Below are 288,358 nucleotides of genomic sequence, written 5' to 3'. Positions count from 1 at the left end.
AAAGGAAAGCAGAGCAATATGTCTGGCACCAGCATGGCTGCAGAAGTTGTTGGAAGGAGGGGTACAAGATGCCATCCAACCGCCTTAGGGACTCTGCTCCAGATTTGTGTAGGGTTTACTCATGAGCCTTGTGGGGATAGGCAGTTAATAATAATTTGAAATAAGATTTCAAAATCAATAGGTCCCTCTGCCAAAGAAGCAAGAAACCAAGTTTATTCCTTTCTTTAGAAACGAAAAGATTACCAAGACTTTCTTTAACCTGAGATTTATGCATGCTTTCTGGAAATTGCTTTCATGCAATATGCTATCCATGGCATTCCAACCCCTTTCTTTTGTTTTTAGTACTGGAGGTTTTTAGAATACACACACCATTGCTCAGTGCAGAGCAACCTGTTGATATTGTTGCAGGTCTTCATACGTTGTTCGACTACAGTCCCCATCATCCCTGACCATTGGCCGTGTTGGCTGGGGCTGATGGGAACTGAAGTCCAGCAATGTCTGGAGGGGCTGAGGTTCCCCATCCCTGGTTTAGTGAATCGGCATCTGCTTAGTAATAGTGACATAAAGAAGTTAAAAAGAAATTGCAGCAATGGGAAGATTTGAAGTGCTGTGAGACACAAAAGATATTTTGGGACATCTGTTGGATTTTCATCATCTTCTTTTCCATCCTTTTTTATCTTAGCCAGAGACTGTAAACTGTATGATTCATTAGATATATAGACATCTGGCTTTACTGTATATTTTGGTATGCTTGAAGGCAGTATAGAAAGTTTAAATTTCAATCTATTAAAAAAAACAAAACCGGAGCACCTAGAACAGAACATTACAGATGGTGTTGCTGATAATATCAAATTGAGGTTCTTATGTTTGCATAAATATTAGAAGCAGCTCAATGGGTTTATGTGCTAATTCCCATATGGACGGACCCTGTCCATTAGCAGAACAAATTAGGAGTTATAGATAGTGCCAGGCTGGGTATCAGCTTAGGTATCACACTTAAACAGACAGATTTCTTCCTTTATCTCTCTCTCCTGCTCTCACACACATATACACAGGCTGCATCAAAATTAATCAGATCATTACTCATTCAAGTCATAATTACTTATATCCCCATCAGGGACATTGTTAGGGGGTAGCCCTGGAGACCAGAGACTCAGATCTTTCATTCCTGCTCCTGAATCTTCTGCCCCTTTTCCTCCCTTTTTCTAAACTTATAACTTTCTTACATGGTGGCCAGTTCACAGCACAGTGCCATGACAGTGAGGCCCGAGTCAACCAGGCTGCTTCATTAGGGCAAATGGGGCACTGCCCCACCAACCTCAGTCCATCGTCACCAGCCTCTACCTGTCTTCTTACTTACAACCAGTCAGGTGGTTGCTCTGCCTGTCATTGGCTCTGGCTCCACCTCCTTTTGGATCTCTCTGCCTTCTGCCCTTCCAGCCCCAATGGGCACCAGCCTCCATGGTCAGCCACCCTCTGTGATATCCATACATATAGATTGGCACATGCAAACATTATGCAAATGTCTGCCATGGGTCTATGCCCTGAGTTTTGTATGCCCCTGATCCTCAAGGTCAGTGTAACCATCTGCTGCTTATATTACCATATCTATTCCATACTATTATTTTAATCATTTGATTAACCTGAAAATATTACTGCTTACATTAAGCACTGGTGTACAAAAGGCAAGTATCCATCACCTTAAAAATCAGGGTTGCGGCTGCTTTTCCTTCCAAAGGCCAATTTTACCAGGTCAAACCAATGGGTCAGCCAGCAAACCCAACATACTGTCTCTGAGAAGGGCCAGTGCTTAAATCTTTAGTGTATTCCTGTTGCTGGACTATGACTCCCCTGAACCATAACAATTGGACATGCTCTTTGGGGCTGCTGAAAGTTTTAATACAAGAACATCAGGGCTGGCAGTTGCCACCATTTTGGCTACCCTTGAAATATATTATCTACATCAGGCTAAAGTGTTGCAGTGGAAAACTGACAAGGATCACAGAATGACTCTATCATGCACTGTGCTTCATCGCTGTGAATTGTGGGCACATAGTGGTGAACTTCATACTTCTTCTCAGGGCATTTTTCAGCCGGAAGTTGCTGGAAATGAGTTCTGGCACCTCTCAGGTGGGCACCATTGCCATTATAGGACAACAAGGTGAGTTCCGACACCTCTTTATCTAGAAAAATAGCACTGCTTCTTCTACATTTTGATTTGTTTTACACCAATATTCCTTCTTGGTACCTTTTTTTTTTTGTTCTTAGACTCTTGTGGTAGAGTGCCAAGCTCTGCATGATCAGCCAGTTGCAATCCAACAGGCCGTATGGGCTTCCAGCTGCACAGAGGTATTTTGAGTGGTACTTCCCTGCTACTGTTTATTTTGCTTTCCTTCCAAATATTGAATGGTGTGGTAGATTTATTTACTAAACAATGACAATTTTCAATATTGTCTAAAGAGAAGTATATTCTGGTTTCCTAACTACAGCAGTGTCATACCAGAACCCTTCAGCACTTTGCGCTGACTAAAGGAGATTAAACTCATTACTCAGTTGTGATGCTTCCGTCAAAAGGAGCACTGCCTTTGCAGACCCTCCAAGTGTCCCTATTTTCCAAGGAGGTCCCTGATTTAGAGAAGCCATCCCGGTTTCTGATTTGATCCTGGGATGTCCCACTTTTCCTTAGGATGTCCTTATTTTCTTTGGAGAAATGCTGGAAAGTATGGAAGAAGAAGAAGAAGAGTTGGATTTGATGTCCCGCTTTATCACTACCTGAAGGAGTCTCAAAGCAGCTAACATTCTCCTTTCCCTTCCTCTCCGACAACAAACACTCTGTGAGGTGAGTGGGGCCGAGAGACTTTAGAGAAGTGTGACTAGCCCAAGGTCACCCAGCAGCTGCATGTGGAGGAGCGGAGACGCGAACTCGGTTCCCCAGATTACCAGTCATCGCTCTTAACCACTACACTACACATGGAACTATGTGATCCCCGAGCTAAAGAGATAATTAACTATACAACCTTTAGAAGACATCTGAAGGCAGCCCTGTATAGGGAAGTTTTTAAAATGTTGGAAGGTATGGTAGGAAATCTTTTGAGCAACATTCCTCTTCAACCAGGTCTTGGGCTGATCAATATTCTACAGACTTTTAAATGTGTCTGTGGGAAGGGGGGCATTATTGTTTTGCTGTTTTGTTTTAATTATTTACTTGTTTTTCTCCGGTATTTTATTCTGTGAACCTCCCTGAGATTTACTGATGAAGGGTGGTACTGTATATAAATCTACTATAAATAAATAAATAAATAGCTAGATAAATCACTGTCACATCACTTTAACAGTCATGGAGTATCCTGGAACTGTGGTTTGCTAAGGATCCTGGGAATTGCAGAGTCGGTACCCTTAACAAGCTTAACTTTCCAAGACTCTTTGGGGAAAGATGTGACTGTTAAAACAGCAGGAGTGCTTTAAATGTATGGTGCAGAAGTGACTCTGCAACTCTCTGCAGGCCACTTTGACAGGTGGCTTGGGCTACACTCACCCGCCAGTCATGTAAATGCATGTGAGGTCAGGTGGCTGAAGCTTCAGAGTGTAGCTGTAAAGAAGATTCTTCATCTATGCTGCAGCTTTTTTTAAACTTCTCCCACTTGAATTTCCATGTTACATGATGCCAGTGGGTATGGTTTATCCAAATCCTAACTATGCGCATGGGCTCAGGGTTTCCTACCACTGGTGTAATGGCTGCCAATGTCATAAAGGCAATGATAACTTTCTAAAGCAGTGACATTCACTTTTGAAGCGAAAGGTAACCTATGGCCCCTTGGACATAAGTACCCCTAGGGGGGATTTCCATATGTAAAATCCACAGGTTCCAGATTTCTTTAAAAAGAACAAGAGAGAGAAATTTCATGAGATATAATGCGCAATGTACAGACACCATTATTCTCATTTTTTCTGACTAGCCTACAGTGTTTCATTTTGGTCCCCACCAGCCCCCCCTGGAAAGGTTCCTGCAGGTACCCATGCCTTGGGATGAGTTTGTACTCCAGTTCCCATCATCCCTGACCATTGACCCTGCTGGCTGGGTCTCATGGGAGCTGGAATCTGATAACATATAGAGCGTTACAGGTTCATCACACCCATGCCCTAGTAGGTGGAAGAATCTGTGGCCTTGTCACCTAAACAAAAGATTTCCCCAAACGCAGCATGTTACCCTGCCCTCAGCTCTCTCACCGCACTTTTTCTTGCCCTGCTGGCAGAGCAGTACAAATAGGGAAGATGGACAAGTAGCCTTGTAGAAAAGACTGGCCCAGAGCTATCTGATCAAGAATGATTCTGGTACACCAACTGAAACAATGCCACAAGGATATGAATGTCCCTCAGACAGCCACAATGTTTTTATTAGCTTAAAGAGGAGTCCCCTGTGCCACTTGGGAAGCAGTTCTAGGATGTGTTGTGGTAAATGCTCCACTGGAAGTACATAGAGGAAAAGCACACAAGTGCAGAAACCATATTTTGATTCCACTTCTAGCTTACAGCAGGAAAAAATATTGGTTGGATAGCACTAGGTAAGTAAAGGTAAAGGGACCCCTGACCATTAGGTCCAGTCGTGGCAGACTCTGGGGTTGCAGCGCTCATCTCGCTTTACTGGCCGAGGGAGCCGGCATACAGCTTCCGGGTCATGTGGCCAGCATGACTAAGCCGCTTCTGGCAAACCAGAGCAGCGCACGGAAACACCGTTTACCTTTCCGCCGGAGCGGTACCTATTTATCTACTTGCACTGGTGTGCTTTCGAACTGCTAGGTTGGCAGAAGCAGGGACCGAGCAACGGCAGCTCACCCCGTCATGGGGATTTGAACCGTCGACCTTCTGATCGGCAAGCCCTAGGCTCTGTGGTTTAACCCACAGCACCACCCGCGTCCTAGGAGGCTTGGGTAATTTTGGACTTAATGGCTTTATAAGGTCCCTGTTATGAGATGGTCATGTGTATTAAATTTTAGTTTAGTTTAGTTTAGTTTAGTTTAGTTTAAGGTTGTTTTTTTTATACAAAAAAATGGTTTTAATAGAAAGAGTGCAACATGTAACAGGCAACACGGACTCTGTGATTGAAAATAAAGCAATGGCTGTCCAGGGAAACAATGCTTGACTTCAAAATGTAGTAAGTCAGAGCTCTTGTGATTGGCAGCCATCCTGCTCCTCCTGTGCTGTGGGGCCCTTGACGTCTCCCCCAGACTCCTTCCCCGAAAGCACCACTGCTAAGAACCTTTCACTTTATTTCTTATTAGAAATATGGCTGAATGCAAGTGGAAGCAGAGCAGGGTGTTTCCCCTTGCTTGCCAAAGAATGTAGTTTTACTTGTTTGCAATCTAACCTATTGCTGCCTTTGTTTTTACACAATGAACATCATTCTAGTGGAAAGCAATCTAATTTATGAGGAGGGGAAGGGATCTGGGTGCAATCTGCACTGCGCCTGCAGATTCAAACAATAGCTTTGATCACGCACCCATCATTTGTACTTCTCTAGACAAGGCCACGGAAGGAAAAATCCAGACTTCAGAGAAGATGCGTGAGGAATACAGAAATCCTTTTTTTTAAAGAAAATGTAATTTTAAAACATACAACATATGGTTTTCTCTGGTTTCACTCATCTGGCATTTGCCATAGTCTGTTTATAATCTGTCCTCAGATTCACCCTGCTAGGTTTTTCTGCAGCCCTAAAACTATCAGAGGCATGATCTACCATGAAGCTGTCCTGCACACGTCCCACTGAAGGGAATAAGAGTGATACTCTCTGCTAATAAGCTGGTTGTCAGGAATCATGATTCCTCCAAATTGCCCAAAGCCTTCCTAACTTCACCTGCTTACTTTGGAAGGTTGTGACAGTCCCTGAGAAAACTAGAAATTTATCAGGCAACTTTTGAGCTCTACATATGTACAAATTCAATGGGGACCCCTTTCCATGGGTTAAGGTTCTTGGTTCGGTCCTACCTTCTGGAGCAGGAGTGTTATGTACTGAAGTTTTCACCCTGGGCCAGCAGGGGGATACTGTAGATAGTTATGCAAATAAGGGATCAAAAGTGATGTTCAGTGATTGGATAGTTTTAGAAAATTGTTACAGTTATGTTGTACAGGAGCTCTATATAAGCAGGCTGACTGAACCCTTCAGTTCAGTTCTGTTCTGGCCTGTGAATAAACAAGAGCTGTTTGAAGAATCGCTGTGTCATCTGATATGTTCACCCACAACTTAACAAGGAGAAAACAAGCTTGCTCCATTTCCCATATGACAACCCTTTAGATATTTGATAGCCTCCTCTTTTCCAGGCTAAACATAACTCCCTCAACCGTTCCTCATAGGGCTTGATTTTCAGACCCTTGATTGGTTTCTCCTCCTCTGCACACATTGCTGGACCCCAACTTCAGTTAAGCCCCTCTCCCCCACAAACACACTGTGATTTTTTTCATGGATTTCAACATGTAGAAAAATATTTTTAAAATGGAAAGGTTCTCCCCAATTCAGCCTGGTACAAAGACAAGGCCATCCATTATTCCCTTGCCACAAATCATGTGAACAAATGACATGTTCAGGAGATTTAAACAACAAGCCGCTAAGGTTCATTCTTGTAGCCTTCTGGCATCTCAGTCTCCTAATAGCCAGTGTGGTGTAGTGGTTAAGAGCGGTAGTCACGTAATCTGGGAAACCGGGTTCGCGTCTCCGCTCCTCCACATGCAGCTGCTGGGTGACCTTGGGCCAGTCACACTTCTGTGAAGTCTCTCAGCCCCACTCACCTCACAGAGTGTTTGTTGTGGGGGAGGAAGGGAAAGGAGAATGTTAGCCGCTTTGAGACTCCTGAAGGGGAGTGAAAGGCGGGATATCAAATCCAAACTCTTCTTCTTCTTCTTCTTCTAATACTGAATCTGAAGTCTCCTTCTATAATAACCTCTTAAAGCTGCTTCATATTGGCTGCAGTTCATAAAAAGACAGGTGGTAACCCTCAAAAATAATAATAGAAACAAATATTTGTTTACTTTTTAAAAAATTGCCAATATTTCCTACACAGTTTAAAAGGAGTTTCTTCTTAAGGATGAAAATGCATGTTTCTTAATTGTAGCTTTGAGATTAGTTAGCTATATCAGTCTTGATCTTGATCTGCCTACCTACATACTTAGCTGCCTATCCATCTATTTATCTATGAGAGAGAAGAAACAGCACCTGGTATTTCTTGGGAACAAATCAATAGCTTCTAACGCTTTCAGAGTAATTCTGTACAGGAGTATCTCCCAACTCACAGGAATAAAGGTGTTCTGTAAACAAGGACACTGCAGAATTATCTTCATCTCTGCCTTTTGAGGTGGTGGTAGTTCCCTTGGTGGTGGGGTATGGGTGGGGAGAGAGCCCTACTCTGGTAACATTTTGATCAGAAAAATAAGGCAGGAGGACAGGATTTAAAAAAAACCAAAGTAACTATTCGCACGACTATGGACTTAATTTCTTGTAGGGCATTCTCTTTTTCATCCTGTTTTTACTGATAGTTGCAGAAGTAATTTGGAAACGCATCTTTCTTTATACAAAGTATTGATTCCCCAGAGGAATAGTTTCACATATCCTTGTTCTTCTAAGGTCATTCGTTCTGGTTTTTTATGGTTTTAGAATTTTATGGTTTTCTAGTTTTATGATTTTATAGAATGCGCTGCCTCAATGTTTCTTATGAGCTGACGGTTTATAAATAGTCCCGTAAAATAAAATAAGATGTTAGAGATAGAGATCTGGGATGGAATTTTTGCTGTCCCCCACATGCACAAAGAATGCTAATTTTGATATTAACTTTGGGGCATGAAGTCAAGTGTAAACAATGTATGTGTGTTTTTTAAAGAAAAAGAAAAGTTGTATCAGAAGCGGAGAATTTAGAACAAAGAAGAGGCAGGGATGCTTCACCTATTCCTTGGCTGCTATTTCTGCACGTCAGATTGCCCCCTCCAGCTGCTTACCCCCACAAGCTTCCAAAAGGGCCGTAGCTCAGAAGTGGAGCATTATTATTATTATTATTATTATTATTATTATTATTATTATTTTGCATACAGAAGGTCTCAAGTTCAATCCCCAGCATCTCCAGGTAGGGCTGTGAGAGACCCTTGCTGGTAACCCTGAAGAACTTCTGCCAGTCAGTGCTGATGATTCAGAGCAGAGCTAGATAGACCAATGGTCTGATTCAGTAAACAACAGTTTCCTACATTCCTACAAGCATGTTGCAGTCTCTGCTCCCCAAAACAGCTTTTCATTTTTAAAAAGTGAGATTAGGACCCAGCTACATGCATTTGCACATAACATGTCATCATCCCCCTTAGTAGATGTAGCATCGTGTTTTTAAAAACTTAGCAAATGACACTGTTTAGCTCCTTTACCTAAACTTTGGAAATGTGAACGGATTCCCTCTTCAGTTTCAGCCACAATTATGTTCAGTAAAACAAATAAGATGTTCTTCCAGCATGCCCGTGAACATGGCAGCTTTAGATGTAGCAGGATCTGTTATGTGATTTTTCTCATCTATTTCTCTCCAGTCCATAAATGTACTTGACCTCTCTATTTTACTTACCAGATGGCAGCAGCAACTACTTTTTGCCTACTTTTTTCTAAATTCATGCATCTCAAACTGCTTTTTTGGTGATCTTGTGGCCCCAGCTAGTAATTTATCATCATTGAACAGATTTACAGAATTTACATGGAAAATGCTCTTTTCCACTCCCGCTCCAAAACAAATGGAAATATTTTCTTCTGCTAAAACTGACTCCCACACCTTATGGTGATGATTCTCCAGTCTCCATATAACAATTCTATAGCAGTGGAGTTGAAGCGGAATCAATAATCTTATGCCACAACTTACTTTGACTGTCAAAAATTTGTCGAACTATATACTATTTGCATCCTGCCCGATGCTGACCTGGTCCTTAACAAACCTTGAATTTGGAATGAAGAGAGAGTTCTCTCTTTTGTTGCCCAGGTTCTTCCTCCTATGCAGAAATGAGTCTTGGTCTGAGGGATGGAAACAAAGGACTGAGGGATGGGATGGTTTTCCCCAGTTTGGCAAGAGAGAAAGAGCACAGTTGGATTAAATGCTCCACCTCCCCAAAGCATTCAGTACTGTCAGTGCTGGTGGCAGAATCCATCAGTTAGGTGCTTTGGCATGCCTATATAGCCATGTACCCCACAAAAAAATAAGTTACCGTATTTTTCGCCCTATAGGACGCACTTTTTCCCCTCCAAAAATGAAGGGGAAATGTGTGTGCGTCCTATGGGGCGAATGCAGGCTTTCGCTGAAGCCTGGAGAGCGAGAGGGGTTGGTGCGCACCGACCCCTCTCGCTCTCCAGGCTTCGCGGACCGCTGCTTGCTGAGAGTTGCCTGTATGCCGAAGCCTGCGCACGCTGAGATCAGCGCGTCCAGGCTTCGCAGACCTCTCCGCAAGCAGCGGGAGCGCTGCTGTTGCTTGCAGAGAGTTGCCTGCATGCCGAAGCCTGGCGCGTGCTGAGATCAGCGCGTCCAGGCTTCGCGGACCTCTCCGCAAGCAGCAGGAGCCAGCGCTGGGCTCCCACAGCTTGCAGAGAGCTGCCTGTTTGGGAACTGGGGTCGGGGGAAGCTCGGGCCTCCCCCGCCCCAGCCCCGCACCTGCGGGGGAAATAATTTTCCCCTTTATTTCCCCCCAAAAAAACTAGGTGCGCCTTATGGGATGGTGCGTCCTATAGGGCGAAAAAATACGGTAATGTTTATAGTCCAAGAGTCAATCAAAATCCTTGTTCAAATGTCTATGTCATTTCACATTATAGAATTTATGAAATGTCTGTTGTGCCTTAAGCTGCGCAGTTTTACCTTTGAATGAATGTGGACGTGCTTGGATTACCTTATTGATTTATGTTAGTTTCTTTTGAGTTTTTAAACCTTGATGAAGATTGGTTATATGGAACTTAGTTGTACAGAAACTAAGCAATGGTAAATACAATTTTGTGGAAATACAGAAATATACCTGAAGGAGCGTCTCCACCCCCATCGTTCTGCCAGGACACTGAGGTCCAGCTCCAAGGGCCTTCTGGCACTTCCCTCGCTGCGAGAAGCCAAGTTACAGGGAACCAGGCAGAGGGCTTTCTTGGTAGTGGCACCCACCCTGTGGAACACCCTCCCGCCAGATGTCAAAGAGAAAAACAACTACCAGGCTTTTAGAAGACATCTGAAGGCAGCCCTGTTTAGGGAAGTTTTTAATATTTGATGGATTATTGTATTTTAATATTTTGTTGGAAGCCGCCCAGAGTGGCTGGGGAAACCCAGCCAGATGGGCGGGGTATAAATAATAAATTATTATTATTAATATTAACTAGAGATAAAGTTTTATTATGGCGTTTATATAAATTTAAAAATTTGTGGAGGTGTTTCTCCCCCCACTCTTTAGTAGTCTCCCTGTGAGTGTAAATCAAGTCCTCCTCACAAAACAAGAGGAAAGCTTTTCATCAACTCAGTTCAGGATTTGTTGGCTTGAATGTAGCATAATCAGCAGCAACATCTCTGAACATCCCCCCCCTCCGCCAGCAAACACAATTTTGAAATGGCTGGTGGAATAAATTTGTCTTAACCTGTTTCTTTAAAGAGTCCAAGGAAGAAAGCAGCAGCCTTCCCTAACTAGGATCTTTTAGTTCTGCTCTTTTGGACTTGTGGCCCAAAGCATTCTGAGGTCACAATATGATCTGTGGTTTCATGCTATTCAAACTGGCTGCAAGCGCAATTAGTGATTTGTAACTTGGTTGTGTTCAGATCCCAACTACGAAACTCAAGGCCCACTCTGCAACGATCTTTCAAAGACCGAACCAAGGCAGATGCAGTGTGTGTGTGTTTTGGAGTTTTGGCAGCTGAAGCTTCTTGGAAAAAGGGCAGATTGTGAAACTGAAATATACTCGGAGTTGAGAGTAGATTTCACTTCCACCTGGAGCTGGATTGGGTGGCTCCTGCGGACCAATCATACTGCTGTATTGTTCTAGGACCAATCAGACTGCTGCATTCTGAATCCTATTGTTCTAGGTCCAATCAGACTGCTGCATTTTGGGTCCTATTCAACTCAGTACATAACAGAAACCCTTTGTTTTTGTGTCTGCCTCGTCAGACATAGTGATCCCCTCCATCCTTGGTTTAGGTCAGCACACATTTAACACCAGCTGTGATGTGCTGGATGAAACGCTGCAGTAAGATGCAGCTCACAGAAGACATATATGTCTCAAGTTGTTCTCCTGTGCTCTAAAAACAACAATAACAACTCACCATCGAAATTTTAATTCCCAAGGTAGAAATTCATAGGGAGCAGGTCCATTCCTGTAAAGATCTAGAAAATCCAGAACATACATTAAATCACAATTAAAGCACATTGCTTCCCCCAAGGAATCCTGGGAACTGTAGTTTACCCTTCGCAGAGCTACACCCTTAACAGACTACAGTCCCCAGCAAACTTTAGGGGTGGTGGTCTCAGTTTGTGCTTTAATTGCATGGTGTGGATATGAAGCAGGGGTGGCTGCTGTAGGCAAAACACCCTGCTGCTGCCCCTCAACAGCAACACCCCGCAGATCCAGGCCTGCTCCCTTCCCCTGCCACCATGCCTGTGTCATTGTCGGTTCCAGCACTGCAACTGCACCCTCACTCGTGGCTGCACCTGTGCTGCCACCACGATGCAGTAAAGGCGTAGCACTAGCGGTGAGGATGTAGTGTTAGTGGCGAGGGCTGGGTGCTGTGATGGCAGTGGCATGGGTAAAGCTGTAGCAAGGCTGGCAGAGGTGCAACTATGAGTGGGGTCGGATCTGCTGCCTGAGGCAAATTTCTTCACCCTGCTGCATGCAAGCACCACACTTGAAGTTTGAAGAGTTAGGGCAGAATGAGGTAGCTGCCACATACAGCTGGTTTTGAGTGTCATGAAAGGGCATGCTAGTTATTTAAATTATTATTATTGTATTTTTACTGCTGTGGTGGGTGGGGCGAGAAAGAGCTTGTGGGGTTTTTTGCTTCAGGCGCTACAATAATTTGAGGACTTGGTGGCAGCAGCGATGGTGGTGGTGATTTGCTGCTGTGCTTTAGGCAGCAAACAGCCTTAGATCAGCCCCGTTAGGAGATCAGACAACCAGGTCCCAGATAAATAAAGGTCTCATGTTGACTGGCCCTTTGATCAATCATGAATCGGGGGCAAATTCATTTTGCTGGTACTCACAAGCATCCTTAGCTGTATTTTCAAAAGGCACACCTCTGCATGTAAATTATGTCTTCACTTCCTGCCTAGGACAGGATGGAACCCAAAGAAAGAGCAAAAAGGAAACCTGAGCGCTAACATTGAGTAGGCAGGCTTTTATACCACAGGTCAGCAGTCTAACATTTTCTGTTTTATAGCCCCCTGTCTTGACCATGCTATGCTCCAAACTGAGTTGCTATGTGCCTTTCCATGAAAAGAGCATCAACACATTTTCAGCTTTAATGATCTCCACTTTAGATTGTGAAAGTGATAGCATCAAACAGCTCTCATGCTTTCACACTTAAGTTGCAATATGGGTCAAACTGAGTTTGTGTGCCGCAAACTGATGCTGAAGTGCCACAGAGTGTTTGCCGTACACTTTTTCCATGCGTTTGCTTCCATTCATTTTAATGAGTGGTGCTGACCTGGTTGTGGTCTCTCGCCAGGAGAAATTCCACTGAAATAAGTCTATTGAATTTTGCCCTGACACTGAGCAAGACTGTGTCAGCATCACACTGTTTGACTGAAGTACTTCAGTGCTTCTTTTAGCATGAACTCTTCATGGTCCATTTATGAAATACTTTCCCCTTGCTTCTCTGAGTTGATCAGATGACAAATTCTGCAGAACAAAGAACTGTCCACCTTATGTGAGGTGAATCAAACATCAGCACTGCCTGTGGAATTTCTGCTAATATCTCATGCAAATAATGCCTTGGCCCACTGTGTGTTAAATATTTTAAACAGCTGAAGATGTTCTAAGATCAAGAAAAGTTGTCTATTCCTTTAAGATGACAAAAAAAATGTTGAATAGGTCTGGTAAAGTTCAGCAAAATGTGTGTGTGAGAGAAAGGTCCTTTCAGGGTGTTTTATAGCTGATATACACCATAGGAGATACAATCTGAAAGGGCAGGTCTCCATCTATAACTAGAAATGATAAAATTCAGCAGCTGGAAGCATTCACCCATGGTAAGGTCAAAGTCCATTTGTAGCCCCAATTCTTTGGAAATATAGATGTGATCACAAACCCTTGGTTGACATTGGGATTGATTTTTTCAGAGCGGCATTTACTATTGGCTGGAGGACCAGTACAAGACCTGCACACTTCATTTTACACAAGGGAAAGTCACACTTTGATATTTCTACAACTTCTATCACACTTTATCTGACTGGCAGCCAGAACAAATGAAGGAGGGTGGAGGGGAAACAAACCAAATAGAGAGAGGTCAAAAATGTAAAATGTGCAGAAGGGAAAATGTGAAAATGCCAAACATTTTGGATAATGGAACAACTTAATATAGGAAGTTGGGAGGTCTGCTCTGGAGGAAATTTGATAAGCATCTGCCAGAGAATATGTAAGTGTAGCAAATCTTGCCAGTGAGCACAGACTTGGATGGGATTGTTTTTGAAGTTCTTTCGAATGCTGTGATTTTAGCAGATCAGAATATGTGAGCTGCGTTCTGTAAAGCAATCCTTCTTGCTTAAGATCGGCAGGAAAACACTTGTCCCGGATGCTGTCTTTGGATGATAGCCAACGTTTGTCAGTAACTTAAGTTCATTGATTTTAACAGGTCTACTCTGAGTATCATTTAGTTGGCTATTACGCTTGGACACGGGTGGCGCTGTGGTCTAAACCACTGACCCTAGGGCTTGCTGATCGGAAAGTCGGCGGTTTGAATCCCTGCGACGGGGTGAGCTCCCGTTGCTCGGTCCCAGCTCTTGCCAACCTAGCAGTTCGAAAGCACATCAAAGTGCAAGTAGATAAATAGGGACCACTCCGGCATGAAGGTCAACGGTGTTTCCGTGCACTGCTCTGGTTCGCCAGAAGCGACTTAGTCATGCTGGCCACATGACCCACAAGCTGTCTGTGGACAAACGCCGGCTCCCTCGGCTAGTAAAGTGAGATGAGTGCTGCAACCCCAGAGTCGTCCGTGACTGGACTTAACGGTCATGGGTCCCTTTACCTTTACAGTGGTACCTCGGGTTAAGTACTTAATTCGTTCCAGAGGTCAGTTCTTAACCTGAAACTGTTCTTAACCTGAAGCACCACTAATGGGGCCTCCTGCTGCTGCCGCGCCACCGGAGCACAATTTCTGTTCTCATCCTGAAGCAAAGTTCTTAACCTGAAGCACTATTTCTGGGTTAGTGGAGTCTGTAACCTGAAGCATATGTAACCTGAAGCGTATGTAACCTGAAGCGTATGTAACCCGAGGTACCACTGTACCTTTACCTTTACACTCTTGCAGGGCTCAGAGTACGGTAGAACCATGGTGATGGAATCCTTTCCCCACTGGGCAACTATGGTAGTGTCTGCCAAGTTGCACCTTCGCTTTGATTTGGTAGGCAGGTAAACACATATTTGTTTTCTGGCTTTCCCATTAGTATATTTCTATTTTGTTTATTTATTTATGTAAAAACATTTATCACCTGTTTAATGTTTGAAAAATCTCTAAGTGGTGACATAAGTTAGATCTAATATAATTTGGGGATTCCACCCCTTACTTTCTAGACAACAATGGTAGAACATTGCTAGTAGCTAGCAGATAATCCTTATCATCAAAGAACTCCTGAATCGGAAGCACCATTACACATTCAAACACCTCACCTAGAAGTGAATGATTTGGAACTGGTCAGAAAATTTCCAAAGAATGTTTATTCAGCAAAGATCTTACAGCAGCCAGTTTAAGGCTACATGGATGGATATCTCCTTCTAAGGAGGCGCTTAACCACTCCTAACACCCAGGCTGTTTTATGCATGAAACAAATGTTATGCACATAATTAAGTTTACTTAAGTCAGTTTATTTTAGTGACGTTGAATATATGTAACCGTCCGGTTTGAGTGATGGCCTCTGTTGTACAGGGATACTGTGTGGGCCACACAGAACCCCTTGCAAGCCATATACAGCCCACCATTAGCCACCCCTGCTGTAGCAAGTCTCTTCATCTAAGGATCCCTGGGCTGGGTCTACATTGATCTTCTAAATGCTATTAAATATAACATTCTATAATGTTGAATGACAGTTTCCCTCTGCCAGCGGCTCACAGTTCTGACATGCCCTCTGGTGTCACATTTTAATAACACATTTTAACGTTATAAACCACGAGTGTAGATCCACCACTGGTCTGCTGGTACGGTGGCAAACACCCTGGACAGCTCAGGTTTGATATTCACAGTTGTTTCAGCAGCAGCCAACCTCAAACCAAGGCTTAAATAGGAGCTGCACTTCAAGCTGAGTACCTAGCTCTTGTCTTCTGTGAGCCAAGCCCCTGTAGAGGGTGAGTCCAATCCCAGGGTCGTTACAATAACTCAGTGTTAGATCATAGCCATAAGGCTCAAAGGAGACTCATATGGAGCTTTTAAGATAATGCCTGGAGAATCCCCTTGTCTGCAAGTTCAGTTGAAATCAATGGAACTTAAATTAAGGCTCACTGAGGGTAAAAAGCTCTTTCCCTTAATCATCTGCACATACTGTATAACTCATAGGCATATGTGCCCAATGAAACACCCATGTGCAACTTTGAAAGACCAGGCAGCTGAGGAATGTTAAGGTTTCTTGCTTGTAGCAAAAGCAAACTGATTTTGACAGATCGATAATAATTTATAAGGACCCTTTCATTAAGTCCTTTTACAATTATTACACGGCTAGTCCTTTGAGCACCTCAGCAAGAACCTGACAAAATATTAGCTTTTTTCCTCAAACTAATAACGGTTTGTAAGCTGCGACCCAAATAGCTCACAAAAAAAGAGAGTGAACTGTGCTGCAAAGGAAGATAGTAATTCCCCTCCCCCGCTCAATAAGGCTAAAAAACTGCTACGTACTTAACTTAATGCTTAATTAAGCCAGCCTTCATTCTAACACTGATATAACATTTACAGTAAGAAATACTAATTTAAACATTTCTTCTCATTAACCACGATACCCAGAGAGTTTTTCAAGATGCTTGACAAATATTATTAGCTACATAACTCCTTCCTCTCTGTGTGTTTGTGAAAGAGAAGGAAAATATCAACACCTGAAGAAATTTCTGGCCATCATGATCCTAGCGGCAGAAATATCTCCACTCCCTACAAGAAATGCTTCTCTTCAGGGTACCATGTTGCCTAGAACAGGAATTGTTGTTGTTGTTCACTACAGGCCCTTCACCCTAACGTTTCAGGGCAGATCACAACAGTTTAACATACAACTTAAAAGCAGTTTAAAACAAATGTCAGTCATAAGAATAGGCTGGGTCCTAAAAAAGATACATCTTAAGTGTCAAAAAGTGTCAAAAAGATACATCTTAAGTTTGGGGACGTGGGTGGCGCTGTGGTAAAACCTCAGTGCCTAGGGCTTGCTGATCGCATGGTCGGCGGTTCGAATCCCCGCGGCGGGGTGAGCTCCCGTTGTTCGGTCCCAGCTCCTGCCCACCTAGCAGTTCGAAAGCACCCCTTAGTGCAAGTAGATAAATAGGTACCGCTTTATAGCGGGAAGGTAAACGGCATTTCCGTGTGCTGTGCTGGTGCCGGCTCGCCAGAGCAGCTTCGTCACGCTGGCCACGTGACCCGGAAGTGTCTCTGGACAGCGCTGGCCCCCGGCCTCTTAAGTGAGATGGGCGCACAACCCTAGAGTCGGACACGACTGGCCCGTACGGGCAGGGGTACCGTTACCTTTACTTAAGGGTCAAAAGCCAGGGCAAAGAGGTGCAGCTTCAACATAAACCGTTCAGTGATTTCGTGCTGTTCAGGATTTTCCTGAGGATGGAAAGTATACCTTCCAATATTTCTTTTTTTCCCCCTCTTAAAAATTGTTTATTCATTTTATAACACAAATACCTTCCAATATTTCTCTGATGAAAATAGGGACATCCTATTCAATAATAATAATAATAAATAATAATAATACAGTGGTACCTTAGGTTACATATGCTTCAGGTTACATACGCTTCAGGTTACACACTCCGCTAACCTAGAAATAGTGCTTCAGGTTAAGAACTTTGCTTCAGGATAAGAACAGAAATCGGGGTCCGGCGGTGCAGTGGCAGCCGGAGGCCCCATTAGCTAAAGTGGTGCTTCAGGTTAAGAACAGTTTCAGGTTAAGTACGGACCTCCAGAACGAATTAAGTACTTAACCTGAGGTACCACTGTAAATAATAATAAATAATAAATAATAATATTTTACTATTTATACCCTGCCCGTCTGACTGGGTTGCTCCAGCCACTCTGGGCAGCTTCCAACATATAAAAAAAAATAATCAAACCTTAAACTTTAGAAAAACTTCCCTATACAGGGCTGCCTTCAGATAGCTCGGGGGCTGGATAATTCCATACCTCCAACATTTCTCCAATGAAAATAGGGAAGTCCTACCATACCCTCCAACAGTAAAAAAACTTCCCTATACAGGGCTGCCTTCAGATGTCTTCTAAAGGTCGTATAGTTCTCTCTTTGGGGGGGGGGTCACATAGCTCCATACTCTCCAGCATTTCTCCGATGAAACTAGGGACATCCTAAGGACATTCCGGGATCAAATGAAACTGGGATGGCTTGTGTACTTGTGGGTGGTTTGTTCACTTGGACTGTCCCTGGAAAATAGAGACACTTGGAGGGTCTGGGAAAGTTACACTGCCAGCCTGGATTCTGAGATTCAACTGGAGGGGTCCTGTTTGCTGTCTCACAAGGCAAGTCTTGCTTGTCATCTTGGGAAGTGAGATTGTGCCCTTGCTCTGACTTCCCTCCCCTTAGACATCTTGATGATGATATCACTGTTGGGCTGTAAAGACTTTTCTTTTCTCACAGGCCCTTGGAGGAACTAACTTTCATCGTCTGTCGAGCTATAAAGCAGAGTTTTATGCTACTATCCTAACATAAAATGTAATGTATTGATGATATAAATTGCTGCCTAGATTATAAATACATAATCTAGGCAGTAATTTATATAATCAATGTCTTTAATTCTTCATCAGTCTAAAAACCCTGGTCTACAATAGGAGTCTTTCCCAGTGTTACCTGGAGATGTCAGGGATTGAATCTGTAGCACCCTGCTTGTGGTTAACGCTTAGCTGGAATGAAATATTCAACGCAGCAATAGAGAAATTAAAATAATAATTTATTTGTCAGACAAATAAATGAGAGGCACAGTGGTATATGGTTACCAAGCTCTGGCCTGGCCTCCTGCCATTATGGCCAGCACTTATATTCCCTTAATCCAGCCCCCTTTGCTCCTCCTTGGGCTGCCTCTGTCCAATCAGCCTGGTTGGATTTCCTATTGGCTGATTGCTAGAACCAATCACAAAAAGATACACCCATATCCTCCTGTCCTTATATGGAGGACAAAGAGCTATATATAAATGACAAATAAGTAATAATATATCTTACATGGAATCTTAATTACCAGCTCACCTCTTGCCCTCCTTGCCCTATTGCCTTCTAAAACAAATGGTTAATCTTAAATTTTTATCTTAAACATATGTCAAGGATCTTGAGTTTCACATCAACATTGAAAGATCTCCTTCATTTGAAGGTTTCTAAACAAATGTCTGACAGCTATATATCAAGACTGCTTGGATGGCGTCTTCTTGTCTAGCAGGGGGGCTTAGACTGGTAGCTGACTTAATTTCAAAATACAACTCTTACAACTATATGAAATCTAGCATTTCTTAAATCCTTTGCATAATTACATTTAAGACAATATATTTAATACACAACACAGGTAGCCTCTTAAAAGGAATAAAGCTTCTCAAAGTAGAAAGGAAGGAACTCAGTAAAAAACAGTTTTTAAAGAAGGCTCTTTAGTTTACACCTCCCCCTTTCACCCTCCTTTCCAGCCTCAAAATAAAATAGGAAGAAGCTTCTTTTTCCCCAGCCAAGCCAGTTGCCTTTTCTCTCAGTTTAAGAAAGAAACAGTTTTTAGAAGATTTCCTAAAACTGCTCTCTTTTTCTGTCAGCTAGATGCTTCTCCCCATTTGCCTCTGGCCTTAGAAAATACAGCTCAAGGTTTAAGAGAGGCCCATGGTATCATTTTACTATTTGCCCATTCCTAATTATATTTATCTCTGCTTTTGTTATCTTCTGTAACATGTAGGGTCAATGTCCTGCTCTTAGTCTGTATTTTCAGCTTTTACGACTTTGAGAATTGTTTTCTGCTATCAATCAAGGGGGGGCCCCTTGTCTTAGGAGAATGGCCAAGGTTTTCTCTGCCTGGCATGAAACATTTGAAAATCTAAGCCCTCTCTTTAATATACAAGCCCTGATCAAACATTAATAAAATGCAGGCTTATGCCTGATGCCTCATTCCCCCCTTTCAAGCTCAAGGACCTTCGTCCCAAGTGTCCTTGATAGCTTGACCTTCATCATATTCCTGAGGTAAAGCTCTGTATAGGGCCATGATATGAGGTAGAGTTTCATTTGAAACCATCTTGCTAATTGTACTTCTAAAACATGAAATGATACATGGCATCATACATAAAACCATTACCACTACTGTCAAGAAAAACAAGCAAGACAATAGTATCCCTTTGAGTCCTGTGACATTAGGTAACCAATTGGTGAGCCATCCCATATCCCATCCTTCCCATGTTTGTACTGGGACATGTGCTATATTCTCCATCTTTGTGGCCAACACACGGATTGCCTCACCATTATCAGAAATGTTAAAGCAACAGGCATTCCCTGTCAAGTTCAAGACTCCACATAGGCCTCCCTGCCTGGCAAGTACATAATCCATTCCCATTTTCAGCTGCAAAATGGCGGCTCTACTTTCATCCAACTGTTGTGCAATAAGTCTCAAACTCTGGGCCGTTGCATTGGTTACAAGTTCCACTACTGCTTGCAATCGAATTATTCTGTTTAGATTATAAATAGGATCCCGTGCCCCTTGTATGAGCTCACCAGGATTCCAGGAGGCAGGATCATAATAGGCTATAATGCGCTCTGGTGGCCAATCATCAGTACCGCTCCAACTTTGGGTACTTCCTCCTGCTATACGAGAAATATCAGCGTTTCTTCGTGTTCGCTTGGGCAAATTAGTGGGCATAATCCACATTGGTGGTAATACCCATCCCAGGAAACAAGTCCCACTCCATTTGGAGGGGAGTTTCTTGTATGCCCATTCTCCACATATCCACCACAACCATCGGGTCTGAGGTTTTTGGTACGTGGAGTACAGAAGGCGAAATATCAGAAGAGGTAGAGAGTTCACAGTGCAGTATGTTAGATTGCCTTTTTCTGTCACAGTTATGTTCCATACCACTTTCCATGCATGAATAAAAGGAGGTGCACAGGGCAAGGCATTCCGAGTTCGATAGGTAGTATCGTGTGCCCAGGTATTCTTAATATTATCCCAAGTATAGTGACAATGAGAAGAGCCTATCATGGTAGAATCAGCTGCATCTGATGATTTATGTACACAGAATTCCCCTTGTACAGGTATAACTCGTAATGGTTTAGTTGAGTTCCATCCGTGGAAATTCTGTAATTCTGTTTGGTGTGGTATTTCGCTTACCATACCAATGGCATCTAATGGTATCGGTAATAAGGGCATACCTCCCTCTGAATCATCTGGCCCAAGAGAGCAAACAAGGCAATTGGTCCTATTTGCAACATTGGCTACCATTTCAGCTAAACCTACCCACATATTGTGGTCATGGCGGAATCCATATTTAGTCAATTTGGCCAGATTCAAGGACCCTTCCCCTTCCCAAGGGATCAGGATTAATAATAGAATCATGTTGATGTCTAGCATATGCATTCCTTCCACAAAAGATTACCTTATTGTGATAGCAAATAAATATTAGTCCCAATATAATTCCCCCAGTGACAGGAATGGGGAACCACCAAGACCAAAACATATATCCCGAGGATCCCCAATGAGTAATATCTCTGATAATTGTTCCACAAAGGGGGGGGCAGTCAATTAATTGTATAAGAGAATCTTTCCTTTCACAATCGCTGGTTCAGATGCTCCTCAAGCTTCAGGCGTGCGCAGGTCAGCCAGCTTCCAGGTTGTGGCTGCAGCAGGCCGGTCGTCTAATGTTGCCCGTGACCTAGCCCGTTCCCGGTAGGGCTAGATGCAGGGGTTTTTGGAGAGAGTCAGTTTTAAAGGATTAGAGGGGTCACCTTTGCACGTCCAACTGCCTTCAGACTTCTTCAAACGAGAGTGATGAATCCAGGGGGTCACCTCAGCTACCTTCACCGCTGTTGGAGTAGAGAGCAAGACGGTGTAAGGTCCACGCCACTTAGGTGCAAGTGGATCACGTTTCCACTCTTTCACCCATATGCCATGCCAGCCTGGAGCTGATGAATCGGCTTGGCAATGCTGCACGGCGTGCGCTCGAGGACCCACCTGTTAAGATAAAAAAACAAACAAACACGGGAGAGAGACAAAAACACGGGAGAGAGATTGCACTTGTCCCTGTGTCACATGGTCTCCTATTTGTTTGAGGTCAGTTGGAATATCCTGAACAAAGGAGGGCGGTCTCCCATACAGGAGCTCAAAAGGTGACAACTTAAGTCTTTTTGTGGGTGCACACCGAACACAACAGTGTTATGGGTAACACATCACTGCTGTGGCTAGCATCACCATCTTTTCCTTCTGCCACTTCTTCTTCTCTTGTTTCTCAGCCTCATCCCTATTCCGATAAACTCGGCGTGCAATGGCCATAATTTGGCTCATCAGCATCCCTTCCCATCCTTCTGATTTCTGAATTTTCTTACGAATGTCAGAAGCGCACTGGGCCACAAATGTAGCAGTAATCATTCTGCTGTTTTCAGGGGCTTCAGGGTCAAAAGGAGTCCATATACGATAGGCTTCTTGCAGCCTCTCTAAAAAGTCTCCCGGACTCTCATTTGGTTTCTGTTCTACTTCTGAGACTTTAGACATATTAGTGGGCTTCTGGCATGCCCTGCGGATACCTTGCACAAGCGTCTGGCGGTAGGTGGTAAGCCTGGCCAGGTGAATTGCATTGTTTGGATCCCAATTAGGATCTTCCAAGGGAAAGTTGTCTTGGAGATGACGGTCAATATTATAAATATTTCCCACTCTGGCCTGCTCACGCAAATATATCTGTGCCTTTTCAATTATGTCTCTTCTTTCCTCAGTGGTGAACAGAGTATTCAGAAGCTGGCAACAATCTGTCCAAGTAGGACTATGAGTATTTACTATTGAAGTCACCAAGTCCATCATAGCCTGAGGTTTTTCTGCAAAAGATGGGGTGTGTGTTTTCCAATTCATCAGATCTGTAGTCGTGAATGGAATATATTGCAGGGTCGAAGTTCGAGGTGGCCTTGGTCCAGGTAGCCCGTTAACCAGCACAGGCTCCTCAAGTGCATCAAATACTCTTCTAAGAGGGGCTACTACATGATCTTTCTCTTCGCTTTGCTCTAGGGGCCTCAAATCATAGGGGATGGTATTTGTCCCAAGGCGTTCTTTTAGCAGCTTTATACGCCTGGCTGTATTGCTTGCTGACCGATTAAGGTCTCCCTGTAACTTCTGTAATAATTCTCTAGGACTTGGATGTACAGGAGTTTGGGGTAGGCAATCAGTTGTTCCACTAAAAGAGACTGTAGATGGAGTTCTACTGGGACTCACAGATGGAATAACCACTTCTGCTTGGGCTTCATTATAGGCCTCCAATGCCTCCTGAAGATATTTATCATAATCTATCAAGGAATCAAGTTCTGTGACTCCAGCCCCATTATTCATTCCACTTTCTTGCCTTGGGGTTACAACTGGTGGAGGGTTTGGATTAGGCTCCCTTCGATGTGGAGCATAGGGTGGAGGTGGAAGCACCTCTTCCTCTGGTCCCTCAAAAATGGGTTTGAGTTTATTTGGCAAGATTCCTTTCCTAGCTTCGGCTTTTACAGCCAATAATTTGCATCGTTGGACTTTGCATTCCCTTATCCATGGAGGATTTTTATTTAATGTGCTCAGCCAGGAATCTATATATGAAAATTGTTCTGGGCACCCTCCAGTTTCTTTGGCGATGTTAGACCAAAGTTTGCTTACTAAATTTATATCAAAAGTTCCCTGAGATGGCCATCCAGTATTTTGTTTTGGCCATTCTAGTTCACATAACGTTCTCAAGCGTTCTGGCGTCATTTTGACTCCATATGCCCCTGAGAAGGCTTTCTTAAAATTATTTAACATACATTCAAGAGGTGTATTTCCCCCCTTTGAACCCCCAACTCCCATTGTATGGCCCTGTGAAGTATCCACTCAGTCACTCACACACACGCTTTGTGGGGTTTCTTGCCCAGATGGAGTCGCCTCACTGGGAACCGAAGTACTACCCACTCCACACTCAGGTCAGCTACAGATTGCTCTGTACTTTCTCACACATACAATGCGCTGGATACTTCACCACACACTACCTCCCAACTTTCCCTTTTCCCTACACCAGATCACCACCTGATGTACCCAACCACCTAGCGTACTCAGTTCCCACTTACTGAGACGCAGAAGTTTGATCAAGACTTCTCTTCCTCCCAATTAATTGGAGGGCCAAAAATCCCTTTGTGCACTTACCCTTGGTTGGTTCCGTTTCCCCCCGGTCCGTCGCCGCCAGTGAGCAGGGTATCAGACAGACGAGACTTCTGCGTTCCCCCTGGAAAAATTTACCAGTGCGCGCTGGGAAGCAGTTTAGAGATCCTCTCTCTTGTACCCTGCTCAGTAGAGCGAAGGGGCTGCGTTCCAGCAGACCACTTATCCGAGTCACAGGGCACCATAAAATGTAGCACCCTGCTTGTGGTTAACGCTTAGCTGGAATGAAATATTCAACGCAGCAATAGAGAAATTAAAATAATAATTTATTTGTCAGACAAATAAATGAGAGGCACAGTGGTATATGGTTACCAAGCTCTGGCCTGGCCTCCTGCCATTATGGCCAGCACTTATATTCCCTTAATCCAGCCCCCTTTGCTCCTCCTTGGGCTGCCTCTGTCCAATCAGCCTGGTTGGATTTCCTATTGGCTGATTGCTAGAACCAATCACAAAAAGATACACCCATATCCTCCTGTCCTTATATGGAGGACAAAGAGCTATATATAAATGACAAATAAGTAATAATATATCTTACATGGAATCTTAATTACCAGCTCACCTCTTGCCCTCCTTGCCCTATTGCCTTCTAAAACAAATGGTTAATCTTAAATTTTTATCTTAAACATATGTCAAGGATCTTGAGTTTCACATCAACATTGAAAGATCTCCTTCATTTGAAGGTTTCTAAACAAATGTCTGACAGCTATATATCAAGACTGCTTGGATGGCGTCTTCTTGTCTAGCAGGGGGGCTTAGACTGGTAGCTGACTTAATTTCAAAATACAACTCTTACAACTATATGAAATCTAGCATTTCTTAAATCCTTTGCATAATTACATTTAAGACAATATATTTAATACACAACACAGGTAGCCTCTTAAAAGGAATAAAGCTTCTCAAAGTAGAAAGGAAGGAACTCAGTAAAAAACAGTTTTTAAAGAAGGCTCTTTAGTTTACACCTCCCCCTTTCACCCTCCTTTCCAGCCTCAAAATAAAATAGGAAGAAGCTTCTTTTTCCCCAGCCAAGCCAGTTGCCTTTTCTCTCAGTTTAAGAAAGAAACAGTTTTTAGAAGATTTCCTAAAACTGCTCTCTTTTTCTGTCAGCTAGATGCTTCTCCCCATTTGCCTCTGGCCTTAGAAAATACAGCTCAAGGTTTAAGAGAGGCCCATGGTATCATTTTACTATTTGCCCATTCCTAATTATATTTATCTCTGCTTTTGTTATCTTCTGTAACATGTAGGGTCAATGTCCTGCTCTTAGTCTGTATTTTCAGCTTTTACGACTTTGAGAATTGTTTTCTGCTATCAATCAAGGGGGGGCCCCTTGTCTTAGGAGAATGGCCAAGGTTTTCTCTGCCTGGCATGAAACATTTGAAAATCTAAGCCCTCTCTTTAATATACAAGCCCTGATCAAACATTAATAAAATGCAGGCTTATGCCTGATGCCTCAAATCTAGTGCCTTCTATATCCAAAGCATGAGCTCATAACCTTCCCATGTGGGTATGCAAGCATAGATTCTTAAGTGTACGAACTGGCAAGTCCCTTGGTTCAAATCTCACCACAGCCAGCATAAAGCATAGGCGGCGGCCATTTTGCACAAGGGTTCCATTCCTGCCCCGCCCCCACATTGGCAGAATGCGCTTAAGCCCACTGGGCCTCACTCAGCCTTGCTCAGCCTCGTTCCACTTCATTCCACCCCCACTTCTCCCTCTTCTGGGTCCGAAAGGACCTGCACATCGGCAGTCGCATACAAATTAGCCATGCCTAAAATGGTTGTCGCCTGTAACCGTTTCTGTCATTGGAAAAGTGTTATACAAAAAAAGTATGAAAAACAATGGTATTCACTTTGAGAGATATGGATAATTATGCACCACTAATTGATTCAGAAATCTGTTTATCAACAGAAATCCGTAGCTGCAGCATTTTGTCCCAGCGGCATTAACAAAAGCTTATCACCTGCATTCTTGCTCAGATTTGTCTCCAAATCATATATGTGTGTGTGTGTCTAAATTCCCACAACTAACACTTCTTAGAACTTGCAAGAACTTTTAGTATCTGAAAACAATTAGCCGTTCTAGCTGAAATTTTAGACACTTCTGGGTGATGGTGAGATATCCTGAAAACATCAACATTTCCTGTTTGCAGTTGCATCTTATGACAGACATTTTATATTGTGAAGAAACTGTTTAATTATGACTTGCACACCTGAAGATGTGGGTGGTTTGTTCACTTGAACAAGTGCTACGTAGCCCTACCGGAATCACTTTAGCATCCTGGGCCCTTTGGCACTCTTAAGCTAACCATTTCCAAGTCTCCTTTTCCACACACCTTCAGCCAGTGGCTTTTGTGAACCTTCCCTCTGTCCTCTTTCCCTCAGTTCTATGCCTTTTTTGGCATCCCTCTGTCTGTCACTCAGTTCTCCCTCTCTCCTGCACCCTTCTTTTGCCACTGCACTGCTACTTCTACCATTTCAGGACATTTTCAATCAGAAATTTTCCTGAATTTTGGTTGATGCTGCGTGCCTTTGTTGTTGGTTTTATTGCTGTCTTCCCTTTCTGCATTTTACAGCTCTGTCTTTCCTTCTCCTTTTAAACAATGATGCTTTTCAGTGCAACCCTGTTCATGTCAAGTGTAAGAATTATTGAGTTCAGTGGGACTTACTCCCAGGTAAGTGGGCGCAGAGGTCCAGCCTGAGTATTTAATTACCGTACATCTTGACTGCATTTTCATTGTGTTGTTGTTGTTTTTTATAAATACATCTTTATTGGTTTAAAATACAATCTTACAATAAAGGTAAGTACAACAAAGTTAAGCACAGAAAAGAAGAAAAAGAAAAGAGGAAAAAAGAATTCTCCACATCATTTTCATAATGGTTTTAATCTCACTATGCATATGGCATTTCATTTTCTTTGTTAACCACCTTGAACATTTGGAAAGGTGGCATATAAATGTTTTAAATAATGAACAAACATATTTCATAAATACACCTTAGCTCACTACCCTGAAGGCCAACATGGCTACTCCAGCTTCCTTCATAGTCATGGAAGAGGTTTTTTTTCCACCTGTGACACAGAATCTGATTTTAATCTGGGGCTATTTGTAATGTACTGTATCTTTGCTCAAACATTTTAAGGTATGTTATCTGAACTTTGTAATATGTTTATCAATGCTCTAACAGGCTTTGCGACTGTGGTTTAGACCACGTGTAAGGAACATTTTGCCCTCCAAATGTTTCTGAATTGCAACTCCCAATGGTTGGGGATGATGGGAGTTGTAGTTCAGAAGTATGTGGATGGCCAAACACTTGGTTTTGACTGTAGGGGTATGTACTCCCCTCCTACCAGGGGCAGTCTGAGGTGTTTTGGCACCTGTGAGGCTCTGCAAGGGGTTCCCCTCAAGGAGAAGCCTTTGCAAAGCCTTGCCCCCTTACCAGGTGGTAGTGGATGGAGATTTGGCAAAGGCTTCTCCACTCTGCCATGCTGCCCATCCTGCCTTTGCCATGCCACCTACCTCCTCTGGCACCCTGGTGCCAATTTCTGGTGGGATCTCTCGAGAACACTCTGAAATTTCATGAGCTCACTTGTGCTCCGTGAGATCTCATGAGATTGTGGTGAAAATCAGTGCTGATTCCAGCATTGCTTCTCCAGTGGTGGCAGAGGCTATGTGCCGCCTGAGGTGACTGCCTCCCCATGCCTCATTGTTGTGCTGGCCCTGGTTCATACTGTGTTTCTTTTGAATGCTCACTGCTGTTAATGGAATTAATCAACCTAGGGCTGAAGTCTTATGCAGGCTTTCTTTGGGAGTAATCCCTAATCAGCATGGAGAAAGAGATGTCTGAAGATTGGGCTGCACAACATAATCCCCATTTTGTTCCAATTAATTCAGTGTTTGAAAATGGGAGTATATATTGGGTGTAGTCTGTATAGAACTATATATGGGCAAATAAATGTATAGCCTGCACCATTTGAGCGCATCAAACTTCCTTTTTTTACTTTACAAAGTTCCTATTGTACTTCACCAAATCTTAACCTATTACAGTATTTGTAAGAATGGATTCCAAATATCATTGAATTTGTCCATGGCAAGTCTGTGTTTATATGCAAGTTGTTCATATGTTGTGAGTTTGTATAAGTCTTCAATCCAATCGTAGAAGGGAGCCACATTTTTATTTTTAGAATTCATCAGTCTCAGTCTTTTGGCTGTGGTAAGGGCACAGAGAGTCCACTCATATTGTCCTTTTGTAAGGTTCTATGTGCTGGGTATATAATTCAAAAGGATATTTTGCTCTGTAAATGTAAGGTTGTTCCGTACAGTTCTGTTGATAATTTCAGTTACCTTCTGCCAAAAATCTTTCAATGTAGGACAATGAAAAAACATGTTTTAGAGAAGCATTATCCCTACTGCTTCTCCAACCATTAGATACCTTAGAGAGCCCTTTTTAAAACAAACATAATGGGTTCCAGTATATTCTAAATATTATTTTTTGTTGTATGAGCCTCAATTGTATGAGCGCATCAAACTCAGTCAATTACTGGAGTGCTGAAAAGTTGGCAAGGTATGAAAACTTCAGTCTTAAGAATTTATACTTTAGATAAAGCAAGCTGTACATGCTGCGTATATTAAATAGATCAGCATATCAGTATCAAAACAGCATGGAGGGTTATTCCTACCGATGACTAAACGTAAAACAAATAGCACAGGCATGGATGTTTCAATGGAAATGTAACTACCTTCTGCATTATCCACTGTCTATTTTTCCTGCTCTCAGGGTGGGGACACAAATCAGGGAAGAAAGGTGCAATAAAAAGAAGCGATCACGGAAGGGTTAAATCCCCCAAGTTTTTCTGATTAATTTCTTATCGTCTTAAGAGATTGTTAAATGTCAAAAAGTGGGTCCCCCCCTCCCAGCTATCAGTCTAAAACCGAACATACTGCGAGACATAAGGTAGCAGGTGCCTTGGCTCCAAACTATCATGTCTGTGGGCATTCTGTTATAACAGGTGCTCCAAAAATTTGAACAGATTTTAACGAGAGCTGTATGGGCTTTTTAATTAGCCTGGTTACTCAGCATGTGTAAGAAAGCACTAGGTATACGCTTAAAACATCACAGTGTCTTACAGCAAAAAAAAAAAAGAAGAAGAAGAAGAAGAAGAAGAAGAAGAAGAAGAAAGAAAAAGAAAGGGGGGGGGGGAGAGAAGGAAGGAGAAACCTCACATGCCCGGAATGATTTTCTTTTGAGCTGTCGAGGCTTCTATTCTGCTTTCTTTTCCTGATTGTGAAGAGCCAAATCACCTCTTTACAAAGTAACCTTAGTGGAAAAAAACATCTTGCTTAGAGATTAAAAATGTGTGCGTGTTTAATGGATGGACTTGACTCCACCAGTGGATTTACACACCCAACAGAACAATGGCACGGCAAACAATAGCAAATTCTGTTTCTGCCGTATTTTTCGAGCATTCGGGTGCTACGTTCCGTTTCCGCATATCCATTTCTGCCCAAGAAGACATTGTCACAATGCAAGGCAAGGAAAGGCTGAGAAACATTTTGAGCTAGAAAGAAAAGGAGATGGTGGCTTTTCCCTTTGGAATTAATGGTCCAGCAAAGGGGAAGAGGGATGCTTTTGCAAAGTATATAAAAACTGGGAGCAAATTCCCTGCGGCACAAATCAAAATTAATGTCAGAAACCAGTGTCTTTGCAGAACAAAGCAAGCCAGCCCTTTTATTTCCGCCTGCCTGTCTGTCTTCCCTTTTCTTTTAAAAAAGGCAGTATGTTTAAAATGTGTGACTTTGTTTCTATGAGAAAGCTGTGATCTTCCGAACTGATTATATTCTAGAGACATGTTATTTCCCTCTCTCTAATTTTCAGATTTTGCCTTGGTGTGTTTACTAGTGTTCCCAGATATGTTACAACCATGTCACATAGAGTCTAATCTCATTTAGCCTGTCACTGGGGTGATTTCCTCTTTCAACCCTATAGTACCAGTGATTAATGATTTTTCGCTTTTTGACTTTCTTTTAGATATATATCTATATAATGTGCCTGTTTTCGTGTTGCTGTACACCACCCTGATATTTGGTGAGAAGGCAGTATATAAATACTTTTATAAGTAGACTTCTGTTAATCTGTCAGATCAGTGCTTATGGGTTATATATAAATATTTGCATAGTAGCTCAGGCTGTTGAAAGTGGCTTGCAACATGCACATACCATACCAAAATCAATGGGTAAAGCTCAATGTTGTGTTCTTCCAATCATTCCGCCTGCACAAGGATTCCAGCTTGCCAGATGGAATACTCCCCTTCCCCTTCTCCCCTGTGCACTGTTCTGGGGGTCCTCCCAATTCCCCCAGAGCCAGTATTGGGGCACAGGGGGTCAAAGAGAAGGGAGGAAGCCCTGTTGTGCAAGTGGAAGTCCTTGTGTAGGACTTCTGCTGGTGTGGCTGTCAAGTGAATCCTGCCCTATAGGGCATCCTTCCATGCAATTTCAATTTTCACTTTTGGGTGGTATGACACCTTTAAATGTACTAACAGCAAATACCAGAAACACACACTTCAGATATGCATTTTCACATTACAAGGAGCATTGAGAAGCAAGGATTTTTCGGCACAATCCTGTACATGCTTACAGAGTTGTGTTCAAACAAGATTTACTTCCAGGTGACTATAGACCAAATTACCTGGGCCCTAGCCCCACTGAACTCCACAGGACTTATATCTGGGCAGACGTTATACGATTACAATATAAGAGTGCCTCTCAAGCTTTCCTAAGTCTTACTACTTGTGCATAATGGCCAAATTATGTGTTCAGAAAAATAAAGTGGAATGGCGTCTTGGAACCAAACTGTTTCATACAAATTCAAATGTGAGGATGCAAAGTTCCTTTGACAGGAATTCTTTGCAGGTAGAATATGAGCATTTCACGAAGAGACTAGGTTTAGATCCCTTCTTCTGGAGGCCAGGATTAGACATGCTAGACGTAGAACTTCTGCAAAAACAACAACAACAACAATACCCCCATCTGCCTCCTCTTCCTGTAATATTTAGGCATTCTTAGGGCTCCTCTGTACAACTAGTCTACTGAGCATTTACTCTGAGTTGCTAGCTCAGAGCTTATGCAAAGGTTAGACTACAACCAGTCTTTATTGAGCATTTGTTTTGATTTGTTTGTGATGCTGTTGTATGACAACGAGCAGGCATTCTGACATGCTTCTGCAGTAATTATATGCCTTCCCTTCAATCCTTTGTTCATCCCACACTTTTCAGTGCAGTTTCTTGACAAGTTCCAAGCTGCAAAAAAATCTAGTGTGTGTCCCCCGCCCCAAAGTGGTTTCATTGAGCTAGGGAAATGGACTGCTTTCATACACATTAACTGCACAAACCTATATTTCCAGTACACACTTGACTCTGTCCTACAAAATATTGACAGTTTGACAGTGACGTTCCTTTGTTTCCCCTGTGCTACCCATCCCTGCCAATGGCAGCCAGCCAGCCAATAATGTGCAGCAGCGAAAGGCATGGTATGAAGACAGTAATAAGAGACATATAGTCAGTGCTATTCTTCTAGAAAAAGAGGTGCTGGAGCTCACCACGAACTTCTCCCTTATTCTCTTAGACTGACAATGGTGTCCACTTGAGAAGTGCTGGACCTGGGAGTTTTTCACTAGGGGAAGGATTCAGTCTTCAGATTCCCCTATCCGCATTACGAAATAAAAAGACCTAGTGCAGGGGTCACCCAACACTGGGGACTCTGCAGATGTTGCTGGAGTGCAACTCTCATTAGCCTCAGCCAACATGGCCAGTGGTCAGGGATGCTAGGCATTGTAGTCCATCTGGGAGGGTAACATACTGGCCACCTCTGTTCTTGTGTAACTACTTGATTCCTCCCTGAAATATTTTGATGGAGTAATTCTGCTCTCCACCAGAACTCAAGTGTCTTTTAAAAAGTGTAAATAAAGGGGAAAGAGCTTAGAGGTCTAACTAGGCCAGATGCCTGCAAGGGGTTAGTATTTGGGGTTGAGAATATTTTGAGAAGAATAATACAATGATCCCAATTGAGCTCAATTTGGCTTACTTTTCAGTAAACATGCCAAGGACTGGGCTCCGCAATAACTATCCAATTTACACACAGAGATATACGTATTTTTTTCTGCATTTTAAAATCAAAACAAAACTCTACATATACAAAAATTGTATATAAAACCTTATGTGCATATGTCTACATTCCATATCTGACCAAAAAATCCCTCAAGATAATCAGAATCAGAATATGTAAAGTGATGCTACTTTACTCATGCTCTTATTTATGCCTTATGAACTTATACATTTTGTAAGTCACTTGGATATCTTTTTCTGTGTGGCAATATAATGTAATCACCACCACTACCACCAACCAAACTGTTTCTTTTAGGATCTCCTCTCTTGGAATTGCCTGCCTAATATTTGTCATTATTTCATATCTCAGAAGATGATGATGTGTGGCTAGCTGCTCACTTTATAAAGTCAGAAGGGACTAATTTATAAGATCTGCCTGAAAAATAAACTTTTAAGCAAGATGTTGCAATTGCAAGCCACACTTGAGAAACACAAATTGGGGAACTAGGAGTTAAGTCACTAATTACAGTTTATTTATCTTCCTTATATTGAGTTTGGCAGTTCTGACTATCTTTTCACTGTACAGTGTTGGAGGTCAATTAGGATTCAGCTGATCCTGGAGTCAGTTGACAATGATATTTATAATTAGATGGAGGGAAAGTGAAGGAGCCGATGTTTTCTCTTTCTCTCCCTCATTAGGGCTGGTTGGCTCAGTCAGTTTTATTGCTAGCTTAAAGTCAAGGAAAAAGGTCATGTGATTGTTTCCTAAATGAACTGTTTTGCAAAGTGCTGTTGTCTTTTTTATGGATGTCTCCATCCTTCATAAAAAGTAACAGTTCTTATTAAAAATGCGGGGGGGGGGGAGGAAAACCCCACCATTCCTCATAGTTGACAGTTGAGATGGGTCATCTACACAAGGCTTTTGGTCACCAAGACTTAGGTAGAGATACTTTTAGGGAGGAGCCACACTGTAAATTTAGAGTGCATACACCATACATTTAAAGCACATGATATCTCCCAAAGAATTCTGGGAACTGTGCTTTGTTCAGGACACTGGAAATTGTAGCGCTGCAAGGGGCAACTACAGTTCACAGGATTCTTTAGGTGAAGCTATGTGCTCTAAATGTGCATTGGATGTGCTTTAAATATAGGGTGTGGATCTGTCCCCTTTTAAAAGTACTCCTGTGTTTGTTTTTGAAACAATAAGGACTGGGTTCCCCCGACCCCAGTTTGCCTAAGTAAACCAGAAGTTGCCTTGTTCATGAGAGCAGAATTTGCTTCTGGAAGATTCTCCTCAGAATTCTCCTATGCGAATTCGGATGAGAAATGTTCCTCAAATATTCTCTGCATATTCAACATGTTTCCCATTTTGTGTGCTCAGTATCCAAGTTTCAATAACCGATAGACACCTGCCTTTTGAAGACAGCATGCTTCTTTTTTTGTACTGCTTTGTTGCTGTTTCCACTGAATTGCCTAAAAAAGGAAATATTTTAACATCCTAAAATCAAAAACCAGGGAGGCTTGGTGGGGGGAGAGTGCCTGTCTCTGCAATGTTGAGAGAGCTTGCATGAAGAAAGATATCTGGTATTTGACCAGCAGCATCTCATGTTGTTTTGTACAGGCTTGAAAGTTAAGGTCCGACTGTATTTGAAAACTAGCGTGCAGCAGGATTTTGTTTGGCGTCCAAGGCTGCAATCCTCCATGGGGCTCTCCTTCCTGTCTCCTGAGCCCCAAGATCTTCTTGCAGTGTTGCTGTACCAGGGAGAGAAGAGATGCTGTGGCAAGGTGAGTCAAGGGGTGGGGGGACGGACCAATTTTTGGAAGGCTTGTGGGACCGTCACAGAATGATAGCAGTAATAATAATAATAATAATAATAATAATAATAATAATAATAATAATTTTTTTATTTATACCCTGCCCTTCCCGGTTCAGAAAACCGGGCTCAGGGCGGCTAACAATGAATTTAAAACACTTAATTGTAGAAGCAGCATAAAATACAGTATAAAAACATGAATAACAATAAAGTTCAGAAATCAATTTGGGGGGAAACCAACTAATAAGCATTAGATAGTCGCCAGGGCTAACTGGTTGAATTAGTCCTACTTGGGCCAGTGGAGAATTAGCTGTGGAGTCTCACTGTGGCCTGGGACACCTCAGAAGAACAGTCTCCCCCCACCCAGTAAAATAATTATTTTTAAATTAAAAAATGGCAAATTCTTGGGGTTGGTTGTGCAAAAACCTTTGGGCAGATCTGGTCCATGGGCTGTTGGTTAGCTGTCCCTCCTGTACATAGTTGCTTGGGAGTAGGGAGGGAAGAGAAAGTCAATTCAATTTGCATTTAAATGCGAACCCACCTAATTTTCACTTCTGAAACAATACACACATGGAAGGACAGCCTCCCTTCAAAATGTGCATGTCTCTGAATTTTACTGTGCAATTCATAGAATCATAGAGTTGGAATAGACCACAAGGGCCATCGAGTCCAACCCCCTGCCAAGCAGGAAACACCATCAGAGCACTCCTGACATATGGTTGTCAAGCCAGACAAGTACAGCAATGTGCATAAAAATGCATATACAGTACAGGGGCAAAGTGTGCCTAAGATGCATATTAGTGACATGTATCATCATCACCATCTTTTAAATTTATATCCTGCCCTTCCTTCTGAAGGGGCCCGGGGGCAGCCAAAACACAAAACACTTCCAATACAGATGCAGACTGGGAAATATCTTTGCAAAAATGGGTGCATTTGGAAAAATTGCATGCAAAGTTGTGAATATTAGGAGAAATTAGCACTGAAATGCTGGTGAATTTTCACAAGGACTTAAAAATGAAAAAAAAGAAATCACAAACTGATGTTGAAATCTGGAGGGTGGAAGTTAATATTGGAAAAATGAGAAACAAAATGGATATGGCTAGATGCATCTTTCCCTACCTGGGATTCAATCCCATTGAATTCAATCGGGTTTTCTTCTAACGAGACATATAAAAGATTGCAGTATAACAAGTTTTTGATGGAGAGCATGCAGAGGATGCCTTAAGGACAGCTTGACCTGGAGGAACACTATTCGTAGGCCCCCCATGCTACAGAATTCTGGCTGCCTGGCCTCAAGAAGTCGAGCATTGGTCCATGCCACGGAACACTCTTCCAGCAGAGCTTTGGCAGGCACTCTCGTTTATTTAGTTCTTGTTTTATTTTTATTATTTTTATTATTTTTATATTGTGATTTTATCTTGGGAACTGGCCTGAGACCTGCAGGTATAGGGTGGTATACATTATTATTATTATTATTATTATTATTATTATTATTATTATTTAGTTTCAGACATCTCTTGAAGACTTTTTGGTGCAAACCTATGTAGTTGTTTAATTTTTTGATTTGTCAGTCACCTGCCTATCTATATTATTTATTTATTTTAATTTTGAATAACATTTTATAGTCTGCATACAGTGGTATAGAAACACTTTTATGAATTAAAAAGGTAAAAAGATAATAAGGGCATTTAGTATTTGTAAGCCACTTTGAGCTTCTTCATTTTTACGATCAATGGCATGTAGAATGGTAATAATGGTAATAATGATGATGACGATAAACAGCTGAGAGATTCTACACCTGTCACAATCAAAACATGTCTAAAGCGCATGATAATTTTTGAGCTAAACATTTCACTCTCACCATGTGAATTCATATCCAGATATCTGCATTCCAATTTACAAATCAGAGAATGTTGGCCAATTATTTATTTTTCCCATTTTTGTGTGCAAATCTTAATGACCTTGGTTTGGTTAGTTCAGTTTGCAACATTATGATTTTGTAAAGTTAAAATGCCAGAGAACACCCTGCCGAACCTTAAATGGCTGCTTAACTATCCATTAAAAGCCTTCACTCAGTTCTCTCCAACCAGATGCCTATGCAAAGCTGGCAGGTAGGACCTGAGCACAAGAGGATTTACACATATACCAGCATCCATAAAAGGAGTGGAACCAGAAAAATAAAACAACAATACTTTGAAGGAGCAGAAGACACCAGCAGTGAACAGGGAAAAGGGGAGAAGAGCAAGGAATTCTTTTCTCTGACTCCCTCCCCTAGCACAGTGTGGGAACTCACATAAAGGAAACAACACAGTCCCTATTTATGGGAACAGGTCTACTCCAGGTCAGTGCTGGAAAGTTAGCTGTAACTTGGGACAGAGACTGCAGTGGACTTGGCAATATTAAGGTGAATTGTGGCTTCCCTAGAAATTGTCTCTGGGTGCCCAGGTTCAGAACAGTGCTCTGCCTTCTGAGACATGCTTAACATCACAATCTGCCCGTCCCGCTTTCACCTGCACTGCGGGACATTTTAAAAATATGTAGGTTTATAAATTATTGTGGCCCTGTCTTCTCTTCTGGTCTGTCTCAAACATCACAAGTATACTACTTTACAATAGACCCATTGTAAATACAACATGTGCACATCTGCAGCAACACAGAGACAAGACGGGACACATCCTTACAATAGTGCATACGTTATTCAGGGACTGCCAAACTTTTTGGGCCTGTGAACACATTGGCAATCTTGAGAATCTGTCATGGGTACCACACATTTCAACCCTAATTTCAGCAGGGAGAGGGGCCAGTGTATACCAGGGAAGGTCTCTGTAGGTTTCTATGCACCTGCAGGTATCACATTGGCCATCATAGTTTAACTATGAAATTTGTTGCCATTAAGATGTGGTGGTGGCCACAAACCTGCATAGCTTTCAACCTGCTGTTCATCCTAAGCTTTTGATTATCTTGCAAGGTCGTTTGGACAAAGGGCCATAGCTTAAGGATGGGAGAGGATCTATCGTGCATAAAAAGATTCCAAGTTTAGTCTCTAGGTAGGGCCAGAAAAGATTTTTGCCGGTCAGGATAGAGGATACCGAGATGGGAGGATGAATGGTCTCAATGCAAGGCAGCTTCCTAGGTCCTAGATACTGAAAAATCACATCCCCAAATGCATAACACTGGTTTAAAATACTGAGGGGTTTTTTTTATTTAAAAAAACCCCACGATTTTGGAGATGCTTTAATTTGCCGGCTTGTTGCTGGGCCTTTGGGACACAAACTGTAGTCATGATGCCAAGATTTTCTTTCAGCCAGGAGAACAAGATTTTTATTATTATTATTATTTTTTAAAAAACTTCTTCTTTTTTTGAAATGCCAAAGGCTCCTTCCTCCCCCCCCCCCGCTTTTTTTTTTTTTTTACACCACTGAAAATGCGGAATCTATTGTAAAGATAAATTTCATACGATGTGTCAAAATACTGAAGCCAGAGCCAGTTGGCTGCTTTGGCTAGCATGACCAAATGCCAGCACAATGAAACCTCCTTGTCTAGGAAGACCTCATGCTGAATTAGAAGCTGTTGCTGCATTACATCGTCTTTCTTTTGTGTTGGCTTTGCCAATAGACAACACATTTTAGGAGACAATGGAAAATTTCCATCTTTCCTTCGTTCCCACTTTCTGATGAAGAAGCTTCTCACCTGAAGTGGATGGAATGGTCAAGAAAGGTGCCATTGCGGAGACATTTTATACATGACGCTGGGACGAAATGAAGGCTGCAAAGAACAAAAGGAACGTAGAATGATCCCTCGGTCTGATGGTGTTTTATGTCACTCAAAGGTACTTGCTCAGCAGAAAGTGGTGATGGGGTTGTCATCCGCATATTGTGATGGATGGTGCTCCAGCAAGAGTTTCTAAGAAAGCATTCCTGAAAGTGAATGCATCCTTTTGGTGAGCGTGGGAGCTGCAGGCCAGCATTTCTCAACCTGCCACCTTCCAGATGTTTGGGATTACAGTTCCCATCTTTGCTGGCCATTGGCCAGGCTGGTCAGCAAATTAGATGTAGTCTAAAACATATGGAGGGCAACCAGTTTCAGGAAGGCTGCTGTAGGCAACCACTGGGCAACTCCATCAGTGACAGCAACAGAACAAATGAGGCTGCAGGACCCGCCGTAACATTACAGCTGCAATCTCAAGCTCGCTTAGCAGAAACTTAATAGGATTGAATTCAGTGGGACTTCCCCCTGTTTAAACATACTAAAGGCTGGGACAGGGGACTTTCAGCCCTCTAGGTGTTGTGGGATTGCAATGCCCATCATCCCTGACATGGCTGGGACTGGTGGGATTCCATGCAGGATATTTCCTAGGGTATTTCCATTATAACGTTGTCATCTGGATCCAGTGATCCTTTTTATGTATGGAAACAGCATTGCACATCCAGAGCTATCCTTAAGCCGGATCCCATCAGTGATGGGAGCCAATGTGCTCATGCATTTCTTCACATTGGATACTATGTTGACATGGATATGGACATTCATTTCCACTTCTTGATAACACTGTACTATGGTATTTGTCCAAATGAAGCTGTCCAGAGACCAGCCTTGGGTCAAGGTGTCATCTAAAGAGAAGTTGTATGGATGAGACTTTTGGATGAAAAGTCTTAGTATGTACGCAAGGGAATTGCATCAGGCTTGGTGACTAACTGCTACATAACAGAGTTGTTCAGGTGAACTCAGTGAGGAACACAGGAACCTACTTATTTGTTTCATAGCATATACAAGCCACCTTGAGCATTTAAAATGGAAAAATCATGTATTATTTAAATGAAACAATAAATGAACTATAACAGCCTTGGCTATCTTGATCTACTGTATGCATTTTTCATTGATTTCTTTACGTTTTCCAACCTCAGAATGATCACAGAAATAAAATATCATATTTAACAATTCCCAAAATGACAGCAAGTATGCATCCATTTAAATAGATCTGAATCTTTTCCAGATTTGTCTTCCAAGCATCACTTAAGAAACTGTTTGTTCAGTTTCGTATGAGGAGCTGCCAAAATATGTAGTGCCAGATCTGGTCTCTCATTGCAAAATAAAAGTGTGGTCACTTAACAGTATATGCAAAGAAAATTTCTGTTTTGCAAAAAGTTTAAAATGTTGCTTTAGGGGTGGTTTTCTCCCCCCTTTTTTTTCTTTCAAAAGTAAATTGCTGTGTTGAGCTGCTAAGAACCAACTGGGTTTTGTTCAGCTTTTCACGGCTTACTGCAAATGTATTTAACTATGGTCCGGGGATTTACAGTCTCTAAGCTGATGCGCTGAGCTGTAGCTTACGCTCATAATGATTTTTGTGGCATAATAGGCTGTCAAAACAAATCTGCTTCTATATTTGTGTGTGTATGTGTGTGCTTGCATTTTCGTCCATCCCTTTTGTCCCTTTCGTCCAGATTTTTGTCCATCCCTTATTAAAACAAGGATTTTATTTTTACCTATAAGGGTGTGTCGGTTTTAATGTGGACAATAGTCACCGACGTCAAAGAAAAAGATTGGGAATCAAGATTCAGAAGTAATGATTATATGTGATTATTAGCAGTTTTTCACATTGTGCCCTGCGCATAATGTGTGGTGTAAGGCACAAAAAAAATTTCCTTCTCGAAATGTTAGGCACAATATAATCATGTTAAGACGGGAGAAGAGCTTTCCGACCGACCTACAGAAGCACACACCATATTATGCTGAATTAAAAGAGGAGTAAGGTACAAATAATATAAATTTGTTAGCTTCTTGGCACCCTATGAAAAGAGCTCTCAAATAAAGAACTTAAAAAAGCAGCCCAATCCAATGCCGGTTTAAGTGTGCCTAACCCTTTGAAATCAATTGATTTTGCACACCTAATTCTGCGGAGGAATGAATTGAAGAGACTCTAATCCCAGATCAAGGAGAATATGCTGCTGAGGAGTCTAGAGGGACTTGGCTATTATTTTATTTTATTTTAATTAATATTCTTCATGTATGCTTTGCCTTTTTGATTCAAAGGTCTACCACGTTTAATTACTTAAATTTATTGTGTTCTGAATGGCAAAGCAATCACACTGGACAGCAGTATAATACCACACACTGAATTCTATTCTCTCTCTCTCTCTGTTGAAAATATTTTAGAACAAGCTCTGCAGGAATGTTCAGCTATCATAGGTCAGATATAATGAAGAGGCAATGTAATCACAGGTAGGTACAAAAGGTACACACAGCAAAAGAGTTGGGGGGGAGGAATAGTTGATATTTTAGCAAATTGTTTTATATATTTTAGCAAACTATTTTAGCAAATAGTTGATCATTTGGCAAGGAAAGGATTCACCTTGTGTGTTCTGTTGCTCTGTGACTTGTACTGGGCTCTGTCTGGAATCTTCTGATGTTCTAGGTATCTGACTTGATTCGAAATGCTACTGAGTATAGAAGCTGTATTTATGAAGGGGCAACGTCCAGTTGTGTTTTATACTGGTTTATCAACTGGGTCCAGCTGTCGTATGAAGCGAATGAAACTCACACAGAGAGACTTTGGACACACAGTATGATGACAGAGTGATCCAAAAGCACAACCACCTCCCATTTTGCTCTTCCTCTGTCATATCCCCCATAGGCATTATTTTCACTGCCTCCACACCTAATACCCCATACTTAACTTTCAACCTTTGCCAAACAGATGCACTCTGTATAGCAGGAGGGCTACTCCCATTGAAAACATAACACCGCCATCATAACTGAGCTCTAGTCTTAATTTTGCATATGATCGGTTTCTCAATATTGTTATTTCCACGAAGGGTGTAATTTCCAGATAATAAAACACAGCTCTCATTTCCACCCAATTGCTGCATGATTATTTTAATGCTAAAAATACACTTAGTGGGTACAGAGTGATAGGGACCATTACCCTCCACCCCCACAAACGTTGTGCTTATCACCCCATCTGCCACCCCAAATGCTAAGCTTTAGCAACATCACTGCTTTCCAGCGTGGTTTATTATTCAGGGTTGGGGGTTTTTTTGAGGAAAGAGAGTTAGAGGAAATACAGACATTTCGGGATTAAAGGAAGAGAGTGGAAAACGTAGACTGAGAATAAATGGCGCTGCCGTTCTGCCAAGGGCTTTGTGGTGGCTACAGCATTTTCTCACTGTGCATTTGTGTGGTTCTCATGTGTCACATATATATATATAGGGTATAAAAAGGTAAAGGGACCCCTGACCATTAGATCCAGTCATGGCCTACTCTGGGGTTGCGGCGCTCATCTCGCTTTATTGCCCGAGGGAGCTGGCGTACAGCTTCCGGGTCATGTGGCCAGCAGGACTAAGCCACTTCTGGCGAACCAGAGCAGCACACGGAAACGCCGTTTACCTTCCCACCGGAGCGGTACCTATTTATCTACTTGCACTTTGACGTGCTTTTGAACTGCTAGGTTGGCAGGAGCCGGGACCGAGTAGCAGGAGCTCACCCCATCATGGGGATTCAAACCGCCGACATTCTGATCGGCAAGTCCTAGGCTCTGTGGTTTAACCCACAGTGCCACCTGCGTATCTAATGTGTCCTAAGAATAGTGAGTGATAGCCCAACATTAGTCATGCTTTGATCCATTGAAATCCGTGGATTTCAGTTATTTCTCCATTCATTTCAATGGGTTGACTCTGAATTCACAGCCACACCAAACTATTTAAGCACACGACTTTCCTCAAAGAAGCTTGGGAACTGTAGTTTCCCCTCACAGAGATCCGATTCAAAGCACCCTTTAACAAACTGCAGTTCCCAGGATACTTTGGTGAAGCTGTGTGTTTTAAATGCATAGTGTGGCTGGGATCTAGGTACAGTGGTACCTCGGGTTGCATACACTTCAGGTTACAGACTCCGCTAACCCAGAAATATTACCTCGCGTTAAGAACTTTGCTTCAGGATAAGAACAAAAATCGTGTTCCGGCGGCACAGTGGCAGCAGGAGGCCCCATTAGCTAAAGCGTTGCTTCAGGTTAAGAACAGTTTCAGGTTAAGAACAGACCTCCGGAACGAATTAAGTACTTAACCCGAGGTACCACTGTATGATTATAATCTGAGAGCACCCAGAGAAGGAAGATGTGAATGTCAGTTCAAAGACACTTAAGATAGCTTTGTAAGCTAGGGACATATGGCATAATAAAGCATGCTCTGAGGGGGGCAGGAACCCTATATATTTCAAAACTAAGAAATGGAAAATGTAGGCTTGTCCTGCATTAAATTGTCATGGAATTTGAGCACTAGGATCTGATCCCAGTTTCGGAATTCCTTCTTGCTGCAGGAGAAGCAAGGCTGCTGGGGGGGAAAATCAGCTGCCGATAAATGCTAATGGAAGGATTAGTGGACTTTAAGTTTGCTTTGAAACAGTTACTGGTGATGTCTGCATGTGAGTATCTTGTCAAAATATTTTCATTTCTGTTACCACTGTGAGATCCTCCAGGACTGGCTCCCAGAGTTTTACTCACTGTATTACAGACTCTATATGTTAAACAAATTTAGATTTATTTTTTTCCCAAAGACTTCATTATGATACAAACATACATTTTTCTTAAAAGGACTTGTTTAGGAGGTGATGCACCCAAACCGGTTTGCTTTGTAATTACATAAAAGGCAGGACAAATCGTTTTTGCGTGTGTCTTATTTGGGTATTCTTTGTAGTGCAATGAATAGAATATTGTGCAGTGTGAAGGAGATGAAGGTCCAAAGCCTGCTCAGCCACGAAACTCCCTGGGTAGTATTTGGAAAGGTTCTATCCACCTCACCTACTTCATAGTTAAGTTGTAATTGACTGGATAGAAAATATAAAATATAATGCACATTCAAGATTTTGTAATTTCCTCTGCTTAAGAATATTTTCCCATGTCTACTCCCTGAAGCATCTCTAAGATATTTTGCAGTTTTTGTGCAGTTTTCAGCATGATCATTGTTGGTTTTAGTATTTTTATATTTTGATTAAAAGGAAATAAACGTTAGGTAAAATAAAAGGAGAATTCCCTGCATGCCTAGATCCAGATTTGGAGCAAATGCCCTCAGGTGGGCGAGCCACACCAATGTTTTAAAATCACAAAACATGCAGCAAAGTAGAGGGTGGAAATACAGACTGTTAGGCTTTTAAAATATCTGCTTCTAGGTTGCTTCCAATGTTCCCCACTTCCCTCAGCATAGAAAGAGACCACATGTTTGGTAAGCTAAAAATAGTTTACTTACAACCTTTTCAAAGGTCAGATTCATATGTTTTTCCATACAGTGGCAAGAAAAGACAGGCAGTTTAACTGAGTTTCAAAGTGGTAATAGTTTCTAAATTATTTGTATAGAAACACAAAGATGGATTGCTTAAGCCACGCATTCTAAGCTTAAAGCATCTAGTTTACACCTCCTTACTGGTAGAATTCACTAGGTAGAAAAAGAGAATGGAGAGTTTGGTAACCCTTCCTCCCAAGGTATGGGTGTGTGACCTAGCTAAGTCTGGCAGGACAGCTTACTCTATTGTTTTAACTCATCGTGCATTAATTAGAGCTAAGCATGTTGGTAATATGAGGCTAGATATAGCCCACAATCACAAGATAACTTCCCCTGCATTCAGGTTACTGATCAGAATATGATGCTTGATTCACTGCTGACATGCAGGAATCACACAAAGAATTATATAGAATTGTTACTTTGCCATATTAACTATCTCAGAATTAAGCACTGTCAAGCTCCAAAATAGTTTTGCAAAATAGGTTTTGCGAAGACGAATAAACAAATATAAATCCAGTTTAAATAACTCTTTGTTTAGAGTACTGAGGCAGGTTGCACACTGGAAAGGGACAGAAGATAAATTTGTTCAGTTAGCACTGTAAGGTGAACCTATCTAATCTGCATTTCCCAAACCAAGATGTGAAGCAAAATGCAGCTGTCCTTCAAAAACGGCACTTTTTGATGCAGTCATCCAACCAAAAGTGCACATATTGGGGGGAAGTCGGTGCAATATATTGTATGTTAGTGAACATAATGTACAGAAATTCATTATATTAGGGGAAATTGCTTGTAAGTAGACATGCAGAGAAACATATATTGGAAGTTAGCACAAAAATATGCACATATTTTCATGCAGGCTTTTAAACAAAATTGTAAATTGTTGTTGAAGTGGGGTAAAATGAACTTAAGGCTTAAAAAATGAGAAATGGAAATCAGAAAACTGATCTCAGATGAGGATTAGAATGCAGCCTATTGTTTTCACCAGGACTTAGTGTGGAGCAAAATAGTATAACCCATTGCTCTTCTAGGTTGGAGCCATAGCTCAGTGGTAGAGCACAGGCATGGAATGCTGAAAGCCCCGGGTTCAAACTTTGACATCTTCAGCACAGAGGATCAAGTAGCTGGTGGTGGGGAAGATCTCTTCCAGAGTCCCTGGAGAGCCACTGCCAGTCAAAGAAGACAATCCTGAACCAGAGGGACCAATAATCTGGTATAAGGCAGCTCCCATGCTCTACAATAAGAACAGGTTTCATTCCTAGCCCCATCTCTCAAAAACTGGGACTTGGATGGATTTGGAATGGTGGTGCACCTTTAAGAACTCTGCTACTGAAATTCTATATCCTGGTGTAATCTGGTGAACCGGGTTCGCATCTCCGCTCCTCCACATGCAGCTGCTGGGTGACCTTGGGCTAGTCACACTTCTCTGAAGTCTCTCAGCCTCACTAACCTCACAGAGTGTTCGTTGTGGGGGAGGGGGGGAAAGGAGATTGTTAGCCTCTTTGGGTAGTGATAAAGCGGGATATCAAATCCAAACTCTTCTTCTTCTTCTGATACTACTTAGTCTATTCTGCTCATACTTTGTTGAAATGCCATTTCCGCTTTGCCCACCAACCATACTTGTGCTGCACTGTTTTAGACCAATGAGAAACTGAGACAATGCAATGATACCTGACCTTCAGTCCTCACTAAAAGTGGGAACACTGATGTCTGGTTTTTCACTTGGCATTTTGATAAACCTTCACATTCCCAACACAAAAGGCAGTGTGTAATTAAGACTCCAGTCCTTTAGACACTGACCTGGGAGTAAGTCCCACTGACTACAATGGGACTTACTTCAGAGTAAGGAAAGAAGGAATTGTCTATTTCAGTTCTCCCAGTTTCTCCCTTTTGCCACCATAAATCCAGTTCTCCAGATTTTGCAGCAATTTACATTTTTTCAAAAATACCTGAAAATTCACCAGCATTTTATTGTGTGAATTTCTTCTAATAAACACATTTTATATGGGGTTTTAACTAATGTGCAGATATTTTTCAATCAATTTCCCCATATAGAATGCATTTTGTGTGCTGTTTTCAGTAATGTCTTTATTTTTACGTACACATCCCTATAATATATGCATGTTTTTAAACAGTGTTTGATTGGAAAACCACATTGCAAAATTCAGAGATGTGTGAATTTCAAAGGATAGCTGTGTTTAAGTTTGCATATGTTTCAGAAAGCACGAATTGGACAGTTTCAGCTTTAAACACATACTGACTCAAATTTCTCCTCCATCCCTACTTCTGAGTTGACATGCATAGGTTTGTGTTGCTGGTGTTATTTGAATAACTCGTCTTTCATGAACTCTGATGCCCATTTGTGTCTCTTTCCAGACGGTGCACAGGGCAGGTCATCCCACTCTTGCTACATGACAGAGAATAAATTTCACACTCCCATTTCAGATATGCTGAGATAAGTAGAACGCAGAACCTGAAATGCTTAACTCCCCCTTCCCCCCAAAAGATAAACGAACCAATAAGAGCTCAGTCGGAGAACATGCTTGGCCAATGAGGAACAGCTTGGAGGGAACATGGGGAACGACTTGGGATCATGACATTAGCCATAGCTGCCTGATGCCAGTCTCCATGGGAAGGCAAGGACCCTTCAGATTGGTCTAGATTTGGGGTGTTACTGCCTCAACACCTATACCGTAACAGTTAACATTAAGAATTATGTAGACAAAGTATATGCATGTTGTGAAAAGAACAGCATCTTGACAATTAAAGAAATTGGGGGAACAGTGAAGGATGCCATGAAGGAAGCGCATATTTTGGCCCAACTTAAAGTAGGAGGAGGAGAAGAGGGTGGGGGAAAGAAAAACAGGCCCTTCTCAGCAGTGAAGCAGAGAGAAGTATTATCACATTGTCAAAGAATCTTTTGATCTTGGAAGGATGCAGCCTCCAGAACGTAACCATATTTGACTGAACCCCCAAAGAAATCTTTTGTTTTAATTGCTAATTCGCGAGATGGGAGAGTTGCATCTGCTGAAAATGGAGAGGGACCACACACGGGCCCATTTGTTACCTGGAAGACTTCATAGTGGCATTCCCAACTCAGTGGGAAGGCACTGGGACTCACACACCGTCTGCTGTCTAATTGTCTTTTGGCTCAATTTGGTGCATGCAAATAGGACTGGGCTGCAAAAGATGGTTCAGGAAACCCTAACAGGATATCAAATACCAGGCAGTGCAGAGCAGATGGTAAAATAATTTTCTAAAGCAATCTTCAGGAAGTTTACAGTAGACTAAGGAATGGGAAAATAGCAGGTGGGTAAAAACAGAACTGTAACAGGTTATGAATTGTCAATTATAGAGAGAGCGGGAGACAGAGCGGGAGACAGAGAGGAGTTGGGGGGGATTGACTTTGATGACGAATGGATAGGAAAAATCAACAGGAAGAAGGATGACAAGAGACACATAGCCACAGTCCAAGGTGACAACATTTATCAGGACAGATAGTAGTGCAGGATAGTTTTCAGTTGGAGTTGGGTTTGGTTGATAAATGCATGCTCACCACTTGATGACTACCACATCAAGTAATGACTTATATGCGCAAACGTCTCCTTTCAGAAATAGCACCACAGAGGGCACTTTAGTAACTCCTCACATCTCCTCAAACACAATTCTTTCCAATGGAACCGGAGGGCACATTTTCAACTTACTAATCATCTTCTTGGATAAAAGCCTCTTCAATTGCTCTTTAGCGCTCTCTGTTGTTTGCTCACTACATCCACACAAGCTCTGCTGTTAGTTTTAGATTTTAGATAATCAGTTGTATAATAATCAAGGGTAGAGAAACCCTGCCTTTGACACCTAAGATATATGTTTGCAGGCCCCATCCTATTCCCATGACTGTTATTTGTTTTATTAAAAGCAGTTTAATATAGACTTTAAAATGCTTGTAACCTTCTTTCAGACCTTATGGTGAAGGACAGGAAAGAAAACGAATTCATCATCATGTGACACAGGCTTTACAGTGCCACCAACCTCATATAATTCAGCGTAAGGGCTATTTCAAGTTGTTTGCCTTCCTCATAGAAATTGTCACAACTTTGATGGGGGGAAAGCATTGGTTTGAATCCATAGTCTAAAGCTGGGGGTGGGTGGATAAAACTCAGGGTACCCTGGTAAAGGGGCCCAAGGTAGAGTTCTGTCTGAAAGCCCAGAGGGACATGATGGGCCATAGAACAGCCCTGAAAAGTGTCCTGGTGGGATTTCCCCATTAGTTCTGCGTCAATGGGGATGAGTGTGCCCTTTCGCCAGGATTGACCCTGATGGAAATATTAGCCAGCAATTGGGTTGACTGATTCAGGATACATACCAAATGCCTATGCCAAATCTGGCTTACATCTGTAATCAATAAAATTGTGACCATTTTGATCCCATGCTGGGTCTCATCTATTTCTTACTGAATGCACACTGTCCATCAGGACACTTTTAATGTGTTGTGTTGTGTGGTTGTTGTTGTTGCGTTTCTGTATATTATGTTGGAAGATGTCCAGAGTGGCAGCCCAGTCAGATAGACAGGGTACAAAAAATATTACTCCTCCTCCTCCTCCTCCTCTTCCTCCTCTACTTCTTCTTCTTCCCCTTCCTCGGTAACTACTGGCTAGCTGTGCTGTGGCCTACAATGGCGGTGGTGTTTGTGGTGAAACAAGACTGCTATTAAAGTGAGTTAAAGAGGAATATTGGCAAACAGGAAAGTTATCCAGAGGAAGGTAACAGGGGTGGTGAGGGTGGAAACCAAGTCCTAGAAGGAACAGTTGAAAGGTCTGGGTATATATTTAACCTGGAAAAGAGAAGGTTAGCAGGAGACATGGCAGCTGCCTTCAAATATCTGAAGAGCTGTAATGGAGAAGATAGAGAAGACTTGTTCTCTTTTGCTTTGGAGGCAGTGCCAGATTTATGCACAAGGTAAGTTTAGGTCCTCAGATTTTGAGGAGTCTCCACATAGAATCATAGAATCATAGAGTTGGAAGAGACCACAAGGGCCATCGAGTCCAACCCCCTGCCAAGCAGGAAACACCATCAGAGCACTCCTGACATAAAAGAGCTTATTAAGTTTCCAGTGTTTACACAACTGGCAAATAAAGGAAATGGGGGGAAGCTTAATCGAAAACAGACATTATTATGATATGGCAAAAATGCACTTAATGGTTGCACAATTATTTATTGTATTGTGTTTATAAATCTGTGCAGGAAAATTGATAATATAACTTTCATATATGCTAAGTAAGAAATCAATATATTTTTATTTAAATGTTTCATGTGCAAATAAGCTTATTGCAAGGTATACATTTTAATAGTTTCCTGTTGCCTATGTACCAGTACACATGTAAATATAACACTTCAGTTTTTTCTATTTTCATTGCCTGTTCTGTTGAAACAATACACTTTTGACAGGGGGGTGAGGTGGGGGTGCAATGCTATGGGACCTCATAAGCTTTGACATAGTTTAGGGCCTCAGCATGTCTTAATCTGATCCTGTTCAGAGGGCAGGACTAGAACTAATGAGTGGAAATTACAAGGAAGCAGATTTTGGATAACATAACAGGACACTTCCTAAAGGTAGGAGTGTCGTTGACAGTGGAACAGGCTGCCGTGGGAGGCAGCGAGTGTGTTGTCTTCTGCTGCTTATTTAGAAACTTGTGAAAAACTGAGTTAAGGGTATTTCTGAAGAGGCCTGGGAACTGCACAGAGTAATAATTCACTTCTTAAGCCAGGCCACTACACTGAGACAGCTGTCTTGGAGCCGAACTCCTCCTGCATCATAGCCATTTCTCTGAAAGGTCACACGTGCCAGATATTTAATAGGTGATGCATACATTACAGTGAGCTGGTGATACTTAAGCAGAAGCTGCACATCATCTGCCATGGATGCTGTAGTTGCACGCTGCATTGTGGATCCTCACTCAGCAGGGGGGGCGGGGTTTGACTCCATGACCCTCGAGGTCCTTGCCAGTTCTAAAACCTTATATTGTAAATGCTGTTCAAAGCGTAGTATGGCGTTTGTGAGAGTAACTACACACATATGCTGAAATTGGGCTAGCTGGCCCTAGTTGGAAGATGTTGCTGAGACTGGCGTCTGGCCCCTGCTTCCCTCTCTAGCCCTCTGCCTCTGGACTCCTCCCAAGCAGACGTAAACTACGGTGAGGAGGAGGGACCCCATCTACTGCTCAGCAGTGTGCAAGGCTCCTCGCCATTTGGGTGTCGGTGGAAAAAGGAGAGCTCGCTGTAGAAGGGCTGGCAGCTGCTGTGAAAGTGAGGCAAATGGCTCCTCTCTGTCAGAGTCTGCGCTCAGACTGAGACCCTAGGCTCTTAGCTGAGTGCTTGAACAGCTTCCTTCTTCTACCTCTCCGCAGTGGCGTAGCGTGGGGGGTGCAGGGGGGGCCGGCCGCACCAGGCGCAACATCTGGGGGTTAGGGTTAGGGGGCGCAAATCCACAGGTTAGGGGGTGCAAATTACTTGCCCCGGGCGCTGACAACCCACGCTACGCCACTGCCTCCCCGTGTTCACTCAAGCCTCCTGCTTCTTCCACCTCCCAGCTGGTCCCCTCCTCAGATCTGTCCTCAGTGTTCCACCACCACTGTCCTGGGTCTAAGTCTTCTTCCTCTGTGTCATCCCTGGGGAGGTCTTAGACTGGTGTCTCCCGACACTCTTCATCATCCAGCCAGTCCCTGATACCCTGGGAAGTAGGTTATCCTATTTATCTCTCTTATGGATCATGCCCAATGCATCCCGCATCTGTAATGACAAGTTAGGTCAAATATCAAATAATTGAAACATAAATGCATGAGAAGTTGCTACCTGGAAAGAACACACGCACCACACAAAGCTACAGTTCCTTGTGTTGTGGAACTGATTGTTAAATAGCTCTGTAAACTGAGGGGAATGTAGGGGTCTCGAAACAATTTTCAGCACACTTAGCAAACTACAGCTCCCAGAATTCCTTAGGGGAAACCCCGATTGTTTAAAGTGCTTTGAATGTATGGTGTGAATGTGGTCATTGTCTCCAACAGCTGGTTCTGGCAACCTGACATATCACTTTCAGAACCCCTGTGACCCCACTTTGAAGAATATTTCAGTGGGGCTTCCAAGATATGTAAGGAATTATATAAGTATGAGATACACTCAGTGTGAGAGCCAAATCTTTGGGTGGTTCACTCACTACAAGCTCCAGAATCCTTGGAATAATATCTGAATGCTACTGATTCACACAGTATGTAGCGTAATGTAATCAATACAAGATGCTGCATATAAATAAACTGTTTAGATTCTCGCACGTTTTAAGATTAGAGAGGGCATCTTTCCCAGCAGTATTCCCCCTCCCTCAGAGTTCACACCTTTTAAGGGGAAATGGTTGCAAAGTATTAATTTAAGCCAATAGTGAAAGCTTATGTTATTCGTTTTTTCAGTGATATACATAGTGCTCTTTTTGTATACTATTAACTATGGGCATATGTTTTTCATTTGACTATGCTACTTACACACTAGATTCTTTTCTCTTTTCTGACAAAAAAATGTAAGATATAACAGCTGCCGCAAAAATATTTTTAGATCACAGAAACTATTAACAAGAGCTGCATGAATCTGGTGGACAATGACAAGTCTGATCAGTTTTCCACAGCCACAGTTTGGGAGACAGAGGGAAATCCCAAGAATATATTGTTGTATCTTTGCAGCCAGTTACTAGTTTTTCAGCTTCAGTGTCAACACTCTTGGAATCTGTTTCTTGAAGGTATTGATGTTTTGACAACCCTCCATTAATAAATTCAGATGCATTTGCGCTGAGAGAGGTCAGATTCCCATTGATGCCCTAGACTCTCATATGAACCTGGAAGAAGACACGATGATCATCGATAAAAGAAAGTGTCACTTTGAAGAAATGGCCAACTTCAGAAAGATGGTTGTGAAAGTGAAGAACTCATTTCTGCAACAATGGACATACTTCGGATTATTTTTCATGGGTGATGTGACAACTGCAGTGTAAGTGGCTTGAGGGTGTCAAACTGTTTGCTGGATTTGATTTATTATTCCTGTCCATATTCTGTTCTTCCTTGGAGAAACAGGGACAGGGAAGTGTGCAGAGGAGGCCCACATTTTATCCATACAACAACTTTATGGGATATGTTAGGCTAAGACTGGGATATGGAACCTGTGGCCCTCCAGATCTTCTTGGGCTCCAATTCCCATCAGGCCCAGCCCCTCTGGACATCGTTTTTATAGTGCATTCATGATGATGTGTGCTTATGGTGCTATCATGGCCATCTTGCATTTGATTCTGTTTGTTGCAGCAAAAAGATTTAAAGCAGTCACACTGCCTCATTTTCAGTCAGTGCATATCCCACACCTTCCTGCTGAAATCTGGTAACTCTCTGTACCACAAATGTTCGTGTTTATTTTTGCTCCACTTTTGTTGTGCTGTAGCCCCTCCCAACAGTAATTATGTGGCAACATTGGGGTAGCATTGCAGAACAAGCTAAAGCAGAATCAGTCTGCCCATAATGCATTCTAATTGTGTCAATAACACGTTGTAGAATACACCCGCAATAAACACCAGTCTGGAGGGGCCCATATCACTGGTCAGGGGTGATGAAGTTGTAGTCCAGCAACATCTAGAAGGCCAGATGTTCCCCATCCCTGGGTGAAGAGATAGACATGGTCTCAAGGTCTCCTAGTATTTTGTGACTGAATGGGGATTCGAATAAAACACTCTGTTTTGAGTCCAGGGGCGCCGACTTATAAAAAATATTGGGGGGGCCCATACCGGGGTCCATACTGGCGGCAGGGTGGCAGTGGTGCTTTTGCATGCAAGAACCGGCCTGCCCTCCCCAGGCTTCGCGCCGGGAGGCGGCCACCCCCTCCTACCAACGTCACCTTAGCCGAACCCAGAAAAAAAGCCCCGCTCCGGCGGCGGGAACTCCCGTCCCCTCCATTCTCCCCTCACCCCGGTCCCTCGCCGGCGATGAATACGCCGTTCCTCGGCCCCGCGGCTCCATTCCTTTCTAAAGTCCCGCCGCTGGGGGTCTTCCTCTGACTGACCGACCTGCCCGCCCCTTCTCAGGAGCTCCCGGTCACTTTGGGAGGCGCGCGCCGGAGTCCCCTGCGCGGTTTTTGGCAAGGTGCCTAATAATTTTCTTAAATTATTGGGGGGACAGAGCCCCCCCAAACAAATTTTTGAGGGGGCTCGGGCCCCCTCAGGCCCCATGGAGTCGGCGCCTATGTTTGAGTCCCATCTACATGCATAGCTACCCCTCTGCCTCTCATTTGTGGACTTTGGTTAGGCCTTGACAATGCAGTTTTCTGAAAGAGGGGAGAAAGCCATTTTATATTGAAAGTATTATGTCATCGTTAATTGTTTGCTTGTACTTATCCTCATCTATCCTTCTGTTTTTGTCGGGAATTCTTCCCTTTTCCAAGTCCTGTATGAGAGTTCCTGGAGAGGGAAGAAATCAGATTGTGAAGTAACTCTCATAATCCTTTGCGGAACCAGTTACTCCCCTTGCCCCTCCGCTGTCCCCTGTTGAGATGAACTAATCTAATAATGTTCCATGTGTGGCAGAGTGTTCCATGGTTTAAAAAAACAAACAAACACCACAACCACAGCAACCTGTTTTTAGCCTTCTCCTATCTTCTCTCCCACTCCACCTCCATCTCGTGTGGGCCCATAATTTTTGAATTTTAATTTTCCCATGAAATAGGTTCCCCATTCATGACATATTTAGATTTATGCACCTCCCGCAGGGAAGAGTTCTACAGAGGTAAATTTGCAATAGAGTTCAGACTGCAGACTCTTGTTTCCTGTCTAAGGCCACTCGCTTGGTTGGTGGGGGGGGGACGCCTTATCGTGCGCAACCAATGGATTGGGACCATTAGTTTTGGATTTTTAATGTCTGTGACACTTGGCATTCACATTTCTTACAGTATCAGAAGAGCCGAATTCTACATTGTTTAAGTGAACTTTCAAAAAAAGGTCTACTGTTGCCTGTTTTTCATTTTCTAGGTTGCATGCACAGTTCTGTTTGTCCTCTCTGCCTACATTGCTGCATTTCAAATGGTGCGCCTGAAGCGTTTCCTAATGAGCTGATTCACACTGAGTCAAACGCGCAAGAGTGTAGTTGCTGCCTGTTTGGTGCAAAGCAAAGAGGTTTTGTGAAACTCATTAAGTCTCAATCATGCGAATCATTATTGAAAGGAAATGTTGGGCTAGCTCTCAGAGGTCTTTCTGTAACAACAGATCTCATTGTATTAATTTCCACGAAAGGAGAAGAATATCGAGAAGGTGCCCTTAACAGGAATAAATTAGTCGAGGTCCCTCTCCCAAGATCATGGGTAGACATAACCTGCTCCTGTTATAATGCAATAAATCTCACAATCTCAAAACGATGGCAATTTCAGTAACAAAGTGAAATGCTAATATGCTCATTAAAAGGACCCTCCGTGGTTGGAGTTTACAGCTGAAATAGCAAAGATATTAATTGGGATCATCCTGTTCTTGCATTTCACTTGTATGCATCACTTTCAGCATATATGTTTATTTTTATTTTTCAGATAACAACTAGGAGTCTGGTTCAGCTTTTGCTACCTTCGGTTTCACACAGGGTTGATTTTATACCACAGCTGTATTATTTAAGGCAGGGGTGGGGAACTCTTTTTTGTCCAAACACCACAGTTCCTTAGGAGCAACCTGCATTACAATGATGGGTAAGCTCAGAGGATATTAGTGGATGTGACTAGAAGCAAAAGCGAGTGGAGAAACAGATGCAACTCTTACCTTTCTTCAGCAGTCTACATCTGAGCTAGGCAAATGTCAGAGGTTTTGACACCCCCAACAACTTCTCTCCATCCTCTATCCAGGTAAAGAAGAGTCATTATCAAATTCAACGACACATTCCACATGCACAAGCACTCAAGGAGACCACAAAGTAGGCCTGGCCATGGGGAACAGCCTGAGAAGGGCATGTGGCTTATGGAGATTTCTGTAACCTCGGGTTACAGACGCTTCAGGTTACAGACTCCGCTAACCCAGAAATAGTACCTTGGGTTAAGAACCTTGCTTCAGGATGAGAACAGAAACTGAGCAGCGGCAATGGAAGGCCCCCATTAGCTAAAGTGGTACCTCAGGTTAAGAACAGTTTCAGGTTAAGAATGGACCTCCAGAATGAATTAAGTTCTTAACCAGAGGTACCACTGTATAGAGATGGCTGGAGGGCTACATCCAGCACCTTGGCCTGAGGTTCCTCACCCCTAATTTAATTTTGTGCAGTCTAATACTTGGCTAGTGTTGGACTAGACCTGGGGAGACCCAGGTTCAAATTTCCACTCAGCCATGGAAGCTCACTGGGTGACTGTCAGTCAGTCATGCTTTCTCAGCATAACAGGGTTGTTGTGAGGATAGAACAGGGAAGCTGTAGAACTCTGTGTAAGGGTATAAATGATGTGAGTTAAATACAGAAGGGAGATGTAGTTTGCTCATCTTTCCACTCCTTCACAGGTTTTCTCGATGGTATACCTGGCCTGGACCTCAGGGCCAAAGTCTGGGACCTCACAGCCTACACTCTCCCTCGAATGACTACCTGGAGATGGTTAGATGATGGAGGCAGTGTTAGACAGGCCCAGTGTAAATCAAGGGTGACAAACCCATACCCTCCAACATTTCTCCAATGAAAATAGGGATGTCTTATTCTATTATTATTATTATTCCCTGCCCATCTGACTGGCTTGCCCCAGCCACTCTGGGTGGCTTCCAACATATATAAAAGCATAATAAAACATTAAATATTTAAAAACCTCCCTATACAGCACTGCCTTCAGATGTCTTGTTGTATAGTTACTTATTTCTGTGGCTCGGGGGTAGCATAACTCCATACTCCCCAGCATTTCTCCAATGAAAATAGGGACATCCCAAGAAAAAGTGGGACATGCTGGAATCAAATCAGAAACTAGGATGGCTTCTGTAAATTTGGGGCTGTCCCTGGAAAACAGGGACACTTGAAGGATCTGCAAACCTGTGCAGCCTTCCAGATTTAAATGAACTACATATCACACATTTAAAGCATCTTCCATACAAAGAATCAAAAGAACTGTCATTTCTCCCTCACAGTCAACACCCTCAATAAAATTCATTAGGTACCAGGACACAAGCCCACAGTCTCAGTCTGTAATCCACTCTCCCAAAAGCCTGATTAAAAAGGTGCTATTTGCAAAATGGAAATAAGGTTGCAGAACAACACTAACACTCCAGTATAAACTGGAAAGCTGAAGAATACAGTAAGTGTGCTCCAATCCTGACTTCTTTTAAAATACCTGAGGTAAATTCAAAACTAATAATAAGAAATCTAGTGGCCTGTTTTCGTAGGATAAGAATTGGCACTAGGGGGCAGCCTTTAACTGATCTGCTAATTAGTGTGAAGCCTGTATCATCTGATTTCAATTAAAAATTGGCCCAGAAGGCAATTATACTCCCTGCACAGTTTCTAGGGAAAAATTTATGCTTGTAGAAACTGTTGAATCAGCACACTCTCACAGTTGTAAGTACAGGAAGGAAAAGGTCTTGCATAACATTAGAATCTTAGCATGTACACACACAAAGGAGAAAAGAATATATCACTCGCCGTAGCATGCTTCTATGCTGTAAAAAAATAACACAGACATTTCCAAGGAACAGAAAAAGGTTTCAGGTTTCCTTTCAACTGAACTGCAGAGGGAGGGAAAATGGTGAACATGGTTTTGGTGTTGCTAATGAGAGAGTGGGGGACTTCAATAACCTAAAATTGCTATATAAATCATTGATGAAAATTAGTAACTGCTGAGCTGTGCATGTAAAATGTGTCTCATCTCATGATACAAATTCAATGCACTCTCCCCTGCAAGGCTGAGCCTCTTAGCCCAGATCAACTGCTACTTCAATATCTAGTTTGTTTTCTCCCAACACCAACAGTGACTAGTGATGTTATCCCATAGCCAATCAGATCTGACAATTGTCAGACTTAGAGGCGGGGGGCACAGTTAATTCAGCACGAGGCTAAGAGCGCAAGGCTAATCTGCCTGATGTAGATGGCTATCGAGCTGGGGTGGGCAACCAACTTTGATGGCTAGGCGGGACAACCCACCTGTCAATCACAATGGCATCATTGTGAGTTGGGCCACCCACTTCCCAAGCACCCAACAGCCAGGTGGTTGTCAGGCATGGAAACCATTGTGCAAAAGGTGTTTGATCAGTGCTTAGGAAGTGCCAAACACAGGGCTGGCAATGCTGTTTTCTGCAAAAATCAGCTGCATGACTGAGTTCTCCATGGGGCACTTGGTCACACAGCCAATCCAGCTGCTGCTGCTGTTATTATTATTATTATTATTATTATTATTATTATTATTATTCCCTGCCCATCTGACTGGGTGGGTCTAGCTGTCTCACACCTGACATAAGATAGGATCAAGTACAGTGGTACCTCAGGTTAAGAACTTAATTTGTTCCAGAGGTCTGTTCTTAGCCTGAAACTGTTCTTAACCTGAAGCACCACTTTAGCTAATGGGGCCTCCTGCTGCTGCCGCGCCACCGGAGCACGATTTCTGTTCTCATCCTGAAGCAAAGTTCTTAACCCGAGGTACTATTTCTGGGTTAGCAGAGTCTGCAAGCTGAAGCATCTGTAATCTGAAGCATACGTAACCCAAGGTGCCACTGTATTGGACAAGTGGATGTGGTGTGGGGGAAACAGTATTGCGGGCCAAATTTGGCTCACAGGTTGGAGCTTCTCTACCACTCCTGCAGAGGTTTTCAACCCTTGGGAGTCCACGGCTCCCTTGACCAAATGCATTCTTTCTGCAGCACCCCTGTGGGGCTCAGGAGCCCAGTTACGTCGCCCCTTGCCTGCAGAGCCAGCAGCCCTCAGCCCTTTTTGGACACCCTCCCTTGTGAAGTGCTCATCAGCCTCCTCTCCTCTCCCCTCTCCTTGGGAGTCCTCTGGGCAGCCACAGCTGCTGCCCATGGTCTCTGAGCTTCCCCCCCATCCCAAAGAGAGGTGCCTCTTCACACTGCCCCACAGGGGCCTGGGAATCAACCCATGGCCAGTCCCAGAGATACCATTCACCTGGGGAGCTTGTAATCAGGGCAGCTGCAACAAACAGTTGTGCTGGGAGGCAGAGACATGAGAGGGCATCAAAGGAGGGAAGGAAAGAGGGACAGAGGCCAGTGTTGCCCGTGGTACCACTGACCATCATTTAAGGCAACCCAGGGTGCCATGGCACACTGGTTGAAAGCCACTGCCCAAGTGTATAGGAGCACTGCTGCTGCTGTTGGTGGTGGTGACTCAGCCACAATGGAAGTTCCAACCATGGCCAGTGGGTGTAAAGTTACTGCAAGTGGAGCTGGTGGAAAGCCCTGAAACAGGGTTTTTCCAAGGACATAGCAGAACATCAGGGGATTTGGATTTGCTGCATCCAAGCCTCTACGAAGAACCTTGCTTTCAGACCCTTCAGCTGTGCCAGCCTGGAAGTGGCCCAGTGAAAGTCAGGATAAAGAACAGGCCATGCACCCTTATTCCCTGGGCAGCATGAGCTGGCAAATCTTGGGATATGTGATGGATCTGCTGCTCCACTCCAGTCTTCTCCCCCAGGATTGCTCCACATATCTGCCTACATGGCCATGCTTCAAAAGCAGCCGTCAACTGGAACAGTAAACTAACCTCCTCAAAGAAGCCTTCTCTTTCATGCCATTTGCTCTCCCAAATCTGGTGCAGTGTTGGTGTTGTTGTCAACAGACATTTCCATGATTACATGAAGGCAGATTCCAGCCCCTCCCCACCTGCTGCTCTCCCCCTGTCAAGGTGTGCGTGTTTCTGTGTGAATGCGGGGGAGAGATCAACAGGAAGACGTTCTCTGTCGAAAATCAAAATAGCACTACCAACGCACAGCTTTCGGCACAAAATGAGGCCTAGTTCAGATGCTAAACAATTTTCAGGGGGGGAAAGACGCCCACCCACTAGTCATTCCATGTCTAAAAACAGATGTCAATGTTTTGTTGGAATAACAATGCAAATAAAGATGCAGGCAAAAATATATCAAACTGGTCCCAAGCCATGAACCATGAGGATTCGCAACTGACTCTGCAGTATTGTCAGGTCTGCTTCCAGGAGTGATTCTCTAGATAACTCCAGTGACAGAAGCATTGGTCAATCTGGTGCACTCCACCTGTGCTGGCTGGAGCTGATGGGACTGCAGAACTGAAAGAGAAGCAAACTTTGGGCCCATCTTCAGCCCAAGGCCCCACTGGGAAGTTGTACCCCTTGCCTCCCATCACAGCAAGCGGGAAAACCAGCTTAATTCCATCCATCAGGTGGAGAAGGAGCAGTTGTATGGAGTTTGCTTCTCCCTCCTTCCCAGAAAGAGCGCTCTGCTTCTCCGACTCTTAGCTGCCTTGAGACTTCAGAATGGAAGGGAAGCATGCATTCATCAGCAACTGGGCTGAGGGCCCCTAGGTGAAGATTTCCTTTATTTATAGTACAGTGGATGCTCGGGTTGCGAACATGTTCCATGCAGGATGCACGTTCGCAACCTGCAGCGTTCGCAACCTGCAGCGGCGCGTCTGTGCACGCGCGGGTTGCGATTCGGCGCTTCTGCGCATGCGCAAAACATGATTTAGTGTTTCTGCGCATGCGCGACCTCCAAAACCCAGATGTAACCCGTTCCAGTACTTCTGGGTTTCAGAGCGTCTGTAACCTGAAAAAACACAACCTGAAGTGTCTGTCACACGAGGTATATGGTTTGTGTTGTTGCAAGCTGCCTCGAGGATCATTGCACCAAAAGGCTGGGACGAAATGTTTGAAACAAGCTAACAAGCTCATTGCTACAAGCCTTCCTTGCAAGAACTTCCCCTGCAATCAAATTGCACATATTGGGTCATAGTCTGTGCATATTAAAAGCAGTGGTTTTGCCATGATTGTTGCAAATATTTCCACTGGAGATATCTGTAGAGCCATGATCTGTCTCATATCATGCCAGGTGAAGCTGTGGATAGGTGAAAACAATTTGCAAACTTCGACATCATCCCTAACCATATTTGCTGGTGCTCAGTGCTACTTTTCTAGAAAAAGAGGTGCTGGAACTCACCACGAACACTTCCCTTCTTCTCTTAAAATGGCAATGGCTCTCACCTGAGAGGTGCCAGAACTCAGTTCTGGTGTGTTCCACCTGGAAAAAAAATCCCTGCTGGTGCTGATGGAAGCTGGACTCCAACAGTGTGTGGACCTCTGCTCTTGGTACTCCAATTTTCCTTCTAATTCTTGCCCCCCCCCCAACTTGGTATTCTTCTTTAACTTCCCAGCCCTGATCCTAGATCTTTAAACGAAGCTATATATTTATTTATTACTTTTTGCAGTGTGGCAGCAAATCAATAAACTAGACAGTGGTTTATTGGATGGCCCAAAGAATTCTGGGCAATTATCTTCATTGGGGGTTTTTTGTTGTTGGTTTTTTTAAGGCTAGCTGCTAAACAGACTCAGCAACAGAAATGAATAAAAATGAGATGCCTGCTTAAAATTCTCTTCCTTTTCCTTTTATTCTTGAGGGCTGAATTGATTGGAAGCCCAGCTACATCAGGCATCATATCCCTGGTTCTCTAGAAAATGAACATGTTGAATTCTCTTGAGGCATCCCTGTGCTTGATGAAAGGAGCATAGGAGAAAATAAAGCACTGAATTTGTGGTAAAGCTACTAGAAGTCTATTTATTTTCTCACCTTTGCTTCTGATGGGGGGGGGGAAGCAATAGCTTAACCTGGTGTGATCTGGGTTGTTCTGATGCATTTATCATTTCCTAAACTAATCAGCCACCCACTGTACATGGTGAGACATTGATCTAGCCACCAGGTAATTTCTCCCACCATAGCAACTGACGGGACAGTCTAAGATTCAGTTTCAAATTCCAGAGGAATTCTTCCAAAGTTTTAAATTAAACTGGGAGCCTTGCATAGACTTGAAGAACTGTAGCCCACACATGGGCTACAGTCCAAGACCGAGGCACTGAGGCAAGTAAATTTTGAATTGCGGTGTATCTTCATACTTGCAGTTTCACATCAGCAATCATTACTGTAACCTCTGATTTGGTTTCCCTATGAAAAGCTTCCAGTTGCCATTTTGATACCATGGTGCAGCCTCCATTTTGGCATGGGGTTTTGGCATGGGGGCTAACAAACCACCAAGGAAAACGTATGAAGCCAAGGCAATCAATGTAAGGAGATGACAATGAAATTGCCTCTAAATAAATGAGTAGAAAGAGCCAGAAATATGTAGATTCGAAGTCCATGTTAAGTAGCAAAGAAAGTGCAGGTGCCTAGATCTAATCATGTTACTCAGCAACATGAGCAAACTTCTGAAATGTGAGTTGAATTAGGAGTAATTTATCATTTGCAACATGCCCAATGCGGCTGCTGGATTATCACTAAATGGGTTGTGTGAACTAGTCGGGAGTCACCTGATCTAGAGTTGTGTACGGAGCCTAACATTCCTGATGTACACATATTACCAGTTGAAAATGCAGCTAGGTCGCTCTTTTTCTTGAAACTGGTTTTGGGGAAACCATTTCAAAATACCATGTTCCGCAAGATAGACATAGATTGTGGCTAATATCATATGTAAAATACTTCCCAAACCAGTACACACAACAGTTGCAGTCTATGAGGCTTCTAGGATGGGCCTTCGATGTGTTACAGAGTACTTACTGCTCAGGGACACGGGTGGTGCTGTGGGGTAAACCACAGAGCCTAGGACTTGCCAATCAGAAGGTTGGCGGTTCGAATCCCCGTGACAGGGTGAGCTCCCATTGCTCGGTCCCTGCTCCTGCCAACCTAGCAGTTCGAAAGCACTGAAAGTGCAAGTAGATAAATAGGTACTGCTCCGGCAGGAAGGTAAACGGTGTTTCCGTGTTCCATGTGCTGCTCTGGTTCACCAAAAGCAGCTTAGTCATGCTGGCCACATGACCCGGAAGCTGTACGCTGGCTCCTTCGGCCAATAAAGTGAGATGAGCGCCACAACCCCAGAGTCGGTCACGACTGGACCTAATGGTCAGGGGTCCCTTTACCTTTACTTACTGCTCAGTCTCCGGAAAATTTTACACATCACTTAAGAAGACAGGCGAACTAATGCCAGTGTACTGGAAGAAGCAAAGATCACCAGTCTCGAAGCATTGATTCTTCAACATCAACTTGATGGACTGGTCATGTTGTTCGGATGCCTGATTATTGTCTTCCAAAGCAACTACTGTATTCCAAACTTAAAAATGGAAAGTGTAATGCTGGTGGTCAACAAAAGAGGTTTAAAGACTCTCTCAAGGCAAATCTTTAAAAATGTATAAACACCAACAAATGGGAAACACTGGCCTGCGAGCGCTCCAATTGGAGAACAGCCTTTACTAAAGGTGTCATGGCTTTGAAGACACTCAAACTCAGGCCGAAAGGGAGAAACATGCTAAGAGGAAGGCACGTTTGGCAAACCCTCACCATGATCCACTCCCACCTGGAAACCTATGTCCCCACTGTGGAAGGGCATGTGGATCCAGAATCGGCCTCCACAGTCACTTACGGACTCACTGTTAAAACCGTGTTTATGGAAGACAATCTTACTCAGCTACGAGTGATCACCAAAGAAGAAGAAGAACTTACTGCTTAGCAAAATAAGCAGTGTAACACCATAAGAAGCATCAGGCCACTGGCCTCCCTATTACAGCGTCCTGTTCTCACAAGGACCAACCAGGTGTCTGTGGGAAACCTGGAAGCAGGACCTGAGTACAACAGCACTCTGTCTTCCTGTGGTTTCTTAGCATACTCTAAGCAGGAGTTGACAGAATCCACTGGTAGATCTCTGGATCCAGCTCCCAATGATTTAAAACAGGCAAAGTAATAATAATCTCCCCCTCCACAGACACACATGAATTAAGATGCTAAAATGAAGAAAGCAAACCAGGAGTGGACTGTTGTGTGTGAAAGGACTGCAAGCTCAGTTCAGTTCTGGAAGTGAAAACAAATCCCCCAGCTGGGTATGTGCTCAGAGAAACACTGAAACCATAGATCTTTTGCACCTGTCTTTGGGGTTCCAGTAGAGCTGACAAGCCTGAAGCCTATCTACCTGTGCTGCAGGACACTTCATCTAAGGGCATAGGTACCAACTCCCTGGGGCCCTGGGTGCCTGAGCACAAAATTCCCCATAAAAGGTCTGGACACTCACAAATCTTGGTGACAGGACCATGCACACTGCAGGGCACCCACAGCCCTAGGCACCCACAGTCACAGAGCCAGCGTGGTGTAGTGGTTAAGAGTGGTGGACTCCTAATCTGGTGGACCAGGTTCACTTCCCCGCTCCTCCACATGCAGCTGCTGGGTGACCTTGGGCCAGTCACCCTTCTCTGAAGTCTCTCAGCCTCACTCACCTCACAGAGTGTTTGTTGTGGGGGGGGGGGAGGAGGAAGGGAAAGGAGGTTGTTAGCCGCTTTGAGACTCCTTAAGGGGAGTGAAAGGCGGGGTATCAAATCCAAACTCCTCCTCCTCCAAGTTGGCACTCCTGTCTCAGAGTGAGAGGTTTAACCTTCCTTTCCTATAAATCTTTTGGGTGAAAAAGCATGTTATCTAGATGAAGGCACAAGGAAATCTTGGAAATAGCTAGCTGCAAAAGTAGGCAAGAGAGGGTGAAGAAGTGAAGGCAGGCACTGCGGAGGTGGGGCAGGCCGCAGAAGAAAGAAATAACCAGGAAGAGAGATCAACCATGGAAGACTTTCTTGTGCTAGGCCTCAAAAACTCAGCTAAGATCAGACAAGCTTTAGTGAACGCATATACATTTTTATATTTTCCTACCAAATTATAAATCATACCTTTTGGGGAATAAAGTGATATGTTTTTCTTGCATTTGTTTACTTTTCTGTAAGCTCCTGAGATGGCTAACATGCTAGTTGTTAACCACACCATCTGCTCTAGTGAGTCTCCGCTAAACGAATCACTTCATACTTCCCCCCCTCCCTTTCTAAGCAGCTTTTTCTGAACAATATGTTTGTGTCTATTACCCCCATCATTTGGCAGTGTAATATGAGATATTTTAATTCTCCTATTTTTCAATCTCCAAATATTTTTTTAAAAATATGTGTACACCATGGAAAAGCTGTGTCTATTGATTTCTCTAGCACTGCAAACAGTGGGGAAAATCTGTTCCTTTCTGCTGTCAAATTTCAACCATCTGATTATGCCGAAATGAGTTGTTTTCAATATGTTTCCTCTAAATGACCCTCTGCAAAAGGATTTGCGTCTCGCACAGAAGATGGCAGTGGTGCTCAACGCAGGAGACAGATCTGCCGCCTGGGCGGGAGGGAGGGGCGGGACAGGGGAGCATTATCGGTGGTTTGGATACTAATTGCAAGCAGCTACGCCGTGAAGTCCTAATTCTGTTTCCATTTACACTGTTGCAGTTCCAGCTCTTTTGGTGCACTTGCAAGGAAATAAACGAAAACAGAAAACTCCCTCTCTTCTCCCTTTTCCACCCCCCTTTTTTTGGAACAGGTTGACGTTTAATACAAATTGCCTTTAAATCTTATCCTGGAATGCAAGCCAAGCACTCTTGCGAGTCCAAAAGGTTATACTGTTTGTTGTGTTTATTCTTTGCATTCCTCGGTGCTCCCTTGCTTCAGCTGAAACCAGCAACACAAATACCGCAAGAGAGGTTGCTTCACAACAGGAGAGGAGCCCTGCCAAAACCCAGGCATGTTTGAAGCGCCCAAGAATCCAAGTGGATTATTGTTGGCTGTACACTTAGATAAGCTTGGATAAATAGCCTCGGATTCTACAGAGGTTTTTTTGGACCCAAAACATACTTTGACCCATTACAAAAAAAAAAAAAACCAAACCCTGAAAGAAGAGAAGAATGTGGGCTGGATGTCCTGTGAGGGGTGAGGGGTGTGAGAACCGAGGTCTGAGAGAATCCTTACTCAGGCTCCAATTTCTGACTACTGATAAACTCCCTGGGTGGTCCGGCACAAGCCACAGGCTGGGTCTGCTCCCTAGCTTAGCATGCTCACCGCACAGTTATCTCAGGTTGTTGGTTGCTTCCAGTGATCATATATCAGAATGGTATCTTTATTCACAGGAAGACACCTAGAGGTGGTCCCTTGTAGAATGTTCCTTTTAAGTGAATAGGAGGCATGTCCCTTCCAGTCCAGCATAGGACTGTGGAATGGAGGCAGGGCCCATCACCCACCATGGTTCTGATCTAGCTAATCCTCCCTGCACATAACTGCGACTCGCACTGAAAGGGACAGTCCTTTTTTTCATTTTTTTACTGAAAGCTTTCCACACAAAAATGCAATAACGGAAAACCAAAATAAGAAGAAAGAAAATTCAAGAAACAGAGAGACAGAAATGATAAAGAAAAGAATAAAGAAAAAGAATGTATACAAAGGCCGTTCATCACATTTATATCTAATAATGATGATGATGATGATGATGATGCGATAAAACATCAAACATTAAGAACTTCTCTAAACAGGGCTGTCTTCAGATGTCTTCTAAAAGTCAGATAGTTGTTTATTTCCTTGTCATCTGATGGGAGGGCGTTCCACAGGGTGGGCGCCACTACCGAGAAGGCCCTCTGCCTAGTTCCCCATAGCTTCACTTCTTGAGGTGAGGGAACCTCCAGAAGGTCCTCGGAGTATGGATATCTTTTATCCATACACAGAAAAGTAGACCCTCCCAGCTCCCACCTGGAAGCCTGTTTCTTCACCCGGCCTCCCACCCTGGGAGACCCACCTTCCAGCTGTTACCTTCCTGAAAGGGACATTCCTGCTGACACCTGCCCTATTGTCAACTAGCCTGAGTGTCCTGTTCCAGATTGGAGGACACCATGCCTACCATTTATGCTTTAATAAAATAAATTTTATCATGCAATTATTCCATTCTTTCTTGATTCCATTTCACCCACCTTTCTCTCATCCAGCCTCCTTCTCAGCGTAGCCAAGGACTGCTTCATCCATGACATTTGCCCTGCATGGATGTATGAAAAAAATGTCAACAACCATGTGTGCAAATGGTGCACTAGTGTGAATTTTCCTGTGCTGTGCTGGACAAAAAAGAAGAAACAACTGGGTAGGATTAGCATTTTGATGCCCCCTCACTGTGAGACTTCTCTAAGCAGCAATGGGGAGCCAGTGGCTCTCCACATGGGCTTCAACTCCCATAAGCCCTAGCCAGCATCCACACCTGATGCTTTGGTACCAAGCAGAACCACCAAGAATATCTGTCATGTCCCACAGCTGTATTAATTTCTCATGAATACCTCTGGCAAAAGACACCAAAAGAACACATGAGAGAATCAACAGAGAATACATATTCTTACAGATCCAAGGATGAAGATCAAGAGCCAAGCAGAGTCCAGGAAAAATCCAGATTGACAGGCATCTGGGAAACCAGTGGCACCCATGTACATCAAGGACAGCCAACCTGGTGTCCTCCAGATCTTGCTGGACTACAGCTCCCATCATTCCTGACTAATTGACCAACTGGCTGGGTCTGATGGGAGTTGGAGTCCCACAACATTGGCTACTCATAATGGACATTGACATGGGTCTCCACAATACTGAACACATGGGTCCTGGTGGATACAAACTGGGCATCCAAGTAATGGGAGACCACTAACAGTAGGCCTCCCACCTACTGAAAGGGGTATTATTTATTTATTCCATAAAACTTATCTACCACTTGATTGTAGAAAACCCTGAAGTGGTTTACAAAGGGGACTAGGAAGTCCCATGAGGTGGATGAGTGGAAAAGATCTACAAGCATGAAGGACAAGGAGAAGCCATGGTAGGGAGGGGTTGATTTGAACTTAAATTTGTGTTTGAGGTCCATCACATTAGCTATCCAGGATGCTTGAGAGTAGGTGGAGGGATCACAATCTGAAAAGTGTGGTTCTCTGAGTAAAAATAGGTAGGCAGTCCTCTTTGCTACATTTTATATTTCACCTGTACCTGCCCTTGTGTCACTCAACATAGACAGCTGGCCCACTTCCCCAATGCTCATGGCATTCTTTAAGGTGTGTCGTATACCACCAAGCCCTTCAGGTATGACAGCGCAACATGACTTTCCCATTTTTCTGTGACTGATGTGAAAAGCATACACAGACTCACCCCCCCCCATTAATGCCGTTAAACAGAACCAAGTATCTTGGCAGGATAAGAGTGCACGCACCCACCACTGTCAATCACAAGGCACTTGGAGGAGCGATGGAAGAATCAGACCCAACATGAAAGTCACCATTCCTGCAAAGATACTTGGCTGTACCTGAAGCATCCACACCCCAGAATCAGCCCACACCTGAATGACAAACCCAGAATAATTGAACGCTAGTGGGACAAGTCCAAATGTCTGCAAGTATGAAGTCACTTGATGGAAAACTCCAAGTGAATAAATATAACTTCAGCTTAGTATGAACAGTACTTTTGAAGTAACAGAGGAAAGGACTCCCAGCATATTAAGCTACTTTAATTATTTTCACAAGCAAAAATCAAAATAAATCAACAATGTCATTTTATCAGTTCCTGATGTATTCTACTTTTAAAAACAACAACAACAACACCCAAAATTGCCTTCCTTTCTTCTGCTGAAGTTTCTTTGGACAGAGTACAATTAATCTCTCTTTCACATGTTCTACATGACTTAACCTTGTTGCCTATTTTAGAAAGACGGTATGCTTCCAATAGCTGTGGCTGCTCTGTTAATAACAATAATGATGATGATGATGATAAGACATGTAATAAAGGCACTGGGTTGGTTTGTTTTTTAAATCATGTGTGTTCACATCAGGTGCAGAAGCTTTGGATCAGTTTCAATCTGTGTCTGGATACAAGAATACTGAGCTCAAGCTGGAAATTTGGGATCTAGCTAAGGCTGTGTATGCACATTTTATTGTGGAATCAATGGGTCGTTTCTTCTATGTAGTCCAAAGAGAACCTAGACCTATTGCATATTTTTTGCTCCTGAGAAGCACTTCCTGGGAAATACGTTTCATCCTGAAAATAAAAGCTCATTGTAGTTTCATCCTACATGACCCCATAGTGTGTCCATTTGAAAACAAATATTAGTGATCCTGGAAACGGTGTGTGGGTGTGGGTGTGTGGGTGTGTATTAGATATCCACACCAGCTCAAAGTTGTTGCGGGTGGGCAGATACCAAGCTCTGAATCACTACTTCCTTCTTCCTTTCCTTGTTCAGGGAGGACAAAGGGTGAGTGACATACCGGTAATCATGGGGAGGTATTTCAAATGTGCATCACGCAACCACATTATGGACAACAGGATCTAGAATCAATCTACACTGAAAGTAGCATGTTCAGGTTGAGCGTGAATAATTCTGAACTGAGAAAAACTACATTTCCGTACTACCAATGGGTTAGTGTGTGCACAGCCTAAGTCTAGTTCTCAGCCTTCAACAGTAAAGGAATAGTTCTTGTGATACTGGTAGTCATACATTGTTCATAGAATAATAGAACTGAAGAGCTGGAAGGGACCATGAGGGTCATCTAGTCCAATGTCCTGCAATACATGAATTTTTTGCCCAGCCTGGATGAGCTCCTTATACAGGACTGTTTGGGGTGGGGCTCCTGATTTAATTTGATTACACACCAGTATCCAATTACATATGAAGATGTGGTGATGGGATGGAGCCAGTGGGGATGGCTTTCCTCTCCTTTTATAATGATGGTTAACTGTGTGAGGGCAATCAATCAAATAGGGCTTCAGTCTGCCTGAGAATCCAACTTATATGTCTGAAAATAACCACCAGGATGTTCTAAACATCTTATCACATGATTGTTAATCACACGACTTGGAAATCCTATTAGGCATTAATATTTTAAAGCACATTTTGCATTTACCCTGAAAACGCTTCATAAAAGTCATGGTACGGTATTGTATTTGATTCAAAAGAAGAGAATATTTACACAATCACTGTGTAATATGACTTCAAGAGTTGGATTTCTGTTTGGTGTGTTATTTTCTACTATTTTTTCTTTCCTATTTCCTGCCAATTTTCGCTGATAAGTGAGCTCTTGGGTTTATGGAGGGTTGGCGAAAGAGTTTATCAAGCAAGACAGAATCAGGACAGACTTTCTGCTCTGTTCTCACGGCTGTATGCAGTCAGTTTACTCTGAAACTGTCTTTCCTTCCTCTTTCCCGCATTTTCCCTTCTTGGACTATGTGGAAATGTGTCTAAGCTTAGAACATCAGTTGAGAAATGTACTTGTTATAGCTCTAATGGAGATGTTTTGTGGAGGAAAGATTAATGACACCCGTCCAAGCGCTTTCATACTGTTGTATGCCAAGCCCACACAACAGAGTTATGTAGCTTTTTGCTCTTGTTTTAAAAAGTAAACATTGTGTAAACTTTGTGCATGAACCAACACAAAACACCTTTAGATCTTATTGCAGGGGTGTGTAACTTTTCCTCCCCTAGCGTGCGGGCCACATTCCCTTTTCGGCAACCTTCCAGAGTCCACCTGCCCGTGGTGGGCGGGGCTAAAGGCAGAAGTGGGCGGAGCAACCAATGTCAATTTGACCTTGGTACAGTAGGCGAGTTTCTAGGCATGCTCCCACACCACTCTCTATCCTTCATCCAGGCAAGCAGGAGGCATTGCCAGGGTTCAAGGGCACATGACAGTCAGGCAAAAGCAACCAAGGAGAGTTCAAAGCAGGGCCAGGAAGCTAGACCTAACGCTATGGGTTTAAATCAGAAAAGTTAAAAATATGCTTAAATATCTCCCTTTGAAATCAAGGCTACTATGACTGGATCACACTTTTTGTTTTCAAGACATAGTACAGTGGTACCTCGGGTTAAGAACTTAATTCGTTCTGGAGGTCCATTCTTAACCTGAAACTGTTCTTAACCTGAGGAACCACTTTAGCTAATGGGACCTCCCACTGCCACCGCCGCACGATTACTGTTCTCATCCTGAAGCAAAGTTCTTAACCCAAGGTACTATTTCTCGGTTAGTGGAGTCTGTAACCTGAAATGTCTGTAACCTGAGGCGTCTGTAACCTGAGGTACCACTGTAAACTCTAAACTACACGAGGAAAGCTGGTAAAAAGAGATATATGGGTAGCCTGATCTTTGTCGCTGCAACCTGTACACATGATCCCACCAGCAGCAGAGCATGTTTTGCTGGCGCTCACCCACCACTCCAGCCCAGCCCTTGCCACTGCTGCCGCCAGAGCAACGGCAAGCCCACACTGGATGATCCCAGCCTTGCGAATCAGCTCAGGGAGGAGGGCATGAGAAGGACACAACCGTTATGCTCCCTTTAATCCCAGCCTTGCAAAGTGAGGGTGAGGCTGGGATCAAAGGGCGCATAACTGTTGCCAGCCTCACAAAGAGGCATGGGCATAGCCAGGTTTTATTTTGTGTTGGTACAGGCTTTATGTTGTGGGGGAGGAACAGAATCACGTTATCTGCAATGCAATTGGTCAGTAAGTTAAGTATTTTTATTTATTTACCACCCCCACCCCCTGGCTACACCCATGAAAAGAGGCATGGGCTGGCAGGGTGACAAGAGCAGTGCCCCCCCCCGGAAAAAATGTGCCTGGGACCATCACCCTGGCAGCTCCACACACCCCAAGCTACGCCCCCTGCTTCCCACCATAAGTCAGACTGCTGGGTCCTGGCAACAGTGTTGTTCAAGCTCCCTGTTCCCACTGAGTTATGTCCCCCCACCCCACCAGAAGATGCCAGAGTGACATCAGTACTTGGTTGTGTTCTTGCCAGTACTATTTTTCTAGAAAAAGAGGTGCTGGAACTCACCATGAACGCCTCCCTGGTTCTCTTAGAATGGCAATGGCACTCACCTGAGAGGTGCCAGAACTGAAAAGAAAGCCCTGGTTCTTACTCTGCTTTGTCTTCATGACTTCCCAAGATAACACTGTCCTAAGCCAAAGCAAAGCAAAGGCAGGAGCAGGAGACAATGCTCCCTGCTCTCACTGCGATGTCTTCTGGGTAGGAAGTTTATATTATTTATATAAAAAAATATTTAGGTGTCGCTAATTTTTTTTTTAAAAAAACACAGAGCAATTTACAACAAGTGCACATAAAAACCCAACAATAAAAATCACATTAAAAAGTTAAAACCAGACACCAGTTAACCATTGGGAAAAGATGTACTCTTAATTGACTGCAATAGCCTGATGGAATAGAAATGTTTTCATCAGGTGTTTGAAAGTTGGCACAGAAGGTGCTTGCTGAATCTCGGTTGGCAGATCATACCCTGGGACTGGGTCAATGGCACTAAAGGCTCAGTTTCTTCTTTTGTCGATTGAGTCTCACCAACTCAGAGAACGACTAATGATGTTCCTACATATGATCTCAAATGTAAGGCTTCAGGCAGTCCCTGAACTTCCCTTGAAGAAACATGGTGTTCATCAGCAGTGGGAAGCCTGGTTGCCACGACCAGCAAGTTCAGGTGCCTGCCGAAGACATGTGTGTTTAAGAAGGCTTTCCCTGAAGTCCAATTCTGTATCTGATAAAATGGTTTCATTGTTTTTAGAGTTTGTATGGGTGGTTTTATTGTTTTAAGATTCATTGCATTGGCTTTATCGTTCTTAGGGTTTGTGCTTCTGTGCTTTACTCTGTTTTCACAGAATGAATGCACAATAATAAGGCTCTCCAGAGGGCTCAATGGGACGACATGTGTTTCTGGCTGTAGAGTTTATATGAGCTCTTTCACACATAAGGCTGAAAGTGGTTCTTGCTTAAGCTGGTTTGGCAGCAATGCCCATTTGCATGACACATGCCTCTCTTCTCCTTCCATAGACATCAGGTGTTAACATCAATAGCAGGAGTCTCTCAAAGGCGGCTTGAGAATAATGATCTGCATAGTTTTTTGAAGCACAAAGGTCCATGTTTTTTTATTAGCACTCTGCACATCACGGTTGCTGCAGAATATTAGTGGCTTCAAACAGCATCATTTATGTTTCCTCCCTTTCCTTCTTAATCTTCTGCTGTAGTAATGAGCATATTTAAGACCCACGATAAGCCCATTAATTTTCCCTAGCACTGATAGATGGTGGGGTTTGTGGTTGTTTTTATTTTTTGGTTAAACTTCCAGAGGTTTCAGCCCCAAATGAAAGGAATTCAGGGATTGTTTCAGTTGGATTCCTTCTGGTTATTATTGTGAATGATTTGCTCACCCTTTGCAGGCATCCAGCTGTTATCCAGCTGCTCTGCTCCATAAGCAAAATGTTCTGGCTAGACTATTATTTTTGCACAAACTGTGGGCCACTTTTCATGCTACTTCCCTTTGGGTGCACTTGTAAGATGCAAGCTAGGCTGCTGCACCTGTGGGGTGGGATTAGCTGTGGCTCTCCTGGTAACTGATGATGGTGAAATTTGCCTTTTCTTTTGCAATATGCGAAGCAAGCCTGGACTGTGGTTTCATAACCATACCCTTCTACGGTATAGGTCAGCAATTCACAAGCTCTGGCCCAAATCAGTCTTTGTCAGGGATGCCATCTGACCTACCCAGCCCTGTAATTTTCCAATCCCAAAGAGAAAAGAGTGTGTATGAGCAGAATCTGACAACTAGACTTGATTGCAGGCCAGCTGGGAAGCAAGGATGAAGCCTATGGCTCACTCCACTCACTTGCCATGCCTATACCTACATCTGATCCAAGACGAAAGAACTGATTTCATTTGCACCTCCTTCTCAGTCCAAAGAATGCACCAGCAAATAAGTGCTTATGATGGGATATACTATTTGCCCACTGTGCCAGGGAAACATCTTGCGCCATAATTCGGACAGGTATATCAACAGGAATGCAGGGCAAATTTACTTGGTTCATGTTTTCATGCAGATCTACCTATTTGCACTTGCTGCAGAAGGACACAAAGCGGAACAAAACTATTTTTTTAAAAAAAACACCATGCACTTCTCCAACTTTTCTGATGCACCTTTCCAGACCAAAAAACAAAAAATGCATCATTGAAGGGAATGAGAAATGCCTATATTCGTTGAAAAAATGTAATAAAATGCATTATATGAAGAATCGCTTTTTAAAAACTATATATTAGGCAAAGTTGCATACAAAACTATTTAGAGAAATGTGCACCCAAAATTGCACATTTTCAGTTTTGTTGTTGTTGTTGTTTTTGCAAACTACTGTGGAAATGGGGTGAACTGAATTAAACTTGGGAAAATGAGAAATGGAGAAAGCCTGGAATTAATAGGTTCATCCAATTCTAGATTTCAGCACAAATATTTAGTAGAGGGATGCGAAACCTCTGTCCCTCCCAGATGTTATTGGATTCTAATTCCCTTCAGCCCTAGCCAGCATTGGCAACGGTTGGAGATTAAAGAATCCAACAACAAATGCAGGGCCATAGGTACCTTATCCCTGATTTAGAAGCAGAGTCATCAACAGTTTCTTTTGGAAAATATAAGACATGCCATTATCTGGTCACATTATTGCATCTCTCCTGTATAACTTGTTGTTGTTTTTAGAAGTGAAAACCTGAAACTCATTAGATGTTGATGATAAATTTGGATAGTATGGCATGCTTTGTTAGGCTGCCGGAGACATTTGCCCTGGAAAAAGTTGTGCAATTCATCTTCATTGACCTGTGGAAAGAGGAACTGGGAGATCTCTTTGCGGCAGATCTGTTTGATGCAATCCTCTTAAGATTGCACAATAAGGACCTTTATATGTTCCTACTCAATTCACCAAAACTAGGAGAGAACGAAACATGGCAATCATATGATTCATGTCTACTCAGAAGTGCATTCTATTGTGTTCAGTGGGACTTGGCTCCCAGAGCACATAGGATTTTTGCAGCCTCAGACCTCAGCAAAAACCACACCATCACAATCCCCACTTACCCCAACTGGCCTTCAGAGAAAACAGCATTAATGGGCCCCAGCCCTTGCCTCTGGAGGAAGCTCAAGACATAGACGCTGTTAGCAAGCAAAAGCCAGGCACATGCTGATACTGGTCAGCGACGCTGAAAATGGAAAATACTGTTTTTGTGCTTCTCCCTGAGCACAGGAAGTTCCAAGCAGACTTTACAGATCATTTTGTTTTACAGATAGACCACTGGGGAGTTACAGATGTTTTTGTAATCATTAGTTCATTTGCAAGTGAACAGATTGTTGAGCAGGTATTACAGGCATGCATACCCAAGCAATGCAGGCAATATGAAAATTGTAACTGCACAGCCTTGGAAATGTATGAACTGGCTGCCAAAGAAGGATAGAACTTTTTTCATGTATGCCACAACAGCAGCAAGAATACTCATTGCAAAGCACTGGAAGACACAAGATCTACCCACCCGGGAAGAATGGCAGATGAAGCTGATGGACTACATGGAGTTGGCGGAAATGACTGGCAGAATCCGAGACCAGGGAGAAGAGTCGGTGGAAGAAGATTGGAAAAAATTTAAAGTTTATTTACAGAAATATTGTAAAATTAATGAATGTTAGAAGGATGCTGGAATGAAGTCATATGGCCTTAGCAGAAATGTTATAAAGAATTAAGTAAAAATAGATTGTTAATGGGTTAAAGTGGAAATTTAAGGTTAGATTGTGTTAAGATAAATTATAGAACAAAAATTAAGAAAGATGGAAAGGATTTGCTGAAATAGCTAATTGAACAAGAATACAAAAAAGGGAGGTGTGAGGAGGTCGATGATATAAGTAAATGAAAGGTAGAGATATAGAGATATTGGATGTGTTTTTAAAAATGCTTTTGCTTTTGTTGTTGTTTTGTTATATTGGGTTTTTTTTTTGTTTTTTCTCTTTATTTTTGATGTATTGTGAACTTTTTATTGTTTCTTTCTTCTTTTTTCTGTAACTATTAAACTTTTAATAAATATCTTTTGGAAATGTATGAACTGGCTTTCTCTAGGAACCTTCTTAAGAACTCCGAAAGCCAACTCCAAACTATTTCTGTTCCACAGCCTCCCGCCCTCCTGCTTAGACTCAGACAAAACTGGTTTTAGACGCTTTTCAAGCAAGTCAATGTGACCCACATTCCTGATAGCTGGAATGGCCAACTGCCCAGTACATTAAGCATACACCTGTGGTTCACCACTGAATATTGAGTTGTACAAAAAAAAACCCCACCCCCCAAAAAACTCTCACAGAAACAGCCCATTCTATAGAACAGAAGATAACGGCTTTGGAGTTCTGAAAATTGCCCCCTAATTTTCATTGTTTGGGTAAGATCAAGCCAAGAGACAGATATCTGTGATGATAATATTATGCTATTATCAATTATAATAATAAAATCCCAACACTTTGAAGTGCTTTCTGTTATGTGTCTCCCCTCTCTCCCTGACAACATTTCCATACCAGGAAATAGCCTGATAACCCTGTTAAATTAAGTGGTATTTTCTCTTGCAGAGCATAATTAAAGTTGACTTCCTAAGTGTACATGTGCACTTCAGTTCTATCATATCATAATGCAGAGGAAATGGATTGTTTGGGAGAGAGGGGAAGTGTTTTCTGGCGTCTGCATATTATCGAGTGGTGAGATGGAGCAGTCCTTGTTCATGCTCGAGTCTTCTGGCAGTAACAAGCCAACTATATATTTTTTTCTAATCACCCCTTTGGGGTGCAGGGAGTGCTTGATTTTCTCCTGAATATCTTCCTTATGTGGAACAAAATCTCTCCCTAGAAATAAGCAAATGAAAAATATGTGATGGAAAGACTGAATTGTTTTTTAACTATTTGTATTTTGTATTTTTCTTTTTTCTTTTTATTTTGTAATTTTTTGAAAATCTTAATAAATGTCTTATAAAAACAACAACAACAAAATCTCTCCCTAGAAATAGATGCTAGTACAACACAAAATGAGAAATTTGGAATTGAATAGGGCAGTGTTTCCCAACCTTTTTTGGGCAAAGGCACACTTGTTTCATGAAAAAAATCTCAAGGCACACCACCATTACAGCCCCGTGAGGTCAGCACGCAGCGTCACGCCGGGAGGGACATGAATTGCTAGCAAATTACATAATCACCTCCTTGAGTGCTGGCTCATCTTCTCCGAAGGCAGAACCCCATTAATTAACAGCACAGACTCACACCATAGCCAAGACGAGGGGGAGAAACCTCAGTCATGCACAGTCATGCACATGTGGGGGCTAAATGAGGACGAAGACCGGGCAGAGAGCAGGGTTCAAATCACCCCACCTGGCCAGGACAATCCCTGGGTGCTCCCTTGGGCCACTCGCCTGACCCACCTCGCAGGGCTGTTGTTGCGAGGATAACACGGGGAGAACCACGCGCGCCCCCGGGAGCTCCTTGGAGGAGAAAGCGGGCGATGAATGCAATGCACGAAATATATGAGAGGCGACCAGGTTTTGCAGGTGAGGGGCCCCCGCCAGCCTCCGCTTCCAACACCCGGCGCAACGATGCCAAAGTTTCCCCCCGGGCTCGGCTCGGGGAGCAGCGCTGCTCCCCCCCGGCTCCCCTTCGCCCTCCCGGCTCTCTCTGCCGCCCACTGGGGACCCCCCTCACCTGCCAAGTCCGGAGCGCCGGTGGAAGTTGCATGCATGCATGCAGGGCGCCGCGTTGCCATTGCATTGCACTGCACTCCATGCAACGCCTGCACGCATGCATTGCCTTGCACGCCCGCCAAGGGGTCTCCCCGCGGTCCGATGCGTCCCCTCCAGCGCGGATGCAGCATTGCAAAAATAACCCCCCCCGACGCAGCCCTACCTGGGGGGCAGCCTCCGCCGCTCCGCCTCCGCGGGGATCCCCGGGCTCCATCCTGCCGCCCGATCTCCGCGGGGGCGCAGGCAGGCTGCGCGGGGTCTACGCGGAAGAGCCCCTGCCCGCCCGGCCGCCGCCGCTGCGCTCATTCCATGGCCGGGAGAAGAGCGCTTCAAACAAAACACCCGGCCCGCCATGCCATGCTGGGAAACGTAGTTCGCGCACCCCGCGCGGGCGCAGAGCCCAAGGGCGAGGGGACTACGGATCCCGGCAGCCCCCGCGCCGGGGACGGAGGGGGAGAGGCCAGGTGCAGGGATGGAGGGACGGGTGGGCGAGCGAGTGAGTGAGTGGCAGCCGCCAAGCCTTGGCCGAGAGCCAGGAAGGGCCTCCCCGGAGGAGGAGGAGGAGGGAGGCGCAGAGCGGGAGGGAGGGAGGGAACCCCAGGGGTCATCTAGTGATGGCGCCCCAATCGAAAATTTGACTTAAAAAAAAATCTTTCGAATTTTTTAATTTTTCCCGCGGCACACCAGGCAACATCTCGCGGCACACTAGTGTGCCGCGGAACAGTGGTTGGGAAACACTGGAATAGGGGCCATGGCATGGGTCCCCTCCTGAATGATGTTTTGAAGCAGGTCTATTCCACAACATGCCCTTAACCCAATAATAGCGCATTGCCGGTGGGTTTATTCTGCTTTGTTTTGTACTGTGATGTTTTCACAATGCTGCCACATTTTTGTTGTTTGGAGCAGCTATATAGAGCAACACAAGTGGACCAAAAACAAACCAGGGCATTTGTGGTATAAAACGTTAGGTGATCTCAGCAGGAAGTTACACGTTATGCATGGATTGGAAACGAAGCAGTGTGATGACTCCCAAAACATTTGCGGGCACAAAGCTTGTTGAAATCAGGAACGTGTGTGGCCATCCCATAGAATCATAAGCACAAATCCTCATGAATGCACGTTTAAAAGAACATCTGGAAGGGCCCTTAAAAAATGCTGGAAAGCCCTGAGATGAGGCACAGCAGAATTTATCTAAAAGATTGGAGAACATTTCTCTCACCTTCTGGAAACAGAGGAAAGACATCAATTTCAGTTGCCCCAACAACATTTAAAGCACATAACCAAATAATCTTGGGAATTGCAGTGTATTAAGAGTATTAAGAGTGCTAAGAGCTATAGCTCTGAGAGGGGTGAACTACAATTCCCAGGATTCTTTGGAGGGAGAAATTGTGCTTTAAATCTATGATGTATGCACCGAAATTGTAAATTTATTACCTTGGGGAGTTTTGTTTTGCTTTTACTCTTCTTTGCCTGCCCTCTGTTCTCCTTGCACTCATAAAATGTCTGAAGGAGAAAGAACTCAGGTTTTTCTTTGTGTGTGTGTGTTTTGTTTTGAGTGAAACCACATTTATGCCCCACAGTAACATTTCATCCTCTTGACTCACGGGGGGCGGAGGGGGTGGGGGTGGGGAGAAATTACACATTCAGTCCAATGCCCAGCAAACCTTATATTTAAAATTGTATTGCTACATAATTATCCTGTTTACAATGCCCTTTGCATCTTTTCTCACAGAGAGGGGGGGGGGGAATTAGATTTGGATTCCAATCTTCACATAAACGCCAGAAAGCTTTGGCAAAGAGACAGCCTCTGCATACTTAGGGATATTTCACGGAGAAAAGAAATGTGGTTGTAATTAGGGATAGGCAGAAGTGCTCTGACTCCATCTGAGCAAAGGAAGGCCAACCACTCCTGCCTTCCAGAGGAATGACCGGGTGAGCTGAAGTGGATAAACATAATGTAGGTTAGAATCATTAAAAGGGATAAGTCAGGGCCTCTTGACTCCTCCTTCAGGCTCTCCAGTCTTTTGTAACCTAGTCTTGACTAAGAAAAGAATATCACTTGCGTCCCCTGACATTCAATGCAGTACACATTAGTGGCTTCAAACACAGCAAAAATGTTTCCCGCCCCCTGTATTTCAAGTCACATTTTACTTTGCTATGCACACCTTTACCTGACTGCCCTATTCTAAAGCGATAGAATGTCCCTATTTTCACGCAGAATGTTGGATGGGATGCAATTTATTTCCCCGTGAATTATTTTATTTGTTTTCCCATGCCTGCAACCCAGCAACACCTAGTCAATAAAGCCATCATCTACACCCACTGTCTTCTGCACATGTGCAATGGATGTCTCAAATGTGTACATCTTAGCTTCACCACAGCATACGTGACTGTATAGGTTGGATCAGGGGTGTCCAAACTTTTTTCAAAGAGGGCCAGATTTGATGACGTGAACATGCGTGAGGGCTAACCAAGGTTGTTTACCTTTTTTTAGGATTTTACCCCAGTAGATGGACTGCCACAGGGGCCAGTTTAAATCGACCAGCAGGCCAGATTAGGCCCCCGAAACAGACTTTGGACATGCCTGGGTTGGATCCTTCACCACTTGCCTTTCATGTCTCCTCACACCCCCATCCATAACTCTTCTCTTCTGTCCCTGATCCACTCCTCATGTGTGCAAGCCCCTGAATTTTCAATATATTTGGGTCTGGTATAGCATATACTCTCCTTACTGAATCATCAGTTCAAATCCCTTTTCATGCTTTCCTGGAACTGACTCTCCTTCTCTTTGCTTTGGTTTCCTGCCATTTTCCATACCAGCTGCAGGTTACTTTTTTTTACATTTCGGGTGTTCCATCTTTCTGCCCTTTATTATGAGAGAGAGGTAGCCTGCACATAGAGCTTTCCTCACCGCCAACCATCAGCTGGTTGTTGGGCACTTGGGAAGCTGTTTTGCCCAGTTTGACTTCAAACCGCACAGGCAAAAAAAGAGGTTCGTGTGATGTCATTGTGATGTCAGTTGATTGACAGGTGGGCAGTCCAGCCAACCTGTAAAAGGTAGCCTGTGAGTGTGTCTGAATCCAGTTCCCCACCCCTGTTGTATATGATGCTGATCCTGGAGTGCCCTCAATATTTATCTCCAATCCGGGATGCACCAGCAGACATTACTGTTTTCATTACATGTTCAGGATACCAACTAGAAGCACAGAAAGGTCCATCTTGCACGTATATGATAGTTCTTTGAGAACAGTTCTGTTGCCTAAAACAAGTAACCAAAGAAGATAATAGGTGCCATGGTCTGATCACTACGCTCTGAAAGCCAGGATTGACTTTCCACCCCCACCCTGCTTAGGTGGCGAGCCGATTTGGGCTTTCCCGCAGAGGCTGATGGACCCTGATAGATTCCGCCAAGCATTGCGGGACCTTGCTCCCCCTGGCGACTCATTGACTGAGCTTGTTGAGGGCTGGAATACCCAGCTCCTGGCAGCCATCGATGAGATCGTACCTAAGCGCCCCCTGCGACCCCGCAGAAACCGGGCTCCCTGGTTTACCGAGGAGCTCCGGAAAATGAAGCGGGACCTCAGACGGCTAGAGCGAGTATGGCGGGGTGCCCGTGACGGAGCCTCAAGAACATCTTATAGGGCTTTTATGAATACCTACGAGATGGCGGTGAAGGCTGCTAAGAAGTCATACTTCTCGGCCTCCATTGCATCTGCTAGCTCTCGCCCAGCGCAATTATTTAGTATAATCAGGTCTTTAACGTCCCTTGAGGGACAGCCAAATTTAAATAACAATTTGACACACAGCTGTGAGGCATTTGCGAGCTTTTTTGCGGAGAAGGTCTTGTTGCTCCGCCATGACCTCCCTGCCAATTTGGATACAATAAAGGAACTGGAGGCCCCTCGACTGTCCTCGGGTCCAGTATTGGACCACTTCGACCGGATATCCCCAGCCGATGTGGACAGACTCCTCCGAGCTGGAAAGCCCGCCACCTGTCCTCTCGACCTGTGCCTGTCGTGTCCAGACGAGGTGCGGGCCCTCCTGGGGGATATCATCAATTTGTCCCTTGGCACGGGGACATTCCCAGGGGAACTGAAGGAGGCAGTGGTGTGCCCGCTCTTAAAGAAAACATCATTAGATCCTTTAGATCTATCCAATTACCGCCCGGTTTCGAATCTTCCGTTCCTGGGTAAGGTGATTGAGAGAGCAGTTGTTGAACAGCTTGGTGGGTTTCTGGATCCATTCCAGTCTGGCTTCCGCGCTGGTCATGGGACCGAGACGGCTCTGGTTGCCCTAACAGATGATCTTCGTAGACAGCTGGATTGAGGCGGGTCGGGGCTGCTGATTCTTCTAGATCTGTCAGCAGCTTTCGACATGGTCGATCACGAACTTCTGGACCACCGCCTTGCCGACGTGGGGATCCAGGGCACAGTCCTTCAATGGCTGCGCTCGTTTCTCTCTGGTCGGGGACAGAGGGTGGCGCTTGGGGGGGAATTGTCATCGCGCCACTCCTTGGTGTGTGGAGTACCTCAGAGTGCGATACTCTCCCCGATGCTTTTCAACATCTTTATGTGCCCCCTCACCCAGCTTGTTCAGAGTTTTGGGCTGGGTTGCCATCAGTATGCCGATGACACCCAACTCTATCTGTTGATGGATGGCCATCCTGACTCGGCCCCAGACACACTGACCAGATGTTTGGAAGCTGTGGCTGGATGGTTACGTGGGAGCCGGTTGAAGCTAAATCCTTCGAAGTCAGAGGTCCTGTGGCTGGGACGGGGCGATATGGGTTTGGGGGGGCAACTCCCATCTCTTGCGGGGGCGCAATTAGTGCCAGCACTTTCCGTTAAGAGTTTGGGTGTAATCTTTGACACCTCCCTTTCCATGGAGGCGCAGATTGCAGCTATAACAAAGGTGGCATTTTTCCATCTCCACCAAGCTAAGCAGTTGGCTCCTTACCTCTCTCGCCCTGACCTAGCCACTGTGATCCACACGACGGTCACCTCCAGACTGGATTATTGTAACTCGCTCTACGTGGGGCTGCCCTTGAGACTGACCCAGAAACTCTAGCGGGTGCAGAATGCTGCAGCGAGACTCCTTACGAGGTCTTCGCTGCGAGAACACATTCACCCGGTGCTATACCAGCTGCACTGGCTTCTGGTGGAGTACAGGATCAGGTTTAAGGTGCTGGTTTTAACCTTTAAAGCCCTATACGGCCTAGGACCCTCGTACCTACGGGACCGCCTCTCCTGGTATGCCCCACAGAGAAACTTACAGTCTTCAAATAAAAACATCTTGAAGGTCCCAGGCCACAGAGAAGTTAGGCTGGCCTCAACTAGAGCCAGGGCTTTTTCGGCTGTGGCTCTGATCTGGTGGAACACTCTGTCACAAGAGACCAGGGCCCTGCGGGACTTGACATCTTTCCGCAGGGCCTGCAAGACAGAGCTGTTCCACCAGGCCTTTGGCCAGGGCACAGCCTGACTCCCTCCCTCGGCAATCTTTGTGGAGCTCTGGCCCAATGGTTGCCAGTGGCTTGAATTAATTAATTTTATAATGAATGATTTTAGAGTGTTGTTTGTGCTGTACTTTTGTATTGTTTTATTGTTGTTAGCCGCCCTGAGCCCGGCTTCGGCTGGGGAGGGCAGGATATAAATAAAATTTATTATTATTATTTATTAAAAGAGCTGATTGACAAAATCAGCATATTTTAAGCTAGAATGTGCTGATGGCAAGGGGTACATGCAGGCTAGCCCTTTCACACAGGGAAACTAACTGGCCCCAGATGGGGAGTGTATTTTAGCTTGACACACACCGGCCAATAAACTATACAGTTTGTGCCTCTTATTTATTTTCTTTGGACCTTGATGAAAAAGCAACTGTAAAAATGCTCTTTAAATACTCGGCTTCCTACTCATGCACCCTTCCCCACCGAATCCAGTTTTGCATTTCGTTTGAACCTTGCTGTGATTTCTGCTTCTCCCATGCCGAAACTTGAAATCCTGTTTGTTTATTTGCTAGATTGTTCTACCAGCATTTAGCAAATGGCTTGTTTCCATCTTGGGGAAGGAGAGGAGGGCACCACCCCATAATGTGTGTGGGAGGTCCAGCAGAAATAGAGATAGTTAAAATACTTTGTTTTAAAACCTAAAAAAGAATATAAGCCATTCAGCATGCATCCTGCTCGCAAATCCTAAGTCCTGAAGCCTTCCAAATCTAGCCGAAATCCTTATACCTAAAAGTCCTAGAAAACTTTCACTAGCTCCCAGTATGTTTCTGAGCACAATTGAAAGTGTTGTGGCTGACTTTTAAAACCCCAAACGGCCTCAGCACAGTATACCTGAAGGAGCACCTCCACCCTCATCGCTCAGCCTGGACACTGAGATCCTCCTCTGAGGGTCTTCTGCTGTGCTTCTCAATGTGAGAAGCAAAGTTACAGGGAACCAGGCAGAGAGGGCCTTCTCGTTAGTGGCACCCGCTCTGTGGAACACCCTTCCTTCAGATGTCAAGGAGATTAAGAACTACACAATTTTTAGAAGACATCTGAAGACAGCCCTGTATCAGGAAGTTTTTAATGCTTGATGTTTTACTATGATATTTAAATATGCTGTAAGCTGCCCAGAGTGATTGGGGAAACCCAGCCAGATGGGCAGGGTATTATTATTATTATTATTATTATTATTATTATTATTATTATTCCTATTGACCTGTGAAAGGCTGCAAGCTCCACTGAAAACAGGAAATACTAAGTAGACACACCTTGAATTGTTCTGTAAGAGCAGAATCAAATAATAATACACAACTATTTCTACTGGCCCCTTCATGGATCACTGCCTTCCGTGGCGAAGGGGCTTGAATAACTCAGAGAAGCTATGAGCTATGCCGTGCAGGGCCACCCAAGATGGACAGGTCATGTTGTTTAGTCGTTTAGTTGTTTAGTCGTGTCCGACTCTTCGTGACCCCATGGACCAGAGCACGCCAGGCACTCCTGTCTTCCACTGCCTCCCGCAGTTTGGTCAGATTCATGTTTGTAGCTTCGAGAACACTGTCCAACCATCTTGTCCTCTGTCGTCCCCTTCTCCTTGTGCCCTCAATCTTTCCCAACATCAAGGTCTTTTCCAGGGAGTCTTCTCTTCTCATGAGGTGGCCAAAGTATTGGACAGGTCATAGTGGAGAGTTTTGACCAAACGTGATCCACCTGGAGCAGGAACTGGCAAGCCACTCCAGTATCCCTGCCAAGAAAACTCCATGGACAAAGACAACAGGCATATAAAAGTTATGACGCTGGAAGATGAGCCCCTCAGGTCAGAGGGTATCCAACATGCTACTGAGGAAGAGTGGAGGACAAGTACAAGTAGATTCAGAGCTGATGAAGCAGCTGGGCAAAAGCCGAAAGGTCGCTCAGTTGCGGATATGCCTGGAAGCGAAAGGAAAGTCCAATGCTGTAAAGAAAAATATTGCATAGAATCCTGGAATGTAAGAACCATGAACCTTGGTAAGTTGGATGTGGTCAAAAATGAGATGGCAGGACAGTGTTCTCGAAGCTACCAGCTTGAGTTTGACCAAACTGTGGGAGGCAGTGGAAGACAGGAGTGCCTGGTGTCCTCTGGTCCATGGGGTCATGAAGAGTCAGACACAACTTAAATGACTAAACAACAACAACAACAAAATCTCTACTGGCATTTTACTTCTAGAACTAATTCTTTGAATCTGCCAATAAGAGCTTTACTCTTTGGCTAAGGTCAGCAGATGCAAACAAGGAAAGGGCTTCTGCATAGCTAGCTGCTTGGGTGCCTGGTACGGGGTCATGTCCTGCAGCCGGGGTGGGGCGATCCGTGCCCATGGGGTAGGGTGATCCACCCATGGGGGCAGGGCAAGCCTCTCCGAGGCTCGGAGCCTCTTCACCACCTCTCCCTCAGCTGTAGGGAGGCCGAGGGAGAGGCAGTAGGCAGACGCAAGTCCCATGCTGCCGTCACTCCCATTTCCCCCCCAAAAAACCTCATTTTGTCGTCGTCCCCTCAGTGATGACACCCAGGGCGGACTGCACCCTCTGCACCCCCCTTCCTTCACCACTGCCTTTAAGAGTTGTAGAGACAAGTGAATTTCAGAAGGTGCAACTTGCCATGCCAAGACACACCTGCTTTATTATGACCGAAACGTAATTGAAACTAATAAGATTTTGGAATGCGGAAATAAAGAAAACCATCAAACCATCAAATCTAGCACATGGGGGCCACTTTATCTAAATTATATAATTTGGTATTTGAATGAATGCTATTAATAATTGTATTATAAATTGGTATTGTTATAACGAAGCTATTATTAGACTGTAATTGAAAACTAATAAAAATTTATTTTTTAAAAAAAGACAAATAAGTATGGGGCTCCAAGACCAACTTTAGATATGTGTGTGTTTGTGTGCCTCTTCCTCGAGCATTTCATTTGTATTGTTTTAAAATCTATCTTAAAATTTATTGGGGGGGGGGTTTGCATTGTTTTTCAACCTACGATTGTAAATCGCATCGAGACTTTCATGAAAGGAGATTCATAAATTAATATAATAAATAAATAAACAATGTTAGAAAAGGTAATAATAACCAAAAAAACCCAAAACCAAAACAACCACTAGGGTGACAATTTAAAGGAATATTTCCAAAGGAACTGAACTTTTCTAAACAGAGGAGTTCTTGGCTCCAGGTGGGTGGGTCTCTCAGTGGGAGGTTGCTGTCTTGTTTGTGTTCAGGTCTGGAGGGACTTCAGGCTTTTGCATGGCCAAGAGCTCCTTAGCCCTTGGTAAGGAAGGACCCTCTCTTCTCCATGTCAACAGAAGGTGGTGACTAGTCTTGCCAACAGACCCTGTCCTCGATTGCCTGCACTTGCTGGCTAACATTGCAGAGAAAAATGAAAAGGAGAACCCGAGTCTCCTGTTTTAATTGTTGTGCTGTTTTAATGGGAATATTTTATATTGTGTACTTTAATTATGGATGCTTATATTTTGATGCTGGTGTTTAATTGGTTTTATACTGCTTAGAAGCCTGCTTTGGCATTAAGTAATATCTGAATGAATAATACTTAGATCTCAGTGTAATTCTGGGTGTTGCCAGTCTTTCCCTAAACCATGGGGATGTCTTTTGTGTTTTCTTATACTCTGTCTCGTGGAGCTAGAAGTCTATGTCCTGATTCATAAACAAGAGCAGCAGTTTGCTCATGGTCTCTATATCATTCTTGGCTTAGAAGGAAGGAGAAAAAGACCTCCTTTCCTGGAAATTATGACTTGTTGAAAGGCTATAGATGTGATTGGTTGGCTTTGATTGGTTGGTTGGTTGGATTGATTGGTTGTTTTAATTGGCATAAGTAAGGTGGCGTAGGAAGAAGAGGCTATTGCATTGCAGGTTGGTTGGGCTATTAATCTAAAAGCGAACGATTTAAGGTGTCTCAGGAGGGGATTCAGAGGAAACCTGTGTGGTTGATGTTAAACATGTAGTTGTGCTTTAGCCGTCTATTATTATTTTTTTACTAGTACTGTTGAAAAGAGTATTTTTGCTTTAAGATCTAGGAGTTTCTTTTTGTGCCAATGACCTTTACCACAATTCCTCTCCTCTCCCAAAACGAGTGAACTCTGTTGGAGAGGTAACAAAAAATGGAATAGTTTGAACTGTGTGGGTAACCCCCATTGTAGAATGTGGTTTTGTCTTTGTTTTTTTTTAAAGAGAGATACATGTGCGAAAGCATCTAGATTGACGGATTTACTGCATACAGATTTGTGGTCCAGATTGCTTCAAATGCGTCTTGTAACATTGAGAAGTTTCCCAGTCTTCTTGCACCCGAAGGCTACTTGTTCAACTAGCAGGACAGCTCACATGACTGACTGTGACTAATAAGCATCCCATCCAGACTTGGGCCCCAGTGCAGCTTTGAAGTGCGCTCAGCCCGAACTGAGATTGCAGACAAGAAGCCCCATGTTATTTTGTCTGGGGAAGAAAGAGTTTGGGATTTTTGGAGCCAGAAGAGAAATGGGACCTTTCAGGACATAAAGTTTAATAGGCTGCCGCTGTCAATGTTCTCTGAAGCTTGCATCTCGGCTCCTACTGTGCATGCTAATTTATGCTCTTCATATAAAAACAAAAGCAGCTTCTCAGCATTAGGGACAAAGGTGGGGAGGAAACCAATGCTTAGTTGGTGTAAACTTCTGGGGCTGTCTTGAATTCCAGATAATTCAGAAAACCATTGGCCTTGGGGTAGCCATGTGTGATCCCTGTCAATGGGCAGCCATTTGTGTGCAGCCAGCATAGGCACCAACTCCTAGGGGCCCAGCTCTTTTGGCTCCTTCAGTCTTCTCTGTAAGTTGGCTCCTCTGGCAGCCAGCCAACTCCAGGATCAAGAGCAAACTGTGCACACCATCACATTATGGGTTTTTTAACCCTGCATATGGCAGCAGCTCCAAGTTGGCCATGCCCAGTGAGGAGCCTAACCTGCCCAGCCATTTCCCGCAGGTGGATCTTGGCAAGACTGCTTTAGATGGGTTTTGCAATATATCATGGGTCTTGGCAAGACAAATCGCCTCGTTTTTACATGTATATACATAATTAAAGTTCCTGGACATTCCGCAATGGATTGTTCCTTAAATCTGTAACTTGCGATGTTCTACTAGAAATGTTGGCTTTTCACTGACCATTTAACTAGCCATGATGGGCTACGTGCAATGAAATCAAGTTTCTTCTTGTTGCACAGCTTGTGACAGTTCCAAAGACAAGTGAGGCTGCAGCTCGCATGATTGGGAAAATATATAAAATGTAATCCTATTACCTAAATAGAGTTCCTTTGACAAATCAGAAGCCCATCTCCTGGCTGGTTTAACTGAAAGGTATGTTCGGATGCCACATTTCTTGTGCATTAACTCATCTGTGAAAAAAATCGCATTTCGATCCATTGACGCCTTGCGTTTATTCATGGTATGTCTTTAAATGTTCTTTTAATCTGTTGGTGATATTATGCTATAGTGGTTCACCACAAAGGATGTTACACCCACACAGAAATTCCTTCAGTGCAAGCCAGATTCCTGTGGGATCATATGGAAGAGAGAGAAGCAAGCCACATAATTCTGGCAAATCTGTTCACTTCCCTGTGATTCTCTGGAGGACTGGCTCATTTGCTTGAGCTGCCTGGTAGTTATGTACAAAACATATCCCTTATCTAGCAGGTGATAAGGTGTGACAAACCTTGTTCACTCCTGTCCTTTTAAAACTATATTCTGGCATGATTTTGTTATCTGAACTCGCTGCTCGGAGTGGAAACTCTTGCTTTGTTATCGGTGGGTGGAAAAGATGGCTTTGTAGGCCCTATTATTCTAACAGATAGAGGCCTTTTATCTACCTGTTGATATATTCTCTTCAGGGGCAGGGAAGAAATTCAATTCTGTTCACATTTAAAAGTGAAAATACCTAATTTGCACTTGCTAAAACAACCTTCAAAATTTACACTTCTTTTAATGCTGAAATACAGTGCCAAGCCAAGTAATGTGTACAAAATTGCCTATGCTAGGTGAAAGTGTACAAAATTATACATATTTGCAAAAGTAGCATAAAACTGCATATTTCAATGGAAAAATTGCTTAGGCCAAAAAATAATGCATATAGAAATGTGGATATTAGCAGAAATTTACACTAAAATGCTGATTATTTTTTATGAAGACATTTAAAAAACACACATTTCAAACTGATGTTGAAAATGTGCAAGTAGAAAAATGAAAAACTAGAATAAATGGAAATTCATTCATTCCTTGATGTCTTCAAATAAAGTATGACCAAAGTAATGGGTGAACACTCTCTACAACTGCATGAAATGAACAGGATACCTCAAAACACCATAAAAATGCATAAATAAAAACTATGTGTGGGCTTTTTTAAAACAAAATATTTTCTCTATAGCTGGTTCTATGATACTAACAGTTGTTAAACTGTAATCCTCAACAGTTTATGGGCAGTACCATCATTCCATTGACTTCAGAATTGCTCCTCTGGAGCATTAGCCGGAAGACAGCAGTTGAAAAATGAAACAACAACCTTATAAGGTCAGGCTGAATAGCACAGATCTGGTGTAGCAGCAGCTGGTATCTTACATACTGGCCATTTTCAATGCTTCTCAGTATTTAGATAACATTCTCGGTGAGAGGTTAGATGTCCATTAATATTCCTGTCTTCAGTACCCAGTTCTTCGTGGATCCTGTTTAGCAACTGAGTCATGGTTTCACCTATGCTTAGTAGGGATCTGCCAGCTAAGACTTGAGACCCCAAAACATGAGAAGTGGACAAAAGGGGTGGTGGTCTTTGCTCAGGCAGCGGATATAATGTGATTTTGCCATCAATTGCCATCTAGCTTACAAACACACCTAATGCTCCTTTTGATAGCAATGGGTCTTCCCACAGAAAGAATCTTTTAACCAGAAAAAAAAATTCCTGAGTGGGACCATATTGTGGCAACCTTTAACTTTGACGAGACAATATGTTTCCAACTAGAAGGTAATAAAGAACTGTTATAATCTTATGTAAAAAATAGTTGTGGTTAGTTTCAAGAAAGATTGAGAGACATTTATTTCTGGAAACAATTAAAGGCTAATTGAAGTTTATCTTTTATAGTAAAGACTTGCCACCCGAGAGTCTCCTGGGAATTTTCTTTCTTTCCCTGATGCTGTCCCCACCCCTCAGTATTGGTTATCTAATGGTGTAGGTCATGCCTTGCTGTTTTCTGCCTCTCGCAAATGAAGCTTATATGATTCTTATTGGGGACTGAAAGAATGTTCCTGAGACCATTCTTCTGTGTTTATTTAAACTCCTTCCTTGTTCTGCGCTCCCTATTTCTTGTGTCATTTCCTCCAACATGAAAAAAAAATGTTGTTACCTATGGATGTAACAATGGTCACAGTCATAATATATTATGAAACTACTCTGCCAATACTGGGCTCACCCTTCAGAGGTATCTCTCATAGTTGTGGTTCCTTATTCTCCACCCATTTTGCTGCACCTAATGTCACTCCTGCCAATGTCACTGTCATAACCTTCCCCTAATTCAGGCATGGCTAAACTTGGCCCTCCAGATGTTTTTGGACTACAACTCCCATCATCCCTAGCTAACAGGACCAGTGGTCAGGGATGATGGGAATTGTAGTCCCAAAACATCTAGAGGGCCAAGTTCGGCCATGCCTGCCCTAATGGAACCCATATTTGCATGTGTTTTATACCACTAGTTTTTTCCTTGTTTTCTGTTTTCCTTTTTACTACTGACCAGAGTGGCAAGGCCTGTTGTTGTTGTTGTTGTTGTTGTTGTTGTTGTTGTTGTCCAGACTTTTGCAGGATGAGATTCCATTAAGAGGAATCCAACACCCCACTTAAAATTGCTTTGTTCCCTCACATCACTTGCACAGCATGAATACATCTCTAGTCCTCAGTTATTAGTCATCTAAATGTCTTAGGACTCCACTCTGGATTTGTGTAGGCCATAGGGTTCCCTCCTTAGCCTTTTCTTCTCCCAAAAATGTCCCAAAAGGCAGCGGATTAAGAAAATTAGGTTGAGGCAAATGTGTATCCATAAACTGATAAAAGGGACGTGGGTGGTACTGTGGTCTAAACCACTGAGCCTCTTGGGCTTGCCGATTGGAAGGTTGGCAGTTTGAATCCACACAACAGGGTGAGCTCCCACTCTGTCCCAGCTCCTGCCAACCAAGCAGTTCGAAAGCATACCAGTGTGAGTAGATAAATAGGTACCACTGTGGCAGGAAGGTAAACAGCTTCTCCATGTGCTCTGGTTTCCATCACGGTGTTCTATTGCACCAGAAGCAGTTTAGTCATGCTGGCCACATGACCCGGAAAGCTGTCTGTGGACAAACGCCGGCTCCCTCGGTCTGAAGCGAGATGAGCGCCGCAACCCCATAGTCACCTTTTACTGGACTTAACCATCCAGGGGTCCTTTACCTATACCTATTACCTATAAACTGATGAGAGCATGAAGCACCATTTCTTCCTGGTGACCACTGCATCACCTGACCTGCTCATCCTGTTTCTCGCTTCCCAGCCACTTGGCTCCTTCCTGGACCCCACTGTTCATCATTCAGCCATGGCAGCTTGGAAGCGCAGCTTGCCCTTGCTCCAGAACTCTTGGCCTTCATTGTGGCAGGGTACATTCTTTTCCTGTATTATACATATGCCCCGGAGCGATGCAGAATGGATGCTCAAGTCAAAGGTTTATGAAAGGTTTGTCAGAGTTTAGAGCCAGCCTTTTTCTTTTCTTTTCTCTTTTTACATCCCACATCACGATATAATTTTGGCAAAAAGAGAGATTGGCTTGGGAAATGTGGTCATGGATACGGGCCCTGACTTGTTGCTATAGCTCGTATTTCACCTACTTGAAACTGTGTTTGGCTTGGTAAAGGAGATTGAAAAACACTGTCCTTTAGTATAGATGCTTCATTACACACTAGACGACCAGTTACAAAATAAAACAAAACAAAACACATGCTACTCAGAGATGATTTCCTCACCTGCAGACCAGTATTTTATTGATGCAACGAGAATTCAAAATTGCACCAGTATAAAGGACACTGGATTATTGTATTCCTCTTGGTTTTCTGACTGCTATTAAATCAATGTAGGCAATAAAATAAGAACCTCGCCTGTAAATTCTTTTCTCTGACAGTTCTGGGACTGATTAAATATTTGCATGGTTCAATTGCAGCCATGTACGATCAGATTCAAGGTCCAGGAATGCACTGAAATGCAACTCAACACTCTCAGATGCTGAATTTTCTTTATTCATTTGCATGTAAAAAAGAGAAGGAACATTAAATAAACACCTCAGAGATACCTGAGCAGATATACAATCAGCCCTGTATGATCAGATTCAAGCATAATTCGTTTCCTTTTCTTTTAAAAAGCCAAATGTATTCCAACAGAATCTTTCTCCATATCACCACACACATTATTTATACTAATTAAAACATTAAAATGAAAAGCATTTGTTGTTTGCGCGAGGGGGGTCATGTTAATTAATGCTGTAACATGCATGAATTATCGTTCTTTTTCAAAGAAAAAGGAATAAAACAGGGTCTTCAATGACAATAGCAGATATAGGTTAGCAGAATTATTAGGTAAAGTGTTCATTATTCAATCATACATGAAGCTGAGCCCTGGCACTGTAACTGAGCTCTTGTGAACCTCTCTTATAATAAAGCTTGCATAAATTTGTTTAGAGTTTAAAGGCAGAACTTTGCTGCCATATTCATTGAGGAAAAATAGAATAATTCTTACTGAGCTAAACTGAGGGTTGATACAACCCTCTGTCCTGACAGGTATCTCTACATTTGTGGTCCATCTGCACTATACATTTAATGCAGTATCATACCACTTCAAACACCCATGGCTTCCCTCAAAGAATCCTGGCAACTGCAGTTTGTTAAGGGCACTGAGATTTGTTTGGAGGCCTCATTCCCTTCACAAAATGACAATTCCCATAATTCTCTGGTAAAAGGAATTTTCTCTGTGAGGGGAATAGGCGGTTTCCTAACAACCCTCAGCACACTTAACAGACTGCAGTTACCAGGATACTTTGAGGGAAGCCAAGGCTGTTTGAAGTGCTTCAAATACTGCTTCAAATGTACAGTGCTGAATGGGCATTGTTTGTGTGAAGATTGTATCAAGACAAAACTTTAGACAATTTCCAGTCAGCCTCTAGTTTTAAGTTTTCCAGTGCAGTTCTTATACATATTTACTCAGTGGCAAGTTCCACCGGGGGAAATCCGATGATACCAGTCTACTAGCAGAACAGACGTAATTGGTGAAATGGATTTCCCCGTTCTGCTTGCAGCTGTTATGTGTACCCCAGGTATGCTCCAGAGGGTTAGGGCATACAACGAAAACATATTTTGGGGGAGATTGCAAGGGGGAGGAGATAATGGGTAAGTTCCTTTGGGACTTGCTTCCTAGCATGCATGTTTAGGATTTCAGTCATAGAGACACTCATAGGCATGAGTATCTTTTATAAACTTTGTCATAACAGTAACAACTACCTTTTCCCGTGAATGATTTTACACTTCCTTTCAAAGGGCTACCCTTTAGTTCAGGGAAAAAATCTGATGACAAAACAAAAGTTTGGTTGCGTTGATGCATTAAGGTTCGGAAAATGTACACACTGCAACGAAAGTCACAAAATTTGTTTGCATCCTGGCCTCAGTAACCAGCATGGTAGCTTGAGTAGTATGATAGCTAGCCTCATACAGATAAATACACAGGTGTTCTTTCTTTCTTTCTTTCTTTCTTTCTTTCTTTCTTTCTTTCTTTCTTTCTTTCTTTTGGTAAACTGCCCTGGAAAATCTGCTGAAGGGCAGCATAGAAATAAATCAATAAATAAGTGAACAAATTTTGTGAAAGATCAGGTGCTGAAAACCCCACCAAGTAAGAAAGCTTCATCATCAAGCTTTAGTGTATGTATGTAGGATGAGACACCCAGCTTTGCCTTTTAGTGTATGTATGTAGGACGATACACCCCATTTCCCTCAGTTACAAAGGGCACACACAAGATGAAAGGGAAGACAAGACAGGCATAAAAGAACTAATGAATTGTTTTATACCTTCCACTACATTGTTACAGACTTTTATTTCCCTTCAGCTTTAGCCATGCCTGTGTTTTGACCACACTGGTCAGATGATAAGGATTAATTTGCTGTGACCTATTTGTTTTTAACCTTCATCTGACCTCTAAGCTTCTCCATCCCCTTCTCTTACACTCTTGGTCATCCATGCAGTGAGGCCAAGAATAATTTCAAAGCAAAGCTCTCCCTTATACTTAATTTTATGACACAAGCCTTTGGTTCCTACGAAGCTTTGCCCCTCAAAAGAGGGCCAATATTATGCTTCAAAGAATGTGCAAAACATATTGCATAAGGTATGTGCAATACATTTGGCTATTCTGGCCAGGATCCTAGGATTCTCCAGGGCTCATGCTGTTATTACATATACAGCATATCAATAATAATAAAACCAGAGGTCCCTGCACAATGCTGCTCCTTTGAAGCAAAGGAGCAGCAACTCTCACACACAGGATCTGAGCCTGTGTGAAGCAAATTCAGGGGGTAGGACAAGGAAGAAGGAGAGGCCTGGCACTGGTGGGAAGAAAGAGACCTGGCAAGAAAGGTGTCCCCTACCTTCTCATGCAAAGATGCCTCTGCCTGCCAGGTGTCTCATTTTCACAGCCTTCTTGCCTCTCCTTCCTGCCTGATGCTTCACCTTCTGACAGCCCAGGATGGCTCTGGGCTGTTCAACCTGACCTGTAGTAATCTGAGGCTGTCTCCACCAGACTGGAAGAAACCCAGATCCCTCCTAATAGGCTCATGTTGGCCTAGGATCTGGGCTTTGACCGATTCTGGTGCACAACCCTAGTCTCCAGGTCACAAAACCCAAGAAGATAAGTCTGGATGTAAGGTATGTTAAGTTTTGCTTTCGGTTAGTCAAGTCTTTGATATGTTCACATGTACATATACATAGATCTCTCTCATTCTCACAGTACCTACTTTTCATGAGGGGAAATGTATTTTCCATGTTCCTTTGGCCACCTCACCTGCCCCATGTTCATTATTCCATCTTATCTAAGCAAACAGATGCAGTGGTGCCCAAATAGCAGAGCACCTGATAAGAATTTGTTCCACACTGTAAAACTTCTCTTTGAAAGAACAGAACTTTCTTATTAACACACCTTTGCTGAAAAGGATATTCTGTCTGCGAAAGAGAGCCCTGTTTTGATTCCCTTTTGACCCCTGTTAAAATGGGTCTGTCTTATTAGTTTGGCATCACCTAATTCGCACCCACTTAGTCACCCTTCATTTCTTATAATTCCCACCAAATTTGACTTCCTTCTTCAGTGCCACTCCTCAAGGAGCCCAACTATGCAACAGGAAAGTAACAAACATAGAGAGATGTGTACAGTAATAATGCATTCTGGCAGTAGGACAGTAGACTCAGCAACTTGCTTACAAGAGGCTAATGAACATATGAAAACCCTAAACCCAGTTTATCAATGGTAAAAGGTAAAGGGACCCCTGACCGTTAGGTCCAGTCGCGGACGACTCTGGGGTTGCGGCACTCATCTCACTTTACTGCCAAGGGAGCCGGCATACAGCTTCTGAGTCATGTGGCCAGCATGACTAAGCCACTTCTAGCAAACCAGAGCAGTGCACAGAAACGCTGTTTACCTTCCCGCCGGAGCGGTACCTATTTATCTACTTGCACTTTGATGTGCTTTCATAATAAATAGATAAATAAATAATTTGTATCCAACACTTCTGTTTCGCTCATGCAACAGATGTCTGCCCATGCAATGAAACTTCTCCCTCGTCTTCTCTCTGCTACAGTCTCCTGTGTACCCACAAAATCTGCTCCAGAGGATTAGAGGACCTTCTGGAGTAGATTTGAGGGGTGCATGAGGAGAAGAGCAGAGAGGGAGGTTAGACTGTGCAAGCAAAACACTGCTCATGCAGCATTAGATACAATTTCTTCTCGTTGTTTCATATACTTATCTACTGCTTAAAACTAAAGCAGTATCTAACATGCAGTCCTGAGCAGGAAAGGCTTAAAGCTTCATCTTCTTCCACTGCTAGGGACAAGGCTTTGCTTTTAAATAAGGTCTGAGAAAGTGATCTGAGGCCCACCTCAGGCTTGCATTCTTTAAAGCTCAAGTAATTAATCTAGGACGATTCTCCCTGAGGTAACAAATTAGCACTTCTGGTTACACTCTAGTGCCATTTAGAATCAAACTTTACCCTCAGGCTTGGGGTGTGGATGTCTGTAATCTACTTGTGACATTGTTTAATCACCCCAATTAGAAGTTCAAAAGAGCGGCTAAAGGAATTGCCTTACCCTAAACAGTTTACTTAGAAGATCCAGTTCGCTGTGCTCAACTGGATCTCTTCACGGGTCAGTTTTGATTGCGCCTCTGCATGTCAATAGTTTAATTACCAAGTGCTAATGAATGCTCGTTTGTCTCTTTTTAATAAATAAAACTCCAAACTGCCCTGCCAAGGCACTAAACAATATTACAAATGAGCCGGAAAAATAGGCACGGGTTTAAAAATAATTATATAAATCACAGCAAGAATGATATAATAAAGCACTAGCCGAGGAGGTATCATGTGATATTTGCAAGCTAAAAGTTGTAAAATATTAAAAATTACACAGATAGATAGATTGTCTTAGTGCTGTAGGGCAGATGTGCTGGAGAGCCAAGGAGAATCTGCCTTAATTGCAGTGCTACCCCCGAAAGGTCAGATTATTTCTTCTTGAAGGTGCAGATTATTTCTTCTTGAAGGTGCAGATTATTTCTTCTTGAAGGTGCAGATTATTTCTTCTTGAAGGTGACTCCCTCCTGCAGACCTTAGGTACTGGGCAGCTTTGCATGGGAGAAAACAGGCTCATCCACATCGAGCCCAAGCATCTAAAAGCTTGAAAAGTAACAATTAGCAACTTGTACTGAACCAAAAGCAAACTGCAAAATCGAGCAGGTGAGCAAGAGTTGGCTCAATATTCTGTTTGTGTCAGACTCCCATCAAAAGCTAGCTGAAGCTTCCTGTTTTCAAGGGCAGTCTTGCATTGCATATATTACACTGGTCTATGCAAGGGGTTACATGAATAACTGTGATGTTAACATATGAGAGTACTGAAGGTGAAATAGTTAAACAAGTTACCCAATCAGAACACGGGGGGTGGAGTCAGAGGGACTATAAAACCAGCTCTGGGAGGGGCGAAGGAGGAATTTGTTGGGAGTTGGGTGGTTGGTTGGAGTGGGAGTGAATTGGGATAGATTCTGTGGGTAGGTTGAGTTAGTGCAGCGAAATAAGCTGAGTCAGGAACAGTTAGGAGCTAGGAAGACAAGTAAATATCTGAGAGGTGGTTTAGTGAGTGAGAGCAAGTAGCGGAAGTTATAGGTCTAGATAGGCACCCCAAGATTGTAATGGACCGATACCATTTATGAACCCACACGCATGTTAAACTGCAATAAATAAACAGAAGTTTATGTTCCAATTTAACCCTGGCTGGACTCCGTATTGTACCAGGTAGGGCCTGGGTGGTAGCAGTGGGAAATAAAGTGGTGGCACAGGGATCAATAGATGGTGAAACGTCCAGGGACCCTGTGTGATCGCCAGGTGATTGTACTGAACCAAAAGAAACTGCAAAATCGTGCAGGTGAGCAAGAGTTGGCTCAATATTCTGTTTGTGTCAGACTCCCATCAAAAGCTAGCTGAAACTTCCTGTTTTCAAGGGCAGTCTTGCATTGCATATATTACACTGGTCTGTGCAAGGGGTTACATGAATAACTATGACCAGATTCCTCTTAGAGACAGAAGAGTGTATTCAGTTTCTCAGGTGTGACTGATTAAAAGCATTGAAAGCATTCCTGGGCAGAGCTGCAACTGAGCATCTGGGAATAAAGCCAGAAGGCCATGAAGCCCTATGAAGATGTTTTATTTTAAAAATAATAATAACTTTCTTTTTTCCTGGGCAAGAGAGATGCCAGAAGTGCTAGCATGTTTTTAGATGCTCTTTTATAAAACAGATTACTGCATGTTGTTAAAATTAAGTGGGCTTTAATTATAACATCCTACTCATACTTTCAGACCAAAGATATGCTATGGGTGAAGATGTGTGGTTGTCCCACACAGTGTTTCGGTTTTTTTAAAATACAAAGCAGCCACAGGTGGCTTAATGTTGAACAAAAAGCTGGTGAGAGAGAACAAATGTTTTACCTGGGCAGTCCAGAGGATGGCAAAATGAGAACAGTCCTTTGCAGTTGTGGCTTCCCTCCTTGGGGAATGCTCTCCCCAGGGAGGCTTGCCTGGCCTCATCTTTAAACACCGGGGGGGGGAGGGGGGACATTCTTTTTTAATCTGGCCTTTGGCTTTTCATTGTCTACCCTTTTTGCATAGGTGGAACGTTTTGATCTAGTTTTTTTGTCTTTTAGATTGTTTTTTTAATGCTGGTTTTAATATATGTATGCATTTGTTTGCTTGCTTTAAATATTGTAAGTCACTCTGATATATTTAATTAATAATAATAACAATAACAACAACAACAACAACAACAACAACAACAACAACAACAGCAGCAACCACAGTCCTTTCTTTGGTGCTATTTGTTCATTCAAAATTACCTGAAGCTGCTTTTCTCTTTGAGAGAGTAAAGAGTGTAGGGATCCTTTGCCTTTTCTGCCAGAGGTAGAAACACAACTGGGGGCGGGGGCAAGTGTACACATGGGTGGCAAGGGGGAAAACCCATCCCTTTCCTCCTGCTGATCCTCTGTTCAACCTGAAGTCATATGTCATGAGTGGTTTTTTTAAAAAAGCAACAACCATGAAAACAACAACATAATATTGCGTAATACAGTTGTACCTTGGAAGTCAAATGGAATCAGTTTCAGAAGTCTGTTCAACTTCAAAAATGTTCAGAAACCAAATCGCAGTTTCTGATTGGCTGCAGGAAGCTCCTGTAGCCAATTGAAAGCTGCGGAAGCCCCACTGGATGTTCAGCTTCCAAAAATAGTTCGCAAACCGGAACAGTCACTTCTGAGTTTGCAGCGTTCGAGAGCCAAAACTTTCGAGAACTAAACTGTTCGGAAAAAGGTACGACTATACTGAATTTGGTCTATAGGTAGTAATTTGGGACCACTTTTTTTTTTTACTACAAACTTTTTTTTTACTACAAACAAATGCAGTTGTATATGTTCTGAATTTTAGAGTCCATTGTGATTTTTAAAAGTGTCATCTGCAGTAATAATATGTATCGATTAAGACCACACTATTTGCTTATGCAAACCATCTTTTTGTGTCTCTTGGAAGGTGTGTTAGGGAAGAAATGAAGGAACAAGCCCTTGCTCTCAAAAACCGCATGCTCTCAGCACATCTTCAGATGTAAAACATGTGTTGCACTGGGCCAGGGACAGTCCACTGAAAGGCATTGCATCCATAGTCACAACCTGTTTAATTGGAATTTGTGAGAAAAAAATTATTCTGGAAATAATATACAGAAACACACACACACACACACACACAAAACCAGTCAAAGCTGTGGCCATGAATAATCTGAACAATCTGCAAGGGCTTCCGGTCTGTGGCTAATGGGATGTTTCACCAAGGCTTTGTCACCATGGCAAATACTTTATAATACATAAACATGTGCCGGGCTGAAAATCCACCCACTCTTGCTGAAAGATGGCCAGGTTTTGTAAATCTGCATTCCAGCTACCCTGCTGACTTTTGAGATAAGCCCTTTCAATCAACATTCCATGTGTTTAAGAAAAATGTGTGAAAAGTACAGTTTAGAAGAACATGCATGCTTTTTTATTTTTACAGCTCAAGTTTTCATGTTTTCATGGGAGAACCTGGTTTTTAAACACACACACACACACACACACACACACACACACACACACTTCTCCAATGGTTCTGTATTTTCTCCTTTGTTTTTTTTCCTAGGGACAAGCTGGGAACACTTTGCCAAGTTTCTAGTTTCTGATTTTTAGCTTTGGCAGGTGTTATATGAATACTCCAGTTTTAATGAGATTTTCTTGAGGTTTCTGACTGTTCCTTTATGGATACGTTTAGAAGACCAGGTACTTCAATGCAACCCACCCCCTCAGCTATTTTTAAAGTCCATTTTATGATGTATTGCTTTAAAAGGGATCAAATGCGTGCAAAATTTCAAATTACAAGTAAAAGAAATGTCAGAATGAAAGTAGACTCCTGTCCCACCTAGCCATTTAAGGACTAGGTTGTGTGAATGACATCTGTAGCTTTGCATGACATTTGGATGTTTGATGCTGGGGGTGGGGGAATGAAAGAGTTCTGTATAAGGGAAACATCACAGAGCTTTTGAAGACAAAAAGTGGCTCGCTGTCACCTCTAGGAATCAGTATCTTGCAGTCTTGTGGAATGTGAGAGGTTTTTATAGTCCATTAACAAGTGGAGTGTCACAGCTTCCCCACCTCTGATAAAGTTAGTATTCTAATTCAGACCTACAGCTGTGGGAGCACTCATAAACCAATGGCAAATCAACAACGCTCCCCAATGTTATTTCCCATAGACAAAGCCAGAAATGTGGGTTTCAGTTTCAAGTTCTGTTAGAAATTTGAGTCACTAGGTTCTGTGGGTGCTCGGTGCTTTTTAACAGTTTCCTGGGTTTTTACTGCCAGCAGACTGGTTAATCTTTATAAAAAGTGTGTCACGCTGCTGACTTTGCCAGCATGAGAGAGGAATGTGCTATGATGTTGTTGCCTGGGATATCTAATGATGCATCAAACTTGTCAGACACGCCATCAGCTGTAAACAAAAAAACCAAAAACCCAGACTGGGAAGCACAAGAGAAATTCCTAGACCTACAGAGACACATGGGAGAGAAGGGGTGTCCAGAGGCACAAACTCTGGAGAAAATCCCATTAACCCAGTTTCTCAGACCCATAACCCAATAGTGCCAGAACAAAAATGGCTGCCATGGGCAACAAAACAAGAGGTGCCAGTACTTCACCCCTTTCAACATTTCTCTGATGGAAATAGGGACATCCTATTCCATCCCCTCCAACATTTCTCCAGTGAAAATAGGGATGTCGTATTGGGGAAAGCAGCACATTTTGGGATGAAACCAGAAGCAGGGACATACTTTGTAATTTTGGGACTGTCTCTGGAAAACCAGGACACTTGGAGGGTATGGTACTCCATACCAGTAAATTACTATCACACACAAAAAGCCCTGCCCATAACTGTTTTCTGGAACATGTTGAAATATTTCTGTTCTTTAAACTGTGAGAATAGCCATTCTACATTAAAAGCCTGACCAAGTCAAATGCTTAGCCTTCCAGGAAGTTTGCTGCCCTTTGTTCTTGGAATGCTTAGCTTTATATATTCAAAGGCATGTCTAATATGCATTCATCTGGGTTCTTCTAATAACATGTTGGAAGAGCTGGCTGGCCCTACTATTAGGCAGAGTGAGGCATCATATGGGGGGGGGGCGAGCGAGTGGCAGGGAGATGCTGGGTGACAACACTCTTTTGTGCTGCCTAGAATACCCTAAACACCCATAGCTCACCTGCTTCCCTCAGGTGTGATGGGGGATATTGACCCATTGCCAGTTGAAATATGATTCAGCAGCCAGTTCAATCTGCTTTTATACATGGACTGAAGAGGGTCACCATCTTGTCACTGGCCTCAGCCAGCAACATTTATTGAGCCTGTGAAAGAGAACGAGCCACCAAAAATAAAACCTATTACATAATGTAGAAGAGTATGCAGTGTGGAGGGGGCCTGGACCTACATAACTACATCAACTTTGACCAGTGAGTCTATTTCTGCAATTCTACACACACTTGCAATGGAGTTCAGAGCTTTTTACTTCCAACAGGCTTACAAGTGCATTGCACCAGGTCTTGCTGAACTGAAAAGGGTCTCTGGAGCATATTTCGGAAAGATACTGCCCACTTGCCTTGTTGTGGAGAGCAATCTTTTATTTCCAGTAACAGGAGGATGATAGCAATGGCACACACAGTGCAAATAAGGCAGGAAGAAAAGTGTTTTGCTCAAATGTTTTAGGAGGCAGAGCATCTCATTTGGGGAAAGTCCTCAATACATTGGTTTTGCTCACCCATGTGGTCAGACTGCCATAGTGGTACCTCGGGTTAAGTACTTAATTCGTTCTGGAGGTCCGTTCTTAACCTGAAACTGTTCTTAACCTGAAGCACCACTTTAGCTAATGGGGCCTCCCGCTGCCGCCACGCCGCCGGAGCACAATTTCTGTTCTCATCCTGAAGCAAAGTTCTTAACCTGAAGCACTATTTCTGGATTAGCGGAGTCTGTAACCTGAAGCGTATGTAACCGGAAGCGTATGTAACCCGAGGTATCACTGTAACTGGGTTTGGAAGAATTTCCTCCCTCTCTTGAATCTTATAAGCTGTCAGCTAGGAACAGTTTCCTGCAATGCACCAAGGATCGTGGAAATCAACTCTCTATTTTTCTTTTGTTTAAAAAATGGGCTCCACAGTCTTTAGAGGTCAATAGAATCTGAGACATATCACAAAATTGGTCCTTTCTGTTTAAGAAGATACATACACCAGATGGCACCCGCACAATTTACTGTTCTGCTTTGGCCAAAAAAATCCCTGCATTGAAATTCCTAATGATAAATGGCCTTTGGGAGCAAGAGAGCCTCAAAACTAGGCCATTCTGAGTCATATTTTATAGACCTTTACTATGAATTTGAACTTAGGAAGCACAAATACCAGTGCAGTGTGTGTTGTCTGCCTGCAATTATAAATTGGATTGTTGGGTGATAGGGACAAATTTCCCCCACTAAAGAAAGCTTATGGGAAATTAACATTTCCTTTGCAGCACAGCGGTTTCTTCTAAGAACAAGATTATTAGTGTACAACAGGAAGCAAGTTACTCTTGTCTAGAACATTTAGGCCATCTCGAATATTTAAATCAATTTGACCACTGCATTGAAATATTCATTTCCTAATTGCGTAGCGCATGAAATCTGAGGGCTACTCATGTTTTCCAATAAATGGAAAGCATGCTAAAAGCTTTCATACAAAGAACATCTGGTGATTTAAGTTACCCCCCTCTAATACTAATTTTAACAGCTCCCAAATGTGGGTAGAAATACTACTTTTTATACTTTGTTTAAAGTTCATTTCCTGTCCCTAGGATATTTATTGACCCTCTAATGCTGGCCATTTCCACTTTCCACTTTTCCTGTGAGTCTTATACTCGTTTTCATTGACTTCATTCCATTCTTGACCTCTTTTCCCCTCAAGAAAATTAAACACAGCCCAAGACATGTTGGACACCAATTAGTTTTACAGCTCTTCTTACCTCCCCTCCGACTGCATTCTTTAGTTCATTGAATCCACCCAGAATGTTACGCTTCAAACCTGCAGAGACAGGGAGGGAAATATAACCACACTGCAAAATGCAGATAATTAAAAAGGCTTTTGGGTAGCAGAAACAAAATTCTGATTGAAAGGGAGGTGCGGGGGGAAGGCTGGAAACAAAGCCGTGAGGTAAAGTTGTTTACTTTTTCCTTTCTTTAAAAAATGCATACTAAAGGGGGGGGGGGAGTAGTGTCTAACAAGAAGCAATATTAAACCCATCAATACAAAAACAAAGCAAAACAAACAAATGAACCTTGGTCTCTCAACTTTTATATTTGTAGGGAAATAAATGTTTGTTATATTTGAGAAAAGGTTTTATTTTGCTTTTACTTTTTTTTAACGGCACTATTCACTTTTACAGTCATAAATTCTTAACATATGCTAGGCCAGGGGTACCCAGTGTGCTGCCCCACAGATGCTGTTGGGCTCATAGAATCATATAGTTGAAAGGGAAACCAAGTGTCATCTAGTCCAACCCTCTGCAAGACAGGAATCTCAACTAAAGCATCCATGACAGATGGCCATCCAACCTCTGCTTAAAAACTTCCAGTGAATGAGAATCCACAACTTCCCAAGGGAGACCATTCCACAGTCAAACAGCTCTTACTGTCAGAAAGTTCTTCCTGATGTTTAGTCAGAATTTCCTTTCTTGTAACTTGAAAACATCATTTCGAGTCCTACCGTCCAGAGCAGGAAAAAACCAACTTGTTCCCTCTGCCACATGACAGCCTTTAAGATATTTGAAGATGGCTATCATATCCTCTCTGTCTCCTCTTTTCCAGGCTCAACATACCCAGCTCCTTCAACCGTTCCTCATAAAGCTTAGTTTCCAGACATTTGATCATCTTAGTTGCCCTCCTTTGCACACGTTCCAGCTTGTCAACATCCTTCTTAAATTATGGTGCTCTGAACTGGACGCAGTATTCCAGGTGCGATCTGACCAAGGCAAAAGAGTGTGGTATTATTACTTCCCTTGACCGTGACACTATACTTCTGTTGATGCAGCATCTGTATGCTGCTGCATCACATGTTGACTCATGTTAAGCTTCTGTTCTACTAAGCCCCAAGAACTTTTCACATGTACTATTGGCAAGTCAGGTGTCCCCCAATTTATATTTGCGCAGCTGGTTCTTCCTGCCTAAGTGCAGAACCTTACATTTGTCCCTATTAAAATTCATTTTATTAGTTTGGGCCCAGTTCTCCAAGCTGTTAAGGTCATTTTGAATCCCGATTCTGTCTTCTGCAGCATTAGCTACCCCTCCCAGTTTGCTGTCACCTGCAAATCTGACGAGCATCCCCTCAATTCCTTCATCCATTTCCTTCATCCACAACTCCCATCAGCCCCAACCAGCATGACTACAGTAATGGTCAGGGATAGGGATGGGAGAGAAATGTGATTCAATTTGCATTTACAGCTGAGCTTGCCAAATTTGTACTTTCCAAATCAATATACAAATCAAAACATAACCATCCTTCAAAATTTGCACTTTTCTGAATTTTGAAAGACCGTCATCCAACTAAGCAATGTGTACAAAAAATGCAGCTATCAAAATTATTATGATATAGATTGGGAGAGAGAGAATTTTTGCTATATTCTAGTGTTCTCGAAGCTACAAACATGAGTCTGACCAAACTGCGGGAGGCAGTGGAAGACAGAAGTGCCTGGCATGCTCTGGTCCATGGGGTCACGAAGAGTCGGATACGACTAAACGACTAAACAACAACAACAAGTGCAAACCTAAAGCAAAGCAGCAATAGTGTTCTTCCTGAAAAAACCAACAGTATCAGCATACTCCTTGAATTGTAGTTCTGAATGCTGGAAGTACAAATGTTTACCAGTACAAATTAATGTTTACAGATTACTTAGCTACCACAGTTAGAGCCAGAATTTCTAAAAATCAGCCATTAGATAACATGCAAAACTAGGCAGGTTTATTGTGACAGAGCTTCCATTTAAATCAATGGAGCTATCTTCCAAATAAATGTGCTTAGGATTGATTACTCAGTGCTTACTGATGACTCGGCAGTCACATAGTTTAGTTTGGAGGTGAACTGAAAGCAAAACAGCTTGAAAAATCTTAGTCAAATGCTAAGTGTTCCTTGAATTCTGGTCAGTGCTCTTTCCCATTAATCCAGGAACAGGGATTAACAGCTGTGGTCCTCCAGATGGTGTTAGATTTCCCATTGATTGCAGCCAGAATTGATATCTGAGATATTGATATAGACTAAATGTCTTTGAGGACCATATCCGCTTCAAGCAATGCTGGTTAGAGAAACTAAGGACAGGAAGTTGAGCACAAAAGTGTCAAATTTAGATTTTATAGTCTCCAAATGGAGAAATATTTATCCCTTAGTTCACATGAATTTAGAAACTGGATCTTCAACCATGATGTCAACCAAGACAGAGCATCCATTATCACTGCCAATTATTCTATTTGGTACCCTCAAATTAAGGACACCATTTACTACCTTGAGACACTGAGTTTTCCACAATTACATAGATGCCCTCAGCATACTTATAGGAGAGATGCCTTGGAACAGTTCATATGGCACAAAAATGCATTTATGGATGTCCTCAGGTTGAGAACATCATGCAGTATTTGTTGATTTGCCCTTTATATACCATGTCCAGAAAAAATATATACCTCTTATCTTTTATTGGCCTTCTCAGATCAATTCCACCCAGGAAGTGATAGTTGAACTCATACCCAATAAAATTAAACATCTGGTAGCCAAATCTGATCTGGCAGCTAAGAAAGTTTGCTGCAGTTAGGTTAATGCATTGCAACTTTAAATTGTTATGCTGTAAATTTTTATGTTGTAGACTTTTATGCTGTAGAACTTTATAGACTAATGCTGTGTGATTTTAGAGGAATGCCTTGGTTTTCCCCTCTGCTGTTCATTGTTAAGTCCTTTGGCTATATACAGTAAATTGAATTGAAATTGAAATTGGTGTTAAATTCCAATTCCCATCAGTTCTAGCCCACATGGTCAATGACCAGGGATGAAGGGAGCTGCAGTCCAGCAACATCTGGAGTGCCACTGATTTCTCATTGCTACATCGATCCATCTCCTTCCTTTCCTTCAGGTCAAAACACGGATGTTCACAGTTAATCTTAAACAGATGAACTGTATTTTTAGTATGATAAATGGAACTTGCCAAAGTTCTCAAATGATGGTCCAGTGGGACGTGATCCAGGTGAATTATTCAGATAGCTATGATGGATGTCAGCATTCTAAATTAAGAGGCTTTCGTTAAATCCTGTATTCTGAATCAGAAGGAGAATGACAAAAAATATTAGTGTGTGAGCAAGGATATTGTTGGGTGAAGACATTTCCCACACTAAAGCTTTAAAAAAATGTTTGCCTATGGCAGTATTCAAAGAATATAAACACCTTTCATTCATGCTTAGTCCCCTAAGGGGGGGTTATTGTTTTGTTGTTTTATTTTACTTATTTACTTGTTTTTATCCTGTATTTTATTCTGTGAACCGCCCTGAGTTCTTATGATGAAGTGTGGTATATTAATCTAATCTAAATAAATAAATAAATGAGCAAGCCACTGTAACAATTTGGGGAAGAAGTGCAATTTGGAAAGAATGAGTTACAATTCAAGAAAAGGAATGGTCCAATGATACGAAGCAAGGTGGAATCATTTAATCATTACACTCTAATGGTCGAAATTTGCAAGGGAGAGGGACTGACAATTGTGCACAGAGGCTCACGAATATGCCGTTTGAAAGGAGCAATTGTATTTATTATATGTAGAAATTGCTCACTTCAGGATATGCTCACACTTCTAACCAGATGAGTCTAATGAATTTATATGTGCAGGTTAATAAGAAGCCACCTGCTGTATGCAGTGGAGTGAATAACAGCAAATGAGGTTAGTGGGACACTCATTGAGCCAAAAATTCTGGCTCAGAATAGCATCTAAGGAGTTGAAGCATGCAAAAGTTTGTAGCGTATCTTGTATGAGGGAGAGGTTTAGAGGAAGTGGGGGGGGGTGTGCCATAATCAGCAGGCTGTAGTGGTTCCCACTAGCAACACTTTGGATGTCCTATACTCTTCTATAACAAGGAATTTGGAGATCACCTTTGGAACACAAGGGTGAGCACCTTCTTAGATTTCCAAGTGAGTCTCTCCCTAGTATCATGTTGAAGCCAACAGCATAGGCTGGACAGTCTTTATATATGTTAGCAGAGAAAGAGGGTCCCAGTTGCCTGATGGGCAGTTTGACTTTCCTTTAAAGGAGCTGAAGACTGGAGTGCAACCCTTGCCTCTACCTCTCTATGCTTTTTACTCAGCAGGACCACCATTGACCATTGGTGATCTTGAGTGGCGACATCAGGACAGGGCTTTGGGGAAGAAGTCCAGGACCCCACTTAGCAGAATGAGCAGGAGAGCTCCCAAAACACATCAGGGCTAGCTTTGTATCTTGGAAGTAAGTGAGGCCATGCATATTGCCATCCACAAAACACCCCCATAAGACCATGAGGTCTAGTGCTCTAGAATTCCACTCACCCACCCACACATGCTTCTTTTCTGAAAACTTTGGGGAGCAACATTCATTCATTCATTCATTCATTCATTCTGCTGCATTTCTCTCCTTTTCCCTCCAAGGAGCTGAAGGTGATGTGTGTAGTTCTCCTTCTCCTCATTTATCCACATAACAACCTTGACTGGCCCAAGGTGACAACAGCTGAAATTAATGAACCTAAGTTAGTCAGGTCCAAAATTTTCAGTGCATCTAACATTAGATACAGCTCTCTGAAGTGATCAGCCAGTGCCTTAGTGCCAAATTCTATATAGAACATAATAGTTTAATGGTAGGAGATTTGCCCAGCTAAGAAAAGCAGATCCATACTCTACCACAGCCTTCACCAACCCGGTGCCCTCCAGATGTTTCAGACTATACCTCCTGTTGTGCTGGCTGATGGGAGTTGTAGTCCAAGACATCCAGAAGGCACCCAGTTTGTGAAGTCTGCCCTACTGGGCAGTTCTGCATAGGATATGATGGAGTTATAGTTTGTGTGCATGCCCCATTAAAATGTTAAGTCTGTGCCCATCTTTCTTTTAGCCTGTTTCCCAAATAGTCTCAGTGACCCCAGCGACCCCAGATTCTGTCATCACTTGTCATCTTGGCAGGATCTCATTCGAATGCCTCAAGAGCTTGTACTGCTGAGTGACCTTCTGTACTAGCAAGTCTATTTCTTGCCGCTCTTGGCTACTCTGGAACTTGCCAGCGTCTCAAGACTGTCACACAAATAACTGAGAAGAAAACTTTAGGGAAACGTTGGATGTAATCTCCTAGGACAGCACATGCCTGTTCAAGAAGCAGGATTTGTGATGTGAGGGGACTCAGCGTATTGTGGAATATTTTTTTTTGGTGTGTGTGAAAAGCATATTTTCCATTAAAGGACACAGGTTTACGCTCATGGTTTTAACACCCAGCTCTTCAAAGTGCATGTGGAATAAATGGGGGTTTCCATAAAAGTAATTTACAGACTGAAGCATTTAGTAGCTAATTCGGCTAAAGTTTAATGTGGAGAACCAGAATGCTGGGCCTCCCAGGGTTGTCAAGGGCAACCATACATATTTTTGATATGAGGAAAACCTGAGGAAAGTTGAGGGTGGTGATTGATTTGGAGGAGGAGGAGGGTGGGAAATCAGATGTCGCAAGAAAAGATAATATTGATGCTTTGGTTTTCTCTCAGAATTCAGAAATATCATATTCACCTCTGCAGCCATGATTCCAGTCTGGTTTACAAATGGTTGTGGGAAAACATGATAGAGCGTTCCACATTTTTTTAGCTGCATAATGCTTCTTAATTTCTTGTTTGTGAGAACATTTTTTTAAAAAAAAATATCTCTGGGTGGAATTAATCCTTTAATTTACTCTTCATAATCCATCTTTCTAGTCACTTACACAGAACACAGTGACAATTCCACTTGTTCGGTGAATTCATGTTCAACATATCTCTGTATACAAATAATAATAATAATTTATTATTTATACCCCGCCCATCTGGCTAGGGTTCCCCAGCCACTCTGGGCGGCTTCCAACAAAATATTAAAATACAGTAATGCATCAAACATTAAAAGCTTCCCTAAACAGGGCAGCCTTCAGATGTCTTCTAAAAGTCTGGTAGTTGTTGTTCTCTTTGACATCTGGTGGGAGGGCATTCCACAGGGCAGGTGCCACTACTGAGAAGGCCCTCTGCCTGGTTCCCTGTAACTTGGCTTCTCGCAGTATGGGAACTGCCAGAAGGCCCTTGGAGCTGGACCTCAGTGTCCAGGTAGAACGATGGGGGTGGAGACGCTCCTTCAGATACAAAACAATGGTTATAGTTTGTATGTGTATGACTTCCTGCAAGGTGACTTTTGGCAGTGTCCTAATTGGAGATCCAGTGGAAATGCAATAATCTAAATATATTTTACACTGTAATCCCTCAGGGCAGAGGCCTGTTCTCTTATACTCTGCAAGTGCCCCACACATAATGGTGATGTTAAAGATAACAACAAGCAGGACTTGCAACAGAATATTGCCACATGGAGTGCTACTGCTGGGGGTTCCAACTACTCAGTTCCCCTCTTTGTTCTGTTCCCCATGTCAGGAAGCTGCCCATCTTTCCAGCCCAATGGGCATACTTGGTCTTTAATTTGATTGTTTTGGGGTCCCCCCCTCCAACTCGGTCTTCCATCTTTTCCTTTTTGGGGGAGGTGCTTCTACAGTGCTTGGGGCTCCTTCAACCTTGCTGATGCTTCCCTCTTGTGCATGAGTGGAAACATTTCAGCTACATTAGGACTGGTATTTGGAGAACTGATTTTCCAGTTAGAATTCATGATAAAATCGGTGTGATTGTAATATTGGCCTATCATGTGCTCTGCAAAACTCAAGACACTGAGCAACTGGGCATGTGTATTTCAACCTCATTCACAGGACCAAGTTTCACATGAATCTTCACAGTGAGATGATTGGGGCAAGTCTGTACAAGAAGCCAAATATCATGCGAAACCATTCTTCTTAAATAAAGAGATACCTCACAAACCTTTAGGGCTAATCCACACTATCACTTGTCTTTCACCTAGAAAGCACGGGTCAAAGTGGTTTTCTGCTTGACCCTCTGGGCATGGATCTGAGCGGTTTCCCCCTTGCCCTGCTCCTTTCCCAGGGAAAACTTACTCTTTAGTGCTCAATCAGGGCAAACGTCAATCAGGAGAATACCTGAATTGCCCGTTGTTCAGATTGAGCACTAAAGAGCAGTTTTCCCTGGGGGGAAGCATCAGGACAAGAGGATATGTGGATAAGTGCTTGGTCTCAACACTAGGTGTGTGCGCACTGTAAACAATCAATCAAAATGAAAATAAGGAGTTACCTTTTGCAAGGCAAAGGGAGACATTAATGCACGTTTAGTGGTTTAGATGTGCACACACAGAGAATTGTATTAAGTCCTATGCAATCAACCAAATCAAGAGATGTTGTGAAAGGAAGGCTGTATGAAGGGCTGATTACAAATGTTCCAAATGAACAAAGCAAACAAAATAAAGCTCAATGTATAGCAGCAATTTCAAATGTGGGTGCATGTAAAATATATTAACATGCATTTCATCAACGCCTCCTTTCTCCGTCTAAAGAGCCCATCATAATGTTCAATACAGGTGCTTACAAAAGAGCAGGGAACAGTAAGAAGATGAGTCGGGTGAGGCACATAAAAACTCATCACTATTATGATAGAAAAATGATTCATAAACTAAGGCAAACCTGCATAATTTGTGGTCTGCCAAACTGAATGCAGCTTGCTAGGCTTGCTCACCAGGTGGGACATTTCCTGGTCTTGCTCTGGAACACAATGCATGTGAGCTGTATCCCACTAAGTCAGAACTTCCCTCCCTCTCCTCCACTCCCTGCACCACCACCACCCCATGCTACCTCAAAATTTGCTCACGGAGGTTGGGGAAAACCCAGAGCAGATTTGAAAGGTAGGTTCAAGGTGCAGACAGAAGTTGTCCCACTTGCTTGGTGACTTAGTTGGATACAACCCTGGGTGGATGTGTATTATACATCTGACAAACCACGGTTCATACCTGCTGGGCTTCATTGACCTTGATGGGTCATAAATTGTTTTGTGGGCCTGAGGTGGGGCCATAATCTAATGACATACATTATTTTGACAACTAACTTAGATGGCTTTAAAACAGGATTCATGACTGATAACTGAATGAAACCTTCATGTCCATAAACCATATACCTCGGTCGATGCTAGGTTGACTTCAGATGGATACAGTGGCACCTCGGTTTTCAAACACCTCCATAGTCAAACTTTTCGGAACTCGAATGCTGAAAACCCAGAAGTAAATGCCTCGGTTTTCAAACGTGCCTCAGGAGTCGAACAGGAAACGCAGCTTCCGTTTTGAGTTTTCCACATTGAGGCTTCCGTTTTAAGGCTTCCGCTTTCAATTTTCGGTTTTGGAACATTTTGGAACGCCAATGGACTTCTGGAACAGATTGTGTTTGAAAACCAAGGTACCACTGTAGTGTAAACCAGATGGCATAAATGGCAAACGAAGTCCTCGAAAAACAAAATGTGCTTTCAGCAAACAACAAAATTGCATTAGCACCAACATTGCACTAGCATAGATGCTTGGCTTAGTTCAGTGGGGAAGTGGTAATACAGAAAGGGTGCCACTACTGAAAAGGCCCTAACCAAACCTCTGTAGGTTGAGACACGATCAGTAAGGTCTCATCCAATTAACTTAACTTATGACTGATCAGGTTTGTATGCAGAAAGACTATCCTCTCTGTAAGCCAATTTCATGCTGTTTAGAATTGTATGTGCCAAATCCCAAACCTTAAACCTAGCTCAATAGTATAGTGGCAGTTAGTGCTACTCATTTTGGGATGTGTATAATGAGCATGGCAGGATTCTTCACTCAGCACTTTAGCTGCTGCATATTGCAATAGCTGCACTATTGCCTCTGGGTTGGTCACTGATGGTCACAGGAAGCTCCAATTCCCACAGGCCCAGTGGCCAGGGATGATGCAAACTGCAGTCCAATTTGCTCTGTGTTATCAGCTTAAGGAAAGCAGTGAATAGCCATTAATAGTCATGAAAATAAGCATGAGAAATGTGGTGGCAGGTGGGTACAGTAATCACAGCATATTTGCTGCAAAAGCCAATAATTCAACGTAAATGAAAAGTCTTTAAATCCTCCAAACCTGAATTATCATACTGTGTAGAAAAATCACTCTATGGCGACTGAGCGCCATTAGCTAATAAAGATCAAAACACGCAGCACAGTGATACAATTTTTTCGAGGAGGAAAAAGGGATGTATTTGTGACTAGAGTAATGAAACATTTATTTCTTGGATGCCCTATGACTCCTCTTTTATTGGGATGTGAACAGACAACCAGGCTGGCTTTATCTGTGTGTTTTTAAATCGAAAGAACTTCCAATAAATGAGTGGCAAGTGGGTGGATGGAAAACCAGCCCATCATTTCCTATGCTGTTTCTTTCCCCTAAGATGTGGTTGCAGAAATCTCTTTTGAATTATATTTCACTCTCTAGATGACTCAGGGCCTTGGTTTTAAATGGTTGGTGCCAGATTTTGTGTACTTTGCATTCCACAGTGGCATGTATTGAATATTCAGGAAGTCTTCCAACAGCCTGCAGTCTGGTGCATTCATTAACCACAAGTTCAGGAACCAGATGGCCACTCCCTGACTGCCCGCGAGTCTTGTAGAAATGAACATCTGGAGAGAGGAAAGGAAACTGCACTTGATAGGCCTACCCCTGGCCTCCAGTGCTGATCAACCTACCTGTGTGCCCCAATGCATGCATGCTCTGAATGCTGCAATCTAGATTTTTCTTCCCCTCCAGGACACAGACCATACATTTATGGCCAATGCACCCTGGGTTTCAATGCATGGGGCTAGGGCTGGAGACAGGTGACACAGCTGACTGCTTGAGATGCTGGGTTTGGCAGGAGGCTGAGCATGGGTGACTCAACAATCCACTCAACAGCTAAAATACATCATACAAAACTGTTCAACTTGTAAAGCTGGAAATGCCGGCCTGTATGCAGTGCTGGATTTATGTATAGGCTAAGTAGGCTGTAGCCTTGGGCCTCTAAATCTAGGGGGGCTCGCTAGCCTGCCCTCTTCCTAGTGCTGCAGTCTCCCTTCTCCCAAAATTGCAAACCCAAGACTTCATGCAAGGGCAAGGCAATGCAGGCCCAGCAACTATGAGACTCAGGGCTAGCCTGAAAATGATGTATAGATGGTACATTACACCTGTGAAATTAGCTAAAATGTATAAGACAAATAATAAATGTTGGAGTTTGCCTAATTTGCATCAATCAGTGATGGAAGTTGTAGCCCAAAAGATCTGGAGGGTACCAGGCGGAGGAAAAGTTACACACATTTGAAGATATCAAAAATCACAGCCTGGCTAAGACCTTTATTATGACCAACCAAAATACCTTTTTGCCATTTTGGCTGGTTCTAATAAAGGTAATGCCCTTACATACGTACCCAAGGATAATTCTTTTTGAAGCACACCTGTGAAGGGTAATAACATCCACAAAAATACAAATGAATATAGATTTTTTAAACCTAAAATAGGGAACACTATTAAAGGCTTAGCTGAGCACATATTTCTCAGCCTTACTGTGATGAACCTGGATCCCATCTCCTTTTGTCATCTTATTTTTCCACAATGGAATGCCAGGATTTAGGTAAGTCACTACCTCCAGTCCAATTAGTGCTAATAGGATTTACCTGTGCTGTGTAAATCCACCAATCTTCTGTCAATAAAGCCTATTGTAAGGACACACTCCTGTGATCCGCAGCTATACTTCTAGGAGTGCTTGAGGCAATGCAGTGACATTTGATTTTAGGAACAGAGGATCCAAAGGATATTTTTGTGTGTGTGTGTGAGTTGCACCAATTAGAATCCTTTCTTTAAAAAAAACCACATATCTTATTATCAAGTTACCAATACCTTTTTCAGTACACACACACACACGGTTTCCCATATCATATCTTAACATTATCAATATATTTCCTCCTCCTCCTCCAAGTACATTTCCACTAAGAATTGCAGAAAGATGAAATAATGTCACTGCTCTGGTTTCTAAGCAACCAAGTTGCCCAGGATCATGAAGAAGACTAAGACATGTCCTGGAGGCTGATGAGCATTCAGACCCACCCACTCCCATATAAATAGCAATATATAAACTACATTTCTTATGTTTAGCCTCCACAAATGTATAGTATGATATCATCTCATAAAAAAACAGTTCTTGAAATAGTTTTCCCCCAGCATGAAAAGTTTTCTTTCACCTTCAAAAGGATCTTTTATTGTCTAGTTCTGTTTTGAAAACCACAGCAACAGAAGCCTTTTCAAGGGAGCTTTTCAGGCGGACATCAGTCAGAAAATATCATAAAGACAAATCTAGGCATTTTGGAACTTCCACTGGTCTAAAGATACCAGCTTTTGAAATATCTAAATCCAAGTCATTTCACCTAAGTGTAAAAATGAAACTGCTGGACAGAGTAAAAATTATCCTCTAAAACTGGAACTTCTGCATTCGTAGCATGTAATCTGCCACTGAGCATGTTTGAGGAGGTGGAAATGACAGGTATTTATAAGTTATGAAAGGTTTGGAAGATGTATAATAGCCTCCCTTTATTATAATATCAGAGCTTGCAGGGGGTTAGCGAGTGAAACTGACTGGCAGTAGAATTGGAAGCAAATTTATTTGTTTTACTTAAATATTTATAGACTGCATTTCTACATAAAATATCACAATCTTTTTTAAACAGTGCCAGGTTAACTTATGGGGTCCACTACCATGATATGTAGTGACTGGCTGCTAACTTAAACTGTGTTGCTTTAAATTATAATTATTCTGTTTCTTCAAATTATAAGCCTAACATTGCACTTATTTCAGTATACAGTCTTGATGTATTTCACAATGCAGTGCTTCTAAGTTATTTCACAAAGTTCTGAGTAGCTTTTAAGGTTAGGCCTCATCCTTGACCTTATGAGTTCGAAAACATAGCACAAATAGACTTTAAAAATAATAATAATAATAATAAAGCTTTTATATCCCTGTTTGTCCTCTCAAATTCTGATAAGATATGCAAGCCTTAATATAAATGCTTGAACTCAGGAATGGGGTGGTCATTTTGTTTCCATTTAGAATTAACCATCATCTACTTTCTTTCTTTCTTTTAGGTTCATGAAAGACTAGAGGTCTATCCAAAAAAAAAAATCCTGGATGATGGATCTACCAGTGGCCATTGGCCATGGCAAGATGGAACCTCTATGTTCAAATGCCTTTTAACAGCAGGGCCTGTTGTCTTCACTGGAAACAGGATTCTGGACTAGACAGGTCTGTCAATCTAATGTGGCCCAATTCTTCCTTTGTTCATATTAGCATTCAAAAGGGAAATTGGTCCTCTACCCAAGCCTTCATGTGATTATAAATTGCAGCTAATGATTTCATTTCATGGATTTGAGATGAAAGAGGTTCACTGCCCTAATTACAGAAAGGATGTTGGGGGGAAAGTCATCCCTTATAAACTTTTCATCTGAAATGAAGACCCCCATTGGCTATACAAGTCATGCGACAACAAAAAGTAAGCAAAGCACAAGGTGACTGGTCTTCAGAATCCCCCACAAGCAGCAGAAACTTCAGCTCCAGTTACTATGGTTGCAGTCCACAAATCACTTTCTCGTTGGGATTATTCCTGAGTGAGTGGTTTGTGGACTAAAGCCTATGTAAAGTTTCTGTCTTTTAGAAACCATTTAAAGACTTAGGTCAAGTGACTTGTGGCTTAATCTTTTAATTCTATTGCTTGATAAGATTCTTTGTAGGTTCATTGAACAAGGAATGCAGACTTTTTCTTGTTCCCCTAAAAGGAGTTACCCACTGGAACAACTGGAAAATGAGCTGTACTTATAAGAAGGGGACTTGAACCAATGTGTTTCAATAGCAAGTTTTCTGGGTTGAAAAAACTTTCATGCTTCCATTCATGACCTTTTGAACAGGATGCAGACAATACATGTAGAATGGAAGCCTGCAGGAGGTCTAAAATGCTTCTTGTGATTTCAGCCCTGAATGATCATGGCTTTATTTTGATTTTCCCCACCCCAATATATTCATGTATGCTCTCCTCTTGCAAAATCTTCCTGTTTCCCTGTTTGAACAGTTAGCACTATCCTGTCTCTTCTTCTAGTCTCCCTGCCTTGTTTCTGCTCCTTTCCATCTTTTTGTTTTGTCTTGACGAAGATTATACCATTCTTTCCCATACAAAACCCCTTTGATCCCTTTGCTCCTCGTTTTTGATGTTGCTGTTAGCACTCTTTTTTCTTTAATTCTTCCATCTCTTTTAGTTATCATCAACCTCTGTGTCATCTGGCGCATTGGCTTCCTCATTTAAGAGTGCTGCTATCCCACTATCGTTGGGGGTGGGTGGGATTCTTGACTACTTCACTTGCCACAGTTGCTATCAACTATTGTCCTTCAAACATCAGGTGAAGTTGCAACTCTGCCCAGATCTTTGGGTAGGATAAAGTGGTGTTATTGATTTATTTCTCTATCAACAACCTTTCACATGTGTCTCAAGGTAATTCAGTTTTTAGTTTTAAAAACAGCGGGTGGTATCAAATCCACTTGTTCCCTTAGTTCTTGCACAGTGGAAGTTAAAAGGTGCAAAAGGAGAGAAAGGACGATAGTTTTGTTGTGCAAGCATAAGAATTTGTGTTAATGCAACATTAACATCCTTAGTGCCACATTGGGTGCAAGCCCTTACCAGAGCAACTGCTATTGGATGGGCAAAACTGGATTCCTCTCTTCAAGGAGCCACAAGACCCTTTATTATTTTCATTGCAACAGACTAATGTTGCTATCCTCCTCAAACTTCCCAGTGTACTTCACCTTGCCAACCATCAATATCATTATTCAGTTTTGAAATATGGTCCCACCATTTCTTTCATGTTTCTGTTGGAGGATCTGTCTTGTTCTTCTACCATAGGGAAGGAAAGGCTGTAGATCTGCAGATATTCTTCTGTTCTCACTAATGTTTCTTCCTGATTATCTGATATTTATTTTTCACCATATGAATCTCAATATGGCCAAGACAGAATTCTGGTAATTCTATCTGTTATTGTCCCAACTGCCTGTTTCTCTCTGTTGATGATGTCTCATTCACCTATCTTTTGTATTTCTCAGTCTTAGAGTTTCTTTTCATACCACTCTTCTTTTTAAATCTTTAATCTTTTTTCTTGTACAACTAACTGTGCAATCCTATCTTTGTCTACCCAGAAGTAAGTCCTCTTGAGTTATATAGGACTTAAAAGGTAAAATAAGGTAAAGGGACGCCTGACTATTAGGTCCAGTCGTGACTGACTCTGGGGCTGCGGCGCTCATCTCGCTTTATTGGCCAAGGGAGCCGGCGTACAGCTTCCGGGTCATGTGGCCAGCATCACTAAGCCGCTTCTGGCGAACCAGAGCAGTGCATGGAAACACCGTTTACCTTCCCAGCAGAGCTGTCTACTTGCACTTGCACTTGCACTTGCACTTGCACTTGCCTTCTACTTGCACTTTGACGTGCTTTTGAACTGCTAGATTGGCAGGAGCAGGAGCAGGGACTGAGGAATGGGAGCTCACCCCGTTGCGGGGATTCAAACCACCGACCTTCTGATCGGCAAGTCCTAGGCTCTGTGGTTTAACCCACAGTGCCACTGCCTGGCAAATGATTGGGAGTTTTGGGAGTAATATTTTAAACATGCATTCATCTGTTTTTGATGGTTCTGAATCCTAAATGGGGAAAAAATCATTTTGCCAAATACCTTTCTGCACTGTGAGATGGACTGCCATCTTTTACTTGTTTTGTAAAACATGGTCTCTTTGCTATTGCTATTGCTATTGCTATTGCTATTGCTATTGCTATTGCTATGGTGTCAACACTTTAAATGTGCTGTGTAAGTGATGACACACTAATAGTAAAAGTAGTAATAGCTGTAATCATCTCCACCACCACCACCATCATTATTAATAAGACACACTTCCCATATAAAGCTACAATGAAATATTAGGTGTTATAAAATCCTAGGAACATTTCAGATCTCTCCAGTCTCTCCCTCACCCCATGCAGTTATTACACTGTCAGCTCCACCTTAACTCTTCACTACATTGAATTTTGGGGGGTCATAGTCTTAATGGAAGACTATGGTGGGGTGGCACTGTGGGTAAAACCACAGTGCCTAGGTCTTGCCGATCGTATGGTCGGCGGTTCGAATCCCCGCGGCGGGGTGAGCTCCCGTCTTTAGGTCCCAGCTCCTCCCCACCTAGCAGTTCGAAAGCACCCTTAAAGTGCAAGTAGATAAATAGGTACCGCTTTATAGCGGGAAGGTAAACGGCGTTCCATGTGCTGCGCTGGTGCAGGCTCGCCAGAGCAGCGATGTCACACTGGCCACGTGACCCGGAAGTGTCTGCGGATGGCGCCGGCTCCCAGCCTCTAGAGTGAGATGAGCGCACAACCCTAGAGTCTGACAAGACTGGCCCATATAGGCAGGGGTACCTTTACCTTTACCTTTAGTCTTAATGGAGAATTTCTCAGGCCAATCCAAAGCAATGCTTACTATAAAGAACAATGGCTAGGGAAACCCACAAACTGCATCAGCTTCTCTAATTGCATCTGACAGCTTACTGCCCTTGAGGCTGATGGAACTCTGCAGCTTAGAGGAACTGTGGATCACAGCCAAAGTGCTATGTTCTGGAGCTTCTTAAATACAAAAGCATGTAGAGGAAAATGTCAGCCCCCCCCCCTCCAATGTTCTTCAGGCACATCTTGGTTAACAAAGCAGGTTTCTCACGTATTTCCAGTGAAGAGCTGAAATACTGCCTGTAAAATAGCTATATGAGAAGGTCCAAGTGGCTAGGTATTTTCAGCCACAGAAGACACTCAAGACACTTGTTTCATGCCTGAGCACTAAACACTGCCTCTGTGTAGTCATCAAACAGTGATTCCAGTAATAATGCATACTCCAGCATGCAAGAGAAAGTCATATCCCATCTTGCTGACACACTATGCTTCAGCCGATGGTGTTGCAAGTTGTTTCTTCACTGAAGCTGAACTAAGAAATGTCTGGATGTATTTGGAAGATTATCCTATTACTGTGCCTACAAGGACAATTGTAAGCACAGAGATGAATAAGCAACAAATAACTAAGGACCATAATCTTCCATTAACAAATAAATAACCAAAGCCCTTAAGCTCCCATCATAATGTATTGAAACAAGGTACAGATCAGCACATTGGCAAATAGCTTAAGGTTTACTATAACTCAGTTGCTCAAGGGAATCGGAGGAGATCTAGCAGTAGACTAGAAGCTAATTCTTTGGCAATGGGGGAGCAGATGTTTAAGACTAATTGGGTGACTCTCTTTCTGTGTAATAGGAGTAGGCAGTGTGTCACCCTTCAGATGTGTTGGACTCCCATCACACTTGCCCATTGGCCATGCTGGCAGGGGCAGATGGGAGTTGTAGTCCAACATCTGAAGGGTGCCACAGTGGCTACTCCTGTAATAGGGTATCATTGTTGGATTCCAACTCCCATCAGGCCAAACCAGCATGGGGTGATAGAATTGGTACTCAAAACATTTAAAGGGGACTAGGATGGAGACGGTTAGTCTACAGCACTGCACTTATAGGACATTCATCTTCCTCTGCTTAAGTCCTGCTAGTTGCAATTGTTCTCCAAGATTCCTGACAACCCATGCAATCTTTAAAAGTAATGTGATACCCAGGAACATACTCTCCCCCCTTTTTAGTAATTTATATACATCAAATCACTTGGCCTAGTGACATTCATGAAACACGATCACAACATGACTCCAACTCTGTTACCCCTATTGTTTATAGCCACTTTCTTTGGAGAAACCCATTAGCTTAGAAAAGATTGCTTAAAAAAAAAAACAGTGGAAGCAATACAAGCCTTACTGATTATTACATTCAACAGTCAATCCATCCAGATTCATTCCATTCAACATGGGCTATTTACTGAACATTTATTCCCAATTGTTTGCAAGGACATTATATGTTATTGCATCAAGCAATTGTTATTTCAAACTTTTGAGTGCCTTTCCCTGCCACTTTCCTTATCACAAAAATGTCCTGTTTGCAGGGGGGTGGGATCAGTTTAATTGCACAACTTGAATTTGCCAGAATGTGATTGAATCCCATCCAAAAAAAAAGTGGCAGTCTGGAAGTGCCTAAGAAGGAATATCATGGCTGCAGAGGCTTGGATCCCTAATAAGAAATCAAGATACGTTATGGTTGCCCGGTGCCGGAGCCGTAAAATCATAGAGAATCAACTAGTCCAAGCTCTGCAATGCAGCAATCTCAACTAGCCCGGTGCCGGAGCCGTAAAATCATAGAGAATCAACTAGTCCAAGCTCTGCAATGCAGCAATCTCAACTAGATCATACATGACAGATGACCATCCAACCTCTGTTTGAAAACCTCCAAGGAAGGAGAGTCCCCAACCTCCCTAGGGAGTCCATTCCATTGTTGAACAGCTCTTACTGTCAGAAAGTTCTTCCTGTTGTTAAGTCAGAGTCTCCTTTCTTGTAATTGAATCCCTTGGTTCAGATCCTATCCTCCAGAGCAGGAGAAACAAACGTGCTCGATCCTCCATGTGACAACCCTTTAGATATCTGAAGATGGTTATCACATCTCCTCTCAGTCTCATCTTTCCCAGGTTAAACATACCCAATTCCCTCAACCGTTCCTCATAAGGCTTAGTTTCCAGACCCTTGATCATCTTGCTGGCCCTCCTCTTCTAACGTTGCAACTTGATGCTTTTAACTTCATGCCTGGAAAATACTTTGTCAGTCCTGGAATAGAAAAAAAAGGTGTTGGGTAAAGCATCAGCTAATATCAGGAAACCTACTTACTGGGCAAGTCAGAATTACTTGTGTATTTATCATGAATGTTAAATATATTTCTATTTCCATCTGTTTTCCATCACAGAACTCAAGAGACTGTAGATGAAGCTCCTGGGCAGTTTCCCATCCAGGCAATAACCAATCTCAGACCTGCTTAGCTTCCACAAGGTGGCTGCATCCTGCACCCTCAGACCATGATTCTGAGTTGGCTCCTGGAAGGGTTGCATAGAACATGCAATTTAACTTACTCAGCTTTTTATATCACACTGAAGAAATGTTGGGAAAGTGGTCAGACATCACCTTCCATACATCTTGTAACGTATATAAAATCCCTCTCATTGTGTCAATCTTGCACCAGTATTTCAGTTCTAGTATACTAATATACAATCTTTCAAACAGGAAGAAAATCACTAATATGTCAGGGGGTGAGTTAGAGCAGTTCCAGGTAGTTGCTATTTTGGGGTAGGATTCAATCATGTATGCCTGTTTCAGGTTGCACAATTACGTTTGATTGGGAAATATTGTGCGACAAGCCTGCTTTTCCAAAAGTCTGGATTATTTGTGGTAAGTAAGATTATGAGGAAATGCACTGGAAAGTATGGGATAACTCCTGGTTTGATGCAATGTCATTGTAGCCTTTCCAGAAACAAATCAGAATGAATGGTTATTAAACAGCCAATGTCATCTAATCTCCATGCAAACACATTGGGACGAATGTTCAATAAAGAGGTTGTCTGGAAGCTCCTTTAGAGTAGAATCGAAATGTTTCTTGCATATGTGAGGAAAACCCTGAAGAACAATGTGAATTCAGGAGTTTCTGGCTACCACTGTTCAAAGCTGAATTCTGCCTGATATTCTGCCTTTAAAAAAATCACTCAGATTCTCATTCTTGGTCACCAGGTGTTTCTAAAATAAGTATATAAATAAAATGGAAGTAGCATGGGAATTAACACAAATAAAAATGTTTAGCTGACAAAGCAGCCATGTCCACAATAGTGGTGAGTGGAGGGTTGTGTGAAAGAGTGTGGTAGCGCAGCAATCAGTGAGGCAAAGTACTACTACTTATTTCACAGCATTGATGATGGTGGTGGTGATCATAGGCGCCGACTCCATGGGGCCTGAGGGGGCCCGAGCCCCCTCAAAAATTCGTTTGGGGGGGCTCTGCCCCCCCAATAATCTCGGGTGCCCCTCCAGCAGAGCGCCACCGCAGCCCCTCCCCCAGCCCAAAATGCACAGGGTCGGGCTGCGTGCCTCCTGCCCTCCCTCCAGAGCAAAAGCTCCACCCAATTTCCTTCGGAGCTGATTAATAGGCGCAGCACGCTCTCCCCTATTTGCTCACGAGGAGGCGGTGCCACTATATCTGCATATTCATGAGCTTATTTATTATTCATGAGCTTTCGCGGGCTCCCCCAATATTTTTTATAAGTCGGCGCCCCTGGTGGTGATAGTGATGGCGATGGTGATGTCATTGTCATCTCCTGGGGCCACGTTTGCCAGTCCTTGTCACACCCCATAAATAAGATTTTATCAGAAACTGCACCAAATATGCTAAGTAGAGGAAGGCGTAGGTTACACAAAGATGAATGGCCAAGGATTAAACTGCCACTTCAATTTGGGGGAAATAAACTCTAAAACCTTTTAGTATAACCAACCAAAATGCCATAAAACAGTGAGCAAGCTTTGGGGTCCACAAGGTCACAAGAACAGATATTAAACAAAGCGTGAAGTCAAGGGGTGGGGGGGGTCTAAGAATTAAATAAATAAATAAAATGTTGAGGGGTGGAGTGCATGAAAATAGCTGGCTTTGCTTCGAATTGATAAGTTTCATTTTACTATACACTCTTAGAAGGAGTATGGATTTGGGGCTGTCATGAAGAGTGCCTGTGGTTCAGAATCTACTTCTATGTCATTGCTTGCGTGTAGAGATTTAGACAAGCACAGTCACACTGAGAGAGTTTGGCGTGAAATGCCATTGAAATTACTAGGTCCTGGCCCAACCCCATTCAGGAACTGGATTCTGTTTTTCATTTGTTCAAAGTTCTTTATCTTCTGGAAATCTGCACTCATATTAATGTCAGTAATTATGGTCCTCCTGCTATTTATTTTGTTGTCGTATCCAAGCTGTGATGAACTCTATCCAGCCAGTCATTAAATCAAAAAGCATGTCTCCTCATAATGGTCTGAAATTGGTGAAATATTGTCTGGCGACAAGGTCACGTTACTTAATTTTGGGAGACAAGAATTCAGCGTTTGGAAAAGGCAGTTAATGCTAAGTAGAGGCTAATGAGAAAACCGCTGGTGTATTATGTCTTTGTATTTTAGTTCTCTGAGAGGATTTCATGTCATAATTATGGGTCAGCAGAAAGGAAATTGCCGTCTCTGTGACAGAACTTGCTTTTGAATTTTAATGCTGAGGTGATCTGTAGATTTGTGAATTCCCCCAAAGAGGAAAATATAGGATCTTGTAACCACTTCTAAACATAAACCTCGTTTGCGAGGTTTCACTAAAATAAGTCACAGGATTGCCTCATAATTGGTGCTCACCTTGCATGGAGTTTTCAGGGGTTTCTGTCAAATGCTCAAAGAACTTCAAGGAAGGAGTGTTTTATAGGAATGTCTGGGAAAGTCCAAATGGAAGAAGGGTGTCTCCCCTCTTACCCATCATCTACCCATTCTCCACTTTCCTCAAACAACCAAAAGTCTTAGCTTGGGGAAAGGATAACAGGGATAACAGTAAGGAGAACTACACGAGAGAGACTTATCCCTTACATCTCCCTGTTTTTTGCCTGAGGAAGGTGAATGGACTGGCAGAAGAGTACCCAAGCACTCTCTAGAAGAAACCCAAACCATGGTGTCCGCAGCCTTATAGGAAACTAATGGGGGAACAGAGTCTGTTGGAATGTTGATGCTGTGAACCGTCCATCGTATGCTCAGCATGTCTACAACTGTAAACAAAACTATATAGCACAGGAACTGCACCACTCTCTGGTGACCTTCATTCCAAGGAAACTAAATCCAAGGTATGTGCTGCGACTCCTAAAATCTCTTGCTACTCTGAGGTTGGGGTGCGCATATCAATACAATTTATTCTTGAATAGAGCCAAGAACAGGCTGCAAAGCCCAACACCTAAATCTCTTCCCCCTCTCTGCCAAACACCAAAATCTTTTGAATCAAATCTGTCCTTTTCCTTAACAAAAAAACAAAAAACACTATCAAAATAAGTCAATGCCTCGTTTTGATAAAATTTTGAATAAAGGAAACATTGCCCATAGCCAATTTTTCCACAATTATGTTTTCTGTATGAAACATGTGATTTCTTTTAGACCCCTTAATATATTGTGGTTCTTCCACCACAGATCTGTAATGGCAACCAGTCCCAGATAGAAGAGACACTGTGTGACTGTCAAGAGTCTAGCCTTATGCCAAAACGTTTTACCTATTAGCATGCACAAAGCTTATTAAAGTCAAGGAGTGCTTGGCATCCCTTGAGTATCTTCCCAGTGGCTGCTTTCTTGAAAGTGTCTTATCCTTACAGTACAGTAGCTGCATTTTAGGAAGCAACAATGCAGGTCTTTTTGTTTCTTTCTGAGAATTTTCCCAGGCGTCTTTCGACACCTTCCAAATTTTCTGGTGAAAACAATAAATTACGTTTGTCTTCCTTTTTCAATTAAAGGCACTGCAGCTTCTTCAGCTGGAACTTTTTTGTGTACATTTCCTACACACCTGTACTCATTTTCTGAAAATGTTGATTTGAAGTTAAATGGGGGGCTCATAACCTACTTTTTGCGTGGCTTCTGTTTTGACTGCTGCCTCTTTGTAATATGACAAAGAGAGAGAGAGAGAGAAAGGAGGAAGAAGGTTTTGTAGATCTTTTTGACAGCACCTGCAAGGCTGGATCAGCTGCAGGGATGCCATTGATGCTTCGACTAAAACAAAGATGGGAGCTTATGACCTTCCAGATGTTGTTGGGATTCCCATCAATCCCAGACAGGGATGATGGGCGTTGGAGTCCAACAATATTCAGAAGCCCAGAGGTCCTGAACTAAAGGGGAGAATTGACACAGATGTTTTAAATGCAGGATCACACCTGGCTGAGAAGCCAGGCTCCTCCCTCCATCAACGGTCATGTGGCAGTAGCAGCCATTACACCGAGATATACCAGTGCAAGGAACACAAAGGTTGTGGGGCCACCCCATCAGCACAACTGTGAGACCTGCAATGGCTGGAATAGTGTGAGCTTGCCTTCTGTTACAAGTGGGATGCACACTCCCTTGTATGAGCATTGTCAGGAGCTCGTCCTACACTCGAATGCCCCTCATCCCTTCTTCTGCAAACTTACCTCTTTATCAGGATCAGAACTGTCATGTGCACAGTAGGGCTGGCCCTATCGTTAGGCAGAGTGAGATGACTGCCTCAGGTGGTAGAAGCTGCGGGGAAGCAGCCCAAGGGCTGACTCTTCTATTGGAGGACACAGTGTGTGCTATGTGGCCAGTCCTGCTTCCCCACAACTGGCCTGCTCCCCTCAGTAGGTGACCATATCCCATTGTGAGTATTAGATTAGAATTCAGTGGCCAGCCCATCCTGGAATAGAATGGCAGGGGCAGCATCTTAGCTTTCCTCCCAGGCAGCAAAATGTATTTGGCTAGCCCTAGTACAGTCATACCTTGGGTTGAAGTGGCTTCAGGTTGAGCGGAAGTAACAGAATGCATTACTTCCGGGTTTCACCGCTTGTGCATGTGCAGACGCTCAAAATGACGTCATGCGCATGCGTGGAAGCGGCAGACGCAGGTTGTGTTTACTTCAGGATGCGAACAGGGCTCCGGAACGGATCCCGTTCGTATCCAGAGGTACTACTGTACACGGAATTTCATTCTTGGAGATCATCCATTTCTTCCTGTCTGTTCTCTGTCACCCAAAATCATCCAATGCATGTGTGGAGTCACTAGAATACTCTGTATCATGTTTTTCTTCCTTCCTTCCTTCCTTCCTTCCTTCCTTCCTTCTTTCTTTCTTTCTTTCTTTCTTTCTTTCTTTCTTTCTTTTTATCGGAAAGAGGTAACTTTAACTCTTTTTTTAATTGGTGGCCCAGTAAACCTTCCTCCTGGCCCCAAGTAGGCTTTCCGATAAGTAGAAGTTATCTCGCACTGATGTCATTTTTGTCTGGGACTGCAGATGTTTAAGGTATGCCTGCATGTACATACACTAAAGTTATCCCAGCTTAGCTTCTCTCTTTAAAAAAAAAAAAATGGGGAAAGAGTGCTGCAGGCTTCTAGTGGCTGCGGCTGTGGAATTTCCTGCCAAATCAACACCATTTTAAGAAAGGCAAGCTTCAGAGCAAAGCTGTTTGGTTTAACATTGGGCTCTTATTTCAAAGAGTTGGTTTTGCATACGGCATTTGCATCTGCAGGAACAATTATTTGGAATTTAAAAACAATGGTGGGTTGGTGGCTGTCGGTTCTTTTTTTCCTCTTTCAGTGATTTAAACAAAATGATTTTTAATTCTGATTGTGTTGGAGGAAGTACAAAGCCTGGTTGCACATGCCAGCGAACCCTTGGCTTTCTCATGAGCCTTTGTTAGGCTCTGGGTGTTGGTAACGTAAACAGACTGCTGTAGGTCTTTTCTGATGAAGGAGCAGTCAGATGACACTCTCCTGAATGCTGAATGGGAACCCCCTTGGAAAGCGCTTCTAAAGCTCTCCGTATCATTTTACTGTGACCCGAGAAACAGGAATGAACTGGCTAAATAAACAAGTAGTAAATTTAGCCTATCTTCAGCTGCAGGCAAAATGTTATGCGGTCCTTTCTTTCTTTTCACTACTCTAGTAATAATCAGGACTCTTCTACTAAATATGTTTCCTTACTTTAAGGAAAGCTTGACATTATATTTTAAAGACTAGCCAAGAAAGGGATTTTAAGACAAATGGAAATGCATCTTCAATAACTTCTGGAGTGTGTATGCTGAGTGCGGGAAGCTAACTACTGTAAATTGTATTGAAGAAAACCACGTGGGCTTGCGGTAATGGAAAATAGAGAAGTTTAGCAACACTGTTACTTTCACTCCAAATACTGTTCAGGAGACAACGCTGACATCCAAGACATAGTGTCATACATACAGAAGCTTGTGCCTTGTGTGTGCATGTCTGGGGTTTTTTTGTTTTGTTTTGTTGTAATGTTTCATCTGTAAACTTCCAAGGTCAAATGTTTTGCCTAAAATTTATTAACTGCAGAAAGAAAAATGAAGACCCTGCAGTGCTCTGTAGTAATGCCTCAGCAATACACTGTATTCTCATTGAGAGGTTCAGCAGGCAGCAGCAACATAATTCACTAAGATGCTCATTTATTCATCATGCAGAGAGAGAGAGAGAGAGAGATGAAGCACATCATCACAAAAAGGAAGGTGCAGAATTTCAAATCATTTGCATATTCTGATTTGCATGTATATATGCCAATTTAGAAATATTTACTGTAATTCAAATAGAAATACAGCACATCATAGACTGTAACCCAGTTTCTCTGGAAAGTACTCCTGTAATGACCTGCTATTCTCCAACAAAGCAATCTCAAAGAGATGCTCCAGCATGAAACTGTTAAACTAAGAAATAATTATTTTTATTTATTTTAAGTATTCCTAGGCCACTTTTCCAGGCAATACTCATCCAAGGCATTTTACAACTACATAAAACACAGCATAAAGCCAACTAAAAACCTGACTGGGGGGGGGGGGCAGAACACACACCAGTAAAAGATAATAAAAATTAGCCTCATTCCATCCACAAACATTAGTCCCAGAAGATCAATTGGAAAAGATAAGACATTAAGGCCTCCGCAGCAGGGTGGCACATCAAAGGTTCACTGGGAGTAGGTTCCAAAGCTGTGGAGCCACCATGGAAAAGGCCCTCTCCCTTGTGGCCACCAACCTCTTTGATCTAGTGGGTGGACGCACCACAAAAACCACTGCTGCAGATCTCAGCGTGCAGGGGAGATGATATAGGTGCAGGTAATTCAATAAATAGCTTGGGTCCAAACGACTGAGAGCAGGGGTGGCCCCCCAGGTGTTGCTGACCTTAGAACGCAGCAGCTAGACAGGTGACTGGGAGCGGCTGCCGAGACCATATAAGACCGGTCTTGAAAGACCTACATTGGCTCCCAGTATGTTTCCAAGCACAATTCAAAGTGTGGGTGCTGACCTTTAAAGCCCTAAACGGCCTCGGTCCAGTATACCTGAAGTAACATCTCCACCCCCATCATTCTACCCGGACACTGAGGTCCAGCACTGAGGGCCTTCTGGCAGTTCCCTCACTGCGATAAGCCAAGCTACAGGGAACCAGACAGAGGGCCTTCTTGGTAGTGGCGCCCTCCCTGTGGAACACCCTCCCACCAGATGTCAAAGAGAATAACAACTACCAGGCTTTTAGAAGACATCTGAAGGTAGCCCTGTTTAGAGAAGCTTTTAATGTTTAGTGTATTACAGTATTTTAATATTTTTTTGGAAGCCACCCAGAGTGGCTGGGGGAGCCCAGCCAGATGGACGGGGTATAAGTAATAAATTATGATGATGATGATGATGATGATGATGATGATGATGATGATGACTGGGATAGCACATGAAAGAGGAAGACCTTTCTAAGAGGCTGGGGCAGCATCCAGTGCTCCCATTCTACTAGTGCAAGGGATATACGCTAGCAGAACTAAACTCCCATCTTCTCCTCTTCCTTGCAGCCCCCACTGCCTTTAAATACAGCTTGGAAACTTCAGCTGGTTTGGAATATGGCCACCAGAGTGCCCCAACCTCCTCCCCAAGACACTGGAGGCTGAGTAGTCACAGAATCCAGGAGATTGCAGGTGCCTAAAGGTGCAGGCTGAATTGGCTTCTCCAGATAGGGCTGCACTCCTGCCTGCCAGGCTACCAGTCTTCCCCGTCAGTGGCAAATTCAGGAGCATTGCCAGACTGTGGTCTTTCAGGGGAAATGTTACCTCATCAGGTTTACCAGCTGTAAACCTCATACCATAGCCAAGACTCTCCCAATGCATGGCACCTCCATCTTGGCTGAATTTCACCTCAGTTTGTCCACTTTCGTTTGAATAGGGACAATGATTTCCTGTCTCACTAATGAGGGTTATCAGTTATGGCGGTGGCGAATGGTCAGGTCACTTTGCTTATGACATTTGTTCCTTCATTCTTATATGTAGAATTTATACCCTACCCTTCATATTATACATTATAGAGACTTAATGGATAAGGCTTCATGCATCCGATGAAATTCAGTGAAGTCCACAAACAACTTATGCCACAATAAAGCCTTTAGTCTTTTGAAGAAGTGTGAGGGAAGCATTGCAAATTATTCTGGAACAAAACCAAAAAGCCCTCCATTTAGTTGACAGCAAAGGCATAAGATTATTAGGTTTTAAATACCACATGGAGGGGGACTATGAAATCAAGAAAATCTTGCTTAACTCTGAACTGCCACATGAGGGAATAAAAAGAACAGAGGAAAAATATCTAGTGCTCTGATCTAAATAACAGTGACACATGCAGATGACTCAGCTACCATAAAATGAGTTCTCTTGCCCTGAGGTAGCTTGGTCATCCTTATGATGCCAAGTTGCACTGAGAATCTTACCAAAATATCTGATACAGATGGTTGGCAAAATGTGTGGCAAAGTAGTTGGCTGCAACAGATGTTCTGGGTGTGCCCCTCACAACAGTGAGGTGCTTAGCATGAAGGATGAGCCTCATGCAGTGCCAGATTTATGTATACGCTAAGTAGGCTGAAGCCTAGGGCCTCTAAATCTAGGGGGCCTTGCTAGCCTGCCCGTTCCCCAGCAGGCAACCTCCCCTCTCCCAAAATTGCAAACCAAGACTTCATGCGAGGGCAGGGCAACTTCTAAAATCTAGGGGGCCTCGCCAGCTTGCCCACTCCCCAGTTCCGCAGTCTCCCCTCTCCCAAAATTGCAAACCCAAGACTTCACGCAAGGGCAGGGCAACTCAGGCCCAGCAACTATGAGACTCAGGGCTAGCCAGTGGGGCCCAATTTGAAGAAGTAGGGCACAACTTTAGTTTTGGGTTTTTTTGTAGGGTCCCAGTTCACAGCCAAAGTCTGCAAAATCTTATAGATATACATAAAATCCATCTAGATTGCCCAGGTGCAGGGGCCCCCTTAGGAGTGGCCCACGGGGCCCAATTGCTCCAATTGCCTTAAGGTCAGCCCTGATGAGACTGTGCAGGGGTTGGAGTGACGAGCCCTGCACCTTCTAGGTCCCTGGTGTCACTATTCAGAGTACAGACTCAAGGACTTGTTATGGAAATAAGGGGGGGGGCTCTTACTGGAAATTAATTTTGTCACCTCCCCACCCCCCTACCCTAGGACGATGAGCCCAACCATCTTTTATTCACAGTTGCATAAGCACTACACTACAGCATGGCCATAAACCTGTACATTTAACCGCTGACATACACACCCAATATGTAGCAATGGAGATTTATGTTACTGCTTTATGAATGAACACCATGTTTTATTAACGTACTCTGTATTTTTTTAATTACCTAAGAGCCACCAATAGGGAGCTCTAGAATCTGACAGCTAACCAATTGGGTACTACCAAACAGTGAGCCCTATTGCTGAAAATAGGTAACCAGCAGGAAACGCTTTAGCTCAGCCTTTGCACTGTTGACAGGACACTCCCTGCAGTGCAGATAATGGAGAAAGCTTGTAAATTGTATCCCTTCTGGCATCCTGGCCAACTCTATTATGCTGGTGTAAACCCTGGTGCACCAGGAGCCCAGAACAGATGCAAATAAAATCTGGTCATACATCAGCGACTGATAAGACTTGTCAACCAGTTCTTCCAAAATCTTCTTAAATTATAAAGCTCCAAAATACAGGCCAAAAGAGAGCAGGTCTGGGAAGAGTGAGGAATACAATGGGCACCACCAGTGAAAAGGCCCTGCTCCGTGTAGCTCCTGCCCTGTCATTTGATAGGGTGCTCATTGCCCTCCTTCTTGACATGGAATGCCCTCTATTGGAGTCTCCAGGTCTAATATAAAGACAATAAGAAGGGAGAGCAGGGACCTCGAAGTTCCCAACAGCTTTTAATCAAGGAAGCAAGCACACAGGTCACCTGGCCAGTCCTGCACCCAATCTTGTTTTTGTACAATCTTGTTTGTACAATCAGCAACCAAAATTATATTATCAACATAAACAAGCTGAAAAGTTGGTTTCCTTCATTTGCAAGGAATCATACAAAATAAAGTGGCACTAATAAAGAAAAGTGCCAACAGAAAGCAAACTAAAAATGCTTTTGCAGTTCATCAGAACTATCCAGTAATATCAAGTTATAGGAAAACTTGTGCTATTAACATTAACCCTTCTAGTTCGTTAATTGTTTTGGCAACTTCCATGCACATGAGCGCTGATGCTAATCCCCCCCAAAGAGTTAAATGATAACTCATCAGAGGCAGCTAGAGTTGCAAATGGAAACAAAATATCTGTGAAAGGAAGAAGAGCAGGTTTGCTCAAGCATGTTGCAGGTAGAAATACTGTTTGTAATGAAGTGAGAGCAATAGTTGCTTGAATTAACAAATAAGAAAGTTTTGAGAATTTGCATGCTAGATTAAAACTGATTGATTCATTGAGAAGGAAATTGTAAGAAAAACACTGGGTCCTATTTTGAATAATAGAGTGCCTGGTATCTGGTGGGCAATCTCCTCCTTTATTTCTACACTGTGGCTCCAGACCAAATCACCTGTCAGGAGATCTATGAGATTCAGGTAGGTTCAGATGCCTTGTCAATCCCAGCAGGTATATAACAGGAAGACCTGGCCTGCCCAGGCCTTAAAATAATGTTATTTTAAGAATAACATTACAACTTCATTTTCCTAAGAAATAATGCTTATTCCACAAAATGTTTACAAAGTTCAGCTATTGCAAAAGTTTTTCAGTGTTAATTTTATGCATTTTTTAAAATCACCATGGTATTTAATAACATATTATGTCCTTTAGAGGAGAAATTGTGAATTGCAGAATTTTAAATATAACATATTCCATTTTCTTCTAGTCATGAGGGGGGGGGATGGGGAGGGGCCTCACAAGTGGAGTAGCCTAGGACCTCTCTTCATCTAAATCTGGCCCTGGCCACATGCACTCTCTCAACCAGTTCCAATGTGGCTGGGAGTGAGTTTCAGTCAACTATATGTTTGGTTTCAAAGAATCATATGCAACCACGAATCCTGGTATGAACCAATCAATGGTTAACTGCTAAACAAGTGCATTTTAAACCTTAGGTTATGATGAGACTGGTTTGTTTAACTACTGCTTGTTTTAAAGCAGAATTTCTAGTTTATACCTGATGCTAAGTTGAGATTTGCACATAATGCTAAACTGAGGCTCTTCAAAACTGTATGGAAAACCACAGTTTAGCATTACATGAGCTCCAGCCTGCTGATGTGTCAGACCACTGATGGTATGTCAGTCACTTGGTCTTCAAGAAAATTGAACTTGCTTCCATTTTTTAAATTTTTTTTTTAATTAGGCAATATTTTCTAAAGGTTTGCAAACTGATTGTGTTGACAAGGAGTCCCGTTCATGTTCCTCAGAGCAGATTAATCACGTGTCTTCTATCAGTCCCTTTCTCTCTTCTGCTAGTAGCTGTTACACCAGCCTGCCTGTGTCTGCTTTCCCAGAGACATGGAGCAAAAAGTCAATGCTGTGGAGCCCAATTACCAGTCTAATTAAGCTTTTGCAGCACTTCACCGAAAGCAGTTATTTCTGTCCCAGGACATTTGGTCAGATTGCTCCATACTTGTCTTTTAAAAATTCAGTGTTGGGGTGGGAAGATGGAAGAGGACTCTTCACCAATGTCCTCTAAGGTAAAACACCATCAATTAAAAGGTCCCAGGAATAATAATTTCCAACTTTTCTCAGTAATGAGTTGTCTGGAACAATGTGAAATTTGGTGAGTGTGCATACAATTAGTACATTTCAGAAAGGCAACTTTAAGTATACATACTTTGCTGTGGCTCTGGAGTACTCTCTTATCTTCCTCATAGTTTCTTTTTAAGTATTTACTTCCTGGTTTTTCTTTCTTATTTCCATCTGAAAACAAAAAATGAGAAACTATTGTGGAACACAGTTCAGTCAGAAGGACATACCATGCATGACAAAAGTGACAGATTCTTGAAACAACACCCAATATTTTCTTTCAAACTGTTGTGTCTTATTCCTTAGTTCTTTGGGTTTTTTTAACTAAAGCTTTCCCACATCAAAACTATTTCAGCCATAGTAGCCTGAGATACAAAATGACCATTGGCCAAAATGACTGTCCAATAGCTCATACTCAGCTGTAGGTAATTACTAGTCTCTCCTTTAACTTTATTCTTGCTGCATGGAGTCAAATTAGAAAATGCTTTAAATAATCACTGGACCATATTATTACCTGGGTGGGGGGAAGGAAAGAAGAGTTTCCACCCCCCTCCTCTGAACTGAAACTCCAACCTTCTGGAAAGACTCAGAAGATGACAGCCTTTTGAATTCAACACAGCTTCCTATAATTAAAGCAAAACTTCAAGTTATCACAGAGATAATCCAGAATGTGAAGAAAACAAACTAGCAGGTAGACTTTTTGAAGGCATATTTTAAAATAATCTTGGCCCAGAATAGTTTAAAGGAAAAAAACATCTCCTACCCTCAGAAATCTGTCACCCTTTAGTGATTGATCTTCACATGTAACATTCAGTGGGTGTACACAGTAACTGAGCTGCACAAATAAACAAGCATACCTGCTTTCACACAAGTGCATGCACATGTGTAGAGACAGCTTGTACCTTTGTTCAGTGTGACATGTGAACAAGCCTTTGTGAATAGTATTTGGGGGCTTATTTCTCTAGTCAAGAAATAAAGTCAGCAGAGAACAGTGCACTGCTGCTTTTTCTCTCCTCCTCCTCCTCCTCTTCTCTGTAGGGTCTCCCAAACTTCCAGAGCTGATTTTGAGGGCATGCAGAGGAGAGAAAAGTTCTGCTCCACTAGAGGGTTGGAGACTGTCTTGTGCCCCTCATGATGTGTAGATGCAGGGCTTTATTTCAGCCAGAACTCGTCGGAACTCAGTTCTGGCACCTTTCAGGTGGGCACCATTCCCATTGTAAGAGAACAATGGAGATGTTCATGGTGGGTTCTGGCACCTCTTTTTCCAGAAAAATAGCACAGTGTAGATGGACCCTTGGAAATGTCTTCCTGTTTTATGTTACGTCACAGTCTTTATGACCAGCCACTTGTCCTTCCTTAAATATACCATCTATACACCAATTCCATGCCTAAAGGGTCTGTAGGCAAGTAAATGTTCTTAGTAATCATGGAATGCCCTTCCCTCAAGACCTCACCAAAAGTCTAAGCCTGCCTGGACATTTTTGAACAGCACCTTAAGGCTTTATTCTTTGAGATTGCTTTTCATGGTAAGGTTGCTCGGCATGTATAAGCTAATCTTAAATCAATACAATATTTTAGCATTCTAATGAGTGTTCCATATTTTGGTTTTATTGGATCAGAAAGTTACTGTTGCGTAGGCATAGCAAATCCTTCAGATAATCTTTCCCCGTACTGTTCTTTTCAAGTATATTGATTCCCTAAATGGATCCTTAAACCATCATTAACTTGTTCAGGCAAGCAATGTAACATTTGTGGACATTTTTCTAGACTAAAACCCAACACGGAGCAGAGGAACACAAGTCCAGAAGAACTCTCAAAGGAGAAGAGAAACCTAAAGAAGCTTGTTTTCACTGAGGGCAATGAATATGTTCTATGACCATTGCAAGGGGTTATGGAAATATCAGAAGAGCTCTGCTGGATCAGACTAAAAACCTATCTAGTCCAGCATTCTGTTCTTACAGTGGCTATCCAGATATCTTTTGGAAGTCCACAAGGGAGCCTATGGAATAGCTCAGTCCACAGAGCATGTGACTCTCAATTTCAAGGTTGTGGGTTCAAGCCCCACGTTGGGCAAAAAGACTCCTGCATTGCAGGGGGTTGGACCATATGACCCTCGTGGTCCCTTCCAGCTCTGCAATTCTATGATTCTAAGAATATAAGGGCAATAACCCTTTCCCACTCTGGTTCCCCAGTCACTGGAATTCAGAGACAAGGTGTGTCTGATACTAGAGGTGATAGAGCCAGTCATGACTAGCAGCCATTGATAGCCTTATCCTTCATGAATTTGTCTAGTCTCTTTTTTAAGTTGCCCCAAATTGATCACTATCACTACATCTTACTGTTGTGAATTCAATAATTTAACTATGCACTACACGGAGAAGCACTTCAGTCATTCCTGAATCTTCCAATATTCAGCTTCACTGGATGACCCCAAGTCCTAGTATTATGAGAGAAGTATCACTTTCTTTGGTTGTCCTTTTTAGCACCTTTTCCAGCTCTACAATACCCTTCTTGGAAGTGATTTGAGTTACACCCACTCCACCCACCACCCACCAGGAACAGTCTTGAATTCAAAACTCATCAGGCCAAAAGCCTGCTTTGGGGGGCATCTTTAATCCTTTCCTATTTTCTTTCCTGCCATTGTTTTCTTTCCTTCAAACTACCGCCTTCTGATCCCAAGATTTATTCATTTGTTTTTGAATGAATGAATGCTTGTCATCAAGGTAGAAACAACAACCTTGCAATATCTCTAGTTAAATGGCATGCTGGACTTTCTATCACAAACCCAGAATATATAAGGTAGGAAAGAGAGCCAATGTTTAAAGTTTAATTCTATGCTGATATTAAGAAAGAGATTGAAAAGGCCAAATATGTCTCGAAATATCAGTGTGGCAGTACCCAGGGCATATGTGTGTGTGTGTCTGTGCGCACACATTTTAAGTATCCAGAGAGAACTGTTTACTTTAGCTGAAGGTGAATTTACAGTCAGCATTTTTATGGATTAAATATCATTTGAAAAGAACAGTAGGGGAAAAGGTTATTTTAAGGATTTTCTATTTAAACTAAATAAAATATTTATGCAGGCAGGCTTCTGCATAGAACACAGAGGTGAGTATTCATGGAGGGCTCCTGTCTGTTTCTCTAAGCTGAGTTATATAGCAGGTATAGAGATGATGCATAGGCTGATGCATAAGAGCTCTCTCTCTCTCCCCATCTGTGTATTCAGGTCCAGTCCCACATTTTATGTGGCAGATAGCTTTGCCACTTGGAGCACTACATGTCCCCCCCGCCCCCCCAAAACCCTGCAATACCAGGTGACAAACTTCCAGGACATAAACAGGACACATGATGATATGTCCTGACTAACTGACGTCACAGCAGGAGCTAATTGGTCTTCAGTTATATAATGGATGGGTAGCATGGTGTGGGTGGTGAAATGACTGGGTTCAAATCCCCACCCAGAAAAAAACGGGGAAGGAAGGAAAGAGAGAAGGAAATAAACTAGAGGTGCTGCTAAAAATTGTGAGCCCAACATGTTCTGGAAAAAAATCTTAGCAACGGTTCTGACACACCAGGGATTCTGCTGTAACAACCACAACAGGATTTTGTGGTTGTGCTACCTTAGTTCTTTGTCTGGTTTTCATATCCCTAAGGACCTTGGGCTAGTCATTTTCTCTCAGTCTAACCTACCTCACAGTGCTGTTGTCAGAGTAAAAGGAGGTGGAGAAATGCCTTGTGGATAATTTTGGATGAAAGGTGGGATAGAAATGTTGCCGTATTCCCAAAAGTGAAAATCTGGACAAAGTTGTTGACCTTTTCAGTTCAGAGGAGGGCGGAAGGTGAAATATACTCAGAGTCGCAAAGTGATTTCATGCTCTTTATTCAGCTCATAGTGGTGAGGAGGAATGAATGAAAGTCCCCTCACAGTATCTGCTTTATATACATTATTTACACAATGGGCTGCACATGATTGGCTAATTCCAGAATTCTACTGTAAGCCAATCAGGTTGTGGATTCACTTCTTTCTGGAGCAGGATTGGGTGGTTCCTGCCAACCAATCATACTGCTGCATTGTTCTAGGACCAATCAGACTGCTGCATTCTGAATCCTATTGTTCTAGGACCAATCAGACTGCTGCATTTTGGATCCTATTGTTCTAGGACCAATCAGACTGCTGCAGTTTGGATCCTATTCAACTCAGTACATAACAGAAGGTGAAGTTGTTGAGGGGAGGGCAAAGTCTTTGGGTTTCGCTGATTTGGTGAAAATATGCCCAGACACCATTTTGGCAGTCCGATTTCTGAACGGAAAACTTGGACATATGACAGCCCTAAGTGGCTCTACATGCAGACATGCATGAACTCACCAAATACAATGGTGCATACAGAATCGGTCTCCATGCAGGAAAATTGTGCATGAAGTAGTAAAACTTAGGTTTGCCAGAAGATGTTATCTAAGCAGGTACATGATGTCAGTTACAGCTTTTTGATCTTTACCTGTAGGATACGCCTGTGTGGAAACATTCATATTTCTCATTAGAAATGTGCACTTAGAACATTTTAGGTGTGTACTCAAAAGTGTGGAATATAAAATGGCCCCATATATGAACTGTTGACAAAGTATGCATTTGTACTTAGGTAAAATGCAATATAGCGCAAAGAATCTTGCTCCTGTCTACAAAAGTCAACTATGTATTTTTTTATTTTGTATTTTTTTAAAAAATAACCTAAGAAATAGGGAAGTATTGTATGGCTCACTGAATGCAATGGTGGAATGCAGATAAGAAATCAAACACAATAACAATATTACATATAAAGTCCTCTGTAAATCTATTTTGTCCAGAATCCTGTTCTCACAATGACCAACCAGATGCCTATGAAAGCAGGAGCTGATCACAACAGCACTCTCCCTCCTCGTGTTCCCCAATAACTGGCACACAGAGACATTGTGCCCCGACAGTGCAGGTAGGACTAATAGGCACCATCCTCATCCTTCTTGCCACTGTTCATGTTTTTGCCCCATCCACTAGGTCCACCTTCCATGGAAACAGGACACAACATATGGAGGTTACTCCTCCTCCTCCATCTACTATTGGTTCCCTCTGATAGGGCAGGTGACTTTCTTGTTTGCTTCACAAGTGCAACAGAAAGAAGGATAAGCAGCGGGGTCAGAAGAATCCAGGGATTGGCAGTGCATGCTTAGTGACGTGAGGCCTTGGCAGGTTCCCGTCAATGCCAATTCCTGACACCAGCCCTGTGGTTAACTATAGCTGTGTGACACAAGGTCACAAGTTGTATGTGTGACACAAGTTGGAGGTCAGAAGCTGATGAGAAGGCCCAATGGCATGAGAAAGTGATGGCGCATCAGAATTAGGTTGTTATTGGCCTGTAACAAATTTACTATTATAAAGTCAGCATGGGGTGTCCAAAATACCAGGGAGAGAGAAGGGGGCAAGGAGTGGAAGCAAGATGTGGAATCCCCAAAAGCTTTCTTGTCTATCAAAAACTTAGTCTTAGCATATGACAGAAGAATAAAGAGTTCAGTGCTTAAGCTAGGAGTGCATAACCAGCACATGTGCTCCCATTTCCACCCTATGAAACGCTAGGCATTCAGAATGGCAATTGCTGATAAGGGGAGCAATTTCTGTTGCATAAATGACAACTGCACAGCCAGTTTCTTCATGTTCAGCTATCCATCCTCCTAGAATTTCTGCAGCCTGGGTGAAGAAAATGATTCTATATGAACTCTGTTAGTGTTAGAGAAGCCAAAGCTCAAAGTCTGTTGATTCTGCCTTGGAATTAGCACCATCCATGCAGGTTGAAGTCCACGCCCTCCCCCACTATTTATTTTCAATTTCTTTCCGTGGAAGTTTTTTAAAATGATGTAGTAAGCATACACACTCTAATGCTTTCTATTTACAATAGTCCCTATTGGTGGTGTCTCCCGGGTAAACTACTGTCCCTATTTTGCATTTGGTAGAGGGGTGTTGTTGTTGTTGTTTGGGTTCCCTTTTAGAAATGTGTGCGGATGTAAACTAGAGTAAGGCTAGCCTGAGCTTCCTTCCAAAACATCTTATCCAGATAAATGTGGCTGAATGTGCTCATTGCAGCTATTCCAGATCCACTGCAAGATCAAACACTCAAGATTAAACATTCATAGTGAATTGTTATGGTCAGTTTCCCAAGACACCAGCTTCAGAGGTCAGCCCCATTCACACTGTCACAAGGAAATGTGCATAACGCACGTTGAAGACCTACCTATAGCAACAGCCCTATTCACTTAGTGGTTTGGATACAAATGAACACAAGGAGGGGGTGATTAGGGTCATGCCCACTGGTCTGCCTACCAATGGAGCACATTCTTGAGATTTTTTTTGGCAAAAATGGGGGTGTTTTGAGCTATTTTTAAGGTAAATCGCCAGAAAAGACACTGCCAACATGGGTTACCATACGTCTGGGTTTGCCCAGACATTTTTAGCAATATCTTGCCCAGACACTTCCAACTGCAGTATTCTGGCTAAGTCCAGGAAATTCTGAACTTATGACAACCCTAGTTTTACATCTACATGTATACACCCAAATGTGGAGGTATGTGATCTGAACCCCAGAAAATGGATAGGAAATGCTATGAAAATGCACTACAAATATATTGCTTTGGAACTCTCCCACTATTATGGTTTAGTGGTTAAAGACTATGACCTTGGAGGCCAGGTTCAAACCCCAATCAGCCATGAATCCAGTGAATCAGTCGATGTATTTCAGCCTAATCCACCTCACATGGTTTAAAGCAAATGTCTTTCCCCAAAGTATCCTGGGAACTAGTTTGACCCTCAGAGAACTACAGTGCCCAGTACCCCTAACAAACTACAGCCCTCATGTGCTTTAAATGGATGGGGTGGGTGTGACCCTAGCCTTGAGTAAAGTGGAGGATGTGAAAGTAAGATGGAAGTACCAGTCTACTTCACTGCTATTTTTCTAGAAAAAAGGTGCCGGAACTCACCATGAGTTCCTCCCTTGTTCTCTTACAATGGCACCCACCTGACAGGTCCTGGAACTGAGTTCCGGCAAGTTCCAGCTGAAAAAAAGTCCTGGTCTTGTTGGCTTTTTTACATGAAACAGAGGGGGTTTCAATCTTGTCCTTTGCTTTAGGCTGCAAAAACTTTTGGGTTGGGCCTGAAAGGAATATAAGGGGCAAGTGCTGAAATATAGGCTTCACTAACAACTCTGGTTTTCATCTTGGAATACAATCTCTCTTGGTGCTTCATATTTACCCAGGGCCTTGGAGACATGTTCTCTCTCTCGAAAGGGAGGGGAAATTTTCAACCTATGACACAGCCCAGAGCAGGTCACATTTTCCTTGTGTGGGGGTTATTGTTTCTTTAAAAAAAAAAAATCTTTTGACAACTGAACTTTGCAAGGAACTCAAGACAGAAAAGAATACTATGCTTTCCTGGGCCGCAAGATAAAACAAGGTTCTGCTGTTTAACAAACTTAAAAGTAAATAAAAATGGCTTTAATGACTAGGAAATGGTTGTTGTTGTTGTTGTTTTAAAAATGGAAGCAAATCTGCAGTTATGTATGACGTTGCTTTTTCCCCATCTTGTTGGCTTATACAAAAAACAAACGGTTAGAAAATAAAGAAAAGTCACAGAAGCAAGACATTCACAATCCATGCATTCTTGACCTTCTGGCTCGATTATTACAACTCATTTTATCTGACAAAAAGCCACATGCCATGAAAAGCTTCCAGCTAGTACAAAGTGCAGCCGCTCCTCTCGTTAGCAAAATATGTCATCAATTCTGCCTCTCCCCCAACAAGCACATTCCCCAGCTACTTTGTGCTGGCTCTGTCTCAATTAGTTCTGATGATCTCTTGCTCGCTTGAGCAAATGCCTGAAGACCCTTGACAATTGTAGGGTGATACTTTTGCTGCTGTGCCAGCAGGTCCAAGAGATTTGCCTGACCCCTAGATCCATATGCTTCTAGAGCTTGGGAATGGTGAGGAAGGAAGGCACTCCTGGGCCAGATGGAGACAACTGAGATGGTCCAGGAGACATATTTCCTGCAGAGCCCAGGAAGCCTTAGTCCAAGTACAATGTTGCTCTTTAGGGAGCAATAGAAAACACAGAGAAGCACAATATGGTTTTATTATCACTAACAGGTAATTATAATGAGTGCTACCAGAATCTTACATATTTGGGCATGATTTAGTTGTCCACCCACTTTTCCCCCATTCAGATGAGACCAGAGTACAGAGATAGCTGCATATGCCCCTTGGTTAAAAATAAATAAATCCCACTCTAGAAAACAAAAGCGTATGGTCTGGCAACTGGAAATTCTCAGCACACAATTTTTAATGTGGTTTGCTTTTGCGGATTTCTTGGTGCAGCTATAGGAACCCAAAATAAGCTTCATCAATGTGTGATCCCAAAATTCCAGATCCCCCCCCCCAAAAAAAACCTGATGTAAAAGTTTTATGCTACATTTGTGCTGTTTCGTGCTGCAAACCCCACATTTTGCCCCCCCCCCTGCAAACTGAATAATTGATACTCAAACTGGGGTCACAAGTAAAAAGCCAAAAACCTTTGAACGTGACGTGCCCCATCTTAATGTTTAATGTTTTTATATGTTTTTATATGTGTTGGAAGCTGCCCAGAATGGCGGGGGGGGGGGCAACCCAGTCAGATGGGTGGGGTATGAATAGTAACATTATCATTATGGAATGGGACTTCCCTATTTTCGTCAGAGAAATGTTGGAGGGTATGTAAACTGATAATCTCAAAAAACATCTGGATGCTATGCAGCAATCCACCGTTATGAAGTAATTGTATTCTACGCAAGCGAGTAAACATCTCTTGTTAAAACGAGGGAGGTAAGCATATGGAGGACTGCTGCTTGCCAACCTGACCTGTTTGAAATGTGACATGTACATTTAACAGGGTTATTTGGTGCAGGTTTGGGGTGGGGGGTTTTTGTGTCTTTTTAATCAAGCCGACAATCAGAAAATCCATGGTATCTTTGATGTCTGTGATATACAACAGAAGAAATGAGAACAAAATACATGCCAAAATGTTATCGGATTTAAAGCATAACTTACCCTCCCTTGTGAATAGCTAAAAAGAACGTGGTTCAATGTGAGGTCATTGTGGAACACAGACTGTAAGTGGAATACATAACAGCTCCAAAGGCAGCAGAAGGAGACTTTATTCTGGAATGGTGAACATTGTTGCCAGAGTAACAGAAACCTTGTGTGTTTTCACAAGGAAATGAATCACTTGTTTCTGTTGGCCAAAACTCTGTTTTCTTTTCATTTCATATTTGAGCTGCCTAATATATTCTGAAAGAGCCCCAGCTTTTCAGTCTCCTGACTAAGACAACTTGTTTAATTAAATGCTCAGCAGAAGGTTTGCATAGTAATAACAAAGAAGAACCAAATAAAAGCACGAGTAATTTTTTTTAAGCACCCTTAAATGTCTCTTAGTATACACTTACTTTAATTGCGAGAATGTTTTATAATGATGAGGCATGATTCTGCCAAAGTTAAGCACTTTCAAATGGCACCATTTTCAAGGAATGGGGAAAAGATTTAAGCTTATGCTTAATTCTTGCATTCACTTAAAAGCACTTAAATGATTCTCATATTTATGAATTTTAGTATGCGATCTTTATTTCTGGTTTCCATCCTCCTTAAATTACGGTAAGTTAAATATGTTCTTGTCTGATTTTTGTATCATCTCTGTCATGAAAGTAAGATTATATTCCCTAGCAAATATATACTAAAATAATCTGAGAGGTACCATTGGCTTTCACTTGTTTTATTTCACTATTTCACTTGTTATAAAAGCATTTTTTAATATTCCCTTCCCTGGTACATTTGTGAACGAAAAAACTGTGGCCCATCACCACTTTTCATTTTTTTTATCTGATTAGTTTAATTTAGACAGTTTTTCCTCACTTTGTATTCAAAAGAATCTCAAAGCGATGTGCAAAATAGAAATAAAATACAATGAGAAATATTAACAATCAAATAAAAATCTATTAAAAGTAACATTCTACTATTCAAAATAACATGGTACTATTCAATCAGTAGCACACAGAGCTATCAATAGCCTTCAATACAAAATCCCAGTTACTTTCTACAGCAAAGACAGCTTACCAGATAAAAACTGTACTCTTAAAATAAATTATCTGTATGCTGGCATGATAATAAGAACAGTTTGCTTATTTGTTTCTTCTCTATGAAATGCCAGATGATACGGAAATAGAACACAGATTATTTTTATTTTTTAAAAATAATAATAATAATAGTTTATTATTTATACCAATATTTAAAAGCAATAGAAACAAAGAACCCATTTAAAATCAAGCTCAACTCATCCCTACAGAAGTGCAATTTTTAAAAGCTTCACAGAAGAAAAAACCTTTTTACTTACTTGTGTATAGAGTATAAGCAGATCCCTCAAGTGTCCCTATTTCCCAGAGAGAGTCCCAGATTTACAGAAGTCTTCCCAATTTCTGATTTGATCCTGGAATGCCCCATGTTTCCTTAGGACATCCCTATTTTCATCAGAGAAATGTTGGAAGGTATGGAGTTGGAAAGTTTCGAGCAACCCCTGAACTAAGGAGATTAATAATAATAATAATAATAATAATAATAATAATAATAATAATTTTTTATTTAAACCCCGCCCTCCCCAGCCAAGACCGGGCTCAGGGCGGCTAACAACCAATAATAAAAACAAGTTGATTAAAATACAATTTAAAAGATTAAGATACAACATTAAAACATGAGGATGCAGCCCCTTCACAGAAGGAAAAAGAAAGAGGCGGAGGGAATCAAACTGATTCCAAGCCAAAGGCCAGGTGGAACAACTCTGTCTTACAGGCCCTGCGGAAAGAAATCAGATCCCGCAGGGCCCTGGTCTCATGAGATAGAGCATTCCACCAAGTTGGGGCCAGTGCTGAAAAGGCCCTGGCTCTGGTTGAAGCCAATCTAACTTCCTTAGGGCCCAGGACCTCTAGGGTGTTGCTATATATGGACCTTAAGGTCCTCTGTGGGGCATACCAGGAGAGGCAGTCCCGTAGGTACTATACAACCTTTAGAATACATCTGACGGCAGTCCTGTATAGAGATGTTTTTAAACATTTAATGTTTTATTATGTTTTCATTTTTGCTGGAAGCTGCCTGGAGTGGCTGGGGCAACCCGGTGAGATGGGTGGGGCAATAATAATAATAATAATAATAATAATAATAATAATAATAATAGACATCCCTATTTTCATCAGAGAAATGTTGGTTGGTGTGTATAAGGATGGAGCTATTGGTCTTCAAGGGGCAGAGAGTTTCATAAGGAGGGTGCCTCAATTGTACAATATTCCTCTAGTGCAGAGGCCACAGTAGCAGAGCCAGCACAAGACATCCTGTCACTTGAAGCAGAGCAGCAAATGGTGCTGAATGGCATCAAGATGCACAGAGACCAAGATTGGCCACTGGTGGTAGCTCACTGACAAAGCAGCAGCCTTGCATGCAGAAAGTATTGAGTCTATTCCCCAGACTCAACAGGTAGGGATGGAACTGCCGCTGTCTGAAACCCTCGATAGGCACTGCATGCGCTGCATCATGTGATTGATTCTGCGGGGCAGGGCTTACCTGGGTCCCCACAACATTTTATTCGTGTTGGCACCCCTGCCCAGGGGGAAAGCAGTGGGCCAAATAGAGGTGTGGATGCAACATATTTTTATGTCTCTGTTCTGTGTTCCAACTTATTTGGTACTTGAGGCAAGAAATCCCACAGCCGCTCCTCCTCCTCCTCCCTTGTAGTAAATATACAGTCAGAATAAATAACTGAGCAATTTGCTGCCCTTTCACGACACCCAAAATCAGCTGAAGTGGCTGCTTCACTCTACCTAATGGCAGGACCGGCTCTGTGCAGGAGGCATGTAAACAAGGCATGAAATCAACAAGCCTTGCCTGCCGTGTGCCCCAGCATCTATTAATCAGAAGTTGCCTGCTTCTAAACATGAGGTTTGGGAGCTGTGGGGTATATTTATGACCTGTAGGCTTATAGAAGCCTTCAGCGATAATTAATGATAACTTGGATTAAATGAAATCAAGGGCATATTAATTAAACTAATAGGGTCCTGTTCCCGTGGGTCAAACAGATTTATTGTAACGCCCCTGGCCCCCATCCAACTCAAATTAGTCATGACCAAGGCTGGAATTCTATGCATAATTCTCTGAGACTTCCACATGGAACACAGAGGGACTTGATCAGAAATACCTAACCTCACACTGCTTCAAGTTAGCTGAATCAGGGCCTCTCTTCTTGTTGGGCAGGGCACAGGACAGCCTAATAGCTGAGAGGTTTTTATGGTTGTTTAAAGAACAACACTCAAAGCAGGGAGGTGAATTTGTTTGCGGAGACCATCTTCCAGGATGAAAGTCAGCTTAACTGACTGTACAGATAATCATTTAGTGCAGCATTTGCCAACCTGGTGCCCCCCACCAGATGTTTTGGACTACAACATTGGGACAGAGGAGATACGATAGTGATCTTCCGCTATCTAAAGGACTGTCATATGGAAGAAGGGGAAAGCATCAGGAAGAACTTTCTGACAGTAAGAGTTGTTAGATCATCGGTAGGCAAGCTAAGGCCCAGGGGCCGGATCTGGCCCAATTGCCTTCTAAATTCAGCCCACGGATGGTCCGGGAATCAGTGTGTTTTTACATCAGTAGAATGTGTCCTTTTATTTAAAATGCATCTCTGGGTTATTTGTGGGGCCTGCCTGGTGGTTTTACATGAGAAGAATGTGTGCTTTTATTTACAATGCATCTCTGGGTTATTTGTGGGGCATAGGAATTCGTTCACCACCACCCCATATAGTCCAGCCCCCCACAAGGTCTGAGGGACAGTGGACCAGCCCCCTGCTGAAAAAGTTTGCTGGCCCCTGTGTTAGACAGTGGAATGGTCTCCCTTGGGAGGTTGTGGACTTTCCTTTCTTGGAGGTTGTTAAGCAGAGGTTAGATGGCCATCTGTCACAGATGCCTCAGCTGAGATTCCTGCATTGCAGGGGGTGGGACTGGATGACCCCCGGGGTCCTTTCCAGCTCTATAATTCTATGATTCTATTATTCCCATCAGCTCAAGACAGCAGAGACTCTGTTTATACATAATGAAGCGAAAGACTGGATTTCCTTCCAGTCTTGTTCTCTCTCTGTGTGTGTCTCTTTGTCTCTCTTATTCATTTGATAGAACCTGATTTAGAGTTGAAGGCACAGCTCCATTAAAAGTTCTGGAGCAGGAAAGTTTTCTGCATTGTACTAAATCAGAAGTATGAATTCTTTGATTGCCAGATGTTTCCTTCAGCTGGGAAACTGGTTCAGCAGGCAGGTGAAGGAATTGTCTTTCTTTAGGCTAGAAAAAAGAGAGTGTCTTCCCTTTATACTCTCACAGGGTTACTGTTGTAGGAGTGCAATGCCATGCAAGGCAATTTTAATACAGTGGTACCTTGGTTTAAGAACAGTCTGGTTTAAGAACAATTTGGTTTACAAACTCTGCAAAACCAGAAATAGTGTCTTGGTTTGAGAACTTTACCTTGGTCTAAGAATGGAATCCGAATGGTGGAAGGGCACCAGCGGTGGGAGGCCTCATTAGGGAAAGCACGCCTCAGTTTAAGAATGGTTTTGGTTTAAGACCGGACTTCCGGAACAGATTAAGTTCATAAACCAAAGTACCACTGTACCTCTAAGTGGAGATGCTGACTGTAAATTATGATGGGCAGAAATTTACAGCACGATCCTGTATGTGTCTACTCAGCAGTATGTCCCAACATGTTTCGACTCCCCCAAATAAATGTGGGTAGGACTGCAGCCTTCTGTGTCAAGAGCACTTCATCCTTGGACACTTATATTGCCATAAATGATAACAGGAAAAATCCTGCTGTCCATACTTAAAAGAGGGGTGTTGCTAGCTATTTCTCCACCATACTTCATACCACATTGGATGATGTATTAGGATATCCTTCTCCAACCTACTGTCCTACAGATGTTTTAGACTCCAGATGATTTTACACTGCAGCTGTGCCAGCTGGGGTATGGATGTAGTCCGTAATGTCTGGAGAAGATTATAAAAGGTAAAGGGACCCCTGACCATTAGGTCCAGTCGTGACCGACTCTGGGGTTGCAGCGCTCATCTCGCTTTATTGGCCAAGGGAGGCAGCGTACAGCTTCAGGGTCATGTGGCCAGCATGACTAAGCCACTTCTGGCGAACCAGAGCAGCGCACGGAAACACCGTTTACCTTCCCGCTGGAGCGGTACCTATTTATCTACTTGCAGTTTGACGTACTTTTGAACTGCTGGGTTGGCAGGAGCAGGGATCGAGCAACGAGAGCTCACCCCATCGCAGGGATTTGAACCGCTGACCTTCTGATCGGCAAGTCCTAGGCTCTGTGGTTTAACCCACAGCGCCACCCGCGTCCCTAGGAGTGCAAATGTGTCTCATCTGAAGATTAGTTTCACATATTGGCTGAATGTCTTATACCGGGGCAGAGACCCACGTGTGTGTGATTTGTTAACAAATCCGGGAACCCAAGGGCTGCATTCAGCAGTTGGCAACTTATTGGGGGCCACATGTCAGTGGTGGGCAGGGCCAGAGTCATACATGGGCAGAGCGACGGATGCGACACTAACTTTTGTACAGTAGACTACATTCTAGCCACACATACTAATAGGTTTCTGTACAGACAGCCCCACACTTAACACTCCATCCTCTGTCCAAGCAAGCAAGAGCCATTATTACAGCTCAAGCACACATTACAGTCAAGCAGATGCATTCCAGGAGAGTGCAGAGCAGGAGTGGTGAGAGGTGTGTTCTGGAGAGACTTCCAAGAGACAGAGAGGCCTGATGTTGCCCACTTCCACCTTCCTTATACACCCACATAAGAAGAGCCCTGGTGGATCAGGCCAGTGGTCTATGTAGTGCGGTATCCTGTTCTCACAATAGCCAGGCAGATACTTGTGGGAAGCACGCAAGCAGGACATGAATGCAACAGCACTCTGCCCACCTGCGATTCCCAGCGACTGGTATTCAGAGGCCTATGGCCTCTGACAGTGGAGTTAGAGCCTAGCCATCATGGCTACTAGCCCCTGACAGTCTTGTCCTCCATGCCTGTAGCTGAGGGATGTGTCAAGGAGGAGGACATTTCTGAAAATGACCTCTGCTCCCAATCCAAGAAGGCCAACACACCCTCTGCACTGCTCACTACTGAACAAGGGAGAGACTTTGCTCCAAATTGGCAGCGCAGGATCAGTCTCACCTCCTGACACAAGTCTGATGAGCTAAGACACCTGAATTTCCCTCGGGACCCAAAAGACTGAGAATTTTTTGCTCCCAGCCTACTAATGAGAACAATTATTGTAAATAAATTCCACGACATTGCTATAAATGTGGAACTGCCAGCACTTAATAGGTATGGGTGCATATTTTACTCTCTGAAATTGTACACTGCGGGAATTTATAATGCAGTTCATTGCAACAACAACAAATATACACACATATACAAAACTATTACAGGACTTTATAGATATCAGTTAATCAACTGTCAAAGGATATACTTCTAGGATATGATATACTCCCACATCATTGTGGACAAATCTACAGCCATCTGAAGTATTCTCAGGCAAGCATTAATTCACTCAGGAGTAGTCTACTGTGCCTACACATTTCATCAAATCCTGTCAAAAAAAAAAAAATGATAGATAGATGGTAAATAGATCACTTCCCCCATCACAGTGAGTGCAGAGGCAATGTGAAGCTTCTGTTTTCCAGAATCAGGATTATTGTGGTTGTTTCACACCCTTATTGGAGGTTTTCCATGCTGGCTTACCATGAAACTCCTGCAAAGTCAGGAAGAAGTTGTCCTTGTCTCTGGCTATGTGGTTCAGCATTGTACTACTGTCCTGCCTTGACCAGTGAGAAATCTAATAAAACAGAGGAATGGTAGCGCTGGGATTAGTTGTGTACATGGCAGGAGGCTATACGATTGTTCCCCCATGTACTTTATACACTGTGTTTAATGTCACGTGCCCCAGAATTGTGAACAATGTATTAATACAACAAAAGATACAATAAAAAATACAATAAATCTATCATTGTAACAATCTCAGCTAGCAGAATCACAAAATATCTGAATACAGGTAGGTAGCCGTGTTGGCCTGCCGTAGTTGAAACAAAATTAAAAAATTCCTTCCAGTAGCACCTTAGAGACCAACTAAGTTTATTATCGGTAAGAACTTTCGTGTGTATCTGCAGAAGTATGCATGCACACGAAAGCTCATACCAATAACAAACTTAGTTGATCTCTAAGGTGCTACTGGAAGGAATTTTTTATTTTGTTTAAAATATCTGAAAGTAGCCTATTTGCACTATGAACCAGCCAACATATAGCACTAGAATAACCTAGAGCTGTCTTTCACTCAACAAAGGCACTATGGGTTAAGCTTCTACACTGGTTACTGTATCATGGCATTCAGCAACTTGAGTTACCCACAGGAAGGACTTGGGCATAGCTAATTTAAAATGCCTTCAGATGGGGCATTCTGCTAGCGTAGCTGTCATACCATACCTTTAAAGCACCCTACCAAGAAGGGGCAGGTATATAGCCCGGGGGTACTTCTGGGTCCATCATTGTCGCTTGATGGTCAAGTGGCCTTTGGTAACATTTGTTTTCAGGGACATATTCACTTTAACAGTGGAAGGTATCCATAGATATTAACTGCAACTGGGATAGTTTCCAGCCCTGGTAACTGTTTAGCCCACCAATGAGTTCAGAAGTTGAACAGGGTGAGTTGCTTGCCACCATTCTTCCTTTTAAAAAAACAGACAGACAATTGTTTCATTATAGTCAAAGAATGACGGAGCATTAGAGTTGCCATTCCGCTTCAGCACTCCTAAGGTGGCCAATCAGATGCCCTGGAAGATCAAAAGCAAGGTAATGATTGTAATAGCTTTCCTCTGTTGTTTGTCTCCCGCACCTGTCAACCTGCCTGGGAACACAGAGGATCTGTTTTTCTCTGTGAGAGCTGATAGCCTCCTTGTTTCCTTGTTCCATTTTTGCACAACTCTATCCATGAGCAACTAGAACACATTTCTGCTTGCTTCTCAGGTAGCTAGTTGCTCTAGTCCTTCAGCTGACATGCATATAAGTTTGTTCACATGATCAGTCAGAAGACAGCTTTTCAGTTCATTGAATTGTGTTGGATGGGTGGGGACCCACTGAACTGAAACTATGTTTGAAGTAGCCACTCACCAGCTGGTTGCATGAAACGTTTCCATACTGCAGTTTGCATGCTGCACATTCCTTACAGTGGTTGGGGCAGGCATTCCCACTCTCCCCATGACCAAGACTTCAGGGGTGGGGAAGGCTTGTGTAGACATTCAGTCTTATGGGAATGCTGAGGATAGTAGGAGAGTATATATAAGAGTTTGGATTTGATATCCCGCTTTATCACTCCCTTTAAGGAGTCTCAAAGCGGCTAACATTCTCCTTTCCCTTCCTCCCCCACAACAAACACTCTGTGAGGTGAGTGGGGCTGAGAGGCTTCAAAGAAGTGTGACTGGCCCAAGGTCACCCAGCAGCTGCATGTGGAGGAGCGGAGATGCGAACCCGGTTCCCCAGATTACGAGACTACCGCTCTTAACCACTACACCACACTGGCTCTCATTATATTGATTAAATATTATCCTTCCTCATTCATGCTAATGAGCTAGTAGCAGAGCACATTCCCCTGTACATAGCAGAAAGCTAGTTGATAGATTCGTTAGAACCATTTGAGTTGAGCAATCCAGTCTGGCTTCTCCAGATTGGATTGTTCCTGGTAAATCCCCTTTTGTTCCCTCTTAAAAACAATAATGACACAACAGTCTTCTTTTAAAAGCAATGATAAGGTTTACTTACATTCAGTTCACAGTATGATCCTGAAGGCAGGCTTTAGCTTTTAGTTACAGTTACAGAGAAAGGTGTGGGTTCATCCTCTTGTGAGGGATGAGCCCAATTGCTGCTGGCTGAGGGCCAGCACACAGCAAAAGGCATCAAGATGGAACAAGGCGAAAAAGGGAAAGGGGGAAGATGGCTGCATGACCAGCCCTTTCATAGGGTCTGTCAGGGTCACACCCATCTACCTGGTCACACGCAGGGGAAGGATGCTCCAGACCAGGTGTGACAGGAAGTCCTCCTGGCTGGAGCAACATCCCCCCATGTGTCCACTCTGGGCAAACAGGAAATGTTGTATTTGACTGCTTTTGTGATATTACAACCCACAAGTCTGACCCTCTTTATAAACCCTCTTTATTGTTTCCTAGCTGGCTCTGCCTCAACTTCTGGGCTTCCTTTGCTCCCGTGTACCCAGATTTACATGCCCACCAGCAGGGCCTTTTTTCAGAACTCAGTTCCAGCACCTTTCAGGTGGGCACCATTGCCACTCTAAGAGAAGGAGGGAGGTGTTAATGGTGAGTTTTGGCACCTCTCTTTCTAGAAAGACAGCACTGCACCAGGATACATTCCAATCGGGATAGAACTCTCTGCCATGGAATTCCTGTTTCATGGAACTGTGAAACCTCTATGTTCTCATCATGTTTTCATGTTTTCTGCACCCAAGGCTGGTATGCCAAGTTGAGTGAATAATAATGCAATCTAGAATATACATAACAACAGGAAAGCTGCAAAGATGTCAGAAAATGGTAGAATGGGGGGGGGTCTTTGAAGGGCCGTAGCTCAGTAGGTAGAGTGCTTGCTTTGCATATAAATGACTCCAGGTTCAATCCCTGGTGTCTCTTGGTAAATCTGGAAAAGATCCTTTCTGAAACTCTACAGAGCTATTGCAACTCAGTGTCAACAGTACTGAATTAGGTGGACTGGTGGTGTGACCTGGTAGGGAAGCTTGCTAGGAGGCTAAAAACTGCATATAAAAAAGTTTCTTGACACTTTTCCTGAGAAAAGTGAATATCATTTCTTTTTCCCTGGGAATAGTGATTAATATTTATTTTTCCCATGGAAAAGTGTACTGTATGTCTCGGAGAAAACATGCCCTTAAAAATACAATGTGCGATCATAAATATCATTCATGAAAAATTAACAGTATTCTTCTAATATGTAAATTTGGAAGGGGGGCCCCCCAAAATTAGAGTGTCTGTTTTCTGATCCATGTGTGGCATTTCCACAGTTGCAAATAAACATATTTTTGACAACCACTGTCCAGTCCCTAGTGATATCTGGAAACAAGCTGAACACTGCAAAGAAACTGTCACTTATTTAAAGTTGATTAAGATCTCTATTTAGGTTTTTTATTTTGTTCTAAGCATGAAACATGATCTAGTGGCATAGTATGGACCAAACCCCATCACCACCTTGAAATGGCTGAGCACTGCACTGATGTATTTAGCAGCCTGCATGTTCTGGAACTATGTGTGGTTTATTTGTTGCATGGAAATGCAGGAAGGAAAACATTTGGGGCAATTGCATCTGTTTCATGAAGTGACTCAGAGCTTCTTTCTCTCTCCCTGCCCCCTCACTCTAGCATATTTATCATCCACACTTCCATCTTTAACAGACAGATGATACGTGCATCCCAATCTTAATAAAAAATAAGGGAGAAATGTTGCCCTGCTCCGATATGACTTGGGTTTCATCACCTTGTGTTGGGAAACGAATGTGAGGACATCCCTGGGAGTTTGGATTAGGATCCCTGCAGAATATGGATGACTTCTATCTAGCTATGTGCTCTGTGACAAGAGAAACAAGCCAAGAACATAGGGACCACCTGACATTTCAGCTAGGAAATAAGAGAGCATAGAGGAAAGGGAGGGTGATCATAGCAGTCTAGCTTGGGTTTTTGCTAGACATTTGATAGAATTCTACAAATGCTATCTTGATATTCTTCTCATATTCAGTGTGACATGATCTGTCTTACCAGCAGCAAGTGCCGTCTGTCTGTCATTCTTGGCTGTGCTCTGCAAGGTTCCAGAATTACACCACCAATTTACATTCATAAGGTGTCATTCAAAGTGCATAGTCTGTTGGCAATATTTATGTTGCAACTCATCCAAAGTTGTTAATTAGCTTTCTAAAGAATAGATGTCCCGATTCCTTTCTAGCATTCAGCAGCTTGATCCTGGACTGCCCTCCCTGTGTGAATTCAGGGCAGCTAATGTTTAGTTTGAAGCTAAAGGGGATATTCTGTTTAGCTGTTGTGTCTTACGGTGTCTGGTATTAGTATGTCCTTTATTAAATATTCTGTTGTTTTAAATTCTGTTGTAAACCAGAGATTTGCTAAATATAAGTAGCATATAAAATGTCCACATAAATAAATGAAAAACTGTAGGTTGCTCAAGTCTTTCCTTAATACCTTTATCTATATAGATATAGATTTTTAAAAATCTGCCCTCCTAATGAGTTGCAGGTGCCACACACTTTTGCATTCCCTAAAGCACATTACTGTTTCGGAGATGTGTGGTAGAGCAGTTGGCACTCCATAAATTATAAAGTGATAATTATATTCATGCCCTTGAAACAAGAAGAAAATCCTCTGTTAACAGCAGATTTCTTCCAAAATGTGGTAATGAGATGTGTTACACCTCTTGAGGAGAAACCTGCACGGCCGACTTTCTGCTTCAAGCTTAAAGATCTATTTTTGACTCAAATCTCCATGGTCAGAATTGACAGTGACTATTTTACTAGCCGAACAAACAAATGTTTATTATCTATCGAATAAAGCCACTTGGAGGACGATCAGAGCCCAACAGCTAAAGTAGAAACAGGAAGAGAAACACTTATTTGCAGATGCTGGCTGGGTTCTTGTTTTTCAAACAAATTTCCAATTAGGATCAGAAAATGAGCCAATGTACACATGGCTGGGCAACGTATTCTTGTGTTTTTATCATCATATTGTTGCTGTTATTTATTATGTCAATCAGTCACTTCAATAAAATGTATTAAAGCAACTTGACAATATGAAATACAACACATAAAAGCAATTTAAAGCCAGAAAAATGTAAAACAAAATAACGTGAACAATTGAGCTAAAGCTAGGAGATGGTGATTGGTCCAAGGTTACCTACCAGTTTACACAGATGGCAAAGATGGCACCAGGTTTGAATGGAGCCCACAGAAGCATGCCCTTTGGTGGGCTTCATCCTGTAGCCAGGATTGTGGGTGGCTTCAAGGCCTAGTTGCCCAGTGCATCCTGCCTCCCCATCCTTTGGCAGGCATCATTGCAATCCAAGATACCCTAATTGATAGCTTACACTCAATACATTCCTACTGGAATCACTGTATGTAAATGGCCATATGATAACACGCCTTTCTTGAATGGCTTTAAAAGGAGATTGGACAAATTCATAGAGAAAAGAGCTATCAATGGGTAGTTGCCTGGTGGCTATGTACTTCCTCCAGTGACTGAAGCAGTATGACTCTGGACACCAGTGGCTGGGAACCACGAGTGGAGAGAGTGCTGTTGCACTCATGTCCTGTTTTTGGACTTCCCTTAGGCACCTGGTTGGCATCTGTGAGAACAGGATGCTGGACTAGATGGGCCTTGGGCCTGACCCAGCATGGATCTTCTTGGGTTATTCTTCTGCCGGGGTGGGTAATAGTATTCTCAATGACTTATGATGCTTCTTAATTTTGATGAGCTCTTTTAGGGCACTATTTAGATCAAATAACCTTCATCACACAGTGTCAGGGACCGGGCAGAGGAGGAATGGTGGAGGCCGCCTCCCCAGCCTGACCCTTCCAAAGAAGAAGACAGTTCAGAATTACAACAGGGGTTTGAGGGTGGTCACAGCTTAGAGGCAGATGAGGGGGAAAGCTGGGAAATAATGAGAGAGGAGGGCACCAGGAGGGCAACAGCTGATGGACACAGTGTCTTCAGAAAGCATTCTAGACCCACCCCCTCTCCCAGAACGTGGTGAGCCTTGAAAGTAGTAGAGCAAAGGTTTCAGAAGCAAAGGGCCCTCAGTGCCACCCGTAGGGGAGAAGGTGACGAATGAGGAAGTGAGAGAAAAGGGAGTGGAGAGTCTCTCTGGGCAACACCATTATTCCAAGAGGCTGCATTCCCAAGACACTCTCTGTGAATATTGAATAAAAAGCAGGTGGTACGGACTTTTCCTTGTCTTATCTGTTCCTGGCAACCTGCCATAGGGGTTGGTTCCTCTGCTGCCTGACACACAGTTACAACTTCATAGTCAAAAAAGGTTAATCGACAGCAGAAACTTAAGGAAATAACTCAACTTCCCTTTTGCTGTCAACCCACCATCTCAGAAGATTTCATGTAGAATCATAGAATCATAGAGTTGGAATAGACCACAAGGGTCATCGAGTCCAACTCCCTGCCAAGCAGGAAACACCATCAGAGCACTCCTGACCTATGGTTGTCAAGCCTCTGCTTAAAGACCTCCAAAGAAGGAGACTCCACCACACTCCTTGGCAGCAAATTCCACTGTCAAACAGCTCTTACTGTCAGGAAGTTCTTCCTAATGTTTAGGTGGAATCTTCTTTCTTGTAGTTTGGATGTGATGTAATAATAATAATAATAATAATAATAATTTTTATTTATATCCCGCCCTCCCCAGCCAAAGCCGGGCTCAGGGCGGCTAACAACAATCAAATAAACAATCAAATAATAACACATTCTAAAAATTTTCATTATAAAAATTAGTTAAAATCAAATTGATGGCAACCGATTAAACAAAATTTTGTGGAGGTTGCCAGAGGAGGGAGTCAGGCTGCGCCCTGACCAAAAGCCTGGCGGAACAACTCTGTCTTGCAGGCCCTGCGGAAAGATGTCAGGTCCCGCAGGGCCCTAGTCTCTTGTGACAGAGCATTCCACCAGTTTGGAGCCGCAGCCGAGAAGGCCCTGGCTCTAGTTGAGGCCAGCCTAACCTCTCTGAGGCCTGGGACCTTGAGGATGTTATTATTTGCAGACCGTAGGTTTCTCTGTGGGGCATACCAGGAGAGGCGGTCCCGTAGGTACGAGGGTCCTAGGCCGTATAGGGCTTTAAAGGTTAAAACCAGCACCTTAAACCTGATCCTGTACTCCACCGGGAGCCAGTGCAGCTGGTATAATACCGGATGAATGTGCTCTCGCAGCGAAGACCCCATAAGGAGTCTCGCCGCGGCATTCTGCACCCGCTGGAGTTTCTGGGTCAGTCTCAAGGGCAGCCCCACGTAGAGCGAGTTACAATAATCCAGTCTGGAGGTGACCGTCGCATGGATCACAGTGGCTAGGTCAGGACGAGAGAGATAAGGGGCCAACTGCTTAGCTTGGCGGAGATGAAAAAATGCCGCCTTTGTTATAGCTGTAATCTGCGACTCCATAGAGAGGGAGGTATCGAAGATTACACCCAAACTCTTAACGGACGGTGCTGGCACTAATTGCACCCCCGCAAGAGATGGGAGTTGCCCCCTCGATCCCATATCGTCCCGCCCCAGCCAGAGGACCTCTGTCTTCGAAGGATTTAACTTCAACCGGCTCCCACGTAACCATCCAGCCACCGCTTCCAGACATCTGGTCAGCGTGTCTGGGGCCGAGTCAGGATGGCCATCCATCAACAGATAGAGTTGGGTGTCATCAGCATACTGATGGCAACCCAGCCCAAAACTCCGGACAAGCTGGGCGAGGGGGCGCATAAAGATGTTAAAAAGCATCGGGGAGAGAATTGCACCCTGAGGCACTCCACACACCAAGGAGTGGCGTGATGACAATTCCCCCCCAAGCGCCACCCTCTGTCCCCGACCAGAGAGAAACGAGCGCAGCCATTGAAGGACTGTGCCCTGGATCCCCACGTCGGCAAGGCGGTGGTCCAGAAGTTCGTGATCGACCATGTCAAAGGCTGCTGACAGATCTAGAAAAATCAGCAGCCCTGACCCGCCTCGATCCAGCTGCCTGCGGAGATCATCTGTTAGGGCGACCAGAGCCGTCTCGGTCCCATGACCAGCGCGGAAGCCGGACTGGAATGGGTCTAGAGCAGATGTTTCATCCAGAAACCTACCAAGCTGTTCAGCAACTGCTCTCTCAATCACCTTACCCAGGAATGGAAGATTCAAGACCGGGCGGTAAATGGATAGATCTGAGGGATCTAATGATGTTTTCTTTAAGAGCGGACGCACCACCGCCTCCTTCAGTTCCCCTGGGAATATCCCGGTGCCAAGGGACAAGTTGATGATATCCCCCAGGGGGCCCCGCACCTCGTCTGGACACGCTCTAATCAGCCATGACGGGCACGGGTCAAGAGGACAGGTGGTGGGCTTTCCAGCTTGGAGGAATCTGTCCACATCGGCTGGAGATATCCGGTCAAAGTGGTCCAATACTGGACCCGAGGACAGTCGAGGGGCCTCCAGTTCCTTTATTGTATCCAAATTGGCAGGGAGGTCATGGCGGAGCATCAGGACCTTCTCCGCAAAAAAGCTCGCAAATGCCTCACAGCTGTGTGTCAGATTGTTATTTAAATTTGGCTGTCCTTCAAGGGACGTTAAAGACCGAATTATACTAAATAATTGTGCCGGGCGAGAGCTAGCGGATGCAATGGAGGCCGAGAAGTAAGACTTCTTAGCAGCCTTCACTGCCATCTCATAGGTTTTCATAAAAACCCTATAAGATGTTCTTGAGGCTCCGTCACGGGCACCCCGCCATACTCGCTCTAGCCGTCTGAGGTCCCGCTTCATTTTCCGAAGCTCCTCGGTAAACCAGGGAGCCCGGTTTCTGCGGGGTCGCAGAGGGCGCTTAGGTGCGATCTCATCGATGGCTGCCAGGAGCTGGGTATTCCAGCCCTCAACAAGCTCAGTCAATGAGTCGCCAGGGGGAGTAAGGTCCCGCAAGGCTTGACGGAATCTATCCGGGTCCATCAGCCTCTGCGGGCGAGCCCAAATCGGCTCGCCACCTAAGCAGGGTGGGGGTGGAAAGTCAATCCTGGCTTTCAGAGCGTAGTGATCAGACCATGGCACCTTCATCGAAGGAGACATGATCACATCTATACCGGCGCCAAAGATCAAATCCAGCGTGTGGCCTGCTTGATGTGTGGGGCCCGAAACAAACTGGGAGAGCCCTAGTGTCGCCATGGAAGACACCAGGTCCAGAGCCTGTGAGGAGGGAGTGGCATCAGCGTGGAAGTTGAAGTCTCCCAATACCAATAGGTTAGGGAACTCCAAGGCCCAGCCGGCCACCGCCTCCAGCAGGCCTGACAGGGTGGCTGCTGGTGCGCTAGGTGGCCGGTACACCAGCCAGACAGCCAAGCTCTCCTCGGAGCCCCACACTAGGCCAACACATTCAATGCAATGTATGAATCTTCTTTCTTGTAGTTTGGATGTGATGCATTTCTTGATGCAAGTGATGAATGAAGCACTCAGAGAGTGTTCAAAAATGTTTGTTCCACCAACCCAGGCAGAATTAGTGTGGAGGATGAGGGGATATGACCACACCCCTCACCCTTCAGTCTGCACTAAGGAGAATAAGCCCCTCACTCAGTTTAACATGGTTCACTTTTAGGCAGACTGGAAAGAGTGCTAGGAGGTGAATGTAAAGCTGATCAGTGGTAGAAATAGCATTAGCTATGGTGAGAACCAAAGACTGTGAGCAGAACACTCCAGTAACCAGAATTCTTTCTGGCAGCTAACAATGGTTTTCAAGTATGTTGAGTCCATTTAACAAAACCATTGTTATCATGTGCCAGCTGCAGCTATGCTGTTATTTATATACTGGAGTTGTGAAATCAGCTGTCCCTAAACAGCTACCATGGACAGAGCTTTATTATAATGTGAGCTGAGTAGTTGCTATGGAAGTAAAATGGTCTGTGATCATTGCCACCTCAGCTGCTGATGTGTGATGAACTGGTTCTGAAAGTATTGTAGAGCTGGCACAACTCCCCTTCCTTCTGGAGCAGATTGCCATGGATGCCCTAGGACTTTTATACAATTTAAAATTGTATTCCAAATAGGCTCTTTAACTAAGCCTGCTCTTCACACCTGTCATAGTGGGCACCTTGGAATTAATTCTACCATGCATCATGGCATACCTGAGAATAATCTCTCCAATGTACCACCACGCCACCTGTTGCTGCTTTCTTGTACAGCCCATTACTGCATGATGAATGCATTTACATTTTATTGTCGAGTGTGCAAGCTAAATAGTAAAACAACAAAATGACACTGCATGCTTTTTTTGCAAAATATATATTAAAAAATGTGATAATGGCACATGACAATGGCTTAGTGTGTTTCTCTTCCACCTACCTTCCTAGCATCCTTCACTGATCTTTTGTATGCTTCAGTTTGTGGTATATAAAGCATGCAGATCACATTCAGAGAAGGGTAAATACTGTATTCAGAATAACTTTTAAGCAAGGTGAAAAATGAAACACACTATTGCTGCAAGTAACAGGTCAGTTCAACAGCAACCCAGATAGATGATAGACAGATGATGACAGATAGATAGATTAGATTAGATTGTTGCTTTCGTAGATTTTCACGGGTACAGGAATGCAGGTTTTGGTGTCTTCGGGTGTCTTCCCGTGTAAGAGTTGGGGTGTCTAGGCGACGTTTCGACGAGGTCTCACTCGTCATCTTCAGGCTGGTACTTTCGGCTTCTTGTTACTGGAACAGAGCAGGATCTCAGTGTTTGAGTTCCTATAAATACTGTTGAGGGGGTGTGGTGTATAGCCTCCAACGTTCTGGGCAGAGAGGAAGTTCCCAGGTGGGTGTGCCTTTTCTTCTTTTGTTCATTAATTACTTGAGGGATATCTTGAGTGATTTCTTGAGTGATATTCTGAGTACCACTTAGGAGGGTCATTAGGTGTGGATTAGTTGCTAAAGCTTTCGTGTCTTGACCTCTTGAGCTTGTGAAGAGTTTTTCTGAGAAGATGGCTGTACTGCACTTAGTTGTGCTCTGGCTTGGCTTCGTGTATAGGGGCGAGCTGTGGTTTTGTGCCCTGTGCCAGCCAGATCTGTGTAGGGATTGCAGGGGGGTGCAGCATCCGGAGGTGCCACTATGGTTTGGCTACTGGATGGTGTCTGTAATTTATCTGTGGAGAGGGTCTGGGTTTGGGTCTGGTGTGGTTGATTGGAGATGGCGTTCTGTGTGCCTCTGGTTCTGGTGTCGGTTTTTGTGGGGAGGGCTAATTTCCAGATGTCTGGCAGGCGGGACGTGTCGTCACGCTTGTTCATGTTGTGAGGGTGTTTCTCTATCTCGATGGCTTCCATGATTATTCTCTTGTGGTGATGTTCCATGTTAAAGAGCAATTTGGAATCTGCAAAATTAATTTCGTGTCCTGTTTCTTTCATGTGTTGGTAAAGAGAGGAAGTTTTTTCTTCTTTTTTGACGGCATTCTTGTGTTCTGCGATACGTGCATTTATTCATCTGTTTGTTTGTCCAATATACGTGGCTGGGCAGACTTTGCAGGGTATTTCATAGACCCCTTGGTTTTCTAACTGGATTTTATCTTTGGGGTTTCTGAGGATATTGGCTATTTTTTGGTTGGTGCAAAAGGCTGTTTTGATATTGTGTTTATGGAGGATTTTGCTAATTTTATCTGTAGTGCCCTTGATATAAGGAAGGAGGGCCATGCCATTGTTTTCTTCTGTGTCTTGGTTTTTGGGGGGTGTTTCTTTTTGGATTAGCTTCGTAACCCTGTTTTGCTGGTATCCGTTGGCGATTAACACATTTGAGAGATTCTGTAACTCAGTTGTCAAGTGGTCTTTGTCAGCCAGGCGTTTGGTTCTGGAGATGAGAGTCTTGGCTACGGAGTTTATTTGTGCAGGGTGGTGGTGTGATTGTGCATGTAAGTAGCGGTTGGTGTGTGTTTTTTTCCGGTAGATAGTGTGTCCTAGATTAGATACTAAATTAGATTAGATTAGATACATAAATAAATGATAGATGATAGATTAGATAGATGATAGATAGATGATAGATAGATAGATAGATAGATAGATAGATAGATAGATAGATGATAGATAGATGATAGATAGATAGATGATAGATAGATAGATAGATGATAGATAGATAGATAGATAGATAGAGATGATAGATGATAGATGATAGATAGATAGATAGATAGATAGATAGATAGATAGATGATAGATAGATGATAGATAGATAGATAGATAGATAGATAGATAGATAGATAGATGATAGATAGATGATAGATAGATAGATGATAGATAGATAGATAGATGATAGATAGATAGATAGATAGATAGAGATGATAGATGATAGATGATAGATGATAGATAGATAGATGATAGATAGATAGATAGATAGATAGATAGATAGATAGATAGATAGATAGATAGATGATAGATAGATAGATAGATAGATGATAGATAGATAGATAGATAGATAGATAGATAGATAGATAGATGATAGATAGATGATAGATAGATAGATAGATATAGATAGATAGATAGATAGATAGATAGATAGATAGATAGATAGATATAGATAGATAGATGATAGATAGATAGATAGATAGATAGATAGATAGATAGATAGATAGATATGATAGATGATAGATGATAGATGATAGATGATAGATGATAGATGATAGATAGATAGATAGATAGATGATAGATAGATAGATGATAGATAGATAGATAGATAGATAGATAGATAGATGATAGATAGATAGATAGATGATAGATAGATAGATAGATAGATAGATAGATGATAGATAGATGAGAGAGAGAGAGAGATGATAGATAGATAGATGATAGATGATAGATAGATAGATCGATCGATAGATGATAGATAGATAGATGATAGAGATGATAGATGATAGAGATGATAGATGATAGATGATAGATGATAGATGATAGATGATAGATGATAGATGATAGATAGATAGATAGATAGATAGATAGATAGATGATAGATAGATGATAGAGATGATAGATGATAGATGATAGATGATAGATGATAGATGATAGATGATAGATGATAGATGATAGATGATAGATGATAGATGATAGATGATAGATAGATAGATAGATAGATGATAGAGATGATAGATAGATAGATAGATAGATAGATGATAGATAGATAGATAGATGATAGATAGATATCATCCTGCTTAATTTGGTAGCACCTGATCCATTCAGATTAATTTGTCTAACATTGATCCTAACTTTCACATTCCATTGGTTTCACCATGAAAGTTAAGCACATGTTTAAACCTTTCCCACTGAAATCAATGGGCCTTTGATTGGCTTGTGTCCAAAGTGTTTAAGCTGTACAGCTAATTATGGACAATGAAAGGGCTTTTCCTACAGCAATATGTTGCCACTCTTGGTGGTCCTCTTCAGGTGTTATGGTCACGAAGGGACAGCATGAGAAGAAAAGGGCCATGGGGCCATCCATGCCTTTTAGATCATAGCCCTTAATCTTGTGGATTAAAAGGCTCCCCACTGCAGACATGGGGAAGCCAACAAGAGCAGCCCAATGAGAGGAGTGTGGCCCCAAAGTCCTTTCTACTTGTGTTGTCCATTCATGGTTGTAGTGCCTGAAGAGAGCTTGTGTATTTTATATAACCATGCACCCTGTATATATTTCACTGCCATGGTGATTAATTGTTTCAGATGCACACAGGTTGGGTGGGATCAAGGTATTCAGAAAGCACATATTGTCATGCAGATTGGTTGTGGGCAGAGCCCTGCAGATGCATGCAGGTGAACAGGAAGGAAACAGCAAACACAATTCTCTGGCATGCTTAATAGATAAAGACATTAGCATAGTGGAGCAATATTAACATACTGTGACTCACTATTTACTGAGCATCCATCAGTGCTGATTCCAAGCACTAGTAGTGTACACGGGATACGGGCAGGGGGTGGTGGAATGTGCTAATGAGGAGGCCTGTTAATAGTTTCTCAAGATAATATTAATAACTTCCCTTGGGATGCTCAGTAGCTTGGGTTATAGAAACAAGGGAAAAAATCACATATTGGCAGAAGCACCTATCAAATGTGGAAATGTTTTCATCAGTTGTTGCTGGTTGCCAAATAAACATGGCACCACTGAAAGATTGTCCATTTTTCCATTTTGCATTGTATGTATTCAGCTAAATCTGAACATATGCATGTGTAAGAATAATAAAAGGGTGGATTCAGTTGGAAAATATCCGAAGGTCTGCCTATGACCATTCACATTACAGCAATGATACATAGATTCACTTTAAAAGAACATATGCAATGATAAAATAGTTGTGTATACAGTACATTAACTCTGTTACACTCTGTAAGATAGGAGGAGGATCATACTTAGAACTTTAAATATCTGGCAGCGAAATCCCATACTCTTCTTTTTGATGGCACTTAAACCTCTGTTGAAGACTACACTATGTACTGAATATAAATTACGGCATACAAGCCATAATTTAGAATGTGATGGAGGAGGACAACCATGTTTAGTACAGACACTGTAGGGTTTAAAGTGATTCATGAATGAAACAAGTAATAACAGCGGTGGTAATTATGATAGTAACAAAGATGATAACAACAGTTAATTGCTTTCATACAGGAGCCATGCAAAGTACTATGTTGGTTCTAATAATGCTTTCACACCTTTTCAACTGAGTGCTCATGGAATTAGTTGCTCTAGTGGTGAAAATAGAGCTATGGTGTCCATGGGGATGTGCAGCGTGATGCTGGAATGTCTGTGGTCAGGCTAGAGCAGTACTTTAAGACACACATCTGAGGATGCAGACTCACATGTCTGTTATTTACTATTTGTGGACCCAAAGATTTGTGCTCCATTACAAAATGTGGCACCTCAAAAGCCATTTAAGAAAAGCTTGAAAGACTGGTGCACACTGGTACAACAACATATAAGCCAACAACTGGATAATCGCAGTAGCAACTATGCCTGTCATGTAATGTTAAGCATTGGGGAGGGTTTTTTTTAAGAGTTGGTTAATAAATACTTAACTCATATAACTGACATAATTCACCTATCACTTTCAACTGTTCAAAGCACTTCACAGATATTATCTCAGCGATCCTCACAACAGTAAAGAAAAGTGAATCAGTGTTATTATCACATTGCAGATGAGGATCTGAGGCTGAGAGAGAACAGTGGCTTTCTACTCAGCAGTAGGACTCCTTTTTCGCACACAGAAGGTCCCAGGTCCAAACTCTGGCATCTCAAGGTAGGTATGCTGTCTGAAACCCTGGAGAGCAGCTATCAGCTAGACAATCCTGAGCTAGATGGACCAATGATTTTACTCGGTATAAGGCAGCTTCATATGTTCCTAATTCTGGGCAAGCACTCCATCCTGATCTTTTATAATACAGATAATATGGGGCAGACATTTAAGAATATAATCACTTGAATGTCTGTTTTTCCCCTGGTTCCAAAGGGGTAGATGGTGCAAATGTGACAAAGGAGAGGCTGGTTGTAGAGCCCCAAAGGAGCTGCTGCATCAATAACCACTTGGCTTAGACTGAGAGGCTATATTCCTATAAGATTATCCTCCTCTTCCTGGCTCTCACATAGCTCCTGATTCAGACAGGCACCTTCCCCCATATAGAGCTACCTGATCGCAAAGATCTCCAGAGAAGGTCCTGTTAGAGGTACCATGACCTTCAGAACTCCATCATGCAGCAACACAGAAAGTGGCCTTCTCTGTGGTGGTGCCTACTCTGGAATGATCTCACTTCTGCAATATGGCTGGCACCCATGTGCTTCAGTAACGTATCTTTTTGTACCATCATTTCCCAACTGTTGATGCCAGCTTTGAATACAGTAACATATTATGTGATACTGTATCTTAAAACTATGCTGATGTTGAATATAGGTAGCAATTGTTCAGAAAAGCAGCTCTTAAATATGTTAAATAAATAAATAACATCTAACTCTGGATAGTCAAAGTAACAAAAAAAAACCCAAACCAAAAAACTTGTTAGGAATTTAATATTTGATTCTCAGTTGTTGTTTTTGTCAACCATTGTTTAAACTCTCTTGATAGCTTCCCTTAAGCAGTATGTGATAATTTCACCATGCATTTTTGTTTAGTTTTCCCTAAAAGCCTGGAAGTCAATCAGCAGCAATCTTACAGGTAGAGAAAGATTCTTGTCCCTGGGGAACAGGTTTTCATCATTTCCTTGTAGAAATAACTCATTCAATAGCCTAGAGGATAACAATTGCATTATTGTGCATATGAAATATGTAGGTGAGACTATAAAATAGTGCATTGTTTGTTGTCTTAGTTGTGTTATCAGCTCCACTTTGTTTTAAATGTACTTACTGTTTTTAGTTGCAACAGAATACAAGCTGGGTTAGGTATTCCACATTGCTGGTTTGCCTTCAAGATAGGCCTGTTATGGAAATAAGCTTGAGAAACCCTTTGCTGACAAGCTAGAGACTGAGAGACAGTTTGCACAAAATAATAATCTAAAACACACACACACACACACTGCAAAACATTCACTTATATCTGAATCTTCTTGGAGGCCACTGAATTTCATTTGCTTACTTGACTTTTTGTACATGACATTTCCTAGGAATTAGAAGCACACTTAAAAAGATGAAAAACAAAACATTTTTGAGCCCTATGTCAAAATCAGGAAGTGCTAAAAATATTTTCTGACAGGTTTGCAATGTTCCCAGCGTCAAAGCCAACCAATGGAGCAACCCTAAAAGTTAAATTAAAAACAGCATTGATGACGACAACAAATGTTGTTTCCAGTAAGGTATATTTGTGAAAAAATGATTATTGAGAACTTGAAACTTCTGGTCTTTCTAATTTTATATTCAAAATATTAACAATATAGGGCAGATTTTGTGGCATACTGTGTTCTGTGAAAAATGCATTCAATGAATCATTTAACAGCAATGGTGAAGGGCCCAAGTGCCATGTTTACTATTGGCAAGCCTCTGAAGGCTGCGTTCCAGCAGTGGGCATAGCAAGACTGAAAGCCACAACAGACAAAATTACATTCATTACTAGGATTGACAGAAAACTTGTAGTTAAAATCTAAACTATGGAGATGCAGGGGGGAAATCATAACATTGTTCTTGTTGTTGTTTAGTCATTTAGTCGTGTCCGACTCTTCGTGACTCCATGGACCAGAGCACACCAGGCACTCCTATCTTCCACTGCCTCCCACAGTTTGGTCAGACTCATGTTTGTAGCTTCGAGAACACTGTCCAACCATCTCATCCTCTGTCGTCCCCTTCTCCTTGTGCCCTCCATCTTTCCCAACATCAGGGTCTTCTCTTCTCATCAGGTGGCCAAAGTATTGGAGCCTCAGCTTCAGGAGCTGTCCTTCCAGTGAGCACTCAGGGCTGATTTCCTTCAGAATGGATAGGTTTGATCTTCTTGCAGCCCATGGGACTCTCAAGAGTCTCTTGAGAGACTCTTGAGCAGGAACCGGCAAGCCACTCCAGTATCCCTGCCAAGAAAACTCTATGGACAAAGGCAACAGGCATATAAAATCATAACATAAGGATCCACAAGGGTGGGGGGAGTCAAAGGAGATATTTTGTTTGTATTTTGTATTTGTTTTTATGCCCCACAGAGCTACAGTTCCCAGCACCCTTAACAAGTTCAGTCACCACGATTCTTTCAGGATGTGGTATGTGGTCTCTCTGTTCTGTGTGTGAGACTGCCTATTGTGTGTATGTAAGAGTCTCCTCCCCCCCCCCTCTCTCTCACACACACACACACATGCAGATATAGTCATTCACAACATGAAGATAAACATAATTTCCCCCATGGTCTGTCTCCTGCCCCGCAAATCATCAAATCAGTCTCTATCCTTTTGTCACATTTTGCATCCCAAGGGCCACATTCCCTCATGTGCAGCCTTCCAGGGGGCTGCAAGCCAGATGAGCTGAGCCAGATGCAAAAGTGGGCAGAGCAATGGTTGTGAATCTTAACTTTGTACAATCAGGCACATTCCAGCCATGCAGAAGCTTCTTTGCGCGCGCACACGCACACAGGGGTGCCAACTTGAATAAAATATTGGGGGGGGCAGGTAAGCTTTGCCCCGCACAATCCATCACATGACTCGGTGCATGCACACAATTTGAATGGCAATGCGCATCAACTTGGGGGCCCTTGTGCCCCTCAAATATTTTATTGGAAGGGCCGAAGCCCTCACAGCCCCTAGGAGTTGACTTCTGTGCAGGCACACATATCACACCTCTCTCCCTACTCCTTCCAGGCAAGCAGGTGGCCTTATCACAGCTGAAGGGCTCATTCAAGCCAGACAAAAACAGCCGCCTCGCCCTGCCTAATGGTAGGGCCTAGCCTGGTAATAAGAACCATGAGGGTAAACATTCGTTATTGTGAATAGGCCTGAGTGGTCGTCTAAAGGAAAGCTGAGATTCTTACAATGGAGCAAAAGCCATCAGAACTCCTGCATTTGAGAAAAGCACGAGGTACTCTAAGTGCAGAACAGTGTGGTGTTCTTAGAGTGGATTTTTGCTCTCTTGCAAGTTCTGCTATGGGAAAGACTTTCTGGCTCTGGTCTGTACTCATTAGAGCAGCTGTGTAGTCTGGCTCTCCCCTGGGCACTCAGCTGGGAGGAGAAAACTCTACTCACACTTTCCCACTTGGATCTGAAGTGAGCATTGGTGGGTTTCCCCCTCCCCCTGCGCTGACTCCACTTTACTGATTTGGGATTTGAACAAATACAGTGTTTATTTTTGATTTGGTCGCAAGGATGGGTGAGGTAGGGTGGAACTATTCAGCATTTAATATGCTGGCTGTCTGATCAAATTTTAAAGAGTATTCAGTCGAAAATCTGTTAGCTAGGGCTCCTTATGACGTGCTAGGAAAACTATTTCGCAGCCTGGTTGACTTTTTAAGAATAAAAAATGCAGTCTTATATTTCTGAAATAGTATATGAAATGCTTCTAATCTGTTAAGGGTGTGGTCCTTGCAACACAATGTGTGTGCTTGTAGGTTTGAAATAATGTGTAGAATGTTTACATATTTGTGGACCTGCAAGAGGAAGATCTAGGTCCAACCTCCTGCCATCCAGATGTTCTGGAATACTCCAGCTGTCACACATCTCATTTTGGCTGCAATGCTGTACACAGGCAGCTGAAATCCTATGGACATCTGTGGAATTTAAATATGTGCTAACATTGCAAGCTCTGGCTTCTCTTATAGTATCTTCCTTTCCCCCCTTCCCGTTACTGTTTAATATAAATCTCATGTATTATCTCATTGATTTAGGGAGACAAATGTAAGACCAACTCATTCAAGAAGATTTATTTTGGTCCGTGTGTGTGTGAAATGGAATTATCTTAGGAGCAAATAGAAAAAGTAACAAAAGACACAAGACCAAACAATAACAGAAGATATGTTGTATGGGTGAATGTGGGAGGAAATTCATTGTACATTACAGCGGCGAGGCATTGTTACTATTTTGTTATCGCAGAGAGATGAAAAAGGAAACAGATCAGCCTTTGCCACATTTAATTAGCACATGGGTATTGGTGTGATTCTAATCTGTTTTCCTTTTAATTAGTATAATTGTAAAGCATAAGAAAGGCTTTCCATATATGTAGAAACTGGCTACAATCTAGCTTTGTGTTCTAAGTACAAACTGAGCTTTGTGTTCTAAGTACTTCAGATACCAGGGATGGAATACACGCTCCTCCAAAACTGTTACAGTGGTACCTCGGGTTACATACGCTTCACTTTACATACGCTTCAGGTTACAGACTTCACTAATCCAGAAATAGTGCTTCAGGTTAAGAACTTTGCTTCAGGTTGAGAACAGAAATCGTGCTCCGACAGCCCGGCAGCAGCAGGAGGCCCCATTAGCTAAAGTGGTGCTTCAGGTTAAGAACAGTTTCAGGTTAAGAACAGACCCCCAGAACGAATTAAGTACTTAACCTGAGCTACCACTGTGCTTTTATTTATGTGTACAACTGTTAATGGCATATCCAAAACAATGCATTTTGCTCACAGGTGCACACATTAAAGGCTAAGGCATGTTCACACTCCTGATATTAACTTGAAGAGATTGGTCTTGAGCCTTCTGTGTTGTTGATGCCTATCAAGATCCCTTACCTGGTCACTCACCTCCAACTCAGACCCGATCAATATATATGTAAAGTTTGATTTTTTTATTTTGAAACCCATGTTCTCAACTTAGCATTTACTAACATTGAACCACTTCTGCCATTTTAATACCTATTCACCCAGGTTGAAGAGATCTTTCTGAAGCCAAGGACACCTGGACTGGAGCCACATACACTTCAACTCAACGCCATGTAGCTGAAGTTATTCCATTGCTTTCAAAGGACACCAGGTTAAGATCTTCTGCACTTACGCCCATTGAAATGAGTTGGCCCAAGTGCACTTAACTCTGCATTTGGATTGTGGCCCAAATATTTATGGCCAGGATCCAAAGAACTACTTTAGTCACACCCAAGAGTTTAGGTATGCACATTGGGATTATTTTACAACCTTTTTTGTTTGCACATTAGACACTCATAGTATATCATAAACTCCTTTTTCAAGCTCTCTTCAGTTCAAAAGCAAATTGCTGCATGGTATGGGCCAACTGCTGTTTGAGGAACACAGTCACAAAGTTCCCTTTGGGTCATGGAACAAGATATTTAGTTCTTTGGATCCTCATCCACATATTTCCTAATGATCAAAAATAGAATCTAAGATAAGGGCTGGAGAAATATTTTATGTATCTACATTCTGCTGCTGACTTGGTTCACGTGTCACATCAGACCATAGTTTAAATTATGGTTTCATGTGAATGAGCAGTAGGCTGATCTGCACTGCTGAAAAGACTGAACTTCACTCCTCCCCTACTCTGTTCTTCAGCACACTGAGGTGTCGGGGGGGAAACCAGAGGCTGTCTTACCGTTGTTTGCTTACCTTCTGCCCAACCTGCTAAACTAAGGTTTGTCAGAAGGCAAACAAACCATAAGCACTGGTTCACAAGTAATGGTAAGTAATGGTAAACTAAGTTTGTCCTCATTTGCCCAGCACCTGTACCTCCTCACTCCTCCTTGGACAATGGAAAGACCTGCAATCCTGGAGGAAAACAAGGTTTGCTATGTGCCAAAGAGGGTTACAACAGTCCCCTTTAAACCAACTTGTCATTTTTAACCATAGTCTGATTCCTTGATTAACATTTGTAAATGGCTGTTGAAGTTACCAAGATTTATTTTAATCTGCACATTCACTGGGGAAAATAATTAACCATCTTTTCACTTGGCAGGTGTTTTGATTGTGTAATAGACAGGTGTTGATTATACTTATATGAATTGTAAGATCTGTTTCTTAGTGCAATTGTATGTCCCGCAAGAAAATGTTCTCTATTTTCATGACCCCTGTGTAAACTGAATGCTTGCCACGTCATATTGGGTTGGATTTTAATTTTTTTAAATAAAGATTAAAGGCGCGATCCATCTAAAGTTGTGCTTTTATGTCCTGTTCACTTAAATTCGAGAGATTTACTTGGATGATAAACTATCCCATTGAAATCTGTAGGATTTAAAAGTGTTTAACTTTGGATGGATTGTACCCTTTCTTATACAAAACAGACCCATGTTTCATGAAATTATACAAGTAACCTTGACAGCATGCAATCTCTTTAGGAGACAAAACTTCCATCCAATTTGACAGCATGGACCATTTGAACTGCAAATGATTCTAACATTAGATTTGATGTTCTAGCTATCCAAGAGGTCTGTAGAGATCTGAATATCAAGCAGTTCAAGGAAGGAGGCACTATGGGCAGGTGCCCATAGTTTCGATCTGATAGAAATGCCCTACACTCACATAATCTTGGAAGGTAACAAAACTGGTATCCATTGCAGTTCTCTAAACATGATTTTAATCAACTGGGACCTGCAACAAAATGTTATATTGCAAAATTATCCTGTTCAGGGTCCCCCCCCCCAGCCAATCGTTCATTCTTTCTCCTCCCCCCCCTTTTCCCAGTTCCCCCCTCCTCAACACTCAGTCCTCATTGAGCTACTTTTTAATAAACATATATTCTCCCTTCTTAGTGTTTTATCTCCTAATGACTTTTTCTGCCTTTGCAAAACTGTGGCTTCCCACAGAGCCTGCTGATACCACCCTCTGGTGTGTGGATGGTGCTGTTATGGCTACATGAGGATCCACACTTGGATGATGAGTTTGCTATTAAGATGTAAGATTAGTATTGCGGCAAAGGATGTTTTCATCCACAGAAACAATTCCCAGAATCCACAAATTCTCTTGGGACCAAAATCAGATCCATGTTCTGCCAGTCTACTGCCTTCAGTTTTGTTTTTAAGGCCAGAAGTGATAGGAGAAATAAGTTTGAAACAAACAAACAAAGAAAAAACCCTAGCCTTCTCTTTTACACAGGGGGCTACTTCCAGTGGAAGGGGAAATGGCAAGGAACAATGCCGTGCTATCAGTCAAATATTTATGTAGGCAGGGGATAGACGGTCACCCTCATTCCCCCCCCCCCCAGCTGTCCTGCTTGGTAGGTTGAAAAACAAAGCAAGGAGTGAGGAGAGTCAAAGATGCTGGGAGAGAAAGACAAATACTAGCACAACAGAAGAACGGACAACTGGCTGTGGCTTTGCTAAATAAGGAAAAGAAGCCTGAATTTTCAAATGCCTGAATTGCAGAGCATAACAATCATTCCTTTCTGGGGGTAGGTGTGTTAGCTGTTGCAGCCCGGAAAAGAAAATATGAAGACTCTTGTAGCACCTTGAAGACTAACAAATTTATTACGGCACAGGGTTCTGTGGATTTGAGTTTCCTTCAAATGAAATGGCAGGTGTGTATATGTATTCATTGGTGTAGACTCCACCGCAGAGGAAAAATAATTGTAAAAGGTAGTGTTTGGTGGCAATGAAATGGGGGGAAAGCATAACTCTTTGTTTCTTGCTTAACTGTTTCTTGAGGAAGCAGTAGAGATCCCATCATTAAACATGGATTACTTTATAAGGCCTTGTCAAGAAGAGGAAAACATCACTGTTAAGGGAAGGGAAGACGGTGTTCCGGTGACACTATAAAATGGATTGATAAGGACATCCTTGTCTGGCTTCAAGTTTACAATGACTACAACATTGCAGATTTAGACAGTGCACACATTACTGTTAACACCGGCTCCGACTGCTGGTGTTTGAAGCCGAGTACGCGTGATGTTAGCCACAATCCATTTGTATCTTGTAGATTCCTAAGAAATACTGCTGATTGATATGTTTCCCCACAAACCAGCTTCCATCCAATTTGAAAACATAAGATGCAGTTAAGGTGGGGTGTGTACATTTAAAGCAGCTGTATAAATGACGCTTTCACTGAATAAGGGTTTTGGGATGCAACCCCTATTGCAGGCATAGGCAAACTCTGGCCCTCCAGATGTTTGGGACTACAATTCCCATTATCCCTAGCTAACAGGACCAGTGCTCAGGGATGATAGGAACTGTAGTCCCAAACATCTGGAGGGCTGGAGTTTCCCTATGCCTGCTCTATTGCAAGCATAGAGAAACAGGTGATGTGCATCAGGTGAAAACATCCCTGACTCTCCCTGGTGCATACAGCAGCATAAAAATATGTCTTGAAATGCAATAAGACACTCCCCCCTCTCTCACTCTCTCACACATATACATACACACGCACAAAGCACCTTACTATGTTTTAAGCCAGTGATGTGTAGATAGCCTACAATTCAGCTGAAATTATATTAAGTGGTAAAAGGGATTGTGTTTGGTTTTGACTACCTAACATTGAATTTTGGCAGGTTTTACAGGAAGCATATCTGCCTTATTATATTAAATACTATAACATTTTCTTCTTCAGAAAGAAAGAAAGATATTCTGACCTTGCAAAGTCTAACCCTTTCTAATTCTAAACATGCTTCATGCCCTCCACATATTTCTCCATGAAGTTCCATGGAACCCGTTCAGACATAGCACTGTACATCTGCTGACCTTTGTAAATGCCAGCCATAGAGACATGCTGTTCTAATGCTGTGAGTGTGAAGATCTTGGTGAGGATGTGGGGGATGGATCATTGTTGCTACTTAACAAGAATCCTTAATAAAGCACATCTGAATACATGAGTGAAAGCATTCTGCATACACTACTATACTACATTTCACCAGGAGTAAACTGGTTGGTATTATACATTGATCATAGCAAAAATCAAACAAAATTTACAGATGGCCCATAGAAGTAAAAGACCTGGAAATCAACCATTAAAACTGTACATACATACATACATACATACATACATACATACATACATTGCTGCACAAACAAAGGAACCCATCTTTTCAATTACTGGTATATGCTTGCTTCTGCTTATCAACAAAAACAAAGTTGCTGTTTGTCTAATTAGTAATCAATATCATAAACTAGGCACCAGATATTGTGACTTATTTTCCTCATAAATATGAAAAATCAACAAGCAGTGAGCTAAATCAGGTATTCCACCCCCATATAATACAACCACAAAACTTCAAATTAAATACAATATTTAAGTGTCCTGCCAAAACTGCAGAGGGCAACTGCTGAAGACATAAACCTGGCCAGTTATCCAAGCTCTGATAGCATTGCATTTGAGCTACTGAAAAGTGTTGTACGTACATGGGGCTGCCTTGAGTGAGTGGACATTATATATAGTACAAAAGGCATCGGAGAACATATTGAGAATGTATCTCATCAGTCTTAAAACAGCTGATTTTGACATTCACATTACAGTCCTATAACATCCTTACTCAGCAGCAATCTCATTGAGTTCAGTATGTCTTTCTTCCATGAAAAGGGATATAGGACTGCAGCCTCAAAATTTATAAGACTTGGAGTGAGACCTAAATTTCTTATAGAAGCCTTTATTCAATATGAGCATCCCACATAAGATTTTCCTCAAATGTCTCTTTCTGAGTTCCACTATTCTCTGAGACCAGGCAGGTAGTGATCAGAGAGGGCCTTTCCTGTGGTGGCACCTCACTGTGAAATTTTCTTCTCGGGGAGTTTTGCCTAGTGTCAAGTCATGTTTTGTTCGCATAAGCATTTGCACTCACCTCTGAACACTGGAAACAGAAGCCCTCATTTTTCAGTTTGCATTTATTACTATTGCTATTATTATTTATTGTGTTTATATACCGCCCTCCATCTGAAGATTTCCTTCCTGCATTTTAATGCTTTGTTATGAATATGATGTATTTCATAGAATCACAGAGTTGGAAGGGAGCCTGAGGATCATTTAGTCCAACTCCTTGCAGTGCAGGAACATGCAGCTGTCCCTTACAGGGATCAAACCTGCAACCTTGGCTTTATCGGGACCATGTTCTAACTATGTTTCCATATATATCGTTGAACACCACCTCAAGGGTTGAAGTTGATCACAACATAGAAATGTTGTTAATAGCAGTAATAAATATGAAGCGCATTCTAAATCACCATATTTGTAATTTTTCTCCAAAGACTCCAGAAGTCAGATTCTGTACATCTAGTTCAGATGTAATGGGAGCTTGTTCTCATATAAGTGTGCATAGGACTGCAGCCTAAATGTGCCTGCATTTCCCTGCCTCTTCAGTTGTGGTACCAAAAATGTTGATGATGTGTCAGTCCAGGCTTCTCTGTTGTTGAGAAGAAGAATGCTATTAAATCCTACGTTAATTTTCAAGATGACCCAGAAACATTTGTTTCAATGCTGCATGACATACTTCATTATGAATTGCTCTTTCCAAGTGACAACTATTGCTACTATAACAGGTGATTATTAGGTGAAGAGGATCAACCCTGAAACAAGGAATTGCACAGAGAAGCTAACTCAGCATGAGTTCTGGAAGCCAGAAATGGGAAGAACTGGAAAACTGAATGGGAGAAACAAGCTGCCAAGAGTCAAAAACAGAATTATGAACAACCTCTGCTCCTATCATGCTTGTACTTCTTTTACTGCATTTTATATATATACTTAATGGTACAATGTCAGATGTAGTCTAGATAGACACAAATGTATCCAGGAGCAACTTAACTCAGGGTAGAAAGTCAACTATGTTACAGAATGGAGACTATGACACCCTTCAATTCCTCCAGAATTTCGCTTGGGGAATGAGCATTATATAACCCACCGAAACGTGGGGTTTTTTTGGGGGGTGGGGTTCCCTCCTACTCTGTGATGCCTTTGTTGATAATGTACAGTCGAGGCACCCCTGTGCAAGGCTGAGCTGTGTGTTCCTGAAAAACCAAACTAAAACAAAACCGAACAAAATAAACTTTTTTTAAAAAAGTCAAGTGGCCCCTAGCAGCGCAAGGAACGTGCTCTGCAAGGAACAATGCGAGGCTCGTTCAATTCTCCAAAAATGGCCCGGGGAGGCAGCTGAGCATCTATAGCGAGCAGCCAGGAATCCCAGGAGGCAGGTTCCTCTCCTTTCTTTGAGTTCTCGCTTTCCAACGTCCAGCAGCCGGAGAGCACCGGGCGCCAACGCTGCCGTGCCCCTCCGAAGCAACCCTGAGTGGGTCGGCTCCCGCCGCTTGCTGGCCCGGCTGCCTCTCGGAGCTCCCCTCACGACGACCGGCTGGACGCTACTCCGGAGCGCTCGCCGCGCGCGCTTCCCCCAAGTCAGTAGTACTGTCTGGAAGCCCGTCCCACCCTCGGCGGGATTAAGCGCCGCCCACCTTGCCCTCCCCGCGCGCCTCTCTTCTCCTCGCCTCTTCTCTTCCACCCCCACCCTCTCTTTCACCCCGGCCCTTTCCTTTCCACCCCTTGGCATTGCCACACAGCGGGCACGACACCCTCGGCTTTCCAGTCAGCGACACACACACACACACCCCACTTCGCGCGCCCGTGCGCAGGACTCTTCCCAGCCGGCCGGGCGCTGGTGGTGGTAGCGCCGTCTGTTCCCTGGTCGTGCCTGGGCTGCTGAGGCGAGTGAGCGAGTGAGCGTGCGAGAGAGAGAGGCGACTCCCGGCCCTCTCGCGCGCTCGCGCCCTCCCCCTCGCGCATACACGCGCGCGCGCGCGCGAGTGTGAGGGAGAAGAAGAGAGCGCTCTGGTGTCGTCCTCGGTGCCCTCTGCAGCCTCTTTCTTGCCGCCGCCGCCGCCGCCGCTGACGCCTTTCAGGGCAGCAGGAGGAGGAAGGTCTGGGCTCAGCCGAGGAAGGAGGAGCCCCGCAGCTACCGCCGCCAGGAAGAAAGAAGCCGAGCCAGGGACATTTGGAGGGAGAGCGGGAGAGCGCGCGCGCAAGGGAGAGCGAGAGAGCGATCCTCTCCCCCCCCCCCCGCGCCTTCCTTTCTCCGTCTCCTTCTCTTTCCTCTCTCCCCCCCCCCCCCACTTCCCCTCCCCTTGTCAAGTGCCCTCCCTCATCCCTGCGCTGCGGGCTCCCTTATTCCAGCTTCATGGGCAAAGTGTGGAAACAGCAGATGTACCCCCAGTACACCACCTACTACTACCCCCAGTATCTGCAGGCTAAGGTACGGTACTGCCGCCGGGCTGTTCTCCCTCTCTCCCTCCGCCGCCGCCTTCTTCTTCTTCTTTTTCCCTTGCCAGGGAAGGGCACAGGGGGGCGGCAGGGCAGGGCTGGGCTGCAGTTTTGCAGGCTTGCTAACTATAGCCGGGAAGGAGGAGGGAGGGAGGGAGGGGGCGCTCTGGGGGAAGGGGGAGGGGGAAGGCTCTTGGGGATGGCATCAGGTTACAGTCACACACACATACACACACACACACACATACAGGAAAGAGCCTGCAGCCCCTTTCCTGGCTCTGCCTCTCCTCTGCTCCCTCTCAGGATATATATATATATATATATATATGCGTGTGTTTGGGAGAGAAAGAAAGAAATGAGTGTCAGGCTTTCCCCTCTGAAGCTGGCTGGGTCACTGAACTGCAAGAGCTGCCTCTCTGTGCCCATTTCTTGCCTTGCTGCCATCTCCCAGGCTTCCCTCCTTTCTCATGTCTATCAGCCACTCTTGACCCTTCTCCTCCTCTGTTTTCTCCTTGTCTTCAGCTGTCTTCCCTCTCCCCTCCTCTTCACCCCTCCCCTTTTCCTCACGCTGCCTTCCTTCATCCAGAGAACATTCATTCTTCTTTTCTTTTTCTTTTCTTTTCTGCCTCCTTCTGAGATGTATCCTCAGCTGACAACGCTCTTTTCTCCCCTTCCACAATGCTAAATAGAGATCAGTGCGGAGATGGGCATTTCGCTGCCCCTGGGCTTTAGGGCTTCCCTTGGGGATTTAAGTCAAGCCTTCCCCATTTCCGCTCCTTCCATCTCTGTTCTGTGCAGTAACAAAATGGGATCAAGTTTAGGCAGCCCTCACCCACATTCTGTTGCCTTTCCCCCTTGTTATAAGTGAATTGTAACTTGCAACTGACCTTAAAGATACTTTCAAGTCTGGAAACAGCTGGATTGCAACAGAAAACCCTTTTTAAAATGACGGTGATGGTGTGCATTTGAAAGTTTGCTTTCAGAAATTTAAAATGTTAGCCAGACTGTTTAAAATGAAATCGGTTGTCAGTAGCTGTGGTTTACATTTTAATGAAGCTCAGATTTAACTCTCATTTATCTCTCATCACTGGATGATGAGAGTCAGAGGAATCTCTTTCAGTGAAAGTACAGTACTCGAAGCTAGTTTGATTGCAGACGGATTTGTTGTTTGCTGTTTTTTGTTTTTCTGTTCAAGTGCATTTGACATCTCTTGTTATGCTCATGTCTGTGACTATGGATGCCTGTGGAATCCCTAAGGCCAGTCAGTACATCATGCTGCAAACTGGCAAATTCAGGGCTGGTTGCATCAACTGTCTGGAATATTTGGCATCCCAAATGTTCTCCAGCTACCAGCATTGCACACAATACACAAATTGTATCATATGTGAACTTTGACAATCATTATACAGTAATGGATTTCTAGCTAACACACCATCCAAAATGCAACCATCCAAAATGTGATAAATGTGAAAATTCAATTGTGAACATTGACAGTCTCAGACAAATTGTCTTAAAACTTACATATAGGCAGGTGAATGTTGACAATCACTGAAATAGGACTGTTAGCACCTACTAATTGTGTGTGTGTGTCTATTGACATATGTTCTCAGACATTCATTAAATTAATCTGAGACTACTAGTGTTCACATGGGTATCCCCAAAGTCCACAAATCTTAGCATTTGTTTTATACAAACTAGAAGAGTTCACATGCTAGTTACCTAAATAGTGTCTTGCTTCTCTTAGAGGGAAGCCACCTAAGCTTGTAAGTTATAAAATGGAGCAGTGACCAGGCTGTGGCTAGTAGGCAGGAGTGCTGAGCCTATGGTAAGAGGGAAGGGGAAGGAACTCACACTTCTCCTAGCAGCTATATTGGGAACCCTTGGCCTCCTGCTTTGAGAAACATGGATCTCTGAACTCTCTCTGCCTTGGTGTCTTTGGCAGCAGCAGTTTGAGCTTGGCAAATTCTTATCTGTTAGTAATCACATTATTTCACATCAAGTTGCTACAGATTAGCTGCATTTCATAAAAAGTAACCTCAAGTTGTTGTTGTTGTCTTACTAAATGTATCAGCACTTTTGGATATTTTGAATTGAAGCCATAGTAGGCATTGGAATATGGTTGGTGCTTAGAAGCTCTGTGTCGACTCAGGTTTAAGCCAACGCATGCATATGAGACAACAGAATCATTTATTACCAAGTGTTATGGTTTATGACTGAAGTACAACCTTCATTATTTCAGTAATGCAGAGTAGAAGCCTAAAGGGTTTGGTATGTTTTTCTTTTATGTTTTACTTTTCTGCACATAACAATATGAATAATAAATGAATGAGCTCAGGTGGGCAAAGCACACTTTTGCACGGGAATATTTGCCTGAGCTATTTTTGTATGTTATTAATAATAGAGAAACAAAGCACACAATATTTTAATATAGCTAATGCAGTACCTCTTGCCTTTTTTGCCCTGTAAATAATTGAAGGGAGAGATAAACTGTAATAAGCTTGCACTTGTAATTAGGATATCATCTAGAGAAAAGCCTCAAGGACCATCTTCTGAAAGTATGCTTCCTGTATAAAGTATTTAATATTGATTTATTCTATAGTCAGTGACTTCTTCAAAACATGTATTGCAGTTACTCCTATGAAATTATGGTCTGAAATCACATTAGTCTTTGTTTCATAAGGGAAGCTCACACGTCAATTTGACCTACATATATGAACTGCTAGATTTGATGATTACCGTATATCCAAATTTCCTAATTTAGTGACATCCTGCTCTTTGTTTTCTTTTTTCTTTTTTTTCTTTTTTGAGGGGAGAGGAAGAAAATAAAAACAAATTATAGATGGTTCCAATTGAAAAGGGGCAGACAGCTACTTTGTATAATTCAGTGGAATAAGTAAGCAATTTCTTGTCTGTACATAAATCTGGCCTGGACATGTGGGCAAATTGTTTCCATACACAAAAGCTCATTTGCCCTGTAATTTAGCTTAAAAGCGCACACTCACCCAAATAGGTTTAAATACTCCAGTAGTTCAAGTGGCTTCAGCTTTTGTTACACGGCAGCAATAGAAGTGCTCCACAGGTTTTATATAGCACATTTAGAAATAATGCGATATAATAGGATTTTTCTTTAAAGCAGATTTAAATAAAAATTACACAGCCATCAAAAGAAGTGAATTGACAAGCTACTGGAATTAGTTTAAAGATCCCCATCTTTAAGCTAGCAAAAATATTCATTATAAACCAAAAAAAACCCACCCAACCCAAATGGGGTTGTAAGGTCAAATATCCCTATATGATATTTTAATGACTGTAAATGAATTCATCAGATTCAAAATGCATGAAGCAATTTAAATGACCCAATCTTCATTTTTAATGTGTTCATTGCAGTTAGTCATGAAACATTCTCATTATTTCTGCAATATAGTCATACGATGAAAGCTCAGAGTAGTGTAAGTAGCTGTGATTCCATCTCTTTTCCCTTCTCCACATTTAGATGGTAAATTTTGTGGACCAAGGACACAATGACTCTTCCCAAAATAGAAAGAGCTATCATGTATAGAATAGATTTTGAGTAAGAATTCTCCTCTGTCTATTGCTATAAATAGAGACAATTTATTTTGTAATAGGTTTTTGGGTAGATTTCATAGGTGATCATTCAGCTGAAGTTAAACTCTTTTAAGTACTACGTATTTCCATGGGAAAACACTTATATCTGTATCACTGTATCACTTAGCTTTGGCTGGACCCTGCCCATACTATTTATATTCCTGCAGAATAAGTGATCTGGTTTTACAATGGAGACATGATTAGCAGGTGATAACTGCAACGTTAAGGCTGTGTCCACATTCATATAAAACAGAGGCCATTTTAACATGCATATTTGCACAGCTGACCTGTTCTACTAAGCAAAAGTTTTAATACAATGCAAGTGCAGAAATATTAATGATGAGGTTCTCCTTGCATTTTGTTGAATTCAGAACTTCATGACAGTGGCTAAACCATCTGGAATGCAAGCAAATACAATATCTTTTTACCTAGTCGTAATAAAGTATTGGCCATGTTTCTTAACCTAGTCTCTCCTGGTTGAAAGTATTACAAAATGTTGCCGTGTGGTTTATGAAACTTTAATTTTGCCCTTATCTCCAGATCATGAATGGTACATAAACAAACTCTACTGGTTATGCTATAACATTTTGCTTTGAGAACACTTTAAATGTAGTTGTTTATTCCTGTTAATACTGTGACTTACCTGATACTTGGAATAAGGAGGCACATTCAAACACAGTAACTTCAAATACCAACACTCTTCTTTAGTGTGCTTGCTTGGTGGTATAATAAACTTTGGAACAGCAGGACTGAATTTTGTTCTGGAATTCCTATAAGAATGCTCTTGTAGCATTTGTATGGAAAATTTGTGAGTTTGATGCTAGACCTATATGCTGATGCTAGACCTAGACCTATATTATGATTTTCCAAGGAAAATCCACAATTCATTTTAGCTGTAATTTCATGGCTGGAAGCCCGACTGTATACCATAAATATTATTTGAATATGTTCCAACTGCAGCCATGTGCATAGTATTTAAGTATTTCAAAAATGGATATGGCCCTGTGATAACAGATTGTGAAGATAACACAATGTACTTTTCTCTCATGGTCATTATTGTGGGTATAGGTAGTGAAATAGCTATGTCAAGATATCATATACAGTGGTATCTCGGGTTACATCCGCTTCAGGTTACAGACTCCGCTAACCCAAAAATAGTGCTTCAGGTTAAGAACTCTGCTTCAGGATGTGAACAGAAATTGTGCTCCAGCGGCGCAGCGGCAGCAGGAGGCCCCATTAGCTAAAGTGGTGCTTCAGGTTAAGAACAGCTTCAAGTTAAGAACGGACCTCCGGAACAAATTAAGTACTTAACCTGAGGTACCACTGTATATCAGAATGAACAACAGTGGTTGACCTAGCCCAGGGTTGACCAACCTTTGTATATTGACAGCCTAAGCTGTACTCTATACAGTGGCCTGAAAAAATAAGTGAATGAAACAAACAAATAAATAAACCAAATCCTCTTGTTAGACCATGCAATCTTGGTTGATGGTCTGTCCACCAAGAGAATGGTATTCAACCTGTTCTGGAAAGGATTGCTGTCTTCCTAAAACACCAGGTTCACAGTTTTCAGGGACTTTCAAATCCCATTGAGTAAGTGAATAAATGATATGCTCTACCTCCATTTAACGCATGTATATTTAGTTGTTTAACATTGATGAAACTAATAGGCCTGAAAACGGAAGTCTGCTTTCTTAAAATGTTCTCCAAAATACTTCCTAAAATCTGAGACATTTTCAAAGTGTCAGCATATGCAACGAAATATCTACTAGGTTATCATCTATCATTTCCATAGCACGCTGGCTTTGCTTATCCACAGTTCCCATAGTAGCGTAATATCCACTTTTCCATGATAAGAACTGCAAAAACCTAATTAGTGTCATGCAACAAGGGAATTCACAGACACACATTGGTGGCAGTGTTCTCCAATGTCTCACTGTGTAAAGCACAGAGTTAGAAAGCAGCAGGTGGAAGAGGGGAATTGCCCCACTTTTCATTTGCGTACCTGCATATCTTTCTATACTATGCTTCAATATTGGTTTCAAGGCAAGTTTAGAAATACAACGATAAATGATGCAGGATTAAAAAAAAGTAAAGAGAGCAATTTCTAAGGTTAAGCAACATTTTGAACAAGGTGCTTCCTGTGAGTCAACAATGTTTAGGGAGCTGGTGTATGCAAAAAGGTGTATATATTTCAATTTATGTGTAGAATCCCACTTCTACCTTATTCTTTAAAAGGGGAAGAAAACTGGCTTAGGATAAATGCCCTTTAAAAAAAAGGTTCCTTTTTGTTATTTTCCATCTCTAAATTTATTTATTAATTCTGTTAAAGAGAATTTATACTCTGGACTCCAATTGCAGCCACGACACTCAGGGTGATTTACAACACCATAAAAACATTCTGGAAATGTAGTTATAGTGGTCTTCCCCACCCACCCTTAGCTTAATAACAAAACAAAATTGTGAAACAAAGGTGCTGTGCGAATGCAGCTTTTTAAAAAAAGTTTTTTTATTTATACAACAAGAAAAACAAACAAACAAAAAACACAAATACCAAATTATACACAAATTACAAAAATAACCATAGACACATAATATTCTTAGCAAACAATAAAACATCTATTGGTCTTAACACTAAAGACCCAACCTCCCGTCTATTCCATACTTCAAATTCATATAACTTATTGCCAATACACATTTATTTCATAATTAAACTTAGCGAATGCAGCTTTTTCAAAGCTGACTGTTGCATACTGTAAAATGAATATAGGAAATAAAATATATCCTGCCTTTGGCCAGCCGAAACATAAAAGTTGAGCTTCTCACACAACTCTCAGATTTGAAGTAACTAGACTACCAAGTTTTAGCCAAAATCTTTGGTTCTGGGAAGTGTTAAAGTGATAGGATTTCACAACAATGATGCCTAGTTCAGCACAACTTATCTGCACGGTATCTGTTTTCTCCTGTAGGATGAATCAAACTTTAAGGCTAATCATGGTTTATTGTGAACGAGCAGCTTGCTAGGGCACACTGCTAAATCGCTCCCACTTTGCTTATAACATTTGCGCTAGTGGAGGAGCAAACCCAGAAGACAGCTTCCCATTATATCTAAACCAGGAAGAGTGATATGTTGCTCTCTAGCAAGCCATGAACAGTAGCTGACCTTAAGTCATGGTTTGTTGTTGGCTAGCTGGTCATATGTGAATGTTATTTGGTGATTCCAAACAAATGTTGATTGTTATATGATATTAGTATGCAAAATCCACGCATCATTTTTTCTTAAGTCATTTTGGGGGAAATTAAGAACTGCTAGGACATATTTTATCTAATGATATATAAACCAAAAATGTCAATACAGGCCCCGATACAAGAGCCAGAAAACATATACATTGTAAGAGATTCAAGAAATTTATCATCCAGGACTGAATGGTTGAAAACAGCACTTCACCGCTGTTTCTCCAGAAACTTGGAACAATTGAAATGATGCAACTATAGGATCCGACAGCCACCTACACTATTGCAAACTCTTAAAACGGTCACATTTTTAACTTGACATAGGCCATATTCACACCATACAGCTGATACTACTTTAAACAGTGAATGTTTCCCCTAAAGAACTTTAGTAATGACTGTTTTAACCATTGTCCTTCATAGACTTAATTCTGTCCCCTAAAGTAAATATTCTTCCTCATGGATAGAAATATTGTCTCCTCATTGAAAAAAATTAAAATGTTGTAAAAGGCCAACCCCATTGGTAATATTACTCGGTTGCAGTGCAGGGAAACTTACACATTTTCCTCACACATAGCATTTGTAATGTGTAGGCATTTGAATTTGAAGAATGCCATGAGGAATAGATTACTGACTCCTTCAGTACCACAGAACAAATCCTGATAGAAATGTCAGGAGAGCTGACCATGGATCTTGTATGTCTTTTCTAGTTTTGTCCCCTAATATATATTTTGTTATTCCTGTGATACGTTTGAGAAAACAGGCATTGATTGTTCTTGGGTTATTCTTTTATTTTAAATCAGACATTCAGTTCTATGTGATCTCTCTTGATTTCATGTTGTTGTGGAGCTGCTCTATCCTCTATCATACGTCTTATGGAGCTGTGAAGAGTGTTGTATCCATGATCTGAACCTGCATGTACAGCTTTTTGCTCTTTCTTGAAGAGTTTCCTCTCCATGGTATGATGACTACACACTGGGGACCTTACTGCAGCCTACCCCAAACTTGTTCCCCTCAATACGTTTTGGACTACAATTCCCATCAGTCCCAGCTAGTGATCATTTCAAAGCAACCACACAGAGATCAGGCTTGAGTACAACTAGCCAGCACACCAGTTCCATCCATCTTCTCACGCAGTTTCTATAATTCTGTCAATAATTATTATTATTATTGGGAGGGCGTTCCACAGGGAGGGCCCCACTACCAAGAAGGCCCTCTGCCTGGTTCCCTGTAACTTCATTTTTCTCAGTGAAATGAAGGTGGAGGCACATGAAGAAGAGCCTCAGAAGATGATCTGAGGGTCTGAGTAGGTTCATCTGGAAGGAGGTGGTCCTTGAGATATTGCAGTCCTGAGCCATTTAAGGTCAAAACCAGCACTTTGAATTGGACCCAGAAACTAAATGGTAGCCAGTGCAGTCAGACCAGGATCAGTGTAATATGTTCAAAGCATCTTGCTCCAGTAAACAACCTGGCCATTGAATTCTGCACTAGGTGAAGTTTCCGAACCATCTTCAGAGGTAGCTCTATGTATAACTTATTGCAGTAATCTAACCTTGAGGTTACCATAGCATAGACAACAGTAGTCAGGCTATTCCTGTCCAGATAGGGTGCATAGCTGGGCCACCAGCTGAAGCTGATGGAAGGCACTCCAGGCCACTGAGGCCACGTGAACTTTGAGTGACAGCAAAGGATCCAGTAGTACTCCCAAGCTATGAACCTGCTCCTTCAGAGGAAGTGTAACTGTATCAAGAGCAAGTGAACTCCCACTCATCCAGTCTAGGGAACCATCCACTAATAGTGTCTCAGTCTTATCTGGATTGAGTTTCAGTTTGTTGGCTCTCATCCAATCCATCACCGAGGGAAGACACTGGTCCAGCACTTCCACTGCCTCACCTGCAAATGTAAAGGAGAAATAGAGCTGAGTGTCATCAGCATGCTGCTGACAACATAATCCAGTCCTCTGGATAACCCCACCCAGCGGTTTCATGTAGATGTTAAACAACATAGGGGATAGGATTGAGCCCTGCAGAACTCCACATTGAAGGTTCCATGGGGCTGAAAAGCATTCCCCAAGCAACACCCTCTGGGAATGACTATCCAAGTAGGACTGGAACCACTGCAAAGCAGTGCTACCTACCCCAAGTCCAGACGGTTGCTCCAGAAGAATAGCATGGTCAATGGTATCGAAAGCCACTGAGAGGTCAGGAGAATTAACAGGGGCATGTTTCCCTTGTCTCTCTCTCAACAGAGGTCATTATACAGGGCAACCAAAGCAGTTTCTGTGCCAAAACTGGGCCAAAACCCTGATTGGAATGGATCCAGAAAATCAGTTTCTTCAACGAGTAACTGGATCCGGTCTGCAGCCACTCGCTTCAGAACTTTGCTCAGGAAAGGGGGATTAGCAACTGGCTGGTAGTTAGTTAGGTTTTCCGAATCTAGCGAAGGTAGTTGGAAGACAATGACTGCAATGCATACTTGATATGGGAATCAGGAATGACTGCACGGAGGGACATTGAAATGAACAAATACCAGTATACAAGTATAGCTGGACACAAATCTTTGTGACAGTGGAAGAGTATCTCAGTTTTACCTTTCAAAAATATGTTTTGGTTAGCTAGAAGACCAGCTGAATTTCTGTGTTTTGAAACCTCTTATTCTTCTAAAAGTGGGTGAAATGTGCACAGACACAGGGACCTTTCAGAGGTTTCGTAGATAGAGTGAACCATTCCAGATGTGCTATGAGAATTTGTCCATATGTGGAGAGCAGTCTCTATCAAATTCTTTGCTCAGAATTGATGGTTTCATTTCTATTTATTTCCTGTAGTTTATATTTAGGATTTCCTTGTTTGTTTCTGCTACCTCAGGACATGAAGGCACAAGAGTCAAAATGCTACCATCTCTATCTCTATCTCTATCTCTATCTCTATCTCTATCTCTATCTCTATCTCTATCTCTATCTCTATCTCTATCTCTATCTCTATCTCTCTCTCTCTCTCTCTCTCTCTCTCTCTCTCTCTATCTCTATCTCTATCTCTATCTCTATCATCTCTATCTATCTATCCAAGAGATTTCTGGCCCTCTAGTCACAATGATTTGAGGCAGGAAATTTTATGGGAAATTTTCCAGAGCTTCGTTTTTGTGCAGAACATCTTTTTTTTTGCTTCATAAATTCATTAGTAGCTATGAATCAATGCCAACCGCAAGTACAGTAATACACAAATTTGGCAGTTTCAAAGTTTTCAGCTTTGTTTTCTAAATACAACTAAAATAAACTTGCTGAATTAGATCACTCTGTAGGCTCTGGACTCTAATCTAGAGTCTAGGGCCTATTTCATCTCACCATGGAATATACTTGCTCTGTCTGCTGCATAGTGTCTTGAGAAGTACTTCATGCCTAAATATTAGGGTAGAGGGAGACATGCTCCTTCAGCTACCTAGGTCCCATGTTGTTTTGGGCTTTCTAAGTCAATAGCAGTACCGTCAATGCAGTCAAGACATTTATAGGCACTCAATGGTGTTATACGATCCCAGCTACTGCCCCAGGCAACATCCTCACAGCTGTATTTTACATTAATTTTAGCATCCAGACCATTTTCAAAAGCATCCTAAAGTGTATTACAGGAATACAGAGAGCAGATAACCTAGTAAACCAAGACCTACTGCTCTGGTAATCTCTGTTTAGGAAGGCCATAGCTGGTGACTCAGCCAGACCTGGACAAAGGTAACCTGTGCCACTGAAGCCACTTGAGCCTCCAGTGAGAGAGTTGAATCAAGGAGTACCACCAGAATATGTACGTGTTCTTTCAGGGGGAGTGTGTCACCATCCAGAACAGGCTGCCTACCTGACAATCACTCACCTACATGTCTTCCCTCTAGAGATTCATATTTAGTTTACTAGCCTTCATTCAGCCCATCCCTGCCTCTAAGTACTAGTTTAGCACCTGTAAAACAGGGACCTTTTCTGTTTTAAAACCAATGCTGTTTTTAAAAGATCTATGAATATCAAGGATAACACAACAAAATAAGGATAACCATTACTGTATCTACAGGACTGACTGTTCCAATATTCCTCCTAATTTCTTGTAGCAGTGCAGATCAAAGAAGGTCCCAAGCTTGCCACAGTTTTTTTAAAAAATGTTATTTTCATGCCCCTACAGTACTGTATACCTAATCTTTATGGGTAGGAGTGGGACTATGATTCTCCTTTGTGTGGTTCTAATGCACAATGGAACAGCTCATCTGCCAGCGACCTTCCACACAGTCTTTGAAGCATACTGCCTTAAAGTATGCTACTGCTGCTGTTTTTATTGTTTAGTGAGAACAAATTTGGTTTATACTTGCCAAATAGGTCTGTCACTATCTAGTGCTGGAGTTTGTCACCTGATTCTGCCAAGGTGAAGTGTCTCCTTGCCCCAGAGAGAAAGAAAGAAAGAAAGAAAGAAAGAAAGAAAGAAAGAAAGAAAGAAAGAAAGAAAGAAGCATCATAGCTAGTGCACACAAAGGCAACACTCCATCTGTGTCTGTCATGTCTTCTGTTTAAAAACAAGGAAGCTGAAGCAGGGTTTAAAATAATAAATAAATGAAACTTCGGAAGAGTGGCACAGAATGAAAAACCTGTATTTAGGGCTATTTTAAACTTAAATAGTGAATATGTTTAGTGAATATGTAAATGAAAACAAAAACAGAAGGGTTCTAAAAGTATACAAATATTGCTTCTCTATAACTATATATTGGGTGGGAATGCAATCCCAAGGAGCTAGGGATCATACCTTTCTAGTTGGATTAAACAGATGATCAGTAAACAGTTACCTAGCACAGCAACAGTATGTTTCTGGAAGTTAAATTAACTCCATTAAATACTTTTCCACCCTCCGTATACAGTGGTACCTCAGGTTACATACGCTTCAGGTTACAGACGCTTCAGGTTACAGACTCTGCTAACCCAGAAATAGTACCTCGGGTTAAGAACTTTGCTTCAGGATGAGAACAGAAATCATGCAGCAGCGGCCCAGCGGCAGCAGGAGGCCCCATTAGTTAAAGTGGTGCTTCAGGTTAAGAACAGTTTCTTAACCCGAGGTACCACTGTATTCAGTTTCCAACTTGACACAATACATTTGCAAACAGGCAAGAGGGAACAAATATCTCAGCTAAGGTGTCATAATAGTAACTTGCATTTTTGGCTCCATTTGCGCAATTCACAATACACTGTATGTACAATATCTGTAATATGCACAATATTCACACTTGCTGCCACAAGGGAATGGCGGTAGGTCAGTGGGTAGATCAGCTGCTTTCATGAAGAAGTTCTCAGGTTCAGTCTCTAGCATCTCTAGCTGGGATAGACCCTGGAGATCCACTGCTAGGCGTTTCTGACAATACTAGACCAGATGGTCTGACATAGCATAAGGCAGCATCCTATGATTTTAAGTGGACAGGGCTATGTAAAAGTTATACCTTTGCAGCACTTCAGTTTGCACTGAGATGTTTAAGGAGTGTCTCCACCCCCAACATTCAGTCCAGACACTGAGGTCCAGCGCCGAGGGCCTTCTGGCAGTTCCCTCCCTGCGAGAAGTGAGGTTACAGGGAACCAGGCAGAGGGCTTTCTCAGTGGTGGAGCCCACCCTGTGGAACACCCTCCCATCAGATGTCAGGGAAATAAACAACTATCTGACTTTTAAAAGACACCTGAAGGCAGCCCTGTTTAGGGAAGTTTTTAATGTTTGATGGTTTATTGTGCTTTTAATTCTGTTGGGAGCCACCCAGAGTGGCTGGGGAAATCCAGCCAGATGGATGGGGTATAAATAATAAGTTGTTGTTGTTGTTGTTGTTGTTAGATGGTGGTTCCTTTCTGAGTAAGAAAACATCCAAGAAATATATTCTGTTACTGATTTTCATGGTCTCGGTGCATCCCGTTGAAAGCAGTGCAGCTACTGATAGTTTGTATCTACAGTAAGGTATGCATTCTGAGGTGCATTGGGGTGCAGAACTGTAGGCCTGCAGTTCCTGATCCAATAAGCGACTTGCAAGGATAAATCTGGGTCCACGTTTTGTGGAAGTTCATGGAATGTCTTGGGGCTTCAGCATCTTGTGTTGTGATTCAGTGAAGCTTGTAAAAACATGTTTTTTTTTATTACCATTCTTACGTTTTTCTCTAAGAAAGAGACATCTTAGTTTTCAGAAGGTGTTTCATGCTGCCGGTGCATGACAGGAAAAGTACGCTCCCGTTGCAAAAATATATTGATTCATTTTCTTTCATTTATACCCTGTATTACTTCCATTATGGACCCCTCTTTTCTCATTAGTAGTCCTGTATTGAAATGCCACTTGTGTTATTTGGGTCCTTTTTACTTCAGTGGGCAGGGATTCTTTGTGAATCAGAGCTCCCTCAGATAGCATTCTGAACTTTGAAAGAGTTTTAGAACTGAGTGTGCTGGGTCAATCCCATTGTTCCACTACATATGGCTTCTTCAACTTCTTAGCTATTTCTCCCTGTGGATCACACCTGCCTGGAGCTCTAAACTTCCCTTAAAAGACCAGCCAGTGATCTTCATAACCTATTCCAGAAGGACTGCCTCTGATAGCCCTTCAGATAGAGGGTTGTCCTCTGTAAAGTAGGTTGAGCAAATGGAAATGGCAAGGAGCATATCAGTGGGGCAGCACCACCAATGTATGTGAATAATCAAAGGTACAGTATTAGCCACATATGAACAATATTGAGTATAATTTCTTTGAAAGGACAGAATTCATCATGATGCTAAGAAGCACACATATTTCATCAACAAAGCACGTCATAAGAATGGAATGTGTCTCATGACGAACATGTTACAGGGAATTCAAATCAAACGATGCAGTGGGAATGATTTAAACAGTCCTTTTCAAGGAAACATATTGCACTATGTGAATAATGAATGCTCTCTAGTTCTTTCTTCTGAAAGTCATATACTTAATGGGAAGCTTAGGTTGCAAGGATAAGTGAAAAGTACATGGCATGATTAATACGTAGCGTTACAATTTTAGTTGTACTGCCAGTAAAAAGGATGCCTTTAAAGTAAACTTCTTTCAGGAAGAAAATGAATCCTTCTCATTTTTAATTGCCATTAGCATTCACCCATCAACTTCAAAAGACATTGTATCATTTATTTGCTATGAGATCAGCAAATCTAATATATCAATTTAACCGATAACAGGGGGTTACTGACAAGAAGAATCCTATTACTAGTCCATCTTGTTTGTTGTCTTGGTAGACCAGATTCATGCACAGAAAGTTTTTTGACAGATAACTTAACCTACTATTGTTTTTATCAAGTGGGCTACAAGTCAAATCTCAAAATATGACAGAGTGCCACTGCCAAGCATACTATTTAGCCCCTTCCTTCCCATGCTTTGGAGTGATTTTGCCTATTGAGCCAATGGGCAGAACAGCACAAAGGATTCAGGCAGGAGTGCAGGCCTCGGTTTGTTTGTTGCTGTTCCTAGGTCCACAGACTCTCTAGCACCTGTCCAGGTATGACACAGACCCTTAACATTTGGGATACATGGGTTACATATTGGCCAATGACGATGCTTCTCCAGATGATAGGAATTCCTGAGAGCCGAACCAGACCATCAATGTTGGATGCCCATAATAGCTTATTTTTCCTCCCACTCTCATGGTGGCTTTCTACAGATGGAAAACTGGTCATGTGAAAAGTTTGCTATAAAGCTACAGTTTTGCCCAGTGCAACTCTACCCATGTCTTAAAGGCTTGCAGTGGCACACAAGGCAGAACAAAATTACCGAAGGACGACTCTGTGAACCTAAAAGCACATGTATATGTCCTGCAGTTCAAAAGGTTTAGAGATATTCCCAGATAAATTATAACATGGGACAGAGAATTATCAAATGTAAATGTTTTAGATACTGATATATTAAGCATATGATAACAGGGGGTTATGAACATTGTGCCTTTTGTCAAACTGATAGTTCTTACCAGTGTTGCATAAATCATTCAACTAATGGCACACTTAAAGGAATGGTGGATGAACGCCAACAGGACTGGTCTCAAAGCACAACATGGAATGTTGAAAGTCAGCTGGAAAAATAAAACAAAAAAACTGGGGTGAGGAAGACAAGTGAATTGGCTTGCCTGAGTCTCTGTATCCCTGGTGAAGACTACAGGGCTGGAACCCGGAACAGAAACACTCCTGTTTAGAGGTAATGGTACATTATAGCAATATTTCACTGCAAATACCATTTGTTATAAACAAGTCTTGCTTTCATTTAATCATTAATATATATATAATCAGTTATCTTTTTTGAGGTAGTCAAAATGGACATAACTGCTCTTTGGTGAATGGTTCTGGCTCTTTGGCAATGGACTTCTTGAATCAGACAGAAATAATGCATGAGTTGTTCACTGAAAGAGGGGGGAAAGAATAATATGTCAAAACCAGAGACTGGGTGGCAATGAAACTTTCACAATTTTGGTTTTAAAAGAAAATATTGCACTGCAAAATCTAAGATAGGCTAACATTTTTTGACCTGCTTGGGAACAACTTTTTCCCAGTTGGATGCTTTTTCTTGTTGTTTCTTTATAAATTGCCAGTCAACCACACAACTCTAAAACATTTAATTGTGAGAATAGCTGCAGATCATACCATGCAGTTCCTTTTTGTAAATTTTCCTTGTACCTTTCAGAGCATGAGATGGTCTATCTTTGTAACTGAAAACCTCCATATAAATTGGATTATTTCAATCAAGACATCATGTAAAAAGTTGAAAGATGAGAGATTGGTTTCTTAATAATAATAATAATAATAATAATAATAATTTTTATTTATACCCCGCCCTCCCCAGCCAAGGCCGGGCTCAGAGCGGCTTACAAGCAATAATAAAAACAAGATGAATGCTTACAACTTAAAAACAAAATTAAAATACAGCATTAAAATATTGAAACATTAAAATATTAAAAAGTAGCCTCATCGCAGGAGGAGAAGGAAAAGAAAAAAGAAAGGGAGGGAGGGAGGGAGGGAATCAAATTGGCTCCAAGCCAAAGGCCAGGCGGAACAACTCTGTCTTACAGGCCCTGCGGAAAGAAATCAGATCCTGCAGGGCCCTGGTCTCATGAGGCAGAGCGTTCATGCACTGTGATTGGCATTTGTAACATGCAATCGTTAGATGCAGGAGAAAGTAAAGTCTGGTTTATTCTGGCTATAGATAGTAGATATTTTGGGGTACTAGCTGCACTAGATGATGATGATGATGATGATGATGATGATGATGATGATTTTCTGTAGTTAATAGAGCAACTATACAATGGAAATTTGAACTATATAAATCACATTCTTTGAACAGCAAATTGTCTCTGTTATTTCTGCACTATACTCTTTGTCCCATAACACCATAACTATAAACTACTGTAGTTAATAGTGATAATATTCAAATGTGGGTGAACACTAGTCAAAAACACTTCAAACAAATACATTGAGAAAGAACTGGACATTTTTGACTAAAGTAGAAATGTGCACAAAATGATTGCAAAATATGCATGTTCACCTTTAATCTATTGCTTGTTGTCATATATTACCATACAAATGAATATTTTGGGGGAGTAAAAAGGCAGGCAATCCCAAGTTAACTGAAGAGTGCTTCTATATTATTATTATTTTTAAAAATATGCCAGTACATGAGCTTGGTATGAGGCTGGAGCTGTAAATGGCAGGTTTTAATCATGTCCCTGGAAAGGTCAGTCAAAGGCATAAAGTCACAATCTGCAATCCAGAGTAAGAGAAATGTAAATGCTAAAGAAGAAGTAACTGTCACTTTTGGTTAGGCATATAAAGGCATGAGTTCCATTATTGTGCTGATCCTGGCAAATCTTATACAATGTTTACAATAAGGTTTTGGAGAGTTGCCTAGCACTGGAGAATACACAATTAAACAACATAGTTCCATGACTCTCTCGTGTCAGCACACTGCTAAAAGACCTCCATTGTACTCATATGATAGCCGTTCTTGGAACTTTTCACATAAACAGGAGCAGAAAGCAGTAATCTGTAACTGTTTCCTATGCTTCCTGAGTACACAGAGAATAAAGTTTTAGATATGATGGAAGAGAAGCTAGAAATCAAGTAATGCAAAATAATGCAACACTATGCACAATAGTATGAAATACTAATGGATTTATATGCCAGGCTTGTGGATGTATGGTTGCATTTGTTAACTGGTCTGTAGGTCTGCAGGCAATGCTCATCTACTACATATATTGCAAAATTAATGCTTTATTCTTTTGCTCCACCCCACTAGACCTTATCAAGTATAATTAAATGTTCAGCACATTTTTCCTTTATTCCCAAGAGTTCCTTAGTAATATAAAATACAGGACTATTGGAGCAAAGTATTAATGTTCTATTCAAGATGTTTTAATTAAGTTCTTTTCCAGCAGTGTTGACAGCTGACAGTCCTATTGATATCTATTTTGTGAAGTGTCAGATTTCCTATACAAACCCCCAGAAGTAGAGTTGTAAATCAAACCAGGATATGAGAACATTAAGTCTTAGGCATGTTAGCCACTGGCTGTTTATAAAGAGTAAATGGCAGATTCTGCACAAAAATGAATGGTGAGGTTATAGCCTATAATTCTTCTTCCTCATTTCTGTGAGATTGAATTGATTTTAATGGAGAATGCATGTGCTGGTGACAGAACTATGACTTTTGAATTGAATTATATAAGCAATTCAGAATATTGAGAATTAAATTCTCATGGTTTGCGAGCTTTTCTAAAGGGCTGAACTGAGATTCAATATGTTCCCCAAAGAACAAATATATAGCCTGTGAACCAGAGAAGAATCAATTATAAACAAAATTCATTAATTAATATTATGGCCTGTTTGGCCCTAGAGATCAAAATGGGAATTATTAATTAATTAATTTCAAACAATTACCTATTTCCCCAGTTAATGCGCTAGGATGTGCTAGAGCCACATTATATATTTACTTATTTATTTACTTATTTATTTATCTATCTATTTATTTATTATTAAATTTATATCCCAAAGGAGCCCAAGGCAGCAAACAAACAATAACATCTCAAACTCAATTCCTGTACAGATGCAGACTGAGAAATGTCTCTACTTAAAAGTCTTGTTGGATAGAACTTGAAGTACCAAGAGAAAGCAACATACAGATGAACAATGGCATGAATTTGGAAAATAAAACTACTTACTACTGGCAATGCCTCTACATTGCTTAATATTCTAAAATGATAATACTCAAAGAAAGTGTAACTATTTCCACCTTTCATCTTTCTTAATGAAGTGTCTCACCAGAAGTCTTTTATTTAAGAGACTTACAGCGCAACATTCCTATTCAGGCCCGTTCAGAACTAATTCCCACTGAGTTCAAAGATACTGACTTCCGGATAAGTGTGTTTAGGATTGCATCCTAAATGACACTCACTGGTATCTGCACAGCAGCACTCCTTTGCATTATTATCCTTCATCCTGTGTAGATAAGAAGCTGCCTTGTTTCTGTAATTAATCCCTATTAGCAAACATAGGAGTGGAACCTGTTGAGGGCTGCAACTCAGGAAAACAGAAACCAGGCTGAAGAACGAGTTACAAAAGTTAGGGAAATGTTTTGTTGTGTCTTAGTTAATAGATTGGACATGACTAGACGGAATGATTCATTTGAGGGGGCAGAACCATAATAACTTTAAACAATGCTTGTTTTAATTAATGTGCCCAAACTTTTCTTAGTGGAAGACTAAGTTTATCTGAGAGATGGTGTGTAGTGCGTATCAGAGTGCAATACAGTGGGAAAGAACATCTTTCTCAGGTTGCAGGGAACTCTTTTTACTTGTTATCTGCCTATTCCCCTCCTCTCTGAATTTACTCCATCAAGCAAAGAAGTCAGAAACTACATAATGTTGCTGCAGCTGAAAATGTATAATGAACACTAGTCTAATCCTAGTCTAATGATCACTATCTAGTCTTTGAGCACCCAATATTAAGAATCAGGTGGGAAGATTTTTAAAATGCTCGGACTTTTAATTGTAATTCATTTCTTACTTGCTCTCAGCTTTAGGTATGTTGTCTTTTATTCTTCTATTTAGCTGATGCTTTGTGGGTTGTGGTTTTTTAAAAAAATGTTCTTATTGCTGTGTTGCAAGCTTTTGGTTGCAAATTTTTAACATGAAAGTGGGATGTAATAAGATATATATGTTTGTGTGTGAGAGAGTGTGTATCCATGTCCAACATACTACACTCATACAGGAGGAAAATCATTAAAGCAAGGATAGAAGAGTTGGGTTGCACAAAAATAATATGGATTCTTAAGGATGCACAACAAAGTAAGATACAGAGAGAGAGAGAGGGAGAGAGACTTATATTGTTCTTAGCCTACAGTAAAATGAATGAAAACCTCAGTTCTATCACAAAAAATGTTTTTCTTTGTATGTGTCTGTTAACATGAAAGTAAGTCTAACCAGATTCAGAGTAATTTATTTCCAGTGAATGAAACCGAGAGCAGTTCCCCATATTTTAAATAAGAGGCAAAATCTTGTGAACAACCTGAGTATTATTTATGTACTTCTTAAGCTGGTGAAGATGATAACCGCAACTGTGCACATAAATCTGCTATTGTAAATGTGGATGGGGACTCAGTTTCTTGTTCTTAGTACCGGTAAATGTTTCTAATATAGTGGGGAAATTGTCAGAAGATTTTGAAAATGCAAAGAAACAGATAGCAACTCTTCTTCTCCATCATCCTTTATCCTTCTCAGCAAAGGCAGATCTAGGGGAGTGCGATCAGTTTGGTTGCACCGGGTGCTAAGCTTCTGGGACACTGCAGCAGGTGCTGCAGCAGTGACACCCTATGGAAGGCGAGAGGCAGGGGCTGCCAGATTCTGGCATCACACAGGGTGCCACAGAAATTTGAGATGCCAAGATCCACCACTGTTCTAGGTTAAAAACACAAAGAATGTGTTTTGACACAAAGAGTGTCAAGATATAATGCATATCTATATCTATCTATCTATATCATCTATCTATCATCTATCTATCATCTATCTATCTATCTATCTATCTATCTAATCACCTTTCATTCAAAGATTATAAGGAGTACAGAACCTGTAGCTCTCCAGATAATGGACATATTGACTCCCATCTGCCCCCTACCAGCATGCCCAGTGGTCAGAGATGATGGTAGTAGTAGTAGTAGTAGTAGTAGTAGTAGTAGTAGTAGTAGTAGTTGTCTTATAAACTGCTTTGATGGTTTAAAAAATAATCAAGTGATGTATCAATTTAAATGAATGTCCAACAAGAGGGACAGGCTTCCCAATTCTGGAATAGATCATTTGCCTGCTGTTGTTTATCTTTCTAGTACTGAATCAGACCACAGGGCCCAAAGAAAAGCAGCATTTCTCCAAGGTCTCTCCTAGACTGGCAAATCTCAGAACCCATAAAGTGGAGATGCTACAGATTAAACCCAGGCCGTTGTGCATACAGATTGTGTTTCTCTGCCATTATGGCCTGTGGGCAAAGGAGGGTCACTTGCTTTTTGGCAGGAGAAGCAAGTAAGTGATATTTAGTCTGACATGGATCTGCTCTACACAGAAACAAGACATAATTGAAAATCCATACCAGAAGCTTTTGTAAATTTCTTTTTTGGTTTAATGGAAATGCAGCCTAGAATGCTGAGCTTCATATCTGCAGTAACTATTTAGAAAGGCTATGGCAGACTCTGTAGCTGTGTGAGGTATTGGTCTGCTTTGGGTACACAGTGGGGCACACTGCCAAAGGAAGGGTTCCTTTCCTCCTACACTCAAGGTACTACTTGCCAACCTTTCCTGCAACAGTGCATTCTTCAGAAGCTTTGCACACACACACAAAAATTAAAATTAAAATTAAAAAAACAACAACACTGCAAAATAGATCTTAGCAGCAAGATTAGAGTTGACTGAATTTAACTTTTAATACATTTGCTAGCAATTGAAAAGACAGACATTTTTAACAATAAAGAAAAATAGCAGTAGAAGTTGTACAGTTTATGTATTTATTATATTATTTTTAGATCCAACTGTTCATTTCAACAGGAGCACAAGGTGACTAACACCATAAAACATGCACAATGCTATTAAACCCATTCTTAAAGCAACCACAAAATTATTATTATTATTTTTAAAAAAACTCAGATCAGCAGCACTAATCAACCAACAGACCATATTGTTAATGGAACTTTTCAGACGTTATCACCAAGTCAACCCCATTGTCTTCCAGTTTAGTGTACACCCGCATTCCCACCCACTCCTTTATGTTACTATGAATAACACAAAAAGTGTAGTACCCATAATAGCCAAAGTAATGCCTTGAGGGGTAAACCTAACCTTTTTATTTACTTAATAAGAACTTAATAAAAACATGCATCCTCCACTCTTACTCTGCTAAATAAGAGCACTCTTTGGCCAAGTTCAGATGTCATCCTGGCTGAGGAACAGGAAACATAACTGGACAGTTTTCCCAATGGAGGGAAGTAGAAAGAAGATTCTCTGAAAGATTAGCATTGGGACAAACATGAGCTTTTAAACTTGTTCATAAATGATCTAAGAGGAGAGCAGTGAGGTAGCCAAGTTTATTGAGGATGCTGAATTCCCCAGGATTGTTAAGACAAAAAAAAAAAAAAAATGGAGTGTGAGGATCTCCAAAAAAATCCCTGAAACCTGGATAAATAAGCAGGAAAATGGCAAATGTGCTTCAATGTAAGCAAATGTAAAAGTATGCACACTGGGGCAGCCCTCCCCATTAACATATACATTGGTACCTCGGGTTACAGATGCTTCAGGTTACAGACTCTGCTAACCCAGAAATAGTACCCCGGGTTAAGAACTTTGCTTCAGGATGAGAACAGAAATCGTGCAGTGGCAGCGTGGCGGCAGTGGGAGGCCCCATTAGTTAAAGTGGTACCTCAGGTTAAGAACAGTTTCAGGTTAAGAACGGACCTCCAGTACGAATTAAGTTCTTAACACGAGGTACCACTGTACATTAATGGGGTCTGAACCTTGGGACTGTAGTAGATAGCTCCATGAAGATGTAAACCCCATGAGTTGCAGCTGTAAAAAGCCAAATTCAATGCTATGGATCATCAGGAAAGGGATTGGCAATAACACTGCCAAAAGCACGATGCCGTTATACAAATATATGGTGCATCAACACTTGAAATACTGTGTACAATTTGGATCACCACATCTCAAAATGATTATTGTAGAGCTGGAAAAGTTTTATAAAAGGATAACCAAATTGTTTAAGAGAGTGAAGCAAGTCCACTATGAGGAAAGGTAACAACCATTGGGGATTTTTAGGGGGGTTGGGGGAGGCACAAAATGGGGGGCTGGTATAATTGAATAAGTTTGTGCATGATGTGGAAAAAATTGGCAGAAATTTTCTCCCTTTTTTATAATGCTAGTATTCAGGACCATCCATTGTTGGAAGATTTGGGACAGACAAAAGGAAGTACTTCGCACAGCTAAGCAGGTTGTAGTAACGGCCACCATCTTGGATGGCTCTAAGTGAGAATTAGCAGATTTGTGGAGGATAGGGGTATCAATGGCTACTAGCTGTGATGGCTTTGTTCTGCCTCTAGTCTCTGTATACCTGCTGCTGGAATCGTAAGTGGGAAGAGTGCTGCTGCACTCAGGCCATACTTGAGACTTCCCATAGGTATCTGGATGGCTTCTGTAAGAACAAGATGCTTAACTAGATAGACCTTTGGAATCATGGGATAATGTACGTGCCCCTTAATATTTTCTACCACAGGAGTTACCCTGTTTTCCAAAAGTACAATGTATTACCCTGTTTTCCAAAATGTATATTGTGTTTTCCAAAATGTATATTGTATTGAATACAATGTATTGTATTTCTGCAGCACGTAAATTGAGTGCTGGCACTGGTTTCGCAAGAGAATAAAGAGAAGGAAAATGTTTCTCTATGTGCCTTGGATGGCACGCATGGTGGTGGTGCTGGCTGCTTCTAATGTTACTATTTTTGTCCATAGAAGTGCTCTTGCAAGTGACCACTGTGATCAAAATAGTAACACTGAGCTTACACTTGACCCTTTAAAAACCATGGAAAGGGTTGGCATTCCCTGAAACTATAAGCATTTCCATCAGTTTATTAAACCCTTAACACCATTTAACTTACCTGCCTAACAATATTAAGTAAGCAGAAATTGCTCCTGACTTCTTGGTTCTTGAAATCGTTACAAGAGCGGGGTTATGTTCCAACTTTTCCTATGTTGCCTCTGCCTACTCTAAAGGGAAGAGTGATTTCCTCTCTTTGGAGCACAGCACTCTTGTGGTAACTCCACCTAGTTTAAGGGGCTGAAATGGGTGGGGATTTAGAATAATAGAATCATAGAATTGTCAAGTTTAAAGGTACCAAGGGTTATCTAGTCCAACCCCTATCCAAACTCTGCTTAAAAATCTCCAAGGAAGGAGACTCCACCACCTCTTGTGGGAGTTTTGCTATCAAACAGCTCTTACTTTCAGAAAGTTCTTCCTGGTGTTTTGTTGGAAATCTCATTTCTTGTAACTTGAACCCATTGGATGCCAACTGTCACAGTCTTTAGGTGACTTATAATAAAATGTTAAGAACAACCCATTATAGTGCAATAAAAATAGTACAACAAGATAAGTGACTAAATACCTTCCCTCTCCTCCAGTACCAGAGGAGAAATTGCCATCTGTTTATAGGAGAAAAACCCCAATATGACCATCCTGGTGGCTTTAAAAATGAAAATTCAATAATTATTTAAATCATTGCATTAATAAACCATGTCACCTGAATGGTACACAATTCTAAAATGACAAAATACAAATACAGTCAAAAATTAGCACACCACAGCCCTCTCGTGACCCTTTCCATAGTACCCAACATTGCTGTATTTTGGTTGGTAATGCACACAGATCAGCTTGCTTGTTAAAAGTGGTATGGCGTTTTCTGATGTTACTGTTTTCATCATATGAGTTATTGGCAGAGGCCTTCCACAAACAAAATGGTCACATCAGAAATGGCTTGTAAGGGCTGATCCCACATTGCCCTTCCTTAGAGAACAAATGCTTTTAGCTCATTTCTCATGTTGAGAAATCGCATAGGAGGGAGAAAACTCTGCATATCCTAACCAAGGGCAGGCATACTTCAGGCTTCTGGCATCTACTTAGTTTCTGCTAGAACCCTGAAATCCACTAAACACAGGAGCCAGGTGCAAATGATATACATTTGAATTAAAAAAAAATCTGAGCCCAGGGATTTGTTTGTAGTTCACATTCCTTTCAAACAAAAAAACCCCCCACTTCTGGTCCCCACCCTTCTTCCTTTCAGTGGCATAATTTGGTGGGGGGACATTTTGTTGTCATTGTTCAACAACTGGGAGCTACAAATCCTTGCTAATCGACTTCCAATCACCAACCGATCTACCTGTAAATCCTGGTCTACCTTCTGTTGACCTCTCCTTAATATATTGAGGGGGTTGTGGGAGGAAAGAGGAAAGAGGAAAGGGAAGTCCCATTGTGCAAGTGGAAATCTGTTGTGCAAGCAAGCTGACTTAGAGGACTGGTGGTACCATGGGATTATTTATTCACACTGAGAACCAACATAGCATAGTCACAGTGGATGGATTTTTGGGCTTCGACTGATTGAAATCCCTACTCTGCCATGAAGCTCAGTGGGCAGTTGTGGGGAGATAATCTCTCAGCCTAGCCTGCTTGTCTGGAGAAAGAGAGAATGATATGTATTCCTTGATAGAAAGAGCAAGACACAAAACTGATGAATAAATACATTTATCTAAATCTTTGTTTTTTATACTATTTATATGTAGTACACATGCTCATGTACTCTTTAAAAGAGACAGGTATGGGGAAATTTTCTTCACCAGTGGCTGTCTGTCATCATATGAATTTGTTGAAGGGGTCAGGTGCTATTTTGCTAAGGTTGCAATCTGTTAGTCCTCCACACTTTGCTATTGACCAAGATGGAGGTTGAAGGGGCTATTCCCCACCCCCAGACAAGGAATCCCAAACCAGCACCACCAGCACCCACCACCTCCTCCTCCTCAGAACTATCCAGCAGCTAGAATAACTGAATTGCCTGCCGACTTGCTGGCATTTTCCTTGGCTGTGTCTGGCCATGCCTTTCATTGTATATAAACCAAGAGCTGTGTACAGTATGCATTGGTTCCCCTTGTTCAGCAGCAACACTGACTCTTGCAGGGGTGGGATGTCTTGGAAGCTTTCATAGTGCAAACAAACAGAACATAACGAGCCAGGTTCAAGGTCCCTGTATTAATGGACAAAGCCCTGAACAACTTGGGTCCAGGGTACCCCAGGGAGTGCCTGAACCCTTATAACCCAGCTTGATCACTGAGATCATCTGCAGCAACGTCATTCCTCTTTTGACGATGACAATACAGTAAATGGAGCCTTTAGTGGCACGGACCCAGTATTGTGGAATACTTTGCCAATGGAAATTCAGCAAGTGCCTCCTGTTTCAACTTTCAAATGCTAGCTGAAAGTTTTTCTATTCTGCCAGACCTATGCAGACCATGAAGAATACATATTTCTGCAATAGTTAGCTGATTTCATATTTTACTTTTCTTATGTGGTTTTTACTATAAGGTTTTATGTATTGCTTTAGTAAACCTCTCTAATGTTTTTTATGAATAGGATTATATAAATATTTTAAATAAATAAATGTTTTTTGGGTTTAAGGAAGCATGATCAAATAGAAACAGATCACAACAAGTGAGGCACAGAAATGTACAATGTATGCTGTGTTGGTGTGTCATTTGATAAGAGGTGCTCATAAACATTTTAATCATACACTTTATGGCCTTTTGCCCAAAGTCAATATTTTAATTACTAAGATAGCTGTGTGCCAGGTTTGAAGCAAATCTTTGGCTAACAAAGTTTATGTTTAACTTCCTCCACTCTAAAAAAAGCAAAACAAAACAACCACTGGGATTGCAGCGGTGTAGCAATTTTCTTTCCTGCAGCTCAAAATGCATGCATTGAAAACAGGGTGATAAGGCACATCAAGCTTTTTATATAATGGAGGTATATATGATGCTGCATTAACTAATGCATGGACCTTCTCCTCCCACTTTTTTGAGGTGGAAAGCAAGGTTTCCACAAAAGCCTTGTGTTTTACCACTTAAACACCCAATCAAAACCTTTCTATGCTTCCATGCTCATGCAGGCAATAAAGAAAGCGCATTTCCTTAGTTGGTCTGTGATGTTAACATTTTTACGTGGATTTTATTGCATATATATTGTTGCTGTAAACCACTCTGATTTTTTTTATGACGACATGGCAATATATAAATAAGTGAATTAAATATAGTTTTTAATGTCCAGTAGAATCGTTGACGGCCTGTGAATTGCAATGTATTTGACAGCTGGGTGAGTCTGGCACAGGGGTCAGCAAACTTTTTCAGTAGGGGGCTTGTCCACTGTCCCTCAGACCTTGTGGGGGGCCGGACTATATTTTGGAAGGTGGGGGGGAAAGAACGAACTCCTATGCCCCACAAATAACCCAGAGGGGCATTTTAAATAAAAGGACACATTCTACGCATGTAAAAACATGCTGATTCCTGGACCATCTGCGAGCTGGATTGAGAAGGCGATTGGGCCGAATCCGGCCCCCAGGCCTTAGTTTGCCTACCCATGGTCTGGCACAATGCCTGTATGTGGGAGGTTAATTAGGAGAACACTGATCTTCAGTGGACCCATTCCTATATGCAGGGTTGGTTTTTGCGAACAGTACTGGGGCCTTCCTGTTGCCCCCTGGCAACTATGTTGTGGGATTCCATGGGGTACCATGGTACTGCTGTTTAACCAGTAATTTGTTGTTGGGTGTGGTAATTGGGAGACCTGGACAAAGTGTTGTCAGTAAGCTACTGACACCCAACTCTGCTTCTCTGAGGCAAGCGAATTAAGGGTGGTTGTAGAAACCCAGATTTTCAGATTCTCATTTTTCCAGTCTTAAATTCCCAGCACAACAAGGTTTCTGGCCTTACTGTGCAGTAAGGTGAACTGTTCACTTTGGGCATTGGATTCTAAAGAGGATACTGCTTCCTTGTATCCAGTCAGTATACCTTTAAAATAAAAATAAAAACCAGCCCTGGTCCAAACAGGGTGGTGCAGAGAAATATTACAAAACTCTAGGCCAGCAGAAATGACTAGATGTCACACAGACTTAAAATATGTATTTGTGTATCATTAGGACAAGAGTATGAGATTATTTTAATTGTTTCAATGAAACAACCAGAGTGTTAGGTCCTGTCCCCCCACATACTCAACAGTTAAAACAGAATGTGTGTCTCTTGTGGTCTCAATTACATCCTGTGTTAGTAATTGGCAGCATTTCCTCTCTGAAGGCCCCAGTCTTTGCCAGGGTGCATTTGTACACACATTAAGAGAACACAGAATGGTGTGTGTTTTTAAGGGTAGAAGTGTAATATTCCAAACTAGAATATGAGGCAAAGCAATAAATATATCTATATAATCTATATCAATATCTATATCTGGCTGGCTAAACCAGGTGGGGGTAGCTGATGGGTCTCTGGCTGGTTGAGCAAACAAGACCAATAGTGGGTCCAACGGTCAAGAAGGTGGTTTCTGCACATACCGTAGTGGGAAGTGTGGGGCAGATGGGGCTCATCAACCTGGGAAGGTAGCCCATCTAGGAGAAGGAAAACTGTGGTTCTAAACCTCCACTGCCTTGTGGGATATCATTGGGAGACGAAAAGGCTAAGGAGTAAACCCTACACAAATCCAGAGTGGAGTCCATAAGACAGTTGGATGGCACCTTGTACGCTTCTTTCCGGCAGCTCCTGCAGCCAAGCTGCTGCCAAACATTGCTCTGCTCTCTGAGTGAGGTCAAGAGGGGGGTCTTGTCATCTGGGCAGCTCAGGACCGCCATACACTCTGCCCAGGCTTGCTCCACTGCAGTGCTGGTGATGCAGCAGCTTGACTTCACCCCCAGAGGTGCACTCCATTGTCTCTCAAGACAGATGGATGCCAACAACAGCATAGATCTTCCTATTATTTTGGATCTCTTTGGAGTTAGAAAACAACATGAGAGAAGAAGGTGCTTTTAAAAAACCTTTTATGGTATTTGTATTACTTGTTTGGAAAGGTAATGAATTTTCTGCAGCCCTCAGAAGAATGGGGTTCTAAGGTTCTTTTAGAAATATATTCTTCTTTTCTCTGTTAGTACACGTGCTGGTGTGTGTATGTTTCACAGAAGCAAGCATCGGCTGCTTGTGAAACATTTTCAGCCTATATTTATTGACAATGACAAACCCTTTTACAGCTGTATTCAATCTGGACTAAAATCATTTCCTGGAAAGAGTGAAATTCAACTTAGTATGCAAACTTCTTTGGAATACCGTATAATACTGTAGAGTAGGGGAGCCTGATTATGAAAATGAACACGTGCACCCTGCTGAGGTAATTTCTTATAAACAGTTCACTGTGGAAATACTTAATGTCACCATTTTTAGAGCTAAGGATTCATACGTTTTAAATATGCTTCCCATTTTCCTTCAATCTACACCTAGACATGCACTTTTTTAAATTAAAAAAACCTTTTAAAAACAAGTTGTTTTTTGGTGTATTCAATGAAGGCATTGAAACACCAACATTCCAAACTCAAGCTCCAATCCTAAGCATGTTCACTAAGGAGTAAGCCTAACTGAATCCAGTGGGGTAAACATGCATAGGATTGCTCTGGCACTGTATTAAAAAATCATGCTGCATCTCCAGCCAGCTACAGATTTCAGCTTGATTTTTGTGGTGTGCATGGTGGGTTGGTTTTTTTTAAGTAGTCCATCTGTCATAAGTAAGTAGTTTGCAATAATAGTTTACAGATTTAAGGCATAATCCTATAATGAATATCTGCTGGTGGAGAACCTATAGCATTTGCTGGAAGCTCCACTATGCTAGCGGAAGAATGGATGCGCCATTAAAAATATGCTTGCAGAAAATGTGGGGACAGATATGATGAACCAGTAACGATATGCTGGTGGATTACCTGAAATGGTTCAGTTGTGGGTGGGACTAAACTCAAGGGAGTAAGCCCCACTGGTCCCAATGAGACTTAATTATCAGTATTAGGATTGCATTGTAAAACCAATACATTTACTAGCTGTAACATAAAAGGATTTAGTGCTTTTTTGCAAGAAATATAAAAGAAATAACTAAGGATTAACATTTATTTGGTATTGATAGTTTTCATGGTTTATTTTTTGTGGTACACTGCTTTGAGTTTTTGTTGCATACAAGTGATATATACCTTTTGATAAGTAAATAAATTAAGGGAATTAAAAAATGACTATGGAACTGGTCTTGCTGAAAAGTGAAACAGGTGTAAAAATACTGCTTACTCCCCAAGACTCATAAAAAAGGAACATCTACACAGAAAAATAATTTATAATCTAGCCTGTTGCTTAATGACTCCTCTATCACCATTGTTTTATTAATATGCTCTTTAGAATGTGCTTTAATCCTTGACAGATATAGGGGGCAATTCATATTCCACTGCTGCAATGCAACCTCCATTTATTTTGCTGAGGCTTGAATAGAACTGCAACAAACAGGGTTGTAAAGCAACAGTTATTGATGTCTGGAAAGTTGCATCAGTACTCAGTGCCCTTTAAGATCCACCGTGTGGGGGGGGGGGATAAAAACTACTGAATTTGCTCAAAACTAGTCCATATTATTTATATTGTAAATTTATGAAATATACCAGAAGCTGAAAATAATAAACACACTTACCTATGAGTTAAGATGCATTAAATGCAATTGATTTAAGCCCATATATGATTCTGGAACTGAGGTTTACAGAACATGAGAAAGCAGTTTTGTGTTCCTCAAGTAACAATTCTTCAAGTTTTGCTGTTATCTTAAACAATAAACTCAGAAAGATTAGGGCCAGCAGAGCCATTTTAACCCTCAATCCATTGCAATGGAGGGATTAAGATGCTCCGAAGACTCCCTTCTGAAAGCAGGGTGTTGATGGTGCCACTCATAATGTCACCTCTAGTGACAGCCAGTGTAAACCTCTGCCTCACTATAAAATGGAAAAAGACTCATCCTGATCCTTGCTCACTGGCCCCACTCTTGCACCTTATAACACCAGCCTGACCCACATAAATTATCCACAGTTCATAGAAATTTTACTTCAGTTTCTTTGGGCAGGATTCACCTAACGAACTCCATCAGCGGAAGGGCTTCCACCTGCACAACAAGGCTTTCCCCCTCTCCTCCCCCTGCTTGTTCTGTCTGGCCAACTGATATGCTTGTGCAGACAGAGCATTCAACATAGCACAATATTGAATTCCACTCTATGTATATGACTGCTTTTTATTATTAAAGGCACAACAGCAGGACCAAAAAAATAGTTGCGAGACTTAAGGAAGCTTCTTTTTCCTATCTGCTCATTGGAATTGTTTCTTAGGGGTCTTGAAAACCACAAGTAGATTATCCTCTATTCATTGAACAAGCTGGCATTTCTTGGATTCAAAATTATTTTTCACTTTAACTTTATAAAACATGATACAACATGATTCTTATGCATTCTGTTCCCTCTGTAGTACAATCTACAGCAGCGAGATGTAGCTGCTTGGAATAAACTGTATAAGAAGTAGATATTATCGTCATCTACTTATAGAAAGTAAAACGAGAATTCTGATTCAACCCTTACTCATTCAACTTATCTTAACCCAAGCTTTACCTGGATAATAATAGGAATAGATGTTCCAATTTTGTTACCTTAAAAGCAACAGTGGCTCAGTGCAGGGGGGAAATGCCAAACCTATGGTTTGGCAACCCAAACCACTCTACGGTTTGAGTTTCAAGGCCAGGCATAGGCGAACTCTGCCCTCCAGATGTTTTGGGACTACAACTCCCATCATCCCTGATCCCTGGTCCTCTTAGCTAGGGATGATGGGAATTGTAGTCCCAAAACATCCAGCGGGCTGAGTTTGCCTATGCCTGTTCTAGGCATACAAGATTGTATCCAATGAAGTGGTCCTATTCGTACAAGCACTTCAACTTGTGCAGTGGAACCTCCATTCTCTTCCCCCACACATCCTGCAAATCTGTTCCGGGGGGCTGGAGGGGCACAGATTTTGGGTGGGAAATGAGAGGAAGAGTGGAAGATCTGCTGCACAAATTGAACTCCTTGCCCAAATGGGACAACTTCATCGGATACAACTCACAGCAGGCAAACCATGGTTTAAAGCTGCTTGACTGTATAAGTCTTCCAACTGCTCAGAACTCAGTTTTCTATAACTATGGTGCAGCAGCCTATTGTGGTGGAGCAGTTACACTAACTAGCTTGTGAATTCAGGCATAACAGCAACCACAGTTAGCAACCGAAAGGGAGTGATAAAGGGAGAACCGAAGGTAGAGAGTCCACCATAGCCAAGCCCTTCAAGGCTTCTCCCAGCAGGGCAGAAAGGATTTGCGTGAACTGATTCCCTCACCGCCCTTAATGTGTCTTCATAGACTCCATGGAAGGGAGAAGACTATACCAAGGCAAATGTAATTTGTCACCCTTTCTGTAGGCATGCCAGAGGAATGGGAGAGCTTTGCATCCTGCAGATTCACAGCCTATCTTGGCACACTGTAATCATGGGTCTTCTTCACCTGTCTGATGTCAGGGCAGCAACTATAGTTGGCAGCCTCACAGATGTGGTTTAAAGGGTTAGATCTTTCTAACCATTGGACTTAGAACCAATGGTGTGCAAACTAGCTTGAAACCATGGTTTCATATCTCAGTACAATAGCCCCAGGGATGACACTATACTTTCCCCCTTCCCTCCCTGCCTTCCGTGACACAGAGCAGCAAATGGCTCCCAACCCTTCTACCAAAGCAAGCTGTAGAAAACTCAAGGCTCACCAAATTATTTTGGGACCAGAAAAAACAAACCCATGCACTTCTACTCTTCCCTAGTAATAAAAATGCAATAAGAAATAAAATTAAATAGCATTTTGTTGCTGTTTCATGATACCCAAAATCTGTTGCCTAAGGCAGCTTGACTCATTCTGCCTAATAGAAGGACCGGGCCTAAACAGCACCTTGCAATACATGGCTTGTAAGTTGGCAAAGTTTAGACATAATGCCAAACCATGATTTGATGTTACATCTGGATGCAACCAGAGTACAGTGGTACCCTGGGTTACAAACACCTCAGATTACAAACATTTCAGGTTACATACTCCGCTAACACAGAAGTAGTACCTCGGGTTAAGAACTTTACCTCAGGATGAGAACAGAAATCACACGCCGGCGGCACAGTGGCAGCGGGAGGCCCCATTAGCTAAAGTGGTACCTCAGGTTAAGAACGGATCTCCGGAACGAATTAAGTTCATAACCAGAGGTGCCACTGTATCTCAGAGCAGTATGAGAGTACATTTAAAAACCTTGAAAAGAGAATACTCAGCAAGAATAATTGTTTGTTAAAAGTACTTACACCTCTATTGAAATAAAACACTCAATACATATTTATTTTGTTAAATACCTACCCTGAGAGTCTTTCAGGTAAATTTTTGTCACCTCTCTGGATATTAATAGAAGATTATTATGATTAGTCTATAATTAATGCAATGTTAATGATAGATGTGTATCCATGATGATGCGCCAAATTATAACAAAACTGAATGGGTGCAAGCCTATTGAAGTATTTCCTTTGCTGCCTTTTGTTACTTGTTTCTTTATTTTAAACATTGTTGCACTGTCTTGTTCAGAGCAAGGATTGTTTACATGTATAAATAAAACACAAAAACTAAATAAACTCATTCTAATAAAACTGAACACTGAATACAGTAGTTGAAAAACATTTCATGGACTGGAACAATGCTAAAATCCAAAGTTGGAGAGCCAAATACAGTTGCAGAAAAATGCCCCTATGTTTTTGTTCCAATAGCATTATGCAGCTGCCCTCTGGAGTATCTTTGCTTTCAGATAGTGAACGTTTTATTGGTTTTAGGAGCCATCTGGAAACATTATTGCTACTATAAAAAGTACCATTAATTAATATGATAGAACCACTGTTTTTAACACAACTTGTAGTTTTTGTGCACAATCATGCAATTTTTAAATTTGCATAATGGTGATACAAATTACAATCACAGGGAGTAACAGATCTGTATCAATACGTTAGGTTTGTTTGTTTTTTTTTCATTTCAAGTTTTATCCCTTCAGTGATGGTCTTTACACAAAGAATCTCAAAATTAGTTTTTACTCATACTTCTTGCCAGCTATTATCAAGCATCAATGTTCATATCACGCATCCCTTTCTTCACAATTTTTTTTTTTGGGGGGGGGAGCTGTCTGAAAGCTTAGTCTACATTAGGCATTATACAAGGTAAGCACTGGGATCCCAATCCCATGTTTCTCTTGTAATTCTGAGTGTGTAAAACGTTTACAGAGAACTGAGAGTAAAACACTTACTGTAAACCTTTCCCTGCAGTGCTCTCCCTACCCAATATGGGATCCAAAACTGAAAGCTAGTGGTTGCCAATTGATTGTCTTCACAAGTGCTCCACTAAGGACAATCTTAGTTCCCCTATTTCAGCAAATGTGACACTGGAAACAGGCATTTGCTGAGATCAGATCAGGTTAGGACATTAAGGTTTATAAACTTTCTGCCCTCTTTACTTTCAACTTTCTTGGGCATATGAAACTAATTATAATTATCTTGAATTTCTGCTTATCCCCCAAGAAAGAAGGGCATTTTTGCTGGCCAGGTTTAATTCAGACCCATCAAACCTCCTTTGGGGTAGGTTCTCGGGAATGGTGGAAGGAGAAAGAATTTGCCCATGTGAAGACCACCTGCTGGAAACTCTTACTCATATGGTTCTTAAATGTAAACTATATGCTGATCTCCGCCAGCAGTTTATAGATCAACTCTGCATCCCCAAATGGAAACCAGAGTTGGAGGTCATACATTTTGTATTACTGGGGAATGATCAGGAGCTCACCAAGTTAGTGGCTAAATATCTTTATTTGGTTTTTTGTCGCGGAAACACATTGCAGATGTCTGATCTTCCTGGAGACCTAGAGATGTAACGTTAGACTTTTTTGCCTCTATGTGATGCCAATAAAAGGTTTGATGATGATGATAAACTTTCTGTAGTAAGAACAGCTCAACTACCCTTTCACTTTACAATAGAGCAAAATGTCATCATGGACCATAGTGTTGCCAAATGAATAATAAATACAGGCAAAATCCACATAATGGGATTGCTTTGCCGCAGTAGCTGTATATGACAGGCTGATCTCTAAGCCATGTATTCTTATGTTTAGAGAAGCAACTTTGGTAGAATTCATTTGAGCACACATTTGTGAAATCTTGTTGTCAGCTGTCTTTAAAGGTGATTAGTCGTATTGTTTACAGGCTGGCCCTTTAACAGAAGGAATCAAGTTCAGCTTTCATGGCATTTAACCATGGCTCAGCATCCTCTGAGGCTAAACTCTGGACCTCTGGGAAGCTTGAAGGTTCCCAAACCTTCTCTGAGTTACTAACAACAGCTGTATCTCCTATGACTGTTTTAGCAAACTCTTCAGCATACCTTTTGTGGCCCTTTCAGATCTGTGTACTATACACAAGTCTTCCATACTAGGCTCCTCCTCTTTAGGAGAATGGTAGGCAAGCCGCAGGCGGGTCATCCTCTTATATACCTGCTGGGATTGACAAGGCATCTGACCCTCACCTGAATCTCATAGCTCTCCTGTAGCTGCCTGTGATTAATTATTATTAACTCTTGGAGGAAATAAGTAGCATCACACATCACGTGCATGGAAATTGCCAAACCAATTAACCAACTAGAAGGATTACTGTTAATAGAGCCAGTTTTCCTATAATTTGATATTGCTGGATAGTTTTGATGAACTGCAAAAGCATTTTTAGTTTGCTTTCTGTTGCCACCCTGGAACTTTTCTTTATTAGTGCCACTTTGTTTTATATGATTCCTTGCAAATGAAGGAAAACAACTTTTCTGCTTGTATATGTTGATAATATAATTTTGTTTACTGCGGACAAACAAGGTTGTATAAAAACATGACTGGGTGCTGGCCTGGCCAGGACATAGGCATCCTGACTGTGACAAAGGTGACTTGTGTGCTTTCTTGCTTGATTAACAGCTGTTGGGAACTTCAATGTCCCTGCTCTCCCTTCTTATGGTCTTTGTACTGGACCTGGAGACTCCAATAGAGGCATTCCATGTAAAGAAGGAGGGCAACTGGGCACTCTATCAAATGACAAGGCAGGAGTTACACAGAGCAGAGCCTTTTCATTGGTGGTGCCCATTGTATTCCTCACTCTTCCCAGACCTGCTCTCCTTTGGCCTGTATTTTGGAGCTTTATAATTTAGGAAGGCTTTGGAAGAACTGGTTGACAAGTCTTATCAGTTGCTGACATATGAGCAGATTTTATTTGCTGCTATTCTGTGCTTCTGGTGCACCAGGGTTTACACCAGCGTAATAGAGTTGGCCAGGATTCCAGAAGGGATACAATTTACAAACTTTCTTGATTATCTGCACAGCAGGGGGTGTTCAGTCAACAGTACAAAGGCTGAGCTGAAGCATTCCCTGCTGGTTACCTGCTTTCAGCTTTCAGCAATAGGGGCCACTGTTTGGTAGTACCCAATTGGTTAGCTGTCAGATTCTAGAGCTCCCTATTGGTGGCTCTTAGGTAATTCACAAAATACAGAGTCCATTCATAAAACACAGTGTTCATAACATAAGTAACATAAATCTCCATTGCTACATATTGGTTGTATATTTCAGCGGTTGAACGTACATGTTTATGGCCATGCTGTAGTGTAGTGCTTATGTGACTATGAATAAAAGGTTGGTTGGGCTCATTGTCTCAGGGTTTGGGGGGGAAGAGGTGAGAAAACTAATCTCCAATAAGTGCCCCCCTTTATTTCCATAACAAATCATTGAGTCTGTACTCTGAATGGTGACACCAGGGACCTGGAAGGTGCCGGGCGTGTCAGTCCAATCCCTGCACAGTCTCATCAGGGCTGACCTTAAGGCAATTAGAGCAATTGGGCCCCATGGGCCACTCCTGCACCAAGGCAATCTACATGGATTTTATTTATATCTATAAGATTTTGCAGACTTTGGCTGTCAACTGGGGCCCTACAAAAAAAAAAATCAAGTTGCACCCCACTGCTTCAAAATGGGCCCCACTGGCTAGCCCTGAGTCTAGCCCATAGTTGCTGGGCCTGAGTTGCCCTGCCCTTGCATGAAGTCTTGGGTTTACGATTTTGGGAGGGGGAGACTGCGGCACTGGGGAGCGGGCAGGCTGGTGAGCCCCCCTAGATTTAGAGGCCTGAGTTGCCCTGCCCTCGCATGAAGTCTTGGGTTTGCAATTTTGGGAGAGGGGAGACTGCCTGCTTGGGAGCGGGAGGGCTGGCGAGGCCCCCTAGATTTAGAGGCCCTAGGCTTCAGCCTACTTAGCCAATACATAAATCTGGCACTGCTAGTAGGGGGTAGTTCCGGACTAGTTACACTATCAAAGAGGACGTAGCACAGTTTGTGAGTGGGATGGAATGTGAGACTTTTCATTACAAATGGAAACAACACTACTACTCACCTTTAAAACTGCCACACATCACACCCATATTATGGAACTATTCCGGGGTGATTGGTCTACTTGAGAGACCTTGAACACAGAAATATTGTCAGGCCGGCGGGGAAGAAAGAGAAAGGCATTTGACAGGTGTAAATAAGAACAGAGGAAGCTGGTCACAGTTGTCAACTCTTTACCTGATTACTAACATCTGCCAAACAAGTGCAATATTGTTGATATCAAGGAAGAATTTCTTTGTGAATTAAAATAAGAACAATTCTTGCTGATGAGGAAGCATAGAAAAAAAATTTGCAGCTTAAAAAAAAGGCAAAACCTTTGTATTACAAATACGAATGAAGATGTATGTAGAACATGGAACAGAATGTCTGAGTATGAAGCATAAGCGACACACACCTGCTGCACTACAAATTTCAATCAGTTTGGAAATAATGTGAGCATATATTTTCACTAGCATGTGAACCCCAAAGAAGCCTGGGAGTGGCACTTTCGAGGTCAATAGCAATTCAAAGAGCTGCAATTTTAAATAAACCGTTATAGCTGAGTCTGCAGTGCAGATGTGTAGCTTAATTTGCACCACAGATATGCCTGCAGAATTGGTAGCATGTCAAGCAATGGAACAGTTGTTCTATTTATTACATAATATGGGACTATTCCTGGGTTCCAGTTTTCTCACTAGAGTTATAATGGCTTCTGTAGCTAGGAATGTTTATGCCCAGCTTAGTCTGGTTTGGCAGCTACAGCTGTTCCTGGATCAAGACTGCTTGGCCTTAGCTGCCCATGTTCTCATGATCTCCCACTTGGACTACTGCAGTGCACTCTGTGTGGGACTCCCCTTGAAGGTGGTCTGGAGGCTGCAGCTCATGCAGAATGTGACTGCTAGGTTGGTAAGAGGGGCAGTCTGATAAGGCCATGTACCACCGACCATGAAAGCTGCCGGTGAGTTACTGGGCCCAATACTAGCATACAAAGCCCTAAAAGACTTAGAACCCAAGGACCTAAAAGATTGCCTTCTTCAGTATCACATATTGATATATCTTGGAACCCATATTCCTCTTTCCTCTATGGAAGAAGGGCAGTGTATAAACCAAATGAATGAATGAAAGAAATAAAATAAATTGTTCCAAGTTGTTGAACCAACTTGTTCAGTAGGTATAAGGCTCTGCAGCATGTCTAGGCCAATGGTTGGCTAGTGGAGTGTTGGCTTTCAGTGAAAGATTAGTTGCCAAATAGTCTGAAGAAGTGTCCTAGACTTTTAACAGAACTTGATCTGCAGGCATCATTTTTAATGGTGTGGAGATAAAATTATTTGTCTTGCTTGCAACAAACCATGAGCTGTAGCTGCATTTTTCCAAATTCTAAGCTGTACTCATAGGAATAGCAAAAAGCAGCAAAATGTGTTTCTTTACTTTTTTGTATTCATTTCTAATATGTATATACTGCCTCTGATTCACATCATACTAAGGTAACATACAACAAAATAATTCAGTGCTAAATAACAATTATACAGTGGTACCTCGTCTTACATATGCTTCAGGTTACAGACTCCGCTAACCCAGAAATAGTACCTCTGGTTAAGAACTTTGCATCAGGATGAGAGCAGAAATCGTGCTTTGGCGGTGCGGCAGCAGCAGGAGGCCCCATTAGCTAAAGTGGTGCTTCAGGTTAAGAACAGTTTCAGGTTAAGAACAGACCTCCGGAATGAATTAAGTACTTAACCCGAGGTACCACTGTAAGTGATTCAACACAGAATACAAACAATTCATGAAAAACAATGTATCACAATTCACAGTAACCAAGAATCATTGAACTAGTGTCAGGTCACAAATTGTACCATACTGTAAATAAGCCACAATTAATAATCTTAGAAAGCTTTTTTTTTAAATAATAAAAAAAAATCACACACTTCAAGCCTAGAGCTATACAATTTACAAAATGAGGTAAGAGTGCTGGCAGCATGTGGGATTAGGAACCAAACACCACTTTCAGTTTAAATCTTCTTGTAACATTATCCTACTAAATATTAGATTAGTAAAGGTTACCCTAATGTTCCAAATTACTTTTAGATATTATGCAGGTTCACTCTTTATGAGGACTTCCTCACTGTGGCCTCATCCCATCTTTCTCTTTCCCTTATTTCAGTGATGAGAAAAAAGGTGTATAAAACTAAGGCTAAGTGCCGTGCTAATGTGTCAGCATTGCTTGACTTGCCAGTACAGTCATACCTCAGGTTACAGCCGCTTCAGGTTGCGTTTTTTTGGGTTACACACCCGCCAAAACCCGGAAGTACCAGAACGGGTTACTTCCGGGTTTTGGCAGCCGCACATGCGAAGAAGCACTAAATCGCACTTTGCACATGCGCACCGAATCGCAACCCGTTTGTGCGCAGATGCGCCACTGCAGGTTGTGAACACTGCAGGTTGCGAACGTGCATCCTGCACGGATCATGTTCGCAACCTGAGCGTCCACTGTATAGTAGAAGAAACCATGTCATGATGCAACACTGCGTGGGGCTGTGCAGCAAAACTCTGTTCCCTTTTCTGTCTCAATGGAAATGCATCTATTGGCTCAGGTCATCTGTATGTGATACTATAATAAAATTAAGGTGTGGAGACTTTTCCCATAAGGGCATATAGTCATTGTTTAGAAGCAAGCAGATGATGTGCTACATTATCATTCAAAGGTCAAGTTTAATTTTAGAACAGAAGTGTAAATTCCATATTTAGGAGTTCTTCATTTATTTGCTGTTTAGTTGTGGCATGTTTTCAGTTGCACAGATAGCAAGTTAAACGGGAGCCAGTGCTTGCGACTCTTCATTGTTCACGGTAACTGGCAAATGAGTGGACAGTTCCCAAGTTGTCAAAACCTGGAGTTTCCATAATTGCTCAGTTGTGTAATATATGGGGTAGTGGTGAATGAGGAAAACCTAGGTTCCCCCCTACCCAAGATGGGCATAAATTGGGCAGCTCATCCAAGTACCAGCATGGTACGCTTGTGCACACTTAAAATGTGGAGTGAGTACCATTTAACACAGTGTCTTACATCCAAGTAAACACGTATAGGGCCAGGTGGTAAAAATGCAGTTTTTATTCTTGTAAAGCCAACATGCTTTTAAAAACTGGCTTGTTTCCTCCTACATTCCCATGCTAGAAAGACTTTTTGGCCGCAGGGTTACCATGTTGAAACAAAGTAATGTTCCTGTGTAACATTTAAGTCTAGACTTTGCAGCCATAGTCAATCAGGGCCCCAGAGAAAAGAAAAGAAACAAGGTTGCAACCTGTGGTCCGCTTACTCTGCAGAATCTTATTCACGTTTGTGGTTGTCTGTAGTCTAATCATCCAATTTTGTAGCCATTACGAACGTACAACCCCATACTACTGTTGTTGTTTTTTGTTGGGAGTTACTTTTAGAGGGAAGATACAAGTAGATTTTTAAGCTTCCTACTCCCAAATTAAGATTCCAGAATATCTCTCATTTTCGTTGTTCATTCAACAAATCAAATCCACAGCAAAGCAACTTAAGGGGACATAAAAACCAGTGCGTCTACTTTACAGATATTCGTCGTTTTATTGGGCTGACTGTTGTTGGCCGCCTGACTGCTATTGGGCGGGCCGCTCCGTATACGAAAATTAGGTCATTTTAAAAAGTTGATCTCTTAGTTAATAAGAACGCATTTACTTGAAGAGCGGGGTTTGGCGCTTTAATAGCAGTTTCACAATCTCTGTACGCGCCTGTGTACAGAGATCATATTACTGGAGATCACAAGGCTTTGGCACAAGCTTTGGAGTCCTCTGTCAAGTTTTTACGCACGCACATTCTTTCCTCTGCCACTAGGGTAGCTTGCAGTCTCCCCGGGGACAGCGGGGTAGGGAGGTGGGGTGGAGAGAGGCGCGTTTTAGTTTCGTCCCTTGATGTGGCACGAGTCGAAAAGTTCGTGCCAAACTCTGCAGTGAGTGGAGCGCGGTATTCGCGCCACCGCGAATTAATTCTCTGGCTTCTGAGCCTGTTGGTAAAAGTAGCTTTCTCCCTGTGACCTAAAGTGTTTGGGAAGACGTGAAGCCTCCTGGCTGCGCCTTCGTGAAGGCTGGGCCCTTTCCAAGCCATCTGCAAGAAGCTGGAGTCGGCCACCGTATGAGAGACAACTGGGCCTCTCCTTGAACACAGAAACTAAAATGGTGCGCGGTTTTCCGCGCCCACTACGGGGCTCGTCGGCGCAAACGCAACGCCAGAGGCTTGGGAGGGTGCACTCCCTTGGCAGTTTCTCTCGGTTCCCTCTCAAACAGACCCGCAGACATTTCGCGCTTTCCCCATGAGATTTACAGCGTGGAAGAGCGCGAGTCCTTCGGCCAAATTTGGGGTTCTTTGTTCTCCAAGGTAGACGAAGGTGTCGGCAGGGGGGTCTCTGGGTTCCCCTTCCCACACACTCGCTCGATCCCTTCTCCCCCGCCCGCCACCGGAGAGCAGCGCCGCTGCCGCTGGTGCGCGCAAAGAGGCGAGGGGCGGCCGAGCGCGCCGACTGACTGGCTGCCCCGAGGAATGCGCGGTATGCAGGAGGCAGAACCAACCATTCGGCGGGACGGGCAGGGGGGAAGGGAGCGGCCGACGCCTCCTGCCGGCGCAGAACCCCGCGCGCTCGGGGGAGCAGCCCGCCCCTCGGGGGACAAAGGCAAGCGGCGCCGAGTGCCCAAGCCTTCACTGTCGCCGCTGCAGCTTGGAGGCGTGGAGGCGGCGCGGTGCCTGCACTGGGCTGTTCCTTCCCCCCCACCTCCTCCCTCCTCTTCGGTTGCGCGCTCTCAGCCTGTGTGTGTGTGTGTGTTTCTCTCTCCCTCTCTGGGCGGTGGTTGAGGCCGATAGTAGGTGCAGAAGTCGCCGCCGCGGATCGTAGTAGATCGATCAATGAAGTGACTTCTATGGCTGGCAGGCTGGGCTGATTGTCTGCGTTCAGCCTGGCTTTGCAGCCGCCAGGGATCCCGGGAGAGGAGAAGGAGGACGCGCAGCAGCAGCAGCAGCGTTGCATGAGAGACTCAGCCAAGGGAGAAGAGGGTGGAGGCGGCGGCAGAGGCGTCGAGCCAGCCAGCGGCGGGAGAAGAGGAGCCCAGTCCCAGCAGCCGGCGAGGGAGAGGCACTTCCCCGCGGCCGCCTCCCTGAATCGCGCGCCCGCCAAGTTGCCTCCAAAGTTGCTTCCCGGGCGGAGGGGAGGCTCGCTGTTTGGCTGGGCGATGATTTTCCCCAACAGCAGCAGCAGCAGTAACTCTGCGGGCGGCGGCAGGACTCCTTATAGAAAGCAGGTAAACGGGGGTGGGGGTGGGGAATCGCGTTATAATATTTGTGGGTGGGTATGGCAGGGGGAGAGGCGGAGGAGGTCTCGGGGAAGGGAAGAGGGGTGGGGACTTGGAGGCGTCGGGGCTTGCTCTTGAGCAGTCTGCGGAGGAAGCGTCTTCGGGCCACCCCACCCCCCACTGCCCGGGAGGAGGGGGGGGGCTATAGACAAGTAGTCTGTGTCTCTTTTAAGTTTATGTCACGTGCGATCCTCTTTAGCCTTCTCTCTCCTTCCCACCCCACCCCTGGAGATTTAAGAAAGGACATCTTTTGCCTCGTCGTAATTGGGTTGAGCAGGAGGTGCCAGATTGGGCAACTTTCCTAGGTGGTACAACCACTGCAGCCCAGGGGGAACTCCCTATCAGGCTCCGAGCAACAAGTGAGGGGTTTTTTCCCCCTCTTTGGCTCTCCACCCCTCTTTCTTTTTTTCCTTTTGGCTTTCTAGAGCCTGCGACAACATGATTTGGAAATCGAAACTTTGAGACCGACCGTTTCCGTTTTTACTGAAACAGCCAAGTAGGAGTGGGAAACCCTTAACGCGAAGCGACTCCACTTATATCCTTAAATTAAAATAAAAAGCCACCCCCCAAAATAGTGCGGTCGCGGGTCTTGATGGCCCGTACTTGTGGGAAATATCCCACCAGGTAAAAAAACACAACAAAATACATTTGGGATGAGACACCCTTTTAGTATAATAATAATAATAATAATAATAATAATAATAATAATAATGATAATAATAATGATAATGATGATGATGATGATAATGATAATATGTAAGGTAGAAAACATGTGTAATTACTCCCATTGCCATTATTTAATCTTAAGAAATAATGTTTAAAACGTGTTAAGGGGTAACTAGATGCAAAATTCTTATGGATTTGTTTCCCGCCCACTTCCTTCTCCATCCTGTCTCAGACTGTAGGAAAATTGGATTCTAATAAATAGGATGAATCTGCCTCAGTCTGACATGCTGATTTAATTATGCCGAAAAAGGACATCGTAGTAGGCAGAGTTTGTACAATGGTTGTTGCACCAATAACCTGCTTTTAAAAATAAGATGGCAGTTGGAAATGCCTCCTTCAACAATCTTCTGAGCGCTACGTTGTTCATTATGAAGCAGTTGTGGTTCATTCATTTTTTACTTTGCTGCCTTCCACAAAGTTCTTTTGCTGTTGGGTGTTTCTTTGTTTGGGTATGCATGTATTGTGTGTGTGTGTGTTTGTGAATCCTCTTTTAGAGGTGATCAGGAAGAAATTGGGTTAGAAAATAAGAACTCATGGTTTTTTTGAGGTGGGGAGTTGGGCCTGTTCTCAGTAGCTTAAAGGAAGTGAATCAGTGTCTGTGATGACTTCAGTGAGATTACACCAATGTAAGTGGTTAAATAAGTTAATTATTGTAACTTTACAGGCAGGGGGGTATTGTTTTGCTGTTTCATTTTACTTATTTACAGGTTTTTGTTCTGTATTTTATTCTGCGAACCGCCCTGATAACTTACAATGAAGAGTGACACATAAATTTAATAAATAAAATAGAATTGGCCTGTCTTTGACTTTATTGTAGGCAGAGAATAGTTACTGTGCAATATATACTTCTGCCAAGGATTTCATGGAGTACTGATTTAATTTTTAAAGCCACCTCACCAATAGTTTTTGAGGATGTTGTGAATTTCATAAAGTACTTTGAACGATGAAAACTCTATCTTATTTTGTTTCATGTTTTACCAAGTTTTAAAGCCTTAATTTGTAAGTGCTGGTAAATTTCATTAGTTGGCATAGTTAGTGGATACTTTTGGTTAGCTGGTATCCTCTCACTTTTTAATAGAGAACTATTACCGTGTGGATGGTACAGTAAAGGATAGCATTATTCGGTCTGCAAATACTATGTAAACAAATACTTAGGGCGTGTTGGAGTCTGAAAACCTAGTTAATTAAGCCAGGCACTTTTTGGAGTCTTGTGTGTTCATTGATTTGTCAGTGGCACATGGGCTGTTGGTGATGAAAGGCGGGGTGGGGGGGGAGTGCAGAGGGCAAGCCTTTCACTTGGAAGGGGTGTATGTTTTGCATGCGGATGTGAGTCGGCCTGCTGGTCTGGAACACACTGATAAGATGCTCTTCTTTTCACAGTGCACTCCTTGAATTCAAAGAGCTAAAAGGGCTGACTGAATCAGAAAAACAAACAGACTTCTTTTTCAATGGGGAGCGGAAAAAACGAATGTGTGGTCATTATGTGGTCCTAAGACCCTGGGTACCAAAGATTCCTTTTATTGGTGTCAAGCCATTCTTTGGTGAAACACTTCCCACACAGGGAAGGCTGAGTGTGCCTGCATTCTTGCCTGCATAAGCTCCTATTGATTTTAATTGGGGACAACTGTGGCTCCTCGTCACTCAAAAGTGCTTTTCATGATGTCATTTTTGCAGATGTCTTTATGAATCTAGGTGATAAAAAAGTGGTTGTCTGGTTTTTAATGTGCAGATATTCTTATTTCACCCTAAAATTATCCTAATATTTTAAAATAGAAAATTTAATGACCCATGTTAAGCTTTTCAGAGCAGGTTCCACACACACACACACACACACCGCTCCAGTATGTTTCCCAGTTTTTTCATTCAGTTAGAAAAATCCAATAAAATTCAATACATTATTGTCACATTATATCCCTTTTTAAATAACTATAAGTCATAATAGAGCATAAATGTGCCTTTTCATGAAGGATATATCATAAGAACACATATGTTTTTGTTGTTGATCAGACAAAATAATAGAGTTTTTAAAAAAGTGTTTATGTTATTATGATATCGTTCTACAAGATAATAAAGTCTGGGTTCCAAAATCTTCTGAACTATCATTGAGGCACTCTTAGTGTATGTCACAGGATAGTCCCATACGTGTCTACTCGAAATGAAGTCCCTTTCAGGTCAGAGGGCTTACTCCCACTGAAGAGGTAGAGAAGGATGGACTGTCCTAGGTCCTAGAGCCTGGACAACCTTGGGACAATGCATAAGGCAAAGGGAAGACACTTTCTGGACAACTTTTGTAGAAAGAAATTGTGCATTAATTTCAAAATGTTGAAAAAATGTTCATGTGTCTTCCATATGCGCATGAGTGTATTGCTGCTTAAATAACCTGTTCACGTTACAGAAGAATATATAATTACAGTACTTTGAGTAAAGACCTGCTATACTGCTTTCTGCTTCTCATCTACATTAGTCATAGGAGCCAGTCAGCTAGCTCTCTCTTTTTTCAGGTCAGAAAGAGATAGGTGGTGCCTAATCTTTTCCTGTATTCTACTGTTATGGTGAACAGTGAAAACTGATCTCTGAAGTCATCTGTTTAAACAGGATTTTCCTGCATCGTGGTCAGAATGGAGCATGCTGAAGTCCTCTTTTGCTCAGGTCAGAATTACTTTGGAAACTGTGGCTAGGTAATACAGACTAATGGAACACAGTTGAAATGCGCACATGTTCTTTTTTTAGAATATCCAGATACAAATCATAAACTTCCAAGCAAGAGCAGTGATGTCTTTAAAAGTTATTGATGCTTTACTTTAGACAATATTTAAAATTGAAAGGGCATTTTACCAACAAAGAGGCTACCTTGGAGCACTATCAAATTTTAACTCTTTTACCAAATACGTTTTTTGTCTTAACCGTTTCAGAAACCTGTTTATGCAGTCTGGTTTTTCCTCTTTGCTTTGTATAAATCAGAGACATTTCTTTGAGACTCCTGGGTATTGCTATATGAATAGAGAATTGGGGTGTTTTCACAGGTGATGCAAATTTAGCCTGGAATTTTGTTTCTTGTGAATCTTAGTGTGAGACAAGAGAGCGGCTTCTCAAATGCATTTCAATTGCAGATGTGAAAGCAAAAACTGATTTAAGCTTTCCTTAGGAAAGCATGGTTTGCTGTTGAAGTTCTGTATGCAGTTTGTGTCTCTGCAGTGCTGGTGGAGAAACTTGACTAGGGGAGCAAGTTGGTGTGTGTGTGTGTGTGTGTGTGTGTGTGTGTGTGTTGCCAGTGAGTACTGCTTGAAAATGAGTTGGTTGTAAGACAACCTGTTTTGTGAGGTGTTTAGCTCCCCTCCCCAACATCCACTTTTGCCAAGTAACAGTCATTCTTGTTGCATGTTGTTACATTTTTGATGACTGTAATGTTTATCTCACTAGCATAAGTAGATTTACATAGTTTGCTGCTTTCAAGCAGATTAACTGGGCGTAGCTGCATGTGAGGAATTTAACACTGATTCAGTGCTTGGCCTTGTTTAGTGGCTGACACACAAAACTCTTGATCCCAGGTCTGTTCACAATAGGATTTGTATTATGAATTTTAAATTTGGCTAAAACTGGCTCTCTTTTTTTTGCTTAGAAGTAGTAAAAAGAAAAAAGCTATATGGCGATCCAAGTTTAAAATGTACGGTGTTTGATTCTCAACATTTTGATTTTAAAGTATAGCATCAAAGCATCATATCTGTTTGCCGTTGTAAAATTCCTTCTTCAATTTTTATATTTTTTTCTAATGCAGGTAGATAGTGACGGTATAGAGATTTGAAAGGCAAAGCCTTATACAAGGGAGAGGAAAAAGCTTGGTGATGCATTTTAGCTCAGTAATTTGCAGGAAACTAAAAAGCACCCCCACCAGCACACTTTGATTCTAAAAACTCTTAATATATTTAGATTTTTATAGTTGCATTTGAACTTGCAAAAGCATGTGTATACAAATGCCTTCTGGATTAACATTTAGGCATCAGTCCACAATTAATTTACTCAGGAATAATCCTATTAAAAATGGGATTTGTGGAGTAAAAGATACTTCAGATATCAATTTTCTGCACACAGAGTAGTTCTAGGTACAGAATAATGTTTCTTATGGCTTGCAATAGTTGCATACGCATGTGTTTCTGCATATGTACATGAAGTGCTTTGCACTTGAAGCTATGGCCTGTTGTAGTTTCCAGTGTGAGCATGAAGTGAAATTATTTATGTGTCATTATCTGCTTGCAATTCTTTTTTCCTTTTCTTTTTAAATATAAAGTGTAACCTTCAGGATAGTTCTCCTAAAGCCCAGACTGGAGAAATAGATTGGGGGGGGGGGATATCTAAACATGAATCCTTTATAACTCAGAGATATTGTACTTCTTGCAGTTCTAATGCTCTATCCTGAATTCTGATGTAGGTAATTTAGAATGTGGCACTCCTCTGCATTCTAAGGAACAGATCTAAACATATTATTGTTCCAAATATTAACTGAATGAAGTTGCCTTAAATCAAGTCAGGCTGTTTTGTCCATCTATCCCATTATTGTCTAGTCTAACTGGCAGTGGGTTACTGGCAAAAGACTTCAGTCAAAAGTCAGAATCAGAACTGTGCCAAAGGAAAATGTCAAGATGGGAATGTATCTGATATATCAGACATTTCTTTTTTATGTGGTAGAAGGATCTATACCCTACTTTCTTTTTCCTTTTATATTCAGTGACGTATTAGGCAGAAGTATAAAATCATGATGTGGGGGAAAGTGGATAGAGAGATGTGTTTCTCCTCCTCTCATTTCACTAGAATTTAGGGATCAGTCAATGAATTCCAGAGAAACAAAAGGAAAGTAGTTTCTCACACAGTGCAAAGTTTATAGCTATGGAATGCACTTCCATGAGATGGGGGGATGACCACTTTCTGAGATGGTTTTAAAAGGAAATTAAACAAATTAATGGAGGACAAGGCTTTCAGTGGCCCTACTCAGGATGGCTAAATTATCTCCAGTTTTGGGGGTAGTATGCATCTGAATATCAGTTGCTAGCCACAGTGGGTAGGGGAATATTGCTGCACTCTGCTACTAAGCTGTAGACATACTTGAATTGCTTTATTTTCCGCCATGTACTGGTTTGTCTTATGGTTGATAATATAATTTCACCAGCCTCTCATATCATATCTTTAGTATAATTGCAGCAAAACGTTACATTTTGAAAATACTTTTATCTGGGTGTACTGATTTCGCTCCACTTATTCTCCACTTATTTCTGATTAGTGAAAAAATGTGTTGCACGTTTTTAGTATACTGATGTATATTGATAAAGCATAACAAGGAGTCTTGACCAATTAGTCACACACGTTGTCATGGTTGATGAACATATTAAACTTGGCATGAAATCCCACCAAACACACACAACAAATGATCCCACCCCACCTGTAACATTTAAGCATGATGCATGTGGATCACAGTTGGTCTTCATGCCCATGACATACATTTCTGGCAACAGCATAAAATACGTTAAATTCCTCTTTCTTTTGAACAGCTGGATGTGACAAAAGAGCTCTCTGTCCTTGATAGGACAACTACCATTGGTCTAAAGTGTGCACACTTGCAGTAAGTTATAGTGGTGGTCCTGTCTTGGTCCTTTTTTCAGTCACTGTTTGCTTTTCTACCCATTTTTAATACATTGAGTTAGTAGCTCCCTTGCTTGAAATTCTTCCAGTTCTTCAGGTATATTGTAAATTGTCACTCTGTTCAGGAGATGCTCACATTTGTTTTCCTCTATGAGCATCTGTCAAAACATCTTTACTGTAGACTATTTCTGACACTACTTTATTCACACTTTATAAGGCATGAATCTTAACATGTGTGCAAATGTACTTAGAAAGATTGTTTTACTAGCAAGCCATAAATTTGGCTGACCAGCTTCCATAGGCTTGCCAAACATAGCAGTGAAATACATATATCACGAAGTGCCCTCTCCTTGCATTTTTTAGGACAGGCGTTTGAAAGTGCATTGGGATGAGAAAATGGAATAATGTTGGCATTCATTTTTAGTGGTTTGAAGTCGATATCTTAAATCCAGGCAAGGTGACCTAATGTACATTGCAACACTGTGACTACTAATGGACGGAACTGAATCCTGCTGAGTTCTGTAGCACTTACTTCTAGACAAGCAAGTTTAGGATTGCAGCCTAAATCACCCTTGTACCTGTCTTAGAAGCATGTTAGCAAAACCTGCTGCTTAGTATTACTGTTCTAGCTGGAGTTGGATGACAAAAACTGGTCATTTTTCTGTTTGTTTGGCATGCCATTATTTGAAACTCCCAAGATTTTAAAAATATGGAGATTAAGAGCTATATAGTTCTTAGAAAATACAGCATGCCTTCTTGTTCTTCCTCCCCTCCCCTTTCCCCAGTTACCAAGGGATCCTACATCTGTGCTGGTGGTATATCTTTATGGATGGTATATGCAGTTCCATGGCAAAGAATATTGTAACTGGTGACAACAGAGCAGTAATTGAGGCTGCTAGAAATGTGTAGAACTTCATACAAGTCAACTTGCCATGGCTCCCCGTCCATGCTTCCTCCGCGGCATTTGCTTCATAAGACGCACAGACATTTCCCCTTACTTTTTAGGAGGAAAAAAGTTTGTCTTATGGAGTGAAAAATATGGTAATTAGTTGTGCATGGTCCTAGCTTGGTAGGAGATCTCATGCACTGCATGTGGAAAGTCCCAGGCTCAATACCTGGTATTTCTAGGTAGCAGATGATGGGCAAAATCCCTGCCTGAGACCCTGGCAAACTATTTTCAATCACAATAATACTGAGCTACGTGGATAAATAGACTGCTCTTGTATGAAGCAAATCCCAATATATCTAAGAAGCAAGGATGTGTAGCACAGTGTGGAATACAGCCATAGCTAACAACAGTCAATAAAGTTTTCATGTATAGGAGGCCTCTGTCTTGCTCTCTCAAGCAGCTGTTTTCATTTTATGGAGATTCTCCAGAGAAAAAACTCAAAACAAAAGAATGTATTTCCAAATGAATTTTTCTCTCTCCCAAATAACGAATGTTTTTTCCTTAAGGAAATTTGCCTGGGGTTTTGCACTTGACTAAATTCAAAGAAGAGGTTGAAGCCATTGCCATAGGGGAAGGATAAGTTAGATGCTTGCATTGCAGTGTGGTAAATTTAGCTGCACGGTGCAGAACCGTCTCAATTTGCAGTTTCCTGATGCAACAGGAAAGGGAAGGGATGTGCTGCAGACAGATGAGAGAAGTGGGTGGAGAACCATTTGTTAATTCAGCAGGGAGTGTAAGACCGGCACTGTCTATTAACTAGAATGCTGCAAGCCTAGTACAGGTTTAATTAGTGTTGTTCTACAGCTGCATTTATGCTTACGCTATCCTCTCCTCCTAAAATACCTACTCAGTCTTGTTCTGGTGAGATGTAAGAAAAGATAGCAAGGAGCAAGATTAAAATATATGCTTAAATTGCTTTAAGAGCATCTGAACAATTTGGCAATTTTAGACAGTGCAGACTGTTCGTTGAGTCTGAGCTAGGTGTTAGCCAATTTTGACTTTATCCTGCTTCACATAAAACTGTAAAAAACCAGTTTAACATGGAACGTCAATATCCCAACAAGACGAAGATTCAGCTAAAATACATAATGCCCTTAACATTTGCGATATTTGGAAAGCCAGAAGGAGATAGTGTTCACATGTGCAGAGCAGTCATTGGTACACTCGTTCATTATGACTTAATTGAATCATTGCCAATATGCCAACAAAAGTTGCCATGCCATAAATAATAATTACTAACCTGTCTGCAAACACAAAATTCTGTTAACAATTTTGTGGTAGATTTGAAGGCCTGTTTTGTTTGGGCAGGGTGGCAGGGAATGTGTCTCCTTCCAGATTACAAAAGCTCCTTCAATGCTACCTTTCTTGGTACTAGTTGCAAGGCTAGTCTACTTGGTAACATAGAAGCTTCTCTTGTACAGTTACAATTTCACTCACAATGTATTATGCCTGACAATTGACGTCCTTCATTCTCCCCCTTTACAACACTGTCATTTTTTGGACTATTTCCTTTAATGGTATGTTAAGAGCTCTGTTGGGTTGCAAAACAGAAGACAGGACAGTCCTGGACTATGATGTATTCGCTACACATGTGAGGAAACCTTCGGCCTCCTGCCAGCGAAAACTTCTCTTCAGACTGAGGTCTGAAAGTGGCGTGTTTTTGTTCAGGAAATTTGCAGTATGAAGTATGTGTTTTCCAAGACCAGTTCAACTCTCCCCAAAGCACATCCTTTATGCTTAGCAGGTGATATATGGCATACATAACTGATTTCCATGGCCCCTGACTCTTTCAATGACCTGTTATAGAAGCCTTGCTTATATTACTATCTTTTAGCCTGTCAAAAAAGACCTGTAGCAGGGATGGTGAACCTTTGTGGGCAACAACTCCCATTATCCCTCAGCATTGACCACGCTGAGTGGTGCTGATTAGAGTTGGAGTCTGACAACTTCTGGGAGTCCACATATATTTGTTGAGGTGCTTTACTGGAAAACATGGTGCAATTACATAATTAGATTTGCAACTCTTGATGGATGGACGTACGTAGTTGTGTTGTTACTGGAAGATGGGTAGGAGCAGCAGGTATGGTAACTTCTGCAATAGTAATAGGACACTAATTCATTCTTTGGAAGACTACAAGTATACCTTTTGATTATGTGACAAAGCTGTCCTTGTACATTTATAACACGTTGGCTAATCAATGTTGGAGTAGCTAAATATTCTAATGAAGGTTGAGGTAGCCTAGAAACTGCACTTATTGAAAGGATTTATGAGGCTGACTTGGTTTCAATATGGTATTCTAGAATTTCTGGTTTTCTTTATTTGCATCAGATGATGTAAAGCTTCAAACCACAACTGACCACAGTTTTGAGGCAAGTGTTGGGATCATGTGGATTGTCTGACACACCAGCTTCTTACTGAATATTTGTATCTAGAGCTTGTTTTGTGCTTCTGGCTGCTTATCCCTGAGCAACTAGGTCCCCTGTGTGGCTTGGCCAAAGTATGAACCCAGCCACTTCAGAGTAATTGCTTCCTTGTACCTAGATAATTGAGGGACAAGTTGATCTCACTGAGAATTGCTTCTGATCTGTTTGTATTACATATACATTATATTAGAATTTCTTGTTCATTGTAGCAAGTGTTTTGTTTGTTTGATTAATTAATCAAAATCTTTTAAATTTTGTTTTTAGTCTGCCTTGCTAAAGAGCAGTGTGAAATAAGAATGATAAACTGCCAGTGTAAAAGAACCAATGTACACCACCCATCTTCATTAGTAATCATTGTCCTCTAATCCTTTTCACGGGTATTCTGAAGCTTTTTGGTAAAGAAGTTCCAAGTTAATTAACACTGAATACATTTTTGCTGAAACTGCCTCCTTTTACTAAATATTGATTGAAAAATCTGTTGGCCATTAATGAAGGTCATATTGCCTAAGAGTTTTGGCACATGTATTTTTAACTGGATGTGTATATTGGATCGAATCCACAGGTTCTGGTCCTCCAGGGGGAAAGAATCTATTCCAAAGCCTCTGGAGGTAACCTGCTGAGGGGCCAGAGGACAAAGAAACCACAACCCATTTCTTGAAGCTTATTTCTAATGTTTCATGATAAGGAGATGCTTACTTCTAAACAAGTCGCAATATCTAACTAAGTTACTTTCCCTCCTACCCGTTGTTTCTTTCATAAATTCCTTAACATATATTGGTGAAGCTGTAGATGGTGCCAAAGCCTGTAGATGGTGCCTACAGTTTAATGATATTTGGCTTTATCCCAATGTTCTCTCAGGTAGTACTGCACTGTCGGGAGAGAGACAGGGAAAATGTGTCCTTGTTAATTCTCCTCAACCTCTCAGTGGCTTTTGATGCCACCATCCATGGTTTCCTTCTGGAGCGGTTGTTGATGAGTTAGGGGTGGGTGGCACCAAATTGCAGTGGTTCTGGCCTTACTTGGATGGGTGTTTCCAGAGGGTGATGCTTGGATGGTGCTTTTCGGTTTCGTGGGGTCCCTGAGGGATCGATTTTATCCCCTATACTGTTTAACATCTACATGAAACCACTGAGTGGGGTTGTCTTGCTTCAGTAATGAACTATATGAGAGCAGGTGAACTGAAGATAAATCCAGATAAGACTGAGGCACTGTTAGTCAGTAGTTCCCTAGACTGCATGGATGGGAGGATGCCTGTTACTGATGGGGTTGCAGTCCCTTTGAAGGACCAGGTGCACAGCTTGGGGGGTACTACTGGATCTCTTGCTGTCACTTGAGGCTCAAGTAGCATCACTTGTGCAGGGGGCCCTATATCAGTTTTGGCTGGTGGCCCAGCTGTGTCCATATCTAGACAGGGAGAGCCTAACCTATGTTGTCTATGCTCTAGTAATCACTAGGTTAGATTACTGCAATGTGTTATACATGGGGCTGCCTCTGGTTCAGAAACTTTATCTGGTGCAGAATTCACCAGCCAGGTTGCTCACTGGGGCAAGATGGTTTAAGCATAGAATGCCAACTATGGGCCGACTGCACTGGCTGCCAGTTATTTTTCAGGCCCAATTCAAAGTGCTGATTTTGACCTACAAAGCCATGAACAACTCAGGATCACAATACTTCAAGGACCACCTCTTCTCATATGCACCTTTCTAGTCTCTGTGATCATCATCTGAGACCCTTCTTTGTGTACCTCCTCCACAAGAGGTCCAGAAAGCACCACCAACATGAGAGCGGGCCTTTCTTGCAGTAGATTTCCACTTGTGGAATGCTCTCCCCAGGGATGCTTGCTGGTGCTTTCATTACATATCTTTAGGTGCCAGGCTAAAACATTCCTCTTCTCCCAGGCTTTAGGCTAATTTAACAATCTATGGCCTTTAAACTATGTTGGGGGGGTATTGTTTCTGTTTGTTATTATGCTATATATTTTTTGTGCTTCTATATTGTAAACCACTCTGTGATCTTTGGGTGATGGGCAGTATAGAAATTTAATAAAAAGTAAAATAAAATACAGTTTTATTAATTTGTGATAAATACCTACTACAAAAAAAGGATAAGTATAGGCACAGTGATACAGCAAGCTGAAGCAGTATTCAGTGCTTTGGAGATGGCAGATGCAAAGACTTCTGTGATTACAGGGACACTCTGGTTGCTACATCATTCCCCCCCCCCCCCAATACATCTGGGAATCACATTTGCATCCGTGTGCAGTTCACAGATGTATACAAGACTTGTTTGGTGCTAATAAGATCACAACATCCCCATCTGCTTCTACTCAGCTGATTGCTTAGTGTGTTTTTGCTTCAGGTAGTGCATTTTCAAATCACATGCACAAGGTCTCTGAACCAAAGTAACTATTCTGTAACTTCCCAAGTGTGTTTCTTGAAATTTGAATACTAAATAATTTATTCAAGTGAATGATAAATTTCAAGCAATCTGTGCTCTTATGCAGGACATGTTGAGGTATAGTCACCTAAACAATGTCTTCAGGACAGTTAAAAAGCATTTCTGAAAACTGGATAATAACTGGAACAATTACCAAATAGTGGCTGACATAACAAAATTTGGGGTAAATTTTTAACTAACGTGGCTCAGGTTGTCACTAATATTTGGCAAGGTTCTTCCAATTTTATGGTGCATTCCATCAATGACTTGTTCTCTAGCAAAACCCATTCATTAAAAAAGGAGCTGGTGCATGGCTGATGCTGTCTGGAATGGTATCTTTGTGCAGAATCTGTAGCTGTTTTGCCGTTTGTGGTTCATAATTTCAGAGGAAAGAGGAATTGTTGCAATGCCTTTTTGGGGAAAAAGACATCTCCAAGGGAGGAGAGTTCAAAAAATTTGGAATTTTTAGTTAGCACCAAAAAACAAAATAAAAGTCAGACCTAAAAATAATAGTACCACATCCAGTCATATCACATTTTAGAAGCTACACGATTTTATTTAAGAAATTTATAGTACAGTATTTGTAAGTAGAGCAAAAATTCCAAGCTTTGCAAACCCTTTTGAGCAATCAGCTTTCCCAGAAAAACAGTACACTGCCAGTGAAATGATGGATAATTTTTTGTAATACATGACTAACATAACTATTAAAGCCTTTATTTAAGATACATCTGCCAGAAAATGTTGGAGACATCTCTATGACATGTTGTCTACAATATTTCATGTTCTTTGTGTTTGACTCTGGGTCCAAGATTTAAATGTAAATGGAACAAAATATAATGCTCCACCATCTCTTAAGAGAATGGAAGTTGGAAAAAAGTATTTTAGCATTTAGTGTGCATCAGGAAGACATGTTGAAATTGACAAAAATTTGGTTCAGGCACTCTGCTGTAGAACCAATGACAGTTTTGCTAAAGTTAAAATCTTGTTACAGCTGCCTAATGTGAAATTCAGCACAAATATTTACCATTCCCTGATAGTTCTGAGTAACTGGAACAGATTTTCTTTCAGAAAAATGGCAAAAGCGTAATAGCCTTTTCTGTGCCCATCAGGAAGAGGCAAAGGTTCCATGTTCAGTACAAACAAACATGATTGATTCAGAGTATCTTATCTGTGAAGTTTGTGTTGGAATTGTCTCTGAAAGAATTCAGATAGCATGAGCCACACACTGTACAAGTCATTAGTGGGAAAGCTATATGACAACTACAAATAGTCCTGCATTAGTATACTTTTTTTTTAGTACATTTTCTGTGAATGACTGGCCACCTCAAACTACATGTACATCCTGTTATTCTTCTCTTTCCTCTTAAAACGGCCATTATGAAGCAAAAATTGTGTGCCAAGGATATCTATTATAAGATACATCTGCTTCTTTGGCAAACCCAGCCTATAGTATTGGTGGCGCTGGGATTGTTGCTAGGTTGTTTTGTCACAGGATTAGACCACAGATGGATTTTCTGGCTAACACAGGATCTGGCTTGTTTCCATTTTGTTCATGCTTGGAGGTGGAAAAATAATTTTCTGAATATACAGGGATGAAATTGCACCTATGCACAAAACCTTTGCCAGCCTATTTATTCCCATAACTTCCTCAGTGACGCATTACTATAACTTGGTTAAATTGTATTAATTGTTTTGATGAATTGTTGTTGTTGTTGTTGTTTGCTTTATGCTGTTTTCGATATGACAGTGATTGCAATGTTTGTTTTTTAATGCTATTGTGAGCCGCTTTGAGCTCAACGTAGCTCTGTTGGTAGGGCATGCAATAATCAAGACCAGGGTCAAGGGTTCAAGCCCCATGTTGGACAAAAAGATTCCTGCATTGCAGGGGGTTGGACAAGATGACTCTTGTGGTCCCTTCCAACTCTACAATACTGTTGTTAATATGCAGTATCTGAAGTATCATCTTGCTCTATAGAGCTTACTTGATTATTAAGGTCTGCATCCAAGGCCCTCCTGGAAGTGTTGCCACCTGCAAAAATGGCAACCACCCTGGTTGTGCCATCCCCAGGGACCCTCAGGTGGCACCAAATTTGGTGGTGCAGTAAGCACTATTGAAGGCATATTTATTTTCTCCTTTAATGAATACTTTTATTTCTGCTGTTTGTCTTGTGTTGTGGCTGCTTTCCTTCTGGTTTTTAATCTGCTGTTTTTATTGTTGGCGTTAGTTTTTAAATGGTATTTGATGTTAGCATTTTAAGAGTGATTTTATTTGTGTTTTGCTAGCCATCTTACAGGGAAATCCTAACCATATCTTTTCAGAAATATATCTACTTAATTCAGTGGGACGTACTCCCAGGTAATTGGAGATAGAACTCAGTCTCTTTAAATAAACCCTCAAGGCTGGCAAATGTCCCTTCTGTGAACAGAAGAGGTTGAGATCCAGCAGCAATTCCCAAGGGAAGAAGACAAGAGAGGCCATTCACCCCCCCCCCACCCACACCATACCCCCCCTGCAGTCCTGTACACCATCTCTCATTATCTTCCTAAGAGTTGCTCAACCCTCTGGATAATAAGGTTTTACAGGGTACTGCAAGAAGAATCACTGAAAATCTTCTGCCCCATCCTCCCTCAGCAGCATTCCACAAGCAGAGTTCTACTCATCAGGAACTCTGTATCCAAGCCATACAATTCCTTTGAAATTTTGAAAATTCTGTTTTTCTATTAGGTACTATATTCATTCTTTCCTGGTTTTCCCTTCATAATTATGAGCCATAGTTACCAGCATGGCACGCAGACCTTCCCTTTCTTGGTGACCAATGAATTTGCAACACCTGCCAAGTGGAGAGTGCTTCAAATTGCTCCCAGTAGCAGTGGGAATTCTACAAGTAGACCGTAGTCCACAAAAGCTTCTGCCATAATAAATCCATTAGTCTTTAAGATATAACAAGGCTGAAGCAAACTAATGTGACTACTATGCTGTCTAGAAATTGGCCAATTGTTTTGTTTTATTTTTTAAAAAAACTTTGCTAATTTTATCTGGTGGTGGTGTTTTATATTATTTTATGTACACAGCTTAGTTGTTTTTAATTAAATGGTTTACACCTTTTTTTTCCCTAAATGAGCCAAATACAAATAAAATAAATTCTAATAATTTGAAGCTGTGCAAGGTGGCAGCTTAATAAAGCATGGACTGTGAGGTACAGGGGGTAACTCAATTGGAATCCTATAAATCACAAGCGGCTTTCAACTCACAACACAGGGATTTTCTCCACTCTGCACTCACATATGAGGCTGCTGCTGCAGGGAGAGGAGACGTGAGCCTATGGAAATCAGGAAAAGAACACGAAAAAACTTGAACAAATAAATAAAACACAGGAGTGCTTTCTGCTCACACAGGTAACTCTTAGCTCCATACTAGTGAGTAGCTAATGTGGCATCTGTCCTTGGACAATGAGGGTGCTTGGCATATCTGTGGTTAAGGATTTAGTTGGTTTATCTTTAAACGTGTTAAACCTTTCAGCCCTAATGTAAACACTGCCTTATAAGTAGAAGCTAAAGGGGGGTACTGCTCCTCCTCCTCCTCTATTTTTAAAACAAACCAACGACCCCAAAACATTTTTTAAAAACCAACACTTGAAATTTGCATCAAAACAACTGGATAAAAAGTTACTAGAGTAAAGTTGTTACTACTTCTTTCAGTTCTTAAAAATGCTTTCTAGCAGGAAGTAGTTACCGTGAATTGTAGTGGTTAGACTGCAGGATGAAGTGTGGGGCAACCCAAGCTTAAGATCTCACTTTGCCATGAAGCTTTTGAAAGACCACACGTCTGCTGCCCGCGTGTTAACTCAAGCTATATATGAAAACCCTTAGTTTCATACCAAACAGCGTAAACTGATGAAGTGATCTGGCAGCATTTAAGTGAAGGGCAATTACTACTTTACTTCAGACCTTTGTTCTCAAATTCAGGGGCATTTTGGACGTGCAGACACTCACACTAATTTAGGTATCTTGGGCAAAACGCTTCATCTCATATATTTCTCTTATATTTTAAAACTACACCTGCTGGTCTTTGTACGTCAAGACACTGGCTTAATGAAAGGCACGGCAGTTAAGTGGATTAAAGCTGATACTTCACGTTTAATTCCTGGTCGCAAGCTGAATGCCAATGGCAAGATTGTTCAGATCATCCAAATATTCAGCTAGTACTTCATTCTGAGACGATTTCCTCATAGTGCAGACTCTCCTTCAACCAAATCATATATTAGATTACTTGGATACTGAAAACAATCTTCTTACCAAAGTTAAGAAAATACAATTAGCCTTTATATCCAGCTTATTAAATGTAATAAACTAGCATTTGCTTTGGAGAATGGTAGATTACTATCTGTCCATGCTAGTATGCAACATTTCAGATTTAATTCCCTAGTAAGGGGCAGGAGTCATAAATCATTGGCTAATTAACTTGGCTAACTTAGTGAATCTATTACATCTGGACATCTAACATTGCCTTCTTTCTTTTTGGAAGAAGGTGGCCTCACTCTAGTGACAAGTTAAGTCTGCTGCATCCTCCTAAAATCTATTGCAGGTTAGGTATACAGAGCATAATTGTGTCTGAGGTCTTAGCTTTACTACAAATGTGTGATGGTTTTCTTACATTTTTAACTGCTGTGGCTTTAAAACCCTGGAAATGAATGGCCTACTGTGAAGCATGCTGAGAATATTGTTAGACCTCTAGACCACAGTTCAGGGTGCAGAGTGGCAATCTTGTACACCCTATGTAGGAAGCAGTGCTAGAAACTAGCCAGGCACCAGGCACATTTTGTGACTGGCATAGGTCCAATTGCAATCATGTGGCAATCCCTGGATGCCAAGTTGGTGACTGGGGAAAGCAAAAATTCACTTAGAGAAGGATCTGAAATATTTACCTTGAAGCTTGAATTTCTTTTGTTCTGGATTGTTTTATTTTCTGTTTTAATGTGTTCTAAAGATTTGTTCTTTAAAGTATAAAGCAGTATAGAAATGAAAATAATAATAATAGTAATAGTAGTTTCAATCGCAAAAAACCCCCCAAACAACCTGCGCCTAGACATTTCATTGTGGCGACCGTAACCCTAGGTTTAAGGTGCCGTTTGGCGATTAAATTATTTATCTGAGTTTCTAGCACTGGTAGGAAGTTGGCTTCATTTAGACCAGTGAGTCTTACTTCCAAGCAAGTTATGCATAGGATAGCACTGTAAAACCTCTAAGCAAATAAGCATAGGATTGCATTGCATGTCATGTACAGGAAGATGCATCCTTAAGACAGTCTGCTTCTGTTCAAAGGCCAAACTAGGGCAGTCCTGTGTGTTTAAACATAACATGGTCCTCCTCAATAGTTTAAAAGGGGGCATGTGTCTTAAGCAAAAGGGTTGTCGAAATTAGGAGAGCTGAACCACCACCCCTCCTGAGGTTTATGTCACTGCAGCTCGGCTGTCTTGATCATTTTTCTCTCAACCAGGCATCTGATTCCCTGCTAGGAGAAAACTGAAGGGAGCTGAGCCACTGCATAGTTGAAGAAGGGTGTGTCCTCCCTGGGTGCATGGCTCTAAAATCCAGCACCTATTCCACAACAGGATCAGGCAATCTTTGCTGTGGGTCATGCTACTTCTGATAGAATCTGTGGGAGGCTGCACCGTGGTGGTGGGCAGTCAAAAGCTGTTTCTCCCTTCTGTCATCCCCCTGCTCCCTTTTTCCTCAATGACCTGCATAAAATAAGGTTTGAGGGCCACGGGTTACCTATGCTTTGTAGGAGGGCAGGTCTGTGTTTAAATAATAATAATAATAATAATAATAATAAATATAATAATAATAAATATAATAATAATTTATTATTTATACCCCGCCCATCTGGCTGAGTCTCCCTAGCCACTCTGGGCGGCTCCCAATCAAGTGTTAAAAACAATACAGCATTAAATATTAAAAACTCCCCTAAACAGGGCTGCCTTCAGATGTCTTTTAAAGATAGGATAGCTGCTTATTTCCTTCACATCCGAAGGGAGGGCATTCCACAGGGCGGGTGCCACTACCGAGAAGGCCCGCTGTTTGGTTCCCTGTAACCTCACTACTCGCAATGAGGGAACTGCCAGGAGGCCCTCGGCACTGGATCTATACAGCTGCCTCACTATCTGCTTTGGCCCCTAATTGTAGCAATGCCCCTATGTAAAAGGAGAAGCTTTCTTTTTCTCATCAGAAGCTAGAGGGTTGTATCTTGATTTCAGTAAGGCTTTTGACAAAATCCCTCATGTTGCAGGGAAGCCTTATGCTGCAGTAAAATGTGTACTGGACAAGATAACTGTTAGGCAGAGGATGGAGCTGCATTGGTCCTGACCCGGCAGTGCACAGAGGGAAAAATGAGCTGCATTTGCCCCAGTGTCATGCAGCTTGTTCTTCTATGTGCTGGACACTGGTGGTGGAGCGAGTCCCTCTACCAGCAGTGCCCAGCGGTGGTTAGCGGATTCTTGCTGCATTACCAAGGGACTGCTGCCCCATGCAGATGACTCCTTTTCCTTGATTATGCAGTTCACCAGTATTACCCAGGCGCTTTCCACAAAGTGGGACTTGGGATGATATAGGATAATATTGACAGAGTCTTCCCACTCCTGCCCTATTGTGTGTCCTAATGCTCCCATCCTCCAATTTATTGCGTTTGTTATTTTGGATAAGGCTCTTCTGCAAATCGGCCTCACTAGTGTTGAAACAGGACTCAGATTTACTTTGTATATTTCTTTGTAGATGATTTTTTGGAACAAAATTCTTTCATCTTAATGAAACCGTGTTATGACATTCTAACCACTAGCCCATGGCTACAAATATTTCTTGAGATATTTAAAAATGAAATGTATGACTGACTGCTGTGCTGTGGAAGTGTGTGTGTGTGTGTGTGTGTGTGTGTGTGTGTGTATACACACACACATACAGGCGGGGAGATGTGTCTGCAGTATTAGAAATTTCCATGCCCACTTCAACAATTGAGTAGGGCTGTATGCCAGCTCCCTCGGCCAATAAAGCGAGATGAGTGCCGCAACCCCAGGGTCGTCCGCGACTGGACCTAACGGTCAGGGGTCCCTTTACCTTTTTACAGTAGAAACTGGTTCTAATTTCTTATTCTTCATCCCACTTACTTGGGTTCAATTATCAACTTAATTGGCTTTCAGCTGCTATTTGTACAGTATATGCCATAGAAATGTCCATAGGGCTCTTTAGCTTTAGGTACATATATCAGTATTTCTCAAATTTTAAGTAGTCATGGGAGAAATTCAGCATAGCAGTTACAACAATCATTCTGTCATTACACACTTTTCAGCTTGCCAGATGGAATGAGCCCCCATTCCAACATACACTACTCTGAGAGTTCTCCCAAGCCATTTTTTTTTGGGGGGGGAGGCATCTTGGGCTTCCCCTGAAGCCCCATTGCACTAATGGAAGCCCTTGTGCAGGCTTTCACCAGTGGAACTATTCTGCCCATAGTGTCCATAAGCATTTAATTGAGTTGAAATATGTCATTTTTAACACAATTTATAGTCTCCTCTCTTAGGGCAAAGCACTAAGCCACTAGGTCTTTTCAGGGTACAGACAGTACCTAAACATTGTTTAAACATTGTTTAAAACAGTACTTATGAACAATGTGTTTGGTACTCTTGGAATTAAGACTTTCAGTTTTTCCATTGCCAAACTTTCATGCTTTGTCTGTGCAGCTGGCTTAGACTTCCAAGCACCAGTGTTTTTGAAGATCTCAAGTCTAGGGCACAGTCCAACTCAAGTCAAACTCTTGGTTTCATTCATTTAAGTTGGAGTGATTTATTCATCTTCTTTAGTCTTTCCTTTGAGCTTAAAACTGCTTAATTTTGGTTGGAACATTTGGCTCGTCCTCTAAACGTTTTCCCTCATTTGGTAATATAAATATTTGCTGTAGAAATAGTGGTTGCCTTTAATATGCTGAGTGGTTTATATATACATTCTTTGTTTCAACATTAAAAATCCAAGTTAATTTTATAACTAGGAACACATGCAGAAAATATGACCTAATTTGATGCCTGCTCTTCTTGTCTGTGGGTGTGAAGATCATTCACATTCATATTGCATTGTATATTTTATTTTATGCATTTAACATAGTATTTGCATATGGGGGAGGAAAGTCACTCTAGTATTACTCAAACCCAGACCTTGAGGACATGTGTGGTAACAGTCAGAAACAAGGGAATCAGTTCTTATATCAGGGTTTTCACTGCTACCAGCTAATATATTTGTTAACAGAGAGATTGTTCTTTATGGCTTTGCTGCTGGGATGATTATTCTGACCAGAGAAAACATAGAAGAAGCATATTACTAATTTTGAAGCTTGAACCTATTTGGAGTAAACAGATTATGAGGTCCAGAATCCAACAGAAGAAAACATATGCTAACTAGCTTACCCCATAACTTTGGCTAGCTGTTGCTGATCCAAGAAGAACGTTCTCCATATCCAGGAGGCAGGGCAGATTACCCTTTCAAAAGCCATGCTGGTTTTGCTTCAGCAAGACTTATTATTCTATATCAGGGGTAAGCAAACCAAGGCCCAGGGGCCGGATGTGGCCCAGTCGCCTTCTCTATCTGGCCTGTGGACAGTCCGGGAATCAGCGTGTTTTTACATGAGTAGAATGTGTCCTTTTATTTAAAATGCATCTCAGGGTTATTTGTGGGGCATAGGAATTCGTTCTCCTCACCCCCCAAAAAATATAGTCTGCCCCCCAAGGTCTGAGGGACAGTGGACCGGCCCCCTGCTGAAAAAGTTTGCTGACCCCTGTTCTATATGGTTGGTAATCCAGTACACTTATGATAATGGATGCCATAAATGTGCATAGTTCAATGAAACAGAACTAAAAATGTCAACTCTTGCTTCAAGGAGCTTACAGCTAGAACTTGATGGGTGAGTGAGGAAGCAGTAGAGCAGTAACAAAAAGGAGAAGTAAATTAATAAAGAATAATTGTTGTAAATTCAGTTATGTACGTATTTCCAATGAGGACTAAGCTATTCAGTGTGTTTGAACTTAAATAATGCATCACCAAGCATGTACATTGCCTCTACCTGAAAAGTTTCTTCTCCCTTCCCCCTGCACAAAGGAGTGGATAACTTTCCATGATATGACATAGTGCAGTATGTTTAGGGTAGACACAAGCTGTAGATATAGTCAGCTCATGCTGATTTGACAGCCTTATTTTAAGTTGGAGGCTTTAGCCTGGTTAAAGAGAGACATGCTGATGATAATAGGTCTATGTTCTCTACATCTTCAGTTGTGCTTGTCTGTTTAAAGAGAAACATTCTACTTTGTACTATATGCCATCATGTGAAAGGGCAATATGATGTATTTGCACCATAATACGTGTGTCGTCTCCTTGCATGCTTTGAGTGACTTGTTCTGTAGGCTTCCAAGGTGCTGTGGAAGCAGGGATATTTGTACCACGGAGTAATAGCATCAGAACTTTTCTCAGGATGAATCAAGGTGCTGTGCAGTTCATATTGTATGTCCTAAATGAGCTCCTCTTTTCTTGCTTTATTTTTCAGCAGCCCATCGTGCCTGCCCATCCAATGGCTCCTCCTAGCCCCATCATCACCAGCAGCAATAGCAACAACAGCAGCAGCAGCAACTCAGGATGGGATCAATTAAGCAAAACAAATCTTTATATCCGAGGTCTGCCACCAAACACCACTGACCAGGACTTAGTAAAACTATGCCAACCGTAAGTATACATTTCAAAAATTGAGGGATATGTTGCTAAAGTGAGAAGGTGCTTTAAGTGATTTTGTGCAGGGCATTCAGACAACCCCTAAATAAATAAATGAATGAATGAATACTGAAGCCAAGTAAGTCAAAATGGTTGAGGTTGCCCATATGCATCACCTGTATGCTGTGAAGCAACTTGTGTTATGGAGCTATTCACTTGCAAAAACTTCTTCCTCGTGTATAAATATAAGGCTGTTGTTTGCAAACTTTAAAAGGGATGCTGTTAGCTCTGCAGAAATCATTTGAATAAAAACTAGTAAAACATTTGTGCTGTTCTTTTTTAGGATATTGTGTTGGGGTCTTTTTTAGGATATTGTGTCTCACATGCAAGAATGTGTATTCCCCTTACTGAAGGGATATCTTTTACACCTCATACTAAAGAGCTGTACGAGAAAAAGTTGTGACTAAATCTAATTACGTTCTTTCGTATAAGCACAAAAGCTTGTGAACTTGGAAGCATAACAACTATAAGAGAACCTACATATTATAGCACTATATGTTCAAGTTCTTGGATGGATATTTGTGGAGCAGTGGTGGCTGTTTCCTTCCACTCACAGTTATTTGGATCCAACCCTTTAAGTTTATCACTGAATCAAGTGGCAACTATGTAGATAGAACAGGCCCAGATTTGTCTAACAAAAGATATCCAGATAGGTACATGGGGCTTGGGTCACTGCAGGCAACATATGTGGGTCTATGAAAGCTAACTTCTTTCAACATGGTCCTGAACAACTAGAAGCAAATGGTTCAAGAAGATAAAAACTAGCTGGCCTTTGCCAAGTTGTCGCTGTATTAATTTTATGGATTGTGGAAAGTTAAGCGTAAGCCAAGTTCTTCCCGCTAAATTTCTCTTTGGACAATGTTGTTCCCTGCTAAATTTCTCTCTCAGACAACACTGCCTTATTAATGTGCTTTTAGCAGCAATAACATACAAAGTGGTTTGGTACCACAGCACCCTGTACTTGGCAAGAGGGGCAAAGTGATACAAATCTTTCCAGTTTGACTTTAAAATTACACCTAAACTGTTCATTTGTATTTCTGTTCTGGATTCTTTTTCCAGTTTCAGAAGGAGCTTTTGCTATATTTGTGTCGCTCTTACTTCTGTGTCCATTTGTTTCTGCCCCTTATTGCTTTGTCCACTGCATTCAGCTCGGTTTTGGCATAGTGCTACTGGCAGTGATAAACTTGAACATGTTTGTATTCTGATGATTATTTTCTTCTTTTGGGAAGTTGCTTGAGAGAGCTCTTATCTAATTACAGGCATGTTGTGTTTTTTACCTCCTTATTTGTAGCAGTACAGTTATAATGTTTGCATTCTTTTTTGTGCTGCTTTGGGTGCTTTTTTTAACAGATTAATGTGGGGAAAGTACTTTTGCTGGGGAGACCATTTCTTGTTGCCAGTCTGTTTCCTCTTTGGGTATCTTCTATTCCTCACCTCTATTCATCTGTTCTTTCTAACGGGTGTACAGCTTGTGCTTTTCCTGCCAGATTGGAACAGACTTCTGTATAGTGTATGTCAAACACTCACTTGGGAGAGCAGGTGTTTTCAGATGGCATTAGTGGAGCTCTCGCTGAAAGTGGGGAGACAGGACTCTGTTTTCAATAGGTTGCCCTATTTTGAAACACAAATGTACCAGTGTTGTTTTGCTTTAGGACAGCCAAGTCCTCTCCCTGCTCTTTGAGAGACTACGGAATGATTTGAGGATTGTGCTCAATTGGACTTTTTGTTGAGGTGATTTGCAGCTAGTGCTTTGCATTTTCAAATTATCATACAAATGCTTCCCGGGGGGAGGGGGGCGGATATTACTGAACTATGAGCATCTCACTGAAGCAAAAGATGGATGAGGTGAATACCTATATAAGTCCCATGGTTCAGAACTTAAGAACATGTTGTACTTGGATCCAAGGATAGGAATTCTTATGCATAGCACTTCTTTGTGATGATGGCCTTTTCTTGGCTGTCCCCCATTCATTCTATAGTTGGGTGTCATAGAATAGAGATGGTGATGTTGAACTTCAGCTCCCATCATCCCTGACAATACTTGCTGGGGCTGATGGGAGTTGGAGTCCAACAATATCTGAAGGGCCACAGGTTCACCACCATAGAGCAAAACCGTTTGTGGTAAGAACACTAGACTGCTGCTAAAACCCGATGTCCTCTGTTATCTTTACAACCCCACAATGTAAGAAGCAGTGTAACTTACCAATGCCTGTGTCAGGAGTCCATTGGTTGGAGATACTCCAAAAGAAAACTTCTTCTTTTTTTGGCACATTTCTCTTTTTTTAGTATTAAGTGGTATTCTGTTCTTAAGTGGCCCTCCTGCTGCTGAAACGTGGTTGACATATCTAGCTTTGAATATTCTATTCAAAATCTATTTGATTTGTTTCTTTTTAAAATCCTGGCAAGCATATATAATAAAATATCAGAAACAAAGTTCTTGCTCAAGTTCCTCCTCTTCCTATAATGTTGCTGTTATGGCTGCCACACATAGACATTAAACTGAACTGCAATTAGAAAAGCAGCTGTTCTTATGATAATAAAATTAGTGATATAATTACGGCTGCAGATCACAGTCCTCTTCCAGGACTGATGTAATAATGGACCACGGTCTCTTAAAGACTAGCTTTGTGATACATGAACCAAAGAGACTGTAAATCTTTTGGAATTATGCCTTTATAACCCTACTTGAACTTCAGAAAGATGCACATTTAGCCTTAGAAAGTTGAACACTTTAGCACCAAGGAAGCAAAACTCTTTTTTTGTAGTTCCAGCATAATCCAAGAGGTAGCTGAGTTGATGGCTTTATGTGCAAAACATTTAGATATAACAGTCCAGCAATAAGCTTTCCTGCTACACATGTAGCCTATTTTTTGTAAATTTGAGTAGCACCAATAAGCTTGCAGGTATTTCTACATCATTGTTTAATTAGATGAATTGTCTTCATTTCTGCTTGGGTAACTAAATTAATAACCTTAGGTTTTCCTCATTTGCCTCCCAATTTCATGAATGCATAGTTCTGAGATAGTAATTACTATGAAATGGTGTATCCTGAAAGAAGGTATTGTTGCTTGACTACCTAGAACCCTTATGAAGAGCACTTCACATTGCCACTGTTACAGGTCTCTCTTGCCGTCTATAATACATGTAAGAGGCTTAGTTGGTGGTGATGCCAAAGAGGGCCTTATCCATAGTAATTTCCAGATTATGAAACACATTGCCCTTGATTATGGTTTGGCTCCTACTATGGCAGTGAAAACTGATTTGTATCAGCAGGCTGATGTTTGCCCAGCTGATGTTTGTCAATGTAGTTTGCTTTCCCATTTCTTCTTTGGAATATTATACATGCTGCATTGCTTCTTACCTGCTTATCATTATTACATTCAAGTAGTTTAGCTCTAAGCTGATTTTGGCCACTCATAACAGCTGAAAAAGTGGCATGTAAAAAGTTAAAGTAAACAAAATTAAGATAAACACTTGAATGTTTGTTACAAACTTAGCCATAAGTATGGGAAACCAGCAAAACAGGTTTTAAAATGTATGCCAAAAACAATGGCAGCTTGGCTTGGTACCACTGATTTTTTCAGTTGATATGAGGAAAGACGCATGTAGCAAGATTTAAATGCTTTATTGGCAAGAAGAGCACAGAAGACCTGACTGACAATTTCCTCCGCTTTCTGTGCTATTTCCATTCTTGTGAGCCCCATCAATAAGATCTTGTTCCTTCAAGTCATGACTGAGTATTTTGTGTAGAGGAGATCATGGTGCAGAGAATGTGCATTCCATTTGGGCTAACATGTTGCTAGTTTCAACTGAGTAAGTAACCCTAATCATAATGATCACCATTGCCAATCTTGCTACTGCTCTTAATGGATTGGTGTAGTAATCTTACAGTTAAGCCTCATAATGCTGCACCTTTAGTGGCATGGCACCCACCTCTTCTTACTCACGAAGTATGCACATGTCTCTGAACTGGCAAGATCCTCATTCTATCAGAAGAACACAGGGAAGAAAGTTTTCAGTGTTGCGTTTTATGCACAAATGCATTGTTTGTCCCCACTAGCACAGATATTTGCTTCAACATCATCTTCTCACTGCACCATGTCTCCCATTGGCTGTCCTTAAAAAAAGGAGGACATGGATGCAGTTGGGAATTAATCTCTTTTGTCTCCTCCCTCCAAACAACAGCCACTGATGGGCAAGGCTGCGGATCTATGACTCTTCTCCTTGCTGGATCTTGGATTACTGAAGGGCCACAAAGAGATGGGTGTGCAGCAGTGAATCAGTCACACTTTCTTACTTTCCGGGTGGCAAAAAAAAGATACTAGTTAGAAAGTGAGGTACCTCAGCTGATTAGCAGATCTGTGTGCACTTATCCTGTTCTCTGGTCTGGGAAATGGAGATATAGAAAGATCCTTCCCTTTGTGCCTAAGTTAATTTTCTTAATGCACTGTTGTAGTTGTTGTTTAGTTGTTTAGTCGTGTCCGACTCTTTGTGACCCCATGGACCAGAGCACGCCAGGCACTTCTGTCTTCCACTGTCTCCCACAGTTTAGTCAAATTCATGCTGGTAGCTTCAAGAACACTGTCCAACCATCTCATCCTCTGTCGTCCCCTTCTCCTTGTGCCCCCCATCTTTCCCAACATCAGGGTCTTTTCCAGGGAGCCTTCTCTTCTCATGAGGTGGCCAAAGTATTGAAGCCTCAGCTTCAGGATCTGTCCTTCCAGTGAGCACTCAGGGCTGATTTCCTTAAGAATGGATAGGTTTGATCTTCTTGCAGTCCATGGGACTCTCAAGAGTCTCTTCCAGCATAAGAAATAATAAAATCTTTCTGCATTAATATCAGAACATGTTACCTGGCATACTCTTTGCCATTCATTAACATGCCTTGTGCATCAAAAGGGAAAAGTGCAAACTGCTATGTTGTAGGAACATAGGAAGAAGCTGCCTTACAGAGAATGCATCCAAGTGCCTTATACTACTAGAGCCATCTAGCTCAGTGTTGTCTACAGCAACAGGCAGCTGCTCTGCAGCATTTGAGACAAGAGATTTCCACAGTCCCAGAGATGCCAAGGATTGAATCTGGGACTTTGAATCTGTGCTTTGCTGCTAAGCCACACTCTTTAAGTAATGCATGTTTGCATCATTTTATTTTTTAAAAAATATCCTACACAGCAGGAGTCGCTTACATGGCACTTTCCAGATCTTGTTGGACTGCAGCTCTCATCAGGTGGTCGGGGATAATGGGACCCAAGAGCATAATGGCTATGCTTGCTGAACAAAGATGCTAAGCAATGTTGTAGGAATGAGACTCCACTGTTTGATGGCCTTTCAACATTAACTATTTCAGAAACCTAACCATTGATTAAGTCTTTATTTAAATTATTCCAGTACTTTTAATTTTATCATTCTTATTAAGCATCTTTAATGCCTTCAGTTTAATAATAACAATAATTCCCCCCCCCCCAATTTAATGACAGCTCTTTCTAATTCTGGAATCAGAGGAGGAAATGGTGATCTTTTTTAATTCAAATAACCCAAGGAATGAATTCCTTTGTGGTGTAAATTGTTACCACTTGGCAAAGATCCTGTTTTGATCTTGATTAATGTATTTAAATATAGTCTTATTCAGTGTTGCAGCTAATATTGAAGTGCTTGCTTTGAAGTCTTGGCTGAGTGATTATACTGGGCAGTAAGATTCAAGAGAGAAGCAACCTCTTGTTGTTCTTTCCTCTGAAATTACTTCAGCCTTTTCCCAGTAGGGTGCTCCTAACTGGGCTTATCCATTAAGCTTGTTTGTTTGTTGCTTCATTTGATATGTTATGGTTAAGCATCAACCCCAGAAGTCCCTGGTTAAAACAACTTCAGGGATCACTCCAATTCTGAGAAAAGTAATGCTTCCTATTAGGCCTGGTGGGAGAAGGGGAGGCTAGCACCAGATAGTCTTAAATGGATATGGTGTTAGACCTGGGGTGACCAACCTGGGAAGACTCACCTCTGAGATGAGGAAGCCAAAATAAGTATAAAGCCAGATGGGAGCACAATAGCTTTTTGCTCTGAAGATAAACCTATTCCTTCCCTCTTTCATCAGGGAGTTGGGGTTGGCAGGTACATTAAACCTTGCTATTTTCTGAGGCCAAGCTTACTGTTCAGTTCAGTATTGGTGCAGGCTTGGGAATTCCCCTTGCAGAAAGGAAGCACACTCCACACATCAGGGTGGGGAACTGTGACCCTCCATATATTTATTGGATTGCAATTCCCATCATCCTTGACCATTACTTTTGCGGACTAGGATTGATGGGAGTTGGGGGTCCAACACTTTCTGTAGGGGGGCATAGGCTCCCCACACCTGCTATATACATATTAATAGATATATGTAACCTTTGGTTATCTTGTCCTGGTGATCTACTGTTCTTTACTTTTTAATACCTTCTGGTGGGGCAGGCAGAATACTGGGATTCTAATAACTTAGCCTTTTAAGAGGGGAATGACATACAGGTGTACCTTGGGTTACAGACGCTTCAGGTTACAGATGCTTCAGATTACAGACTCCGCTAACCCAGAAATAGTACCTCGGGTTAAGAACTTTGCTTCAGGAAGAGAACAGAAATTGCATGGCGGCAGCAGGAGGCCCCATTAGCTAAAGTGGTGCTTCAGGTTAAGAACAGTTTCAGGTTAAGAACGGACCTCCAGAACATATTAAGTTCTTAACCCAAGGTACCACTGTACTTTAAAAGGATAGTCACCTAGGTGTGTTCAGGCACTTCTGTGTTCTCCCTCGTGGTTTCCCTCATGTTTTATGCTAGCCTTAGTTTCTCCTGTTGAATCAGAGGTACTCTCCAAGTTTGAAGAAGGACCATAAGTCTGTGGTACAACAACCACTTGCAGAAGGCTCCATGATCAATCCCTGGCATCTCTAAGGTATGGCTGGGAATGTCCCCTGGAGAGCCAGTCTCAACCAGTATAGACTGTGCTGACCTAGATGGACTCAATGGTTTGACTGGGTATAAGGCAGCTTCCTATGTTCCTCCAACCAGTCAGCTGCACAGCATTGGGTGGGGGGTGCTACTAGAAAGAAAGGCAGAGCTTGGCTTAGTAGTTACTGTTACTTGATTGGAATATGTGTAAATAATGTTAAAGACAACTCATTAGTGTGCAGTTAGATTTTAAGAGAAAAATGAAGCTATGAAAAAATAATTACAACTTTGGTTTTTAGACACTGTATCTTTTCTATTTGCTCAGTTTGTATTGTGTGTGTAATGTTAGTATGATCAATTTCAAAGGTGGAATATTTTCCTATGGAAAACTACAGTAATGGAAAAGTTTCCACCATATATAATGGATTTCAGACCATTGTTTTGGAGGGTAATTGACTTAATTTACAATAGTTAAGTAGAAGAGCATAGGAATATAAGGGCATCAATTACTCTTCTGTCCCAATTAAGCCTATTCATGTTCTTTCTTGTATGTTTCAAGACCAATAGTAATGAGAGGTAGAAGAATAGCACGTGTGTTGCTCTCAGATGAGATGATCCCAGTCTCCTATACATGGTTAGACAACAAGAACATTGCACCATCACCAGGCCAAAGTAATCAAATTTTGAGATTAGTGATTCCTACACTCTCCTCTTGCTAAATCACAAAAAGCAAACTATGAATTTTGCTTGTATGAATGCCACATTAATTTTTCACAATTCACTGTTCAGTGTAATTGGCCCTCTTTAGTTGTGTGTATATTATTGATCTTGCTTTGCCTATTCATTACTAGAGATCATTGGTCAGTAAAGGGTTGTCTGCAAGCTTGGATCATATTTATTTTGTTGGATTTTTCATTTGTTTGTGTTCTGCACATTACTGTGAAACACAGTAAATTCTTGATTAGCTTAACCTTTTGGCCTTGCTTTACAAAGAAAACAAAATTATTTCTGTTCCCACAGGAAGTGTGTGTGTGCTTGTTCTTGGTGTATACATGGCAATGTTCCCATGGCTTGTGGCATCCCACAGTTGGACAGAGGTCTTTCCTATCACCTGTTACCTGAGCCTGACAACCAGTGCTATTTTTCTAGAAAAAGAGGTGTCAGAACTCACCATGAACGTCTCTCTTGTTCTCTTATAATGGCAATGATGCCCACCTGAGAGGTGCCAGAACTCAGTTCTGGCGAGTTCCCTGCTTATAACTCTAAATGCTGGGGATTCAACTTGGGATGTTCTTCTTGTAGAGCATGCACCGAGCCACTGAGCCATAGTTGCTCCCACTTTGTGATCTGTTTGAGTGTTGCAGAACAGAGCCAGTTACTATTTTCCTTCTACTCATAGTCCTTTGGATCCAGCCCGTATCACATGTTTTCATGGAAGACAATATTCTTAAAATAATTAAAGGATGCTTTGATCTGTCTTGCCAGGCTCTGTCTTCTGTCTGGTGGAAACTTTCACATTGAAACTTCTGTAACTAAAACTGTTGCTTTCCTCTCTGTAAACCAGTAACAGATCTTATAGTCATGATTAGGAAATGCACTTTGATGTGTTTATTCAAAATGTCCTAGAGATGACACAGCCATAATACACTTAATTCCCGGTTCTTCTATTAGTATACCAAAATGCACTCCCCATATTGAAACAACCAAAAAAATCCCTGTTCAAGGCGAAAATAATGTGTGGGTTATTGCACTTCCAGTTGGATTTTGGACTACACAGGCTGGTACCCAGTCTCTACAAACAGGAGGAAAGAAACATTTCCTGACTTCTAAAGCATTTCCCTCCTTTCCTCTTGTTTGCATAGCCTTCATTTCATTTCCTATGCCAAAATTATTGCACAGCTGAACTTTTCCATAGCAAGCTTTGCATACACAAGACAATTTAAATGTCATGGGTTGGATCCAAAGATGGGTTAGCAAAAGAAATCTGGCACTGACACAAATTGTTATGAAACAACCAGCAAAAGGCATTGGCTGCATTCACACATCACAGTAAGCTTTAAACCATGATTGGCAAGCCAAATTTTGTTCTTTGATCAAGGTTTGTTTAAATTTAGACATACTGCTAAGCCAGACTTTGTTTCCTTTGCAAGCTAATAGGAAGGACCAAAGTGGATACAATTCACTTGTATGCACTACTTCATGGTGTATGACTTCACATGATGTGCAAACATGGCCATTGGGTGACACAGTTCAAGAGAATTCATTCTTCTAAATTATAAATCTTAATATGGCTGATTTTGGTTTTTTGTTGAGTATTTTGTGTTTTTGTGTTGTGAACCGCTCTGTGGTCTTCGGATGAAGGGCTGTATACACATTTAATAACTGAATTAAATTATTATTATGCATAAGTACTTCATAGAAAACAACCATGAACTTTAATTTTCTTTGAAACCATGAAGCATAAAGTTAGATTTACCTGGTCCCTGAAGGGTCAATCTTCATACCAACAGGGAAGCACAGTTAAAAACATTTTTTTAAAGGATATAATTAATTTTATGTTGTGAAAATAATCGGGGCCCCTTTAAGTCTTTGAACAAAGTCATCTCACAGGTACATGCAAATAATAATAGTAATAGTAATAGTAATAGTAATAGTAATAGTAATAATAATTTATTTATACCCCGCCCATCTGGCTGGGCTTCCCCAGCCACTCTGGGCGGCTTCCCAAAAAATATTAAAATACTGTAATACGTCAAAACACTCCAGAATAAAATTCTACTTTGCTTTTGAAGTTCTACTAATGCTGCTGGCCACCAGGTGATGTGGACATTCCTATCACAGTGGGATGCACATCTCGCTGTATCCCTTCCCTCTAGCACTACATAGCCTCTTGGGAAAACACATGCAGGACCATGCTTTGACACTGATGTTAGTACTTTGAACGAGACTGAACTTCTGCCTTCTGCTCCTCCTCTCATGCTTCCAGAATGCTTTGTTCACTTTCCCTAAAGGAATAGCATCCCCATTATCCATAGTTATAGGCCTAGTCCATTTCTCTGTCCTAAATTATCCATCTTTGGGGAAATTGCATCTTTGTCATTTATACACATATATGCACATATTTCATAATAATGAATTGGCACTCTCATTGGAATGCCATTTGCTCAGTGCTATCCATAATCTTATAATTAACTCGTAAAATTCTATCCTTATCTTCTCCTGATTGTTTGTTGCAAACCTTCTTTCCTGTGCACCTCTTTGGTTAATTAATCCTTTGCAGCCCAGTTTTAACATGTTTTAATAACCATTCCTGAATTGTGGTTGATTGGGAATGTTTCCAATGTCTTGCCCATAATTGTCTTAACAGAAATCAGTGAGTTTCGTGAACAGTTTCATAGGGCTTGGGAAATCTGTCTTTGTCACATTAAATGATATCAGTAGGATATGAACCAAATGTGAGAGATGCTATCTTGAGATATGGCGCAGTATTTGTTGCTCATACACCTGAGCCTGTTGGCATCCCCATCAGATATGAAGATGATCTGCTCCAGATGTCTTACATTCTAGCATTTGAATTGAATGATTGAGGATAATCCTATTAAGTTGCACTGGTGTTCTAAGAGCCACCGAAGCAACAGTTTATACTGTTTTTGCAGACTTAATGGCGTTGTCTTAATAGAATGAAATATGGGGAGCCATGTTTGTTCCTTAATGGGAATTCCAAGATCCCATTCTCTTTGAATTAATGCTGATTTTGATTAAGAGTACCAATTAACAGTGAAGTAAGTGGGGTTTATTCCCACATAAGAGTGCACAGAGTGTGACTCTCCTCTGCCTTTTCCTGAAGGGGGAGGACATACTTATGAAAGGTCATTGAAACTGGTGAAGGTAATTGCGAATGACAGACTTAGAAAATGTAGTTTGAAAGTGAATAGAATAAATTGAACACTGCATAAACAAAATATGTCCATTTTAGCACATGCGGCTGATAGCAAAAAAGTGAAGAGTGAGAGTTGAGTCTTTAGAGTTGTCTACATTTCTTACGTGTTCCTTGAAATACTTTGTGCAACAGACCAGCTTCTGCATGTGCTGCAGTGCTTAGAGCTTGTTGTTTTGTAGCTCAGATGAAATTCTTGCTTGAGCTATCAAGTTCACTGGATGGCTTTGGATAAATTGCAGTGACTCAACCTACTTGCCTCATAGGGTAGTTGCTGTGGTTAACAAGAGAGAACCCCAACTACATCACATGGAACTTCTTAGAAGAAAGGTTGGGTGATAATGTGCCATAGTATTCCAGCCACATGCTACATACACCTGACTTGACAAAATGTTTCCCTTGGAGGATTTGGGCATGAGTTATTGAAGTCTGCATTTGTTGTTCTTGACTTGTCTAGATATTTCCATTGTAAAAGGAATAGTGCAGGGATGTGGCTTCCCATTCACTTTTTTTTTCAAGTGAAGAGAAACTGGTTTGACTTGTATTTCTTGTGTGATGAACACATTCCAAGACACTATGCTTATTAAAGTATTTAATTTAAAGTAAAGTACCTTGAGTGATGTTACTTAAAAGTGATCTGGACTTGAACAGAGCAGAAAGAGTTGCATATGCTGCTCTTCTATTGTGTTACATGCAGTAGAATGTTTACTTACATATACAGCCTTCCCTTCCCCTTTTTTATTGAAAGGGTTGTAGAATGTGAAACAATCCATAAAGATTTATAGAGGAAAAAATATAGAATTATGAAGCTCAAGAAGAGGTGTGAAAATGTTAGCTATAGGGGAATAAATGAAAGAACAGATAGAGAATGCATACGTAATAAATCCTTATTTACATTATATATGCACACACACTAGGGCTGTGCGATAAATCACCATATTGTTGAATACCGGTATTGAAATAACATTGTGATAAGTGTTTTGACAAGGCAATATAGCTGTGAACAAAAGGTGGAGACCTGTCAGCTTCCCAGGGGGTAGCTCAGCTGAACAGATAGTTTACAGATAATTTGCAGATAATATTCAGGCACCATGTCTCCTGCTTTGGTTGCTCTCTCCCTCCTCCCTTCCTAACTGGAAGTGGGGCTTCCGCAGCTTCTGATTGGCTGCAGAAGCCGCAATTTGGTTTTCGAACATTTTGGAAGTTGAGTAGGCTTCCGGAACGGATTCCATTCAACTTCCAAGGTAAGATTGTAATCATCGTTGACTGTTAAGGATCCACATCACCGTAAAATATTTCATGATGATGATTTTATTTTATTTTTTGTATTTGTATAAAGCTGCTTCAAGACTGTATGTGCCCAGTTAAATAAAAGTATTGCTGTGATGATTGGGAATGTGGTTTGTATAATAATCTTTAATAGACGTAGATCATGTTGTTTTCCTTCCAACTTATTTTTTAGAAAATAACTGAAGAGAGAGGTGGGATGTAATCATGCTTGTTTATGGTAGCAGGGAGCTCATGAAAAATACTAGAGGTTGGAGGAAATTCCAAGTGTCTAGGAGCGGGAAAACAAAATTCATGGATCTTCTGCTCTTCTCAAAACCAGCACATTCTGTGCAGAGAAGATAGATAGTGATAGAATCTTCCAAAGAAATTGGCTATTCATTTTTTGAGAACATATGTAAAACCATCTGTGAAAAAAAGATGCTGGCCATATATTTGATTTGATTTATTGTATAGGTTTGTGGAGTTTCAACAAAGCCATTTTTAAATATACTTAAAACATTACTTCTGAGCGACATTGAACAATCAGATTCCTCTGGTCTGCACCAGTTCTAGGTCAGCCTCTAGGCACCAGCCATGGTTGGAGGCAGAAATGCTTCTGAAAATGGGTTGCTGGAAACCAAAGGGAGGGGAGAGAGTTCTCTCCTGCTCGAATCCTGCTTGCAAGTTTCCAACATGCATCTGTTTGGTTGCTGTACAAACAGCATACAGGACTAGATGGGCCATTGGCTTGATCCAGCAGGGCTTTTCTTAGGTGAGATAATGTTAGCAGAAATGAGAGGTGGTAGCTGATGATGTGGACATGACATTACCAGTTGGTGACTTGAGCAGTGGTGGAGGGCAGATAGGTCACCATGGTGCAGGCACACAGCTGCTTATTGGCCAGCAACATCCCATGTGGGCATGGAACTATGACATGATGCCCAGGTCCATGTGGGGTATATTGAGCTAGTCAGCAGCTGCTGCTGACCTGGCACCTCTTGCCTCCAGTCCCCCACCCATCAAAAAGGGCACAATGTCCTCTTAGGAATGTGTGCTGCTACTTTGAAGATTTTTTTTTAAAGCAAGAAGTATGTGTACGTCCAGGGACGCGGGTGGCGCTGTGGGTTAAACCACAGAGCCTAGGAGGTCGGCGGTTCGAATCCCCACGACGGGGTGAGCTCCCATTGCTCGGTCCCTGCTCTTGCCAACCTAGTAGTTCGAAAGCACGTCAAAGTGCAAGTAGATAAATACTTCCTGCTCGGGTGGGAAGGTAAACCGCGTTTCCATGCACTGCTCTGGTTCGCCAGAAGCGGCTTATTCATGCTGGCCACATGACCCAGAAACTGCACACCGCCTCCCTTGGCCTATAAAGCGAGATGAGCGCTGCAAACCCAAGAGTCGATCACGACTGGATCTAATGGTCAGGGGTCCCTTTACCTTTATGTGTAAGTCCAAAAAGTGTTTCAGAATAATCCATCTCCTCCCTAGTTCATCATCTCCAGATATATATGCGCAAAATGGTGCCATAAAAATAGGTTACAGTTGCCATAATGGAATGTCTAGGCGCCGTTTTTGTTTGTTTTGATTTTGCAGTGGACTTTATTATTATTATTATTATTATTATTATTATTATTATTATTCATTTCTGTACTGCTTTATATTTTAAAGAACAAATCTCAAAGCAGTTTACAGCACATTAAAACATGAAATAGAACAATCCAGAATAAAACCCTCTTTTTTATGGCAATGAATGCTTTATGTCTGCTTGGCACTGTGGAGACTGTGTATTCCAATTATTATGTATTCCAAAATACATAATAATTTGTTTTAATGAAATTAAATTCCTTTAGTTAAGGAATTTTAAATTGTAAGTACTGTATTGTATAAATGAACTGTACTTTTACTTTCCAAACATGATAATGTTATGACAAACCAAGTGGCTTTTGATCTGTAAATGGTGTTAAAAATGTATATTTTCCTATTTTCTCTAAGATTTCCATTCCTTCCCCCCACAAACAAATTTTCTATAAATTTTATACATCTGCACCTAGCATCTGAAAGGAAACTACCACCCCTGTATTACTGGCCTTTATCACCCTTGGAAAACTTGAAAGTGGGTATTATTATGCCACTAGATAAAATATTTTTTAAAAAAGTTTATTAGCTTGTAGCCCTGAAAACACAAGTTTGTGTTGCAGGAATGCAATGGAGGAGTTCTTACTGTGAGTTCATATTTTTAGTCTGCATATTCCTTGATAAATAAATTTATCAGGAAATAAAGGACAATTTTATGCTGTGTTGTATAACTGTACCTTATTGCAGTGTACTATAAACCTAAAGTGCAGCTTTCATGCAACAGCCACATGAAACACATGTCTTAAAGCGCATAAAACTCAGCAGGCTTCACTCTGATCAGAGCCCAGATCTAATTGATGGAACATAAGAAGGACTTTTCCTTCTATCAAGTTGGACCATTTTTCCATCTAGCTACATAATGTCTATACCAGGGGTAGACATTCCCTCTAAATGTTGTGGACCATACCATCTCTCTACTACTCTCAAGTATCAATTCTGAAAAATGGGAACAAAAAATCCAAAATAAAATGCTTTGGAGTGCCACAGATTAAATTTAAGGACAAAGGATGGAATCCAGCTGTTCTGGCCCACAATTCAGTATTACATAATATAAAGGAGTCGAAGCATGCAGTTCCCCCACCTTCTGTTTAATAGAAAGTAGGCACAGTGGGTGCCACTATTGCTGGTCTGATGCAAAGCCCTGTTGTGTGTACTCAGGTCACTGCAGCCATGGGTAGGATTGGGTTGTTGGGCAGTACATTTTTCCTTTTTGGAGGTTAAAGCAATTGAGTAAATGTATTTTCACAAGTGCAGGGTTGCACAGTAGTACTGCAGTTTCATTCTTAGTACTGGAATTTTGTAAGTGTAACTTCTGCTTTCTTCCTTTTATGAAAAAACATTTTAGATATGGGAAAATTGTGTCTACGAAAGCTATTTTGGATAAAACGACAAACAAATGCAAAGGTATGTTCCTTGTTAATTCTTTTTTAATTTTTGATTTAATATCCTTTAAAATTTGCTTTAAACACACACACACACACAAATGGTCTTGCCATGCATTACTCTGGAGCATTTGTTCCCTAGTAGGTCTGGAATGTACCCAGCCCTACAAACAGGGTGCCAAAACTTCAGATGACTTCAGTCAAATTTAACATGCATGGCACTGTTTGCCATTTAGCCTCAGCTTCAAAGAAGAAAGGGAGGTTTGAAATGCTTCCACCCCCCCTTAGCCTGCCGAGATGAGAACTCTTTACAAAGGACCATTTGACGGCAGAAAGTATCTGAAAAGATTACATATTGTGTAAACTGGCTTTATTAATTAGAACGAAGTAGTGTTAAGCAGTTCTTAATTGCATGTTCCAATCCTCTAATTGTATTTGTGTTCTGTTTCTTTTTGAATATAATGGAGCAGGGGGGGGAGGGTTTCATTTTCACTGACATAATTATAGCTGGGGGGAAACAATAAACTTCTTTCTGAGACACCGGGTGCATTAATTTAGTTTGGTGACCTTCAGTGTAATTATGATTAGATCATTTCCTAACAGAATGAGTGGTGGGTGGAACGTAATGGCAAACACTGACATATCAGGTTGCAGCCCCTCTTTCCAAAAGGGGAGGAACACCACTCTTAAGCACAGGAAAGCATCTGCCAACTTAGCAAGGCTAATATTGACTCCCTCCACATTAGGGACAAAGTTGACAAGCAAGAACAAAGAAAGTGAAAGCTCATCATTAACCGAACCCAAACATTTTACTCAAAGGCTGGTGGTAAAAAGCCAGTTATTTCAGAACACATACAGAGAATTTTAATCTCAAAAGAGATCCTATTAATTGGATTTGTCCACATTATTTTCATGCTGATGCTAAACTTAATGCTCAGATGTAGCCAGTGTTTGAAAACAGGAATTACTTAAACTAAATTAGGCTGCAGTCCTATACCCATTTGTGGGAGTGTCCCACTTGGGACTTCACCTGAATAAACATGTATAGGATTGCAGTGTTAGGATGACAAAGTACTTTTTCTGTGGTGGCCCCCAGCCTGTGGAATGACCTTCCCACCTACATACAGCAGGCAACTGTAGTGAGCTTCTACTTACTCAAGCTTCCGCAGGCCTATGATACTAGTCAAATGAGTCGGGCAGCCATTCCTCATTTCATGTGAGGGGTCTCTTCCCAGGAGGTTGTGGGGACCATCCAGAACAGTGTGGAAGATGAGTGCAGAAGGAAGGTAGAATCTGCACAAGCCGTCTCGCTTGCTCTTTCATTAACAAAGGCATGTGCTAGAACAAAGACTCTTCTGCGAATGGAAAGACTCCATTTGCAGAAGGCCACTATAGTCGTACCTAGGAAGTCGGACGGAATCCGTTCGACTTCCGAAATGTTTGGAAACCAAAGCACAGCCCCGTTGGACGTTCAGCTTCTGAAAATAGTTCGCAAACAGGAACAGTCACTTCCTGGTTTGTGGCATTTGGCAGCCAAAATGTTCAAGAACTAAGCTGTTCGAAAACCATATATATATATATATATATATATATATATATATATATATATACTAAATATTGGGGGTATCCAATGAAGTAGCTCTATAAGCACAAGGACTTTTGACTGCACAGTGAAAATTCACCTCCCACTCTTATCCCTGTGCACTCCCTGAATCTGTTCTGGGACTTCCCGCAATGCTCCAGAACAAAGTTGGGAATGTCACCCTAGGTGAAGATATGGAGGGAAAGTTCCATTGAACAAATGGAAATCTTTGCACTAATAGAACTACTTTGTTGGATACTATCTACTGTGATTTTTAAAAAATATCAAAGTAAAGCTTTGCATTTCCTTAAATGTCATATTCAAGGCATATAAAAAGGGCTTTGTTGACTTTCTCCCTTTTAATCAAATACTTAATTTCAAACATTTCTGATAGTTGGGGAAATGCACTACAGTAAAAAACAATACAATGCACAATAAAATTAAAATCCAAACACAATCTATATTCCAAATAAATTAAAACTTGTAACAATGGGCATCAAGGGCCAACAAAGGCGAAAGTAAATAAAAACGTATTCAGCAACTGAACTAGCATTGGCATATGCCTTATTGCTCAGGGAAGGTTATGGGTGCTGCCACCAAAAAGACTGCTTAATCTCCTCTGTTTTACCACCATGACCACCATCAATAAAGAATATATAAGAAGTTGCAAAACAGTCTCTTTAATTTAGTATATGGGTGCACTCCCAGTTGCCATCTAATCCTTGACTGGGTTTAATAAAGATTTCCAGATTCCTATCTAGGATGACTGCGATGAGAGTGTCCACCCAAGGAGACAGCATGCATTCCTCCTTTTAATTTAACTGCATGAAGTGAAAATCTGCTGGTCTGCACAAAGCACTAGAAACCATGAGCAAGCTTTAATTGAGCTCAGACACATCCTCTTCTTCACATCTTCCTGCATAGCTGCATCTTCCTAATTTACTTTTAGTTTCAAAGAATATCCACTTCGTATTACACCCTGGTTTACAACAACCAATGATTAGTTGCTAAATAAGCCAACTTCAAGCCATGGTTTATGAAGCTGGCTTGTTGTAACAGCCTGTTGCTTGTTTTAAACCAGGATTCTTGGTTCATGCATGTTGCTCACCCATGGTTCTTTCAAACTAGTCTTGGCCATGGGGTGATGGGGAGAATGCAGGCCCTACTCTTTGCTGAATCTCTCAGAAGCTTGCCAACATAATAAGCACTGAACCATGGCATGGTGCAAGTATGAACCAGCCCAAGAATAACATGTTGTTGTTTGTTTTTTAAAAAAATCTGGATAAGCAGGTTGTTGTATTTAGTGATATTGCAGTCATATTTCAGTGCAGATAAGGGTTAGCAACAAATACGGGCTAAATACATTTGGCCATTCTCTTCACGATGAGATATCACCATTCATGGATGAATGCCCATTGTATATTCAGTAGATGTACAAATAATGCGCATATACAATTTTTGTAAAAGGCTACAAGTGATAGCCTTATATATGGCACTGAACAAGGAATCATTATAGGCAGTAAATGGAGCATGTGCCAATAAAAAACCAAATCCAAACAAACGTCTCAGATATTTGTTTTTTGCGATATGAAATGTTTCAAACTAAGACAACAACTCTTTTCTATAGAATTGTGCAGTAGTAACGGTTAAAGAAAAAAAGCCTTTTGGAAGATCCGGAAAACAATGCAGAGTGTGCTTTCATAGACACTATTTCCTCATCCTCGTTTTTCAGGGGATGGTTATGAGGATGAAATAAAACATGCATGTTATAAGCCATTGCCCTTAAGCTTTCAGATGAAATAAAAAGTGAACACTTCAGCTTTTCTTACCCATAAATAAATAAATGTTTTAAATTCCAGGTTATGGTTTTGTAGACTTTGACAGTCCAGCCGCAGCTCAGAAAGCAGTATCCGCTCTGAAGGCCACTGGAGTCCAAGCACAGATGGCAAAGGTAAGATAAATGCATTTGGACCACTCGGAGAGTAACCTCAGAAACCTGTGTCCTCCAGTTATTTTCGGACATTTTAACTCCCATCATCCCTCACTGCTGACCATATTGGCTGGGGATAAGAAAAGAGTTATAGTCCAGCAACACCTGGGGAGCCACATATTCTTCACCCCTGCTCTACACTCTGGTGTTAGTGAATCCTTCCTGGCATGAAATCAATGCTTTCTCATCAATGCCTTCTCATAATGGACCTTCTCATGTGTACTTGAAGTCCTCCATCATTTTAAAGAACAAAACATGCTCATGGGGCAAGGTCTTAAACCATCACCTAGGATGACTTTTGACAGTACTACTCCTGGGGTAGTTAGATTTTGTTACCATAAATCTATAGTGATGACAATTTGTCACTTGAAGAGAAACTAAATACTTTACTCAGGAAGTAGTCACCACTTTTGGCTACCTTACAGAGCATGCCTGGAATCTTTCCCTCTAATTCCAGTCTCCAGGCATGAGTGTTGTTGATTAATGTAGCCAAAACAGCACAACAACGCAGAGAAAGGAGGTTATCAGTAGAGAAGGGGAAACCCCAAGGTTTGCAACAACAAACCTTTAGGAAGAAAAGTAAGGGAAGAAGCACATGGAACTTGGACTAGGAAAATGGCTTACTTTGGAGTTGGAGGAAGCCAAATGTCAGGCATGGTTCACTCACTAAAAAATAAATTGCGGTATTTTTGTCAGGTTCTGCTGATCTAGAATCAGCTATTTCAGCCACCAAAAGAAACGTAATCTGATAAAACTCAAGTCAGCCTGGGTAATGCTACAAATGTTCCCATTTTACAAAGGCCAAAGGTTGCCAACAGAATGCATATAAATTAGGAGAAAGAGCACTCTTGTGGAAAGAACTGAACAGCGGGGGGCGGGAATAAACTTTATTCAGAATCTGAACTTCATTAAATAGAAAATCCCTGCCATTTCCTGGAAAATTTTGTATTGGTTATAGCAGCAAAACACTTTATTTTTCTAAAGCATATTCCCCTACTTCCAATGGTAATTCAGTGCTTACCTCTCTGCAGTAACGGCATATGAAATGAAAGAAGTAGAAAATGACTGAAGAGTGTGAATCTTTGCAGAGTTAGAACAGAGCAGTTCGAATAGTCTTTATTTGTATGTCAAACTTTCATAAGACCAGCAAGTGGGAGCCATTGGTGTGCTGGGTGCTCTTGTTGTTATCCAACTACAAGTCAGTCAAAATATAATTACAACAAAAGAGATACATTAATGATAGAGATATAATGATAGAGATATAAAGGTAACAGAACTCTCTGGGATGCGTGGTCATCAGCTGCCAACACATTTTAATTGCAAATCTATTCCAACAATACTGTTTACCTAAACAGAATATATATAATTTCTTAAGTGACTTGCAACATCCTGAAAAGTATGTACTCCTGTACTCTGGTGCACTAATATATTATAGACATACCCCACTTTTCCACAAGGTTAGTTAACTTTATTGTATTTACTATTTCCCATGTTTTGATCCTCCAATCTTTTGCTGTCTGGATCCTTATCTTTGTCCACTTGTGACAGATTATAATACAGGCAGCTGTCAATAATGGGAACTATTGTAAACTATGAGTGATGCAGGTCTTCTGCACATACGTATATTGCAATCATTCTTTAAAGTCTATCCTTCCAAGTTTGAAAACATAGTACTTTCTAAAATATTCAAGTGACTAATTAATGTGAGAGCCCCTCAGAATGATTAAATATGAAACAAATCTGGCACACCTTTCTTGTCCGTTCTGCTTCTTCTTGAGTAATGTATAAACCAGGGTGGCTTTTTTCAGTTTAGGCAATATTTTTCCAAATTCTCCACTGAGGAACAGTGGAGCTAATAACCTGAAATGTCCTTGGATTGGTTCCAGGACAGCAAAATGAAAACCATATGTCTATTACTTAATGCACATTTTATCACATGCATGCACACTTGCTCTTACTAGATGACTTTCTTGCATTATGGCTGTTCTGTGGGTCTCTGTGTTAATGGTGGTGTCATAATATTTAATATCTAGGCACGTGACGGGTGAGAGGAACACACAAAACAAAAACTGGAAATAGTGCACATTTGTCTCCAATGTTAATGAGCCCTCTTTGTGTGAATTTGGGTGGTGATGCTTTTAAATGCAGCAATGTGTTTATGGTTATGCTCTTAAATTTCAAACGGAAGTTGGAAATACAAGAGGATAGAAATCTGAAAAGGCAACAGTGCTCTGAACTATGTGTATGTGCTGATGGGGTCCACTTATAAAACTCAAAAGGCAATGTGACTATAATTTCATCACCCTTATTACATATGATGAGTGATAAGCATCTAATTCCATAGTATTTGGAATGAGCAGAGTTTCAGTCAGCAAAGGGGAGAGAAAGGGAAATATATTTCACATGTGAATAGCAGAGTTGGCTAACTAGAGATGTCATCCTGGTTCAGGCATGCAGAGACCACATTTTCTAGATTATATGGTGGCCTGGACCTTGTCTGATGGAGAGGATAAACCTGTGTGTGGTTTGAACCATTGCAGACAGAAGCTTACAAGGTTCAATGTTCCTTTGCTTGTTTATTTTGAAAATCTCACACAGAAAGCTAGCATGTCACAGAGAACACGAGCCTAGAACCTGTACATCTAGTTTGCTGTAGGCTGAGCACTATGTTTACTAACCTGCATCAAGAAGGAAATGTAGTTTTAGCCCATATGTAAGCTTAATTTTTTGTGTAATGCAAGGGACCATTATTTACCGTTATGTTGGCTGGTTAAAGGGGTTAGGGCTATAAAGTTAGGCAACTGACAATATTGTTATATAAATGACAGGGTTCAGGAAATGACATCTTAATGTGTTTGCTCTTCAACAAAAGGTTTCCTATTTTGAATAAGGGCTATTGATGCTGTGCAATACAGTAATTTTATTAAAACAGAAGTTATGTGATCACTTAGTGCACAGAAGGGTATGGTTTCTGTTATGTTTTATCCCCCCCCTTTGTTACATATAAAGCAATGGTTATGTAGTACTAATACTATTCTATTATGCCAACCCTGCTACCACCACCCAAACATACTCTAAACACCTCCAGTTCTCACTCCAACTACCACCCAGTCTGAAACTCAACTTAATCTCTGAACAGTCTCACACTAGTGTTGAGGCTCCCTCTCAAACTCTTATTCAGTCACCACTCACTTCCAGCATTCCAAGAACTCTCTCCTTCTCCCAGCCTAACACATACCTTAATTTAAATACCATAATTACCTACACATTTACCTTAATTACTCTAATATCATGACATACACACACAATTATATTTACTTAAACACCAGAACATCACCGTAGACAGTAGAGTGAGATGTCTTTTACAACATACTTACTCTGGACCACTGCTTGGTCTCTTGGATTCCTGTTACATGAACTCAAGTGTACTTCTTAAGTTTATTGTGTTAATTTGCCTACTCCACCTAATTTCCATGAGCTCAATGCAATGTTAAAATAAGGTCTGAACACCTATACATGCCTACAGTATATGTCCATTGATTTAATTAATTGAGAGTTCCTCTTACAAAATGAAAACTATTTATTTTTATTTTTTCCCCCATGAATACTTTTGGCTTTTTTGTGGTCCTCTCAAATAAGGTTAGTGGAATACACGTGGAGCTTCTAAAAGGTCTCATTGCATTGTTTTCTTAACAAAGCCCTGAACATCTTCATACAAAGGGTTGTCCTCTTATCCAAAAGGCACTTAGGAATGTCTCCATTCTCATGAATTGAAAAGAAACGCTGTTTCAGATTTGCTCAGCTATGTTCTTGTACCATAGTCTGGCGAAAAATAAAGGCCCCTTTCAGCCATGCTGCTTGTCTTGTTTGAATGCCACTATAATCAGGAAGCAGATACTGTCTTTTGTGTTCATACATAGATTTAAGACCAGTATGAATGGCACACCATTTTTCTCTTTCAGTGAAGCTTTCTAGTAGCAGTGCTGAAAGTTCCGTGATGGAATTGAATCGAGGAATCTTGTGCTAAGCTCTATGAGGTTAAGACTTCTCTTCCGGCACTATCTGCCCTGTGAGGAGAAAGAAGAGGCTAGGGAGGCAGGCACAGACAACATTTAGGGCCTGCTCCAGTGGGACTGTCCCCTCCCATCGGGCTAACTTTGTTTTAGTCCTTTAGAATCATAAGCTGCCTTGGGTGCCCACACAGAAAGGCATATATGAATGCAGTGAATGAATGAATGAATGAATGAATGAATGAATGAATGAATGAATGAAGTACTAGATTGTGATTGTCAGCACTGAGTTGAAAGCTGAGGAATAATTTGGTCATACTTGCACTAATGTGCAAAAGACTCCCATATTATTGTGGGTTGCTACACACGTTTCCTCCAACAATACTTAGATCATTTGGGGGATAGGGGCGCAATCTTTCCTCAGGTGGCAAGTTGTTGAAAGAGTTACATGAGCATCATTTCACTTCACTACCTATGTATATCCCTTGTTGGGAAGCAAGTAACATACTGAACCATGATATACATGGCACTTTCTCCCCTGCCATTGCAATGGAATCAAGTTCTATGAACCAGAAAGGATTATCAATCATGCTTACTGAAAATGTTGCCATACAACGTTACCTTTGCTTCCGTTGGCATTTTTTATATTTGACTAGATAATGCAAGGTGTGTTTCTTGTTTTTGGTTTTTGGTTTTTATTTTCCCCTTTCTCTTAACTGGTTTAAAGCTGCAGTTCTATACCCACTTACTGGGAAGTGATCCCCATGGAACATAATGGCTCTGTGTTCCCTGTCTCTCTCTCTAGCTTTCAAAGAGAGCTGGATAAATACATATGGTGGTCCCCATGTGTTGGGATATTGTTTTGGTGCTCCCAGCATACTGAGAGCTTCTACTAACATGGTCTTTTAAGGAAATCTGCTATAAGCCCCACTAATCTTTTGGAACTTCCTGAGGGTCACAGCCTTTCTGCAGAGCAAAGAGAATGCAAAGCTGCTTGCAAGTATATTAAAACATAACAAAAGTTGTTAGAGCAATGGTTAATTTTTAAAATATTAAGCGGGAGGAGGGGGACACCTATATGACAGCAGCCAGATTGGATTGGTTCCAGCCTTGCTTACAGCAGACCTACTGAAATCAGTAAGTTAGTTGTGGCTAATATAAGACCCATCAATTTCAATTGCTTTATTCTAAGCATGACAATTTATCAGCAGAAGCTATGATAGGAGGCTACATAGCCAATGTTCCCAGACAGAGAATTACATAATGTAGACTCCATGATAACTAGAAAAAAAGGCCCAGCTTTATATTACAACTTGGCTCTACAAATTTGGGAACATGAATGAAGGATTCAGCCACAGACCTCAAAGGCCATGGAGGTATATCCACGGTGGCTGCAATTCATCCATAAAAATTTCTATAACATATGAATTTTGTTGCAATTATGATGTTTTCTGCCTCTGCTGATCTTTTCCCCTATTTTGTGCACCTATTGCACAATAGAGGCAATTCAAGGCACCATTCCAAACTAAATAAATACAACCACTTTTTTTTTAAAAGAGGCTTAGTATTTCAACTTGTTTGGGAGGGGGGAACTTCTAATTATAGAGATTGTGATTTCAAGGGTGAGCTCTGTGTTCTAAGCGGTCTTGGAGCACAATTATTTCAACTTCATGCTTCATGTACTTTTTAAAAGGAAAAACAGGATGTGCGTGAAGACAAAAACCATATGATTAAACAATTAACCGTGCTGTTAGCATTACAACAGCATTCATTGTAACAAAGTACCTTTAAATAGTTCCTTGAGATCAATGAACAAAAACAATAACCATGCTAATTTATTTTATTTTATTTTATTTTTAGAGAGAGGACCCTGATAATTAGCTTACTAATGTAGACTTGGGAGTTCTTTTTTACTGATGCATTTTTGTGGCTGTTCCAGACCAGAAATAAAGCCATATATGGATGCCTAGTTCAACCCATTTGCTGAATGGGTCGGAGCAGTAACTGACAGCACTGCAGCTGAAGCTGAATAGTTTTACATTTAACTGTGGGTGCATCTTCAGTGATACACATGAGCACTGCTTCCATGGGAAGGCAGGCCAGCTAGGATCGAATTGGCAAAAGGGTCTTCCATACAGTCACATGTTTTCTGAATGGCTGTCTGTTAGCCGTGACCCTTTGCAATGGAAGAGAAAACAGATGTTTTATCATGCTGCCAAGTTGTTGGGGCTCCCCCCCCCCTTGCATGTTAGGAACAGTTCTACACACAGGGAGTTTTTGTTAATTAGTTTCAGATGATGAGTGGGAGTTTTACACCATGCAGGACCTCCAGTTACTGCTCTTCTATCCAACACCCCACCCCCATCTGCCACCCCTGCCCTGCTCAAGTCGATGCTCACGGCTGGCTGTCCCCATTTCTTAATAAATGCTGAAGATAGCTTTATGCTTATTAGATACTTAATCCCTTGAGTGCCTAAGGAAGAATAACATGCATACATACAGAAGAACACTAACTTAAAATCAGCCTTGTTTTGATATGCTTGAGGAAAAGCAAATAAGTGAATTCAGCAGACTCGAAAGCTTTTAGTTCTAAGTTACCTTTCCCTCCCTTTTTGTTACCCAACACAGGAGTTCTTCTTTTGCAAGGACCAGTTTACTTCTTGTATTTATTATTCAATGTGGTGCAGTATAAAACATAATAATAAATGCAATAAAACAATGCAATCCCTTCAAAACAGAAACATAGCAGCACATTTTGATACACAATCTCAAAAATCTTTACAGAAACAGCAACAGGACAGCAGTATTATTAAAATATCATAAAACATCCACCATGCAGTGTGGAAGGTGAAATAAAAGCTGGTATCAATTATCTGGGAATGCTTATCAAATAAAAAATAAAAAATAGGTATTTAAAAGGTAACTGAGACAAACCACTGTTGGTGCCTTTTGTATTGCATAAAGTTGGTGCCATCATTGAGAAGCCCACTGCTGTGTTGCTGCCTGATGTATTTTTTGGACAGGCCGAAAAGCATCCTCTACCTAAAAGCGTTGCTGTGTTATTCCTCCTTTCTTTTTACTAGATAGGACCTGCTACAAATTGCTGAGGTGACACATACACTTTCTGAATAATTTTGTATTGTATATTCAGTTTCATTGTCTCGCCTTTGAGAAGCATGTGCTTCTCGTGAGTCTTTGCTATATGGATTCTCAGAGCCTGATCGTGCATGGAAGTTGCCCTCACTTTAAATTTGTTACTGCTTTGTATGAACGCCTTGGGGTGTTTGTACTATTCTCATGTCATCTGTTTATTCATAATCTGCATCTTTATATAATGTTAAGATAGAGCCAACGACTTCTTAGTCTTCCCTGTCAAAGAGAGGATGAGATAGTGTATATAAATATGGAAGGCAGCTTCAGGAGGCAGAAAAAGAGCTCCTGGTCACACATGCTCTAATTTATCTCAAGCTCACTCAAACAAGATAGTTAGAGCCAAATACTCCAGTGCAAACATACAGATTCCCTTTCTGTCTACAACTGTCCTCACTAACTTCAGGGGGTTGACTAGGAGTCCTGAGGTGGATTTTTAGAGGGGAAATTGGCAACAGAAAACCTATGGGCAGAAGGGTCTCCTACTTGCACATCAGAATCTTTGAACCCGAGCCATGGTTTTTTGACCAACTCTGAGCAAAGCCACTTTATTCTGCAGAACTTTTGAAATAGGCCTTGTGATCTGTTGTGGACTTTCATGTGAATCGTCTTAGCTAACTGATTAAAATGGGGACATTTTTTTCAGGGATGCAGGATCCAGCATGGCAAAAGCCCTTCCATTGTGCAGCAAATACATTCCTTTTTATCTATTTATTTTCCCATGAATGTAATTCTAGAGACGATAATGGCTTATGTTGTCAGAAGAAGGAAGAGCTTATTCTGTGAATGGTAGTAACGATGAATAGATGTAATCATACATTTTGGCCACAGCCGTTTCTCTAGTTTCATTGATCTCCTAGGGAAGTCTTGAGAGACTGCTATTCAGTGACTTCAAAATTACACATTTAGCTACGACTGCTGTTGGTACCACTTTATTGTGGAGACTTTCACAGCAACGTAAGTCTCATGGGTACAATTCTATGTACAAAATTTCCAATATTCATCTGAAAAGTAATATTATTATTTTTATTGCTTTTTTCAGCAACAAGAGCAGGATCCAACTAATCTATATATTTCCAATTTGCCACTTTCAATGGATGAACAAGAGCTGGAGAATATGCTGAAACCTTTTGGGCAAGTTATCTCTACAAGAATACTTCGTGATTCCAATGGCACAAGTCGTGGGGTTGGCTTTGCAAGGTACGATGGTAGCTGTCTTTTATATCACTTCATGAATAGTATCTTCAGAACAATTATAGTTAAAGTAAAATGGAGGTGCTTAGCAATGGAAAACAGTATCTTACCATGACAAGAAACTCAAAACAAAGATGGTAGGACTGATCATTTAACCAAAATATTAATGGGTCAATTAATATTCAAGGATGCATGGCATGCACCTATTAGTACTGTAATAGAGAGTTGTGCAAATGTCAAATATTGGCATTAACAGCTTTTTATTAATGTACCAGCCACAAAAGTGTATGTTTAAAGGTGGGTGTGGTTAAAGAACATAAGATGTTATAGTCTAAATCAGCATGGCAGCTGGGGCTGATGGGAATTATAGTCCAAAACTGCTGAAGGGCACCAGGTTTGGAAAGGCTGGTCTTAGAGGAATGGGTGTGGGGCCTCGACTTTTGAAGAAAAAGGGGCTTTCGCACCACCTTTGCTTTAAGGTGCAATTTGAATTTTATTGCTCTCTTGCAGCTAAAAGATGGGACATGACTGACACAAGGGCAATATTGACTTATTAGACAATATTAAACTGCAATCAAACAAGTTGTTAGTTGCCTTCTATTCCAATCCTAATATTGCTGCCTTATTCTTTGCATGTTTTTAATTGGCTCAGTTATTTTAAGGGTTCTTACACAATGAGTACTCAGAAATAATTACCCAGTATTGCCATATCCATACAAAGGTAATATACTAAGTTGAATTTGATTAGTAATTACACACAAGAAACCTGTTAAACTAAATAAGGAAAACTGTATTCATACCCAAGACAAGTTGAATTTCCTTTTTAGATAGTTCCAATGTGCAATGAGAAAAACACTGCCATTTGAATGTTTACTTTCAGTCTTTAATAGTGGAACGATGATGGGGGGGGGGAAGCATAAATCTTGCTCCAAATTTATTTTTTCAAAACACACAATTAAAGCATCCTTCTCACACACACATACAAAAATGTGCAAGCACTGCATAGAGCTTGTAGGGGGAGCCGGGGAGAGACAGTGAGATAGACAGATATGGACAAAGACATAATTCCAAACCATAGGAAGCTTCTTTATAATGAGTCAGATCACTGGTCCATCCATCTCAATATTGACCAATAGCATCTCTCAAGGAGATTTTCCAGCCATAAATTCTGGGAAGTGAACCAGGAACACACTACATTCAAAGCATGTGTTCTACCACTGAGCTATGGCCTCTCTCCCTGGTTTGGCACTACAGGATTCATCTTGGGTTCATCTACTAAGATTCACTGCCTCCCTTTTTGTCAGAAAACTGCAGTTGGCCCACTTTGCATGTTCTGGCAAACAATGGCCAGCAAGCCATGAGGAAAGACATCACAGTGCACAAAGGGATGAAGGGAGTGCACAAGTCATATGTTTATCCACATACTGCCCAAGCCTTGTTTTGTCATTACGACTGGACTGGGCTGGAGGCTTTGTCATTGTGACCTAATAAGAAAGCAAAACATGTGCAAGTCAATATTACACAGTTATCTCCTATTTTTGTCTTTTACACAGGATGGAATCGACAGAAAAATGTGAAGCAGTAATTGCTCATTTTAATGGGAAATTTATTAAAACACCCCCAGGAGTTTCAGGTAGGTCTAAGTATTCTTCTGAAAATGTTACAATCTAATGATTCCTGTAACTAGATTGTGCAAGCTGCACCTGCATAACACCACCTCTAAAGGGAGGGTGAAGAGCACTGCAATAACCCTGTTACATACTGTCTGGAGCCCTGAGGAAGGACACTCTGTGCTGTTCAGGCCCTTGGGGGGTTGAGGAAGAAATTTCAGGAATGCCGAAACATCTCTTCTTTCTTACCTTTCCCTTGAGTCCTTCCCTGTGGGCTAGTAGGTTTGTAGACCCAATACGAATTCACACACCTTTACTTGAACATCCAAATCATCATTCCCAGAATGTATTCATGAGGGCACATGCAACTTGTGAACTGAGCAAGTGAGCATAGTTGGTGGTATTTCTGTGATCACAGCAGCATTTTCTTTACATTATAGATCTTTGCATATAATAGGAGAAGCTCTGAGAATACTGTAACTCTGACAAGGGAAGGCAGCTCTCTGAATTTGTATTACACAGCTCCAGTCTGCTGCTGAGTATAGGCAGAGAGATTAAGGGTGCTGTTGACTCCAGTGATCCAACTACTGTGCTTGTAGTCAAGCATTATGCCATTTTCTGGAAAACCATGTGAGTCTGGACGCTGAAGACCCTGAATATAGGCCATTGCTACTCTGAGCATTGTAACATTCTGCTGCTTTACAAGGATTGCTCTGAAGCTTCGGGCACAGGTCCTCCCAACAGCTGTAAATAGTTCTAGATAAGGTGTGCAGGGAAGGGAACAAATAAGGCTTATTTAATTAGTCCCCTTTTTCCTGTGGCTTTGCGAGTTTGTTCAATAGCACTGAAGGTGAATGAATCTTGATGAGAAAACCTGATACCCAAATACCAGATGAAGATGATAATTTTAGATCCCCCCCCTCTTCCTGTCTAAATTAACTTGCATCTTTCTAGTGCAAAAAAAATTGCAAGGAAACAAAAAAAAAGGTCCATGAGGCATTCTCCTAATGCAGCGTAATTTATTCACTTGCTGCTGTGAGACTCCCAACCCATCTTATGATGGAAAGCTGTCAGCTCATGATAATTGATTGCACTTCTTACTATGGGCTCTTTTGAAGCCAAGAGTTGACACCCTTTTACTATCAGCCTCTGCCAGGGAGTAGCAGATTATTGCTGGATAGGACTAGATTAATATGACCAGAAAGACAGAAGACAATAACAGAGTGAGAGAGGAAATTTACTATACAATAAATAGTGCTTTTCTTTGACTTTCCGGGGGTAGTAAAATTGTATCCTATAAGAAAGAAGAGACATAGTAGCATGCATGGCAGAATTCAGGTGAAGAAAGAAATCAAAGGTAGGGTATTCATATTTATTTATTTTTCTTACATTTATATCCTGTCTTTGTTTCATCATGGAGCCCAAGGCTGCATACATGTGATTCCCTGGTGATTGTTCATCCAGGCAATGGTCATCCTCAGACCGGCTGAACTTCAGCAAGGTTGTGACCTCATGTACCTTCAGACTATATCCCATGTTTTGGTTCTCTCCCTCTCCCTCTCCCTCTCCCTCTCCCTCTCTCTGGTGTGGGTGGTAGCCACACATTCTTCAAAATGGGATTTCAGTGTAGAATTTCCCAGGATGCCCCCAGTGCAAACAAAGAGAAAGATAATATACTTCCTTTTCCCATGTTACTGCAAACACCTGTTGTTTAGGTAACTGGGCTGACTTAGCAACCAGCCACTTTTGAGCAGCCTGACTCTGACCAGCAGAATACACAGTTTGATGGGACAAGGTAAATTAACCTTTGCTGTGCCATACTCCTATCATTACTAAGAAACTCTCAGTTCTCATGTTACAGGAACTAACCTTTAACAGACTCCATAGCAGCTACTGCCTTTATAGGCCATTTGGGTGGAGCTATACAAATAGCAGCAGACTTAGTGACAAATCTGGGTTGAGGTTAGTATCACTATTAGGAGGGACATGGCTAATTCTTCAAAGCACTGAAGGTACCGAGGATTGAACCTGGGACTTCCGTGCAGGCAAAGCAAATGCTCTACCACTGAACTATAGCACCTTCCCAGATGTTATAGAATTTGCAGCATAATTTTGAATGGTTGGTTATTTGTGGTTGACTTAGCTCTTGCAGGTGATCCCATATGGAGGCCTACAGGATCTCCCTTCTCAGAGCAGGTTGTCAAAGCCATTTTCCACTACACCACATTCCTTTCCTCATAATTACATGTGCATGTGCACACATATGCCTTCAGCTGACCTTGTTATGTTACTGGAGCCCTATGTGTGTCTTCAGTCATCTGTCTCATTGGACCTTCACTTTGTTTCTTGGCTTTGTGAGAGAGGGCAGGCACTGCTTCACTCCCAAGTTCAGGAGACGCACCATTAGCAAAGCTCTTCCCAGGTAAAGGGCGAGTAATAATCTGCAGCATAAGAATGCTTGTAACGCCAAGTTTCACAGAAACTAGGGTAAATTGGCAAATTTCAGTTGGATGGGGGAAATGGCGTAATGGACGGAGAATCCAGAAGATGGCAATGGAATAGGTGTGGGAGGAGGAGGAACATCTGTTTAAGAAAAGCATGCTGTCATAGTGCAGCTTAGCTAAAATAACAAGAGTTTGGAACTGAAAATGGAATAGCTAAATAGTTTTATAAGAAAGGAGGTCGGGCCTCCTGGATAGTGTGAAGCAGATCAGGAAATTCTTGTGCAAACAGACTCAAGTAGGCTAGACCAGCTGGTAAAAAAAATACATGCATACTTAGTTTTAGTAGGTTTTTTTGTAAATTTGTATGTGGAAACACTACGTTAAAACTTCAGAGCGCACAAACAGATCAGATCGACTCTGAAGATTACACTTCCTGCCATAGTCTCAGGCACAGCCTGTGGTAGCTACAAGGTAACATTAAAGCAGCCTTCCACTACCTGGTGCTCTCCGGATGTTTTGGATTATATCCTGTTTCCTTCAGAGGCCAACCAGATGCCTAATGGAAGTCTGCAAGCATTGGAGCCCAACAGCTCTCTCCTGCTATTCTTCCCCCATCAGTCATCACTCACCACCAGATCAGACATCATCCATGTATATGTGGAGCTAGTATATTTTTTGCCTCAATTCCCCCCCCCCCAACTTGACTATCAGCCATTGCATTATCCTCTATTAACTCATGGTAGCAAATTCCATAAGTTTTAACTGTGTGCTGTGTGAAGAAGCACTTCATTTTTTCCATCTTGAATACCCCAACTGTCATCTTCATTAGATGACTCTGGGGCTTAATACTATATGAGTGGGAGAAAAATGTAGCTCATACCTGCTTTCTCCATAGTGTACATGATTTTTTAAATGTCTGTATCATTTCCCACTTTACTCACTCCCCTGCCTCTCCCAAAAAAGATATTGTAACTTTTCCTCATAGTGGGACTAGCCCAGTTGCAGCCATTTTGGTTTTCCGTTTTCTGCACTTTCCCCAGCTCTACAATATCCTTTCTGATCCAAATTTTGCCCCGTATTCCAAGTGAAGTTATACCATAGATTTGAATAAAGACATTACGATAGTGGCAAATTTTATTTTTCGATGCCTTTCAAATGATCCCTAACATAGAATTAGCATTTTTCATAACTGCCACACTGGTTTGACATTTTCACTGAACAATTAATTCATCACAATCAATGTTAGAAATGTTAGAAATGTGACTAACAAATATAATAAATAATAACAACCTCATCCCTGTCCGGATCATTCACCACCATCCCAGGCCCCCATCAATGTGGGGCTAGTAAATTTTTTGCTTCAGTGCTCACCATCTTGCACTTACCTATCTTGAATCGCATTTGCCATTTTAATGCCCATTCACTCAGTTTAGACATTCACTTTTGGAACCGCTTGAAATCCCTTTTTTGCAATCTCTTTCTGGTTTTAAGCACCCTGAATAATTCTGTGTCATATGCAGACTTGTCTGCCTCACTGCTTGTGTGGATCATTTATGAACAAGTGTAAAGTCACTGGTCCTAATACAGGTCCTTGCGGGGAAATTCCTTCCACTGTGAGAAAAGACAATCCATAAAGGGCTTGTCCTCTTAGCCTGTGACTGCTAATTTTACTCAGGCACCTTTAGTGGGGAATGTCATCAAATATTTGTTTGAAAGCCCAAGTGTACATTGCTGATTCAGTCCAAAACAGCATATAAGAACGTGAGTTACCATTTTAAGTGCAACCCACAATGCTGTCAAAACCACAGCAGGAGGGGAATTGCCACAACACCTTGGAACATTCAAGCTGATTGTTTGATTCTGTGCCACTCATCCATGATCTCAGTTTTGTTTTTAATCACTCCGACATACACAATTCTAACATGGGTTGTATATTTTGTGAAACAGCACATTTCTGTAGGCATCTTTGTCTGTCTAGGATGTTACCTAACTGTAGATTTGTGAGGAAGGAAATTATTAGCAAAAAGTGTGACAAGCCAAGACTACAACAGCATTTCCACTCAGTGATTAGGGATAACAAGGAAAAAGAGAGAAGGACTCTATTTCAGCCAGATGCAGGTGGTGCATTTAAGTAATGGGGTATGACTGAGACAAGCATTGCCATTCCTGAAATTGTGCTGTGTGAAACTTCAAAAACAGAACAAGAACTATAATGAAGGACATGAGCGCTTGACTTGGAGCTTGGAAACTGGGTTATTGCATTTAACCAGCTTGCTTAGTAAACTCAATTCTTCAGCCTGGGTTTCATGTCTGTAAAATAGGAATAATACTTGCATGGGTTACCTGCATATGTTATCAGATTAAGTAAAAACCACCTGCTAGCTCATCATGCAATATGATACTTATATAGAACAAGACAGAAAACGCTGAAAGTCACCTTTCTGGCTTGCGCAGTGGAAAGAGTTAAAAAAGCACTCAAACTGGAAAGAGTTAAAAAAGCACTCAACCCTTTTGCAGCATCTTTGTATCTATGCCCTTAACCATTAGTTGCATGGTTGTCAAAAGTAATTTACTCTCTCAGAGAACCCTTTTCTGTAGAAATCTGTGGTACTGGAACAATACGTAAGTAAAGGGATGCTGTTGAAACACTCAAAGGGTGTTTTCATTTAACGAAAGGACCAGACATGGAAACCATAGAAATGAATTCAAGTGGCTTCTGCTCATAACTTGCCACTTTTTCTTTTGAATGCAGAGCTCAGAGTTAGCCTTCCAAGATTCTGCTGGCTTCGGAAGCATGCCAGAACATATACTGTGTGTGTCCTGAGTGCAATTTATAGTGTCCTCATTTAAAAATTTATATAAGTAATCCAACCAGAGCACCTACGTAAATAATGTTCAGTGAATACCTGTATCTAACTAGTTTCTTTCATGGGTTGCATAAAGTAGCACAATAAACATGTAGCTTTTTTTGATGGCCATTTTGTGCCAATCCTAGGTCTTTCCACACAGGTTTAAATGTCGTTTAAGTCATTTAAGTGACTGACCTCAGCCCTAAAGCTGTTTGTTTGCAAGTAAACCCCATTGGTTTCATTAGGGCCATTGCACACATGCACCTCAATCACTTAAGTGCATGAGTGAATAAGCCAAAGTAGACTTAATACCAGAGGCAAAGAAAACTACTTTTGTCTCAGATACAGTATTTTTGGATGAAGTTGAGTTGGACTAGCTGCTAGCAATGAAGTGACAGAGCATGTAGGTGTGACTTCATATATAGCACATCTGTAACCAGAAACTTATAATGAGGGGAGAATTCTCTGTAAACCAGGGGTTGGCAAACTACATCTCTGGGCCAGATCAGGCCCACCCGGCCATTTAAGAACCCACCACCCGCCTCAAAGCCCAGACTCTCGGCGATCACAGCAGGAGGAAGAGGCCAAGCAGTGGTGGCTCTGGCACTCAAACGCCGTGCCTGGTTTACCTCAGTGGCTTTTGCTTGCTTACTTACCCCGATATCATTAATATTGTTATTAGTATTTGTATTGTTTTGTGCCCCCAGAAGCTGAGTGCGCGTGGGGAGTTAGATGGTGGAAGGACAAAAATCCTCTTTCCTCTCTTTCTCTCTGCTTTCCCACCGGCCTTTCCCCTCTTGTTCTCCCTCTAAGTCAGGCCATTGGGGAAATAGTAGTAGTAATAATAATAATCTTCCTCCCATCGCCATCGCCGCCGCCACCCTAGTGCTCCTGTGGGCCAGAGACCAGAGTGGATGAGCTCACTCTGCCTACCCATCTCACGAAAAGCGGTGGTGGCGGCAGCTCTTTCTCGAGGCGGGGAGGAAGCCTGTTTCATGCCACCGCTGCCAACCCTTCGGCAAGTGAGGCAGGCGGCAAACCGGGAAGGTGGCTAGGGCTGGGGGACGACGACTACTTGCCCCCCTTGCCTCTTCTTCCAGCTCCACCCCCCCCTGGTGCTGCTTCCGCAGAGCCGCCATCTCTCCTTCGCCTCGGCTGTTCTCTGCATATTGAACTTGCTTTCCTTTTCTCTGTGGGGCGATTGTGGGTCTATGTGTGTGTGTGTTTTGGGGGGTGGCGGGAGGATGAGCAGCATGGTAGTGGGTGAGCTTGTCTGTTGAGGAGCCTGCCCCACCCTGCTTTAATGCACACTATTTTATTTTATTACACCTGCCCTTCCCCCACCCCATTCTTCCCAGTTTGCATAGGAATTCATTCATTATTATTATTTTCAAAATATAGTCCAGCCCCCCACAAGGTCCAAGGGACAGTAGACCGGCCCCCTGCTGAAAAAGTTTGCTGACCCCTAGTGTAAACCATTTGTCAGATTATTTTTTTGATCATAACATCAAAACAGATTCCACACTGCAGACCCTTCCTTCAGTCTAGAGCTCATTGTGCTCTGATGCATCTGCGGAGCTCCTAAAGAAATCAGGCTTTCCAAATTACATCAATTAATGCAGCAGCTCTATGTATCCATCCTTTTTCAGCTATGGCCCTTTGTTGAAATAATGAAGAAATGTCACATGTAGGTGTGTTGGAGTGCTTGTATCTACTAAAACATAGCAAATCTTTGCAATCAGGATGTTTGGGAATGCATGGAAACACTGGGCACTAAGCATGTATCGGAATGTTATGGCTTCCAAGCAAAATAATTTGGGGAAAACCTACTATGTAACATCTTTTCACAAGTGACAACTTTTGAAATGCACTTTATTTTGATACCACAAAGGTTATTATGTAGACTATTCCTAAATGGTTTGTTTTGTTGTTGTTTTAGCTCCTGCAGAACCTTTGTTGTGCAAGTTTGCAGATGGAGGACAAAAAAAGAGACAGAATCAGAACAAATATATACAGAATGGAAGAGCGTGGCACCGAGAAGGCGAGGTGAGACTTGTAAGTCCTCCTCTCAACCTTTAGTTAGTGTGTGTGTGTGTGTGTGTGTGTGTGTGTGTGTGTCTATGGATGTGCATTAAAAAAATAATAGTCACAAAGAGATGTGCTGCCTTGGTGTCCTCCTGCATTGTTCAATGGAATATTACAATCCTTCATTCCGCTTCGTTACTTGACATATTTAAATGCACTGTTTAAAATATTGGGCCATATTCAACCAACTTATTGTGTTAGCGGAAACCAGTGCTAGGGTTCCCATGAGTGCAATGGGAATTCCCGCCAGCAGTACTTCTCCCCCTACACACCCTCCCTGAATCTGTTCTTGAGGGGCTGGAAAACTACCAGAACAGTGCACTATAGGAAGGGAGGGGAGATAATTCCATGAACACACACATTTCTATCTCCTTAGTCCTATGTTGAGTACAACCCATTGTAATTATATGAATGCAACCCATTGTAAATATTTTATATGAATGTATTTTCTTTTGCTGTGTGTGTGTGTGTGTGTGTGTGTGTGTGTGTGTGTGTGTGTTTAAGGCTGACTTTTCTTAAATAATACATAGTAGCTCACAAACAAACTCAATAAAAACACTAGCAAAGTTAGTAGATAAATAGTCAACTATCTATAACCAAATCAGCATGATATAATTAATCAGGGGAAATCCAGGGAAGCAGAAAATCGTCTGCTTTAGAAAAGCAAGATTCACTGACCCAATAGTCTTTATTTTTAAAGCCAGCTTTTAGCCTGGTGTCTGAAGGCAAATAACACTGGAGCCAGTTGGGCGTCCCAATAAAATGGCTGCAAATACTGCCCCACTGCTAGTACATCACTCTAGAACAGCCTTTCTCAACCTGTGGGTCCCCAGATGTTGTTGAACTACAACTCCCATCACCCCTACCTAGCAAGGCTAGAGCTCAGGGATGATGGGAGTTGTAGTCCAACAACATCTGGGGACCCACAGGTTGACAACCACTGCTCTAGAACTTACTGCACATAATTTAACATCTCAGCTGTGTTCCTGCACACTGTTTCACATGCATGTAAGCTGGGCCTTTTTGAGTTTTCATCAAGGCAGATTTTACCAACAGCTTCTCAAAAGAGATGGTACTTTCTTTATTTAGGTATTTATAAGCCACTTAATTACAAAAGTTTCTTAGTGGTGCACATAAAAATAATAAAAAATTATACAGTGGATACACACATGGGTCCAATGGTACTTTGGTGTATAATTGCAGAGCGGCCATTGCAACGTAATAGAAGCAAAACTGTCCTGGTGTTGTAGGGAATGAGGAAGCCCTTGTGTATTCAGAAGCTCCATGTTCTTGCAAGAAGCTTCTGGATTGGGTCCATAATCTTTTAATGCACAAGGGAGATCCAAAACAGGTTACTTACTGCATATCACTTGTGCCAACCAAATTTCACAAAGCATAAGGCAGTACTGGCAACTTTGACTATTTCAGACAGATGGGCTAGTGCTAATGTTTTGGTTTGGAGTGGTAGCCAATCTTTTCATTGAGTATATGTTTTATCCTTTCCCTAAAGGCTGGAATGACACTTACGTATGATCCAACTACAGCTGCTTTACAAAATGGGTATGTACAATCAGACAATAAATATAAGTTATTCCATGGTACCCTTTTAAAGGTATTAATAAAGGTGTTTGTGCTTTTAGATTTTATCATTCGCCATACAGTATTGCAACAAACAGAATGATCACTCAGACGTCTATCACGCCATATATTGCTTCTCCAGTTTCTGCATACCAGGTCTGTATTTCAAGATGGAAGGATGGGCTATTAAAATACTTGGTAGGAATTTGTGTAGAGCTCACATGAAGGCTTTGTGGAATGCAATATCTTACAATTTTTGTCATTCTATGTATAAAACAGCTGGAGACAGAAAGGGAAACACAAGAAACTTGCTTTTGAAGTATTCTTGGTTTCCTGTAGAACAGAAATCAGTGTGTGGAGTATGATGAAATAGAAGCTTGTCTGCTTAATTTTACTGCTAAGGCAGATGTCATTGTGGTTTTTTTCAGTGAGGAGATGAGTAATGGCAAGACAAGCTTATGTGAAAGAGAGCTTGCTTACCACTTTCAAACATATCCTGCAAGTGCACAGTAAACTCCCCCCAAAACCTGGTTCAGGTCAGCAATTTTAAATACACACTGCCTGGAGGTGCAGGGACACTCTGAAGAGCTAAAGCGAAAGACCTCAGCCAGTCTCAATGGGGAAAGATGGATGGTTGCAAGGAAGCAAATGTCCTGCTGTTTGCTTTCCTTTGACTCAGCACAGTACCCCACACATAGAGGATTTGGCAATGAAGGGGAAGAGAGAGCTTGTGTTCATTCCCTGATGCCAAGACAAGTTGCTACAGTGGCTCAGAGTCAATGAGGGTGGTGAGCAAGCTCCCCTTCTAGCCCCAAACTCTTCACAGGTGGTTTCTGTGGAGGTCTGACCCTACATCCCATGTGTTCTCAGGACACTTTACCAGCCTCTCCAGGATTTATAGGCCACCAGATTAGGAGTAATGGGTGGGAAGTGGTAAGGGGAATCCTGCTACTCCATTTACTCTCAACCTCTCTTGATTCCCTTTGTGAGTCTCTTTCTTTCTCTTTCTAAAGACACTGAGCATGGGAAAGAGGCATGGTTTGGGAAGTGGGGTTGAACTGCTGTGGGTGAAGGTTGTACATGCACACTTCCCCTCATGCTTCCAGGAAATATCTCTGGTAGCAAAGGTCAAAGTTGTGTGTGTTAACACTTGGCCCATTAGAAGAGGAAACTGTTCTGGTTTCAGGGAAGAGAGCTTTGTTCAGCCAACACAAGATCCTGCGGCTCTCCTCAGGGTTAGGATAGGCTGAATGCTAGGCTGGTCACAAGGAGAACAGTAAGCCCCCCTGCCCTCACTGGAGCTTCCATACAGAGAAGGGACTCTGGGGACATCTGCACCACACCTCATTTGGGTATGTTAGCCACTTCCCCAGAATTCTCCTGCCTGCAAGTTCCCAAAAGCAACCGAAAAGGAGGGCTCAAGAGAACATGCAGTGAAAAGTGATGGGTGAGATCAAAGAACAGAGCCTCCATCCCTCTGCCTCAGGAGGGAGTGGTAGAAGGATGCATCACAACTCTCCTCTTACTTCAGGTCCTCAGTTTGATTTTTTTTAAAAGGCAAATTGTACTTACACTTGGTTTTCCAGTCAGTCTCTAAACCTACCAAACTGCCAAATCAGTATGTTGTTCTAGTTCTAATCAGTACTTATTGGAAAAGGAAAGCAGCATTTAAACACTCTTGTTTAGTTATCCAAACAAAGAAGGATCTAGGGCTGCAGTTGTATGTTGTGGAATAGCTTCTTCTCCATTACCCCGCCTCCCAATTTCCAGCTGTTCCTTATCAGACCTAAGGAACAATTTCCCCTAGTTTCTTGAATCTCTACTTTTCCCAACTAGCTGTTACTTTTACGGAGGATTTCCCCCTCCCTTCAAAAATAAAAGCAGAATAGCTGCTGAGCATATTTATGAGAATCTTCTGCAGTTAACCTGCCATCGCAGTTGGGCATTCTACCAGGGCTCAAGCCATCTCTGATAATGCAAATCTCAGTCAGTTGGAGAGAGAGGAAACAGATGTTACCACTTAGCAGAACCACTCCCTCTCCATGCTCTCTGAGAAAAGCACACAGAGAAGATCACATCCTGTACTCTGGCTGTCTTTGTGATGTCGGAATAGGATTGTCAGTGTTCGGCTTGCTGCATGCTGAGTAAAAGTGAATATTGAACTGATCATACTTTTCATTCCAGTTCTTCCTAAGAGTGAACTTGAGGAACTGGAGATTTCTCTCTTTACTCTCTGTGCCATACTACCACCATCTCAGATCCTCAGAGCTTCTGTTGAAATTGTCTGTGCATAATATAGATTTTTTTTGGGGGGTGTGCACTTAATAAGAGAAAGGAGAAGGCTGTGATTTAATTCAGGCTTTTCCCATTCTTGTGCTTCAAAAAGGGTTATTGCAATTCTTAGCACTTGTAGGCAGGCCATGAAGGCCAGAACAATGAGTTAAGATGAAAGCATGATGCTTTGAAATGTGTGAAATATATACATTAAAGTTGTGGATATTGTTTTCTTAACAAAACAAAACCTTTTCATTATCTACAGAGCCCTTCATGGATGCAGCCTCAACCATATATAATGCAGCATCCTGTAAGTTTGCATACTTTCACCTATGTCAGCTTAGGATCAATATTCTTATTTGTTCCTCATTTTCATTAGTTATTTCTTTCTCTGGTGGGTGCTATTTCTTAATGCCCACACTAAATAATATCCAACTGGTATGGCTTTCTGCAGCCCAATAATAGATAGCCTAGCCTTATGCCAAGTCTTCCTAGTGTGAACAGTAGAATCTTGATGGGTGGCTATTGAATTGATTCTGGCAACATCCAATGGAATGAAGTAATAACTGGGAGTAGTAGAGGGGGGAGAGGGAAAGCTGTGCATTGGGGGCCAGGAACCTGTGGCTCTGCAGATATTGTGGATGACAACTTCCATCATTTCTGACCATTGGCTGTGTTGGTTGGGGCTCATGGAAGTTAGAAGTCAAATTTTGATTAAAAGACAGAGGTAAGGAAGAGGTTAATGTAAACACAAAGCTGCTTGGTCCTTCTAGTATTGTCTACACTGACTAGCAATGGCTCTCCAGGTCAGGGTCTCTCCCAGTCCTACCTGGAGATCCAACCTTGGACTTCTGGCATGTAAAGCAATTGCTCTACTAGTAAGCTACAGCCCTTCCCCAGGTAAAAGAGCCAAGGTAATTAAGAGTTTGTTGTTGAAGAAGCATATGCACACACCTGTACAGAGCAGGGGAGGAACAAAGCTCCATTAACATATAAATATCGCACAGACTATACATGCCTCTTAATCTCCTACATTGTACTGCTGCATGGCAGATGCAAAAGAGAACCGTATTCATACAGCAATGACAATACACATAAAGGTTTCTTGTGTTAATGTATGCAGTGTCACGGCTTGCAAACAATAGCACTTTAGAATCTAGCATAGACAAAGTATTGGTGTTGATCTCCGTACAGCTATCAAAATCCGAATCATCTTTGATTTTGCCTTTTCTACATATGAAAGCAAATGCAATTGTCTTGGACACTTAGATTCTCTTGATACTTCCTATTAGAATAATTAGAATAGCTGGATTCGTCTCTCACAAGTGCAATGATAGCACTTAACAAATGTTCCAAAATAATAAACAATATGCAAATCGAAAGCAAAGCAGTTAAAGACAAGGCACTGAGATTGCTGGGCTATTATGCTGTATCATGTAAGCCTCCCACAGATGTATAGTTCTGCCACACAAAAGCTCCCTGTCTGTGGTCTCTAAAGGTTAGGGTTTGACTTTTTCTATGTGCACATTTTTGACACTGAATTTAATTTAAAGAACCTTGCAACCTATGGGGCAGTGATACCCCCCCCCCCCATATTTGTGGAACACAGTGCTTGTGTTTTAATTCCTTACCCCAGTACAGTCCGCAGTTCTCAAATGACTTGGTCAGAAAAAAATCCTATTGGCTGAACATAAAGAGTCCTGCCAGATTAGACCAAAGGTCCATCTAGTTCAGCATCTCGTTTCTCACACTGGCCAGCCAGATGCTTCAGGGAAGCACGTAGGCAGGAAGGACATGGAGGTCATAGTTCTTCATTCCCTTACTCTTTGAGAGCTGCTCCAGATTAAGGTGGTTGGGGGTACTTTAACTTGGGTACTTAAAGAAAAGCAAGTTTAAGCCATGGATAACAATCACCATGCATGTTTTGGGTTGCCTGCAGTCTATCACTGGCTGCTGAATTTTTCACAGGTAAAATGCCAATAGAGGTGTGATTGCAACTGATTTTCTCAATACCAGTTAAAATCCATGCCCATACTTGGAACGTAGTAGGCTGAATCCAGCATTACAAAAGTAGGGGACGGGCTTTCCTGCTCCTTACCCACTGCAGAACACACACAGCACATCAACCACCTGCAAACCTCTCCTGAGTGTCAGAGGAGCCACACTGAATACTTGGAATGTGCCAGGAGAAATTGCTGGTAATTAGGCAAAGCAGCTTGTGCAGTCAGATATCTGCTTTGGTGAAACTGGGCAGAGCCCATATTCTTCTGTATAGTGCCCAGTATAACATTAATCTCCTTTAAAGTCCTAGCTGGGAATAACTTTGATAGCTGATTCCAAAATTCATCCAGTTTAATATAAAAGACTGACTTTGTTAGCATTGCATTCCAAACACATAGTCTTAACGCAAAACCTTTTGGAGTATGTTGAACCCCACAAAGTTAAATTCCTTAATGGGAAATCCTGGAGGAAGGAAAATGGAGATGAGGGTTGGTGAAATACTAGGTTCATAATTGGGGGTAGTGGGGTGGTGGGTGGGAAGAAATAACAAAAATGCCAAAGGGAAATATTAGGAGCCTAATAAGATAATGGAAGGTGTTCAATGTATTTCAATACCCTAATAGTGTTCTTTTCCCCTGGAAGAATGTTATAAATAAATAAAAATTAGTGTTGTTTGTTTGCATCATGAGCGTGTTAAGATAAAGCCAGCTTGGAGCAGAATTAATCCCCTAGGATAAAATTTTGTTCTCTGGCCCAACAGACCCATGCAATGCTTTGTAACAAGTGTTTGTCTTGAGATGTAAACAAGCAGGGAAGTGAGAATATTTCAAGGACTGCGGGGAGGGGGAAGAATCCCAATGAGATGCAACTGCAAAACATGGACTTTTATACAGGATAATGAAGTTCCTGGTGATAGATTGGATCCCAATTAGCTTTGCTAGTTTCGTTTTCCCCCATTCATTTCGGTAGGGGAACCCCTGATAACTAGAATCTCTGGGCATTGAGAGGGTTAGACTGACATCACTGTAAGACATTATCCCATGAATGAACTGTAGTTTCATAAGGGAGCTGCAGTTCAGAGTAGAATTTTTTCTGCTACAAATCACATGGGTTCTTGGCGAAAAACACAAACTAGAGTGACTCATAGGTGCAGGATTTCATGTATACCCTCAAGTTTTTTCTGACCCATAGATGGATCTTACTATTACTGTATTTGTCACATCACCATGTTTGGCTATCAATGAAGTGTTTCAATTGCATGCACCTTTACAAAAGAAAAATTGAACATGTGTCAATAAAACGTAAACCAACAGAAGCTGTGTACAACTTTACTGCTTTAATCTGAAACAATTCCCCCCCCCCAACTCTTACAGGGTACTGTATTAACTCCTTCCATGGACCACACCATGTCACTGCAGCCTGCATCAATGATAAGTCCACTGACACAGCAGATGAGTCACCTTTCATTGGGCAGCACTGGAACAGTACGTGGCAATTCTAATCATAATAATAATAATAACACCCAGAAAAAAACTGACATCTTTACTATATATTCTGCCCATAGGAAAGGCATTTAGAGTATTCCATCTGTCATATTTTGTTTTCACTGACCAGTAATTGCATGTGCATTATAAATCCATTTTCTATTGCAATGCATCTTAGTCACTTGGGGAAATTTTACTTTTAATATTAAAGAGGTAAAACTTGGCTACCATTGACAGCTTTGAGAAGTGTAAGGCTGAATCTTGCCAATCTTCCTTTATCTATCAGAATAGAGGGGATGGGGGGGCTTGGACGGGGTTCTCCACCAAAATGTGTTATCTGAACTGTCAATGCTGATAACACTACTATGGATGTATGTTTTTGGATCGCAGCATAAATCATCCTGTCATCTCCTTGTCCCTAGGCTGGGGATAAGAATTGGCATTGCCAAATGGACCCTCTGTCCTAAAGGGAAGATGTATTGCCAGTGTCTTTAGAAATATCACTCTTAGCAGCAATTTTGAGAAGACCCAATTCCTTTTCTTCTTACATCCTAAAGCAAAAACAAAACCCAGTGCTGTTGGGCTTTCTATGTGTTTTGAATTATTTGGGTGGTATCCAAAGACACGCTAATGCATGTGGAGGGCATGCATCATTGAAGGGCTGCGCTGCATTATCTTTTATGCTGGAATGCTGCATAAGAAAGGTGAAATTCAAAGATGGTCTTTTCTGTTTAACCTCATGTAAAGGAAGTGTTGTGCAACCTGTTTATTAGATCACACTTTTGAAAGCATTTGTGGAGCACTACCAGTGGCTTAGGGACGTGGGTGGCGCTGTGGGCTAAACCACAGAACCTAGGACTTGCCAATCAGAAGGTCAGCGGTTCGAATCCCCGTGACAGGGTGAGCTCCTGTTGCTCGGTCCCTGCTCCTGCCAACCAAGCAGTTTGAAAGCACGTCAAAGTGCAAGTAGATAAATAGGTACCGCTCTGGTAGGAAGGTAAACGGCGTTACCGTGCATTGCTCTAGTTCACCAGAAGCGGCTTAGTCATGCTGGCCGTACCCCGAAGCTGTCTGCAGACAAACGCCGGCTCCCTCGGCCAATAAAGCAAGATGAGCACTGCAACCCCAGAGTTGGTCACGACTGGACCTAATAGTCAGGGGTACCTTTACCTTTACCTTTACCTTTACTAGTGGCTTATCTCCCTTCCTTTCACATTTGTTTTGGGTCGAACCATCTGTTGTGTGTATTAGTTTCATTTAGCTGAGTACATTAATCTCTTTTTCCTTTGCAGTACATGCCTGCCACAACAGCTATGCAAGGAGCCTACATACCCCAGTACACACACGTTCAGACAGCAGCTGTTCCAGTTGAGGTAGTTTTTCTTTTTAATTAATGGGAGAGCCTTTTAGTTAAAATCCATTATTTACATCATACATAATGTTTCAATAAATGTAACTTGCTGAAATGACATCAGTGCTGCAATAAGCAAAAGATGTCATTGGTACGAATCCTGCATCTGCCCCCCCCCTCCCCGAGTGCTCTTCAGGAAGGGATATAAACTATGGAAGATGCACAGGCAGTCAATGATAAAACTCAAGACAAATTTACCCTTTGTAATACCACAGCTAATAATTAGATGCTCCTGCTTGCAATCTCTTCTCTCACAGGAAGCCAGTGGTCAACAGCAAGTTACAGTAGAGACGTCCAGTGATCATTCGCCATATACTTATCAGCAAAACAAGTAATTGTGAGGTAAAGTTGCTTTCATGTTTCTTTGAAAAAAATAATTGGAGGGAAAACACTCTTCATGTAGTATATTCAGACACTTCCAATCATTTTCTGGAGCCTTTTTGATGTTCACTTAGTGATGCAACAAACTGAGAAGCTGCATGCATGTTCCATAGATGCCATACACTTGGTACATTGAACATCTTCAGAATATCTGTGACTTACCAAAGTTGGCTTGTATGAAGTATCAGTTTGTCAAACGTATTATAAAAGTGACTTAACAACTCCAGATAAAGCGATTTACCAAGTTCTCTGTTTATGGCTGTTGCAGCAAATTGTTTCGGGCACCGAGCTACTGGATCTATAATTTTCATTGGCCCATTGACCCATCCCCATATACATGTGTGGCAGCTGTTCCAAATAGTGCCATATTACTATATTTGATTTAACAGCTTTACCTGGAATCATTAAATCATTTTTAAAATAAGCTTTTAGATAAAGGCACTACCTAAATTCATACATTTGTTATTCAAATAATTTTATTACTTGTACCCTACCCATCTGACTGGATTGCCCCAGCCATACATGAGATACTTCATTGCTAATTGAAGATGGCAGCAATACTTCAGTGAGTTAGTGGCAAAGAGAAGCACAATCCTATAGGAAAGTCTGTGCCTGTGAATAGGAGGACAACAAAGTAGGTGCCAGGCAGATCTCTCTAGGGAGGCCAGAGAGCACCACCACAGAGAAGGCTGCTGACCTTGCCTCACAAGGCAAGAGAACCTGCAGAGCATCTCAGCTGTAGCTACAGGCACGCACATATGGAAACAAGTGGCCCTTGAAGTATCCTCATCCTAAGTCACAAAGGACTTTTAAAGGTCAAAATCAGTTCTTTGAATTGGACCTGGAAATGGATGGGAACCACTGCAACTGGCGTGGTGTCAGTGTAACATGATCCTAATGCCCACTGTCACTTAGTTCAGATTGCAGTTGTGAGATAACTAACATCAACATTCAATGTATCTTCAACACATTTGAGTGTTGACACTGAGGAACTTGAGTCTTTTTGAAAACCTTATCTTACTGTAACTTGGTCATGAATCTGCCCCACAACAACATCCTCTGCCCTGCACATGAGGCCTATTTGAAGGATCCAGCCTGCATTTGTGATTGTAAGTTGTTTTTAAAAGCTTGTAATGTGTTTTAAATTGTTGTAATGCACCCTGGAATCTTAGGGTGAAGTGGAGGTAATAAATTAAGTGGATGATATTGATGTGGAAAAGTATGTCTCCTTCCTCTATGCTCAGATCAGTATAGCTTCTCCATTCTATATGCTTAATGCAGTCCCAGGAACCAGAAGTACAAACCCTTTGGCCAAAGTAACCACATGCAGAAATCTGCCTGTACATACACAGGCACAAAGAATATGTAGTTATCTGCTTTTTTCTATTTCTAGACTCACAGAGTCAGGTCACACAGGCTATAAATGCTATGAATCAGAAGAGTACAATTGAATTCTACTTTTACTTTTTCTCTCTCTTTCAGAAATGTGTTGTTGACCTCGCCTGGAGAAGGATGCAAAGGCTGAAACAATCATGGATTTTACTGATCAATTGTGCTTTAGAAATTATTGACAGTTTTGCACAGGTTCTTGAAAACGTTATTTATAATGAAATCAACTGAAACTATTTTTGCTATAAGTTCTATAAGGTGCATAAAGAAAAAGAAAAAAAAATCCTTAAATTCATCCTAGTAGCTGTTTCCCTCCCCCTCCCCCCTTGAACAGGTTTATTTTAGTAAGAAATTTTTTATCAAGTATTAACGACGCAAAAAAATAAAATAAAGGTAAATAATTAAATAAATGGGGGGGGGGAGAATCTGTCCATGCACAGATTGCAATGGAGACATGTTCACGTGCATGACAGAATCAGTCTCTTGGTTTGTTTTTGTTTTTGTTTTACCGTATTAAGATTTTGTTTTTGTTTTTTGAAGTTTAAACTAGTAAAAACATCCATGCCGATGTTCTGTGCTTGCCGTGTGAGTGTCGCTATAGTGCAGTGTTGCAGTTGTAGGGTCTATTTTCATAGCTTTCTCTCTCTCTCTCTCTTTTTCTTTTAAGGTAGTGTGAAGTGTCTTATCCTTTTTCTATCAATTCCAATTTGCCTTAACTCTTTTAATGCTGTAGCTGTTTCAGTACGTAGTCCAAACTAATGGTGTAGAATGCTTTTGACCAAATGAGCTGGTCTATTATGCCTTGTAAAACAGCAGGATAGGGCTTTTAACAGGTAGTCGATTAAAATTGCTGAAAAATTTGGCTTTTTAAAAATGTGTAGTAGGTGTTTTTAATGATTTTGTTTCCCCTCACATAATAATGTAAGGTTGTGAAATGCAAGATTGGGGGGTAGGGAAATGTTTTGTGTGAAACACATTTTCTGACTGGGGAAATTTTAATAGGATAAATTGTTTGTAAGGCCTTATGCCAATTAGTTTTCCTCTGCTAGTTAGGAACTCTGCTGTATGATGCAATGTAAAAAAAAAAAAAATCTTTTTGCCTTTTTCCAGAAGATAATTGATGTTCTAGTTTTAGGGTGGGGGAGTTTTGGGGATGGGGAATCCACAGAATGTTTCTGTCCTTCCTTTCTAGTAATGAATAGTGCTTTAGAATGATGCTGTGCAGAGAAAATAGCAAATAGAAGCGTTTGCTTTTACAGCAAAGGCAAAAGCTAAAAGACTTTTTTCAAAACATAAGCTGAGATGTAAGTAGAAAACATACTAGATTGGGTACTAGCTCTCTATATTAGGTAAATAAAGACTTGGCACTTTTTAAAGGTAACTTTACCAAAGAACAAAGAGCCAGTAACCAATAATTCTGATTTTGTCTCAGCAGTTATGTCTTCTGTACTCTTTTAATTTTGTTGCCGGACCAGTTTGCGGTTAGAAGAATGTGCCTTTTTTTGTACATTTGCATTTAGGTTTTATAATTTTTAATTGATGTATGGACACAAACAAACAAACAAAAAGCATGAAGGAAGACTTGGATCCAAGCAGTGCCACACTTTACATCATCACTACAAGTGTTAAGTGTAAAGAAGAAGAAGAAAATACAATTTTGAAACTATGAAATTCCTGATTTAACAAATACACTGTTATTTGTACTTTTTACATATTAGATGATAAAACTCACTGCTATTAAAGCTCATTTTATTATGATCACATGTGTATTAAATCAAACGGTAAATTAAGTTGTCTTCCAAAACTGTGTACTTGTCTGGTCAGCTGTGTATGATCAGTTATCTACCTCAAGGCTTATTTCCTTTTGTAATGGGACAGGTTGCTGGCCCTCCCTGTTACCACAGACCAAATCATCCTAGCTCAGGAGCTAGGCCTAAGCAATTCTTTCTTTTCACTTTTTTTTAAAGTTTTTAAATTTTATGTGAGTATTCAAGTACAGATGTCAGTGACATTTCATAGTTTCAAAAGTCAATGCTGCTCTGAGAAGTGTAGATTCTAGTAAATTACATAGTCATAAGAAATGTGTTTGTTTCTTTTTGTTTTTGTTCTTTTGTTTTTTTAAAAAAAAAGTTTAAAAAGTTGTGGTATTATTGGTTCTATGCTCCCTGGAATTGACTGCTTTGTCAAAGTTCAGACTTCTTGCAACTCATTCCCTATAGCTGGTGTATTTCCAGATGTGGGGGGAAAGATGTGGGGGCAGGCAGATATTTGCTACTTGATGTTTTATTTCAATTAGCTAAGCATTAGGGTTAGAGGGAGGGAATAGATGCTGCTAGAAAAGTCTGAACTAAGTGCCATACTCATTATCTGGGTAAGATTTGCAAAATGTAACCTCTGTACATAAAGAAATAATCAGTTACTTAAACATCACATAGTAGACAGCCATTAAATTATAAAAAAAATAATTTATGAAGAAAGACCTTTTGTACAGATTGAAAAAAAAAGATTTTCATAGAGATATCTATATGATCAAGAGAGTTAATTTTTTATTTTTGTTTTACTAGTGCCACAAACTTGCCAGTGGTAACTTATTTGTCCGGTTCAAGATACTCTGTCATTTTGTTTCCTAGGACTTGTTGTTAAATGCCAAAAGACATTTTTGAACTGTAAATTTGATTAGATCATTAGTTTTTTTCTGTTTTGTTTCTTTTGAAAACTTTTGAATAAAAAAGATCAAAATATAAACTTTTTATGTGTGTTTTTTAACAGTGGGTGGAAACAAGCTGCTGAACTTTATAATTGAAAAAAGGGGGTTGTGGGGGGCTTAGAAAAAATATTACTTCTATCTCAGGTGAATTTACTCAGGCTTTATTGAAATGAATAGTAACTTTCTCAAACTGTAATATTATTCTCAAGGAAGAAATGCTAGAAAATGTACCTAACATAAATGACCAGCTACCATAAATGAAACAAGGAGCATTTGTCTCTTCAGTGTCCTTCCATTCCAGATACAGCAATTTTTTGGAAGATATGGTATCAATAAGCCTCTCACATAATTCTAACCCCATCTAAAATAGTGGCAGTGTTTCCTCTTTATCTTACAATAGTAAAAAGCACATCAAAGGATGTTGGCCAAATATGTAGGAGAAGTTCTTTCAACTTTAGCTCTCTTGGCAAGCCTCTACTCTGGGTGGTAGGCTGCCTCTACTCTGGGTGGTACCT

At 41.8% G+C, this 288,358-nt stretch overlaps 1 protein-coding gene and 1 long non-coding RNA gene across 5 annotated transcripts; both read left to right on the top strand.

Moving 5' to 3' along the window:
• Window positions 1-29,770: 29,770 nt before the first annotated feature.
• On the top strand, window positions 29,771-51,685 carry LOC310697455. The gene is made up of 4 exons (XR_014521022.1): window positions 29,771-29,829; window positions 33,465-33,628; window positions 39,811-39,876; window positions 50,704-51,685. It is a non-coding gene; the product is annotated as an uncharacterized lncRNA (long non-coding RNA).
• Window positions 51,686-173,978: 122,293 nt separating this feature from the next.
• Window positions 173,979-287,881, top strand: RBMS1 (RNA binding motif single stranded interacting protein 1). Of its 4 annotated transcripts, none has more exons than XM_083494902.1 (14): window positions 173,979-174,785; window positions 238,347-238,522; window positions 253,668-253,726; window positions 257,146-257,237; window positions 265,479-265,636; window positions 267,184-267,263; window positions 274,473-274,579; window positions 276,129-276,178; window positions 276,259-276,352; window positions 278,736-278,780; window positions 281,845-281,955; window positions 283,248-283,328; window positions 283,624-283,708; window positions 285,230-287,881. In XM_083494902.1, exons 1-13 carry the CDS (start codon window positions 174,711-174,713, stop codon window positions 283,699-283,701), a joined length of 1,206 nt encoding a protein of 401 aa, XP_083351028.1. In that variant the 5' UTR covers window positions 173,979-174,710; the 3' UTR covers window positions 283,702-283,708; window positions 285,230-287,881. The 4 variants fall into 4 exon arrangements, with proteins under 4 accessions (XP_083351028.1, XP_083351027.1, XP_083351025.1 ...); XM_083494901.1 differs by having other exon boundaries at window positions 174,101-174,785; window positions 274,473-274,588; XM_083494899.1 differs by lacking the exon at window positions 173,979-174,785 and adding an exon at window positions 215,109-216,549 and having other exon boundaries at window positions 274,473-274,588.
• Window positions 287,882-288,358: the final 477 nt, after the last annotated feature.

Source organism: Podarcis liolepis, assembly GCF_965112155.1.
Source record: "Podarcis liolepis genome assembly, chromosome: 1".
NCBI classification, from domain to species: Eukaryota; Metazoa; Chordata; class Lepidosauria; order Squamata; family Lacertidae; genus Podarcis; species Podarcis liolepis.
This window is presented reverse-complemented; position numbering and strand designations above follow the sequence as displayed.

Bases quoted from the DNA above. Each gene is read 5' to 3' on its own strand.
- RBMS1 (XM_083494899.1), top strand. From the start codon at position 216,277: ATGAGAGACTCAGCCAAGGGAGAAGAGGGTGGAGGCGGCGGCAGAGGC. The intron at 253,727-257,145 runs GTATGTTCCTTG...TTTAAATTCCAG, and splicing joins AACGACAAACAAATGCAAAG to GTTATGGTTTTGTAGACTTT. The intron at 267,264-274,472 runs GTAGGTCTAAGT...TTGTTGTTTTAG, and splicing joins AACACCCCCAGGAGTTTCAG to CTCCTGCAGAACCTTTGTTG.